Source organism: Clarias gariepinus, chromosome 17, assembly GCF_024256425.1.
Source record: "Clarias gariepinus isolate MV-2021 ecotype Netherlands chromosome 17, CGAR_prim_01v2, whole genome shotgun sequence".
Lineage (NCBI taxonomy): Eukaryota > Metazoa > Chordata > Actinopteri > Siluriformes > Clariidae > Clarias > Clarias gariepinus.
In genome coordinates, this window is record NC_071116.1 from 9569344 (window position 1) to 9849490 (window position 280147).

A 280147-nucleotide genomic window follows, 5' to 3' on the forward strand; every position below is an offset into this window, starting at 1 on the left:
TTGCTCTGGTGATGGACAGGATAACAGATGAGGTAAGACAGGAGTCCCATGGACTATGATGTTTGCAGATGACATTGTGCTTTGTAGCGAGAGCAGGGAACAGGTGGAGGAAAATTTGGAGAGGTGAAGGTATGCTCTGGAAAGGAGCGAATCAAGGTTAGCTGCAGCAAGACGGAATACATGTGTGTGAATGAGAGGGACTCAAGAGGAAAGGTGAGGCTACAGGGAGCAGAGGTAAAGACAACTAAAGGTTTTTACAAGGTAAAAAAAATAAACATGGGAAAGTCCCCCATGACACAATGGCTTGTAGATCCACCTTTTGCAGCAATAACTTGAGGCAATCGTTTACTGTATAACTTCTTTCACATCGCTGTGGAGCAATTTTGTCACAGTCTTCTTCACAACATTGCTTGGGGTTTTTGGGCATTCACATGTGCACAGCTCTTTTAAGGCCCCACCACAGCATTTCAGTTGAGTTGTGGACTGGACTTTGACTAGGTTGTTCCAAAATCTTAATTATTTTATTTTTCAGCCATGCTGGTGTAGATTTACTTGAGTCCTTTAGATCATTGTCCTGTTGCATGACCCAATTTTGACAAAGCTTTAGATGTCAGACATATGGCTTCACATTTGCCACTGGAATACCCTGGTATATACTGTAGAGGCATCCTGTCATTGATGAACATTCAGTACTTTGAAGTTACAATGTGTTGAAGTAGCAAATTGAAGTGGCATACGACTAAAATTATGCATTTTCCATAAACTATAATGAATAAGTCATGTAAAACGTTGTTTCCAGGATTTTATTTACATTGATTAAAGCAAAAACAAACAAACAAACAAACAAACAAGTATTTCAATAAATATTCAGAGGTAAAGAGCAGTTATAGTGGCTAGAGTTAGAATAAGTTATTATAGAGATGGTAATATGGTTTTATGCCTGAAAGAGTACATCAGATGCAGTATTTGCTTTGAGGATCCTGGTGAAGAAGTACAGAGAAGGTAATAAAGAGTTCCATTGTGTCTTTGTAAATTTAGAGAAAGCATACGACAGTGTGCCGAGAGAGGAGCTGTGGTGTTGTATAAGAAAGTCTGGAGTGGCAGAGAAGTATGCTAGAGTGGTGCAGGGCATGTATGAGAGCGCTAAGACAATGGAAGATGTGCTGTGGTGTGACAGAAGAGTTCAAGGTGTAGGTGGGTCTGCATCAAGGATCGGCTCTGAGCCCCTTTTTGTTTGCCTTTTTGCTCTGGTGATGGACAGGATAACAGATGAGGTAAGACAGGAGTCCCATGGACTATGATGTTTGCAGATGACATTGTGCTTTGTAGCGAGAGCAGGGAACAGGTGGAGGAAAATTTGGAGAGGTGAAGGTATGCTCTGGAAAGGAGCGGAATCAAGGTTAGCTGCAGCAAGACGGAATACATGTGTGTGAATGAGAGGGACTCAAGAGGAAAGGTGAGGCTACAGGGAGCAGAGGTAAAGACAACTAAAGGTTTTTACAAGGTAAAAAAACTAAACATGGGCAAGTCCCCCATGACACAATGGCTTGTAGATCCACCTTTTGCAACACTGAAATAAAACATTAAATTAGTAGTAAAACATTTAAAGTAGTAAAAACTACCACATTTTTAATAAATTATTAAAATAAAAAAGTCAACCAATCCCGTTGTGAAATTAACTTAAACACAAAATTAGCCTGAGGATTTGTACTTGGTACATACTTTCTGGAAACTGTTTTTCTAAATCAGACCTTACTCTGAGGAACTACTTTCTCATCATTCAGTGTGAACAGCTGGAGGTGACTCGTTTGCTGCTGAGACATTTGGACAGGCTGAAACTCATCCTTGGAGGTGGTGATGAACCAGCCTGGGTATTTGACCGACTCAAAGGTGTTAAGGGTGTCACCAGAGCTGTTCCTCAAGAACAGAAAGCGTTCCATGCCATCATTCTCCTTGATCGCCTTCAGACTCTCTTTGTCTTTTACCTCCTGCAAAAAATAATTAATTAATCACATGTATAATACAAGTTAGTGATCCCCAATTTTGACTTCATCAGATATTTAGACTTACTGCTGTGCAAATGTTTTAGTTATGTCTCTTTTTTTAAACTAAATTTTTGCACCCCAATTTACCTCTGGCCAATGCACTTCACTTTTCCTTTAAATATAATCATTTAAATACTTTTTTTAAAACTTTGTATTAATCAATGTGTATGAAATGTTTGAATCATCTTTTAATGATGCATCTAATTTACAGGCATTTTTGTAACATTCCACCACATTTACACTGTATTTCATTTATTTCTAGTAAATACTTGTTCACCAGAATGTTGCATCATCTGGGCAACTGACACTAGTTGAAGTGACAGTGACAAATTATCACATTGCAAAATCACCCAATGACAGTTCACTACTTAATCAGATCTGTGCTTTAATTGTATTTTCTTGTTTGTGAGTAACTTTGAGGAAAAAAACCCAGCCGTGTGCCAAATGTCTAGATAGATTTTGTCAGATGATTATGTTTACATACCTCTATGACCAGAGAAGGAGTGCCATTATCCGAAGTGCATGAGAGAAAGATGTTGCTCTTTACAATCCCTAAACATACAGCCTGGCCTTTTGTGTTGTCTCTGCAGTTTGGTGGATTGTAGGCTGAAAGGTTAAACCATGCTGTCAAAAAAAGAAATCACTTAGTTAAATGAAAATACTGTAGAGCTTACACAGTTTTTTAATGGACAACCAAGTCAAAAGGATGCAGTGGCAAGAAAGAATGATGATTAAAAAGTGAGAATGATGAGGCACCTAATGATGTATTTAAACTGAATTTTGACTTAGGCTTTAAAATCGAATAAATGCATTTAAATTGTTAGTAACAAAAGTGGTTGGTTTACTTTTATTCTCCTCGTTTCCACCTTTCAGAGTGAATGCCAGCAGATAGTTGTTCCTCTGCACCAAGGCCTTTTTAGACTTGTCACATATAGTGCACTGCACAACCTTATCCTGCCTGCTGTAGCTCTTGGATTCACTGCAGTCCAATTTGATTACATTTGTCTCTGTGTGATAAAGACAAATGTGTGTCAATGCTTACAGAATCAGTTTCATCATCTCACACCACAGTAAAAGTAAGATTATATGCATATATATTAGTATTTGAGCCACACCTTCAATCACATTCTCCAGGAAGATTTGAAAGAGCTCCCGGTCACTAAACTCCGTGGACTGAACTCTTTCAGTGTGCTTCAGCCTCTGCAGAGCGATTACAACATTAGCAACAGAGCGCATACTAAGAGGCTCCTTGGTGACTTCGATACGGAGTCCCTTGTGCAGGTCACATCTGCCACTCTGTAACACACCAGAGTCCATCATGAGATCAGGTTTTGATAAGGTAAAAAGAAACACTAAATATGTTTATGCTTTACAAATGCTTATCAATGACTTACCATGGCCAAAGGATCAGAGCAGTTCATCTCATCAAAGCCCATGTCATCAGAATCAACTCCACTGTCAATTTCAATGTAGCTGTAAAGAGGGAATGAATTCATCAATAAGTGTGTTCATTTCTTCACCTAGCATACTAAAAATTCTCTAATCTCTAACTATATTGTGCAGCAGACCAGGGGTCCGTTCTTCGTACGCCGGATTTGATTGTTGTGGATTTGTCCTGATCTCGGATTGTTTCGTTCTTCAATGCGCTTATCCATAAGCTTGAACCTGCTCGGGAGCAGGTTTATTTAATCTAAACAGGATTTAGGCTGCGCTCCTGATGGATTATGATTGGTTGAAATGGCGAGGTCACATCTGATTGGTTAAAGAGCACGACTGACTCACGTGGGAAAATAAAAAGTATATGCCCCCCTGCCATGGACCCCCCCCCCCCTACATAATCGATATCAATTATTATATTAGAACATAAATTTATAGTGTGGACGAAGCCGGTGCGTTCCCCATCCGATCATTTTTTTTCATGAACACGGCGTTGTCTCAAGAAATATCTGCGTACACACGAAACCACTGAAAACGGTGTAGTATATATGCCAGACCAGTATGGGGCGCTGTAATTCTGCCATAGAGATACACTACACAGAGAAGAAGACTTTGAGCATGCGCATAACCTTGCGCGCTGTATACGAACCAAGATGGTGTTGTCCATTATCGCTTGTGTTTCTTAGAACGAGGGGAAAAAAATGATCGGATAGGGAACGCACCGGCTTCGTGTGGACAGGCCCTTAGCCAGATCGGAATTAGCACGATGATCTCATCTTAGATGCGTCTATTTATCTTGGATGTGTCAAGCGACATACGAAGAACGAACCCCAGCAACATAGACATCATACAAATAAAAACACCCAGCATGTTTTTTTTTTTTTTAAACTTTTTTTAATCTCATCAACAGAAGCAAATGTGATATAGATGAAATGTGCATCTATATTCTTGAATGCTTAAACCTCTCAACCAGAAAGCCCTTATGATTTAGATTAGTAGCAAAGTTTATTTCCCCAGACTTGGAAATGGGTAACTAAGTAGTTTAAGAGCATTGATATAAGACTCTAATCCAGATAAATTAAACTCCATAATGCTAATGTAATAAGGCATTGTCCTCATAAATGTATTTTATTAACTGCTTCCAAGACCAGACTTACCTTTTCAGTAATAATAAATCTTTGTCAGCCATTTCTAAAAAAGAAAAAAAAAAAAAAGGACATTTTATTCAATCCATCAATGAGTAAATCTGTCACACAGATCTCCTGCATGTGCACAAAATAAACGCAATACATACCAGTGGTTTGTATCAGATCAGACTAGAAGCTGCTGGTTAAAGTCCTTGTGTCTTTGTGACTTGTTGGGTCATGGAGTCTTGCGTTTATACTGCGGTATTTAGGCTATTCTATTGCGAAAGCAGGTATAAGATCTTTGCACAACGGCACTTTGCGAAACTTCCTTCAAAGAAATCACAATCACCGTAGAACAACTTTTTGTGCTTACTCTCTCTTTCTCCTTTTAAAAGATTTATTTAAAAAAGTAGCTGTATTATTATTATTATTATTATTATCATAAAAACAACAACAATAATAATCGTTTAAGTGTCCCGCAGGTTAAATGTTCTCAGGTGTGTATTAAAGTGATCATTACCTGCCATGACATTTATATTGAAGTATTGGATTTCCCTTGTGATTGTTTCCCCCCATAGGTATCAAGATAGACTTGCAGGGGTCCGTTCTTCGTACGTTGCTTGACACATCCGAGATGAACCGTCACATCTAGAGATCATCGTGCTAACTACGATCGGTTCTTCGAGCTCACCTGTTGTTGATGATTAGTATAGCTGGATTGAGTTGTCTAGGATTATTGCGCGTTTGTGCGTTGGTTTACAAGGCGATATGCATCAACAGTAGAAACACTGATCACAAGCCCTCCGATCGGTTCACAATTTTTTTTGTAACACGTGTTATGCGCTGAAATGCCCCGTGCCATGGTTTGCCCCCCCCCCCCCCACACACACACATAATCGCTATTAAGTATTATATTAGAACATACATTTATAGGTTAATGGTTTACAAATTACATGAGACAATAAAATAAAATAAGCAATATAAAAATTATGTTGTATATGAAAAAATAGAAATAATATTTTTTCAAATACATGTATACTTTTATATTGTTTGTTATAATAAAATTAGTTTCGTCCAATTTATCATTATAAAAAATATTTATTTTTATTATAGGCTATATGATTATTTATTTTGCATATTCATGACAAACCCCTGAAAAATAAATGTGTCATAAAATAAACAAAAGAATTTGTATTAATGGTCTTGACGGCTATCTCGTGCCTGGTTTATCATAATATTAATAATATAATATTTGATAATAAACCTATGAATTTATCGTAGAAGCGCATCGAAGAACGAAACAATCCAAGATCAGGACAAATCCACAACAATCAAATCCAGCTAACTGAGTTAGCGACGTACAAAGAACAGACCCCAGGACATTGTTAGCATAAAAACACTAGTATGCAAAGAAATTAAATAGCTTTTTACCTCATGATGTTGTTCTGAGGCAGAGCGTTCCACTCTTCCACAAGTGCTACACGCAGTTCTGCCAGGTCACGTGGGGGTGGGGTACGTTCACGGCGGTGTCTAGGTATCAGTGGAGTCACCTGTAACGGTCGTCTGGCATTCAAGCCAAAGCGGTGGAGTCGGTTGCGAATGGTTTGTCTGGAAAACCCTAGTACCCCTTGCATCTTGTGACTGGCCCTGCAGCTGTGTGGCAGTTGCATAACGATGTCTGAGTGCATAGGTCCTTAAATACTGGTCATCGTTGCGGTCTCGGGGGGCTCCACTCTTGGGTCTGTCATGTCTTGATGCAAATCTGCTGATGACTCTTTGAGACACAGCAAGTTTGCGTGCAACATCTACTGTAACTGCCTGCCACCGACCCGAAGGCGCGTTATGGCCAGGTGGCACTGCTCGTCCGTTAAGTTGTGTGTTTATGGCTGTTTGAATGAGGAACTTGGGATGACTTAATGACAATACCAGCGTTTTATACGCACAGAATGTTGAAAAAGGTTGTCTTTTGGGATTGGCACACCTGTACACAATGAAGCCATTACAAGGAAAACACAAAATGAGGTGTGTCTATCACACAATACAATAGCCTCCCATTCCCAAAAATGTCTGAAGGTAAACTAATACTGTATGTATCACATCCACTAAGTCTCTCACAATTTATAATAATTTATTGTGAGTAGTGTAGTGTATAAAACATGGGTATGGTAGCAGTTATAGCTTAAACCTGTTTAATTGGTTTGTAAACAGGAAGCTGGCAAGATAATACATCATACATATGGATCATATGGATGGGTTTAAGCAGGGACTTTGAAGGGTTTTCAGCTTATATATTTTTTCCCCAAATGTCACAAACACAAAGGGTATTAAAGGTTATAATTTTTCTCTCTCTATGAAGAAGGGTGGTGAAAGTTTAGAAAATAGAAGACAGTGAAATTAATTGTACAACATTTTGGATTTTTAGGATTTTTTCTAACATTATGGCATTTAGGAGTTACGAGAACGTAACTTCCAGTTTGTAATGAGGAAGAAAATACTTCCTCTGTTTGTAGTGTGATGTTATATGTGATTCTCCTTGAACTTTCATTTTAATCAGATGGGATGAATGTCAAACCTTGAGTAAAAAATAGAGAAATCAATGAATAAAAGGTCTACAGGTAGTGACATGACCTGAAGCAAGATGGCAGCTTAAAATTTTTTTTTTTGGCTGCCGTATATCTGGTTGGTCAATGGGGGAGTTGGGAGAAGGAATCTGTGACAACCTGTTTTGTTTTGTGTTATTTGAGCCCTATTGTTTGGGGATGGGGGGCGAGGGGTTGTGTTTAGCAGAGCTAATTGTACTTCAGATGTATGTTGTCTTAATTAACTTCATTCCTGTTAAACAACAGCATTCAAATACTTTGTACTGCATTGATACATGTCCAACCTGACTAGGGTGGACACATGGAATGTGAAGGGTATGCATGGGCAGTTTAATCAAAAGAAAGAAAATTTTAACATTCTTGAAGAAAGAAAAGATAAGAATTGCACTTCTACAGGAGTCACATTTGTAAGTTACGGAACATTCACAGCTCAAAAGAGACTGGATTGGTCAGGTATATTTCAATTATCTCAATGAGAGAACTACAACCAGGTTTTAAAGACTACACCCTCTTCCTGCCAGCAGTTAAAAGATTGGAACTGCTTCATAAAACTTCACCCAATGTGCTCCCCTGTTTACTTCATCTATTTCAGTTCATACCCTGTTATTTGAATAATTTTTTAAGGGTCTGAACGCAGCTATTAGTAAGTTTATAGGGAATAATAAAAACCCAGGATCTAATTCACTTTTCTTCTCAAGCCAAAGGAGTATGGAGGTAGATCTTTGCCCAACATGCAGATGATTTTTAAATAATACAGACTCCCTGTGGGTCAGTATGGAATCTTTCGCATGTGCTAACATCTCTTCCATTTATTAATTTTAGGAAGATCCGACCAGTAGTTGAAAATTTTTATTCAACCCCATTTGGGCTCGGGAAGATCTGAGTCTCCCCAGGAATTTGACCATGCAATTCACAATCACCTTGAACCCTGATTTCCCTGCTTTGTTAGCCAGTATTGGCCTTCAGACCTGAAAGCGTATTTTAATTTAGCCAGTGTATTTACAGATAATGTTTTAAAATTCTGTGAGACACTTATAATGTATTATTAACTTCCTAAAACAGATTCTTTTAAATTTCTTCAGCTATGTCATTTTATTAAATCTGAAATATAACATGGTTAATTCTTCTGGAAAATTTCTGATATTGAGAAGTGTCTCCTTCTCTTGCGAGCGATGAAGGGTTAGATTTACTACCTGTATGGCTCCATTTTATCAGGAACCTCTTTACCTTTAAATCCTCTAAGAAAGGTTTGGCAAATAGATATGGGCCAATTATTCACTGATGATGTGTGAAGAGAAAAGAATCACATGACACATCATGACTCAAAGAATTTAATCCACCCTCCACTAGATGAGACAAGATACAGTCTGTCAGTAATATATTGTTTGATGTCACAACCGGGAAGTGAGAAGTGCAGGGTTACTGGCCTAATCATGTGCAGGGTTACTGGCTTGATCCTAAATTTAAGTCACAGTTTGTAACTCTTAAAGTTAATAGGTATCTGCTGAATTGCCCCTAGGGTTTACTAACTCTAAAAGCTAATTGAGGGTACATTAGATGCACTTTAGTAGATTAAAATGAACGACTAAATAAATCTCTAGCATTAAATCCAGCAATAAGGTTTGGTAGTATGAATTGAGGACAATTTAAAGAGTCACTTTCCCCCCAGAAAAAAAAGAATAATGTTTCAATGCTGTTAACACTTAAGTAATGGCCATGTTTCAACATTTACACTCACCTAAAGGATTATTAGGAACACCATACTAATATGGTGTTTGACCCCCTTTCGCCTTCAGAACTGCCTTAATTCTACATGGCATTGATTCAACAAGGTGCTGAAAGCATTCTTTAGAAATGTTGGCCCATATTAATAGGATAGCATCTTGCAGTTGATGGAGATTTGTGGGATGCACATCCAGGGCACGAAACTCCCCGTTCCACCACATCCCAAAGATGCTCTATTGGGTTGAGATCTGGTGACTGTGGGGGCCATTTTAGTACAGTGAACTCATTGTCATGTTCAAGGAATCAATTGGAAATAATCGAGCTTTGTGACATGGTGCATTATCCTGCTGGAAGTAGCCATCAGAGGATGGGTACATGGTGGTCATAAAGGGATGGACATGGTCAGAAACAATGCTCAGGTAGCCCGTTGCATTTAAACGATGCCCAATTGGCACTAAGGGGCCTAAAGTGTGCCAAGAAAACATCCCCCACACCATTACACCACCACCACCAGCCTGCACAGTGGTAACAAGGCATGATGGATCCATGTTCTCATTCTGTTTACGCCAAATTCTGACTCTACCATTTGAATGTCTTAACAGAAATCGAGACTCATCAGACCAGGCAACATTTTTCCACAACTGTCCAATTTTGGTGAGCTCGTGCAAATTGTATCCTATTTTTACTATTTGTAGTGTTTTACCCGGTGGGGTCTTCTGCTGTTGTAGCCCATCCGCCTCAAGGTTGTGCGTGTTGTGGCTTCACAAATGTTTTGCTGCATACCTCGGGTGTAACGAGTGGTTATTTCAGTTAAAGTTGCTCTTCTCTATCAGCTTGAATCAGTCGGCCCATTCTCCTCTGACCTCTAGCATCAACAAGGCATTTTCGCCCACAGGACTGCCGCATACTGGATGTTTTTCCCTTTTCACACCATTCTTTGTAAACCCTAGAAATGGTTGTGCGTGAAAATCCCAGTAACTGAGCAGATTGTGAAATACTCAGACTGGCCCGTCTGGCACCAACAACCATGCCACGCTCAAAATTGCTTAAATCACCTTTCTTTCCCATTCTGACATTCAGTTTGGAGTTCAGGAGATTGGCTTGACCAGGACCACTCCCCTAAATGCATTGAAGCAACTGCCTTGTGATTGGTTGATTAGATGATTGCATTAATGAGAAATTGAACAGGTGTTCCTAATAATCCTTTAGGTGAGTGTATAACAAATGTCCCATATGATTGCTACATTATACATCTGCAAATCTAGGGATGAATAAATGTTTTCCTATTCTTAAATTCTTAAAATCCTTTCTTTATTTATTTATTCTTCTTCTTCTTCTTCAGTAAATGTTCATTTCTGGTAAGGATCATGGTAATATTGCAGTTTTCCTTTTTACAGGCGTAATGTTTTTATTATTTATTCAAATAGTGAATACAGACAAATTAAATGGGATGTTGGAAAGAATAATTGCTTATTTTATAGGCTGTGTACTTAACCATTAACAAGGCCAAACTGCATTCCCTACAATGCTATGGACAAATATAATTTTAAAAACAGGAACAATTAAAAGGAAGAAACAAACTCTTAAGCATATTATTTACAACAATGTTGAATCTGAATTTTTATTCCTATTCTATTTCTATTGTGCAAAGATTATAAACTACAAAAGTGTTTTTTTGGGGGTTTTTTTGGAAAATGTCACAATTAGTGTAAGGTTTGTTTAAAGTTTTCCACCAACACAGATTTAACCAATCATTGTGAGCTCTTATAAATGCAACATATCGTTAATCCTCTGGTTTAGAAATTTCTGGTTTTCCTAATGTGTGTTCATATAAAGATGGGTTTCCATATTTTAAGAAAAATAGTGCAACAGAAACATTTCTTGCTGTAAATTCCACGCTAAGGAGTACTCTCCTGTTTAAACACGTCCGATTGACGGAAGCAGACATAGTCTTCTCGTACACTAAACTTCCTCCTTCAGTCCAGTCAGTCTGACTGCAAAACCGGTCTGGTTCCTTTTATGGTTTCTTCCTATTGCCATATAAGAGTTTTTTTCCTTGCCACCACCACCCTTGGCTTGCTCATCGAGGACAATCTTTTTTAATTTAAACCTATTTTCACACACATTTCACCCTTTTCTTCTTCTTTTTAATCCTGTAAAGTTGCTTTGTGACAATGAACATTATTATATAGCAGTATATAATTCATTGTTGTAAATAATATGTTGTAAATAATATACTGTAAATAAAATTCAATTGAATTAATTGTATTAGCTCATTTTACAGTGGTAGATAAAAGTATTGAGACAATTTAAATCGAATGTTTTACACTAATGACAGTCAAGACAATTCAATTGCTATACAGGAAGCTACAAGTCTTGACAAGGTTAAGAGTCAGAATGACGTCTGCAGTACGCTTCCAGATAACGTCTGGTGCCACTTGCTCAATCCATACCTGTTTGAATGCTTCCTAAAGATTAGATTGTGTCCATGGCCACTTCAACATTTTAACTTTGTTGGTCTTAAGCCATTTTGCCACAACATTGGAAAAATGCTTGTGGTCATTATGCATTGTGCTGCAGTATCTGAGTGAACTGCTAGTGTCTTACGATCCAGCACGCCTACTTCAATCAAATGATGCAGGCTGCTTGTTAGTACCGCGTATTATGAAAACTACAGCTGGGGGCAGAGCTTTTTCTTACAAAGACCTAAAGTTATGGAACAGCCTTCCAAATAGTGTCCGGGACTCAGACACAGTCTCAGTGTTTAAGTCCAGGCTAAAAAACTATTTATTTAATCAAGCATTTTTATAAATAGATTTGCCTTAGATAAAGGAGCAGATCTGGGGGACTCAAGGTTGTAGAATATTACGTTGAACTGGTATGTTTAGATTCTGTCTTTCCCACTCTCATTGATCACTCAGGTTTGTTGAGGGTGAGGTGATTATTTGCTTTACATCTCAGGGAGCCCTCATGTCTGTGGTTCCTTCTGGCTCTCCCTTTTAGTTATGCTGTAATATAGTTAGTCCTGCCGGAGTCTCTGCTTGGACTCTACACTAAATATACATTTACCTTATACATTATGTGACTGTGACCAGACCTAACTGTTATCTCTCCTCTTCTGCTCTCCCCTCTCCTGTTCTCTCTTCCCCTCTCTCTCCTTCCCTCTCTCTGTCGAGCTACACATGTCGTTCCTGAGCTGCCAGTGATCCAGACTCCCTCTGCAACCTGTCAAGCTCATCCTGGTGCCCTGCTTCTGGTTGGAGATCTCATCACATGGATACTCCATGTGTCTCTTTAGGATGCGTCCGGTGTCTGGGGACGGTTTCACTCTACCATGAAGACGGTTCTTCGACTGATGTTGAAAGCTGGTTCTCTGAGGACTTGACTGCAGTTACTTGGTAGTTCAGGACTGTAATTTCCTACGAGTCTACCTAAGTTCTCCAATAACTACCTGGACTTTATATTAACATCAATTAACATCAACTGTTATAGCTGAATTGCCTGCCACCTTACACAGTATGAATGCAGATCAATTCCTGCTTTCTGTTTTACCCAAATGAGGATGGGTTCCCTGTTGAGTTCCTCTCAAGGTTTCTTCCTATTGCCATTTTAGGGAGTTTTGTCTTGCCACTGTCGCCCTTGGCGTGCTCATCAAAGACTATCTGACCATTTTGATTCATACACATTCACATTCCATATAAACTTAAATAATAATAATATGTTTAATTTTTATAGCGCCTTTTAAGAACCCAAGGTCACTTTTACAAAAGAATACAAGCAATGACAATTGACAAACAAGATACATCAGAAAAAACAGAGGGGACATTTAGACAAGCAAGTGTTGACAACAAGGAACCATTGATAGTAACATCAAAAGGTCTAGCAACTTTGTGAGAGAAGAGGAAGAGAGGAGAAAAAGTTATTTAGATGTAGTGAATAGATGAGTTTTAAGTTGAGATTTAAAGATCTGAAAAGAGGAGGCAGCCCGAATATTATGGGACAGCTTATTCCACAGTGTTAGAATTATTTTATATATAAAGGAGTAATTTCTACTCTCTTGCTCTCTTCCTCATAGATCTGATATTAACGTGTTAAATCTTTCCTGTTGCTATCTTCCTGTCTCCTCTTGCATCTGCTCCTTAAGGTGTGAACGCTCCCACGCTCACCTTCCCATTCTCTCTTCATGTCTCTCTCCCCCTCTCTGTCTCTCCCCCTCTGTCTCCTTCCCCCTCTCCCCCTAACTCGAGCCAACATCTTGTGATCTGTCTCTGGACGGACACCTCTCTATCTTCCTCTCCTTTGATTCTTCAGGATCTCACCAGGACATTTACAGTGGTTCATGTTCTTTGTAGTAACATATGTCTATGGCACAGGCGTTTGGTCAAACATATATAAACCCCATCTTTTGCTGTTAATAAACAGAGACCTTTCTGACAGACGTGTGTGTGTGTTTGACTGAGTCTCTCCTGGCGCCAGAGAAGCTTACCGAAGCACAGCGGACAGACCGAGCAACTCGCCTCTCCTACTACGTAACTTTAGAAAAAACTTTACACACAGCTTGGGGCCTATAATACAAAAGGCCCTACCACCCACTGTAGAGAGCTTCTACTAGGGCACAACAAGCAAATTGTCACTGCTAGATCTAAGAGTCCATAGATCTGTATGGTTGCACTTACTCTGCAAGATTTTGAGGTGCAAGTCTATGATAGGCCTTATAAAATAAGATTAAAAGTTTGAACTGGAACCGTTTGGATACAGGAAGCCAGTGAAGTTGGTGAAGGATAGGAGTGATATGTGCAGATTTTTAGTTAAATGTAAGAGCACGAGCTGCTGCGTTTTGTACCATTTGGAGACGATTGATAGCTTTGGCAGGTAAGCCACCATAAAAGGAGTTACAATAATTAGAGATGGGCCCGATCCAATATGATATCGGTATCGGGTCCGATATAGCCGTAAGTCCGTCATCGGATATCGGTCGGACAGGCCCGATCTATATATTCCAGTTCGCAGTTGCACTGGACCTTAAACTCGACGCAATGCACCACTCCTTATTCCATACCATGAATCTGCGGCAACTTCGATCTGAGCAATCGAATAACATTAGCCGTTGTTGTGAACAAAATGTCGCTCGTTTGGAGATACTTTAGTTTGGAAACGCCGAAAAGCAAGGCGGCTACTTGCAATGTGTGTAAAGCCAGCGTGCCGAGGGGTGGAAGTACGGTTGTGTCGTACAATACAACTAATTTAATCATGCACCTGCAGAGATTTCACGGGAAAGAGTACCAGGAGTTTATGCTAGCAAACAGGGAAAAAGACACCAGGCAGCAGACGCTCGTTGACGTTTTCCAAAAACGTTTTTTTTAACTGACTTTTTTTTTTTTACTCTGAAGTATTTATTTCTTTGCAGTTTTATTTTAAAGCCTTATTCAGTTGGTGCTGTTCTTGGGCTGTTGCTTGACCTGTCAAATAGATGCGTCTGGGCTTATTGTTTTTAGTTTTTTTGATAGATATTTATTTAAAATGTATTAGTTTTGCACTTTTATTTTTTACACAGTTGTTGCAGCTAAAATGGACATAATACTTGAACTTATTTCAACCAAGATTGTTGTGTTTTTGATATTTACAAAATTTTACAGCAATTTAGTGGAGCAAGGTCATCCAAAACATCATTAAGAGTTTCATTATAGATTGAGAGTATCTCATCAGGGCTCGAAAGATTAAGTGCAGATAAGAGAGGGGAGACAGCAATAGATGCCAGAGAAACAATCTCCTCCTGAACGTCAGTAAGACAAAGGAGCTGATAGTGGACTTTAGTACAAAGCAGGTGAGGAACTACCAGACCCCAGTCATCAACAGGAGCCCAGCGGAGAGAGTGGACAGTTTCAGATACCTCGGTGTTCACATCACGCAGGACCTGGCATGGTCCTGTCACATCAACACCGTGGTAAAAAAGGCCCGGCAGCGTCTCTACCACCTCAGACGCTTGAGAGACTTTAGACTGCCCTCCAAGGTGCTCAGGAATTTCTACTCCTGCACCATAGAGAGCATCCTGACGGGAAACATCACGACCTGGTTCGGGAACAGCACCATGCAGGACAGACGAGCTCTACAGAGGGTGGTGCGATCAGCTGAGTGACTCATCATCCGCATCGAGCTCCCTGACCTGCACTCAATCTACACCAAGCGGTGCTTGACCAAGGCCAGAAAGATCGTGAAGGACCTCAGCCACCCCAATAACGGACTGTTTACTCTGTTGCGGTCAGGGAAGCGATTCCGCTCCTTGAAGGCTAACACAGAGAGACTGAGGAGGAGCTTCTTCCCGCAGGCGATAAGGTCTCTCGACCACAACCACACCACTATGCAGAACTAACAATCTTTTCATCTTTTTCATAATTGATCAAAATCTATCAATCTTCATACATTCATGAACGCTATGGACAATTACATGCTCACCTTCCTTTATATATACACTACATGTCGTACGTTACATCCTGGACCATTGCACAATGACACTTTAATAACTTTGCACACCTTCCTTCACAACTACACTACATTTTACAGTTTTATGTTTACATCCTGGACCAGTGCACAAAGACTCTTTAATAACCTCTGCACAAAGTCACTTTCTTCTATGCATATTTGCACACACAGCACAGTATATTTCAATTTGTACAGTAGATTTCTATTTTTGCACATCATATTTCTATTTTTATTTTTAGTTCTATTTTTCCTAGTTTAATTTAATTTTTTTATTTAATTTCTATCGTATCTCTTTTATTCATATTTATTTCTTATTTGTAAACTTTAATTCTCTTCTAGGGTCAATGGCAGTCGTATAATGCATTTCACTACATTTCGTACTGTGTATGTTTGTGTATGTGACAAATAAAATTTGAATTTGAATTTGAATTTAGTAGCAGTGAAATTGTTAATGGTTACAGACTTCAGGTTACGGTAAGATATAGTAGATTTAGTTTTTGGTTTTAACAAAGGCAAAGAAAAACCAACAACAATGAGTTTATGGTCAGAGATGCCCAATTCATAACCCTTAAGACAGCACTCACAGAAAAAACAGTGCAGCAACACTAAACAAAATCCACGTTAGCCAGGCCCAGCTAGGTACGATCCACAAAACCATACCAGACACAGCTCGCTAAACAAGTGGAAAACTTATTTACCAGAGGCGTCAAGCGATAAGGGACCTACAGATAGACAAGTGCAGAGGGCTCGTGGAAAACGGTAAAATGTGGCCACATCACTCCACGTTAGCCAAGCCCAGATAGCAGCACCACAAAGAAACACTACTCAATTAAAAAAGTGGAAACTTACTCACCGTGAGTGCAGAGTGATAGAGCAAAACACGGGCAGAGGGCTTGCAGGGATTTCAAAAGTGAGACGCTGAACAGCAGTTTGCGAAGAAGCCAAAGGAAAAAAAGTTAACAGTCCAGCAGTATAAGAGTTCTACATTCTCCGATTTGATGATGTTACTGTTTATAAGGAGGTTCGAATGTTCCGTCCAAGCATCCAGGCACTGTTCCATTAAGTCCAAATGTCAAGTTCCAAGAAAACTCATCCAAGCGCTTGGAAACGGTGGTATCAGTTATTATATCCAGATAGCACTCTGTCACTGTTCTATTAACTCCAGGCGGTGTTGCCCAAAAAAGCACACTGAAGGATAGACAAGAAAAACGATTGACAAAATAACAGACTAACAAACAAAGATTGTGATGAGAAGCGGCAGCCACATCACACACAGCGTACTCTCACAGGAAAAACGATTTGGCATTTGGAAATTGCTCCCAAGAATAAATCAGACTTGTGGAGGTCAACAGGTGTTTTCCCAGGTCTTTTAATTTTCCTGTGACGTTAAACGTTCAGTTGCTATTGCAACTCTTGCTTTTTCAAGGCTGTTGGTGAAAAAAAGCTAGTAATGCGCATTGACCGACAGACGTCAGTTCATAAAAAGATTTACACACAGTGCATAAAGGATTATCTGTTACAACTGGGATTTGTCATGCCCAGCAAGTGAAAAAACTAAGAAATATCTAAAAGATTTATGTACTAATATATTCATAAACTACATTTGTAGTATACATGGTTTTATTACTTGTTAGTTGACTTTTACTGCATTGTTATGTGTTCCTACACTACAAGCCCAAGTAAGTTCTACATAGTTAATTTCTTATGCTATATATCAACAGCATGTAGAACTAGATTATTTTTGTATTTAAACTATTGTATTCTCTTTGACCGGTGTTTGTATTTAGATGATGTCCTTTCCATTCTTGAATTAATGCTGAAAAATATATAATACAATCTCTCATTGCCTTTACCTGCATTGGTCTGGGACTAATTTGTGATCTACACCACCATCTAATGGACGTCTACAGTAAAAAGTTGAAACAGAACTTTGAAATGTCCACACTCACATTTATTCCCTTAAAAAAGATTGAGAGATTGGGAGTATTTAATACATAAGCAGTATTTAATATCACAGAGAGGCTTAAAGTTTCTACAAAAACTACAAAACCAAATGACAATTTAGCTACCTCTTTTAACTAAACAAAAAAATAATTGTCTGCCAGTGATTACTTCCTCTATGGATGATGCTTTAAAAAAAAAACAACAACATGCAGCAGAACCTATTCTACAGTAGGGGGAAATAGTTGCCTTCTTATAAATATACTAGAACCTAAATTTAATTTACTATTTGTGTAAGGTAATATAATCTGATTTTAGCAACAAGCTATTAAAAATTTAAAAATAGATTAAATATGCATAATTTTGAATCAAATTTTAAAATTAATTCACATTAATATGATGCATCACATGCATTTTTCTGAATTTTAGGTCAAGTTAAAATATATGTCAGTCAGAAAGAAAAAAAACAAGCAAACAAAACAAAATCAGCAGTCACTTAATCCTAAAATAACAAGTATCTTGTTCTGGAGAAAATCAACAGAAAACATTTAATTAAGATGTTGGGGCAATATAAGGCATATTCCAAAGCCATCTGTTGTCTCTGAAAGTCAGGTATACAATTGAGTTCTTGAAAATGTCAAGTCAAACCATACAGTGAGCCGTCATGTCTTGTGGCCAGGGCCGGCGTCATCCTGGAGAAGGCCCAGCCCATCAGGATAAATAAAGAAATTTGGGGGGGAGGGGGAGGGGGGGGGGTCGCTTGGACAAGTGAACCCAAAATATGCCAGTAGATTCCCCCTACATCTCAACAGTCATAGCTTATTACTTTAAACAGTCACCAATCATTTGTCATTAACACTTTCTATAACATTAAACCAATTCATGACACAGAAGTACACAAATTACTCTCTTCCATGTGTACATGAACGGAAATCAGGAAGTCATTACAGCATGGTTTGAGTGCTGAGATGAAAATGGTACATTAAAGGGTAACATTATTTGATCATGATAAAAAGTCCAATAAAATTAATCGAATTATTATTTTTTTTCCCCCAGTGAATTTTGGCCAAATGTGTGCTCAAAGGATAATTCCCATCAGTTTAAAGAGATTTTTTTTTTTTTTAAAGCTGCCTGGTGATTTGGAGCCATGTAGAACACAACACTTTTAGATTAATTCTGTGCTGGTAGTTTAAGCTTGGCTGCTAAGCAGTACACAATGTAGTTCAATATGTAAAATAAGACGATGGAATTTCATTAGATTGTTGGTAACATCTTAATAAAACAAATGCTTGGACAGTTGAGCTGTAGCCCAAACAATGTTAAAAACTCACAGGGTTGCAGGTGTTACAATAAAGACAAAAAAAAAAAAAGGTATTCCCAGATTACATAGACATTGAAATATTTTTTTTTTTTTACTGTAAAGTGGTATGGTTTTGGGGTACAACAGCATCACCATGTATAAACACTGAAAGAATTGTATATCCTAAAACTGTGGAAGATGAACACACCACAAAACTGCAATGCATACTATGACAGATACACAAATTAAAAGCCAGAATTTATAAAAAAAATTAGACAAATCAACAAAAGGAGCAGTTCCAGCTGCCCATGCTGGCACTCAGTTGTCTATTGGCACATAATAATAATTATATATATATATATATATATATATATATATATATATATATATATATATATATATATATATAAAGATAAAACAAACAAGCAAAAAAAAAAAAAAACCTAAATAAAGAGCCAAGGCTTTAACACATAAGTATGCCACAAACACTCCCACAGAAAACAAAGCCAGAATCAGCACCAATGATTAATGAAATCTAGGAAGTTCTTACAAGTAAAAGTTAGAATAACTGCAAAAAAATCGAGCCAGATGAATCCTTGTCCAAGATCAGTTAGATCACAGAGCTTTTGTCTGGCCTGGAGCTATCAGTCCTCCATTCCAGCATTTTGCTCATACTTGCAAACTTCAGAAAGTGAGAGATCCATAAGATTCCACTGCAAGCTCTCACATGTTCACATTCTCTGTCGTGCAAGAAAAAAAAAAGAAAGAAATTCCAAATAAGTTTAGTTCTCCCACAAGAAATCACAGCCATAAATAGTTGGTTTTTTTTGTTTACAATGACCCAAAAACTATTACAAATATGAGACATTTGTGACTCTTATGACTGCAAACAGTTGCCACTTTACATTGCATATGGAATTCTGTAGTGTTACACTTCACACGATAAACCAAGTAGAATAATTGTAAAATGTATCTTAAATTATAGGGGCTAAATACAATAAGAGATTATAGTGATGTTCACATTACGGAGAAAAGCAGTCTTTGGAGGAAAAGTGAATTCACTAATTTTGTATATATTTGGGGCAGTGAGCCTTCAGCAAACCTGGAGGTTCCCTCCAGAAATAGGACAGTGTTCGAGGATTTTAAAAGAAATGACAAAATGTGGCCATAAACGAACATGGCCGCAGTGCAAGCAAAAAGTTAAGAGCCTCAAGTTTAAGTTGAAGAAGGCAAAACATGAGCAAAGATGTGTCGATATGCATGTGTCCTGTTTTAAAGGATAAAGTCTAAATCAAATTTGTATGCAATTATGAATGAGAACCATCATGAAAGGCAAATCCAATCTGATCAAAGACAGAACTATAACAATGTGGCTTGTAATGTGAACGTAGCCTATATCGCTTATTGTTTCAGCTGATCTTGGGTATAAATGCATGGTAAACAAACAGACTGCTTTAGAAGACACCAAGTTTTATTACAGTTCTTGACCCATAATTTTATCCTCTGCAGTAGTAGTAGTAAAGTGATTAGAAATATAAAATATAGAGATAAAGAAATTATACACAATCTACTGGGAAAAAAATAAGAACAGTGGACAAATTGTCAGCTGCAGAATGATTGGCACCCTTTAAAACATATAGGGGAAAAATATCTAGAAACAAAATGCAACAATGAATATCTGATATGGAAAAAATGTTTCTATAAAAATTTATTAAAGCAGTGCAACCTTTCTGCAAAACACTGGTTTCAAAATGGCTTGCAACCCACAATTAATATTTAATGAATATAAATATTTTTACCCATTATGCTCCCAAAGAGTGTCAATAATTCTGGAGTTGTAGTGCTAAAGAACATCTAATACAGGGGAAACTGGAATATACCTACTTATAGGGCTCAGCTAAAGAGGTATGGAGGTGAGTCTCAATGCAATTTACTTCTACATGCAAACAAGTTAGTTTTAAAGCATGTTCATAAGCAGTATCCCCTCCCACACACACTAATTGATGAAAGATTTAATGGTAAAAGTATGCCGCAAAAAAAAAAGTATTTTTGTTATTAACTAAGCAAAACTGTGCGTGCTTATGCAAAAATTTGCACATGCCCCTGTGCATGAGTAAATGCAAATGATGCTTCTCACACACACACACACACACACACACACACACACACATGCTGAGCACTGAACTTGCCTTTACCTCCACACACTTAACAGTAGTTGTCAATTGCATCAAAGAATGAAAAGTGAAGAGGAAAATCTAGCGTTGCCATAAAAGAGAACAGAAAATGGAGAAAAAAAGAGCCACAAGTTTGGTTAATATTAACAAAAAGTTATGTGAGTTCTTTTTACAACTGCCTCATAAGTCAAAAGTTTAGACACTAGTGATATTTCACCTTAAAAAGACAATTTTTTTTTTTTAAAGAGAATAATAGAGATTCCATTGATTGTCAATGTGTGCGCATTTTTGTGAGGCTTTGTTTTAAGGTGAAAGATCACTTAAATTTCCAAACAATGCACTGGTCCACTACTGTCCATTACCAAATGTTACGTTGATTGAGTCCGTGCCTTCGGTCACAGCTCTGTACCTTGGGTGGTGTTTTTCTCATTTAGGAGTTTGGTCTGGCTGTTAGGAAGGATCCTAATCTCTGGAGGGCCAGGGCTCTGTGATACCCGAGATGCCATCAAGGCATTGAGATACTGTAAGCGGGTAACCTGTGTGAAATAACAAAATAACAGGCAGAAAATGAGAAGAGGGGGGGGGGGGAAAAAGACAGGTATCAGAAATATACTTCTGTTAATTGTATATACAGTGACTACTGGTTTTAATTGGAAAACCAATGAAAAAAAAATCTAGTAAACAAATAGTTTTTTGTTTATTTCTGTTTGTTTATTTTTGTATTACTTGCTTTAAGAGTGTTCCAAGCATGCATGTAGAACTGTTCTAACAATGTGGGAGGCAGATGTTGAGGCTTTAACAGGGGACCAGCATCTTTAATTCAGGCCACATGTTTCAGTAGTGTTTAAATTCAAACAGACTAACGCAGTTTTGACAATGATTTAAACTTCTTGCAACCAGACCTTTCATTATTTGGACATAGCGTATATTTGATTGATTTTGTAGAATATTTGGCCAGGTCAAACATACTACAACATACAATGATACCACTGATCTTGCTAAGACAAATAGACCAGTACAAGACATTCCCAAGGCAAACACAATTTGCCATCATATAGTGCAGTCTTTCACGTAGTTAGTTTTGGTGGCTCATAAATAACGAAACAAAATGAACATAATTACAGACATAAGGATTGCCTTCAATACTTGGATGAAAATCTTTTGAGATGCTTTGTCAGGCCTTTACTGCAGCTGCGTTCAGCTGCTGCTTGTCTATGCATCTTTTATACACTGCTCTGGATTTAAAAAAGCGAATAGGTAGGTCTTCCATTGGATAATTACTGCAGTGATTAATATGCTTTAACTAATTAATTTAACCCTAACCAAAGCAGTGAGTAGCTTCCCATTTCTTAAAAAACGTTGTCAGTATATATTTTATGTGTGCTTGGCAAAATGTTACTCGGTCTGAGAAAGGTCAAATTACTGTGATATGGGAGGTTGCTAAAACGAAAAAAGATTGGGTTAAGAACTGCCCAATGCCTTATAAAAATTGGAAGGATAGTGGTGAACCATCACCTTTGCATTGGAAGGAGGTCATGAGGTCTAATGAGACCAGAATTACTGTTCCAAAGTGATGGGTTCATCAAGATAGAAGGAGATGCTAATGAATTGTCTACCGAATTGTCTATCGAAGCAAAAGGCAGCCCAGAGTGTGCGATTTTGTTTTTGGCCTAATACTTATCTGAGTTGAAAGGCTACATGTCTTACCCTAATGAGCTGCAGGTCGGTTAGGGCTCGGACCGTATAGTCAGGACAGTAACTGGACGGGCTTGTGGCTTCTCCCAGCTCAAATGCGTTTCTCGGGGAGCGATGCTGCGTCGACACTGGAGACTGATGTACTAGGAAGACATACATAGATCATAAATTCAACTACAAAACTTACCACCAGCTACAACCAAGCAGTGCAAAGCAGAAAAAGGAACCTAGCTTTAGAGGATTCAGACTATTTCACCCATTTCTACTAATGAAGATTTTTAGTAAAGTGCATGGTGATATGTGCCACACGTTTTGTCCACACATGGACAAAATTGTTGGTACCCTTTGGTCAATAAAAGAAAAAAAAAATATCACAATGGTCACAGAAATAACTGTAATCTGACAAAAGTAATAATAAATAAAATTTCTATAAATGGTAACCAATAAAAGTCAGACAATTGCTTTTCAACCATGCTTCAACTTAATTATTAAAAAAAAAATTAACTCATGGAACAGGCCTAGACAAAAATGATGGGACCCCTAGAAAAGCCTGAAAATAATGTGACCAAAGGTACATTATTAATTCAAGGTGTGTCAACTAATTAGCATGACAGGTGTCTACAATCTTGTAATCAGTCAGTGGGCCTATATATAGGGCTCCAGGTAGTCACTGTGTTGTTTGGTGACATTTTGTGTACCACACTCAACATGGACCAGAGGAAGCGAAGGAAAGAGTTGTCTCAGGAGATTTAAAAGAAAATTATAGACAAGCATGTTGAAGTTAAAGGCTATAAGACCATCTCCAAGCAGCTAGATGTTCCTGTGACTACACTTGCACATATTATTGAGAAATTTAAGATCCATGGAAAATTTAAGATCCATCCATGCAAACCTCCCTGGACGTGGCCGCAGACAGAAAACTGCTGACAAATCAAAGAGACAGATAATCCAAATTGTAAACTTCATGCTCAAGTAACATCAATGTCAGATCGCACCATCTGTTGTTGTTTGAGCCAAAGTGACTGCATGGGAGATGACCAAGGAGGACACCATTGTTGAAAACAAATCATAAAAAAGCCAGACTGGAATATGCCAAACTAAATGTTGACAAGCCACAAAGCTTCCGGGAGAATGTCCTATGGACAGATGAGACAAAAACTTAACTTTTTGCCAAGGCACAACAGCTCTATGTTCACAGACGGAAAAATTAGGCATATCAAGAATAGAACACTGTTCTTACTGGGAAACATGGAGGAGGCTTTGTTATGTTCTGGGGCTGCTTTGCTGCATCTGGCACAGGGTTCTTGAGTCTGTGCAGGATACAATGAAATCTCAAGACTATTAAGGGATTCTAGAGAGAAATGTGCTGGCCAGTGTCAGAAAGCTTGGTCTTAGTCACAGGGCATGGGTCTTGCAACAGGACAATGACCCAAAACACACAGCTAAAAACACCCAAGAATGGCTAAGAGGGAAACATTGGACTATTCTAAAGTGGCCTTCTATGAGCTCTGACCTCAATCTTATTGAGCATCTTTGGAAGGAGCTAAAACATGCTGTCTGGAAAGGGTCCCCTTCAAACTGGAAACAACTGGAGCAGTTTGCTCATGGGGAGTGGGTTAAAATACGTGCTGAGAGGTGCAGAAGTGTAATTGACAGTTATAGGAATCTTTTGATTGCAGTGATTGCCTCAAAAGGTTGTGCAACAAACCTATTAAATTAGGGGTATCATAATTTTTCTCTAGGGTGGAGAAAAGTGTCTGGTGTGTTGTGCGATAAAAGAGTATAGGCGAGAATGAAAGGAAAGGTGTGCAGGACAGTGGCGAGACCAGCAACGCTCAACGGCTTAGAGACAGTGGCGCAGACAGGAGGGAGAGCTAGAGGTAGCAGAGCTGAAGATGTTGAGGTTCTCTTTGGGAGTGACAAGGATGGATAGGATAAAAAATGAGTTCATCAGAAGGACAACCCATGTTAGATGTTTTGAAGATAAAGTCAAAGCGGCCAGACTAAGGTGGTTTGGACATGTTCAGAGGAGAGATTGTGATTATATTGTGAAAGAGGACATGAAGTTAGTTGGGGTAAGAGAGGAGGATGCACAGGATAGGGTAAGATGGAGGCACATGATTTGCTGTGGTGACCCCTAAAACGGAACAGCCGAAAAACAAAGAAGATGATCATGATTTTTGTCTAGGCCTGTTCCATGACTTTATTTTTTTTTATAATTCCATTAAAACATGGTTGAAAAGCAATGTCTGACTTTAATTGGTTAACATTCAGAGAATTTTCATTTATTATTACGTTTGTCAGATTACAGTTATTTCTGTGACCATTGTGGTTTTTTCTTTTATTGACCAAAGGGTACCAACAATTTTGTCCACGTGTGTAATATAATTTCAATTACCTTAATAACCATTATGAATCCATTTTTGAAAACATTAATGAAGTGTGTGCATGGGTGTGATTGAGGGGCTCTGGCACTGGGGAAACAGTCACCCTACACTGAAACACATGATAACCCTGCCGTTACCAGGTTGGTAAATTTATTCAATTCAAGTTAAGGTAATTATTTATATTATTATGTTAGTGATTTTCCATAGCTAAATTAGAAAGAAAATCGGGTGGTTTAACATCTGGGTTTACATGTTAAATAAAAAACATACCAGAGGAAGGTGTTGTCAGCGCCGACACTCCATAGTAGGTGAAAGCTCCGTTCTCAAACTTTAGACCCTCTTTACCAATCTCCACTTCCACACGCCCCTACACACAATAGTTACAAGAAGAAAACCATTCGAATATAAATCAGTGTAACAAAAGTCAGTTTTCTTTAATTAGTCATTATGCTACTTTTTTGCGATGTGAAAGGTCTAGCGTCTGTTTCCCAGCAAGTTTCCAAGCAGACTTGCCAACCAAGAAAAGTGAAGAAGAAAAAAAAAGGAATGGATATCTTATGTCAAATCAAATTTTTATCTGATACACAGTGGTTGTCCCTAATACAAGTAACTAAAATCAACTAATAGATGATTCCATAGTTTGGTATCTTTTGTATTATTTATTTTAAGTTGTATACAATAAAATATAAACTATACATTAATTCCATTCACAATAAAACTTCTTTATTTTGCTTCTTTTTTCCTCTCGGTCTTTCCTTATTTTAATTTATTTCCGACGGCATCTAATATATGCAATTATCTCCTTTGAACCGTTGGTATTAAGATGTGCCTGCTACTTATCCTCTGTAAATCATTCATAACAGCTGTAATCTGAGGTGCTGTTAATTGGTGACTTAAGACTGGTAACTCTAAATGGAATTCTCTGCAGCAGAGATAAGTTTTGGTCTTGCTTTCATGGGATGGTCTTCACAAGAGAAGAGTTTCATCATGGTGTTTGATGGGTTTTGCAAATGCACTTGACAAAAGTGTCTTTGTTGTTACTTGAATGCCAATGTAGACAATAAATCCAAACTTGTGCCTAAACTTTTGACTAGCGTGGTGTCTGTGTGTGTTGGTGTGTGTATATACATCTTCTATGCATATAATAAAACTGTAAAGTTTGTATGTCTGTACATTAAAAAATATTTGCAGAAAAATAATGGGGGGGGGGGGAGACATGAGATAAGTATTAGAGACGTATCAAGCATATCTGCCTGTCTGTGCACGCATCACATAAAAACTACTGTGGCATTTTCACAGGTGTATTTGGCCGAGCTTAAGGTAACACATAGGCTTTGTTTCATCACAGTTGGCTCATGGGAAGACAAGATGTACCAATTTTAAATTTGAATAGAAAACTTAGTTTTGAAAATAGAGTACTTTCATTACCACAGATGAAGCTGGATGTATTCTTAACTTGCTAATAACTGATATAAGAAATCTATTTTAAAAAAATAATAATAATAATTAGTTTATCACAAAATACAACATATGGTGCCTTACATTTTCTATTACAGGCTTACGAGTGTGCAACTGCATTTTAAGAAGTACCGGTCAGTATGTCTGTTAATTTGCGATAACTATACAAAGTCAAGGGCACAGCTAATAATCGTGGCCAAAGGTTTTGAGAATGACACAAATATTAGTTTTCACCAAGTTTGCTGCTAAACTGCTTTTAGATCTTTGTTTCAGTTGTTTCTGTGATGTACTGAAATATAATTACAAGCACTTCATACGTTTCAAAGGCTTTTACTGACAATTACATGACATTTATGCAAAGAGTCAGTATTGCAAGTGTTGGCCCTTCTTTTTCAGGACCTTTGCAATTCGACTGGGAATGCTCTCAATCAACTTCTGGGCCAAATCCTGACTGATAGCAACCCATTCTTTCATAATCACTTCTTGGAGTTTGTCAGAATTAGTGGGTTTTTGTTTGTCCACCCGCCTCTTGAGGATTGACCACAAGTTCTTAATGGGATTAAGATCTGGGGAGTTTCCAGGCCATGGACACAAAATCTCAACGTTTTGGTCCCCGAGCCACTTAGTTATCACTTTTGCCTTATGGCACGGTGCTCCATCGTGCTGGAAAATGCATTGTTCTTCACCAAACTGGTGTTGGATTGTTGCTGTTGGACTGTGTTTTGGTACCATTCTTTATTCATGGCTGTATTTTTTTGCAAAATTGTAAGTAAGCCCACTTTCTTGGATGAGAAGCAACCTCACACATGAATGGTCTCAGGATGCTTTACTGTTGGCATGACACAGGACTGATGGTAGCGCTCACCTTTTCTTCTTTGAACAAGCCTTTTTCCAGATGCCCCAAACAATCGGAAAGAGGCTTCATCTGAGAATATGATTTTCTGCAGAAGATCAATCTGTCCCTGATGTTTTTTTTTTGGTGAGAAGTGGCTTCTTTGCTGTCCTTCTTGACACCAGGCCATCTTCCAAAAGTCTTCGCCTCACTGTGCGTGTGATGCGCTCACACCTGATGCTGCCATTCCTGAGCAAGCTCTGCTCTCGTGGCACTTCGATCCCGCAGCTGAATCCTCTTTAGGAGACGATCCTGGCGCTTGCTGGACTTTCATGGACGCATTTAAGCCTTCTTAACAAGAATTGAACCTCTTTTCTTGAAGTTCTTGATGATCCTATAAATAGTCATCTGATCACTTTTCATAACTTTCTGGGGTATATGCAAATTGCTATTATAAAAACTTAAGCAGCAGCTTTTCCAATTTCCAATATTTAAGTAATTCTCAAAACTTTTGGCCACGACTGTATATTGTCCACATTTTATTATTTTATGTTTCACACTCATCTTAAAATGGATTCAAACTTTCCACCACCCCCTCATTATTCTACAAACAATTCCCCCAATAATCACTTAGCCCAGGAATTTTAAAGTCAGGTGGACTGAGCACTGCCATTTAATCACTGCGCAAAAAACAGTGGCCAAAGGACTGCACTAACTGTCGCGGTACTTTCACTGAGAGTCAGCTTCACTTTTCATCACCAGCTTAAACATTAGAGTGGCATGCCCGAGGGATTTTAAAGGCGGGTGGATTAAGTACCACCAGTTAACAGCTGCATGGGAAGCAGCCGCCAAACTGCCGGCATCACTCACCACGAGAATAGCATGTGAGCAGGGCGAACACCTCTGTTTAATCTTAAGACTCAAGCTTAAGGCTGAGCCAATGGAGGGCTGGGCGGGCTCCGTTGAACGGCTAGCAGAAGTCGCTCCCCACACAAGCCACTCTGCCAGCTGGGCACTGCCTATGGATCCACACGTGCACATCCTCACTTCTTTCCTTCCTCCCTCCTTAAAATCCCTTCCTTCCTCAATTTTTACTAATTAATTACCTTAGATTATTAAATATTAGATTATTAATTGGAAGCTCAATTGCGATGAAAGTTTTCATCATTGTCCAGGCCTAATATATACAAATATATAGAAGGTTCTGAAATTTCTAACTTCCTTGTTAGTGATCATAATTGACTACGGCTGGTATCAGCTCTGTGCCGACGTAAGTGTTTTACAACATGCATTGGACTGACAGACACACAAAGTAATGTGAAAATCCAGAGGGTTTGGTGCAGCTCTGCAAAAGAAAATGGCTTACATAAACCAGGAAAGAATTTGAGTCATTTCTAAACAATTACAGATTGCAAGTACGGGTTATTGTAATATATACTATATATAATATAGGTGTAGTGTAGTCCCTGTGGCTACCCCTTGCCGGGAGCAGCGAAAGACCAACAACATAGGTGTAGTGTAGTCATTAGCCACAGCATTTTCCAAAAAAAAAAAAAAAAAAAAAAAAAAAAGAACATCCACAATGGCACACTCAGCTCAAAGGAAATTAGAACACAGAAACCATTAAAGCTCAGTCACTAAACATGAAAGTTTCTGAATTAACTATTATTTTTATATTTTCTTTAGCAAAATAGTATTTTTTGCTTATTTCCTATTAATATTAATTTTATTTGTTTATGCAGTAGTGCACAATCTGCCAATGTTTACTACTGATGCTTTATATGTAGCGTACACCATCATTGAGCAAACTGTATTTCTCTTATTGTAATAAATAAGTTTTATTTTGCATCGAGAAAGGAAACATCTAAAAAAAAAAATAATAAATAAAAAATCCATACTAACGGCCTCTGAGAAAGTTAAGAGAGCACAAGGGGAAAAAAGGAGCATTGTAATGCCCACAGCTTAACACACCTCCAGTGAATTGAACATTACAACCACTATCAAAGTTATACTGTGCTAACCTTGTTTAATGTTAAAAATATATATATTTTAAATTTATTGTGACCTGTTTTTCAAGATAAAATACATTTCCGTTTTTTTTTTCTCTCGGAAAAATGAAATTCTCTGGTTCCATTTTGATTCTGCATAAAAGTCTTTATTTACAATTCACTTACTCATCGTCTATACCGCTTTCTCCTGTGTACTGTACAGTGTTGTGAGGGTCCTGGAGCCTATCCCAGGAGGCTTGCCGCCCAAGATGGGCCTAGACGGGGTGCCAATCAATTGCAGGGTGCACACACAAGCTCATTCACACCCTATAAGCAATTTGAAAATGCCAACGAGCCTAATCTACATGTCCTTGGACTGTAGGAGGAAACCAGAGTACCCAGAGGAAACCCACCAAGCACAGTGAATATGACAACTTCATGCACACAGAACTGAGGAATCGGACCCCAACCCTTGAAGTGCAAGGCAACAGTGCTGACCACTAAGCTACCGTATTGCCTAAATCACAATACAGTGATTTTAAAAATATAAAAGCCGAATTTAAAACCAGTTTGATGCTAAATCTTGTTTATATTAAACATTTTGGAGATGTAAAAGGTGATTCCAAAAGGTGGTAAATGCTACATAAATGTTTGCAATAAAATGTAATAATTTTAATTTGTAAAACATTTGATATCTTTCAAAGTTCTCTTTACAAGAGGTTACCCGCAGCTCCGCCCGCGTACATAAGGTCATCCCGCAGTGCAAGAGAGTGAAAGAGAGAGAGAGAGAGAGAGAGAGGGGGGGGGGGGCTTGATAACCCATGCCACACTGTTCAACAATATACATTATGTTTTTAGAAATAATAAAAAGTTTTTTTTCTTTCAAAATTATACACAGATTTTGTCCCAGTTCTTGAAAATGACTGACTCATGACTAGACTCGTTGCTCCGGCTGTATTTACTGCTTATGCTGTGCTTCCAAAGTTTACATTGAGCAGACTCGAAGCTCCATTTTTTTTTAAACATGTCATTTCCTATTTCAACCTTAAAAAATCTTCAAGTTTCACAGAAACAACCCCCTTTTTTTTTATTTTAGAAAATGCTGCAAATTGTTATGAACCACAGCCCTCATGGAAGATAAGGAAATGATCAGCTCACCTGCAGCAACAGAATGAAGTAGTCCACTGGATGATTCCGTGTGTAGAGGTAGTGCTCGGGACTCATTTTGTTGTTTGGGTCAAACTTCACTTCTTGATTGACACTGGGATGCCGTAGGAGATGAAATAAGACCTTTTCCGACACGCGTTGTGGACAGAAATGCTCCACTTCTGAGAGGTGTGAGAGATATAAGAGAAAAGAATGGTTTAAAAAATAGAAGTAAAACCTATGATCAATACCCTCTGACTAATACTCTAACCTCATTTTTAGTCACAAATATTTAACATTTAAAAATTAAAACCAGGAACCATCTAGAGAGAGAGAGAGAGAGAGAGAAAAGTGATTGACAAGCTTTGTGAAACTGCTCAAGAGTAAGAGAGTTTCTTAAACAGCCTACGACTAAAATAAAGGTGATAGCTTTGTTTGCAAGTACATACATGTCTATATGGCTTCCAGTATGCACTCAAGACCAACTAAATCAAATCAATGTTGAATGGGTGGGAAAAACAAGACTTGAAATTGTTGAATATCAAACTGTCTCTCTTACTGCAGAAGAAGTAAAGATTAACATTATGAGTTAAAGTATTATGTTTACAACCCATCTACAAAAAAAAACAAACCAAAAAAAAAAAAACTTTAGCCTGAGGGTCACTGAAAACCTACCTTTAAAATTCTTTCATTCATTTCTCAGAAATACACAGAAGGAAAAAAGCAAAAAGTCTGCCAAGTGTGTAAAAGAAAGTCACCGATATTACCTGAGTTCAAAGAACATGAAGTTAGTGCTAAGTAAATGATTAGCTACTTACTGAAAAAAAAAAAAAAGTGTACTTCATCCTGCTTTTATGTTTGCTTTTCAAAAATCAAGATCATACTGTCTTTCTATAGCAATACTGCTTCTGCTTGTTAAAGTCAAATTTCTTATTATTGTAAGCAAACTTTCGAGTTTGCTGAGAACCACTAGATTGAGATCACCTCGTTTAAGGGTCTCACAATTTGGTCTACAGCTAAGTGTGATTCCTGCGTGCTTGCCTGCTCAACACAAAGGCAGAAACACACACCAGAGACCGATTGGAATAGAAATAAACACTACATATGTGGACGCATTATGTGCTACAAGTTACACATAATGCTGGAAACTGGTTGTTTCCTGACACTGTAACTCTGAGCAATGAATGATCGTTTAGGTGTGCCATACTTTTTAGATATTTGAGTTTTACATAAAATTAAACGCATATATTTAATTTTTATTAAGATTTAATAACCTGGCTACTATGTGTGAAATTGAAGAGATCTTATTCAGTTTTTTGAAGGCTCTGAGTATTTTTATTATTTACATAACCCAACAACGCGTTTTTAAAAAAATAATGCAGGTCAATCTTGAAATTTTTGCATAAATATAGTATTGAACTGCATGTGTATTGATGCTTTGCAAGACACACCTCCATGTTTATGCGATTCCATGCACCACGATATTTAAAGAGCAAGAGAACAACATATACTCTGATTATATGTTCACTGCTTCCTGTCTTTGTGAGGCAATTAATAGCAAGTCACAAAATAAACAGGGTAAAAGTAGGAAGTAAGATTTTGACTACATTAAATAAACACTGTCTTCTTGTGCGATGCCAAAGAAAAAGAAAAAAACAAAACACAAATACAGTTGTAAACGCTACAATAACTCAAAACAAACAAAAAAATTCAATGTTCAGACCTCTGGAGAGAAAGCGGTGTGTAGCAAGTAGAAGCTGCGGAGACGTGCGGATCTTTGCCTCGCCCTCGGGAACTTTAAAGAGGGAGAACTCCTCCTGTGCTGCACGAGGCTCTAAAGGAATCTCCAGTGGAGGAAGAGGACGCTTCACTTTCATATTCACTGTGGGAGAGGAAGGGGGAAAAAAAGGTCTTAGAATCAATGTATTAAGATGTTAAAAGATGTTAGGAAACCCAAGATACTTACTATAGCCATCAGACTCATCCAGGATCTCAGACTTGATGATCTCTTCAATCACATCTTCGAGTGTGACCAGACCCAGCACCTCGTAGAAGGGGTCTCCCTCTCCCTCATTATTTACCCTCTGTACTATGGCCAGATGAGAGTTGCCTAAAGAAGCATGGTGTTATCAGAAGTGGAGTGCTTTACAGTATAAAATTTTTTAAATGCATTTAGTCAAAGTGGATGGTAGAAGTTTTTACATCATTCAAAGAAATTTATTAAAGCGACTTCAGATTATTACACATTTGCAGTAATGCCCAAATACCAGAATTTTTTTTTTTCCCATAACCTAGAGCACAGGTCTCTAGATCTGGTGTTGCACGGTATAGTGTGTTAGAGTATGATGTATTATTTTATAGTGATGGGCTGTTTTTAGTTGAAGTGTGTGGTTTAGAACATGGGGGATTCTTAGGGAAGAGGACTGTGATCTAAATGATTTAGACTTTCAGAGCTTGATTTAAAAAAAAATCACCTTTCTTAAACTCTTCTAACATGGCATCCAACTTGGTGTCATTGAAGACAAAATGCAGAGGGTGGTTGTAGAACTTGGTGATGGTCGTCATAGGAGTGCAATCAGCAGGATCTACCAAAGCCAGGTCCTTGACATACAGGATCTCGATGATGTTGGAGCGCTCTTCCTCATACACGGGGACGCGGGTGTAACCACTCTGCATGATCTCGGACATGGTGCTAAAGTCCAGCATGGCTGTAGAGGGGAGCATGAAGCAGTCCTTCAGGGGAGTCAAAATATCCTCCACCGTCTTGCTCCTCAGTGTCCCACGCCTGAACTCCTCCTTGACAAACTCACTGTATGGGTCATTCACATTTGCCCGAATCAACTCCATCACCTTTTCACGCACTCCACAAGTGCTCACGTCACGCTTAAGTGCCAAATCCAAAAGGAGCCCTAACGGGCAAGACAGGGGACATGTGAGGATCAGACAGCTCTGGGCCAGCCATACGAGACTTGGGGCAAGATAGAAACCGTAACCCGAACTTACGATGTGGGGCAACAACTCTGCGACCAGGAAAATGAGCGCAGCACATGCAAACGCAGCAGGAAGGATGGATCCAAAGGCACGGTAGAAGATCACACCAAGTACCGAGTGGCCCAAAGCGCACAAGAACAGCAGGGAGCACAAAAGAAAGTTTCCTCTCCTCCGAATTGGCTCCAGGCGCTTCGCCAGACGTCTCTTTTTTTCTGAGCCACAGCTGTGCAGCACATAGAGCTCCAGAGGGTCAAGCCACAGCAAACTCAGATTCAGGCAGCGTACCAGCGAGCATATTAACACTACCATGATGATAATTATGGCTAGACCCCACGTTGGGATAAATTCGGGTGGCAGATCCGGATCTTTTACACGGAACACATCCGGCCCCGCGGATTCCCAGGTTTCCCCGGTGAACACACACAAGCTGTGTAAACCCGGATGTGTTTCATCAGTTACCTGATCAGAGATCTTTCTATCCTCGGTTTCAACTTCTATTAAGCCCCCGTTCTTATCACTCACAAACTCTCCGCGCACTTGGAAAGCAGATGCATTGCGCAGTGTTTCTTGGCCACAGGCGTTTACACCCACTTCAGCGAACGCGACCCAAGTCCCATTGAGCAGGTAGGAACCGAACAACCGGAGCGTGAACCTGGAGCCACGCGCAGCAGTCAGGACCCGACCGCGCATGTACACTTCCCCGGTGGTGTCCTCCAGTCTCAGGCCGAGGACCCGCGTCGACGAGTTTTGGCTGCAAACGCCAGACTTGAACCAGCAAGCCGACAATATCATTAACAAGATGCGCAGCTCCACCGAGCCAACCACCATATTGGAATCGGGCAGCTCGGTTTTAGTCGCTAATCATGTGACAGCCTCAGCGGGCTAGCCTGCTAGCACTTTTTTTCTCGTTGCCATAGAAAACGACAAGAACGTCCTCGCTACCGCCGCCATGTTGGATCAGAAGCACCAAGACCAGAAAACCAAAAAAATCCGGGAAACAACAACAAAAATAGATTTATCCCAAACACTCCTGGTCGGAATGAAGAAGACCGTTGTTTTTTTCAAAGCGGAACTACGTGTAGTCTTGTATGGACCAATAATATTGGAAGAATGTGTACGACCAATAGGGGAAAAAACGGATAAAAAGTAAGCCACGCCCACAAACCGCTTGTTAGGTAATGTGAAATAACAACACAGGGGTGAGGGAGCTGGTGTTTTCAGCATTCCTCCCCCCCCCCCCCCCCTTAATGTACAGATAGACTGAAAAGAAACACGTGTCAGTCACCCAGATAAATGTCTTTTAAGCATGTCAGGAAATAATGATAAACTATTTTAAATGTCTGTTATCAACCATAATGTATTTGACTGTTGAATGGATATAATTCTAGAATGGTCATCCAATAGCAACAGACACATAGATTGGGTAGTTTATGAATTCCTACAATTCATAAACATCTAGAAAACAGAAAAGTATACACTTTCTGAACAAATTGTAAAATAAACACACAGCCCAACTCAACACCTTAGTGTGTAAACAGTTTATAAGCCATGGTCATGTGGTGCCAGTGATCTCACAGGTGGCTTCTTATAGCTTGATTTTAGGTGTCATAAGAGCATTTCACCTGGATCAGATACTGTAAGGAAAAAAAATGTCCTAAACATGCCTCTCACTGTCAAAATATCATGTGTTATACACCTGATTATATATAACATACCTTATATACATGATTATATATAACCTGGTTATAGTCAATTAAGGCCAATCATGGAATTATTATTTGCTAGGCTTTATTTATTCATATTTTGTGAAGCAATTCTATTCTTATCAAATGCCTGCTGAAAGCTGATTAACTAATGACAGTCAATGCTTTTTAAAAAGAAAACCAGTCACCCATAACAATTCATTCACAATTAGAATAATGATGCAAAATCTAAAGTTTCTGCTCAATCAGGTTTTATTTAAACAGTTTTGTGAAAATTTCAAAATTTCATGTCCACCGCCTATAGCTTCAAAAAGCTATCTAAAGCACTCATGTCTTAAGCAAACCAAACAATTTGGCATTGGTCTGGAGTCTAATGGGACCAGATTGTGCACAAAAAAGTTTAATAAAGTTGAATAACAATAGTACTTCTTTTCTGTAACAATATTTTTCTAAGTTTTTTCATAATGTATTGAATCACTTACTCACTCACTCATTCTCCATACTGCTTATCCTGCACATGGACACAATAGAAGTGGAGTCTATCTCAGGGGACATGGGGCACTAGGCGGGGTACACACTGAACGGGGTCCCAAACCATCACAAGGCACAAGCACACACTCACACATTCACTTACACACTACACGCAAGTTTTAAACGCCAAATAGCCTACGCTGCACATCTTTGGTCTATGGGAGGAAATCCACCAAGCACGCAGAGAAGATGCAAACTCCACACAAACAGACCCAAGGTGAGAATCAAGCCATCTTTCATTTAAATACCTTATAGAAATGTGCCCGTTCATAATATTAACCTCACAAATAATGATTTCATATATTTGTATATTATACAGCACTATGCTTAATATGCACTGTGCCGTGAACGACTTGTTTGTGCAGTACCGTGATTGCCCAGTAGAGGCCGACAATGATTTATATGACAATAGGCAGTATTGGGGCTGATTTTTTTTTTTTTTTAAGTTATACATATAATGTGCAGCCAAGAAGCTATTTGTGAAGTTTATGCCACATGAAAGTGACCTATCTTGCTTCCGTAAAATTTTAAGTTGCTCAATTTAGCCATTTTGAAGATGATTTAATATGTGCCCACAAAATCGCAATTTTTTTCGCTTTAAACTATAATAATTTAAAATGCAAATGATTCATATTTCTCTGAGTATTTATACTATAACTTTAAGTTTCTACAAGCATATGACCTATAAAGATATTTGCTTAAATTTAGATTTTTTGGTAAGAGCTTAAAAAGCCAAATATCTATAGTGTCCTTAACCATGTCAATGTCATGTTTCAATATCTTAGCAATTTAGCATTTTAGAATAATACATGTTTTCACGCTTGTTTTTTCATGTGAAATCTAAATTGACAAAGTTTTATCTGAATGACAATTAAATTCATTAAAAGATTTGAATAAAAAAAAATTACAGACACTACATAAAAAGGGCATGAAATTGTACTTAGCAAATGTGTATATTTTTATCTAATAAAAATATAAATGTGTATGCATATTTACAAAAAACGAAGCATGTATCAGGATATAAGCATCAAGTTCATACATTCGTTCTTTATTTAAGTAATTGTTCATTTGCTGTTTATGTGTAATAAAATGCCGGCTGTTAAGAAATGGCTTAAGTTTTAAGCCATTTGGATCAAAATTCATTTTTATCCTTCAAAAAATCTACCTATGCCTTATTGATAACTGTTCTATTACACATACAGATACCTAAAGTTTGGAAATGTGATTAATCAAACTAAGTATTTCAGACATTGAAAAACAATGCAAAATGTATGTCTGTGTAAGGGGTTTTTGATACTGAAGCTGATGACGAAATCACTATGGACTCTTGGAAAATATGGAGTTGTGGTGAAAGAAGTGGGAGTAGACCTACCAGGTCTGTGTGCAAGGGTACAGAATTGCTGCTGTTTTGAAGGCAAAGGATGGTCACACCAAATTTTGATTTGATTTAGATTTTTTTTTTGTTCATTCACTGCATTTGGTTCATTTATGAAAATAAATGTTTAACCCTTTCATTTTTGAAAGCATTCTTTTTCCACACCTGCCTAAAACTTTTGCACAGTACACTGTAAACCCAAATAAGTTGGCAAAATTTTCTTCAAATATCAGTTAAGTAATAATGTTTTCAATTTTAAGTAAACAGAACTATCATTTTTTGAGTTTGTTGTACTCATTCATATTAATCATTCTTTATTTGCATTATTGAGTAACCTAACTCATACTATTTAATAGTAATTATAATTTTTTTAGTTGTTGCAAATCAAAGAAATTGTTGTTGGTCTCAGGGAGCACTCTTCCCAGAATGTCACTACAATAGTGGCAGAACAGTCACAGGATCACACAATAAGTAGAGTGACTGAACTCTTAAATACTGGTAAACACTCGCTGACTGTATCAGACATCATAAAGCCCAAAAAGTTCATTTGATACTCAGAGTGAAGGATCAGCTCACCATCATGGATGGAATGCTATACATATTATCTACTAATAGATTGGAACTGGGAAGATAACACTCTCAAACATATTTCCTTATTTAGTGAAAATGCTACACTGATATTGTACAAGGGTAAAAAAACAAAAAAAACAAGTAGTTTATCAGGCCAAAGAAATAAAACAGAGGCGACACATTTTTATAGAGAAATAGATGTCTCAGATTTATTGTCATGTTCATGAGAACCCCTTCAGCAGCCCTTATAAAACACTTTGTGCACAATGCTTCAAACAGAGCAATCAAATAATAGTGGAAGTACAGTACATTTAAAACAAAAGCAGACATTAATGAACAATAATGAACTCTGCTTTGTACAATCTCTGAAAATGCCTTTGCTCTGCAAAAAAAAAAAAGGGAAGGCGCGGAGAGGTCACAATACCATACAGACGCTGTTGAAGAAACTGAAAAAAAAAAAAAAGAAACTGCTGTGATGAATTCACAGAAGGCAAATGAGAGACACTTATGCTTCTACAAATTTGAACGGTCAAAGGAACTGTGCTGATTTCTCACCGTTTCATGCATCAGCACACAGAATGCATGTCTACAAAGACTGATAAGTAAACCATGCACAATGATAAAATGTGCCCATAGCCTGCTGCTCCACTCAATAATAATCTTTAACCTTCAGGAGTGACAAACTGTAAAGCTGAGGATACATTAATGAAAAAGGCAAGTTAAAACAATCCCCTCCACAGTCTCTAACAAAAAGTTCCAACAAACATTAAAAACAGATTACCGGTTGGACCTCTAGCCCAAAGGAATTTCATTTCTTCTGAGCTGCGGGAGTATCTCATTCCACAACGCAGGGACCACAAAGTGCAACAATATTCTAACAGCAGAGATACAGGTCAAAGTGCAAAAAACTTTGGCCAATCCCTTTTTTTCTGTGGAAATAAATGAGTCCTTAAACCTTTAGTCAAAATAAGATATTATCATAACCAATATGCTCATGAAAACCTTCAATTACACTTTTTGGTTCAAATTATTCTACACGTGCAATTATCAACTGAGGTAAAGTATAAACCATTTTCTGTTTGTGCAATTAAATTATAACCAACCCGTTCAATAATCTATCTATCTATTGCTTTGCAGATGTCTTATAAAGACATCAAAACACTTATAAATAACTGACTGAAAATATTTAAAAATACACACCACCACCACAAAAACACCTATTTACCAAAAAAGTGCTGGACTTGGCTCCTTTGGATGTACCAGACTAACATTCAATTTACTTAAAGTAACATGTATGAACCAGTGGGCAACCCAGTGACATGACTGTTATGCATGCCCTACAATGTGTTATTAGACTCTCTTAAAGTAATGAGCAATAAGGATTTCAATGTTCTCCCATTGTCACAACAACTGACCATACTGTAATTCTGTGGAACACAAGTGAGGTTATGCTATTTACTAGGGCTGTAGTGTTATGATGCACAAATGTTAGAGCAAAGTTCACACTATGACTTATAACCTGTTCGCTGAACTTGTTACTGGTACATAGATATAATTGGAATCCTATGCTTTGGTACTGGACAATTTTGGTCAGGTTTATCCCCTCAAATGGACTAAATACAGCTGTGCCCTGATAAACTGATTTTTAATAAAGCATTAGGGGAAATTATACACACACAAACATTAATTTAGACACAAATAAATATTTTATAATTTACTAATATCTATATTCTATTTTTTACCTGCAATAGGCTGTGGTTGGTTCTGTTACATATCTCTACACTGCTTCAGGACTGAAAGTCATTCAATAAATAAAGTATTAAATATTTAGAATATTTGAAATGATTTGCATAACTAAATTTGACCTATTCAGGATAAACTGTGGCATGACAAGTGCGATTCTATTTTCCTTAGAAAGTACCAAGTCCACCATAGACCTGATAAACCGATGACTAACTGGTAAAGCTGATGCTCTCACTATTCAAAACAGAAAAAAAAATGACATACAAAGAGTTTGGTAAGGATTCCTAAAGGTTATAAAAAGTGCAATCATTTCTTATATAAATGTTACACAGTTATGTCATTCCAAAATGCCCAAGTGTCTCAGTGACATTTTTGTCATTGCATGCTACAAAAACACTTTCAAAAATATCTTAAAAAAAAAAAAAAAAAAAAAAAAAAGGAGGTGTGCATATGTTTTCACCATGCAATGTCTGGGCTCACAACATAAACAACAAAGTTCTATTAAGAATCCCACCAATGTTTCTTATGATCTAGTAATGAAATTTCTAAATCTTAAACTACACCTGCAGGACCTCTCTTGTGCTTTGCTATAGATGAATCCATTCTAGATTTCACTGAAATAACTGGCCATTGGAGAAAAAAGACTGCATGCAGGAAAGGCCTGAGGAAGATACAAAGCCCACTTCAAAGTTCATCCATATAAGTGCTTCTGTGTTACATTGCATATAGTTTGTAAATTGCCATGTACACATACAAATTTTTGTGGATAAGTTCGGTCCTCTCTGGAGCCTTGCACCAACCATGGCCCCCCATGCGCTTTGTCAGATCGTGCTTTCTGTTTGTGCGTGGCTGTGAGAGATGTTGTGGATGTTCAGGTGAGGTGTACAAGTCTGTGGCTGAGGGTGGTTGTTGGATCGTGAGTGAGGGCTAGAGTTAGTACTGGTGTTGAGATTTAAGTTGGAGTTAGAGTAGGACTGTGGTTGGGCAGCGCGTTGACTATTCAGGCTATTCCTGTCATTAAGCAGCGTTGTAGTCGTGTTTGTTTCCTCTCTGAGTGCTACGGCTGCTGCGCTGCAGGTCATTGAAGAATTGGGTGGAGTCAGGGATGGTGCAAGCATGCTGTCAAACTGAATGTGATTGCTCTGTGGGGACTGTGGTGTGCTGTCCAGTTTGGAGGCCAAAAGGCCCTTTTGGTACTGAGCACGGGTGACCTGGGAAAAATGGAAAAGAAGAAAGATAAATCAAAATTTATTCTTCTTCTCTCATGACTCAGAAGAAATCATGGCTTTACAAGATGTGGAGAAAATGAAGTAGGGGAGTGGAAAAAATATTGTATATAAACCTTTTGCTCCAATATGCTCTATTTAAAAAAAAAAAAATCATATAGGCTTCAGAAACATATCACTGTCCTAACTCTTCTGGTTACCAGTTCTCCAACTGACAAGTAAATCTAAATGTTTTTTCTTTATTGTACAAGAGGAATGCACAGTTAGTCTGGAGGGTTTATTAAATCAGAATGCAGATTTCAGTGCCTTACTTTGGTGTCAGTTTAATGCATCACCACCTTCACCGTATGTGAAATTTTTTTCCAGACTGAAAAAATACAAGTGAACACAAATCGGAAAGCTCTAACAACATAAATCTAACATTTTTTTTCCAGGAACATGAGTGTTCGTGTTATTTCCACATTCCGACTTAAAAGCACAACTCTGGGAAATAAGACCACTCGCTCTGATGGCAGCCAATAGCTTAAGCTAGTTAAGCTAAACACTTAAATTAAAATGCTTTAAGCTAGTGTGTGGCTGTATTTCACAGCAAGGGATTACGACAGCGAGACATGCAACAAACATCTTTCAGCAATTGCGTGTAAAGTGGGAAATATCAAACCTAATGAAACATTTGAGGACACGTGGTCAAAAATGAAGTCAAAAACAGAGGGTTGCACAGTGTTTAATAGATTGCGGTTCAGCTGGCAGTGGGTGTCCCTGGCAGACCAACCATAGAAAACGTGTCGTATTTCGCCAGATACAAATAAGGTTATATTTCTGCTAAAGAATTGCTGAAATTTAAAGCTTGTTTGTTTAATTATTGTACTTGGGTTAGGTAGAACGTAAATTTGTTGTATATACAATATACAGTACTTGTATTTATGCATATTTAAAACTTTGAATAAATTGTTTATTTTAAATATTTCATCTGATAAAAAGTCATTCTTTAATGTTATCCACATTATTCAAAAATAATTATTGGGTCAGGCACCATTTAGGCACTGATGCCATTTTAAAAGTATCGATTTGGCACCAATATCATTAAAAAACCCAAACAATACCCAACCCTAGTCACCAAATTTAGTCTAGGACAATCCGTAATTCTCAGATTATGAACGAATCACCTCTTATATGCATTTACAAAAGATATGTACACTGGCCAGCCTTTTGAGGTTCTAATAATTTATGAAATGTATGTTACATCAGATTCAGATGTCTGTACATAAAAACAGCTTTCATCATGCAATCCTTCAAAATCCTAAATTTTGTGCTTTGTGTCTCTCTCATCCCCCTTGGCTTGCTTTCCTTTTTTATAAGAGTAATTTTATTAATGGTTGAGGATGGATCACACTTGAAACTATAAATGAGAAAAGCTAAATCCTTAGCTCCCACAGATTATGGAAGTCAATTTACCACTTCTTAGAGTAAAATTACTCATACCTTAACAAACTGCAAGTCGCAGAGGGCACGCACATTGAAGTCTGGGACGTACTGGGATGTAGAGGTGCTGTTGAGCTGCAAGTTGCTACCACTGGTCGACAGTGAGTCCACTCTCTCTGTGCAGCTCAAGGAAGCAGAGCGATTTAGACCACTAAGGTGTGAAGGAGAACGAAACTCTGAAACAGCCAGAGAAAGCTAAGTCAGTTGAGATAAAAAGCTTGAGAATTTCCAAAAGATTTTACTGCCACACTCTTTTACACGTGTATAAGGTGGTAAATAATATTCACACATCAATCTCAAACACAAGTTAAAAAAGGACACACCAAACAACATAAAAAAAAAATCAGGAAACAATGATTGGATGATGATATGACATTACTGAGACAAATCAGTGGCACATGCTTATGATGATCAGCTCAACTTAGCTACATCATCTTCACTGCCGTGTGATTATGGTGACATCATTATAGTGACAGCTATAGGTTAATCCACTGGCTCCCTCTAGAGGTCTGTTAGTAACTGTTATTACCTACATTGCTACTGCAGTGCCATTTTTTTGGCCACACACAAGATATCATACAAAATCAGTCATGACCAAAGCAACAGGAACAGTTAGAAAGCAGACAAAAATAGTGACAAAAAATGTTTTAGCCACTTTTTTTCCTGTACGAGTTAAAATTTGAGAATATGTTGAATGTGCCATAATTTTTTTTACAGCCATACTGAATTCCATAGGAAAACACTTTACTGATTTGACTAATCATGAGAGGAATGACATGGTATAGGTTTACAATTGGGTTTGACTTGACACCATCAATTTTGGTGTAAGGTGTGGAGGGGTAAGGTGTGGCTGAGCATGTGATTAGGAAAGAAAAAACTGTGTAATGTTTTATTATTCAATAGTGATCAGTCCTTAAGTCAACAAGTCCAGCAAGTCACATCTTAACAATAATGCGTAAACATACACTGCCTGGCCCCCAGAAAATAGTCAAACATTTCATAAAGGTCAAATTATTTTATTATCCTGCGTCAAAAAAAAAAGAAAACTTTAAATGAATAGAATTGGGTTAAGAACTCTCCAATAGATATTTAAACCTTGGAATGATAGTGGTGCGCCATGAAAAAAATTTGGTCAGAAAAGAATCACTGAATGACTGTGATGGGAGCTTATTTAAATTAAGTGCATGAAGTGATGCACCCAGCATGCATAATGCCCACTGTACAGTACAAGCCTCTAGAGGCAGTGTCATGACTGGGTTTGCATTAGATAGTCAGATCTAGGCTCAGAAATGTTATATGGCAATAAAATAAAGTCAGTCAATGACCTGAATGTACTGAATGAAACTGTGAACTTTGAATTCTTGAAGCATTAGCAACCATTTTCACAGATAATAGATCCACCACCTGGTGTACCGTAATAAAAGCTGAAGGCAATCAAACAAAATTACTTGGTAACCTTCCCTTTTTTTTTATTGCACGGCAGTGATCTTATGTGATTAAAATATTTAAATTTAGTTTGGGTTATTTACTTCATACATTTGCCTTAAGACATCATGCTAGGTTTTACCTTCATGCAAGTTCTACCTTGCTAAGTGTGGGTTCCTTACAGTCAACATTATCATATTTTTGGATACAGTATATACCATAATGTTCAAATGGTCTAAAACAACAGGTGCAAAATTACCCATGAGGCAAAAGTTCCATCAGTAAACCAAGAGAACAGCATTCAAGTAGCAATAACCCTTCCTACCCGTAGGACATGGGTAACCAGATTTTAAAATAAAAGTAGACTGTAGCTTTACATTTGCTTGTGATACAGATGAAAGTCAAAATGTCAAAATTTAAAAGCCTTTCTCAACCACACCCATTTATATATATACAAACACACATACATACAGTACACACTACACACACACAGTATACACAGTACACACACATATACTGTAAATGGATAGATACTTTACTGTTCCTGAAGGAATTTTTAGATTTACTGTACAATTACTGTAACCTTGATACATATCTGAATATGTCTGATGTACTTGCTGAACAAGGGCTCAATGGAGGATGACCTAGGGAAAACTAACTTTCTTTGTTAGCCCAGCACGACTGCCCCACCCCTAGTTTCCATGTTAAGCGCTTTTCAGACAAGTGCTTCTTTTCATAACTTTTACTGAAATCTGAGGGGTTGGATTCATGTCTGAATGTGCTCAATCCATTAATAAAGACCCAGTAATCATTCTATGTCAACACTAGTAACTTTTATTGATCACCCTCAAACTACATGGATCATTCACCCTCCATCATGCACATGAGTACGATGTTAAAGTGACTGACCGATTAATTAATTAATTAATTAATTAATTAATTATCAGAGTGAGCTGGTTTTCAGTACTACTAATGAAGAATTTTGGGAACCTCCTGGGTGATGTTAAACCTTACTCAATGTATTATAGAGTCTTCCCAGATGGGAAAATGTTGTATACGTACTGTGGCTTTTACAGTACCACATGGTCTTAAAGCATGTCTGAATGAAACCGTAAGCAACATTTACATAAAGGTGAGTTATGCCTACATAACAAAAAGGCCTTTTTTTAGTGGACCCCTCAAATGTTATATATCCTATGTCTGAAAAGAGCTTTACATGCTTTACACCCCCTTCCCACCCAGGGTTAGCTCGCAGCATGCAGGGGTTTACCTGGAAAGCGCGAGAACAGAGAAAACCTCTTAAGTGAAAGGCGCCGTGGTGGAGGCAGCACCACAGAGGGGGACAGAGGGGAAGTGACAGCTGGGAGGGAGTCAGGAAGAAGAGATAAAGAAAATCTTTAAACAACTGGTCCAACACAAATAAAACCTTCAGCACTGGGTTTTTTTATATTCTGTCAATCTTGCATTAGACTGAATTAAATAATTATTTTCCTACAAGCATTTAAACACATTAAAATAAATATTTTATATAAAATGTATTATTTTATTATAAATTTACAGGGGTTGGACAATGAAACTGTTTTTAGACCACAATAATTCATTATTACAGTGTAGGGCCTCCTTTTGCTGCCAATACAGCATCAATTCATCTTGGGAATGACGGATACAAGGCTTGCACAGTGGCCTGAGGGATTTTGAGCCATTTTTCTTGCAGAATAGTGGCCAGGTAACTACGTGATGCTGGTGGAGGAAAATGCTTCCTGACTAGCTCCTCCAAAACACCTCGAAGTGGCTCAAAAATATTTAGATCTGGTGACTGTGCAGGCCATGGGAGATGTTCGATTTTACTTTCATGTTCATCAAACCACTCTGTCACCAGTCTTTCTGTGTGTATTGGTTCATTATCATCATCCTGATACATGGCACCACCTTCAGGATACAATGTTTGAACCACTGGGTGCACATGGTCCTCCAGAATGGTTAATTAGTCCTTGGCAGTGACGCGCCAATCTAGCACATGTATTGGGCCTAGGGTATGCCATGATATTGTAGACCAAACCATCACTGTTTCAACCCCATGCTTCACTCTGGGCAGTCTGGGTGGTACGCCTCCAGGCTGGTCAAATTTAGCCATGAAACCTTCAACACTAAATTGACCAGTGTTTCAGTTTCACTGTCCAACCCCTGTATTTTAGGCCTTCAAGTTTGCTGAGTTCTGTTTACTGCTACAGTTCCACGTAACAAATGTTAAATTAAAATCTCTTGAATGGTGAACTCTTTCAGCGCCAATCATATTAAAAACTGTGTCCGTTCCTATTGTGGTGATCATGTCCGTTATCTCCTTTTCATTTTAGAGAAACTGGCTAGTGATGCTTTGGCAAAATGCCTTTTTTTCCATTTTTTTACACACACCCAGAGTGAATGAGTGCAGTTGCTGTTTGTCATAAATCAGGTGTGCTGTTACACTAAGGTAGTTATGGGCACTTACTGATGTCCAGTGGTCTCTAGTAAGTAAAATAAGAGTAGTTTCGGCCAACTAACTTTTGTAGCCTTTTTAGTGTCATAGATGTACTCTTGCAAAAATAATTTCCCCTTGAATGTGGCCCAAACTCTGGTTTCAATCAAAAAATGCTCCCATACAGAAGTTATGTGATTTTTCCTCAGTCATCTTATTATCCGCATTTAACAAATGGTACTGAATTAAAATTTCTAGACTAATCACATGCATTAACGCATTAATATATTGACAGCCCTAATTAATATATTACAATTGGCAACAAATGCTCATTTTTTCAATGATAATTATCTAATTTATTGTCTTAAGGAATTTATTTTTAATACTGTATGAGTAAAGCTAAAAATTCTAATGGTAACAACTATTAAAAACATTTTAAAGGGATAAAAATAACATTTAGGGCCTACCTCTTTTTTTTTTTTTTTTTTTAAGTTAAGCCTTTATTTTTCACATATACATTACAGTGAAATTCCTTCTTTGCAAGAATGATAGAGCAGATAGGGTTAAGGGCCTTGCTCAAGGGCCCAACAGTGGCAACCTGGTGGAGGTGGGAATCGAACCACCGATCTTCCGATCAGTAACTCAGTGCCTTAGCCCTCTGAGCCACCTCTTTTTCTTCCTCATCATATGTGCAATATCTGTATATAGAATTATGTTTAGCGTGAAACTAAGAGAATATCTGTATATAGATTTTTTTCCTTTCATCCTGTATATAACTGTAAGCAACTGTAACCAAGTATAAGCAATTACCCTCTAAGATTAATAAAGTTTTTTGAATCTTGAATCTTAAAAGGCAGAACACATAAATGATAACATAAAAACATCTAAATCATATGCTGTGCACATAAAAGCAACACACTCAAGCAAATGCTCAGACACACACTTAGACAAATGCTCTGCACATAAAACACCTGAAGTGAAGTCTCATACATACTTGACTGACATTCAAAAGAGACAGCTTAAAAAAAACTTGTAATTTGAGATTCAAAAAAGTTTTTATGATAGCGAAATGTCCAACTTCTGAAAATATTAATTGATGCACTCAATACTTGGATGGGGCTCCTTTAGCACAAATTACTGTATCTGTGTGGTAGGGCATGGCGGCAATCAGCATGTGGGACAGCTGAGGTGCTTTAATAGCAGTCTTCATTTCACCAGTATTGTTGGGTCAGGTTTTTCTTGTCTTCTTGTTGACAATACCCTATAGTTTCTCTATGGGTTCAGGTCAGACAAGTTGTCTGACCAATCAAACACATTAATATGCAACCTAGTTAGTGGTTTTCATTTTTGCACTGTAGGCAGAAGTCCTGCTGGGAAAGGAAATTGGTATGTTCATAATGCTTAACTGACAGATGAATGCATGAATGCTTCAAAATTTTCTGGTAGATGGTAAACTTTAGACTTGATAAAAAACAGTGGACCAAAACCAGCAGATGAGACAGCATGCCAAATAGTCACCAACTGTAGAAACTTCACACTGGACTGCATCTCCACTCTTCCTCTAGACTCTGGAATGTTTCAGAGCTGTTTCTTCTTAACCCAGATAAGATGCTTCTGATGTTTCTGATTTAAGAGGCGTTTGATACTAGGAATGCAACAATTGTAGGCCATTTCTTGAAGATGTCCTTGTGTACCTTATGTAGCACTCCCAAGGTCTCATTGGCTTTGCTTGACAATCTTCTTAAGGCCTGCACTCATCTCTGTTGCACCTTTTTCTTATCACATATTTCCCCTTCAGGTAACCTTACATGAATATGGAAGCCCTTCCATCAATGACCTGTGACTAATCCTTCTCAAAGGGGGTGTTGAGGATTGTCTTCTGGCCAAATGTCATCGCCACACTGGTACTAAACTATACTGGTAGAAAGTGACTTTGGGTTTGGATGCACTTGCAGCCATGAGAATAAAACTCACATTTGAGAACAAGTTACACGCAACCTTAATTATGAAATCTTGTTCCTGGCTTGCAATAGCATGTTTCTTGCATGGAGGGCAAAGTTTCACAAGCTTATATACTGTAGTTTTGACAAACCAGTTGAACTATAAAAGAAGTGTTTGCTGTTCCTTTTACAGTATAAAAAACAAAACAATAAGGAATAAGATGTTAATGTCACAAATACTCACCCAAGGATGATGTGGTTAATGCCATGACTCCATAATAAGAAAAGGGACCAGTCTCAAACTTCATATTTTCATTGCCTGCCTCCACTTCCACCCGACCCTGAACAAGACAGGGGAAAAAAGGGGGGAAAAAAAGACATCAGTACTGTGTCAAGATTTTTTGGTTGACTAAGAGGACAAAACTGCACGTTAGCAATTAATATGTCAAATATTACAGAATCACTGATATCTTCCAATTTACTAACATAGATTTTTGATTGAGTCCAAAAACTCATCTACCTTAAACATATTGCTCACAGTGTACAATGTACAGTATATAAGACTTTTTATCAAGATCTTTGACAATTTCGATAACATTTTATAGATTATTAAGTACAGCTTAATCAGAATAGTTTATGGATAGAGCAACATCCATAAATTTGGGTAATTAGTAATTAGTAGTATTTAAATGCTACATATAATGTGAAGCTTGGCCTCATACAAGTTGCTTCTGTGCATGAATGTTTTCTGTTTAATGCATGCTGTTCACTGGTTTCGCCCATGTTAATTGCTTAATTGAAATACATCAATATTGTGCATGGTACTGAATTAGTACACACAACATTAAAATTTGACAAAATAATAATAGAAGTTGGCAGAGCTAGCATAGTTTGTTTGCAATTGTATTAGCAATGACATTCAGTTATATTACATGTAGCTTTTAATATTTCTCAATTTTGCATGTTTTATTTGAAAAAAGTGGTAGTTTTAAGTAATACGTGACTTTTAGATTTATATTGACATTTGATTGAAGACTTTACAAGATAATTTGCACTTGTTTAAATTCTTTGGTGCACTAGAAGTCACTCATTTATGTCAGGTAATTGTTACAAGTTATTATAATCAATTTTACAATTACATTTAAATATTACTTTTTTTCAAAAAAGTTGCACATTTTCATTTCATTGAACACCTGTAGATTTGTTTACGGCACACATTCACCACGGTATTGTGTCAGTAACCTTAGGCAACATTACATCATTTTTTTTCCACCCAAAGTTGCATTAATCTTGGGCAAACATCTTGTATTCATGAGAAGAGTCGAACCACTACATACTGTCTTCTCCAGCACATATAAAAGACATTCACATTTTAAAGACTTTCAGGTTTTTTGTCCAGGCAGTGTACATACATTTTAATAATTTTTAGTTAGACTTAAAGTTGTGAAACATCCAATAAACTAGTTTCTGTCTTTGCCTGCATTATAGAAGAAATAAAACACCCCAATGTACTGTATTTACTTGAAGCCCATCAGGCTTTACCTATTTGGGTCCCTCTGTTATGGTCAAGAAATAAATAAATTTAAAAAAATCTCAAATAATGCCATTTTCATATGGTGCAAAAAAAACCTACATCAAGTTATACTGTACATACTGTACAGAGTTTAGATATAGTTTAGGTCTAGGTGCACGATCACTACTAAACCTAAAGGTCAGCCTAATTAAAGTTTATACTTGAATGGATTATTGGTGACCCTAAGTCTATATTACTTCTGAAGGCATCTAAAATAATAAATAATAGCATGGTCGATTTACAGATATTTATGGACATGATTATATAGTTAATCTACTGTGTCTAAATGTTTGATAAATATTCAGTTCACATCATTTAAAAACATGCTAAAGGGTATAACTTAAATTTCACAAAATATGAGATTATTGGTATTAATAATATAATTGCATTTAAATAATAATAATGCATTATTGTTATTATTATTATTATTATTATTATTATTATTATTTAAATATCACATACAGTAAGTTTAATATCAAAGTGAGTTTTAGTAATGGACAAAAATGCCACATGCAAATAAATGAAAAATAAGTAAAATTGTAACAATAAGATAGAATAAAATGTGTTACATTAAATAGATTTTTTAAAACAGAATTTTTTTGTGTATGGGACCCTAAACAAAGGTATATCCATGTTGATGAAACTGACTAGAGTTTTATTAAAATAGCCTTGCCTACTTTCAGAGTATATGACACAAACCACCTGAATGATGTTGGAGCAGTAATTCTAGTATTAAGAAACCAGATCACAGCATGAATAGTGAATATGCAGTCAGCAGACCACACATGCACGCAACAAAGGTGTTAGTGTCTTAAGCCTAATTTTCTTTGCATCTCCTTGCCCCATTTTAAAGGTTCTGTTTTTAATTAATAATTTTTTTAACCATGACCATTCTATTTCATTCGCCTTTTGTTAGATTCTGATTTAATGCTAATGTTTTAAACATGGATATTTATTAGTTGTTAAATATTATTTATTTACCATATAAGATGAAATTGACATTCAACATTGAAACACCCAAGATATCTACTAAGATCAATTTGTATTGATCAATCGGCCGCCAATCACTTAAATTTTACAGATCAGGTGGTGCTAACTGCTCAAACTTTTAAACCGATACTATTGTGTTGAAAATCCTTGAATCGGCAGTCACGTCAACATGCAGTTACAGTAACAGTCTGGTAATATTACCATGTCTCTTTAAAATTTAGCAAATTTGCAATATACAAAGTTTATGTATGACCTGCTCAGCTCAATCTTATAAGTCGACCCTCACTTCAATACCTATAGCATGAGCCCTCAAAAAGCTTGAGTAAAAATGCTAAAGTCATTATCACACAAATAATAATGAATAGAGAAATAAAGACTGGTTCCTAGCTCTGGCTAAGGCAGCCTGGACTTACCTTACCACTCCATTAAAGCAGGCTCACAGTGAGCAAATATTCAGCATTCTGGATGATAAATGGAATAGACTTTGCCTATGCAAGTATGCATAATTGTGATATATATATATATATATATATATATATATATATATATATATATATATATCTATATAAAAATAAAGCAGCTTGCTTTTGATGCTTACTACTAATGAGTAATAATTGAGTAAATGAGTAGTAATGAGGAAATAATTAATTACTTCACGAGTAATTGGGCAATTGGCTTGTGAAATACAAAGTGACTAATGTCCAGTGTTGGTGGACATTACTTTTTAAAATACCTAATTACATTACAAAATTACTGTCTTTAAAAAGTAATTATTTACATAACAGTAACTAGTTAAAGTACTTTTCCATTGCAGAAAAGGAAGAAAAGGTTAAATTGTTTGAATTGGGGGCCAGGGGTAGCTCAGTGGATAAGGCATTGGACTACGGTTCGGAAGATCCCAGGTTCAAACTCCACAACCACCAAGTTGCCACTGTTGGGCGTTTAAGAAAGGCCCTTAGCCCTCAATTGCTCAGATGTATAATGAGATAAAAATGGAAGTCGCTCTGGATAAGAGCATCTGCAAAATGCCTAAATGAAAATGAAATGTAAATGTGAATAACGGATTACATTTTTGAAAAATTAACTAAATACCTGAGTACTTAAATGGGGGACCTAACGCATTAGATTACTCGTTACATCAAAGTACTCTAATGCGTTACTTTAATGTGTTACTTTGTAAACACCCAACACTGCTAATGTCTGTTTATTTAAAAATGTTCGTTGCAGAGTATCGTTGGGTTATTCATTTTTATAATCGATTGGGTGATTCTGGTTTCCGCGATTAAAGATCAGCCCCAAAAACTCTGATTGAAGCACCCATAATGTCTACTTTAAATCAAAATGCTCTACCCATAACCTCTTGTTAACGGTTCAGTTGGATAGTTAAGATTTTCTTCTCTGTCTTTCCAACAGCTGGCATAGTACTGCAAATAAACCATATTTTCTATTGACCAAAGTTCCTAGGGATGTCCTGTCCTACCACAAAAAGAGTCAGACATGGATCATGAAGTCATATCCTGGTCTAAGACCATATTGGGCCTCTGTGATCTCAGGAGCACAGTACAGACACCTAACTCTTATTCTTTGTTCAAGTGCTGTTTTATTGATTTGTGCCCCAAATGGAACATTTGGAAGAACAGTTAGTTCTTTACATTTTGTCATTGGCAATACAGCATGAAGATAAAAAAAAATTCTGCATATAAGATTTAATGTCTGTTTCTTTTTGAGCTCCTTAGCTGATTGTACTATTAATAAAATAGGATTAAAGTAAACACACATATACCGCATGTGTGTGCGCGTGTCATGTGCAGTAAATATTGCAAGCAGTGCAAAAGCCAGCAGGACTTTCCGTCTGCTCTGTTACATAAGAGGAATCGATTAGTGAAGGGCAGGCCATGTGAATAAATCTACAAATAGGTCATGGACCCTGCACCACCCCTTGCTGTGCAACACTACACCAAGTGAATGACGACACAGAAGATACAAAGGGCACTGTTGTGACAGACTGCTAGCCACTAAAGGGTATATATGTAAACATATAGTGTTAGTGTTGGTCCTTTGTTTCAATAATTTACACAAGGTTATAAATATGATTATTAAGAACTTCATGCCACTGTGTGGTTTTAAGTAGTATTGTATAATGATTATGATTTTTACTACCATTGAATGATTGCAACTCATTAGTATTCAGTAATTAGGATCTCTAAGCATCTATATATAAATTAGATATACCAATACCATAAATGCAATACACTATATGGCTAATGACTTGTGGATAGCTGGCCATCACACCCATAACGTGTTTTTTTTATCCCATTCCTGAGTTTGGTCTTTTTCCTCATTCAAAATTTTTGCTGGAGTCCAGTGAAATTCTTGGCAGTTCTTGGTTGTAAGACTATGTGGCGTCACATCCCTTTAAGCCACCTAGGAATTGTCTATGAAAAAGTATGATGTACTACAATGTAATTTCCTATGACTCCACTACAAAACATGCTGAACTCCATCCAAAATGCCAAAAACATCAACCTGTCTATGAACTTTTTACTATTTACCTACAGAGTACCTAACAGACTTCGTGATTGTATAGTATAGTAGAGCACACAGTACTATTTAGTATTTTGGTGCTCAGGAGTGGACATGTCCCGCACCCATCTGTAAAACCCATTAATTAATAAAAATAAGATTTTGAACATGATCAATTTTAATAAATTCAATCAACTCAGCTTAACATATATATATATATATTTTTTTTTTTTCATTCTACTTACAATTTTTTGTTAGTATCTCCACTAGATCTGAGCAAGTATTTTTCCAGTTTATATTTTCAAATAGCTAAAAATCTAATTAAAATATATAAAAGAATAATTTAGATCAGGGATCTTCAAATCCAGTCCTGGAGGGCCAGTGTCCAACACAGTTTGGTGATTCTTCTTCTCAAACACAGCTGATTTAACTAATCTGTTAATTACTAGGTTCAGTGTGTTTAGGTTGGTGAATTACAAACTGTGCTGCCCTCCAGGACTGATTTGGACCCCTGATATAGATTAATAAAGAGTAAGTCATGCTGTGTCTAGCCATGCTAAGGATTTCCGCACTTTGTATGGGCATTACGGTCGTTTCTGTGTCTACACATACTCTGTGTATTTATGGTAAACATATCACTTATCACTGGATGGCTCTGCTGAGTGACTCGTATAGCCACACCTACTTCGAGTGCAGAATCGCTATATTCGTCCCAAAAAACAATGGATGCTGTGAGGTAGTCTGGCACATAACTGCTCATAACATCCCTTAAACATTTTTTTTTATTTATGGTGCAGATTTAACTTCAACTTTTGGCTGACTGGCAAGGTCTGATTAAATTCTGTCAAGCTAGTTTTGCATGATGCTGTGACAGAGTCGGGTAGACATACAGATATACAGACAGAAATTTTTCTGAGGCTGGTTTCAGATCCTCCAATGCATAAAACGTAAAGATATCATTGAAAAAGTTAGTTTTGACCAATGTACAGACAAAACCTTTTATTTACAGTATATGGATATAGCTAGCAGATCAAAGAAAAACAAAATTACTCCCAAATACATTCCATACAGTAATCACAAAAAAATTTAAATGGTGTTAAATGAATTGCCTGAGCTTATTGACGACATTTGAGGTAAAATAAATTTATAGGAATACCCTAATTAATTTTTAAATTATGAGAGAAGTTGTCAGCAGAAGAGCAAAAGATATGGAATAGGGAGTACCAAAGAAAGAGAAGAGAGAAGATTTATAGACACCCTGAACAGTGGGATGTTTTCTTGAGAAAGGAGAGGGAAATGTGAAACATGTTGCCACTTAAAACATGTTGCTATTCAAAAGTGAGTTAAATGAAAAAGAACAGAAGCATAAAAGAGGGGCTTGGAAAAAGTCTCAGAAAAAAAGTCAAAAGAGCACTGTAAGAAGGCCAGCGGCAACTCGATACACCTTTAGATAGTCCTCTAGACATCAGTTTTGAAGAACAACATAGGAGCCGACAGTTTAAAGAGAGGGACAAGCTGAGAAAGTAAATGTTGTGCGGAAGGAAAGCTCAAAATGAAAGACCCTAACTCCCCTTGGACACTGACTGAGAAAATATTACAGGGAAGTAAAAACACTAACCCCTCAATAAAGAGAACGCTTTTCTTTCATAATGTTATCAAAGCTAGAAAATCTTCTGGTAAAGCTCTTAAAAAATATTGAATCTAGCATAAAGTGCATGAGCCTGGACTGACTTATAAAGCAATACAAGAGAGAAAGACAAAAGTGGAAAAAAAAAAATGAGTCATGAGTTTTTCATAAACAATGCAAGAATGACAACCGACAAGCAGGACACATCATGGGAAAAAAAATGGCGAAACACCTTCAAAGGTTCAGACTAGAAGACATGTTGGTGTCAATACCATGAAAATACAAAGTTTATAACTGATATGTTGCTCTCCTGCAAGAGAGGATTGCCTTCTGTGTGTGTGCAAACTCTTGTAGAGAAAAATGCTAAAACTGGGAGGCTGTTCCAAAAATTTTGTTTAAATTACAAATGTTTTCTCCCCCTGTTCTCAAGAATTACTGATATTTTAAGCAAATTTGCTCCACCCCATATACGAGAGGTTTTTATAAGCCTTCAAGTAGTTTTACAAGAACTTCAACAAAACAAAAAATACAGTGGAACCTCGAAATCAAAGCACATTTTCCCATAAGAAATAATGGAAATTAAAATAATTTGTTCCACAGCCCAAAAAAATAAATACATTAAAATAATTAACACAAAATATAAAGTAAAAAAAAAAAAAAAAAAAAAATTACCTGCACGTTACCTTAAAAAAAGTAAAAATAAATCTGACAGATAAGTGTTTCCATTTTTGCGCACAGGCGCTGTGTGTGTTTTTCTCTCTCCTGTGCTGCTGAGTGTGTGTTATGTGTGTGCGCGCACATAATTTGACACCGTGCCGGTTGCGTGTGAGTGAAGCACCTTCTCTCTGTTTCTCACACACACAAACACATTAAAGGCGAGAGAGAGAGAGAGTGAACCGGCACGGTGTCAAATTACGCGCGCACATGCATAACACACACACTCTGCAGCACAAGAGAAAGAAACACACACACACACACATAACACACATAACACACATAACACACACTGACACAGAGTACAGGCGAGAGAGAGAGAAAGTGTGTCAAATTACGCGTGCACACAGAACACACACACTCTGCAGTGCAAGAGAAAGAAAAACACACACACACACACACACACACACACAGATGTTGATTATATCAGTAAGAGACGAGCACTAAGACCCAGCAGGGGAGATGATTACCCGCAGCGCAAGAGAGAAAAAAAAACGCTGGCTTAGTTGTGATCACGTGACGCTCGGCATCAAATCAAGAATGAATCAACGCATGCGTGATACATGATACTCGGTGCTCGTAAACCAAGAAAATGCTTGTTTTTCAAGTCAAAATTGTATAAAATAAATATCTTTGCTTATCTTGTGGAACACTTGTAAACCGTGTTACTCGTAATCCGAGGTTTCACTGTATTACCATAATTAGGGACTGCACAATCCATTATAAATAGTCATGAAACACGTATGAAATATATCACATACCTACAGTCTTGTTTAGAGAAATGCTAAAAAAATAAATAAATACACGAGTATACATACAGCATACATCTTAAACCCAACAGCATATTAAAGGTAAAGTCCATGACAGCACAGTTAGAGATGACTGAACAAGCTGTAGCATTTTTGAAGGGTTGTTGAGGGAAATAATATTTTGTCAAAAAAACAAAAACAAAACGCAAGCACGAGTGAGGTTCGCAAAACTGCATCTGAACAAACCACAAGGCTTCTGGAACAATGTCCAATGGACAGATGGGACAAAAGTGAAGTTGTTTGGAATTAATGCCAGTGCCAAGATTAGGGGAAACCAAACAGCATTTCAGCAGAAGAATCTTTATACCCAGCCTCCCAAGCACCACAGTTGAGGGGCAATTTTGGCTTGTTTTGTATCCACGGGGCCTGGGCACCTTACATGCAACAAGTTGACCATAAACTCCTCAGTATATCAGATTATTATAGAGGCAAATTTGAGCAACAAAACAATGGTCTAAAGCACACCAGCAAATCTATATAATAATTTTTGAAAAATAAAAAGAATAAAAATTTCAAGTTTCAAAACAGCCTGGTCAATGTCCAGCTTTTGAATCGTGGGAGGACTTAGTAATGTCGACATGCTTTTTTCCCTTCATTTTGTTAAATAAATCATGCCATGTGAAAAAGTAATATTGTTTGTCTGAGATTGTATTTGCCCTTATACTACGATCTGCTATGATCATTTTTTTTTTATTGTTGTTTTTTTTACACATGAAAAAACTGAATAGAAAGAAACTTCCTGACAAACTTCCTATAAATCTTGATTCAGGATCAAATTTGGGAATGTGGGAAAGGCCGTCAAGTCACCTTTTGGTGTTAAAATAGCCTCCACACCTCTGGGAAGACTTTCCACTAGAATTTGGAATGTGGCTGTAGGGATTTGCTCCTTCAGCCTCAAGAGCATTAGTGAGGTCAGGCACTGATGTCAGATGAGGAGGGCGGAGGCACAATCAGCATTCCAGCTATTCCCAAAGGTGTTTAGTGAATTGAGATCAGGGCTGAGTAAAAGCCACTCAAGTTCTTCAACTACTTTATCTGAAAACCATGTCTCAATGAAGCTTACTTTGTGTTTAGAGGCAGCATTTGGAATTTGTTTGGGACGCTTAGTTCAAGCAAAAGGAACTGTAATGCAACAATATATAAAGATATTCTAAAGAAATGTCTGCTATTAACTTTGTGGCAACAGTTTGAAGACCAACATATAGTCTCTTTTTAAAAAGTTTACTTGTTTGTATGTATGTGTACTTTTTATGTGTAAAGTTCACACTAAATGTATTTCAGAGAAAGCATTACCGAGCAATTACTGAGAATATGGTGAGCACATCAGAAACTCCTTGAAAGCATGTTAAATTTTGAGCATATAATTAAAACATAGAACAAACCTTATAGAAAAAAATGTGTTAGATAAGGGAATTAATAAGAAAGCATGTGTGTGAAATTTTGTAGCATCTGTATTTTAACTAAAACAGACCAGTGGCAGATTTTCTCGCACCTTTATGGTTGCTAGTCCAGTTAACTTTAAACCTGTTTATTGTTGTAGAAGTCAAACTAACATTAATAACCTTATTTTACTTCAACATATGTAAGCAAAGTCTCAATTTTTTGCTTTGTGGGGGGTCTAAGAAAAAGGACGATAGTGGCACATCGTCAGGCACTTTCAGGCTAAAATAAAGACTGTTTTCATTTGAATTACAATCCCTAGTATGGCATTTAATGGTCATCTATTTAATGGTCACGGGTGCGGGGCGGGCGCGTTGTAAAAATAGATACAGTGGTGCGGGGCGGTTTAATTTCATAAAAGCGGGACCCGCGGGTTGGAAAAATTACCCGACCTGACTCCCACTCCAATGACAATAAGAGCAAACACACATATAATACGACATATAAATAAAACACACACGCACGATGCAATGATTAAGTTGTTGATTAAAATCGATAATCAAATTAGTAACAGTCAATTAGTTGATGACGTCAACGCGCTTGATTTTCACGGAAACTATAAACTCTCTGACATGTAGATGTTAGGATTACTGTAGTGAAGTAAGTAGCAGCACGATGACAAACACCTTCATGAGCAAAAATCCTAAATGTGAAAACAATTCAAGCTTAACTGGGTCAAAACATCTGCTTGAATCAGAAGGGGAAAAAAATACTTTTTGCTAGTGGAAGTGTGTGGAAAGTCAGGTATGTGGGAAAGGATTCACACCTGAATAGAATGTCGATAATTAATGACTGTCTTTTGCGTTGAGTCTGGGTTTCATTTCCAGTTCCTCATTGAACGTTTAAAGGAAAATTCTCACTCTCTCTTTCTCACACACAGGGACAAAAATCAAGTCACTCAGCTTAGTTTGATAGCTTGTGACCATCCATCTTAATCTTGATCAGGTTCAAGAGGTTTTCAATGAGGTTCAGATCTAGACATTGGGGTAGCCATGACAGGGTCTTGATCTGGTGGTCATTCACATGGCTGTGTGGTTGGAGCATGAAGCACCCCAGATAATCACAGATCCTCCTCTACGCTTCACAAGTGGGAAAAGACAATGTGGCTTGTAGGCTTTCCCCAAGGTCCCTATCTAGCCATAAGACGACCAGGAATTGGCCAAACTTGGACTCATCAGAGAAGATGACATTACTCCAGTTGTCTTGGTTGAATTCATGTGATGGTTTGCAAACCTCAGCCTGGTTCTTCTTTGGTCCTCACTAATAAAGGGCTTTTTTCTGGTTTTGCAGAAAAACTTTAGCCCCTGCCTCTAGGAGACTGTTTCAAATTATTCTCCACTGGCATGTTACCACAGCTTCAGTTTGCCACTGCATTCGAAAATCACTTGATGTCATTGTATGGCTGTTGAGCATCATCACAGTTTGTGGTCATTTATGTCAGTAGATCTCCTATAGAATATACTCATACCAGCACCAAACATGCAAAAGACCCAATGTCATGCTACTGTGCTGCTTTGAATAAGAATCTGTTCAACTATGGTCGTATTGGTTTCTACAGACTATAGTCAGTAACATTATGCATACATATTCATACCTATAATTAACTATTAAATTAATACTGTATGGTAGGTTACATTGAAAGAATAGAGAATGATGTGTTAATTAGAGGCAATTTACAGAAAACAAATTGAGACTACACCTGTAAGATGAGAATAAAATAGTCAACAGGCTTGCCACGTTGATACAGGTAGTGCTGATGTGAGCGCTTGTCATTTTCATTGAACCGTAGATCTTGGATGACATCGGGATGCTTGAGAATTCGCAACAAAATCTTGTCCGAGATCTGTTGTGGACCAAAGAGGCTTATCTCTGGGAAAAAAATATGCATACCATTAATTTTATTTAGAGATATTATATTATGTATACCATAAACAAAATCTAGATAAATAGCCCGTAGTGAATAGTTCTCCTAGGCTAAATAAGATCTGGGGGATTCAGTGGCAAAATTTTTTTTGGTGAACTGGTGTTCGTATGTTGTCTTCCCCGACTCTTAGGAGTTCTCTTGGTTTGTTGACAGCAAAGTGGTTTTAGGGCCTAGATTGCCATGAACAGGTTTTGTACAGTTTTTATCAGGGAACAATTGGTAAACTCAACCAAACTGACTTTATGTTAACTAACATTAATTTCCGATCTTATAGTGGCTCTTTTAACCTTTCAGCACGGGGGGCTAGAAGAAATTAATATAGGTTGCCCTATCCAGTATCACCCAAATAAAAATGTTTTCCCTTCAGAGTTCACTTTTTGGTTCTGATTAAGGTTACTTCTTCATGTCAACTCGAAGAGGTTTTTCTTGCTAACGTCAGCTTCAAATTGCTCATTAGATTGAAAACTGATAAAACTAAAAACTTTTAAATATATACACTAAAAGTTATTTATTATTTAATAATTATTAATAGTCATAAATATAACAATTATAAATAAAGTTTTATGTATTAATTGAATATGAAAAAATTTTTTGTACGCAAATTATTTGTAGACAATCAAATCAATAGAAGATACACTGAGCTCACCAGTCGCCAGGAACCGATGAGCAGCTAAGAGCAGCTGGGGAGAAATCTTCACTTTGGATTCACTTTCGTGTTTGAAGGCCGAAAAGTCCCTTTTGTTTTTATTTGGGTCCACCTTCTTTCTGGTTCGGTTATCAGCTAGGAGAGAATGACATCAAGCATTAAACCAATCAAACAGAAAGATATACGTGTGTGGCTATATATATATATATATATATATATATATATATATATATATATATATATATATATATATATATATATACACACACACATACATACATACATACATACATACATACCTATACACTACCATACAAAAGTTTGGGGTCACTTTCTAACTCCATGATCGTTCCTGATTTTTCTTTCTTTCTACATTTTAATGGAATGCTGAAGGCGTCCAAAAATGCATTAATCTCCTTTAAACAGTTGATATTGAGATGTGTCTGCTACTTATACTCTGTAAAGACTTCATAACGCCTCTAATCTGAGGTGCTGTTAATTAGTCATTTTTCAGGCTGATAACTCTAAATGAACTTCTCGTCTGCAGCAGAGGTAGGTTTTGGTCTCGTCCTCCTGGGATGGTCTTCATGGGAGCCAGTTTCATTATGGTGCTTGACTGATTTTGCAAATGCACTTGACAATATTGTTTTTGCAAAAACTATTACAGAAAGGCTGACCTCTGTGTCTTAAAATAACAACTAACTGTTGTTTTTGTTTCATAATTACCTAATTCCATATGTGTTATTATATAGTTTTGAAATCCCCAGTATTGTTGTAGAATGTAGAAAATAAATCACTAAACAAAAATAAAGAAATTTGTAAGTGACCCCAAACTTTTGAACGGTAGTGTAAATAAGCAACTTACTGTATAGATCCGACTCATCCAGAATCTCTGACTTGATTATCTCTTCAATAACATCTTCCAGTGTCACTAGACCCAGCACCTCATAGAAAGGGTCCCCCTCTCCCTCATTATTTACCCTCTGGACTATGGCCAGATGAGATTTGCCTGGTAAAGAGAGATTAAAACCAATTTAGAATCAAAACCTAAAAAAGTGAAGTACATTGTGTTTTATGTATGTGGTGTGTTCACAAAATTCTGACATGCAGGCTTTTCTAAAATGTTTCTCTTATGCATTTATCATGAACAGGAGCTAAATTAAAGCATTGCAAATATTGCCCAACCACCAATTGTGAACAAGAAGTTCACCAGAAGTTAAACAACAGAACTGCCTCTATTTAAGGGAAAGTTTACATTTACATTTAGGCATTTGGCAGACGCTCTTATCCAGAGCGACTTACATTTTTTATCTCATTATACATCTGAGCAGTTGAGGGTTAAGGGCCTTGCTCAAGGGCCCAACAGTGGCAACTTGGTGGTTGTGGGGTTTGAACCTGGGATCTTCCGAACCGTAGTCCAATGCCTTAACCACTGCGCTACCCCTGGCCCCGTTATTAAATAAATATGTTAAATATATTTATATTTATATAATCTATAAATATATTAAATAAATATCTTCCTTGTTATTAAATAAATATGCCAGAAATACCGTTATGTCCAATCTTCTAAAAATTCTAACCAGTTACTTTGCTGGTTACAATAATTACATATAAATCCTGCAAACATTTACTCATTCTTCAGATATTGTTCTAATAATAATCTTAGGCAGATGGACAGATGCACAGACACACAAATAAATAAACTGAGGGGCAGGTTGACGGCAAAAATTGTAACTAGACAAAAAAGGCTATATACATTCAACCACTCATTCTTAAGATATTGTCCCAACAAGAATCTCGTACAGATGGAGGACACACTTAGTGGCAGAGGCATATATTCAGTTCCTGTAAATAAACTTCGAATTAACATCTCTGTATGGCAAACAGGAAGAGAGCTATTAAAGAAAAATTTTAGAAATTTGATCTTTCTCTGACCTTGATCCTGTTTGAAACAATTCCAAAATCCAATCAATTGAACTGCTGGTTACACTGATTATTTAACGTGAAGACTATAATCATTCAAACACTTTTATAAGATATAGCTCTAATGAGACCAGTCACATGAACAACCCTAAAACAGATTGCCTTTATCAATTGGTGGAAGAGAAAGAACTGCAATGTAATGTCATAATGCTGATCTTGTTAGCAGACAGATTGAATTAATTTCAATAATTTTCTTATTGACTAATCAGTTAAGTGATCCATCTTGATTCTTTTGTGTGGCGATTTGAGGTGGTAAAATGTTGCCATTCCTCTACAATCCTGCAGATGGTATGCTCTAAACTATTAACAAAGGACAGCTTCCTATATGAAAGGAGTAAATTATTTTTAGGCATAATTTTACACATTACAAACTGAATTGGCAAGTATTCTGATAACATTGTATAAGGTGGTCCAATGTTATTGCTTTTACACAACAGTTCTATAAAACAAAAATGTGAAGTAGGTGTGTAATAGTATGCAAAATGGTATGCAATATATTTGCTGCTGGTTTTTTAGTTGTCCCTCTTGAGGAACGTTTTAAGTAGAACTCATATATAATCTTCTGCACAATAATAAAGTATTATTATTATAATTATTATTATTATAATATTTATAGCACATCAGAGTAGTCCTGGCTGCAAGTTCAGGTTTACATCAATATACGCATTCTAACACAGCGAAACCTCAGACCGCGAGTAACGCAGTTTGCAAGTGTTCCGCAAGACGAGCAAAGATTTTTAATAAATTTTGACTTGGAAAACGAATAAGTCTTGGTTTACGAGTACCGAGTATCATGTATCACGCATGCGCTTGTTTGTTTTGATAGCGAGTGTTATGTGATCACATCTAAGTGATGAAAAAATGTTGTTGTTTTTTTCTTTTGCCCTGCAGAATTGTGAGTAATCGACTCCCATCGGTCTTAGTGTGCGACTCTGGTATAATCAACATCTGTGAGCGTGATGTTTACTATAACACTGTGACCATTTGTGTGCGCATAAAACATTTTTGGGTTTGGATGCGTGTGTTTACAGAGCGGGTACTGTTTATTATAACACGTGTGCACATGTGTAAAGCAAAATAAAGTCTCATTAACCTTAGAGAGGTTAAAGATCCATTTTCTCCCTCCCTCTCTGTATCAGCCTGCACTTGGCAACCCGTCATTGGACACCCTGCCTATTCTCTCTCTCTTAGTCTTTTCGTTAATGTGTGTGTGTGTGAAAAACTTAAATAAGAGAGGAAGAAGGGTTACTGATGAGAAGAGGGGAGGGTCTGATTCCTCCTCTCACTTTAGCTTCATACACATACACAAGTACACGCACACACACACAGCGTCGGCGTGCATAAACAGAAACACTTATCTGTCTGGAGATATATATATATATATATATATATATATATATATATATAAAATTAGTTTTACTCACTCACTCACTCATTATCTATACCGCTTTATCCTGTATTTAGGGTCGCGGGAGGCCTCGAGCCTATCCCAGGAGGCTCAGGGCACAAGGCGGGGTACACCCTGGACAGGGTACCAATTAGGGTTGGGTACCGAAAACCCTATATAACCGGTATGCACCGGACCGAAACGCGAATTTCGCCTTAAATGCCTGAATTGTCGATTGAAATATTTGTTCTCTGGATTTATATTTTTTTGTAGATTAATAGTTTATTAGATTCAATAAAAAGATAAAAGTACGGCGGGTAGCAGGTGTTTCACAGCCATCTTAGCTTGTTAAATGAAACTTTCGTTAAAATGCCTGAAACTAAACGGTGTGAAAGTGTGGCCATATTTCACAAGAAAGGATTCTGACACCGCGACGTGCAGCAAATGTTTTACAACAGTTGCGTGTAAAGCGGGAAACACGTCAAATCTAATGAAACATTTGAGGGCAACCGGAATAAAGTTAAAAGCAGAGGGAGGCACGTGTTTAACAGCCTGCGGACAACAGCTGGCACTATCGGTGTGCATGACCCCAGCACCCAGTCATACCAACTGTAGCAAAAAGGAGTCCACCGATTATGATGATGACAGCAGCCTTTCCGCAGGTTAGTCGTAGGCTAATGTAATGTTAATTACAAAAGGCAAATCTTGCATTCATGCTAACACATGGTCAAACAATTACATTTGTATTTGTAAAATACTACATTTTACAAATACTAATACAAATTAGTATTTGTAAAATACTAATGTAACATGGATTATTTTTATAATTGTCTTTTCAGTTAGTACTAGTAGTACTACAACAGTGACCCCATTTACTATTGCAAAGAAGGCTATGCATGTCCTGTGCAGGGCATGCAGTAAGTCAGGAAATGTGTCGTATTTTGCCAGAAAAGGCAAAAGAATTGCTAAAATTTGAAGCGGTTTAGTTATTGTAGTTGGGTTAGGCGGCTTTGGTTTTTTTTTTGTTGTTTTTTTGTATTGTACTTATATATTCATATATTCTTTAAACTTTTAATATATTGTTCAATTTTAAGCGTTACATTTTTTGTTCAATAAAAATATATTCTTAAGTCATCCACCATCATTTTGTGGCTTTGGTAAAGTATCGGTTCAGGCACTGGTATCGTTTTAAAATTATCGATTCGGTATTGAAAAAAAAAAAAAAACGTGGAATGAATAACTGGAGTTTCCATTATTTCTTATGGGAAATTTCACTTTGGTTTATGAGTGTTTTGAAATACGAGCCCACTTCCAAAACGAATTATGCTCATAATCCAAGGTTCCACTGTACACACACACAAAGCTTAGACAAAACAAGACACCACTGCAGTTTACTCCAGAAAACCTCTGGAATGTCATCAAGAGAAAGATGGATGGTCACAAACTGTTAAGCAATGCTAAGCTTCTTGCTTTTTTGCAAAAAGAGTGGTATGAAGTTACCCAACAGCAATGTTAAAACTTGTGGAGAGCATGCATGAAAGCTGTCATTGCGAATCGGGGCTATTCCATCAAATACTGATTTCTTAATGTTATTCAGACAAAAAAAACTTTAACGCAATTGTATATAAATTAGTAGCATTTTTTTAGTTATTAAAGCTATGCAAATAATGCATGATCTTGGGTTATTCTGATGTACTGTGATGTCATTAACTTTAAATATACACTCTAAATAACAATATTTATATTTTGCATTTAGAAGAAATATTGTCAGCAGTTCGCAAAAAAATGCACCTGTAAGACAAAAAAACTAAGATAAGGAACTAAATAAAGCGACATTACTTATTCAGCATTTATGGAAGGAGTCTCCAGTGTTTATGCTGTGTAACAGCTTTGTCAAAGGTAAAGTTTCTCTGTTCTTTGTCTCAAAACAAACATGTAACATAAAAAGCTGCCATTCTGTTTAAGTTCTGGTCAAACCGGTGTTCATTTATCATCTCTATAGCGATATTTGAAAATTTTGCTGCAAGTGCTTAGTGACATGCTGCCTGGTTCTTTAATCTGAATAAAGTGAAGTAAACTATTAGTTTGTCTACATTACTGCATTCACTCAGATCACAATTTTGGTGAACTAAACGTCCTGTACTGAACAGTATGAATTGAAATTTGCATACTGAGACAAGAAAAAAGGGAGACTTATTGGACAATGACATGTTTGTAGATGCTACACTGTAAGTAATACCATGAACATGAGCTTCAAAGACATTTTCCTCTATATTAAATATTGCTAAACCACTTGCTCAATAACGGGTTTTAAAAAATGCAAACAAAAAACAAAAGTGAATAAAAACGTTTGAGATGTGCTTTCATGGAAAATTATCAACACAATTCACTGATGTTTTTACAAAATATCAAGTCCTCTTGTTTCTTTTATTCCTTAGACGATAATGGGTAAACTTGCGTACTGAACCTTTTAAATAATGAGAAAGACTACAGAAGACCTTGGTTTAAATCTGTAGGTGACAGCATGTTAGCATGCAGTACATGTGTATGTACTGCATGTGTATACAATATTATGCGATGCTGATCAATAAAAAATAAAGATGTTTTATAGATAAATACTCCATTAAAAATTAAATATATAAAAATATAAATATATAAACATCTCATAAAATATTAATTGTGAAAAGGGATTTTAAGGTCATATTCAGGTGGTGTCCTGACATAAGTAAATGCTTGGACAAATAAAAACATATTAACCCGAGTTTAACCCCAAATTAACCTTGGTATAATTATCCATTTCATTACGTTGAACATCCCAATCAGCATAATTTACTACTCCTCAAATGTCATGTTGTTTTACAATAATCCAATAAGGAGGTGATCAGGACTGCCTAGATTTATCAGCAGATTATCATCCAGCTATTAAGAAAAAGCACATATAATTAGACAAGGTAATACCCTGCTAGGATATGTTTGCAGTCGTGCCAGCCACAATCAAATCAAAGTTATGTCACAGAACCATAACATAAATCATAGTGTAGAAGGCTAACATACAACTTCAAAACATTCCATTTTCCTATATTCTTTAAACTGAGTTACTCAAACAAGCATTAGGACTAAAACAAGCATTTACTAATTTAACAAAGTTCCATATTTACTTTAGGACCAGCAAATGATTATGCAGTTCTGGGATTTCAATAATGAATGTGATTGGACAAAAACACTAAGCGGTAAGCCAGTACAGCCTCACTATCGATTCAGCTTGTTTACTCAAAATCAGTTTTGACAGATACAACTTCTGCAATTCAGTTTTGATACCGCTTATAAATATAAAGAATGACTGACCCTTTTTGAACTCCTCTAACATGGCATCCAGTTTGGTGTCATGGAAGACAACATGGACAGGGTGGTTGTAAAACTTAGTAACGGTTTTGAGTGTTGTGCAGTCATCCGGATCAACAAAGGCCAAATCTTTTACATACAAAATGTCTACTATGTTGGAGCGTTCATCTTCGTAGACTGGGATGCGTGTGTAGCCGCTCTCCATGATCTCGGACATGGTGTTAAAGTCAAGCACAGCATCAGATTTGATCATGAAGCAGTTGTTCAGTGGTGTCATAATATCCTCAACTGTTTTGGTCCTCAACTCCAATGCACCATGAATCATATTGAGCTCTTCCTTTTCCAAGTCGATGTACGCTTCCGTCACCTTTAGCATTCCCAGCAGCTTCTCCCTGTTGTACACTCTGCCAATTTCTTGTCCCAGAATGCAGTCAAGGAGCTTGCTGATGGGAAACGACAATGGGAAGGTAAGAAGCATGAAGAACTTCGTCAACAGGATGGTGTTGGCACCGACTGCCAAACCATGGCGAGAACACAGCGCCTGTGGCACGATCTCACCAAAGATCACAATGCCCACAGTGGATACTGCTACTGCGCCAATGCCGGATCCGATAAGATCATCCAACAAGATAGTAAGAGTGGTATTTACAAGGACATTACCAAGCAATAATGAGCAGAGCAGGTAATTCCCCTTGCTACGAATAGGACTGATTTTGCGTGCATACCTTTTTTCTTTATCGGTACCACAACTTTGCACTATTTGTAGCTCCATCGGATCTAACGCCATGAGCCCCAGATTGAGTCCACTGAACATGCCGGACAGGACAAGCAGGCAAGACACCAAGGAGATCTGAAGCCACAAAGGGAGCAGAGAGGTCCTCTCCTCTACAACCTGTAACCTACCGTCGTTCTCTGACAGCAGGTGCCACTTGCCTTCCGGACTCCTGATGCACGCGATGTACTCCCGCTCGCGCTCAGTTTTGCGAAGCGGCTTAACGGTTACATTCACCACACCTGATGTCCCTCGACTGCTGACGTTCATGTAACTCCCAACGCTGATATCTTTGGTAAAATCGACACAAGTCCTGTTTACCGAGTCTCTGTCATCCTCCTCTTCAACGAGCTCCACGAACCGGATCTGGGACGCGGAGTCCGAACTGAGCTGCAGCCCGTAAAACCTTAGCTGGACGCTGCTCTCTTCTGTCACCTGAATGACACCGTCCTCAATGATTGTGGCCGGCTTGTTACTCCTCTCCAGTCTCATGCCCAGTATCTGGCTCCAGGATATGACCGTCGTCTCCGTGTGACCGCAAACAGCGCTCCAAAGGACCACAAGCAAAGTTAATAAGCCGCCCTGTCCGCTCCACTGTGTGGCCATGTTTGTTTCGCTCATTCAGAGCGGCGCTGCTACGTCAGACGCTTGGACGTTAATATTATCTGCGCATGCGCAAAGCCAAACACGCGCAGGTAATCTCTAACTGCGGTATTCCAAATAACTTGTGTATCCTCTTAAGGCCCCAGTGTCCTTACATGAGGACGTGACATTTTCACCCAACTTCATTGTCTTTATAGACAATTCTCATATGAGCAATGTTAGATATATGGACCACATAGGCTCTATAATCGATACATTTTTTTCGGGGTTCCTGGGCGTGGTGTGAATGATTTAGCGTTCACAGTTTCCCTGCGTCCCTGAACAGGATAAAGCCATTACAGTAATTTGGTAGTCATTTTGGTACTTTATTCATTTATTTTTTCTAAAATTTTGGTTGCTGTTTTGCTGGTAAGTGCTAATTTATATACACTGTAAAGAAAGAGTTGAAATACATTTAATTATAAATCATTTAATTCACTTTCTCCCGTATGCACCATGGATTTGAAACCTGTCCTGGGAATACTGGGATTGAGTCTGGAATACATTATAGATGGGGATATCATATGATATCAGGTATATCACGCCCATACTGTACAAAATTCACACACTTATTCTAGGGATAAGTGTGTGAACGATAGTGTTAACCCACGAATTCGTCCTAAATTTAACTTGTTGATTGATATAATGGTTATAACATGATTGAAATAGGGCTAAATCTTCTTGGCTGTCTGATTTAAAGTCAGTCATGATTTAACTACTTTATATCACTAATGAACACTTTCATCGATTTACATAATGAGACACATTTTGCCGATCTCTAAGACTTGTGTAAACTTGTTAAAAATAATATCATTGGTCCTATTTAAGTAAAAATAATCAAACGCAGAGCAAGTTAGCACAGACTGGTTTGGGTTATTTTATGATTGCTATTTATAAAATGTGTACTTGTTACAAATATGCCAGATAAGTAGACTCAGTTTTGCCTACTTATCACTATATATTTTGCAAAACATGAGACACTTTATGCCATGAAAGGTCACAGTCCCAAAGGTACAAACATAAAAAAAAAAATAAAATGCTGATTGCATCAGTGTAAACATTTATACAAATCAGAACATAATGACACAATTCTATCACAAAACGTTGACAAAAAAAACTATTAGGTTGTAAAACACCATATAGCATTTAATTATGCATGCTTTTATAATGATAATAATAATAATAATAATAATAATAATAATAATAATAAAATTATATAAATATTTTATGCAATAAATGTTCTTAGAACTCTTCTCATGATTTGTAATTAGTAACAAATTCCTCCAGAATCTCTACAGTTCTTTAGGCTAAAACATATAATTTGCAATTTAAAAGCCTGTAATTTAAAAAGTCTTAATCTTAAATTAATCTTTTAGCAGTAGAGTTGGAGTTAAAAAAAATAGTTGACTTCTTCTTCTGTTATTAATGATGAAAATACTAAGCTTTCAAAACAAAGTATTAACTGGAACTTAATTCTGATTTTATACATTGGACATAACACTCTACTCACAGGTATTTGTGATGTAAAAAAAAAATAAAATAATTGTCAGTTTTACTATTAATGTGATTTATAAAAAAAATAAAATCCTAAAAAAATAGGTAAAAACTGAGGGAGTTAAAGGTACCTTTAACTGATATGGATAAAAGGCTAAACATCCCATTATTATTTTTTAAATAGCTAAACAGCTAATTTACCTATAGGAAATTAAAGTCTGTGCTGTGTTTTTATAGTTAATTAATGTATGTAAATACAGATGAACAACGCTTATGAAATAGGCAGCAATTTAACTGTTTGACAGAGGTGGAAAGAGTAATAAAATATGCTACTCAAGTAAAAGTACTGTTACTTCAATGAAATTGTACGTATGACAGGAAACTTACTGGCCAAAAAATCTAATCAAGTAAAGTCAAAAAGTAACTCTTTTAAAAGTTTACTCTGAGTAACTTTTTTTTTTTTTTTTTAACAACAGTGGTGGGTGGGTGATTCTAGTGTAGTTAAAAAAAGACGGATATAAATCACAACCTGGTTGTTTTTAATTGAGGAAACAACTGTACAAATTAAAGCGCAATAAAAACAAATAAATAAAATACAATAAAAATAAATAAAATAACCATATAAAACATTTAGGTAAGTTATTTTAGTGAAAATGATCCCATAAAACATTAAACATCACAATCACTGAATATGGCATAACCTGTGGATTCAGCAGAGCATTCTTTTGTTCAGGGCCTTGCAGAGACGTTTAAAGGGATGAGGGTGCTCAAAGTTAAAAAAAGATATTACAGGCTAAATAATGTCTGGAATATTTGTTATATTATTAGTAATAATTTTAAAAAATCTATACACATAAAACACACAAACATGCACATGCAGTGCTTATTAAATGTTTAAATTGTAGAGATACAATAATTTTACTGCTGTAAAATCAGCATTTTATTTAATTTTTAATCTGTTACTTAATATATTTTCTTTAAAAACAGTGTTTTTTTATATTATAAATATAATAATCCATAATTATGTGAATATCCATATTAGATCGTTTTTAGTGAAATAAAAGTCTTCCAGAAAAGAAGGGAAAAGTCCTGTAACTTACTTTAAAACAAAACATGTTCCCTAAAACGGTGGAGAGCTACAGACCCCCTTGTAACACCCTTACCCAGTTAGCTAGCAGTTAATGACCACCACTACTTGTGCAGTTAATAAAAGAACAGGTAATGTTTGTTGCGCTGTTGCACAAACAGCACGCTCATTTATTGCAATTCACTTGTTGTTATAGACTATAGTGTGCGCTGTACACCCTATTTACTGTTTTGTTGCAGCCTGCACCTTCCAGTTAATTTGCCTGCTTCTGCACTTGCACTTTGCGAGCTCGTACCCGGCTGGTAACGAGCGCGCTCTGCCCTCAAGGGCGAGCATTGGTTAATGGCATTTATGTGACTGATGCAAGCCAGATCCTTTTATTTAGCGAAATTGAGATTAATAGTTACATTTTATTGTTGAGGGGCAAAGACAGGGCTCCATACGCACATACACATTAAAACAAACAAACAAACAAAAAAAGGGCACTTGAGGCATCTTGGAGGAAAGGGGTGGGTGCTCAAGACCCCCTACCCCCACCCCCCCCAGACCTCCCTCTGCACGTGCCTGCTTTTGTTAAACACTAAAACAGAAGTGCAAAAGTAAGTCAAAATGGATCAGGGACATTCAAGCATTTATGAAAAAAACGGTGCCATTGTCAGATAACAGACCTGTCAAATAACAAACGTCTAATGAACAACATGGTATATATTTTTTTTACTGGAGTGGCAGAGAAGTATGTTAGAGTGGTGCAGGACATGTATGAGAGCTATAAGACAGTGGTGAGATGTGCTGTAGGTGTGACAGAAAAGTTCAAGGTGGAGGTGGGTCTGCATCAAGGATTGGCTCTAAGTCCCTATTTGTTTGGTCTGGTGATGGGCAGGATGACAGGGGTTAGACAGGAGTCTCCATGGACTATGATGTTTGCAAATGACATTGTGCTTTGTAGCGAGAGCAGGGAACAGGTGGAGGAAAATTTGGAGAGGTGGAGGTATGCTCTGGAAAGCAGAGGAATGAAGGTTAGCCACAGGAAGACGGAATACATGTGTGTAAATGAGAGGGACCCAAGAGGAACGGTGAGGCTTCAGGGAGCAGAGTTAAAGAAGGTGCGGGATTTTAAGTACTTAGAGTCAACGGTCCAGAGCAACGGAGAGTGTTCAAAGGAGGTAAAGGGGCGGGTACAGGCAAGTTGGAATGGGAGGAGAAAAGTGTCAGGTGTGTTGTGTGATAAAAGAGTATCAGCAAGAATGAAAGGAAAGGTGTACAGGACAGTGGTGAGACCAGCGATGCTCTAGGGCTTAGAGACAGTGGCGCTGAAGAAAAGACAGGAGGCAGAGCTAGAGGTAGCAGAGCTGAAGATGTTGAGGTTCTCCTTGGGAGTGACAAGGATGGATAGGATCAAGAATGAGTTCATCAGAGGGACAACCCATGTTAGATGTTTTGGAGATAAAGTCAGAGAGGCCAGATTGAGGTAGTTTGGACATGTTCAGAGGAGAGATTGTGAATATATTGGTAGAAGGATGCTGAGGTTGGAACTGCCAGGCAGGAGGTCTAGAGGAAGACCAAAGAGGACATTTATGGATGCAGTGAGAGAGGACATGAAGTTAGTTGGTGTGAGAGAAGAGGATGCAGAGGATAGGGTTAGATGGAGGCAGATGATTCGCTGTGGCGACCCCTGAAAGGGAACAGCCGAAAGACAAAGAAGAAGTATATATATATATATATATATATATATATATATATATATATATATATTTTTTTTTTTTGCCCTGCTCTTTTGTATATCTTAACAGTTCATGCTTAATCTATTAACTTTCTGTTAAGTTTTAACAGCAGTTGGTTTTCAAAGTTAGCCCAGTTCTTCCTAGCACGCTTTGCAGTAAATAGCAGGCCAGCACTACTGAATATACGCTCACATGCGGCTGAGGCAGGAAGGCCAGTGTTGAGTTTGACAGAAAGGTTTTTGATGTGTGGAAATGAGTTCAACAGATCCATTTTATTTGACACAGGCAATGTACCCATCTAGCTCTCCTGTACCTTGTGACCTTCTGGACTTTATTGAGGAAAAGAAGTCCTCTTCATCTGATGAGTGATGCCCAACTTGCTCCACTGCGGCCTCTGTCATCTGGTCAAGGTGTTGTCTCACATAGACAAGTTCTGTTGAGCACACAACAATGCATATTACTTATTTCTGACAATTAAGTTGATTAATGTGGCAAATAGTTGATCATATTGCAGAAACTGCAATGAGTGGTTTTACTGCACTTACATCAAATAAATTATTGAAATCATACCTGCTTCTATGATATCGACCCTCTTAGTCCAGGTAGTCTTGAACTTTGGATGGCTTTTCAATACCATCCTGAACTGCTCTGATGAGGGGCAGACACATCTTGGAAGTTGTCTACAGACTGCTAAATTTGGCTTCTAACTGAAAGATCATGGCAGGAGCCACCCCAAGTGCATGTTGGTCTCAGACTGAAGGCTGTTCAGAGACGTCACCTAAGATTTCATCACAGTGCAATACTCAGTCAGGAAAACTATTTCAGCTGGGCTCAGCCTGTGTAGCAAAACATACAACTTTCATGCAGGAATAGGTATGAAAAAGAAATAAGCAGAGCAAATTCAAGCACTGTTTATTATCAGTGTCATATATACGCATAGACACAAAACAATACTCACATTTTTACTTTAAATTTTTCGCAGACATTTCTGATGGCATCCTCTCCCTTTTCTTGTATGATCCGGATGATTTTCTCCACAGCCATGTATGTAGAGTTCCAACTAATCTGATTTGGACAAATGAGCTTGCATTGATCTTCAACAATTTCGGCTGCCATGAATAAATGACTGGATTTGTTCCATATTGCTTGACATTTCCCAAAGGCTGGTATCATTCTTCTGTATGTATCATTGTTCTTTTTTGCCATGGCAGCATCTGTTGTGGCAACTAAATTCAACAGATGGCATGCGCACCTTTGATGCGGTCCTGATCTGATTCGGACTTTGCGGATTCGGACATATATATATATATATATATATATATATATATATATATATGCTAAGAAACTGCTTCTCCGTAGCTGGCAGTGGGCTCTTTTTTATTGCAAACCATTTATGACTGTGAACTAGCTGATGATAACATTATTTACCAATCAAGTTATCATAAGAATGGCTTCAGAAGAATAAATGTTGAAATCTGTATAATAATAAATAATTATTATTAATAAAAAAAACAAATAAATGTTGAAATCTTTTGCACCACAGACACACAGACACGAGACAAGCCTTATGGGAAAATAATAATTTTATTGGGAAAAATAGGAAAAGAAAAAGGTTTTAAGGAGGGTGGACAGAAAGAAGGGGGAAAAAAGAAGTAAGGTAGTGATGACGGCAGGCAGAGAGGCAGAAGGGACTCCTCTTGGCAGTGGCTTCTGCAGGCTTCCTTAACACAGCCAACTGGCCCTGCCTAGATTTTTTTTGGGTGCAGCCAGAGATGGGAGTCCTACACAATTGCAGTTAACATCAGCTGTTGCTCTTCTGGTAACTGCAGTGGCGATCCCAGATGGGGAAAGGTGCCTTACAAAAAAGTGTGGGAACTTGTGCAGTCCTTTAGCGGCTGGCTTTGATGTGGCGATCAAATGATGGTGCTCAGTCCACCCGCCCTAGATGTCTCTGGAATGCATAACACCACCCCACTCGTATGCTACTCTATTTCATTGTCCACTATGCATTATTCTCGCTCCCAAAATCCTGGACTTGGATTCTGGTCCTTGAGCTAAGCTTCACACCTCATAACAACATAGTAAACCTTGGGGTGACAAAAGATTTTGCCGCATACCCATCAGGGATGCACGCCATGACACTATCCTTTCATAACCTACAACCTAAATGGTCCTGAAACATTATCACAGGTTGGAGTGCTCCACATCCTGCTTATGCTCCATGGTTCCTCCACATCTTACTTCCCACTTCACTATAAGCAATCTTCCTGATCTCTCCAATGTCCCCACTGAATATCATGACCTCAAGGAGGCCTTCAACAAATCCCATGCTTCCTCTCCCCCCACTTATTGATCCTACGATTGTGTCATTGATTTGCTACCTATTCCACCCAAGTGTCACCTCTACTCATTGGCTTCGCAAAGAAAGAAAAGCAATAAACAAATGCACAACTCTCGTCACAAGGATTATCCATCTCTCAATCAACACTTATCCTATTTAACACTAAATTGGCATGTTAGAACTAGTGCTTGACATGCTGGAAATCACCAGGTTGTGCTTGATGCATTGGAATTTGGCATAGTGTCTTGTGAGAGCATAACATTTTACAAACATGTTTTGGGAGTACATACAGTACTTAACCTGAGACAGCGAAGCCTAAGTGCAGTAAAATATGTGCTCAACCTGTGCACCATGGCACAGTGGGTGGGATTACCCAGTGCTTCTTACATAAATTCAAATTCAAATTTTATTTGTCACATACACAGTCATACACAGTACGATATGCAGTGAAATGCTTGTACGACCCCCAGTGACCTTAAAACGAAAAAAAAAAAACCTATATATATAAGGAATAAATATTAATAAAAAGAATTACGAAAGAAAATAAATTTAACTAAAAAAAAAAAAAAGTAAAATAAACTGTACAAATAAGGGCATGATAAAATATATGGGGGGAAGAAAAAAATATATATATAAATTTTAAAGTGGCAATGGTTGTGCAAACATGCATGAAAAGTGACTTAAGAAAGTGTCATGTGCAATGGTCAGATATATAAATATGTATTGCATGAATGTGTCCATGATTGTCCAGTCAACGTCAATGTTTAAAAAGATATTCCTCCTGTGTGGTGGTGTGATTAAGAGACCTTATCGCCTGCGGGAAGAAGCTCCTCCTCAGTCTCTCTGTGTTGGCCTTCAGGGAGCAGAATCCCTTCCCTGACCGCAACAAAGAGAACAGTCAATTGTTGGGATGGCTGAGGTCCTTCACGATCTTCCTGGCCTTGGTCCAGCATCGCTTGCTGTAGATCGAGTGCAGGTCAGGGAGCTCGGTGCGGATGATGCACTCAGCTGATCGCACCACCCTCTGTAGAGCTCGTCTGTCCTGCATGGTGCTGTTTCCAAACCAGGTCGTGATGTTTCCCGTCAGGATGCTCTCTATGGTACAGGAGTAGAAATTCCTGAGCACCTTAGAGGGCAGTCTGAAGTCTCTCAAGCGTCTGAGGTGGTAGAGCTGCTGCCGGGCCTTTTTCACCTCTGTGTTAATGTGACAGGACCATGACAGGTCCTGCATGATGTGAACACCGAGGTATCGGAAGCTGTCCACTCTCTCCACTGGGCTCCTGTTGATGATGGGGGTCTGGTAGTTCCTCTCCTGCTTTGTACAATAGTCCACTATCAGGTCCTTTGTCTTGCTGACGTTCAGGAGGAGGTTGTTCCTCTGGCACCATTTATCCAGATTTCCAATCTCCTCTAGGTAGGCCGACTCATCATTGTTGGTGATCAGGCCCACCACGGCAGTGTCGTCAGCAAACTTGATGATGGCGGTGGAGTTGGTAGTAATCACGCAGTCGTGGGTGTACAAAGAGTACAGCAGGGGGCTCAGAACACAACCCTGGGGGGCTCCAATGCTGAGAGTGAGTGAGGCTGAGACATGTCCGCCCATCCTTACTGCCTGTGGTTTGCCAGTCAGAAAATTGGAGATTTACTGACACATTGATGAGCTGAGTCCTAGGTGCTCCAGCTTGTTGGTGATGATTGCATGTACTGTACTTAGTTGAACCGATACTGATCGTACGTTATTTCTAAGAATTTCATTTTGAAAGATCTGCTCTTTTGGTCACTGTAACTATTCAGTTCCTGGTTATTTTGGGGCTCCACTGCATAAAGCTCATGACCCCCAGGTGATGCAGAGGGAGAGAGATCCCTTAGTGGCCGAGTACATTGCTCCTTCGATTTACTGCCCCTCTATAAAAGAAAAACAAACATCTTTACTGAAACCCTACAGATGACCAAGCCTCCCAAACCCGCAAACAAGATTTCACATTGGCTCCCTAATGACCCATCCAAACAATTATCAGGGAAGTAGGTGCATCTGATATTAGGATGCAGTACCATCCACAGACACATTGCTAAGTGGATGGGAAAAACAAGGTTGTCGTCAATTTCTGTTCTGATCGGGTAGTGGCCAAAGATCTGCATGGATCAGAGAGTTGTGGAAAGTTGTTTTATTGGGTCTTTTAAAATCTTCAATTTAAGGTAAATGAACACCACCCAAATGTACAAACAGGCCTGAACTATTAACAGACCTGAACTGGTAAGATAATAGTTAAAAAGGTACCAATTGCATTAAACTTAAATTGCAATTGAATAACCCAAGAGTACACATCTGCAACACAAGCCTAAGAGCATAATACTTCTTTCAGATGGGTAACTTACTGCAGGTAAGAGCTAGATAAAATAATAAAAAACAGTAATTCTGTCTTTAAAAATAGTTTTTGTTGCATTGACTGCTGTAAATTCTAGACATTAACTACTTATAATCACATTACCTTAATTACAATTATGGATTTTGCCAAATCGTTGTAAATTGTACATTATCCAAATATTTTCCTGACAGCAGTGCAATCAAGATACATGTGAAAATGATACAACTACAGGTTAGCATTTTACTTATTAATTGATAATGCTGCACTTGTCAGTCAGCTGAAGTGGCGTTTTAAGTTGCACTTCAAGTAGTGTATCAGGGACGAGGGAATAGACCAGACTGGCTAGCCTTTCCTCGCCATGCCTATCAATGAGCTGTAAGCGCCCATGACCCTGGCACAGGTTTACCAATAGTCCTTCCTTTTACCACTTTTGGAACTTTTTAAAACCATTGAATACCAGGAAAACCACACAAGACATGATGTTTTGGAGATGCTCTGAATAAGATGTCTTGCCATCACTGTTTGGCCCATATTCTTGCCCAATTTGCATGCATTAACTTTAAAAGCTGACTGTTCACTTGCTGTCTAATATATCCGACCCCTTGACAGGTGCCTCAACTAATGAGGTATCAATTTTATTCCTTTCACCTTTCAGTAATTTTAGTGGTTTGTTTGTCTGTGTACTTGACATAGTAGTGGGTAGGGTTTTTCTTTTTTTATCTGGTTGCTAAACCTACTTGTTCTCCAGCCCACGTATCTAAGAGTCATTGCAAGATATTGTTTGTCTGGGGCAGTTATTAAATATAAACTCAAATTCCATTACAACTGACTAATTTTATTTTTGGATCTATGGGCTTGTATAAGGCTGAATATAACAACTGACAGCTGACCACTTATCTTAAGCTCTTAAAGGAAAAAATAAATTTTTAAATTTAGAAAAAATAAAAATAGTAAGTAAATTAATTTTTAAGACAGTGGCATGGTTCTGAATAATAGCAGCAGTATTTTAACAGAAACTGTAACAGCAACAACAATCCTGCAGATAAAAATATTTACGAACATATGGGTCCATTTGTTCCCATAAGTTAACAATAATTTATTTTAGTATTTCTTGTACTTGAAGAAAATATTTGGTCACACACTTCCGATATGCTGTATCTGCAAAGACAATCATAAATTTTTTTTTCTTCTATTTGTACTGATTTAGCAGTTTCGCATACTATATTATTTCACAAAATCACCACTACAGAAAACATTAAAACATGTTTAAGTGCTCTATGTAGTGTACCACAAAGTTGTACTGTGCCTTACTCTATAACGACACCTTCTGTAGGTGTCACCACCATGGACACCTATTTGAATATCAATAAGAGGAAAAAAGAAAAACTTTTTTTTCTAGTTGAACAGCTTGAAAGTGTGAGACAGTCGAAAATGGAATAATGCATGTACAGCCTGAAGAACTGCTCACCACTGAATTATTTCTGATCACATGGAATAGTAAACACTGGGGCAAAAAATAGCAATATAACAAAAGCAATCCAACATGACAACTTGCAGGAAATCCTGGAAACTCCCTTTTTGCACCCAAAGAAAGATGTTAAACCAGTACAGTAGGTGTGTCACATATTTAGATTTAAATACAAGTGCAAGTTGATAGAGCTTTATTAAACTTGCCAAGCAATATAACATGGACCAAAATCAGGGTGCAGATAAGGCGATCAACAAACAACATGAACAAGCAAGCGCAAGGTTAAAACAAGAAACAGAATCAAATTCAAATTTGATTTGTCACATACACATTCATACACAGTACGATATGCAGTGAAATGCTTTTACGACCGCCCGTGACCTTAAAAATAAAAGCTTATTAATAAGAAATAAATATGAATACAAAAGTAATACAATAGAAAATAATTGTAGCTAGGATTAAATAAAAATATTCTGTACAATAAGGAAATATTCTGTACAATATAGAAAAATATAGAAAATATAGAAATTTTTGTGTAAATAAAGAAAAATGGCTGGGGTGTGTGTGCAAATATGCATGAACGTCTCTTATTAAAGTAATTTGTGTGCAATGATCCAAGAAATTAAATATAAATATGTAAGTGTGCATGAATGTGTCCATAAGTGTCCAAGAATGTCCAGGATGAGTGCAAAGAGACAATGTCATAATTGTGGATGTTTAAAAAATGGTATTAGTCCTGTGTGACGTTGTGGTTGAGAGATGTCGTGGCGGACCTGATCACCAACAACGATGAGTCGGCCTACCTAGAGGAGATTGGAAATCTGGAGAAATGGTGCCAGAGGAAGAACCTCCTCCTGAACGTCAGCAAGACAAAGGACCTGATAGTGGACTATTGTACAAAGCAGGAGAGGAACTACCAGACCCCCATCATCAACAGGAGCCCAGCGGAGAGAGTGGACAGTTTTCGATACCTTTGTGTTTACATCACGCAGGACCTATCATGGCCACATCAACACCGTGGTGAAAAAGGCCCGGCAGCGTCTTTACCACCTAAGACGCTTGAGAGACTTCAGACTGCCCTTTAAGGCGCTTAGGAATTTCTACTCCTGCACCATAGAGAGCATCCTGATGGGGAACAACCTGGTTTGTAAACAGCCCCATGCAGAACAGACTAGCTCTACAGAGGGTGGTGTGAACAGCTGAGCGCATCATCCGCACCGAGCTCCCTGACCTGCACTCAATCTACAGCAAGCGGTGCTGGACTAAGGCCAGGAAGATCGTGACGGACCTCAGCCATCCCAACAATGGACTGTTCTCTCTGTTGCGGTCTGGAAAGCGCTTCTGCTCCCTGAAGCCCAACACAGAGAGACTGAGGAGGAGCTTCTTCCCGCAGGCGATGTCGTCGTCTCAACACAACGCAGGACTAATACCATCTTTTTGCAACATCCAACTCTGACTGGGCATTCATGGCCACTTTGGACACATTCATGCACACTTTGCACTACATATTTATATTTTCATATTTTTATATTTTTATATTTTCATCTAGGGACTTTAATAAGACACTTTATCATATTTATATTTTCATTTATGGACGACTGCACAAATCACTTTAAATAAGACACTTGCGAAGTCACTTTTTATGCATATTTGCACACCAGAGCCATTTCAAACTTCTAAATTTTTGTTTTGACAAATTTCTAGTTTTCTTTTCTTTTCTATATTTCTATGTTATATTGATATTTTGTTCTTATTTCACTAGTTAATCTTATTTTCTAACGTATTTCTTTTATCACAGTATATTTTTTGTACAGTATATTTTACTAGTTAATTTTTATTCTTAACGTATTTCCTTTATTCATATTTATTTTTTCATGTATAAGCTTTTATTTTTTAAGGTCACCGGCAGTCGTGTAAGCATTTCACTGCATATCGTACTGTGTATGACTGTGTATTTGACAAATAAAATTTGAATTTGAGCGTGGAGGGAATTATGGTATTAAATGCTGAGCTGTAGTCGAAAAAAGAGCATTTTAACATAATTCCCCTACTGAGTGTGCAGGTGAGTGAGTGATGTATGGAGGAGACGAGAGATGGCATCATCTGTAGAGCGGTTCGGGCGGTATGCAAACTGTAATGGGTCCAGTGTGTCAGGTAGTGAAGAAATTATGAAGTCTCTGACCAGCCTTTCAAAGCAATTCATCACTACTGAGGTGAGGGCTACCGGGATGGCAGGATGGGGTTTTTTCGGACAGGAACAATAATGGACTCCTTAAAGCATGTAGGAATGACCGACTGGGATAAGGAGAAGTTAAATATCTCTGTGAACACAGGTGCTAGCAGGTCTGCGCAGGCTCTGAGGACTTGATTTGAGATGCCGTCTGGTCCTGCTGCTTTCCTGGTGTTCACTCTCCTGACGTCACTCCCCACACAATCACGCCCCACAGTACAGTCCCGCCCCTGCCGCTGATTGACAGGTTTCCGTGTAATGTGTTGGAAATGAAATTGCAAATGGATTAGCGATTGCGTTTGACGTGGTCATTGATTTTGCTGTTTAAATATGACAGGCTCATGACTTGTAAGACATGGGAAATAAAAATGCAAATGGACTTCTCTTTTTTATTTGAAATTTGGCAGTCAGTGTGCGTTCACGAAGGCGAAACAGCAAACAGTAATGCGAAGTTTGCAATTGCATTTAAATTATGGCACACTTTGTGCGTCCGCATATGGGAAATGCAATTTGCAATTCCTTTTAAATATAGTCCGGGATATCACTCTATAGTGGAAAACGTTATGAAGACGGGTATGAAGACTTTTGCAAGGCACTGTATAGTATATGTAGCTCTTCTTCATAACATGCTCACTTATCATAGTCAAATTGATGTACTTAACATGTAACCTAATCTTCATTGATTATTATTAAACCTCAGTCTTGCACCACTCACTTTTTTCATTGATGTCACATCCAGTTGCTCTTGTATATCTCAGTCGCACATTTCAATTTACACTAGTCTATGCACTGAATATCCATCCTGATTTGTTTATAATATATATGTGTCTGGAAGGGCATCTGGCGTAAAAACTGCTAAGTTTTTGTGCATATTGAATCGTCTACTGTGGTGACCCCTCGACGGGAGCAGCTGAAAGAAAGACTAAGAACATATATTAGTCAAGCAGCGTTCAGAGAACGGGAAGACAGAAAAAGAAAAAGGCAGATCCATAATTAAACATAATAATGCAGAAATAAGTTGGAATCCTGGAAACGTTAAACAGGAGAAAATCTGGCTTAGAGAAATGAGAAGTGAAACACAGAGGAAGACATGTGGCTCCCGCAGTTTTTGAATCCCCAAACCGCACTCCTGGGAGTTTATTGTAACAGATAAAACTCTTTATTGGATAAAAAGAAGCCTTTAAACCTTAGATAATACATATTTAAAATTGTCTTACTGCTAATGATAATTTAAACTCGTATACCATTAGAATTATCTGCTTAAACAACATAGTAGTAGGAAATTGAATCACGACTTTACAGCCTTGTGGTGTCCATTTGTTTTCATGAACTTTAACCTTCTGTCCAGTTTAGAGGACAAAAGGTCCTTTTGGTACTGAGCATGGATGACCTGGGGAAAAGGAAAAAGAACATAACAAATCAACATTTATTCTTTATCTTTTATGACTCAGAAGTGTAAATCATGGCTGCACAAGAAGTGGAATAGGCTATTTGCTCTATTTCTTTTTAAATTATACAGACTACAGAATCGTATCACTGTCCTACCTCTTCTGGTTACTAGGGTTTACTAGTTGTCCAAATGACAAATGTATTTTTCTTCTAATTCTATTTCTTCTGTTCACTCTTTTGTTGTTAAGTAAAAAACCCTCATCAGATAAAGTTTTATGGGCAGGTTATTCTACTTGAGCTGATAAGATATTGGAATGATGTTTAACACTGGAGCAGAATCTTACACGCGAGGAAAACAGAGGGGCAAGGGGCAGCAAGGGTTTGTTAAATCAGTTGGGCAGGACTGGGATCCATTTAATCCCAGCATGTCACCACATTTAGTTGAGTACAACCCATAATTCTTAGGTTATGAGGAAATCAACTCTCTCAAGTCTATCTCAAGTTCACTTCTCATGGGCATTTAAAGGAGCCATTAATGCTGTTGTCTGGTCAGCCTTTTCAGGTTCTGATATGAAATGTACAGTATGTTACATCAGATTTAGATGTATGTTTATAAAAACAGATTTCTCGCAATCCGAGGTTCTACTGTATAAGCAAATTGTTGGCATAAGTTTTAGTGTGATGCTTAGAATATAAATTTAAAAAAAAAGGAACATGATGTCACTCAAAGTGATGCCACTCATATTGAGCTGGTTAAGATTACCATTATGACATAATATACTGTATTATATACAGTATAGTAAATTAATAATAATTAATTAAAATGGCATATAAATAAGAAAGTTATTAGCCACTTTTGATCATAAGTTTAACGCCTTACCACGGCTGAACCATTTAAAATTGAGAAGGATGTAAGAGCAACATATGGTGCCTACAACGGAGGTGCCTGCTGCTGACCCCTGCCCTACTGTAGGAGGATTATATAAAAATCCATTGGGTGCGTTTTGCAAATAGGCCAAAATAACCAACTTCCTGTTCAGTACAGCCCATATAATTATTCAGCTCAATGAGAAAGTGTACCGAGTTTCACATAAATACGTGTATGAGCTATGCAACTAAATCTTCTCTGAAGGCCCTATGCCAGGGCATAGACGTTCAGGCATCCTAATGGCAGCAGATTCCAAACTGTCATTCTCATGACATTTTGAGCATCCAGACCACTGAAACAACAAGCACTAAAATTGTGAATATCAAAATGAAATGAGTGATGGGAGCAGCTGAAAGACTAAGAACATATATCAGTCAAGCAGCGTTCAGAGTTTTTTCTTGTTTGAAAAAGCATTAAATTTTACAAATAAAAAAGGCTTAGATACATAAATGCTGCCAACAGCAGGGCATGTGAAAGATAATACCAAAGCTGGCACCAAAACTAAAAACAAGTCGCCTGAAAGAACAGAGTGGTTTAAAATAATTGTTTGTGTTGGATAGAGCAAGACATAAAAGGTACAGTAGCCAGCTGGTCACTGTATTGATGCCACACAAATTTATGCAAAAATTATAAAACACCCACTCACTCACTGTCTTTACCACTTTATCCTGTATAGATTGTTGCACGAGGCCTGGAGTCTATCCCAGGAGACTTAGGGTGCAAAGTGGGGTACACCCTGGACAGGGCGCCAATCCATTGCCGGGAACACACACATAAACACACTCCTGGCAATTTGAGATAATTACATAGATTGTGTTTTACCGATATGAAACACAATCTAAATAAATAAAAGAAAGTTTTTTTTCTGTACATTGGTCAGAACGCGCTCTTTTAATATATTTACATTTCATACTGAAAATGAAATCAGTTTCAAAAAAATTTCTGTCTGCATGTTCGTATGTCTGTCCAAACGATCTTGTTACATGTAAAACTGGCTTGACAGAATTTAATAAAAATTTATTAATAAAATAAAAAAATTTATTTTATTTAATAAAAAAAATTTGCCGAAAGTTAAATCTGCGCCATAAATTAAATAAAAATGTTGAGTAAAATGGACGTTATGAGCAGGTTAGTTACAGATTACCTCACAGCAGCCATTGCTTTTTATGGACAAATACAGCACTTTTCCCCTCGAGGTGGGTGTGGCTATATGTGTCACTCAACAGAGCCAATTAAGGGGATAGTTTACAAGAAATACATAGAGTATGCGGAACAGAAATGATCGTAATGACCCTATAAAGCACCCAAATCCTCACAAAACACACACAAACATGCGACACAGCATTTTAGTAAAAAAAAAAAAAAAAAAAAGGTATGTAACTTTTGAAAACTGAATTTTAAAGGTGTACAGACGTAACTTAGGTATGTTTATTCTTCCTTTGGAAAGTTTAAAACCAGTTTGTCTCATCTGTTCCAAAACCATGAGATAAAACGTGCATTTTCATTCCATGCAAACGAAAATGTGGTCACAGTTAATATTAAATAAAATGCAAGCACAAGAAGTACTTAAAAATCTATCTATCTATCCATTTATCTATCACTTATTTGTGATGTAATTTCACACCTCTTCCCCATTTTCTTCAATAATTTGTTGCCTGCCAATTCACACAAACAAACTCTCCAAAATCATGTGCCCTCTAGCAATTAGACAGGGCATTTCAGGCAGTGCTGGATAAAATTGATTGCCATCAATTAACATTATCACGAACAGTCAACATGCAGGTAAACAATTTCCATCAGGATGATGTACTGTAAGTAAGATTTAAGAACAGGCCACTTTTAACATGGATTTTAAACTTAACAGGGCTAGAAAAAATGGAAAGATATTACACATTTAACCAAATATCAATATGTCAGTCTCCCTTTTTTTGATAAATAAAAATCTTTGTTTTGGCATGCTAACATTAGGTCCTCCTTTAAAGAAAATGTCCACTGGCACTCACTCAGCTCATTCACTCGGCTCAATCACTCAGCTTAACGTTTGCAGACACAGCATGCAGACAGGATAATGCTCTTACTCACGATGAAGAAATAGACATCTGAAGATATGCTGAGTTTTTATTTATGTGGAAGGTACTTTACCTTCCATTTATCTTTAAATTCCTAGGTCTTCAGCAGGTTTTGAATGTCCAAACTACACTTCCAGAAACTAAATTGTGAATTCACAGAGCCGTGGTCTAATTTTGTTCAGGGGTCTGTGGTATGCTTTCCAATTTGGATGTCAAAAGGCCCTTTTGATACTGACATCGGGTGACCTGGTAAAAAGGGAAATAAAGAGAGATAACAATCCAGAGTAATATTTTTTATCATCCATGATGCAGAAATGTAAATAATGGCTGCACAAGAAGTGGAGAAAATGAAATGGGGAGTGAAAAGTATAATGTAGATAAAACTAATTTCTTTTGCACCTATTTGCTCTATTTCCTTTAAATTATATAGGTAACAGAATCATATCACTGTTATAACTATTCTGGTTACTAGGGTTAACTAATTGTCCAAATGACAGTTATTTTTTTAATTCTATTTCACCTATTCTCTTTTTTGTTGTTGTTCAGAAATAAACTGCATCAGATAAAGTCTTATCGGCAGGTTCACTTACTTAAACTTGGGCCAGGGGTAGCTCAGTGGTTAAGGCATTGGACTACAGTTCGGACGATCCCAGGTTCAAACCCCACAACCACCAAATTACCACTGTTGGGCCCTTGAGCAAGGCCCTTAACCCACAACTGCTCAGATGTATAATAAGATACATAATTCTCCGGTGATGAGAAAATCAACTCAAGTTCACTTCTCATGGGCATTTAGAAAAGCCATTAATGCTGTTATCTGTCAGTGTATCAGGCCAGCCTTTTGAGGTTCTGATAATTCATGGATGTATTTTATGAATGTTCATAAAAACAGTCCTCCAATATCCTAACAGCGTTTGTGCGACACTGAATGTTTAAAGCGGAAATTCTGTGAGAAGACACTGAGATCCTTTTTCATTAAAGTAATATTACCAATTTAATTATTTACTCCTGCTGTAAACCTAGTAATGCTATAATGAACATTAAATTTCATTTAGATTGCATTAAGAGAGAACGTTAATTTGCACTGTGTGCACAGAAATTATGCTTACGCATAACAATAATTTGCCTATACAGAGCAATACAATTATGTATAAAACTGTTTAACGTCATGTTAATTAGCTAGGGAGAAGTTAGGAAACAAAAAAGAAATGATGCAATAATGTTTTTAATTTATTCAATTTTAGTATGCAATACTAATGCTTATGCTAACTAATGGTAAAGCTCATATATCTAACAGAACAAAACCAGTAACTTAGAAAATTAGAAAACTGAGTTAAACATTATGAAAGTACTTTATGGTCCCAAAAGTATTCACTCGCCTGCATTTACATGCATATGAACTTGAGTAACATCCGATTCTTTATCCATAGGGTTTAATATGATGTTGGCCCACCCTTAGCAGCTATAACGACTTTAACTCTTCTGGGATGTTGGAACTCGTGTGGGGTTGTTTTTCAGGAATTGGGCTTAGTGTGAAATTACTCATACCTTAACAAACTGCAAGTCGCAGAGGGCACGCATATTGAAGTCTGGGATGTACTGGGATGTGGAGGTGCTGTTGAGCTGCAAGTTGCTACCACTGGTCGACAGTGAGTCCACTCTCTCTGTGCAGCTCAAGGAAGCTGAGTGATTCAGACCACTAAGGTGTGAAGGAGAACGAAACTCTGAAACAGACGGAGAAAGCTAAGTCAGTTGAGATAAAAAGCTTGAGAATTGCCAAAAGATTTTACTGCCACACTCTTTTACACGTGTGTATAAGGTGGTAAATAATATGCACACATCAATCTCAAACACAATGTGGGTCAAGCAGTACTTACTGTGTGTATGAATAAGTTAAGCAAGGACACACCAAACACCATCATCAATAAACCAGGAAACAATGGTTGTATGATATGACATTACTGAGACAAATCAGTGGCACATGCGTATGATGATCAGATCAACTTAGCTACATCATCCTCACTGCCATGTGATTACGGTAACCATGGGCGTCGCTAGGTCATTTTTAGGGGGGCTTTAGCCCCCTAACATTTGTACTCAGCCCCCCTAAAAATTCTACATGAACTCCACACAAATTGCTGATCGCCCATCGTCCCCTTTAAATTTCATATGAAAGCGGCAGACTTCGGCTCCTCCCCGTCTTTCAGCAGGTCTTCAATTCGCCATCACAGAGGGAGGATTTAGGCAAGGTGTGTGTTTTTCGATAAATTGATATATCTGCATCAGTGCAGTCCTTTATCATAAATACAGTTTCCAAATTGTCATGAGGGATTAATCAGTTAAATCTTCGCTGTGTTCACCCTCATCACACCAGCTGCTCTAGTGAAAATGAAGCCCTTAATACACACTCTATGAATCTATAGTCTACTTTATAAAACAATCAAAACCTAACTGTCTATATAAAACATTGCACAATGCATATAGCAGAGTTATGCACATAAGTTATTAAAAATAGTGAAAGACGGCATTCAGTGCACTCGTTTTAACTGTATAGCAGTGTGATTTACAGAGATAGAAAAATCCTTTTTTTTGGTGATAAATATTGTATTAAATAATGTCCAAAATCGTAAAATACATTTATTAGCCTTAGAGTAGGGTTTTTGTCACTTTGATTTAGAAAAAGTAACTTTTTCAATGAATAGAAAAAAAGACTGATATTAAAAGGATGCTTTGTTTAATTACATTATAACAATGTTTGTCTATATTAATGAATTTGAATAAATAGCCTAGTAGCTATAAAACTTTAAGGGATGGAATAGAGAACCTAGTGTTTTACTTATGTAGCTAAAACACTAAATTAAACTAGATAACATGATGATCAAAGTTTTAATATTTATATTTAACTGTAGATGGCAGGTTTTTCAAGTCACATGAAAAAAAAAGAAAAGTTTTATTCTTACCTGCTGCTTATTTGGAGATCTACGCCCATGTGACTTGAAAACCCTTCCATCTACAGTTATCTGTTCAGTTCTCTAAAAGGGCAGCCTCTCAGGCACTTTAACACTGTGTTCCCAACATTGATTGAAGTCTTTGCATCAGAAACTATTTTTCACATTTTTTATGTCTGCCAGTTTCCAACAAAAAGCAGCAGTATTGTCAAAGAATTAACAGATAAACGTTTGACATTATTGGCACCCACACAGTTTATTCCATTGTCCAGCCTCATAGGTGTGTTGTTTATATTGCGAATCAATGTAAGTTTAAAGTTATATGCTGTTTTCTGGTTACATTTTTCTGATTGTACCTGTACATAGGAAAAAGGTTTATATGGTAAACAACGTGTGTCATCAAGAAGACTCATTTGAGTACTGATTCTGAACAAGCCAAATATGTGTTAAACATCTATGGGGGCTGAGCCCCCCTTAACTGAAAATCCTGAAACGCCCCTGTGGATGACTAAAAATACAACAAAATCATCAGGACAGCCAGAGACTGATCTGATCAGCTGATCTACACTATGAGTTAATCCACTGGCTCCCTCTAGAGGTCTGTTAGTAACTGTTATTACCTACATTACTACTGCAGTGCAACTACTGTTGTGGTCACACACAAGACATCATACGAATTCAGTCAGTTATAGTCAGGCGCTAGTGAAGTTGTGGCCGAGCATATAATTAAATAAGAAAATAGAGAAATAAAACTCCAACGCAATTCAGGCCAATTGGTGAATCAATGCTTAAATCAACAAGTCCTGCAAGTCACATCTTAACAATGATACATATAGGCACATTACCTGACCCAAAAAATAATCAAACATTTTAGAAAAGTAATAGAAAAGATAATAAATCAACCACATATTGCACCGTTATCAAAGATAAAGGCAAACATGATATTGTGCGACTTTTCTTTTTCGCAAGAATGTGTATAACCTTGTGTTATTGTCACAAATTGTAAACAAATCAGTAGTTATTAACATGACCTACAATCATTTATACATATACTGTACAAGTGTGTGGTGGTCTGTCATAGTGGTAGAATTTTTACATTTTGTCAACAAAAAATGTTTTTGAGGAAAATCTGTTTTACTTTTTTTCTGCCTGTAACAGATATATCAATAGAACATAAAAATAAAATATGTAATATAATAAAAATAATTAAATTAAATTTTAATTTTAAGCTTATATCCATTTGTTATCAAAAATCATGCTACGTTCTAACTTCTAGATTGCAAAGTGTGTGCTCACCCAGTCAACATTATCATATTTTTTGGATGTGTACCATAATGTGTTAATTTTTTTAAATACCAACTACCATTTATTCATAAGGCAAAAGTACCACCAGTGACACTTAACAGTATGAACATGTACAGCACTTAATAGTGTTGGGATGGTGGGTCTTGGATCAGAGAGATTGTCTATGGGGGTTTACGTTGGGCAAGTTTGCTTTTTCAATCAAGCCCAGGGATACACCATGGTCCTTAACCCAAGTTCATAAAGCTCTGGTCAGCAGAGGGAAAGAAGTGCTTTAAAACTAACTTCCTGTTAGATGGCTGCGCCAACCTGATGAAAAGAGAAACAAATAGTGGACCAACACCAGCAGATCACAGGGCACATAAAAACAACACAGACTTTGTAAATTTTACATTGGACTTCGAACAACTAGGATTCTGTGCTTCTCGATTCCTCCTCCAGGAATTGATTTCTAAATAGGGGCATGATACTAGGAATGCAACAGTTGTAAACCATTTCCTGAAGATATCTGTACATGGTGGTTCTTGATGCACTGACACCAGGTTCATTCTAGTCCTTTTGGAGTTCTCCCGAGTTTTGAATCAGCTTTACTTTTAAAGGACTGCATTTATTCCTGTTGCTTGTACACCTTTTCCTATAACACTTTTCCTCTCCAGGTAATTTTTTTTTAATAAACATTCTTTAATACTGCACTCTGTGAACTGCCAGCCCTTTTATCAATGACCTTCTGTGGCTTATTCTTCTTATGGAGGGTGTTAATCATTGTCTTGTCAACTGTCTTCTCCATGCTTGCGGCTGTATGTACTGAACTAGACTGATAGAAAGACTGTATTTACACTTTATGAATACTAATTAACTCAAACCTGAAAAAAATGCCTAAGTGGAGCATTACTCATGGAAATGTACCGGATCTTGTGGAAAACTATGGGTATGGGTATTTTAAACTTGTGGTATTAACTATGCGGTCTGCCCATGGACTATGGTCTGTGGTCTGCCCATTGGACTATGGTTCGAAAGGTCCCAGGTTCAAACCCCATGACCACTAAATCATCACTGTTAGGCTTTTGCTTAACCCTCAACTGCTCAGATATGTAACATATAAAATTGTTAGTCGCTCTGGATAAGGGTGTCTGCCAAATTCCCAAATGTAAAACCTGCAACAAAAAAGATTTTTCCCCTTAACCAAAGCTTGTATTATAGCCAGAAATTAAAAATTAGTGACTTAAACCATTTTGTAGGATCTCTAATCTTCAACACTTGTTGAATACTGATCCCTGTGAGTGAGGGGTACTTGGATAGTATGCCAAACTGCATGCAACTGTACTAGCAAGACCGTGCCCTTGGTATCAGTATTAACTAGACATGCTAGTGAGCAGGCATGGAGGACAAGTGGAACGCAACCCACAATATGAAATCTTGTTCCCTAAGTAGCTTGCAAGCATGTTTCTCTCAGAGAGGGCAAAAGTCCACAATCTTACACACTATAACTTTTACAAACCAGCTGAACTACAAAAGTAGTGTCTGCCGTTGCTTTTACAGTGTGAAAAACAAAACAATAAAGACAAGATGTCAATGTTAAAGATACTCACCCAAGGCTGATGTGGTTAATGCCATGACTCCATAATAAGAAAAGGGACCAGTCTCAAACTTCATGTTTTCATTGCCTGCCTCCACTTCCACCCAGCCCTGAACAACACCGGTGGAAAAAGATGAAGTATTGTAAAAAGAAGTATTGTGTTGAAGTTAGTTTAGAATAGTTTAGATATATGATTTTGGTCGAGAAATAAATGAACTACTTAAAAATATCCAGGGCTATGGAGAACAACCGCATATTACTGCATCATACCAAGTAGTATGTCTAATATTACAGAATCACTGATAACTTACAATTTACTATCGTAGATTTTGATGGAGCCAATACCACTGGAAATAACTACATTATTCTACACTACACCAAATTACGAATAGATGCAAAATATCTATTTTAGAAAACACATTAAGAAGCAAGATAAACTAATTTATGCTGTACATCAGGTCCAAAAGACTCATCTGACTATCTACCTTAAACATCTATAAATTCTATACCGAAATTTTTTTTGGAATGTTAATGAAGACAATACCATATTACGAACAACACAATACAACCCGAGAGGTTAAACAAGAAACATAACCCACACCAGGTATGATGGTGTGATAATGATATTAGGGTAAGATAGCCTTTTAACTAGTGCTGTCAATCGATTAAAAAATGTTGCATCCAGTTAACCACAATTAATCAAATTTAAAATACTCAGGTTTACTTTTATGTATATTGCATATTATACACATGCAATGTTAAAATAAAGAAATGCATGACAAACTAGTTTGAGGAAACAGATTATGCAGCTTTATAATATCGCAAACTTTAACATTTAACAAATGGTAACTCCTTGAAGTTCCTCGAATGGTAAACTCCTTGCACCTTGCTATAGCAATTGGCTAGCAAAATGACGTTCTTCTGTTTTTACCACACCCTGTGTGAATGGGTGCAGCTGCCATTCGTCATAGATTAGGTGCACTGTAACACTGAGGTAGTTACAGTATTGTTACTTACTGATGTCCAGTAGTCTCACCAAAAAAAAAAAAAAGTAGCTTCTGCCAACGGTCTCACTTTCATAGCATTTTTCAGTGTCTTACATTTAATGTATTCTCTGTAAATAGTTCTCCTTGAAGGTAGCACAGAACTTTGGTTTTATCCAAACTTGCGTTTAGAAGCTTTTTACAATGAAACAGTTGCAGTTCAGCACCCCTGGCGATGTTTCTCACGCATCTTTTTATCCACAGTAAAACTTGCCATTATCACACACAGCTAAGTAACCGCGCTGAGATTATGGAAAGGCATTAGGTTTAAACTCAGGCATTTGATTAGTTTGCGTAAAAAATTAGGAACACGTTAAAATCTCTAGATTAATCAAATGCGTTAACACATTAATATTGACAGCTACTTATAACTCCAAAGTGTATTAAAGTGTATTTAAGGGAATGCACAACACCAGTCAGGGCTTGACCATTATTTGTTCGTTAGTTTTTTACCAACTGTCTTCGTTAGGGTCAATTTTCACCTGTCTAAATTTTTATATAATCATTAATTTGATTTATGCTATGAACTGCAGTAAGTATTTAAATGTAATGTAATATATAAGTATAAGATTTTGTTCACTGTCTGTCCAGCAGCTGGCAGACTACTGCAGATAAACAGTTGCTGATGTTTACTGGAAAGTAAGCATTGTCCTGCCACAGCAAAGGTTCAGGACATGAAATTTACTTTACCCCATATATGAGAGATTTTTATATGCACTCCAGTAGTGACAGCTCAATGCTGTCATCAAAAACACTTAAAAGGTTTATGACTCGTATTGTAAATTTCTTGTTATGAAATTTATCAATCACGTATACAGTCATGTTCAAAAGTTTATACCCCTATTTTAATTCTGTGTTTTTCTGACAAATCATAATAAAAATAATCTGACCAAAGTGCAACTTAGCATTAGGCAAATACAACCTTCGACGAATAACAACATACAGTATAACCTTTCACGGAGGAATTATTTATTTAACAAAAAATTGAACCAAAAAAAAAAAAAAAAAGTGAGTAATACTAAATACCCTTAACTACTTCGACAGGATTTAAGATGGGGGAGTTGCAGCCACATGCTGTTAATCTCCCCTTGACTAATTCATGTGCTGCTAATCATCAGCCCTTGATTGACTGATCATCAGCAAGTGCACAGACCTCTATAAAAGCCTTTTTAGCAGTTTAAAGGCTGAAATTAGGTCGTGCAACAGACAATGATCCGAAATACACCAGTAAATCTACATCAGAATGGCTGAAAAGACAGAACAGGTTTTAAAATAGCCTGGCCAAAGTTTAGCCCTCAACCCAATTGAAATGCTGTGGTGGGACCTTTAGAGAGGTGTGCATATGCAAATTTACAAAAACCCTCAATGAACTGAAGCAATATTGTAAAAAAGAATTTATCAAAAGAAATTCTTTTTTTGTTTTTACACAAATAGAATGCAACACATAATTAAAAGAGGGGTTGCTAACTTTTGAACAGGACTGTATACCAGCTACAATCTAACTTTAGACAACAAGGAACAACTACACTACTATGTTTTTAGCTGGTTAATGCATATTTTCATTGTGGTCATAATTGTCTTTTTTTTTTTTTTTTTTTAAAGCTTTAATATCTTTAGAACATGGCAAGCCATACAGAACTGACTAACTTCCTGACAAGCTTCCTATGATTCTTCCATGATCCTGGGATTCAGGGTCAAATTTGGGAGCGTGGGAAAGGCCACTAAATCACCCTTTGGTGTTATAATAACTTTCGTGCCTTCAAACCATGTCGCAATTAAGCTCATTTTGTGCTCAGAGGAGGCCTATAATAATATCCTATACAACTTTCTGCTTTTAACTTTGTGACAACAGTTTGGAGACCAATACATAGTCTCATTTTAAAAAGTTTATTGCATATATGTATGTAGTATAAGGCATTGGTGGCCCAGTGGTGGGTCTCTCACCTGTCATGCGTAAGTCCCAGGTTTAATTCACACCCAATGCCCAAAACACTGGAAGCAGTGCCGGTCCCAAGCCCAAATAAAATGGGAGGGTTGTGTTCGGAAGGGCATTGTGATAATTAGTGACTGTGTTGCTTCGAGTTATTAATTCCCGTTCTCCTCAATGACACAGGAAGGAGCCATCCCAAACTGTTCCCACAAAGTTGGGAGCATGAAATTGTGCAAAATATCTTGGTATGCTGAAGCACTAAGAGTTCCTTTCACTGGGACTAAGGGGTTGAGCCCAACTCCTGGAAAAGCAACCACAACATGACTGCGTATCAGTGCACAAAGCACGGTCCATAAATGAGTGAGTTTAGTGTGGAAAAGTCCTGACCTCAACACGATAGAACAGCTTTGGGATAAATTACAGTAGAGACTGTGAGCCAGGCCTTTTCATCCAACATTACAAATGCGCTTCTGAAAGAATGGTCAAATATTCCCATAAACACACTCCTAAACCTCGTGGAAAGCCTTCCCTGGAGATTTGAAGCTGTTATAGTTGCAAAGGATGAGCCAACATCATATTAAACCCTATGGATTAAGAATTGGATGTTACTTATGTTCATAGGTATGTAAAGACACATGAGCAAATACTTATATAGCAATATAGTGTATATATGGTACCATAGGTTTTAAGTGATAGGGACTGGGGAATAATGTGTTAACTAGAAGCTATTTGCAGGCGACAAACTTACCTGTAAGATGAGAATGAAATAGTCAACAGGCTTGCCACGCTGATACAGGTAGTGCTGCTGTGAGCGCTTGTCATTTTCATTGAACCGTAGATCCTGGATGACATCTGGATGCTTCAAAATTCGCAGCAAAATCTTGTCCGAGATCTGCTGTGCACTGAAAAGGCTTACCTCTGGCAAAAAAATTGTATACAATACATTTTATTTAGATATCAAATATTATGTATACTAAAAATACTGTCTTAATAAATAGCCTTTTGTGAATAGTTTTTCTAAGGTAAATGAGCTGATCTGGTGTATTCAGGGGCATGAAGTTTTATGGTAATCTGGTGTTGGATGCTGTATTCCCGCACTCTCACTAGTTCACTCAGGTTTGTTGACAGTGAAGTGACTGGCTACCTTGGGTGCCCTTTTGTCTGTGGTTGCTACTGGTTCACCTTTTTAGTTATGTTGTTATATGTAGACATGATGGAGACCCTGTACAAAATGTACATTGATCTTTTTTACGATGAGACATAGAGCATACCTAATTATGTTTTTGTGTTTATGTCTGTCTCTCTCTTAAGCTAAACATGGCCATCCTGAGTTACCAGTAATTCTGATTCCCTCTGCCCCCTGGACCTGTCTGATACATCTTGATTCCCAACTAATTAAAGTTACCACATAGACACCAATCACAATTTCTAAGGATGGTCCCATATAATCAGCTTATAGACACTTCTGACTACTCTACTTATAAACCACGGAGATGGCGATGGAATGCAACTGATAAAAACACAATGCTTGCCACAGGACAGAAATACACTTGCGTGGTAGTCAGTGAAACGGGCCAGCACAGAAGTGGTCTACTACATACAACAAACAACAAATACAAAATAAATGTTTGCATTACTATGTTTTAATTAATATGGGGTCAGAATTGTGCAATATAGAGTAAAATGTGTTTTTTGTCAACACAATCGATATGATGAAGTGAATTTTATTTAATTTTAACAAACTGTACAAACGTTTATTGTCTGAAGCCTCCTTCGTCGACACAGCAGGACATCTGATAAGTTTTTTTTATTTTTTTTTATTGCTCATGACCAATGCTGTGTTGTCAGCACAGATCTGTGTCGCTCGAGTTTTAAGGATTTAAAGGCAATACAAATTGACAAATGTATTGATTTGAATAATAAAATGTAAAACAAATGATTGTACACAAATTATTTGTTAAAAATCAAATGTATAGAATATACACCAAGCTCACCCGTCGCCAGGAACCGATGAGCAGCTAAGAGCAGCTGGGGAGAAATCTTCACTTTGGATTCACTTTCATCTTTGAAGGCTGAAAAGTCCCTCTTATTTTTATTTGGGTCCACCTTCTTTCTGGTTTTATTATCAACTAAGAGAGAATGACATCAAACATGAAAGTAATCAATCAAAGAGATAATATACATAATAAAGTAATAAATTAAATAAATACATTTTCATATAAATATACCTGTATATACAGTGGAATCTTGTATTATGAGCACAATTCGTTCTAGAAGTGGGCTAATATTCCAAAACACTCTTAAACCAAATAGAATTTTCCCATTAGAAATAATGGAAACTCAAAATCTTCGTTCCACAGCCCCCCCCCCCCCCCCCCCAAAAAAAAAAACATAAAAATAATTAACACAAAATATAAAGTAAAAAATAAAACAAATTAACCTGCATGTTACCTGTAAAATAAATAAATAAATAAATAAATCCGGACAGATAAGTGTTTCCGGGGGTGTGCGTGCAGGCGCTGTGTGTATGTGTGTGTGTGTGTGTGTGTGTGTGTGTGTGTGTGTGAATCTAATATAAGCTCCCCTCTTCCCCTTCTCATCTTACAGTTACCCTTCATCCACTTTTTTCACACACGTGCGCGCGCACACAACGGAAACACCGTTTTAGCGGTAATAAACAAACAAGAAATAAAAAATAAACAAGAAATCTCTCTAATGACACTCGATTGAGCGACACACTAACGGAATCACTGCTTTAAAGTAAAAATAAAACAAATTAACCTGCACTTTACCTTTGAAAAGAATTACGACAGAGCAGTGTCTCTGTGTAGAGCAGAGAGGAAGAGTCTGTGTGTGTGTGTTTCTGTGTTTCTGTGAAGGCGAAAGTAGGAGGGGTCTGTGTGTGTGTGTGGGGGGGGGGGGCACGGTGTCCAATGACGTGTGGCCTAGCCTTAAGCAGAGAGAGAAAATTGATCTTTAACCTCTCTAATGAGACTTGCTTTTGCTTTACATGCACGCTGTACACACACATACAGACACAATAAAATAGGTTTTACATGCACACACATGGTCGCAGTGTTTTAGTAAACATTACACGCGTGCACAGATGGTTGTTGATTATACCAGTAAGAGACCAAGCAGGGAAGACGATTGCCCAGAATTCCGCAGCGGAAGAGAGAGAAAAACGTTGGCTGCGTCAAAACAAGAAGCGCATGCGTGATACATGATACTCAGTACCCGTAAACCAAGGCTTGTTCGTTTTCCAGGTCAAAATTTATTTAAAATCTTTGCTCGTCTTGCGGAACACTCGCAAACTGACTTTTTGCTTATTGATTTCTTTGCTTATGCCATATATATATATATATAAGCAAAAAAAATCGTTTCTGCATAAAATAAACTTCTATAAAGAGCAATAAAATAAACAGTCAATATTTGGAGTGAAAACTCATTGTTTAAAATCAGGAGTTTTAGACACAGATTGTGCAGTTTTATAAGAAAATATCTGTTAGGTTTTACTGACTCAGGAAACGGCCTTTCAAAAACTGCATATAATATGGTGCCCAAGACTTTTGCACATATTTATAACAACTCACTGTATAGGTCAGACTCATCCAGGATCTCTGACTTGATGATCTCTTCAATAACATCTTCCAGTGTCACTAGACCCAGCACCTCATAGAAAGGGTCCCCCTCTCCCTCATTATTTACCCTCTGGACTATGGCCAGATGAGATTTGCCTGGAGAAAGAGAGAGAGAGAGAGAGAGAGAGAGTACAAAACCAATTTAGAATCAAGATTTCTGTATGTGGTGTCTTGGGGAAAAACCTTCACATTGTAAAATTCTGACATGCAGGCTTTCCTGAAATACTCTTATGCATGTATCACAATAAATAGTTAAATTAATAAAATGTAAAGATTGGCCAACCACCAAATGTAAACAAGTTAAACAACAGAGTTGCCGCTATTTTAGAGAAAGTTTAGTCTTTCTTGTTATTAAATTAATATGCCAGATACACCTTGTAGATGTCCAAGATTCAAAACTTCATTTGCTGGTTACAATATTATATAAATCCTACAAACATTTACTCATGATGATGATGATAATCTTGGACAGAGGGACAGATGCACAGACAGATGCAGGAATGGAGAAAAAGGCAAAAAGGCTCTGATTTACTACAAATTTGACCTTAATCCTGTTTGAAACAATTCCCAAACTGAATCACTTAAACTGCTAATTAAATTAATAATTTCAAATAAAAACTATAAATATTTATCATCACTATGTCACTATGAGTTTTCATCACTCAGTGACAGAGGAATAAATCAGAGACACGTGCATTTAGGCCTCGAGAGTCCAGTCTAACATCACAGACAGGTTGTGTCAAATACAATAACTTGATAAAAGCATGAAATTCACTGTGTGAGGAAATCCTGCTTACCTAGCAAGATTTAGATGTCTTTTGACAGATTTACTGTTTTACCAACTGCATTAAACTGCTTCCCCAATGTACTGATAGAAAACAAAATACTGTAAAAGATATTTTTGCATTGTTTTAGTAAAATACTGGGCAATAAAAATTTGAATATTTTACAAAAGTTAATACATTTTCATTATTAAAAAAATGATATTCTTGTCTATTTCTGATTTGTTTTATGTAAAGCGATATATTTCAAGCCCTTTTTTGCTTTGATTTCTATGATTATGGCTTACAGTTCATAAAAATCCAAAGATCAGTATCTCAAATATGGTAGAATATTTCCTAATAACAAAAATAAAAAAAATTACGACCCAACTGTCTTCTAGAACATCTGGAAAACAAGTTAATTAATGCAATCATTATTTGGCTTCTTTAGTATGTACTAGCATAATGTACATGTCATTGATAGAAAAAGAGTTTGTAGAAATAGGTAAAAGGTTAAAGCTAAAAATAAGATGATCAAGTTTAATATTATTTCAGATTGAAACCCACACATACAGTATGTCTTTCTGTCTGTTACTTATTATAACTCTGCTAAGTGACTCTTATGGCCATGCCCCCTATACTTGACCAAATAGGCAGTAGATGGTACGACTGCTTTCAGGTTCTCCAACATTTGGAACTTAAAGATATCATTAAAAAAAAGGCGGGTTTAGACAAATCCTTTAGTTAATTTATATAGATTAATATGTCAATGTAGCATGGCATGGCAATCAGCCTGGGGAACTGCTGAGGCATGACTGAAGACCACATTGCTTTGATAGCAGCTATTAACTCGTCTGTATTGTGGGGTCAGGTGTTTCATCTTCCTCCTAACTCTGTAGATTCTCAATGGGGGTATGTGTGTAATAAACTAGACTAAGAGAAATATTCTAATCCGTACAATTCTAAAGCTGTAACCATTGAAATTGATACAAAAACAATAAAAAATATTGTATTTGAGTCTATGAATCTATAATATGAGTTTCACTTTTTGAATTAAATTAAGAAGAAGAATTAACTTTTCATTAATACAATTCTTTTTGAGATGCACTATATATGTCCAAGCATATTACAAGTATAATTTAAACCTAAATAGATAAAAATGCTGATAATGGTTCACATATAGAAGACTTCAGTTATGCCAGTGAAATATGGGGTCCCACAAGGGTCAGTTTTAGGACCTCTTCCGTTCTCCATATACATGCTTCCCTTTGGTAACATCATTAGAAGACATGGGATTAGTTTCCATTGTTATGCTGATGATACCCAATTATATGTCTCAACAAAACCAGACAAACTACCTAAGTTGTCTAGATTAACCGAGTGTGTCCAGGACATAAAAGATTGGATGACCAATAACTTTCTTTTACTAAACTCAGACAAGACAGAGATATTACTCATCGGCCCAAAAACCAACACACAACAGCTTTCACAATTCAGCCTGCCTTTAGAAGGATGCACTGTTACTACTAGCTCAACAGTAAAAGACCTGGGCATAATATTAGACAGTAACTTGTCCTTTGAAAATCATATTTCCAATATCAGGAGCATCTTATCCGTATCTGATGCAGAAAAGCTAGTTCATGCATTCATGACCTCCAAACTGGACTATTGTAATGCATTACTAGGTGGTTGTCCTGCATCCTCAATAAACAAGCTTCAGTTAGTCCAAAATGCAGCCGCAAGGGTTCTCACTAGATCCAGAAAATATGATCATATAACCCCAATATTATCATCCTCTCCATCTGTTCTGTACTTTTCTACCCATCCCGAGGCATCTGGAGATTGTACCAGCTTCAGTAGACAAAGGCCAACCCTGCGAGGATCCTGAGGCATCCAGAGAAGAACCAGCTCCAGCTGCATTCTGCTTTATGATGTTGGAGCTACACATCCTGCTCCTGTGCTCCCAATGATCCAGACCCCATCTGCCCTCTGCACCTACTGACTCATCCCTATGCTGAACTGGACTTCATGTTAATTTAAAGAATTTCTGTTATATTGTACTTTCAGCTGCATAACACACATGATGTTATATCATCTCTATCTGTTATCACCCAAATGAGGATGGGTTCCCTGTTGAGTCTGGCTCCTCTCAAGGTTTCTTCTTATTGCAATCTCAGGAAATTTTTCCTTGCCACTGTCGCCGTCACCCTTGGCTTGCTCATCAGAGACATTTCATTCATTCATCTCATTATTATCTAGACACATTTTTCTCACACATACACAATTTATTACTATTATTATTATTATTATTATTTTTTATTATTATTATTATTATTATTATATATTTTTTTTAATGAATTTCTTTCATTTTTGTGAAGCTGCTTTGAGACAATGACCATTGTTAAAAGCCCTATATAAATAAAATTAAATTGAAGTTGTTTAACTGAATCTGTGTACTGTAGCATTTATTCATTCCTATTTTCAATATAAAACAATGTTTTGTGAATATGCGTTTATCCAATGGACTGATTTTGTGCTTGAATCAAAAATGGAAAAAACACATTTTCATCTGACACAAGGGCCCGACCCGGGAGATTGTACCTCTTTTTTTCATGTATTGTAATTTTCATGCCATTCAAAAAAGCCAAAAGTGTAAGCATGTAACCCTCTGAGAAACTGCATATAAATCAACATGTAAGTAGCGAGGGGGGCTTTTACTCAGTTATTGTTCACGGCATCAAAAGCAGACATACAGTAGAGCCTTTACTCACTCACTCATCTTCTATACCGCTTTATCCTGTATTCAGGGTCAGCCATGAGGCTATAGCCATGAGGCTTAGGGCACAGGGCAGGGTACACCCTGGACAGGGTGCCAATCCATCGCAGGGCACACACACATAAACACACTACGGGCAATTTGGGAACGCCTAAGGTGCACGGCAACAGTGCCGCCCAGTAGGATTATTCAACATTTATGGAGTTTCCAGGGTCAATCCTGTGTACTTTAACAGAAGTAAAGTTTCAAGTGTTCTCTGTCTTTAAAACAAACAAGTAACATGACAAGCTGCAATTCTGTTTAATTAATCTGTGAGGTCAAACCTGTATTGTTTGTCTCTTAAGTGATAATTGAATATTTTGCTACAAGTTCTCAGTGACCTGCTGCCTGTTCCTTTAATCTGAATTAACTGAATAATGGAGAAAATTGCCCAGCATTAGTCAGTTAGACTGTATTTACTCAGATGTCCTATACTGAACAGTACAAATTGATTTTGCATACTAAAACGGGGGAACCAAGAGAGGCGTACAGGACAGTGATATGTTTGTAGCTGGTATACTGTAAGTGATACCAAGAACAGGAGCTTATCTGTAATTAATAATTACACATAATAATTAATAATTAATGTGATTGGACAAAAACACTAAAAGGTAAGCCAGTACAGCATTACTGTGGTTATCGATCTAGCTTGTGCACTCAAAATCAGTTTTGACAGATACAACTTCTGCAATTCAGTTTTGATACCGCTTATAAATATAAAGAATGACTGACCCTTTTTGAACTCCTCTAACATGGCATCCAGTTTGGTGTCGTGGAAGACAACATGGACAGGGTGGTTGTAAAACTTAGTAACGGTTTTGAGTGTTGTGCAGTCATCCGGATCAACAAAGGCCAAATCTTTTACATACAAAATGTCTACTATGTTGGAGAGTTCATCTTCGTAGACTGGGATGCGTGTGTAGCCGCTCTCCATGATCTCGGTCATGGTGTTAAAGTCAAGCACAGAATCAGATTTGATCATGAAGCAGTTGTTCAGTGGTGTCATGATATCCTCAACTGTTTTGGTCCTCAACTCCAATGCACCATGAATCATATTGAGCTCTTCCTTTTCCAAGTCGATGTATGCTTCCGTCACCTTCAGCATTCCCAGCAGCTTCTCCCTGTTGTACACTCTGCCAATTTCTTGTCCCAAAATGCAGTCAAGGAGCTTGCTGATGGGAAACGACAATGGGATGGTAAGAAGCATGAAGAACTTCGTCAACAGGATGGTGTTGGCACCGACTGCCAAACCATGGCGAGAACACAGCGCCTGTGGCACGATCTCACCAAAGATCACAATGCCCACAGTGGATACCGCTACTGCGCCAATGCCGGATCCGATAAGACCATCCAACAAGATAGTAAGAGTGGTATTTACAAGGACATTACCAAGCAATAATGAGCAGAGCAGGTAATTCCCCTTGCTACGAATAGGACTGATTTTGCGTGCATACCTTTTTTCTTTATCGGTACCACAACTTTGCACTATTTGTAGCTCCATCGGATCTAACGCCATGAGCCCCAGATTGAGTCCACTGAACATGCCGGACAGGACAAGCAGGCAAGACACCAAGGAGATCTGAAGCCACAAAGGGAGCAGAGAGGTCCTCTCCTCTACAACCTGTAACCTACCGTCGTTCTCTGACAGCAGGTGCCACTTGCCTTCCGGACTCCTGATGCACGCGATGTACTCCCGCTCGCGCTCAGTTTTGCGAAGCGGCTTAACGGTTACATTCACCACACCTGATGTCCCTCGACTGCTGACGTTCATGTAACTCCCAACGCTGATATCTTTGGTAAAATCGACACAAGTCCTGTTTACCGAGTCTCTGTCATCCTCCTCTTCAACGAGCTCCACGAACCGGATCTGGGACGCGGAGTCCGAACTGAGCTGCAGCCCGTAAAACCTTAGCTGGACGCTGCTCTCTTCTGTCACCTGAATGACACCGTCCTCAATGATTGTGGCCGGCTTGTTACTCCTCTCCAGTCTCATGCCCAGTATCTGGCTCCAGGATATGACCGTCGTCTCCGTGTGACCGCAAACAGTGCTCCAAAGGACCACAAGCAAAGTTAATAAGCCGCCCTGTCCGCTCCACTGTGTGGCCATGTTTGTTTATTGCTCTTTTGTTGCCATGTTTGTTTCGCTAATTGAAAGCGGTACTGTTACGTTAAACAGTTTGGTAACATTACCTGCGCATGTGAAAAGCCAAACTGTCCGCAATAATGTCCAACTGCGGCGTCACAAATAACTTGCATATACAGTGTCCCAAACAAATTGACATCATTTGAAATATGGATTTCTGAGTAACTACATGCCCCAGGTAAACGAATTAAACAGGCTTCATTTAAAAAAATAAAATATTTATTTACCAAATTCCAACAACATATCCAATCGGATAGAGATGTTATAACCGATTTCACAGCCCCTCAGTGGTTTTCTGCTTGAGTCCCTCTAGGCTTACAGGAAAAGGGAAGATAAAGACCACTCTTTCAAATAGCCTTCTAGAAAAATAATACAAGGTGTCCAGTCAGGTGAACGTGGTGGCCATCTCAACAGCACATTGTCATTATCAGTGAAAGAAAAAAAAATTGGTATACATTTTAATTAGATATTAAACTTAGTCATTTTTTACACAAAATAATTTAAAAAATGTATGACACCCTGTATATAAACACACTACATAGGCTGTATAATTGATCGATTTATTTATTTTCGGTGATCCTGGGATATGGGAGTTATTTAGCATTCCACAATTGTTATTTATTTTCATCTCTAGATCCACTGCGTCCCCGACCAGAATAAAGCAATTACTGAGAAAAAATTAGGATGTTTGTTAAAATACACTAGCTAACCCTCCACAGTACATTAGATACACAGTGTCGTTTCCCATTTATTAAGTAATTTGGTACATGATTTGTTTTTTCACTCTAATTTTTAGAGAACTATTTAAAATAGTTTTGCCCAATTTTCAAAGTTGCTGGAAAGTGCTAAACATTTCCTCAGAAAATTATGTATATACACTATGAAGAAAGAGTTGAAAATACATTCAATAAAATTGCATTGATTCCTCTTCTGCTTTATGCATTGCGGATTTGGAGCCTGTCCTGGTAACACTGGGATAGAGGCTGGAATAGATCACAGAATGCCCACACACGTTTACACACTTATTCCAGAGATGCTTCATGAAATGCAGGGAAACAGGGACCTGCAGGTTTTTTTTGTCTCTGAGGGCTTTAGCTGTTTGAACAGTTCTTACAGCTAACCTGTTACTTTGTGGAAATAGTGGACTATTTGTGATATGCACAAAGTCCCACACACAAGCAAAAGCTTTGAACTCCTGTGAACTATAGCAAGGTGCATTGCCATTGTTGTCACTGTTTATGGTCTGGCGTATTCCAAGCCTGGCAAACCTGCCTTTCAGTTTCTGGACGACTGTTGCTGATGTGAGGTTTGTGACTTTCTCTACCTTGAGATATCTATTGTAGTGGCCAACTGTGACTATAGAGTCAAGGTTGTTCCATGTAAACAAGTCTGTGGCTATTACCTGCCAAGGTCATTCAGCGATAAGGTCATGTGAGATCACTGGCTCTTTTGGCATGATCTTATTGGTGCCTCTATCTGCTTTCCCATCCCAGGCCAAAACAACCCATTCTTTGCTTGCTGTTTGCATTTTTCCATCCATAAATATCCTGTATTTATGTGTGTAAGCATTTCAGCTCTAATAGAATGTGGAATAATATTTTTTTTTTCTTTCCTGTAACAATATGGCAATATGGCTTTTTCACCTGTAAGTCCATGCTTTCGCTCATGAGGTCATAGCATTGAATTGACTTTCTAAAAAGAGTGTTTGCAATTGGAAATTGTTTTCCGGCCTTATGTGTAATGATGATGTCATACCTTTCCAACTGCAAAATCTTAAGCTATAGCAATGATGGTGCAACTACCAATGGCTTTCGCATAATTGATTCCAGCAGCTTGTGGTCTGATTTGAATTCGCCCATTCAGAAACCGGCAAAGCCATACAAATAACACTGCATACTGTATAGCTTTTATTAATCTGGGCATAGTTCATTTTAGTCTCATTTAATGCCATATTCACCTTTTTTTCTTTCCTAAATGAAGTCACATTTGAATGCATCAACCATCAATATCACATCTTTAATGTGCTCAAAGTATGGATTGGCCGGGTTCCTGTGTTAGGAGGTCCTTCACTTAATGGTTTGAGTCGCACACAAATTCACTACTCTTCTTTAAAAACTGTCGCAGTGGAGCTTGTGGTCTTTGGGGTGAACCTGGAGAGGTAAATGACTATGCCCAGTACAGTCTTGAGCTCTGCTTTGTTATGTGGGGAAGTCTTGAAGACTGGTCTGACACCACCTTGTGTTAATTTGTGGCCAAAATATCTCACCACCGTCATCCAGATAGTGCTTTTTTCTTTGTTCTATTTTATGCGCTTCTATTCTGTTCTCTCTAGCACAACTCGAAGATTCATGTTGTGTTCCTCTGTGATGCGGCTATTACTGTACGTCATCTATGATGACTGCGACACCTGAGAGTATCAACAAACTATATTTATCCAGGTTATCTGGGTTCCTTCCACGGTCCAATGACATGCAAGTTAGGTTAATTGGTGTTCCTAAATTTCCTGTAGTGTGTGTGTGTGTGTGTGTGCGCCCTGCGATTGATAGGCACCCTGTCCAGAGTAGTACACCGCCTCGTGCTCTAAGCCTCCTAGGATAGGCTTCCGGCCCCTGCGACCCTGTATACAGGATTAAGTGGTACAGATGATGAGATGACACGACCCTGACTTGGCATCTGCAGTAGTATGCTAAAGTACTGCGCACCTGCCACAGTGTGTCATCTAGAGAGGGGGAGCAGATAATGGGGCCTCTGGATGGTTTTATTTAAGGGACAGGGTCTAAACACACTAAGCCTGTTTTTGGCTTTTTCCAATACTACTAAATCTTTTACCCACTCTGTCATTTTTTTAAAAATTATGATTATTTTTTAAATTTTCTTTAGCTCATCTTTGAGCTAGTTATCTCCACTTGCTTAGAGCAAAGTGGTCTGGAGAACATTAGTTCAATGTGTTGCCGTAATTTTTTTCCATGTGTCAAGCAGCTTGAAAGAATCCTCAATTAAGTCAAGTCGATGCAAATACTTGTCTATCTGACACCATGTAAAGTTTAGTCTTTTGTAATAAAATAACTGCACACTGTATAGATGAAGACGCAGTCACAGAGTGCCATCTTCTACTAATATTCGTTTCACCTTACACACTGCTGGTGGGACCATGGCAGACAGCTCCTTTCATCGACTTACACACAGACACAGTACACAGACACACATGCATACAGTAAGTGTAACACATTGAATGCTGCTTCATCCAAATTAAGTGTAAAAATGGATAAGTCATGTCAAAAGAAGTTTTCATGAGTTTGAATCTTGGTTAATAGATGTCAGTTTATTTATTTTTTTATTTGCATATTTTGTTCATATTTATTTATTTACTTATTTTATAAAAAAAAAAAAAAAATCATTTTTTTGCACATTAAGGGGGCATGTCCCCCTGTTCCCCATGAACAATTAAGGCCCTACATAAGGTGTCATATTCATAGTTGATTTGAGCACAGGTAGTGAGGATTTAATACTGAAAAATGTTGCATGTCCCCTGGTTGCCCTTTATTCAATTAATTATTTTTTTTTATCCAGCTGTTTTAACAATGGGTCATTGTCACAAAGCAGCTTTACAAAATGAAAAAAAAAAATATGGAAATACGTTTGACAAATGTGAGGAAACATGTATTCTTCCCCACCCACTTATCACACTAATTCAAACAGCTCTGCTCGAGAGATGTCGGGCAGCTTTGGAGGCATATTCAAATGTGAATTGGATAATCTAAAAATTTAGTTAAAACACCTCTAAATATGAACATCTTACCCTAATACTAATGGACTTCAAATTTGACAGTAATTGAATTATGACCCATTATGTGTCTACAAAGGGGCATACAATTCAGAAAATGTAGATTTTAAAAGTTTACACACACCTGTTAAAAATAAGCAAAGTTTTCCCATGTTTAAAAATGAAACCAGAAAATCCTGTCGGAATATTTTCCATGCTTAATGTGATATAACCCTTTTATCTGGATCAGGTTTACAGTAAACACAAAGCCTATTGTGTATATGTAACACAATAAATTTTAAACATAAACAAAATAACCATGTCTCATATTGGCTAGGTGAAGTACTCTCAAGTCATGCCTGTTCCTCCATGCTTTTTGTGTGTATTTCAGGTTGAACAACATCCACTGTGAATCTTATCTTCTTAGACTGAAGAATACTGTAAGTGTTATCAAATCGCACCACATCTGTGGAGAGAGGCAAAATTATATAGCCACACAGAGCTCTGAAAATTATATATTTTAAAGGACATAAAATATCCAGGGGGGTATTGAATATTTGTAGTACTACAATAGTGTAATGAGACCTCTAAAATATGTGAATAGTGTTGTTCTAAACATATATCGGATTAAAAAAGTAACACACAAAGAGGACAAGTGATTGTAAAACAACAAATATTGACAAAGTCTGTACTTACAGATGCCTGGTTCTTCACATGCGTAGGATCCATCCTCTGGCACTAGATGTGCATTATAACGTGTAGTTGGCAACATCTCCCTCATTTCTGTGATTTTCTGTTTCACATCTATTTTAGTCTTCATGTAGATGCCAAAACCAATATCACTACCATCACTAACAAACTGCCATCTAGAATTAAACATACGTAAATGTATGAATGAATGACATCAGAAAAGACAAGAAAGGATATTGATTTCATTATTCACCTTAACAAGCAGTTAGGGACAAGAACTTCACACTCAAGCTGGTGATCAGAACCACGGCTAACGGTGATGCACTTCTCATACTGCACATTAACAGAATCTTTTATGTAGTATGACCTGGGCACTACACCACCATATTTAATCTGAAAGAAAAATGCAGCTAGATGGGAAAAAGTGAATGAGACTAGTTCATAATAGGCAACAATGCACACACTGACACACTCTCATACATTACATTACCACCTGGGAAATTTGCTATTGTCAATTCACTGGCAGCTTTTCTTAAAGGAGGGAGGGAACTGGAGAACTATGATGAATCGAGAGAACCCAGAGGAAACGCAGAAGGACATGGGCAATGCACTTTTTAAAATTCCAAAAACACACACACACCAAACCCTAGCTCTTTGTGTGCACCTTTTAATACGGAAATAAAGTTCATAAAAAAAAAAGGATCTTAACAAATATCATTTTTCTTTAAAAAAGTAGACAAGCCTGTTTAAAAAAAAAAATGCTGCTTATCACATTAAAAATAATATTAGATAGATGTGGAGCACCTGGAAAAAGTTGCAGTGTCCAGTCACTTTGCTATGTTTGAAATAGGAGTGTAACAATTCAGTGGTATGATACCTGTAATGTGATGAGGACATCTGAAATAGTTATAATGTCACTGTTAGACAGTAGCAGTATGATAAACTACTAAAGGCAAAGGTGCAATCCTCTTATCATTTTAATTAACCAAATTACCTGTCCTGTTTTTGCCCTCTTGTGTTTATATTTAATCGAATATCATCTTAAACGGTTAACTATTTGAATGGATTTGTTGTATTTTTCCATGTTTGGTGGACATATTTCTGTAGACATACTGACCATAGTTTTACAGTAAGGGTTCCCATTTGGATCCGTCAATGTGCCTCCATAGACCACGGGCAGTTGATCTGGTTCTATATATTTCTGAAGTACTTCTTTCCAGTTGGCTGTGGGAGGATAAAATCATTTATAAAAAATATATATATATCTTTATCTCTATCTAGGTCAGTAATTGCACTATTCTTCTGTATACAAGAAATGAGAATATTAAATGCAGCAGGCCTACAGCCAACGATGATTATCTTTCGCCGAGTCTCTTCACACAGGAATGGTTTGATCAAGTTGTAGGCAATAGGGAAGATTTTAGGTGCTACAAGAAATAAGAAACAAAAAATCCACAGGTCACATACAATGGCAATTGTTATCATAAACAGTATAAGAACTAGACAGACCAGATCTGTGATGTCACCTGTAGGTTTTAAAGATAAACCGTGTGGTATCTTGGCAGGAGCTGACTCCAACTGAACCCCGGTTAATCCAAAAACAGACAAATGATCAAACAGTTGATGTTTTGATTACTGTGAGGCCCCTAAATGCCCCTGACTTAATGTATGTTACATAAAAATTCACCCTCGTACCATTATCATGAATAGAAAATCTATCTATGGGACAAAAAAATTTTTTATACTGGGCTGTAAACAGTGGAAAAGCACATTTTGACAATTCCATGTTGGTCCCAAATTTCTGAACTGATTGCACTTTGGTTGTTATGCAGTCAGATCCATCTAATTTCCATTTTACTTATCCTGTGCTGGGTCACTGAGGGCTTGAAGCATATTCCTGGGAACTCCGGGCATAAGGCAGGGGACAGCTGGGATGGGGTGCCATCCCATTGTAGGACCCAAGCACACACAATAACACACCCATCATGCACTATGGGCAATTTGGAAAACGTCAGCCATTCTTTAATGCACGTCTTTGGACTGTAGGATGAAACCTGACTATTTCAGAAATACAGTAGGAAGGAAACCCACTGAGCATGGAGAGAACATCCATGCACACAGACCAGCTCCAAAGCTGCGAGGCAACAGTGCTGACCATTAAGTCATTGTGCTGCTTACAATCAGATATTAACTGAAAATAAAATTAAATGAAAATGTAATCACTTGCTCATCTTATAATGTAAGGTCATAACATACAGTGAGGGAAATAAGTATTTAATGCCCTACAGATTTTCTAAGTTTGCCCACTTACAAAGAAATAAAGGGTCTATAATTTTTTATCATAGGTTTATGGTACATGATTGAGACAGAATATCAACCAAAAATCCAGAAAAAAACATGTGATACAAATGTTATGAATTAAGTTGTGCAGGAGTTGTGACACTAAGAACACCACAGTCCCTACAGTCAAGCACGGAGGCTTAGGGGCTGTTTCTCTGCTAAATGTACATATTGACTTTACCGCACAGAGGGGCCAATGGATGAGGCCATGTGTTGTAAAATTTTGGATGAGAACCTCCTGAAGATGGGTTGTGGATGGGTCTTCAGGCATGAAAATGACCCCAAATATACTGCCAAGGCAACTAAGAAGTGGCTCAAGAATAAGCACATTGAGGTCATGGAATGGCCTAGACAGTCTTCAGACCTTAATCCATTAGAAAATTTACGGAGAGATAAAGTACTTATTTCCCTCATTGAAATGCAACTTAATTCATAAGATTTGTATCATGTGCTTTTTTAGGATTTTTGGTTGATATTCTGTCTCAATCCTTTACCATAAACCTATGATAAAAATTATAGACCCTTCATTTCTTTGTAAGTTGGCAAATTTAGAAAATCTGCTGGGGATTAAATACTTATTTCTCCCACTGTATACAGTACATACATTACACATTACCTTTAATAATAAGAACCCTCTTAAGGCCCTCAGGATAGTTTTCTTCAAACATGGTCAGAATCTGCCAATGCATAAATAAAATAAGAAATACAACGGATCTCGAAAAATTTGAATATCATGAAAAGGTACATTTTCCTTCATATTTAGTTTTATTAAAAAATTTCCCTCATTACATATCAAGTGATTTTTTTTTCTTTTTATTTGACTTTTGTGATTATTATTTATTATTATAAAAAATCCAGTATTTTAAAATATTTGAAAAAGATCATTGAAAAAAAAAAAAAAAAAAAAAACACACAAACTGAAATTCTGAAAACTAATGTTCAATACTTTTTGGACAAATTACTATATCACTGTGAAATTGCATTGAAGCAATCAGTCTGTGGCAATACTGAGATGTTATTGAAAACCAGATAGCAGCCATCCATATGCCCCCTAGATACTTTGCAGGGTTCAGGTCAGGTAAGTTGGCTGGCCAATTAAGTACAGTAAAATTATGATCAGCATATCAGTTCGTTGTAGCTTGGGCACTGCGGGCAGATAAGGCCCACTGGAAAAGGAAATTAGCATTTGTGTAAAGCTTGTTAGCAGATAGAAGCATAATGTGCTCTTAAACAGTGGACCAACACCAGCAGATGATAAATCATCACGGACTGTAAAAACATCATACTGCTCTTTAAGAAACTTCGAATCTGTGCCTCTCCTCTTCTTCCAGATTCTGGGACCTTGATTTCCAAATAAAATGCAAACTTTATTTTATTTCAAAAAGAGGACTTTGGACCAGTTGGCAATGGTTCACTCTTGTGAAGCTCTCCCAAGTTCTTGAATCAGCCTTGGTTGACAAACTTGTTAGGGCCTGCAGTCATCCCTGCTGCTTGAGCACTTTTCCTACCACACTTTTCCTACTCGCTTAGTAGAAGGTGTCAAATTGTTAAATTAGCAGTCTTCCCCATGTGTGTACTAAAATAGTCAAAATAGTCATAAAGAAATACACTGTATTTAAACTGTATGAATAGTATTTTTTTCCCAAACGTAAAATAAAATATACTAATATTTTGACATACTGGATTTTTGATTTTCATTACTTGTGAGCCATAATATTTAAAATAAAATAAAAATATGTTGGAAATATTTCATTTTATGTGTAGCTGATTTAGAATATGTGAGAAATTAAATAATAAAATTAAACCATAAAAAAAAAACAATATTCAAATAGTATCAAGTATGCAGAACTTATTTAATTGGACAGACTTTTTGTTTGTCATGACTTACTTCGCCATAAGTTTCAACTGCAGGCTTCCAGATGTGTTTAAGGCCAAGGTCTTCACAATCATAGATAAGAGTGATGGACTCCACTCTTTTTCCCAGCTAATAAAGCAATGCTCATAAGATTAACATACAGTCTTTTTATTTACACACACACACACACACACACACACACACACACACACACAGTTTATATAAACACTGTGTGTGTGTGTGTGTGTGTGTGTGTGTGTGTGTGTGTGTGTGTGTATGTATTCATACATACATACCTACACACTATATGAGGTCTGTCTAGAAAATATCTAGGCATTCTTAATGTAACAAGAATGGCATCCAAGGACAGTGGAATGGAATGCGCATGTGTGAACAACTTTTACTTCACCGTACTTGTCAATGGGACGCTAGACACAGTTGAGTGAATATGTGTACATAGAGCAAGAAATCTGCATCAAATTTTGCTCTGAGCATGAATATTCCTACACTGAAGCTATTTGGATGATTTAAAAGGCATTCAGGAGCGATGCATTGAGTGGATTCCAACCGTCTGTGAGGTTCCGGGAAAAATGCATTAAGGTAGCTGAAGGCATTTCCAAAAAAGGATTTTGCAACGCTTTAAACAGTGGAAGAGACACTAGGAGGAGTATGTAAGGTCCCAACGTGCCTACAGACGGACAGAGATGTCATTGTTTTATGTACAAAGTTTCTTGTATCTACTTCAATAAATTTCTCTATTTTTTATATTACATTGCTGGATACTTTCCAGACAGACCTCTTTTGTATATACAAAATATGCACACTATGCAGTTTTTAGTACAGATTTAAAGGTGAATAAAGCTTAAGTATAAACAGAACAAGGTCAAGTTTAAAAACAGAGCAGACAAATCCTACCCTCTCAGACTGCCTTAAACACTCTCTCCGTAGAAGTTCACAGTCTCTAACTTTGGTCATGAAGTAGTCTTGCTTGGTAGCAGACATAAGGAGGCCTTTTGGATCAAGGGGACCAATAATATCATACCAGACTGGACTTCCCTCTCGATCATAGCCGCACATCCCGCCAGACACATAGTGCTCGATTACCTGAACAAATCACCCGAGTAAAATGTTAAACAAAATACACAGGACATCATTATTACTAATAAACTGTGCTGATCCTTTCGAATTTTATTGACAACGATCTTACCTCTGGTGGCTTCCAGTCTTCTAGGATTGAATCTACTTTCAAACGCTTGCGAAATTCCACATGCTGGAAATTAAATCACACTGATAAAGTTTGCGCTCAACATGTTTAAAGGAAAAACTAGCTTTAACAATTTAAGAGAACAAAATATTAAACCCTTCACAAAGTTAATGTAATCGAGAAAATGGGAATATTATCAAAAAGTTGTGATCTTAAAATCTTAAATATCAGATGTGGATTAACTTTCTCTGAGAGCATGGATCTAAGAAAGGTGTCAGCTGCAAAGAAAACAGATTCATATTAATGCAGTTATCTGAATACACTAGGATTCCTACTGTATAGTATTAATTGTTAATTTATTAATTGTTAATTAATTGTTATTGTATTGTTATGTTAATTTAAAGAATTTCTGTTATATTGTACTCTCAGCTGCATAACACACATGGTGTTATATCATCTCTATCTGTTATCACCCAAATGAGGATGGGTTCCCTGTTGAGTCTGGTTCCTCTCAAGGTTTCTTCCTATTGCCATCTCAGGGAGTTTTTCCTTGCCACTGTCGCCGTCACCCTTGGCTTGCTCATCAGAGAAATTTCATTCATTCATCTCGTTATTATCTAGACACATTTTTCTCACACATACACAATTTATTATTATTATTAATATTTTATTATTTTATTATTATTATTATTATTTATTTTTTTTGAATTTCTTTCATCTTTGTGAAGCTGCATTGAGACAATGACCATTGTTAAAAGCGCTATATAAATAAAATTGAATTGAATTGAATTGAATAGTAGAAGCTAGATTATCATTTTGGTAAAAGGTTCATTGTTTTGAATTAACTTTAAGCTAGCGGAAAAATGGTATGAATGTTTATGATTATCTACAGAAAGAATGACTTTTTATCTGAAAGGTTTGACAGTTTCCTCAAGTAAAGCAAGAAGCATTGCAAACTTAATATTTTGTACGTTTTCTTTTTTGTTAACAAAATTACTATGGATTTTGTGTGATTTTGCAAAAAGATATAACTCCATAAACCACAGTTTTGTCACAATAGATAAATAAGCCTGCATTTGTGTTTATGGTTATTTAAGTTTGTAATTTAATTTAAACCTACATATTAAAAGATGTATTATATAGTATGTTATAGAATAAAAAAAGTGTTGATGATGCACACAAATCTTTTTTTAATTAAAAGATCATGAGAAACATAATCAGCAAAACAGTGACAGTAACAAAGGGGGAATTTTTATATTTTTTTGCCTTCAACATTGTCCGCGAATCCATCAAAGAATTTCATTTACTTTGTGATGCACAACTCAATCTAGTGCCTTTTACCCCTCAAGGTAGGAGTGGCTATAAACATCATATACTTGCCAATTAACGTGATGGTTTACTGTGTATAGACAGTGCTCACGGAAGGAACAAAAACGAAAGTGCAACATAGCATGGCTTTAAGGCTCTAAGAAAAGGAGATTATGAACACTGAACCTTCAAAAAGAAATGGACAGATTAATATTGTTTTTTCTTTTTGCAGGAAGTTTAAAACCAGTTTGTCTCATACGTTCGATAAAGCAAACAAACAAACAAAAACAAAAACTTGTCATTTAAGCAAAGATATCCGCGGCAACCTGAGGTAAGTGTGTGTAAAATACCCAAACTGAGATCGCGGTATGGCAGAGCATCAAGAGTCCTTTCACATTTACTCACAACCTAGCAACATGCAAATGAAGTTTCACTAAATATTAATTAAATATTGTTGTTTGTATACCTTACAAATACAAGGAAATAAAGTATACAAGGCCATCAAAGTTCAAATTGTCCATTATTATATTTATATAAGTATTTGGCCAAACCTTGGTAGCCTTAAGATTTCTCTTCACTGGGGCTAAAGGGCCTAATTAATACTCCTGAGTTCAATAATTAACAGGTTTGGCCAAACACTCGCACATGCATATAGTGTACAATATCTGCCCATATAGAGATCTGAATCTTAACACCTCGGCTTGAAAAATATTTTATTGACCTTAATCTTAAAAATTATCTTCTTAAATTTTAATTTTACAAAAGAAGTAATATGATTGATTCATTATGACACATCGGCTTTTGCTTTAAAAAAGGTTGCTACCTATTGAGGTTAGTTTAAAACATGGAAGTTCAAAGATTTTAAAATAAGATTACGTAAGATTTTGTTATAGAAAATTTTGTCAGAGAAGAATTATTTCCCAAAATAAGTAAGGATCCACTTGCTGTAAAACTAATCATCTCATTAATTATAAGTTATGACATGCTCATCTTTTCTGGGAATGTAAGAAAATTTTAACTTTTTGGTATGAGGTGCATGATCTGGTTCAGAAAACTACTGCCTAGAAAATTCACTTTGTTTCCTAACTATATATCTGCTAAATTGCAAATATTAATAGATCTTCCTTCTGATTTAAATTGTTTACTAAATTTTATTACTTATCTGACAAAGAAATGTATACTTATTTTATGGTCATCATCTTGTGTAACAACTTTAAAGATGGCACAAGTGGCTAATCGTCTCCCATTGAAAAAAATTATAAACGACTTACAGAACAGATCTAAACTATTCTGGCGGATATGGACCCATTTGTGGGATCTACTTGAACAATTATGACTATTTCTTCCCTTTATATTTTCTTTTACTAGACTTTTTTGCTGTTTGGCTTTTCCATCCTTACTCTTATATCAACAAATTACTGTTTCTTTTAATGTTTGTTGTGGGTGTCAATTGTATATTGATCTGGCTCTGCTTTTTTGTTGTTGTTAAATACCAATAAAAAATAAATAAATAAAAATAATATAAATTATGACACGCTCTTGTTTTATGTTTAGCAACATCAACTTCACTATGCACTGGACATTAACATATTGATTATTTTACTATAACATTTTGTTCAATTCCATTCTTATACATTCTTATTTACATTTTGTTAATTAGGAATAATAGAAAATCACCTTTCTAAGCATTGCTTCAGCCTTCAGGATATTAAAGCTCCTGGCTACAAAACAAAAAAAAAATGCAAGATGATGCATGACATTATGCAGATAAAGGTAGGTGCACAGGTCAAGCACTTTGGTTAATTGTTCACGTCATACAAGAATGTATGTATGTATGTACGTATGTATGTGTGCGTAAAAGAATGTGAAGATGACAGATGAGCTAGTTTGAAAAACTAATTCTGAAAAACGGTACAGTACAATAAATGAATAACAGATTTATGCAAACTGATAATGTAGTAATCCTCCATATAAGTATGGGAACTTTCAAACATGTTGTTACAACAGAATAGTTTTAGAAATTATTAAAATATTATAAAAATTATAGTATAAACATATAATATTCAAATATATATTATAAATGTCTGTGCTTCATGCAGTACTCACTTATGTACGGACTCAAATGACAGATTATTGATAAAGATAAAAATTTCTATTACAGATTTATTCATAAATATTAAATATGAGAAATAAGCTGTCTGCAGGATATATGTAGCATTGTGTAATGCAATTGCATTATTAAATATAAAATAACTAGTAATGGCATTAAAAGGACATTGCTTGCACAGTGCACAGTACACAGTAATTTCAAAGAAATAATTAAAATACCATATCAACCAACAATAGAATCCTCAACTAGATCACAAAATGATCTGTAAGTAAAACAATTATTAAATGTCTTTTATGGTGGATTGGGAGGAAATTACACTGCCAAAACTATTTACACCTACTGTATAAACACTATATGCTTTTAATTATAAATTAATTTATTTCTTTAATATTTTGGTTCTGTACATAAGTGTTCATCATAATTAATTCATAGTAAACACAACTTAATTATAAATATGGTTTAAAAGTAATAAGCAAATATTTTTGCAATGGAAAAAGATCAGGTGAGAGAACTACAAATATTTGCACTAAAAGCATCCTGAATTTCACCTTGAACTTCTCTTCTAACGCATGTCCTAAAACTGCAAGTCATTAGGACAAACACAAAATAATGGCTTGGTGTTGTAAATGTGACTACCTGAACCAGCCCACAGATTAGGCACACATTTTTGACACCTGACCTAGGAAATAATCTTTGTACTTTTTTTTTTCCTGGGTGAATGAAAAACATCCAATTCTGAAATCAGCTTAAACTGCAAATATTTCCAAACGTTATCCAACCTTGATTATTGATCATTTCTTTATGTGTGAGTGCACATTTGCTGCATGCTAGAAGCACATTTACAACATTATTCAAATAAAGACTGTCTCCAAGATTATCAACTTTTAAGTTACCTTAGGAGATTAATACCTTAATCTCCTAAAAATTAAATACCTAAATTAATTATATTGTAAAATTTTGCATGTGATGATGGCAAGATGGATCATGCCTGTTTTGAGAGTATCAGTAGATTAAACTTTCTGTGTATTCACCATCACTCACCCATTCTCACTCATACTCTATACCGCTTATCCTATGCAGGGTCACAGGAGGCCTGGAGTCTATCCCAGGGGATTCGGAGTACTAGGTAGACACACACTTTACAGGGTGAAATTACTCGCATACAATGAGCAATTTGAAAATGCCAATAAGCCTACTCTAGTTGTCTTTGTACTGTGGTAGAAAACCGGAGTACTCAGACGTAACCCACCAAGCATACAAACGCCCACACACACAGATCCAAAGGCAGGACTCTAACCATCAACCCTGGAGTTGGCAAGCTACAGTGCTAACCACTACGCCACCATACCACTGTGAATCCATAAATTTTAATTATAATTTTAATTATAAATAAAACATTTAATGTCTTATCATTTGTGAAAAGTCAGGCACTTTTGTGAACAGGCCTGTAATGAAAAAAAAAAAAAAAAAAAAGAAATATATATATATATATATATATATATATATATATATATATATCTCACAATATAATATATACAAAATGTATAAACACATGCTTACCTCTGAGCCAGCGAAGCAGGTAATGGTCACTTTGATCAGGAAGATGGCCATATACATCTTCAATTTTTTCACCAAACTAGTCAAAATAACAACAAATTTTACAAGGTGTAATCTTACCATTTGCAGTTTCAAATGGATTAACCATGCTCACCTGTTCCAGGGCAGCAGCCTGGTTAGGACTAAGATCTCCTACACGGCCACTCATTTTATTTTTACGTAATTAATTACTTTGCAACATGCGTGAATTGCTTTTACTGCTGTGTCATATTCCTCTATCTGTTGTATTTATAAGGTATACACAAAACTTGCCCTTTGCCCTCTGCGAAAAACACGAATGGACATGGTTTATGGAGAGCCCAAAGTCACACAGTACCTTTGATCATTCTAAGTAATGTTTGCTTTTATGTCAGTTAAGAGTTTACTGATGGGGCACAGCAGAAAAATAACAGGTATTTTTTTTGCAAGCAAAAGTCTACTACTGGAAATAGCTTTAATGAAGCAGATATTAGACTACACAACTGAAATTGCAACTTTATTTTTTATGTTTATTTTATTACTCATCAGCGAATAACAAGGTAACTGAACATTTGAGGACTCTGAGCAATTTACTCAGTCCTATCATTTTATATGAAAGAACAGAACTGAGCAGCAGCTAATGATCATAGAATTTTTGTGGGGCAGGATGACATTAATAGTAACCCTTTACTATGTTACCTGTACCGAAGTCACTTACTTATACCCTTTACTTTTACTAAACTTATAAAATTTTATTTTACTGAGCACTGATGCTGTACTAAAAACAGCCTTTTTTCAGCTTTAAAAAAAACACAAACGATACATGTGTACAAGATACTGTATGCGGTGTTATGTATAGTATATATGGTTAACTTTTGTTAATGGCATGTTTTTTAGCTAGTTAAATAATGGTAAATACAATCAGGGAAATTCTTTGTATCATGTCTGTGTGGTTTGCTGTTAGCATGATCCTTGCCTGTTTACCAGTTCTGAGCTAAGACACTTTGTGTTTGGCTTGACTGTCAGTACTGTCTTTATTAAATGAGAATTTACCTGCAATTGTGTAACAGGCATTTTTACAATGTACATGTGAGAATGTGGTCCACTGCACATAGTTTCTTTATAACATAATGTGTCATTTTTCCTGAACTGATTTTAAAAAGTTAATTGGGAAAAACTTTTTTTCTGTTAAACTCCAGAGGTAATAAATGGCACGGCACATTGGTCCAAAAAAAGTGCCACTTCTTTTTTTTTATCTTCACAACATGAGAAAAAGAGAGAGAGTACACATCTGCTACACAAAGCATAAGAGCATACTTCTTCTTTCAGAAATCTTGGAGAGCAGTTTTACGTTTTTGTGTTGTGTGTAAATGTTGACTGCTGTTTACCATCATATTTTTTATTTTGGACTTTACATTCACTTTTTATATTTACATCACTTTAATTAAGATGATGGTTTCCGTCAGATCATTGTAAATCGTACATCAGTCATACTTATATATTTTCCTGACAGCAGTGCAATCAATATCCATGTGAAAATTATATAATTACAGGTTAGCATTTTACTTTTAAATTGATAATATTTACAAATCAACACACAAAACATTAATCTATATACAGGACATTAGGCTTAAAGATGAACAGTAAACCAAATTCGACAATTTGCCAAATCAGGAGATTTGTACAAGAGTAGTCTGTTGTCATTTGTGATGTTGAAATCCACAGCCCAGAGGACAGTTAACAGTAATTTATGGTAGTATTTATTGTAGTTAGAGAAAACATTTGTTCACACACTTCTGATATAGCAGCAAAAACAATCATTTAAATTTTCTTTTACTTTCAAAGGAACATCAAGTGTTTTAAATGTTGTTGTTTTATAAAAAAATAGCAAAAGCATTTCACTGATTGGTTAAAGTTTGACATCAAGTCTCATTCACCAACTGTGGCTCACGCTGGCGACCTTTATAAAGTACAGAAGGCTTTGTACATGTCGAGGAACACATGATATTGAGATTTGTGATGTCTGACTACCTAAGGATCACATCATATGTAAAATATTTGCTCAAAAAGGTCATTAACTGGAACTTGCCTTTTTTTCTACTAAAGGGCAACAGTTGTGCAGGATCTGATAAATTTTAACTCAAAGACTTGAGATATTTGAGTACTGATTTTTTTTAATTAGCATTTTTATAAAAGTCACATACTTTCAAAAGTTCACCACTAAAGAAAACATTAAAATATACTATACGCAAGTAATCTATGTAGTGTACCACAGAATTGTACTGTGCATTACTCTATAACGACACCATCTGTAGCTGACAGACACCAAGGACAAACTCGTTTTTGAATATTAAGGAGAGGAATTTTTTTTTTCAACTTAACTTTTCTGCAAGGCACACTTGAGTTATGGCTGTTCATTTGAATGCAGCAAGACTTTAGTCCTTATCAATAATTTCATCATAGACGAAATTGATAAGAATCACACAGTATTTTTTTTTTCAATAGAGATTTTGAGACCTCCCCAGATGTAGAACATATGTAAGGCTGTACAACTTTGCCATGACTTTGTACAGGCACCTAGAGTTCCACTGTTGGATGGAAAAAACAGTGGGGAAGTTTAAAAGAGCTGCATAGTACAAATGCCATTTACAACATTACAAGTCATGTAACGCTTCATGATTTGAATCAGATCGGTTCAGAGCTTAATGCTGAATTTTCTGCTACCTCTAATTGTTTTGTTACAATTTTAAGACAGATTAGAATGGCAATGACTTAAAAATAAAATTAAATAAAATCTTATGCTTCAGAGAGGCAGGTAAAGTGTCTTTGGTTACTGGCCAGTTAAATCCAAAATCCAGCACAAATGGGTTAGCTCTTGTGTCTTTCTTTGAATGCATCATATATCCTTACTTGCACAGCATAATCCTTCCTTATATAATTTACATTTTCCTCAAAATGCTTGTGTATGTGTGCACACATACTGCATATATACACATACACACACTGTATGCATGCATGCACACACACAAAAGTGAGTACACACCTCTAATTTCAGCAAACAATTCAGTATATCTTCTCAAAGGACAATACTTTACCATCTTATCTAGTTTTAATATTAAATAACTAAATATTTTAATATCGAATAATACTGAATACAAAAGCTGACTCTCGCCATGAATATAGCAGTAGAAGCTGGCATGCCATTAAAGACAAAGGACAATACTATAGAAATTAAACTTGGATATATTTTAGAGTAGTCATTGTGCAGCTTGTATAATAATATAGATTTACTGTCCTCTGAAAATAACTGAACATTATTGTTAAAATAGTTGGCAACAAAAGTGAGTTCACCCTAAGTGATAACTGCTGTACATCTTTCACCATGCAAAGTCACATGTCTTATAGTTAATGTTCACGTGTTTGTCAGTGGGCAAGTATATCTTCAGACCCAAACCCTATTAAGCACCCAAGTGCGAAGTGGCGAAGCACCATGTGTCCAACATCCAGCAGCTCTGTGATATCACTATGGAGGAGTGGAAGAGGATCCCAGCAATAACATGGTAAATTTAATGCCCAGGAAGATTAAGGTTGTGCTAGAGAACAATGGAGCTCACACAAAATATTGACACAGTTTTGACAGGTTCACTTAGGGTGGACAAATTTTCGTTGACAGTTATTTACACAATAAAGTCTGCATGTTGAGTTATTGTTAAAAGACAGTAAATATGTACTGCTATACAAGTTGCACATCAACTACTGAAGTATACCCAATTTTTATTTCTACAGTATTGTCCCTTGAAAACATATAAGAAAGTGGTTGCTGAAATGTGAGGGGTGTACTCACTTTGGAGAACTTCTATATGTATATAGATGTATATACACATATGGAAATGTAAATTCTATATGGAAATTACATAAGGAAAGTATAGACGTATACACAAACACACTGTTCGGGCAAAAAAAAAAAGTCACCACTTTAAAAAGGTCAAATTATTAGTCTGCATCAAGTAACGAAAAACAATAAACATGATTTTAAATGACTGAAACTGGTTAAAAGCTGTCCAACACATTATTAAAACCTTTAAAGACTGTACCGAACCTTTAACTTCATGGAAGAAATGTGGTAAGAAAAAAAAATGTGAACGGGAATTACTTAAATGCTTAGAAAAGATGCATGTTTCAAAAACTAACAGTAGAAATTACAGCTATGAAATAGTGAAAGTAAGAGCATTTCTTTGCTCTGGGATTTTGACCTAACAGTTATGTGGCCATAAGAAAACCACGTGTTAGTGCATAAGGAATATAAAGATTGGACTTTGGAGCAAAGGAAAAAGGTCATATGGTCTGATGAGTGCCGATTAATCCTATTTCAAAGCAAAAGGTGTGTCAGGGTAAAAAGGGAAGCACATAAAGCAATGCATCCATCATGCCTCTGGAGCCTCTGGATGATCTCGATGATCTGGGGTTGCTTCAGCTGGTCAGATCTAGCTAGGCCCAGCAACGATATGTGGCAATAAAATTAAGACATCTGATGACCTGAATGTACTGAATGACCAGGTTACTCCAGGATTCAAGTTGTGAGAGCATGGATCTGTGAGCATGAGGGAATCATGTTTGCATATGAATGCAACCATCACACCATGCACCATAATCATAGCTTAAGTCAATGAAAACTTGGAGTGTGCCACTTTTTTTTGCCAGACAGCGCACATTACCAGTCAAATGTTTGGATACACCATCTAATTCCATGACCCTTCCTGATTTGTATGTTTTTCTACATTGCAGAACAATACTAAAGGCATTTGAAATATGCAATGCAATAATCTCCTGTGAACAGTTGATATTGAGATGTGTCTGCTACTTATGCTCTGCAAAGCCTTCCTAACACTGTAATCTGAGCTGCTGTTAATTGGTGATTTTTGAGGCTGGTAACTGTTAATGAACTTCTCCACAGCAGAGTTAAGTTTGGTCTTGCTTTCCTGGGATGGTCTTCATGAGGGCCAGTTTCATCATGGTGCTTGACTAGTTTTGCAAATGCACTTGACAATAGTGTTCCAGAACTGTTCCAGAAGAGCTGATCTTTTTGTGTTAAAATAACAATTGACTGTTGTTTCATAATTACCTAATCCATATGTTATTTTATTCTGAAAAAAAAAAAATCCAGTATTGTTTTAGAATGTAGAAAATGAATTGAAATTTGTATCCAAACCATTGACAGATATGTGCAAACCTTTGATTGGTACTGTATATAATGATCAGTTTAGGATTTGATACTTCTGATCATTTTAAACTGGTCACACTATTTCACTCGTATGTAAAACTTGGGGATTTTTTGCAGAGCTAGTTCCATTATTTGTTGGTTTTAACATCCAAGGACTACTTTTTATTTTTATTTTGTTGGACATTGTTAGTCACTTTTGTGGATAAAGGTAAATATTTATAATAATAATAATAATAATAATAATAATAATAAAGTAAGAACAGTTTAGAATAATCCATCAACACTTGAGGATAAACCTGTACAAGACCAAAGTGCTTACATAAAACTTCATTTTTACCAACAGGGTAAATGCCCAGGTTAATTAATTTACATATAAAAATGCTTGAGTATTATTTCACTGCATGATGAAGCCAGTCCTCGGGGGAAGACCAGGCCTCTGAGGAAATGCTGGTGTGTACGACTGCGTTAGTGGACCTGTGTAGGATGGCACCATGCTGGGCATTTGGACAGGAGGGTAAGGAGTTGCTGGGTAGGGTAAAGTGATCTGCTGCCCTGTTTGATGGGCTGAAGTTGAAGGTGCTGCCCTCATAGCAAGTGGGGAGCCATTAACCTGGTCATGGAAGGGTGCAGTGGAGGTGGACGTCTGAGAATTACCATGCTCTGTGGATGCTTGTGGCATCTGGAAACATTTAAGCACCATCTCCTGCAGCTTGTCGATCTTCACACGCCGCAAATGAGCCAACTTTCTCTTGCTCTGATAGGTTTCGATGAAGGTGTCCAGAGACAACTCACCATCAAGGAAGGAGTCTGCCATGTTCTAAAATGCCCATTAGGTAATTTAGAATAATAATCAATGTAAAAACAGTAATGTTGACAGGAATAAAACGAAGGTGCTATGCTTTGAATTAACCCAACATTAATGGGGCCAGAAACATTTCACATACTACATTCACATTACCAAGTGACAAGTAAACTTGTGTGACCTGTTTTGGTTGATCTGAGGCTGAAAAACTTTTTTTTCTTTAGTTCCAATAAGAATTGGTAATATATAGCTATATAAAACCATTAAGCCATAACATTATGAAAATTAAGATGTCAGATAAAAAAAATGCCATCAAATTAGGAAAAGCTCAATTTCAAATGGCACTTGTTGGATTGTTACTACAATCACTTGTCTGTGTCAAGAATGTATAGAGAAAATAAATTGTCGCCAGTGTTTTTTTTTTGTTTTTTTTTGGTGGCTAATGTGAACATAAGGTTATGCTCTTATCCTATAAAAGCTTTGCTATTAGTTTCACTGCACATGCTGAATAATCAATAGCAGATATTGAATAATACTGATATTAAAATATTCATAACGCTTATATATTGATGATGTATACTGATGTTAAAACAGATTTTACCTCTGTTTCCTCCTCAATTTTGGCACCTTCAGCTTGTAGTAGGGCCAACAGTGTGTCCAGCGAGCTTTTCCCTGAGTGGTGATCTGAGCAAACACAAAAATAATTACAAACACCAAGCATTATCCAGAATGATTCATGCGCCTAAAATCACATCACATATTTGGTTTCGTGATTGACTTGGCCAGTCTAAAACCTTCCACATTTCACCTGACAAAAACCTTGTGTTTGCAGTTTTTTTAGGTCATTGTCTTGTGAAACTCATTCCAACTAGGCATCTTGGCAGACAGAATCAGGGTTCGAATTACACATGGGCTTTCGGATGAGGCCCATTTTGCAGTGTGCACCACGACTTCCCAAGTCACAAGCATGCACATTCATACAAGTGCACAACAGTGTGGTCAATAACAGGGTTACTGTGAGAAACATTTTGACATTTTGATTACCCAGAAATCACCCCAAAATAATAAAAACACAGTTTGTTCCATTATCAAACAACTTTTACAACAGTTTAGGAGCTACATAAATCTAGTAATCTGAGTGCCGCACTTCCACGCATGGATGGCCACAGCAGGAACAGATAAAGAATTGTGTTCATTTTGTGTAGACTTTTGTGAAGTCTCAAGCGAGGTTACTGTAACCACCTCAAAGTTTATTCCTGTAAATACATGGCAAAAGTGTTTATTTCCCTATGCCAATAGTTACAATTTATCATTTATTTAAAATATGTTTTTTCCTAGTGGTTAATCCATTTTAAAATTTAATGTTGTTGATTATCCACTAAGCTAGTTCTGTTAGTTCTGGTTACTTTTGTTACTTGGGCTTTAAAATACTTGCTCCCTCATCGGTTTGTGTTTAACTCATCATACTACTAAGCTGTGATATGAAAGACAGTGTACATTAACTTCTGTTAGATCTGCTGTTTTAAGAAAATAGCACCTTCTGTCCAACCTGATTCTAGAATTCAACAGCAATGTAATAGATTGTAATAGATTTAACAGAGGACAATTTCCTTCCATCTCCCAAAAAGCATGCCAGTAATGAATTAATGAACTGTCCCAATGTGTGTGAATAAATGAGAGCAAGAGAGAAAATGTTCATGCAAATAGTGATTGTGGTGGACTGTCGTCCATTAGACAACTTTCCAACTTCGAAGCTGAATAAATTAGACTGATATGGCTCCATTATTCTCATGTTAGCTGCTTATTTAAACTTCTGGACCAGTGTAAAACATCCAGAAAAACATCATCTAAAGCCAGCAAAATACCCTGAAGGCTTCAAGGAATTCTAAGGAGTAGTTTGGTTTATCAGGACTAATTAAATTAAATATTTTACATTTTAACATTGTTGGGAGAAAAAGGGAACTGGACAAAAGTGCTGCACACAGTTAGTTTATAACATAATATCTGTGAGATTAACTCAAGTCAAGTGAGACTAACCAAGAGTGCATTTGCGGAGCTGGTGGGCCTCATAGAGCTCCTGTAAACGGCAGTAATGCTTGGTTAGCTGCATTTTTTGTTGTTCCAAACTGGGCTGGAGGCTGAAGTTCTGCTCTGCAAGACTGCGGTTACTGGCGATGGTCATCTCTTTAGTCTGCTGCATCTCCTGCATCTGAATGGAAAAGGAAGATCAGGAGCACATGACATTGGGCTGTGCGGTCTTGCTTGTGCTAGGGTAAATGTTAGATGACACTACTCATGCACTTTTTTGTTTTATTTAATGCCCAATGTACCACTATCATACGAGTGCAGTGATCGATATAATTTTGGTATGTTAAACCTTAAATATGATTGCACTTTACGCAGACATTGTGTAATACTGGAAAACTTAAAAAATAAAAATCTTAACTAATACAAGACACTTCTGAAAGTCACTCTAGATCAGGGCATCTGCTAAATGCCACAAGCTTAAATTTAAAGAAGCTGGAAAATAACTTAAAAGCTGGCAAAAGCGAGACTGTGTGTGCATCTTTTGTAAAAAATGTATGCATTAGAGGAGGGGAGGGGGTCGATTCAGTTATGAATTGTGATTTTTTTTTTGTGGAGATTCACGTATTGCCACACTGACTCCAACATTTTTACGTTTATATTAGAAATGAATCAGTCGATCAGTGAGGGACCACAATCTGCTGGTTTATAGTTTAATTGGCCATGACCGGTGATTGGCCGATCAGCCTCAGATAAAATTATTTTGTACTGAGTGCAGAAGCTGACAAGTGGCGCAGCAGAAACACATTTTATGGCATTAAATTTCCAAAAGCCATGTGTGTTAAAAGCCTCTAATTAGTCTTTTTCTTCAAACTCTGAGTGAATTAGCAAGTTATTTGCCAAGTTTGTTTTAATTACAAATGTTAAATAATCTTGAATAACCTTGAAGTAGGTTTGTATTGTTTAAATGCTGCACTTAGCTTTTAAATGAAAAACGTTGCCAAAATGGTGGATTGCACAACCATGGACATTACTATTCTTTTATTATCATTTATTCGGCTGCTCTTATTGTTTTACATTTTTTCATATATTCTCCATATATTTTCTATATTGTGTATTTTTGTGTACATTTATTTTATTTTTAACTTTCATTTGTATATTTTTATTTTATTCTTCCCTAGTTAAACTTACCCTTTATTTTAATTTTCATATTTATTTCCTATTCTTTTATTCTTAGGTCACGAGCAGTTGTCTAAGCATTTCACTGCATATCGTACTGTGTATGTGACAAATAAAATTTGAATGTTAATGTTATGGGGACTTGGCTGCTGTAGTTGAACAATGGTCTAATGTTACAGGGGCTGTTGTTGGTATTTCGGCTGTTTTTTATGAAACCGTGATATTTATAGAATCGCAATTATAATATTAAATGTGTGTGTGTGTGTGTGTGTGAGGAGACCCCAGCACCCCGCCCCCCTCCCTAGCACCTTGCAGAGTTACATAATAAACAGTTGGTTTTTCGACATTAACTTAGTTCTTACCCTCGTATTTAACGTAACCAGCTGACATGTACGACAACTGAATAATAACCACTAGTAGTAGTAGTAATAATAATAACACACTATTTCACAGTAGAATCATTGTTTGTTTTGTAATACAGTCAGTCATCCCACTTTGAGACGCTTGTCTCTACAGGACAATACAAAAGTCGTCTTGTCCTGCCATCGCATTACATAACAGAAGCGAGTTTTAAGACCCAGAAGAAGCTCCAATCTGTGCTTCATTACTTTCACGACTCCTGCCAACACTCTTAACGTGCTGTTAAACAATAGCGAATATAGACGACACTAAAAGACGCCAAGCTGTTTGTAGCGAGATAATTACGTGACAAAGGAGAGGAGATTCGCCAGCCAGAGACTCCGGCGGTTGTTTTTGTCCCCAGCGATCTCTTACCTCGTCCAGCTCCTTAACAATTTCACTGAGCTTCTCATCGTCCTCCAGTAATTCGTTTAGCTGTGTCATCGAATAGGAACTGAATTTGCTCGTGAACCCATATATTTCCCCCATCGCTACTCCACCATCAAGGATTGCTGTTCCATCAACCGGAAATGGAATTCTTGTCCAATAAGAGCGCGGGAGGCGCGCCAAGTGACGTAGTTAAGATGTAATCACTCGTGGGTTGTTAATGCTGCGTTCAACTAGAGATTGTAACTCGTAATTTCCGGCAACCGACCAGGAAAAGCCAAAGAAAGTCTCAATTCGAAAGTCATGTTCGTGAACTCGGGGAGGTGGCAGATTTGCTGTGGCAGGGGTACTGAGTTCACATTCAAGGAAATGTACTTTTGTGTTAAGATACAGCTCTCTATGTATGCAGACACTATACATAGAAATGCAATTCCAGAGCATTTCATTCACCCACTCACCATCTCTCCCACTTCATCCTGTATACAGGGTCGTGGGGGTCCTGGAGAACGAGGTGGGCTACACCCTCAAAGGGGTGTGAATCCATGGTGGGGTACGCCCACACACACATACACACAAACACAAAATACGGGCAAATTGTGAATGCCAATTAGACTAATCTGCATGTCTTTGGACTGTGGAAGGAAACCGGAGTACTCGGAGGAAACCCACCAAGCATAGGGAGAACCTTACGCATACAGAACCGAAGTGGGAATCGAACCCGGACCCTGGAGGTGCAAGGCGATGACCCTCAGTTAAAAGAATCGTTAAAAAGTAAAAAAAAAAAAAAATGGAACAGTGACAAACACCACGCCCAGTGAGGAGGATGGTAAGAGAAGTAAAAAAAAAAAAGATCTCCAAACCTTACTCAAAAAGAGGCATCTTGGGGTAACAAAGTCTCCATAACAACCATCAGACGCTATCTACATGCCAACAAGTTGTTTGGGATGCATGCAAGGAAAAAGCCTTTTCTCACCTACAATCACAAACCTAAATGTCTGGAGTTTACTGAGACTTCAACTGAGACTGTGTGCTGTTTGTTGCATTTTTGCAACAAACACTGCCTGGGTCAGGCATAAAACAAAAGATGAGTATGCAGAAAAGCACCCGATGCCCACTGTGAAGTATGGTGAAGGAGGTGGTGCTGTGGGCCTGTTTCTCTTCCAAAAGCCTTGGGAACCTTGTTAGGGTGCATGACATCTGATATCCCACTCACTCAATCAACGTCTGTCCTTTGTCCTGTATTCAGGGTCACAGGGGCCTAGAGCCTATCCCAGGAGACTTTGGGCACTAAGCGGGGTACATCCTGGACAGGGTGCCATCCATCACAGGGCACACATACACTCACACACTACGGGCAATTTGGGAACACCAATTAGTCTAACCTGCATATCTTTGGACTGTGGGAGGAAACCAGATCACCCGGAGGAAACCCACCAATGCAAACTCCATGCACACAGAGACGGGAATTGAGTCTGGCCAGGAATCGAACACAGAACCTGGAGGTGCAAGGAAACAGTGCTAACCACTACACCACCATGCCAACTACTGCTGGTGTGAGAAATTCATAAGGGTTCAAAAGTGTGTAAAATATTTGTCATTTTTGGGCATTACATTTACATTTAGGCATTTGGCAGACGCTCTTATCCAGAGCGACTTACAAAAAGTGCTTTAATGTTTACATCATTGGATAGCATTAGTGAAAAAGACATCAGTTGCTATCATTAGATTGTACTATACATTTCTTTTCTTTCTTTCATATATCAGAATCCTTCAAAATGCTTTGAAGGGTTGGAAACACCACGGCAGATATTTTCCAAACAATTATGTAGCTTTTACAAAATCATATTGTTATTACATAATTGTGTCTTTTTGTGTTGTCACTAACAAATTTAAGGTTAATTTGTTTAAGGAGTTCATTCAGGCATAAAAAATACACAATTTGTTTATTTTGTTAGTTTTTCCATGAAAATGAGTAAATGAAGATTTTTTTTGTAAAAAAAAAAAAAGTAGATTTGAATGTATTATGTCTCAGACTGTCTCAAATGTGAATATACATTGCTTGTAAGTTATAAGCAAGGTTCAGTCATTCTTGAGAACTGGGAGAAAACGTTTTTAATTTGAAAAAAAAAAAATTACTCTCACACGCCCATTCAAACACTACAGGCAATTTGGGAACACCAATTAACCTAACCTACATGTCTTTGGACTGTGGGAGTACTCGGAGGAAACCCACCAAGCACAGGGGGATGCACACTCCATGCACACAGAGACGGGAATTGAGCCTGGCCGGAAATCGAACGCGGACCCTGGAGGTGCAAGGCAACAGTGCTAACTACTACACCACCTAGACTAAGGGGAACCAAGTGGGCCTATTGTGGTAACAATTAGCAGCCTATTGTGGTAACAATTTACAAAAAAACAAAAATAAACACCAAACATTCCTACCTGAGAATGTTGATACACATCTAACATTGTTGACATCTACATACTGTATAAAACAAATTTGTTTGCAATTATCAGCAGTTACAGGGAATTATCAGCTGTTGCGTCATACTATGGGCGTGTTACAGGCATACCTTACCAACGGTAATGGTAGGCAGCTCATCTGTGGCGAAAATGACTACTGAAACCCTGGATCAGACTGCAGAGCGTCTACAGCAACGGCGCATAAAACAGGCAGAAGTAAAGGCTGCCGAATCATTGTGGCAGCTATGAACACTTGAGCAGGTAACATCGACATCTTTTCGAAACCACCTTTCACATTTTTCAAACCACTGAAATGGGATTTAGGTGGCATATAGTGGCTTAGTGGCTGTTGCCTTGAACCTCCAGGGTCTGTGCTTGGTGGGTTTTCTGTGGTTACTCCAGTTTTCTCCCACAGTCTAACTAAACACATGCAAATTAGGCTGATTGGCATTCCCTAATTGCCTATAGTGTGTAAATGAGCATATATGCACTATTTTAAAGAAATTAATCAATTAACAAAATTAATCAAAATTAATCAAAACAAAAGAAATTAATTTTAACAGGAAATTAACAAAAACTTTTTTTTGCTGAAGAAAATGTAAAAGAAAAATTTATGTTTACAAAGCTATAGTACTTTGAATATATTCTTTCTCTTTGGCTTTAATCTACTTTTTTCCATTAGTTTCAAGTCCAAGTTTTCAAGCAGAAGTCATCAGCTATACCGAAACCATGGCACACATTGTAGGCGCATATAGAATAGAAATTTTTCCACTTTCCAATTTTCAACAAAGCACATACATCCAGGGCAACTGACAGATCTGCACTTTTCTATTGTCCATTCAGCTGAGTTCAACAGTCATTCAATAGCAAATTTTTTGTGCATATTTTCTATGAGTCCAAAGGCTTTTAAAAAGCACAAATGTGCAAAAAGCAAAAAAAATAAAAATAAAATAAAATAAAATGGTTTGGGTTATACACAATCAGCCTGTAGTTGTGTTTGTGGTTATTTAAGTATGCAAATTTAGTATCAATAATATTTTGGTTGACCTTTAACAAAATATATATCAAACTCATGCTTTCATTGGGATTTGATTCACTTTACATAAAGCCCTACTTACTAAGAAAATAGTCCCAAGTTCCAAAAATTACATATAGTTAAAGCACATTGGTTATAAATAATCTAACCCAATGCTATGGCACAAACTAGCCCACATTGATCCACTGCTCAACCTACTAGTGGATCTACTGACTAGGGAAGTTACATTGAGTACCGCAGAAAATTTTATTTCTATCATAGAAGGAAAGCAGACATTGACTTATTTAGCTATTCAAAAACCTGCTGCAGTTTTTCTAGAAACTTGGTGATGGCAAGGACTTTGCTCACCCAATAGGGCAATAATACACAATCAGGTCAGCTTGTGCCCTCTCCTCTTCAAGCTAAATTCCTGCCCAATAAAATGTATTTACCTTTGATTAGAATGATCAGATAATAATAATAATAATAATAATAATAATAATTATAATAAAAAACAGAAAAAAAAGTAGAAGGAAAAAAAATCTGTAATCTGTTTTTCGTTTGGTTTGTGTGCCTTGGCTGTTTGATGTGATAGTAAAGTCTCTGTTTACATAATAAAAATTATATAAATTAATGAATAAATAATAATTATTATAATTCAAGTTTTTTTCCTTACCATAAAGAAAAAAAGAAAGGCAAGTACTTCCAAAGCTGCTCAACTTTGTGCAAAGCACATTTCTCCCATAAGCTTTAACACCAATATTTGATCTCCCCAGTTTAAATGCACAATAGATGAATAAGAATCTGTATCAGTACCTGGTATCAGCAAGTACCAAAATGGAAGTACTTATACTCAGACTGCCAAAGTAGCATATAGTTATCTTATTGTTCACACATCAACACATCTTAATATCTGTGACAATTAACAACCTTAAAAGATTATTGAAATCTGGTATGTTAAGATGAACAGCTGTAAGAACTATGTAAATGTTTGTCTGTGTACATGTACAATAATATTTCAACATGAATGTACTCTGAGTGGATTTTATATATATATATATATATATATATATATATATATATATATATATATATATATATATATACACACACATCTTTATTGATAGCATTGCAGGACTTACAGTAACAACTGGTTGCATTTTCATACAGTACATTTATTCAAGGGACTAGTATAAACAACTAACACTCTTAAACTATAGTACAGTATTTATTATTGTTATAATTAGAATAATTATTATTATTAAATCCAGGGTTGACTGAAGATCTGTATTGCTTAGGGGTGTTTTAATTATTTGCTTTTATTTTAAAGCATCACCAAGGCCTACAGTTGAATTTAACACATGACTAAATTTTTTTATGTAGTAGCTGTTCTACTATCATAGATTTCTGAGCTCAGTTGTGCATTTCATACAACCTGTGATTTAAGAGCTGCGAACAAACACAGCTGTCCATAAAATTGTACATGTTAGCTAAGGATGAAAATAATTCTACATTTATTAGCCAAACTAAGGCATTATTTCACCTTTAATAAACATTTCACCAAAACAACAAAAAAGATTCTTATTTCACTGCAATGTGGTCTCACTGCTAATCTCACACTGCTGCTGGTAAATCTTGGTCCACTGGGCTCCACCTAAAGATAAATGGCTAAATGGAGTGCAGGCCGAGCTGGAGATGGAGGGCAGGATATCTTCATACGCAGAGTGATGCTAAGGAACAGTGAACAGGAGTTAAAACACATTTAACAGATTTGTGAATGAATAAATTAGAAGAAAAGATAAATAAATACAGTATATAATAAGTTCTTCATCAGCAGGAAAAACATGGCAATTTTTTTTTTTGACATCAAACAGGAACTTTAAAAAAGACTAAATATAAATTGGCGGTCGCACCTTGACATATCAGACGTGATAAGCTTTATTTTATATTGTCTATTGACCAGTGTGAAGCAGGAAGGAAATTTTTTTTCAATCACTAATCCAAGTGTGAGTGTTAAGCCAGAATACATGATAATGATTCACTGGTAATGTGTGTTGTGCATATGCAGTAATAGAAAGAGATATTAATAAGATCTGTTTCTGATCACTTTATACGTGTCACACATGTTGTTTTTCAAAGTTCGTACTTTGAAAGTACGCCTGGGGTCATTGTTAATTTGATGGACCCATTTGTGATCAAGCTTTAACTTTCTGTCTGATGTCTTGAGATGCTGCTTTAGTACATCCATATAATCTTTCTTTCTCTTGATGATATCTATTTTGTGTTCTTCTTGAAACACCTGAAACATGCTCTGCTCTGTTTCACCATTGCTTATCCCAATCACAGCTATGCTGCAATTGCCCCTAATGGAGAACATTCGGTTTGTGCCACTTGCCTTGACTGTTAGACAGAACCATTCCTCCTTTAATAGTTTACCCACCCTTTTCGCCTCTAAGCTGCAGTACACTAATTTGACCAATCCACTCCAAATTGTTTGTTCAAAGTGTTTGGGCTCAGTAGTTCTCATCCTGTTCTCTGAATTTGCCTGTAATTCTGACTTTGCCTGTTTGACCAGTTCTCAGCCTGTTCCTTGTTGATAAATTAACAAATCTGCCCGCCTGTGAATTTTAGCTAGTATTTGGATTTTGTTTCGGTCTATCTGCCTATACTCCTAGTGGTCATCTGTTTCTGTTCCTGCCATGTGTCCTGTATTCATTCAGCACCAGGTCACTGTGACCTGCTGTCTTTTTCTGAGGCTTAGATCTACTGATAACAGGTTTGTATTCTAACTGTTATCTCTCCTCTTCTGCTCTCTCTCCCGTTCCTTCTCTTCCCTCTCTTCCCCTCTCTCTCTTTCCCTCTCTCTGTCGAGCTATTCATGTCGTTCCTGAGCTGCCAGTGATCCAGACTCCCTCTGCCCCCCCGGACCTGACTGACCCATCCTGGTGCCCCGCTTCTGGTTGGAGATCTCGTCGCATGGATGCCCCGTGTGTCTCTTTGGGATGCGCCTCGTGTTTGGGGATGGTTCTCGCTACCTAGAAGACGGTTCTGGCCTCGACTGGTGTTGGCAGCTGTTTCTCTGAGGACTTGACAGTTCGATAGTTCATACATGTCTACCTGAGTTTTCAATAACTACTGGACTCCATATTAACATCAATTAACATCAACTGTTATGCTGAACTGCCTGCCAACTAACACACAGTATGAATGCAGATCAATTCCTGCTCTCTGTTTCACCAAGATGAGGATGGGTTCCCTGTTGAGTCTGGTTCCTCTCAAGGTTTCTTCCTATTACCATCTCAGGGAGTTTTTCCTTGCCACTGTCACCCTCGGCTTTTTCATTAAGGACTATCTGACCATTTTGATTCATACAAACTCACATTCCATACAAACTTAAATAATTATTTTGATTGTGTAAAGCTGCTTTGGGACAATGCCAATTGTTAAAAGCGCTATACAAATAAAATTGAATTGAATTGAATTATTATGGAGCCCAAAAAATTAAGAAATTATGATGGGACAAACGTCTCTTACAGGCTTCAGGTATATTTGCGTACACCGGCTCTAGTATATCTCCACTTTTTCATCCAATGTAAACATTTTTGTAAAATTCAGGTAAAACAGACTTAATATTAGGGTGGTTGATAACCCTTGCTACAATAAAAACTGTCTCCAGGTGGCTGTTTTGCTGTGTGCTAATGGCATCATGCAGTTAAACCATGGCTAGCTTAGCATTAGCTTGTGGGTGTACATATACAAACACAATGAAGACTGCAAAAAAAATCCCTTGGCAAATTAGAAGGCTTGATTTTGACAAAAAAGTTTGATGATGACAGCAGTGTTGTTACAAAAGATGGTCTTCATGTAACCACACACTACCCCGTTTCTTATCCTACCCGAGTCAAAACTGTGGTCTGCTTAGTAGTTGGCATAGCCTGCTAGCTCCACGACTGCATCTGGGATATTCTCATGGAGCCACGTCTCCATTTATATTATGACATGGCTGTCCATATATTTATTAATAATCTGCAATTTGTCGTCATCCATCTTGTTAATAAAAGAAGGGGCATTTACGGGAAAAAAATGCTGGGCACTAACCCTGGGTGGGCCATACTCAACCTTGCCCGAATACCCCCTCACTTACCTCGTTTCTGCCTTCTTAGTTTGTAATGTGGGCATTATGTGTAATGATTGCACCGCTTCATGTGTTTCCTACCCTAAAACACACTGTGCTCTGGAATAGGACACTTTATTTTTTAAGGTTTTAATAATTTGCTGTAGCATTTTTAACCAAATGCCAGCAATCTCTATTGTCACTCTTCAGATGGGACTCTTAAGAAACACAGTAACAAGTTTTGTTCATGACCACTGATTAAAGGTTTTGACATGGTTGTATAAGAAATTAGAAGCTACATACTGCATCTAATTTAAGTTAGGCTTAAAATAACTGTTGCAGTTAAAACATCATTCAAATTAAATGTGAAGATTTTTTGGCCAGGCTGTGTACTTAGGACAGCTTTCTCATATCAAACCGAATTAATCTCTAAAATGAATAGATTTTATTATTATTACTATTATTATTTCAGTACTAATGATCAAAGCATTTATATATCATATGAAACATATAATAGTCACTTTTGACATCAGGAGAAGGAACTATAAGCTTCACTCACAGTTAGATGAAGCAGGGTGTGTGTCAGGAGGGTCAAGGGAGGATGATGGACATTCTGACAGCTCCTTTGGGATCTTCACTGAGGGAAGGTTATCACTGGGACATTTCAACTGGGAGAGATGCAGATACTACAATCTACTGCCATTCAACGAATTTTACATGCTAAATTAAACATAGAACATTCAGAGAGTACATATGGAGGCCACAATAATCAAATGCCATGCTGGGGCTGGTATAAGGGAAGTGAAGATTAGATAAATCACATACAGACTGCAGTAAAAGATTCACAGTGCTTCTTTAGCAACACTGTAAAAAGAAGTGATGAATGCCAAGTATTAATTACAAAATATTTACACAGAGTGGGTTAGCATGTTAATGTGTGTGTGTGTAGCAGGAGTTATTTGTTCACCAACCTCTTCATCACTGTCATGTTTGCTCCTTTTGGCTTTCTTTCTCTCTTTCTTCTTTTTCTCATCCTCCTTTTTCTTTTTGTCCTTCTCTGGGAGGATGTCATCCAGCCAAGCCAGGTCATGTTGCGAGAAGACAAGGTCAAGCATCTTTCTGATTACCATCAGTCCCAGGATCTGGAAATCAATAACAAGTTCATCTGAAGCTCCTTTATTTTAATAAGAGATTTAAATATTAAACTGGCCAACCAGTTGAACAGTCTCTCTCTCTCTCTCTCTCTCTCTCTCTCCTTTCTACAATTAATAATAATAAAAAGTAATAAAGGAATCTGGAGGACACAAAAAGCATAGACCTTACCATGACAGGGAAAATAATTGCTGCCACAGTAGACTTGAGGATCCAGAGCACAGCCAGACAAGTAATCTGGACTAAGGTGAAGAGATGCACCCGGCGCAGAGGCACATGGCGGAGGAAAACAAAGTCTGGCTGATGTTTGGCAGGCATCAGGATTAGCTTGATCCTCTCCCAAAACTAAACAACATAATAAAGCTCCTTTACATTAACACAGAGGAAGTGTAATCTAAAAACTCATCTAAATATTCTGTAGAAAAGAACAGCAAAGTGTATGTGTGGTCAGGGTAGAGGGCTAGGTGCTGGTATTCCCACAAAAGTAAGAATTTCTGACAGTTTTGACTTTTTTGCAGACATTTGACTGGTCTGGATGAGTTTAAAAGGCATTTTACAAGCATTTTTATTTAAGAATGAAAAAGGGAGATTAAGGATACAGTTTGGTTTATGGGTAGACATGACATGTGTGTGTGAGAAAGAGAGTACCTGAATGCCACTAAGAGATGCTACACCCATGTACAGGAACACGCCATAAAGAACTGGCATTGGAATGTACTAGAAAAAGGCAGATTGGTTAAACACACGCTGCCCGCAAAAAAAGAAGAAAAAAACAACAACAACAAATAGGTAAGCACCTTCCATTGGATAATTACTGCAGTCATTAATTCATCTGGCAACAAGGCTTCAATTTGCTATGAAGCATAAATAATGGACTGGCCATCCATCCATCCATCCATCCATCCATCCATCCAAGAACCTCTGTAGTCCAACTAGGGACCATGGCGGCCAATGGTGACCATTGTATTTATTCTCATTTTGTACAACTGTGGAAGGACCTCCGGTCAACATTCACACAATATGGGCAATTTTTGGGAATGCCTAATAGCCTAATCTGCATGTCTTTGGAATGTGGGAGAAAACCAACCAAACATGGGAAGAACATGCAAACTCCTTGCGCACAGGAGAATTGAACCCAGGACCGGGAGGTGCAAGGTGACAGTGCTAATCACTGCCACCATGCTGCTGATGGATTGTGGACCACTTATTGTCTAATGAGTCCAGATTTACAACATTGAGAATGTTTGGGATTAAAAAAATAAATGTTGTGTCATTGTAACATGTTGTGACAGAAGCTTATCGAAATTATGCCACAGTGAAAGCAAAAGTGCCATAATAAAAGCAAAATGCAGTCCAAAGATATATTTTAGTGTTTGACTTTTTTTTTTTTTGCCTGGGCATTGTATGTATGTCTAAATACACAAACCAGAGAAGATGCAAATCAGAGAAGTAATTATAAGGAAATTCACATTATGACATGATGAACCAGATGCATAGACCATGGTTCTTTCTTAAGTAAACTAACTTATGTTTATGAGACTCACCTGCAGTATGGGAGCAAGGAAAATGGAAACTCCAGTGAGAACAAAAACAAGGATACCGGTCAACCTCTGCTCTCTGTGATAAATGAGGAAAAAATTTAGGTAGATGTATTTAATAAATAAATAAATAATGAAAATAATGTTTTAATTTTAACAATTAAATAATATATTACTTGTAATATATTATCATTTTATTATAATTGTAATACTAATTTATTATTGACTTACCGTACTCCAAGAAACTGTGGCTGTTCCCCTGGAGCACTACACTCACTCTCCATCTTAAGAGAATCTATGTGAGCAATGGAGATGACTGTAGCTGCTACATACCATGGTAAGCAGAGGAAAGAGCAGACAGCCATGAGGATTCCCACCCAAAACATGTCTAAATGGTAGCCACTTCCTTTCTGCTCAAGTCCAACATGTAAAAAATTGGTAAAATATGTTACAAATAAATGCACCATGTACTTTTGGTATGTACCACTCTTTAATTACACTGAGTTAAGATACATTAAGCTTTGGTATATAATGTTGCATGAAATGCAGTGATAAGGGCAAAATATACACTATATGGACAAAAGTATTTAATTATTGAACTCAGGTGTTTCAATCAGGCCCCTTATCTCTAGTGAACGGCAATCTTGAAAATACTATGCTTCCAACTTTGCGGCATCAGTTTGGAAAAGGCCCTTTTTCTAATGAGTTTACACAGAGCCCTGTACTCAACCCCACCAGCACCTTTGGGATGAATTGGAATGGAGATTGCGAGCCAGGCCTCGTCCAACTTCAGTGTCTGACCTGTTCAGCAAAATGAATGGGTCCGAATTCCCACAAAATTTTGTGGACAGTCATCCAAGAAGAGTGGCAGCTGTTTTTAATTGTATTTAAATACAACATCATTTGTCCATATAGTGTACATATAAAAGGTCATAATTTCTTAGCCATACTATTTATCTAAATCTATATCACCAATTTGTATGAGAGATAGATTTTTAACATAGTGTACCTTAAGTTTGTTCTCCTTGCGGTTTACAATAACAGCAGTGATCTGCTGATCCATAAAAATAAGGATAGTAACAAGAAGAGCAGGTGCAAAACTAGCCAAATACATCCACCAGGGGTTCTTTCCAATTGGCATGACCAACCAACCACGATCTGGCCGAGTAGGCTATAGTTAAACAGATGGACACAAATGACAAGTAATCACAAATAAGTTGCGATTCAAAAAAAATCATAGTTAAGAGAGAATTTTTTTCCCCTGACATTAATGTTAACCCATGCTTTTTGACATGCAATTCATTTAAGGACTATTTTAAACTGCATTTAGAAACCAAGCTATATACAGACACAGCAATGAAAACAATGTGCATTAAATATAATGGAAATTTTTATAGTAATAATAGTCCTTGACTAAAATGCATGACTTCATATCATCAGGATCATACCTTAAACTCTGTAGGCACAATAAGTTTAGGTGTTTCAAGCCCGATTAAAATATCAAGACCAACAAAAGTCATGATTGATGTGAAGATGGCAAAATCAGTGATGAGTTTTCGAAGCTACACGTTTACAGAAAAGAATAAGAAAGACATATAAATAGTAGACATACAACCGTATACAAAGAGCTGAAGTAGGAGCAGAAAAAAGCATTTGAAACACATAATATTCTAAAACTGCTGCAGTCGATTATCAACTTGATTAGATTTCAAATTTATTTAAAAAGAGGAAGTGTGAGTAAAGAAAATCTCTTCTTTAAGGGTATAGCAAGGATGAGACACGTAAGACACGTAAGGATGAGACCTTGATCTCAGTGGGCACATGCAGTTTGGGAGTTTCCAGGGACATCAGGTGATCCAGGGCACAGAAGACCATAATGGATATAATAATGGCAAAATCTGCAATCAAGGTACGCCACTGAGGGATGAGGTTGAGATTTAAGGGGTAGAAAAGGTAAACATAAAAAATGGTATAAATATGATGATCAGGAAAATATATTTTAAAATAGGTTTTATGTTCCCCTAATATAATTAACGTCCAAATAGAGTTTCACAGTTCATCAAGTAATAACCCACATGCTTTTTTACTATTTAAAAATGGATCTCAGGTCATTTTTGTATATAACATATTTTGAAAAGTGCAATATAGTTTACTTTTATTTTAATACTTTCACAAGATTCAGCAGGTTTGAGGGTAAATAGGAAAAAAGGGTAAAGTGACAAATTTTAGATCATTTTCTTATTTTACAATATGTTGTTGGCTCATTCAAACCTTGGTAGGGAAGTAGCGGCTGGACTTAAACTTCTTGAGGGAAATAGTCATTGAATAGGTGCCGAAAAACAGGATGAAGGACATGAGAGCCAGGTCAGGAACATACTTGCAGGATTTCCCCACCAGAGATCCACCATATTTTAAACACTCGTATTTGCTCAACTCTGTCCAGTCCAGAACTGTAAAGTTGTACTATGTGTAAAGTAAAGCACATATAGTACACTGAATAAATAAGAAAAATGATGGTAGGTAAAGAAATTACAGTACATGTTAAAATTTTTCATAACATACATTTGCAGCAAAAAACAACCATTACAAATGGTTTTCCAGTTTTCTCTTACCAATGAGTATTCAGTAAAGTTGTCTAAACCAAGTAGAACAGATGAATTGAAAACCATTGAAGTACCTATTATCAAAAAAAAAAGTATAGAAATAAGTTAAGAACGCAATGTCTTCATTACCCATGTACAGTATTGTGCAAAAGTCTTAGGCACTTACAAATGACTGCTGCACAGCAAGGATGTCTTTAAGGAAATAATTCTACTCACTTATCGACTATACCACTTTGTCTTGTATACAGGGTTGCGGGGGACCTGAAGCCTATCCCAGGAGACTTACTGTAGGTCACAAGGCGGATTACACCTTGGATTACACCTTAAATGGGGTGCCAAACCATCGCAGTGCACACACACATTGTGACTCACACGCTCATTCACAAACAATGGGCAATTTGGGCCTATTAGACTAATCTGCATGTCTTTGGACTGTGGGAGGAAACCGGAGTACCGGTAGGAAACCCACCAAGCACAGGAAGAACAAGCAAACTCCATGCACACACCAGAGGCGGGAATTAAACGTTTTTATGTTTAAAAAAAATTTAAGAAAGAAATGGTGTGACAATCATTTGCTTAAAATATAGTCTCAGGTACAATTTGTGCAGCCATGAAATAAATATGTATAACAAAGTTTGCACTGAATAAAAACCCTGGATGCCTTTTGCATGTAACTACTGTATATATCACTCCAAGGATTCTACATGACAAGCAGAAAGTGATTTAAACTTCAGTGATGCTCACCTTGGTCTGGAGCCAAACATTCACATTTGTATGTGGTGATGTAGTCAGGCTTAAAGTTCATGTTAATAGGGTAGTACTGAAAGGCTCCCACCATCTTCTTTATAGCATCAGAGATAAAGATAAAAGAAATGAGGCTGGAGAAGCCCTCCTCAGTGAAACGTGTCATGTATTTGATAATGTAGCTAGCATCTGAGGCCACCAGGATGAGACACTGAAGGCAGGAGTGCAGTCCGATCCACAAGCGCAGCTCCATGTAATCAATGTCATTAGTCCTGTTTGTGGAAAGCAAATAAGTCATAAATCTTTTTTACTAAGGGACATAATGGCTGTTTGTCTTCATTTATATCTAATATCCTGTTACAGACAAATGGAAAATACAGTTCATATTAATTAGTAGATTTGCATCAATTAAGTACTGCAACAAATATGAAGTTGTGGTATGTCTAACAGCCTTGTGCACTCACTTGCAAAAGTCATAGAGCAGCTTTTCAAAGACCAGTATTGGTCCTGTGGAACTCAGGATAATTAGGGGTTGGCCACCAAAAACACAAAAGACGATTCCTGATAGAGCTGTGCCAATAAAGCTCTCCATCACACCCTGAGGACATAATAATAATAATAATAATAATAATAATAATCAACAACAACTCCCCTAACGTCCTTTCCTATAACTCTCTGCATGTGTGGGTAGTTCTATAATAACTGGCTGCAGCTGAAAAGGGGCAAGCAATGCCCCCAGCAGTGGTGCTTGCTTGTATGTGCATGGGGACATGCCTTTTTCCAATAGCTTGTCATGGTATGTGGGGTTTATTTTGGCTGACGTTCATTACTTGTAATACCAGAGAAAGAACTAAACTGAGTAGAAGATTAGGAAATCGTGATGTAGGCAATGGGTCTCCACAAGACCCCACAGCTGATACTGTGTTAAATATATTACCTGTATACTTTACCAGTGGAAAGTAATAAACCTCTCTTTGGCCAACAGAGGAGGTGTGAGACTATACCACTAATGGCTACCAAAACTTTAAGGTCAGGTATCCCACCTGCAGTTTGCAGACCCTGGCAAGTTTAGGGCCCTCCTCTTCTCCAAGGTATCAATGCCAGTGCATGAAGTGGACAAAAAAATAAATATCTCCATCATGTGTGGGTACTATAAAAGCACAAAAGGAGAGACTGAAATAGAGGGATTCAGGCCAAGAATGCAGGCAAGATTGATACAGGGAATGTTCCCAGACAGCATGCTCAGTGAGCAGCATGTCTGTAGCCAATACAACTCTCCAACCCTCTCAAGCGCAGAGCTGGACCATATTAAACAGGAGGTTACAAGATGTTTAAGAATCTAATGGAACAGAATTTGCTAGCATCAGAAAAAAAAAAGTGTCGCAAGTGTATTTTGTGCTACAAGGAGTTGGTGTAACTAAAAATATCTTAGCGCGGCAAGTAAGAAAGAAACATCAACTATCAGTGGGATGGCTTGACTACAAAAAAGCTTTTGACTCTGTCCCTCATTCCCGACTCCATCGTGTCCTTATGCTGCACAGGAACTACCCGAATGTTCTAAGATTCATCTCTTCATGCATGGTCACATGCAGACCCAACTTCATGCAGACCCAACTTCATGTCAGTCTTATAAAAAAATTTGACTGTCTATGAAGAAATCAAGATCAGGTAAGGCATTTTTAAGGAGGATGAGCTTAGCCCATTATTTTGCTGCATTGCCCTAACACCTCTCAGAAGGGTCTTGTGAAACTATATGTTCAGATACACCCTGAACAGAAACCCAAAGATTTGGTACTTCAAAGATTGGACAAACTCAAAGGGTATACATCAAACTGCTGTCAGTTACAAAGTAAACTTAAGATTGTATTTTTTACAATCCTGTTCAACCTTTTAAGATTGCCTAAGACTGTACCTGTCGTAGTCTCAGCAAATAGACTAGTCACCTGCTTTTTTTTTTGATAAAGGCAAAGTTTGAAGAACTCATTCATTATTTCCATCATCCATCAAGACATCCGTCTTGTTCTTTTGCTAAATTTTGGACTAATTTTGCGTGTGCTTCCTTGGAAAACAATACAATTTCCAAGTGATCCCAAACGTTGAGCGGCAGTGTACATTTTCTCCTAATGTTTGCACTAGTCAGGGAGAACAGGTTCTATAATGATACAAATACTATATTCTTTAAACTCGTTTTCATATTCTGTTATAAAAAAACAAAAAACAAAACAAAGACTATGCTTATTGTAGGTGCTACCAAAAAACCTAGGATCTTTTCACACCAACTGAAAGTCATCTTTCCCAAAAGTAACTGTATTGCTAAAACACTAAGGATATTCGAATGAGCAAAAGTCTCATAAAATGTTATAAAAAGCCATACGTATCCACCCTTGGTATTTGGGAACTTTTAAGGTACAATAAGTGGATCAATTATTAGTTATGTAAGTGCAAGTGTGGAGAAAAACAAGACTGAGCTTTGTATTGCTTTCAAATAAATAATGGTACTTGGTAGTTGTCGGTGGCATCTCCCAAGAGTCCTCCAAATGTGATGGCATTAGTGATGCATCCCAGGTAAATGAAGAGCACAGCTGAGATAGACTGGATGTGAAAGCCGTCACAGAAGTCGCTTAGCAGCCATGGTAGTTTCCGTTTGATGTCAAGACAAAGACCTCCACAAAATCTGTAATATACATAATACACAAAGTCAAAGCAAATAATGCCTTACAGCTCATACTACCACTTACAATAAACAAGTAAACTGTTAAAGGACACATTGCAAAATAATTACAACACAGTGTTAGAGCTTTCTTTTTTTTTTCATTACTAAAGAACGCTGATCCAATTTCTAATGTTCGGACAAGTATACAAACAGAGTTTTTTGGAACAAGTACAACGTGAAATAAAATAATTTTTCAAAAAAATGCTGGTTATGTGTTTTGGCCTATATTTAAAGCATGAAATGTAATAAATACAGCACTGCAGCTTAATCCTAACCCGGAATGTGCCAATAATTGTTTAGTTAAAAAAAAAAATCAACTTAGTACCAGTATCTCCTTAGAAAGTGGTTGTACTTATGCATATTAAACTCATCTGATTATAGTTCATAGTGTCCTTGGAAACATTACCTCCCAGTAAAGGTCAGTTCTTCTCCTAGTTCATGAGCTACAGGCATCTCTTCATCGTCATCAGCTGTTCCTCCACTTCCTGCTACTCCATTGGCTTGCCCCAGCTCATTAAGTGAAAACACTGACTTTCTATAGTAGAATAGAAAGAAAATTCATTTAATCCATCTCTTTTGCAATTTTTGGTTCCTTTTTACAGATATTTAAATCAGATTACACCCTGTCCATTGCACATAATTAACATCTGCATACCTCATCTCTGCTGAAGGAACTTTTTTTGGTGGCTCAATACGAATCTTTGGGTCCCACTCTCCTGGTGGGAGAACTGTCACCTCGTTTAAAAACTCATCAAGTCCTGCAATCAAGTCTTCACGATGTCTGGCCTTATAGGCCACACTGCTAAAGAGCTGGAGAAACAAACAACTAAATAACAACATAATGCATATATTGGGTTTGTCCTTCTCTTTATTTATTTTTAATTTCCCTGTGTAATTTATTATATACAATTTTTAGATACAATTTTTAAACAATTTTATATACAAGTCATTTAGAACTATGAAACAATTTATGCACTTATTCTTACATCATCAACCATCAGGGTGGCAATGGCTCGGCCAATTTCAGTGTAGGACTTGATTTTGCCTTGAGGTCCAAGCAAAACAAAGAGAAACCTAGTAAAAAAAAAAAAAGTTAAAGTATTGAGTATAAGATTTTAAGATTGAAATAAGAAAATGGAAGAATAAAAGCTACAGTATTTTTACCTGGTTGGTACAGGAACTTCAGTGAGTCCACCCAGCGTTGTGGCTTGAGCAAGACGGACAAATGCCACAAAAGGTTTGTCTAGGAAATCCACCTCTCCAATTAACACATTGGAAGCTTCAGCATCTCTAGGGATTTTCTTCATAAACTTGTTCTTAAGCTGGTGGGTGACATTTCATTTTAACATAGTTATATTGGTTAAAAGTATAAGATCATGAAGCATGTATCCTTTACAACAGCTTAATTTTGTTTTTTAAAAGTAGGAATTATTTTATATTTCTCATAGTATAGTAAGAATATCTACCACATCATTAGAAAACACAGGGCTTAATTTATAGTGCAGGTCAATGAAGGTAACATAAATTATTTCCTTTCTGTGTCTGATGGGTCTACGTATGATAGTCCAGCACTAAGGATATGGCCACTTGCCTAAGAGTGAATCTATGTTTTTGTGCCATCACTGAAGTTATTTATGAGTATACATGTTAACGTGGACCTTATAAGTGCTGCCATATAAAAGATGTCTGTTCTTGAAACCTTTTTAAAAAAAGCTGTTTACATTTAATCCATTTCTTAAATGTTTTACTTTTATTTGCTTCATTGTTTGTTTGTGCACTGATCAATTTCTTTGCCCCTGTACAAAAAATATGAAAGGTAAAAATGAAAATTGCAAAAAAAAAACTCATGCTCCTTTATTGGTTTATGATTTATGGTTTATGTCTCCACCCAGTGATTGGCAAGGGTGTGTTGTTTTTCTGGCCACAAGCTTCAAAATGTGGAAGGTTTCAATCGGTTTTGCTTAAAATGATTAAATAATTTTGTTTGTAACATTGTAAATGTGTGTTTTCTAACAGGCTATAGAAAAAGCTTTGTTGCTAATCCTTATCATGCCATGTCTGATGTTAAAACACCTTCTGTCAGAGTAGGTGGTTCTTGCCTATGTTTAGTGATGAAATGTATCATTGTCTCTGGAGAAACTATTATAGCCAAAACTCAAGCGTCAAAGATTTTACATCTACCCACATACTCAGACAAGATTTTAAAAATCCTGATTGAATGTCTTAAAGACATCCTAATCCTGAAATTGTGTTAACGTCTATGTGGAGTTTCTCTGCATGTTATGACTAACATGAATTGAAACTAGGTGTAAATGTATGTAAATGTTTGTGCATGTTGCCCCGTGATGGAAAACCATCTGATGCAGGGCATAATCAACCTTATACCCAGTTTTCATAGGCTCTGGATCTACTGCGACTCTGACTAGGATAATCTGGTTACCAAAGGTGAGTAAATTAAACATGTAATTAATATTAGATTAATATTAATAGATATTTATAATATAATATAATATAATATAATATAATATAATATAATATTCTTCTTCTTCGTCTTTCGGCTGTTCCCTTTCAGGGGTCGCCACAGCGAATCATCTGCCTCCATCTAACCCTATCCTCTGCATCCTCTTCTCTCACACCAACTAACTTCATGCCCTCTCTCACTGCATCCATAAATCTCCTCTTTGGTCTTCCTCTAGACCTTCTGTCTAGACCTCCAAACTTACTGTCTCTAAGCCCTAGAGCATCGCTGGTCTCACCACTGTCCTGTACACCTTTCCTTTCATTCTCGCTGATACTCTTTTATCGCACAATTCAATTCAATTCAATTCAATTCAATTTTATTTGTATAGCGCTTTTAGCAATTTTCATTGCCGCAAAGCAGCTTTACATAGTCAAAAGAATTATTTAGGTTTGTATGAAATGTGAATTTGTATGAATCAAAATGGTCAGTTTGTCCCTGGTGAGCAAGCCGAGGGCGACAGTGGAAAGGAAAAACTCCCTGAGATGGTAAGAGGAAGAAACCTTGAGAGGAACCAGACTCAACAGGGAACCCATCCTCATTTGGGTGAAACAAAAAGCAGTAAATGATCTGCATTTATACAGTGTGTAGGGTGGGAGGCAGTTCAGCTATAATAGCTGATGTTAATTGACAGCACAACACACCTGACACTTTTCTCCACCCATTCCAACTTGCCTGTACCCGCCTCTTCAACTCCTTTCCACACTCTCCGTTGCTCTGGACCGTTGACCCCAAGTACTTAAAATCCTGCACCTTCTTTACCTCTGCTCCCTGTAGCCTCACCGATCCTCCTGGGTCCCTCTCATTTACACACATGTATTCCTTGTATGTATGTCTTGCTGCGGCTAACCTTCATTCCTCTGCTTTCCAGAGCATACCTCCACTTCTCCAAATTTTCCTCTACCTGTTCCCTGCTCTCGCTACAGAGCACAATGTCATCTGCAAACATCATAGTCCATGGGGACTCCTGTCTTACCTCATCTGTCATCCTGTCCATCACCAGAGCAAACAAAAAGGGGCTTAGAGCCGATCCTTGATGCAGACTCACCTCCACCTTAAACTCTTCTGTTACACCTACAGCACATCTTACCACTGTCTTACAGCTCTCATACATGTCCTGCACCACTCTAACATACTTCTCTGCCACTCCAGACTTCCTCATACAATACCACAGCTCCTCTCTTGGCACCCTGTCATACGCTTTCTCTAAATCTAAAAAGACACAATGCAACTCCCTGTTACCTTCTCTGTACTTCTCCGCCAGCATCCTCAAAGCAAATACTGCATCTGATGTACTCTTTCTAGGCATAAAACCATATTGCTGCTCACAAATGCTCACCTCTGCCCTTAACCTAGCTTCCACTACTCTTTCCCACAGCTTCATTGTCTGGCTCATTAGCTTTATACCTCTATAATTGCCACAGCTTTGCACATCTCCTTTGTTCTTAAAAATTGGCACCAATACACTTCTCCTCCATTCCTCTGGAATCCTCTCACTCTCCAAGATCTTGTTAAACAAACTTGTCAAAAACTCTACTGCCACCTCTCCATACCTCCACAGGTATGTCATCAGGACCAACAGCCTTTCCACTCTTCATCCTCTTCAACGCCCTTCTCACCTCACTTCTACCAATATTTGCTACTTCCTGTTCCACAACAGTCACCTCTTCTACTCTTTGTTCTCTTTCGTTTTCCTCATTCATCAACTCCTTAAAGTACTCCTTCCATCTTCCCATCACCCTCCTGGCATCTGTCAGTACATTTCCATCTCTATCTTTAATCACTCTAACCTGCTGCACATCCTTCACATCTCTATCTCTCTGCCTTGCCAACCTGTACAGATCCCCCTCTCCCTCCTTACTGTCTAGCCTAGCATACAAGTCCTCATATGTTCTTTGTTTGGCCTTTGCCACCTCTACCTTCACCTTACTCTGCATCTCCCTGTACTCCTGTCTACTCTCTTCAGTCCTCTTAGTGTCCCACTTCTTCTTAGCTAACCTCTTTCCCTGTATACACTCCTGGACTTCCTCATTCCACCACCAAGTCTCCTTGTCCACTTTCCCCTTACCTGATGATACACCAAGTACCCTCCTACCTGTCTCCCTGATCACATTGGCTGTAGTTGTCCAGTCAACTGAAAGCACCTCCTGACCACCCATAGCCTGTCTCAACTCCTCCCTAAAGACTTCACAACATTATTCCTTTCTCAGCTTCCACCACTTTGTCCTCTGCTCTGCCTTTGTCCTCTTCGCCTTTCTCACCACCAGGGTTATTTTACACACGACCATTCTGTGTTGTCTGGCTACACTCTCCCCTACCAACACTTTGCAGTCACTGATCTCTTTTAGGTTACAACGTCGACACAAGATGTAGTCGACCTGAGTGATTCTGCCTCCACTCTTATATGTCACCCTATGTTCCTGCCTCTTCTGGAAGAAAGTATTTACCACTGCCATTTCCATCATCTTTGCAAAGTCCACCACCATCTGTCCTTCTACATTCCTGTCCTGAAGACCAAACTTGCCCATCACATTTTCATCACCTCTGTTCCCTTCCCCAACACGTCCATTGAAGTCTGCACCAATCACCACTCTTTCACCTCTGGGGATGCTCTGCATCACTTCATCTAACTCACTCCAGAATTTCTCCTTCTCTTTTAACTCACATCCTACCTCTGGGGCATAACCACTAACAACATTGAACATTATCCCTTCAATTTCCAGCTTCAGACTCATCACCCTATCTGATACTCTCTTCACCTCTAGAACATTCCTTACAAACTTCTCTTTTAGGATAACTCCTACTCCATTTCTTTTCCTATCCACACCATGGTAAAACAATTTGAACCCTGATCCTAAGCTTCTAGCCTTGCTACCTTTCCACCTGGTCTCCTGTACACACAGTATATCCACCTTTCTTCTCTGCATCATATCAACTAACTCTCTTCCCTTCCCTGTCATGGTCCCAACATTCAAAGTCCCTACTGTCACTCCTAAACTCTTGCCTTTCCTCTTCTCTCTCTGCTTACGAACACGCCTTCCTCCTCTCCTTCTTCGACTATAATATATTATATATATTATATATAATATAATATAATATAATATAATATAATATAATATAATATAATATAATATAATAAGAAGACTTTAAGATGTGGAGTTTTTCCTTAATAAATATATCAAAGAACCAGGGCATCTGAGAGAGCCAGAAGGGTGACAGTAAAAACAGTTGCATATTTGAAAGTTTACGCATGGGAAGGATTTGAAGACACCATGGAATATGTGAGGTCAGATTGTAGTGGCAAATGGTTTGGCACCTTTCAACAGAGACAAGACCACTTGCAAAGCTCTGCTGAGGGACTGTTGACCTGTACTTGTATACTCTTAAGCAATAAAAGGTGCACTTTGACAGACTTCTTTGCCCAGTAGACTTTCCATCAATTCAGGAAGCAGTCACAAAAGTTCTGGTATTTTGGGTTCATACTTGAGGTAAAAACCTAATGGATAGTGGTGGTTGGGGTTGTGGTGGGTTTGTTCTATTTTGCTCTTACAGTGGAACTGAGGGTTGAGTTGGGGCGTAATCATCAGGCCAACATAGGGATAATCTACCTCCAGTGTGAGAAAGAGGGAAATTCGATCCACGAAAATTAAGCAACAGCCATTAATGAATATAACTCATGAAACACCTTTTTGATCTGTACTATCATGTGCATTAATACTCTCTGTCTGGAGGAACGAAACACTCAGAACATTACAAGTTACCATTTACTACTAATAGCATGTATTCACAAAGAAAATACTTTTCGTGGATCTGGGGTAAGTTTTATTGAATCTTCTAGTTATTGATGGGGTCCAATAAGGAATTTGAAAGGTTTTGTATTATAGAAAATATTTTATACCCCCTCCCTATAATAAAATTTAACATGTCACCTCAGTCAGGTACTCAACACCGTTCAGGCTCCATGGAATTGACAATATTATTACCAAAATTCCCTAAATATCTCACATACCAGCGAAGACATTGCAAAGATTGGTGCATTTCTTAAATTTCTACAAGTTATTTAGGCTCATTTACTTAGTTTAACCCTTGCAGACACATTAAAATCATGGATGCTTCTCCAAACCAGAAATAGCATACCTGGTCAGAACTGGGAGTAACTGAGATATCATTCATACTACGACTCTGAACCTGATCTGAAAGACAAGAAATATACACATCACTCACATGTACAGTATAAACAGATAATGGAATGTTGAACGTTAGCTCAATTCTCTGAAAACATTTTTATCACAAACCACAACGAATAATAATTTGCTAAATATTACTTTAACTCCTAAACCAAATAGTCTATGGCAGGCTTTATATTTACTATCTAATGTGACAAAGTAAGCCAACTATTAAGCAAAACCACAATGTCTTTCCCAAATTAAGGAATAGTAATTTATTTGACAACAAATATACATTTGACAACAACTCCCACCTAATAATAGATAAATTATGTTAATTCTAGGGGCAACCTTACGTGTTTTAAAAAATGTTATGTAAAATACATTAAAAGAAATGAATTTATGAGGGAGGTCAATCTTGTAATTGTAACCTGTAAAAAAATAAAGATGTAAATCTGGTTGACAATTACAGAAAACTTCAAGCACAATACTGTGATGCGAGTGTTAGCCGCATAAACAGTGGGAACGGTGATCACCACATCATCAGCAAACTGGTGATCATGCCACCCATACAACCCATGACCAAAGTCAAATGCATCTGTCTACCTGGAGATTTTACAGCATGTCATGCTTCTGTCTGCCGGCAAGCTTTATGGACATGCCTATTCCCTTTTCCATCAAAACTTAGTCCCTGCCCACAGTGCCAATACAACCAATATGGTTTCTAAATGTCTATTGTCATCCTAATAATATTATCTGTAGGTAAACTTAAATTTAAGAGGAAAAATTATAACCTGGTCATTCAGTAGTCTTCATTTCATTTTACCTCAGCATCATGACACATAATGTTGCTGAGCCTCGACCTACTACTGAATCACAGTTCATAACACTGCCTCCAGAAGGTTGTAAAAAAAAAGGCAGTAGGCATAAGGCGTACATCACTTCGTGATCTTCTCTTCTTACACTTGCATATCTATTGCTTTGGAACTGGGTCAATCTGGGCTTAACTGACCACATGAGCCTTTTCCCTTGCTCCAAAGTCCAATTCTACTAACAAAGGCCTTTCTTATGGCTACAAAGCTGTTTTGTCCTAATACAGTAAATTCTAGCTGCATTGTGTGATTTTTTTTTTATGATGCAACTTCACCAAGCATTTAAGTGGTGTGTTGGCTCAATTATTCATAATTTTTTTCTGACCACATTTTGTCCACAAAATTAACAGTTCAGCACTATCTTTCCAAGTTGTAATAATGCATTGGCCAAGTTTTTAACCCAATTTCAATAATGTCAGCAATCTCCTTAGTTGTTTTCTTAGCCTAATGAAGGTCAATGCTTTGACTGCCCTGAAATACAGAAACATATTTTTCTGACTATAGGATAAATTTTTCAACTCGGTTGTTTAGTAAAAAATGTTGCCATATTAATCAGTGTGGTAATTAGAAGAAGAAAAAGAAGAAGAAGAAGAATGCCTATGCAAAAGAAATAGCCATGGAAAAGAATAAAGAATGGCTATGCAAGTTATAATAAATTATGAAATTCTGTACATCTTGGTATGTTAGACACATTAAGACAACCCTGATATGTTGATGTAAGGACTATGACAGAAGTGGTAAAGCAGACAAAGTCATGTACAATTGACATTTAGGACTTGGATTACACGTGTTACATGTAGAAACTTGCATACAGTCAGGTTTGTAGGTATTTGGACAATGAAACCTTTTTTGTATTTTTACCACTGTACACCTTTACATTTAATTTGATAACTTTAACAATAAATAAGTAAATTCATTAACTATTTAGAAATTACAGTCCCTCCATTTTCACAGGCTAAAAAGAAAAAAATGACAAGTGACTGACAAGCATGTAAAGCCTCTTTTTAAGTTATTTTACAAAAAATTTAGAAGATAAAAGCTCTGGCAAGTGATGAATTTGGTAGCTGTCATTTGGTACCAATGCAAGTAAAAAAGACCATTGTTTAGCTGAGAAAAAAAACCAGACCTATAAAAGAAGTAGAAGAACCTTTGTAAAAAAGACGGAGTGCACTGGTTGGCTCAGCATCACCAAAAGGTCTGGGAGACAGTTAAAGTGGATGATCACAGAATTCCTGCACTGGTGGTAAAGCCCTTTCACAGTCTCTCTTCAAGTCAAGAATGCTCTGGAGGAGGTAAGCTTTTCATTGTCTATTATAAGGTCTACATACAACAGAAGCCTTCATAATTATAAATACAGAGATTTTAACTCAAGGTACAAACCACAAAAAACTCAAGGTAAAAAATAAAACCTGCTCAGCTCTGATACAAAAATTTTTTCACTGTAAGAGAATAATGTAGAGAAGGAAAAAAAGGCTTGTGATGGGGGTGAAAAGTAATGGCTATAGGTAGCACTGAGGCACCCAAAGACAGGCAGTCATAGGAGGAATTAGTGCGAAGCTGGATTGTATTTATCATTATCTAACATGCTGGGCAATGTCAAGAAGCGATAGCATAGAAACAGTCAGAGAAGACAAAGACTGAAGAGTAAAATATGAAAAAGATGATATAAACACGCATAATGACGTGGGTGTGGTTGCTCTGTTCCTGCTTAGCAGATGGGTATCATTAGCAGTGTTAGGTGTAACGCGCTACAAAGTAACAAAGTTACAAAGTAGCAAAAATAATCCTACTATTTATTAATCTTGGTTTGTCCAAATACTTTTGAGCCTGCAAAATGGGGGGAACTTGTAAAAAACATGGCTGTATTGCCAAATGGTAAATGCATTACTTCAATAGTGTATCTTAATAGCCTATACATTACTTCAATCACATCTTGATTGCTTTATTCCAAATCCATTAATGTGATTTACAGAGACAAAAATACAAGAATTGTGCCCTTGATTTAATATGGACCTGAAGATTTTTAGTCAGTAAGTAGACTATAAAGGGTCAGAATCTGGGAACTCACATATTTTCCCAAGACTTCCACTCCGGTGACCTCGCAAGTCCTCGGTGGAGTGATGTAAGTTATACATGGAGCTATGGCTACGACTTGGACTCCGGTCTGACAGACCCAGTGTAAGACAGAAGAAGGGGAGAAATTAACAACAGAAAAGAGATAAAGAGCTCAGGAGACATATTAAGAGATTGTAGAATGTAGAGTACAGTTGGAAATAGAAGAGGGCACGAAAAAGCACATAATATAAAATGGAAGAACTAAAGTTTTTTATAAGGCTTAACATAAACAGTACCTTTATACTGTATAATTTTAAGAATTAATGGCTTTTTTTAAATGGCTGCAACCATAGTCACCTAATCTAAACCATATTGACCATGCCTTCCATGTACTGAAGATAAAACTGACAGCAGGAAGACCAACAAACAACCATTAAAAAAAGCTGCAGTAAAGGCCTGGCAAATCATCTCAATGGAGGAATATTTGGTAATTCACGACTTAAGGCTGCAAAGGTTTTGCATTAAGGTATTTAAAATTCTAATATTTCATATTTCATATGGCTGGAAATTCCAAAATGGCTGTATTGTTTATGTATGTATGTATGTATGTATTTATTTATTTATTTAAACCCATTGAATTAAAGCTGAAAGGTACATTTTAGTGATTTATTGCTTTATTTCAAATCCAATGTACCTGTCCAAATAAATAAGGATCTGGCTGTACATTTCTATTAGTTTTATATATATATATATATCAAGTAATATGCTATATGTTTGTGTGTATTGGGAATAACACAATTTATAGTCAAATTAGAGGTCACACCTTTACTTGAAGGATTGGGTTTTCCCATGTCGGCCAGTGAGCGATGGATGGGCTTTTTGGTCTGGTGTCGATGCTTCCTCAGCAAGATGAAACTAATTTTCTCTCTGAGCTCAGAGCCTACTGGGCCATCCTGCACATACCTGTCCACAATTTCATCTGAATATAAAGAAAAATACAGATATCTAGTTATAATGATGAACGAAATCAAATATATTAAGTGATTTACTTTCCAGGTCATACATATTAAGGGCCTAGAGTTAAGTCAACTACATAAAACTCATGCCATACTCAAGGTTCAGTTGCCTTGGCCTAATGCTACTACTACTACTAATAATAATTTTACATCGATAAGTGAAACACACACACAGGGTAAACTTACCAACAATTTGAGGCAGAGAGTAACCCTCCAGGTCCAACAGAATGCTACCGGTCTGTAAACATGTACGCAGCTCGAACAGACTATGCAGTGACAGCGTGGAGACATGAGGCTTGCTCCATCGTTCTCCCCCCTCCTCCACTTTCTCTTCAAATTTCACCCACCTGAGAAAACACAATTAATGTAACCTTTTTGTCAGAAAGTCTAAATGGTGCATTGACCTACTAAAAGCAGCTGAAAAAAAACCCCTGGCAAAACATCTTAAAGGGAAGTAACTTGCCATTTAAAAATGGATGCGTTTTAGACTCAGTGACTGCCAAGTTTTTGCATGCAAGTAGTAAACCTAATATCTAACTCGTGTCAGTCACCTTGCAGATTCCTTCCACTCCAGTTCTCCCCCTTCATGGTGCAGTGTGTCCATCTCTGTAAAGAGTGTTGGTGTGGAGTCATCTTCCTCTCCAAGGATACAGCGCAGTCTCTCTGCAGCTGGTGACACTGGCGTACACACACACACACGCACACACACACATACACACACACACACACACACACACACACACGCACACACACACACATATATACACACACACACACACACACACACACACACACACAAAAGTAGAAGTCTTGTCACAAAAATAAGATAAAAAAATATATTAAATGTCAAAATCGTATTTTATATTGGACTTAGTTTTGACTTTTATTTGAATCATTTTAATAGTGTATTGAATTCTGAAACATCCGTATCTTATATGCAAAATCTTTGTCAATCCTTGTTAAAACAGATGCTCTTCTAGAAAATTAATATATTTATTTTGTCTCAATTTGTGCTTTTACCATCTAACCTGGATATGCTGAATAATTATTCAGCTGCACTATTCCAATCCCCAGAGACGCCCAAATCTTTATCACATGCAACTGTCTTATACAAGCCTTACATTATAAGACCAATTGCTATGAACTTTTGATACTGGGCTTTTTTTTTTTTTTACTTTTTTTTTTTTTTTTTTACAAATTTATCCATCATGATTTAAAAGAATCACACAACAACATAATTTCTGTGTAATAGAACTTCTGGTGAGCACCCTGTTTTTTTTGGCTCCCTGCCATCATGACCCAGAGGATTAATAGCACGTGGTTGTTTTTCTCTAGATGTTACCCACCATGTAATCCTGCTGATCCTGTGGCTCGACAAAGGCATATCTTGCAGTGGAATGTGATTTCCAGAATGGAAAATTATGGCTTATTTTTATGTCAGTGCCTTTTCCATCTTGAATTGGATGAAAGTTGTTAGCTGCAGCAACTTGACTAAATTAAATATAATTAATCTTGCTCAGATGGTAGCAGCATTCTTAAATTTAAATGCTTGAAATGAGTAATCAAGCACTTCAGGGAGCACATGATGAGACTTACTTTAATCAGATTTATTCCTGCTTAAATGCTAGCAGCATACTTAAATTTAGCTGCTTGAAATCAGTGAGCAAGCACTTTAGGGAGCAAATAATGGGACTTATTTTGGTCTGACTTGATCTGATTGTACCTTTCCCCCTTGACAGTCTTATACAAGCCTTCTGTTACCTAATTGCTTTAGATGTATTATCCTGGACACCGAACCACTGTGACATGATTTTACAAGCTTTTGTTATAACCAGAGCTGTGAAACCTACTCATCATTAGGAAACTCATGCATACCAGAAACTCTGACACCTTTTTCATGTCACACTTGAGATGCTGTATTTTGCAATGTCATAACAATTATTTTAGTATTTATTATTTCCCCACACCTTGGCTCCCTGCCATCATAGTTGTTTTTCTGGTTGTTAACCACTACTGTATGTAATCCCACTGATCCGGTCTGTCACACAACCAAAGCCATTTCAGACAGTGCAGAGCTATTTTTAGAATAAAATAGAAAGTGATCAAGCACAATAGGGATCAAATTATAAGATCATTTTTTATCTAGTTGTACTACACTTAGGTTTCAGTTTCTGGTGTGAAGCATCTTACATGCACCACTCTATGACTTGAAAGGAACTTGAAAGGAAAACACATTGAGATACAGCCGGCTAAAACAATGGAGCAAGGCAGAATAATGCCCAACCAAAATATCACAAGCATTGAACAAATCAGTTTGACTTCTTACTTCGACAATGACTGTTGCTAGGTTTAAAGAACACTGAGAAATCAAGGTCCTATAAAGTAGTGGCTTTACCTGAAAGGGAAAGACAGGAGCCCAGACCAGAGGAAGAAGAAGAAACGTGAGTGGAGCAGGATGCTAGTGGTATATCTGAGCTTCTCCGATCCATCTTCCAGTTATTTCACCAACTTTTAAGTAAATACCAGGTATATAGAGAAATATCTTTCATAAAACTATGACTGCATCAACTCTTTTGTTCCTGATGACTTTTACTTTTCACATTTTATCCAGGTATTTTCCAATTCATTCCTCAGGGCCTTGTCCTGTATGATGTCCACACATCGTGCTGTTTGCTTTTGTTCTAGTTCTGTTGTTTGAGCCTAAGCAACACTGAAGTTGAGAGCAAAGTTAAGTGCCTTATGCATGAAAGACCTAACAAGTGTTCTTCTCATCCACCTCCAGTGAGCCCCCCTCTTGATTTTTCCCATTCAGCTCTTGAGTCATAATCCAAAGCTTAAATAAAAATAACTACATACTGGCCAAAAAATTGTGGAACATTTTGGAATCTTGAAGTATATAAATACAACTGAAATATTTGCCTTATGCCAGTGAAACTGATTTTTTATCCAATATTGTACACATTTATTATCTATTTTATTAGGAACACCTGTACACTTGCAGATTAATGCCGTTATCTAATCATCCAATTAAGTGCGACACATAAAATTATGCAGAGTTGGTTAAAGAGATGTCTAATGGGATCAAGAGCAAGATCGCATTAGACATAAGAAATGATTTTCCTTGACTTTAACTGTGGCATGTTGGAAGTGCCCAATGGGCTGTTGGACTATTTCAAACACTGCTGAGGTCCGGGAAATTTCACACACAACAGTCTCTACAGTTTACACCCAATACATACGAAAATAAAAGAACCTGTTGTTAGGAGCATAAAATACCTTGCTGATGAGAGAGAGAGAGAGAGAAAGAGAGAGATCAGAAGAAGATGTCCAAACAGGTTTGAGCTGAGAGGAAATCTAAAGTAAATCAAATAATTCCCCTTACACCGCGGAAAAACACAACATATCTCAACCCAGGTGGATGGGCTACAGCAGGTGACCACATCAGGTTCCTTTCTTTTCACCCAAGAACAAGACTTTAAGGCTATTAGTGACTCAGTGATTTAAAGACTCATTAAAACTAGATGGCTGAACATTGGAAAAAGAACCAGGTTATTAAAAAAGAAAAAGCAGAGCTCCAAATCTAACTTCAAATTGAATTATCTTGAACTGATTGGCCCAATATGGACTGAATGGAGCCCAATATGTTATTTTGCTGTTGTAGGCACCACCCACCTCAAGATTTAATGTTTTGTGTAGATTGAGGTTTTTTTCTTTTTATCACTGCTGTAAAGAGTGATCATTTGTGTTACTATAGTATTTCCCGTCTGACCATTTTAATTTGACCTCTCTCACCAACCAAGGCATTTTTACCTTTCACTTTATTATACCTGTCATTTTTACTGTCACTCACTTAACATTTTGCTGCTGTGTGCAAAAATCCCAAGAGATCAGCAATTTCTGGAATACTCAAATTTACTCATCTTTCTTCCCTACCCTTTCGTAATTTTTTGCATTGTGCTGCTGCAACATGAATAGCACATTAGATAACGTCCAGGTGTTCTTTATAAAGTGGACAGAATGTGTATTTCTGTGTGTGTGCATGTATTGCATTTTTATTAGTTACTGTAGGTTAGATTAGACTTCACAGAAGTTTTCGTGGCTGGTTACGTGGGCCATGATTTGTAAAAAAAATTTAATGACCCAATAAAGTACAAATTGGATTTTTTTTTCAGGGGTAATCAAACATATGGCTATGTCTTGCCACCTTGTTACGAATTAGTATGGTCTTATCATAAGGGACAAGAAAAAAAATCTAAATGTTAATATTTAATAAAAATTGTGCGGAAATCTCAGAACAATGCAGTGTTTAACTTACTGTTAGAGTTCATATCTGAGAGCTGCTCATTTGAACCATGTCCTTTACTGTATGGATCATACTGTTCCACTTGCTCGTGGCACTCACAATGATCTCTTTCATGACTTCCATGGTCATGAAAGTGTCGTGATGTGTGTCTGTGTTGACGCCGCTTCTTTCTGTAACTTCTGGACACTGGAACATCAATGTAAACCGACTGGTACGCTGAGAAAAAAGTGAGAGGACGGAAACAAAGACTATAAGAACACATTAATAAAACAAAAAGACAGAGATAGATGGATTGATATTTAGCCATTACATAGATGTTCTGTTTAACCAGTGTTAGACTTTAAAGCAAGTGTTAAAATCCCCCTGCCCCTCGGAATGGCTTACTCTGCCCCCTGGCAATGAAATTTTTAAGGTCTCCTCAAAATGTAAATTTTTGAGCTACAAGTAGGTTTTTTTGCATGCCCCCTCATGTAACAAATATCAGAATGTTCAGCCAGGTCTCCCCAACACTATGGAAATACACTGTTTTTCAATTATGAGGAGTCATTTAGGACCCAATGTGAATCCCTTTGTTCTTGTGGCTCCTTCGCTGGCTTATTTTTGGTCCAATTAAAAAACGAGACAAATCCCTTCAAACGGCTTAATAATCTACTACTGTACTTTGAAAAAATCACATTGACTAAAATAACTAGCACCTTCTAAACCTCTTCTAAAACTTTCTCCAAAATCTTTACATTGAAAATAATTGAGATTCTACAGTGTAGAGACCATATATCAGCAAAAAAAACTATTTTAGTCTCTCTCTCATAAATTCTCCACCAAAATTTGCACTCACAGCATACTGTACTGTATATTACAACTTTCCTGATCACTCAAAAATGGATAAGATTGTTTAACCATTAAAGGGATTAATGTCAGGAATTGACTGAATTAATTGAATTTACATGATAGTTTTTCATAAAAAAAAGCTCATTAAACCACTTTGGATAAACTGCCATCCAAGTAGAAAGCTTGTCACAATAAATAAACTGTTAAAAATTACATCATTTATACAGACCATTAATCTAGAGCCCTTCATACCTAAAGAGGCAAGGGTCATTAACGCAAAAAGGCAAAAAAAAAAAAAAACAACAATATAAAAAATATATCAAATGTCAAAGTTTTATTTTATCCTTAACTTTGTTTTGACGCATCTGTACTTTATATTCCATGGCAAGTAATGCAAAATCTTTGTCAATCCTTGTTAAAACAGACACTAATGTGTTTAATTTGGCATGTTTTCCCTGAGGGATTTTTTAGGTTTTCTAGTTTCATTCCACCTCCCACAAACATGCCAGTAGGTAGACTGCCTACTCAAAATTGGCTCAAGGCATGACTGAGTATGTGATCTTGTGCTTTTATGGTGCCCTGCAGTGAAACAACTTGGCATTGAGTGTGTATTCCTGCCTTATGTTTAAAAGCCAGTGTAGTTAATGTTATTACCCTGGAATACAATCTAGATCAATGCATCTTAAAATATTACTTTAAAAAGGGTAACACAAAATCCCACCTTCATCGTCTTCATAGCGCCTGCTTCTTTTGCTGCTGTGATAATAGTCATGATCCATTCTGTCAAGATCGGGAATAAGAGAAACAAAAAAAGACTCCATAAAATAGTGTATACTGGTCGTACAGCAACTAATGCTGAAACAGATGCAAACACAAGTTAAAGTATTTAGTGATAATTTGCACAGCTAAACAAATCCAAAACATGATGCAGAATCAAGGACAAACTTCATATAATGCAGTCGAGGTTCAAAAATTGGTTGAAAGTTATGAACCTCAGCTTGGAAACCTGGAACTTTTGACTTTTTGAGTTGTAGATGAAAGGCTTAAGCACTGGGCTACAATATCATTCAACTAGCATGCACTGATTATACCACCTCTAACATAGGATTACACATCCCTAACCTTAAATTACAGGTCTGTATTCACATAGTCTATTTACTAGGTAAATACACCTAAAAAAAAAAAATCCCCCACATTTTCAGATGTCAAAACAATTTGTTAGTAAAATTTGTTACATTTCTGCCTAAAATTCACTGTTTTAATTGCACAATCATTTACAGTATTATTCTGTAAAATATTTAAATATTTAATATTAAATAAATTACAACATTAAGTAAATGTACAGCATATGTACTGTACTACAATTTACCTTTTGATTCCTGTTAATGATGATAACCATTAGAGACCTGCACTTCTTGATGTACTCTGATGTACTTTCATGAAGAATGCTTATCCCAGTATTCCCAATCACGATATGAACATGCCAAACTTTTGATACAGTACTGTACATTTGATCCTTTTAAAAAGTGTCCAAACTTATAGGATGGGATTCCTTCTGGGTCAGGTTTCCATCTCATGGCACCTCAGAGACCCATCATTGCTGGCTTATTTATTATGGATCTTTATCACAAAGCAGTTTTACAGAATTGTAATGTCTACTGTTAACAGTGCTATAGAAATAAAACTGTATTTAAGCTTTAAATTTAAACACATTCTTACAAAATTCTCCAACATTTAGAAACAGACTGTAGTCAGTTTGATCAATTGACAAAGGAAATAAACTTTTTTGTAATCCAAAGGGGCCAAAGTCATTTGATGTCTTTGTAGTGATTAAAACGGGGCAATAGCACATTATTGATCCGAGGTCTTAAGTGATGCTTGTAGTAAGTGAAAGGTGTAAAGGCAACTAAAATGTAAAACCTCAAATGTGAACATGCAGCATTACTGGATCAATGTGAGGAAAAGCCAATCAGCATTTAATTAAAACAGGGCTCCCACAGTGTCAGCACATACGTAATTTTTTTTGCGTCACTGAATATTTTTGCATGCATTGCAAATAATCAATACATTATTTATCTAATTCAGACAGTGAAAAGTAAATTAACTTCAAGATTGGCAAGGCTACCAGAAAAATTTATAAAACCAAGAACAAATAACATAAAAAATTTCCATTAAAAAGATCACTCACTTGCAGGCTTTGCTATGGGACAACATTTCATGTATTTAGATCACCGTCCTTCATGCTGAATGAACAGCAATTCTTGGAGAAGCCAGTAATCAGCCCTGACAGTATTATTGATTAACCTGGAAATCACTTGGATATGTACATTGTTTCACCCTTTGTTTTAATCTCTCTCTCTCTCTCTCTCTCTCTCTCTCTATATATATATATATATATATATATATATATATATATATATATATATATATATATATATATATAATAAAAATGTATTTCAGAGCTCTGGGACATACTTTACAGTTAAAAAACAAATTGTAGAATACACTGATATATCAAGTTTTTGGACATTAAAGCATAAGTACTAGATTACTCAGCCACTGTAATGTTCAAATCTTATATGTTCACCGATAGGAAAAACTATTTGTATTGTGTTCATTCAAAATTTCTAAGAACACACTTAGTATTCTTTGTTTAGAACATATTTAAAATGTGAGGAAAAAAATTTCACTTTACCGTAATGTATGTGTGACAAATAAAGTCGTCTGCTTCTATTCTATTAATTTTTGTAGTGTTCAGTTATGTCCAGCTGGAGTTATAGGAACTTTGGGTTATTTCACTGATTTGTATAAATACATCATTTGGAAAGTCTGTTTTATTCCTTCTTAAAAAAATAATTCCTTGGGGAACAAAGGTATAAAAACAAAATATTTTGTAGCACAATTAAAAGTTTCCTGTAATTTAGCAGAGCTGAGAAATCAAGTTTTAACAATAAAATTTATCTAAATGTCTACTGGAATTCAAGAAGCATGACATCATATTTACAATTATAAAAGTATTGCCTTACCTTAAAAATCAAAGAGCATTAATTACAGAGAATATGGAGGAGAACTGATGTGTGGCAGGTAAGCAATGAATCAAGCGTTAATATCTATTAGAGGAAAACAAGCGAATTAACTATGCACTGCTATAAAGGCTGGCTAAAGTGCAGCGATAGCATCATGTGGATGGTCAAATGCCTGAGGTCAGGACAAGAGTGAACAAAAAATGATTGGGCCAAATAGTCTATATGTTGGCCTTGCAACATGGCAGTGCAAGTGCGCATGACATTTGCACGTGCCAAGTTTGTGCCAAGGTTACAAAGGAGTAAGATATAATAATAATAATAATAATAATAATAATAATAATAAGGTAAAAGCAGTTATATATGGGAGGCTAGTGTTACAATTAACTGACTCTTCTCTCCTTACTGTGTTTTTTTTAATTTTTTTTATTTGTCAAACAAGTGCATCATTATCTGGCCAGAAGATAATAAATAAATAAAGTTCTACCTACTGGGATACAGTCTTATGCAATATTTTAATCAAGCCATTCAATGAAAGATGCCAAAATGTGATTCCCTTATTGGTATTTGGCACTTTAGCCATTTAAGTTCGAGGTTTTCCACAGTTTGGGGTCAAGAAGTTTATAGGAGATTTCTTTTTCCTCCCTGGCCTGAGTGAGGATGTTGTTGTACTGAATTGGTCAGACTGGTGTTTCTGCCTTATAATGCTGTTTTCCTGAGGCAGAAGCATGGCAGAGTACAGGTCACCCACCGGAGCCTGTTCATAGGTAATGTAGTCACAAATGTCATCATGGAGGACATTCTGGAACATGAGGATGACTGGCAACCTGGGAACCCTCCCCAACATCAGATAGGCAGTGCAGTTGTACACATGGGTAAGTGAGAGTAGATTAGATTCTATGTTTAGTGAGTGACTTCTCAGGAACATTTCTTTTGAACATAAAGTTGCCAGTTTTTGTGTATCATTGAACACCCAATGCATATTTCATAGGAAATGTGTTGTGACTGCAGGTCCAGGTCTTTGATCACATAGGCACAGCTTCGCATCCACGGCCTGTCTCAGGAACTTCAGTTAGACTGCACACAGGGCTTGCCAGCTGGAGAGTATGTTAATACCTTAACCTTAAGGCCTCCCGCACCGATCGGTGCATAGGGCAACGAGTGTTCTCCATTGTGTTCGATCGGCAGCCACAGCTTCGGCTTCGTCCCATGTGAGGTCAACAACCCTCAGGTCGTTCGCAAAGGTCCGCTGCCAGTTAGTCCTTGGCCGCCCTTGTTTGCGTTTACCCCGGGTTGGCCGCCAGTGCATCGCCATTTTGGGTAGCCGGTGGTTAGGTAGACGTAGGACATGGCCGGCAAAGCGAAATCTGCGTTCATTGACAGTTGCCGAGAGGGGTCGAGTGTTGGCTCGATGATAAACCTCTTCGTTCGTAATATGGTCCAGATAACTGATCCTCAGTATGCGTCGCAGGCACCACTGATGGAAAACGTCTAGCTTACGGGCAACAGCCGTCGTCATCTTCCACGTCTCACTCGCGTACGTCGCCGTGGGCATTACAATGGAGTCAAGGAGACGGAGTTTGACTTGCATAGAAAGCGATGGGGAGTTCCAGATGGGGCGAAGGCACTGAAACGCGGCAGACACTTTGCCGATGCGACACGTGACGTCGCGCACCGTGTCCCCGTTCGAGCTGATTACACTACCGAGGTATGTAAATTCCATCACTTCTTCCACGCAATGGCCATTGACGATGACTGGGACCCGCGCAAGTGCGTAGCCAACTCGCATAACCTTGGTCTTCTGGTCGCTTATTCTAAGCCCGTTTTGGGTCGGACCAATTAGAACGATGTCGTCAGCGAAATCGAGATCGGCCAGGAGCTGTCCATCGGCCCAGGCAACACCCAGCATTGCTTGGTCGATTGAATGACGGCAAACGAAATCGATAACCAGGAGAAAGAACATTGGCGATAGAACACAACCCTGTCGTACCCCTGTTTCTATGTTGAAGAATTCCGTCATCCCCTCTTCTGTCTGCACACAGCACTGGGAGCCATGGTAGAGGTTGCGAAAAAGACTGATGTAACAGGCCGGTATTCCGTACATTCGTAAAATCTTTCGCGGTGGATTGAATCAAAGGCTATGACAAAGTCCACAAAATTTAGTAAAAGACGTTGCTGGTATTCTAGCGTTTGTTCAATCACCTGCCGGAGGACAAAGATTTGCTCAATGCAGGAATGGCTACTTCGGAAGCCTGCCTGCTGCTCGCGGATGCACTCATCCACTGCTCGTCGCAGGCGATTTAAAAGGACGATGGAAAGTACCTTGCCGGGCACTGACAGAAGGGTGATACCTCACCAGTTGTCGCATTTGAAAAGATCGCCTTTCTTTGGTAAGGTGACGATAATGTCTCGTTTCCAGTCTTCGAGTACCGCTGCCGCCGACCAGCATGTGTTAAAAAGGTTCGTCAAAGCATTGACAACGGTGTGTTCGCCGTTCTTGAGGAGTTCGGGTGGAATCCCATCAATGCCGGCCGCTTTACCATTCTTGAGGGTATGGATCGCCAGTTCCGCTTCTGCTGTAGTAATGGGGTCGAGGCTGACAGGTAGATCAGACACAGAGGTGAGAATGCCAGGGTCAAAGACTGTGGTCGGCACCAGTTGGTTGAGGACTTGCTGAAAGTGCTCCACCCAACGTCGGTTCTGCGCTTCTTGCGTAAGAAGTGGCTTGCCGTCTTGGTCTTTAATCGGCACCCCTTGTCCCATAACGGAGCCGGCGAGCTCTCGAACTATGCGGTATAGCGCCTGCGAGTCGTTTCGGTTTGCTGCTTCCTGCGCCTCGACGCCCTTGTATGGTAATAGTCCTCTAGTTATTGCAGTCCATAAGGTTGCTTTTCTTTGGGAGCTGAACGATGACATCTTGGTGCCGTGTCTTGGGGACATAGGACTGAACTTAGTAGTGGCTGAGGAGGTTCATAGGCTGATTTGAACTGTAGCTTTATCTCAGGCGCTATTTCATCGAAGTCTGCAGCCTTCCCAGAGCTGCACATTCGTGTTGCTGCTGCTGTCTTGGCTGGCGTTATACAGTAGGTCCAACATCGACTAAAAGATTTCTACCTGGTTCTAAAACATCGGGAAAGGTAGATGATGGCAGGAGCTGGTTTAGCGTATTCATGTTTTCCTATCATCCACTCAAATCCTTTTGCTGTTTGCCATCTTGTGTATTCAAGTTGCCGATCATTATGGCAACATCGTGTTTGGGTGCCGTGTCTAGCTTTAGTCGAAAAGCTGAGGTTGTACAGTAGGCATCCTTGCATGGACCGTCATGTCTTTGTGTCAAGTTCGAAAATACACAAAAACAAGATGCAATCCGAAGCAGGCACACTTTAAGAGCACAATACCAGCACCATACATGTGGTCTGTGTAATGGCCTGTCTAAAATAGCAGTTTATCATCACTAACCAACTGTCTGCTGCTTGTCCAACAATCTTCACACAACCCAAGGTTGTCCATCCAATATGTGCTGAATTTGCATAGTAGTTGGCCCAATTTCATTCCAGGTGGCAATTCTTTTAGCTCCTTGTGCATCGAAGAATGATCCCGGTCATCAGCAGTGTTAGGTGTAACACGTTACAAAGTAATTGTACAATGAGTACAGCAGGGGGCTCAGAACACAACCCTGGGGGGCTCCAGTGCTGAGGGTGAGGAAGGCTGAGACATGTCCACCCACCTCCTTAACCTGGGCTTGGGACCAGCGATGGTGGTGAGCCAACCAAGCGCAGAAATAGCAATTTAGTAAGGTCAATATTTTGGCATTGAATTTAAAAATGCTTAAAATACATTTTCATTTGAAATATACAATACAATTACAATAAATTGCAGTGCTAAAAATATCAATCACTGTAAATCCAACATTTTTATTGGTACAAGTTTTTATTCAGTTCATGTGATTCAACATTTTATTTTGCTTTGAGGAAATTTGGCACTGATGTACCTCCATACGGAATGGCTCCTCCCCTAGCAGCAGTTTCCATAACTATTCAAAACTGACCTTTCACTAAAGTTTAAAGCATTCTTCATTCTCTCTGCACAGCTGTAACACTAGATCCATTATTTGTCAAGAGCTCTTTTTATCGGTTCAATCATCATGCCATAGTTAACAACATTTTCATCATGCTCCATGACAAAACACTGAAATGATTTGATTACCACGATTCCTTAGAAGTTTTCTGCTGTTTACTTTTTGTCATCAGGTTTCCAGAACTGTTCTATAGTTCTTTAATAATAATGTCAGCCTTCTTCTCAATAACTGCATGCAGATGATTTTGCAAAGTGTCATGATGTTGTGGGCCCTTTAATCTGACATTATGCAAGGTTATGCCCATGTGTCTGCTTTCAGCCTTCCCTCTTCTGCTTGCTGGCTGTTGTAGTTTCTTTTGTATTTTTTTTTTTATTAAGTGAGCCACAATATTGTTCAACTAGTTATCTTGTGCCCTGCTTGCATTTGCGTTGTCCAGCTGGGATGACAGGGCAGAAAAGGCAGGGTTTAGATAAGAAGGGGGAAAAAGTCAGATTTTTTTTGTTTGGCCATTAATTAATTGTTAATTGATTAATTTGTGTCAGTTGCTAATGTTCCTTAAATAACATTAGCTAAAGCTAAGCTAACCTGTGTCACATGCCATGGGGAAATGAGGAAACTTTCAAAAGCTACCAAGATCAAAAATGAAAAAGGAAATACATCGTCATTATTAATTTAACACTGACAAAAAAAAAAATTCTGTCATAATTCACTTAACCAGCTGTTTCTTACTGTATGTGCATCAAGTAAATTCACTGTGGAAAGTGAGTCTGGTTAAATAGAGCTTCACAAACATATATCGAGAGTCTGGATAAAAGTAGTTGCAAAATAGTTACAAAAGAGTTCCATGTTGTCTCTTATGGGTGCTGATTGAAATACAAACCATTAAAGCTAATCAGCTTGTTTTACATCATCAAATAGATTTAGTATTCCTCAAAGACACTTCCACTTTATTCATTATTGAGCCATCATGTTTGTCAATTTCTTTCATTTTGCGTGTGGGCAAAGATCATTTTCCTCATCTAGTTCCCATAAGCTGGTGCTCTTTCAGTGGACTTCAGTGCCATCTTTTGGTCAGAATCTTCAACATTCTGTTCTGTCGGCCTGTTTAATCAATGCACAAAATACTTGAATTACACTGACTTTCAGCAAAACAATGGTTAAACTGTACTGTTTGAACAGCCCTAGGCCTACTGTAGACTCCAGTGCCAAAGGACAAAAGTGGCCTATATACTGTAAGATGGTACCTTAAGCTGAATAGCATGTGCCTTCCAGCTTACTGGCAAACATCTTTCTACATTACTGTGTTTGTCTTGTTTAACATCCACACTAACTTATTTTCATGCATCACAAGCCCTTTTATATGGTGTTTCAACCATACAAATGACATACAGTATGGATCCTCATGTTAATATCCAGTATTCCTCCCATGTTGGACCCAGTTTTAACTTTTCTTTGTAGTGAGACTTTGAGTAATTTAATGTAAAATACGTTCTCAGAGGCAGGTATCTCTATTTCAAATTATTTACTGCAAACAAAAATCCGGAAGTTAAATCAATCAATCAATCAATCAGTTAATAAATTACAAGTTCCTCTGGACTAGGACAACTTAACATAACAATTAACTTTAAATAAACTTCCATTGATCATAATGCACTGTCTACAAGTAAATAGAATGAAAGTGCACACATAATACACATTATTATGTTGAAAGTCTCTTAGCAGGTTTGCTTTTTTGCAGATCAACAGGCCTCTGGCATAATCTACATTTTACACAAAATTTGTAGTGTTCAAATTAAATTAGTTGGTTTCCTAACACAGACCTGACTTTTAAGCATGTTTGTATGTCTCCAAAAGCTTAATCGATTTTGTTGCTGTTGCTTTAAGGTTATTACAGGTTGTCCTGTCTGACTCATCTTGGTGCCTCGGACTCACTGCTCAGGATGGCCCGTGTGGTCTTGGATACTTGGGATACATACGGTGACTGGGGATGGGGTTACTTGATCCTGAAGGTCTTGAACTCAGCTGATGCAGGTAGTTGTTTTCTGATGACTAGTGACTGCAGTCGCTTAATAGTTCAGTACTAAAATTCCCACAAAGTTTTTTTTACCTGAGCCTCCAATAAAAAAAAGTGGACTTCATATAAACCTAGACACCTTTCTTGAGTCTGAATTGCAACAATGATCACTGGTAAAAGCAATTTAAAAATAACATTAAATTAAATTGCAAACAATCACTACTTTCAATGAGACCTCCTGCGGCTTATCCTCTGTTTAGAGGGGGTCAACAGTTTTCCCTGTGAGTGTACTGAAGTAGGCAGTAAATAATACTAAATAATAAATTTTTTTGTAAATAATAAAAATTGGGTTTCACTTTTTGAATTAAATTCTGAAAGAAAATGTACTTTTTCATGATATACACAGTGCATCTTGAAAAATTTGAATATGACCCTATATGTGTAATTGTGACACAGAGCTGCAGAAAATTCCTGAATAAATTTAACCTTGTTCTCCAGATTCATCTATTACTTTATGTTGTACAATTGTTCTTCTAGTTCAAAGAAATTACTGAAAGCCCAATATCACCTTCCAGAGCAAGGCTGGAGCATGCTTTAAAATAATATTAAATTAATTATTATTGTTGACTGCAAGCACTGTCTAACACATGGCTCCAAAACTATCCACATGTGTTCAGGTGACTGTAAGAACCATTTACAATCAACATAAATAAAGCCTTGTGCATAGGAACATTGTCATCCTGGAAAAGACCACTCACATCAGCATGGAAACATTTCATCTTTCGATGACTATGACTAGCTAGAAGAAGTTTAAATCAATTTATTATGACCCTTATTAAATGCTCTATAATAATCAATAAAGACTTTGTACTATTTAAGTTATTAAAATTAAAGTTAAGTCTTTGCACTAGCAGATAACATGTTGGTCTAACAAATTGTTCATGTGATTTATTTTGAAAATAAAATAGAAATTATTTTTAAATAAAACACTGTTTCAATTAGAATGCTTCTAACCTCATATACGTAAAATACTCTCCAAGTGAAATAATGCTTAACTCTATTTTCCTGGCAGAGGAGGTATGAATGATGAAAATTCTATTATATACCGGTGATGGAACTGTTGTTGCTTCCAACCTTATTTATGGTAAATTTGAACACTTTGGTTTGGTATGGCAAATAAGAACCATAAAATGATTCCACCCGAATACTCAAGGAACACAAAATATTTAAAGACAAGTACATTTTATTAAACATGTTTAATTTTACATTACCAGGCCCCTAAAAAGTTGCTTTTACAGAACAGCCATGCTGTATATTTCTCGGGGTTGGTGTTCATGTTCCGGAGTGTCTTTGTCCTGGGTGCCCTGGGGTATTGCTCTGGGTGGGACAGAAGTGGTTTCAGAGTTGGTCACCAAAATTTGCCCAAATAAACAAACGCTCTCCTTAGGGTTGGGGAGCTGTTTAGGAGAGAATCAAACAACTGGCCAGCCCTTAACTGCAGGGAAAAATTTTGGTCAGCCACAACCGAAGCAATACAAAGGGTAGACCATACCTAGCCTGGACCACCCTGAAGCCCCCTTGCATAAAAGACAACGCCCCCCCCCCCCCCCGCCTTGTCCTTTTTTTTACGTTCTGCCGTTTTTCCTTCTTGCTCACCTCCCTTGCTTTTTCTTCTTCTTCTGTATCCTTCCTCTTTGCTCCCTTCTTTGTCTTATAAAAGAAAAAAAATAAATTAAACTTAACTCAGTTTCTTTTCCAAATTACTGAAATTGCGTGATGAACTGTCCAATGCATTATTAAAAACCGTAAGGATTGTGCTGAAGTGTCAACTTTGTGGAAGAAATGGTAAAAAAAAAAATCATGAAAGGAGATCACTTTAATGCTTTGCATAGTTTGCATAGGTCAAAAATTCAGACACTACAGCTATGTTTAATATTAAAAGTAAGCGTAGTAAAGCTAATAATTAAAAAATCCTACATTTGTTAGGAAGTGTAAATATTGAACTCTGGAGCAATAAGAGATGGATCTGGTCTGATGCGTCCAGGTGTAGCCTATTATTTCACAGCTATGGGAGTGTCGGGGTAAGAAGTGAAACGCATGAAACGATGTACCCATGCTGCATAGTGCCAACTGTATAAGCATCTGCAGGCAGTGTTATGATCTGAGGTCTGATGTTGCTTCAGTTGCTCGAGCTCAGCAAAGGTATGTGTCAATAGAATGAAGTAACCCGACTACCTGGATGTACCAAATGACCACAGTATCCCAGTTATACCAGGGCTCAAATTGTGAGAGAGTGGTTTTGAGAGCATAAGGAATAATTTTAATTCATGAATTGGCCACCACAAACTGTATCCATACACATACAGTATACAGTACATATTGCACACTATATTCAAAGCTAAAAGGCATTCAAATTAAATCTAAGCATTATTTTTTTGTCCTCTCTTCCCCCGTTGCATTTAGTCGATATACATAGAGCCCTTTCGTAAATCTACTTTAAATTGAAGTGCAAAGTTATATATGGCTTTTAAGGAAAATATGGCTAGAAAAATCTATAAAACAATTTGCAGACCTGGATAATTAAATTGACAAAATGGAATAAGTGCATCCCACCCAGGTAATCCCAGAATAAAGAAGAGTGCTTCCCACTAAATATACATTACTTAAACGTCTAAACACAGACATACAGACACAGCCTACCATAAAAATTAAAGTAGTACACAATGTTTAAAACTCAGTTTCTTTGACAAGTTTTTTGACTCTTTTATGAGATCAGACAAATAAAAACACCGCCATCAATTCCTTGTGCATCATAGATTTAGCACAGAAGAAATTCAGTCCTGTAAAAGCAGAGGACTCGCTGTAATAGGCGATGTTTTGTACCAAATGAGTTTTACCATTGTCCTGAGATCAGGGATGTGTGCAGGCCTAGAAAGTCCTACTTTGTATCTATGTAAAGAAGAAGAAGAAAAAGAAAGTTCATTAAGACTGGATGTAAGGCTAAACTTGTTACATGCTTTACAGTTGGGGAGTTTTTTTTTTTTTTTTACAGACAGAACATAATCAAATACTAATTATCATTAGCAACAGCTCGATTGTGTGAAAGATGCACAATTGGCCATGCTTACTAAAGACTAACATGTTAACGGTTAGTTAGTTAGTCCGTTAATTAGTTAACATAATTTGCTGCATATGCAAAAATAAATAAATAAAATAATTAATAATGCATTTTTAAAACATGGGATATTGGCCTGTGATGAAGGATCGGAGGAAAATAGACATTTTTACAGTCGTCAGCTGTTCAGTTTTGAGGTGTCTGTGTCCTCAGGTTCTTGATTTTGCATGACCTTATGTGGTCATCTCCTGTTGTAGGCAATCATCCTCAAGGATTGCCTCATGTGCTTTCTGACATGCTTTTCTGCTCACCACACTTGTACAGAGTGAGCTCCTATATACTCCCCATCTTCTACTTCAATAAAATGTTTCACAGTCCCACAGACTCTCCACACCTAGAATATTTTTGTTTTCCCCACTATTTTTTATGAACTTTAGTGACTGTGAAAATTCTGAAACATCAATAGTTTTGAAGGACATACATTTGTAAGTTATTTCTTTTTTAAGTAAATAAATTTGGACATTTAATTACACAAGGATGCCTGCTAGGATATTAATGACAGTCTGTGCCTGTCACAACTTGAATTTACAACCTTCTGATGAAAGCCCTAACCACTGAGCTTTTTATTAGTATTTTCTAATGCATCAGGAAATTGCTTTTTTATTCATTTACCTAAATTGTATATTTGTGGACAAAGTGGACCCCTCTGGTACAGTAGGTACTAACCCCTGCATGGAAACACCTCACAAGACAATTTTGAAGATGGCTAGACATTTATTTAGCCATCACAAGTTGGCCTTTTTCAAAATCTCTCAGATATTTCATATTTGAAATCTTAAAGATACAGCACACAAAAACATTGTACACAAGTCTGTCCATTTAACTTGAACATACAAGTTTTTGGTCAGGTAATGCCATACTGTACTGCCTTTATAGTCTAGTAATTATATACAGTATACATACACATATACTGTACATACACACACATACATATACATACGTACATATATATATACATAAATAAATCTTTAGATTAATGGATGCTTTCTCTTGAATGGATGTACTCTTACGGATTTTTAACAGCCAGGAAAGAAGAGAGAGGATAGAAAAAAGAAAAAAATTACCTGAATCTCTTACAGAATTTTTTTCGGTGTAAGTTGGGTCAAGATTAATGAATTTTTTGCTTCCCTAAAAGAATAAGAAAACTTTAATTAACATGGCAAGAACAACAAATGTTAAAACAGAGCTGAAGTCTTGATTTCATGGCCTTAAAACTCAGAGGGTCAAAAATTATCCACACTCTGGCTGTAGAATTTATTTTGATTAACTTTTGGAAATTCTTTCATTGCTTCTCATTGCTTTTTCTTTATCAATCAATAAGCTTTTATATTCCCTCATTAAAATTGTTAGGGTGAGCTGCAAGCCACAAATGCACTGCTTTCTTCACTTCTTTGTCCTCATAGGGCTGCTTTTAGGGAGCCAAACAGGTGATCAGGACTATAGGGAGGATGCTTTAACACCTCAAAAAGTTTTTGCAGAGTGTCAACAGTGTGGGCAGAAGTGTGCAGACGTTCATCGTCATACAATATTACAACAACCTTGGATAGCAGTCCTCTGCATTTAATCTAAAGTTTAGGTTTCAACTCTTCAATAAGTATCTCACTGTAACGAGCACTGTTAATTGTCCAACCTTTTTCCTGATAATGTTCCAGTAGTGGCCCTTTTTCTGAGAATCCCAGAAAACTGTAAGCATCAATTTTTCAGCTGATGGTTGACTTTTGAACTTTTACTTTTCGGCGATTGAGGAAGTTTCCGTTCCTTTTTCTACTGTTTACTCAGGCTCATAGTGATAAATCTATGTTCCGTCACCAGTAATGATTCTTATTAAGAAACTTTTACCGTCCTTAAGAGTATCGGTCCAATTTTTTTTGCAGACATCCAAAAGCTTCTGTTCATGTTCTTCTTAAGTTGTTTAGGTACACATCTCACACTAATCACAAAATCACTGCACGCTGCTCTTTTTCTAGTGAGGCATCCATTTCTCCTCGCACCGCAGTTACAAAAGAACTTGTGCAACACGTTTATAGATGTGCAGCAGTGACTTGGGAGACAGTAGCCTTAAATGGAAAGCACTGATAAGACGATGCACATAACCCAGTCTGAATAATCTGAACAATCAGTCTTGGTCTGTATGCCGGTCTTGGTTTATCGCAGATAATTTTGCACCTTTATCACTTCTTTTAAGCAAATAACCTCTTTATACAACAAAGCCCAAGAGAGAATTCATAAATTCACAAGTGCTGTTTGGCTAACAGCACTAGGACATTCATTCTTAACAGTATTGCATATTCAGATGCAATGAGTATTTTGTGAAAAATATAAGGAGAACTAATTAGAAACAGCACCAACGGTTATGTAATAACAAAATGTAAATGCACTATATATGCATGTATTTATTTACAGTCTATCAGCACCAGCTTTTAGGTGTGTACCTTTGTTATGTAATATTTATATAATATTTTCAGCAAACAAATTAATTCCAAGCAAATGTAAACGTATGCTTTTGAGGTTACAATACAGCTACTGCTGTTTTAAGCTAGCATTATTACTGAATGTTCTATTTCCCCCTTCTAAATCACCAACAGGAAGCAATAATCACCTAGATACTGTCTTATGCATGTGCATCGCGAGACCTTTTACAAACTGACATGTGATGCAGTGTTGCATTTTCCATTCTTCATCATATCTCATATGCAATAATCTGCAAAAGTCCAAGAGACATTTAAATAAATGATGTTAAGCCAAGATGCTCTCAAAAGTCTCATTGCCTTTACTGCTTTATCCTGTATTTAGGGTTGCGGGGGAACTGAAACCTATCCCAGGAGACCCTAGAATGGGTGCCAATCCATCGCTGGGTGCACAAACACCATACACACACACGCACACACACACACACACACACACATTACGGGCAGTTTGGAAACGGCAATTATCCTAAATGTGCATGTCTTTGGAATGTGGCACTAAACTGTGGAGTACCCAAAGGAAACCCACCAAGCAAAGGGAGAAAACTCCATGAACACAGATCCAAGCGATAATCGAGCCCGGACCCTGGAAGTGCAAGGCGACAGTGCAAACCACTAAGCCAACATGCCGCCATGCTCTCAAAAGTAATGGAATCAAATGTCTTCTACAAAAAATTTATGATGATTTTTTTTATTTTTCTATGAAAAATCTACAAAGAGCAGTAAACAGCACTAAACCACAATCTAATTAAAAAAGTTTTAAAGATTCATTATTAGTCTTAGGAACAGTTCATACAATTTTTATTACAATAGCTGTACCTTTTTTTTTTTCCATCCTGGAGAATCTGGCACTCCTTTTCTGAAGAGAGACTTTAAGTTTAAGTGTAATTGTTTTTTTTTTTTTTTAATCGCAAGCGAACCCGTTAAGCCAGCACTGAAATGTTGTTTAAAGTGCGGTCAAATTCATTACTGACATACACCCATTTATGAAACAGTATATTTTAATTGTAATTTTTTTTTTTTTTAACTGAAGCATTAACAAACCCAGCAGACTATTTTAGTATTTTAATCAGATTATTTGCTGACCATTGGCATGTGGTTGTAGGTGTAAGTCAGAACAACGTCACCATACAAACCTAGTTTAAAAGCATTATAGCCACACTGGAAAACCACTGATATATGGTTGTGTGTCCAAGGTGCCCAGGAAAATATCCCCCAGACTATTAGACAACCACCAGTCTGACTTGCTGATTTAATGCAGGATGGATCCATGCTTTCATGTTGTTTATATAAAATTCTGACCCAAGCAGAAATACTGTAGGAGTGGCAGGAGTGGCACCCCATGCGGAATATGGGAATGACGTGGCATACTAACCTCACCAAATGCTACTATTATTGTTTTTTTTTTTTTTTTGGTATAAAAACGTAATAAAAATCATCTGAAGATAATGGCTCTTTGTTTTAAGCAAATACAACCTTAGACAAATAACATAAGGTGAGTTGCAGCCAGGTTTAATCATCAGCCCTTATTTAATTGATCATCAGCAAGACCTCTTTAAAAGCAGAAGTTTTGCCAGTTTGCTGGTGTGGCATCAACAAACCATTTTTGTTGCTTTATGGTGGGTTTAAACAATTGTTTCTGCACATGGAGTTCAATATTCTACAGTGAGGTAAATGATGCACAGACAGTTGCCAGTCTTCCCAGGAGAGGTCATCCAGCACAGTCAACCCAAGGTCACACCGTGCAATGCTCAGAGAACAGAGGCCTCACTGAGCATAATAAATGTTAAAGTATAAATGTTAAAGTCCATGACAGCACAATTAAAAAAATACTGCACAAGAAAAGCTTGTCTGGAACGTTGCCAGGAGAAAGCCTTTTCTGTATGAAACAGAACATAGAAGCATGACTGAGGTGTGCAAAACTGCTCCTGAACAAAGCACAAGACTTCTGGAATAATGTTCTATGACCTGATAAGACCAAAGTGCAGTTGTTTGACCTGAAGCATTTCAGCAGAATCACCTTATACCCACTGTCAAGCATGGCGATGGAGGGGTAATGATTTGGACTTGTTTTGCAGCCACAGGACCTGGGCACCTTGCAGTCATCAAGTTGAACATGAACTCCTCAGTATACCAGAGCATTCAAGAGGCAAATGTGAGACCTAAGCTTGATCAAAATTGGGTCATGCAACAGAACCATGATTGGAAGCACACCAGTAAGTCTACATCAAAATGACTGGATTTTGACTAGGCTGTTTCAAAACATTTTTCCTTAATTTTTCAGACATCAACCAAATCAAAATGCTGTGGCAGGATCTTAAAGGATCTCTGCATAAGTGAATGCCCAAAAACTTCATTTCATTTCAAAACTGAAGCAATGTTGTAAAGAAGAAATGGGGAAAAATTCCTCCACTATGATGTGAGAGACTAGTAAAGTCATACACAAAATGATTAGATCAAGTTATTAATAATAATAATACACACAGAATTGAAAAAGGGGGACTTACTTTGTACATTAGTGTATATACTGTATACATACTGTATTCTGTTCATAAATACAAAGTAACACAACAAAAAAAAAAAAGCTATAAATGCTCTGGGCTTTAAGCAGTTGAATGAAGTGGCCGAAGAGTGTATATACATTATGAAACAACATAGAGTAAACTATTTAATTGAGCTATTGCTGGAGGAACTATTTTATTGCTAAAATATGGCTATGAATTTTTCTTTTGCATTTATATTATATTGCATTTTATATTAAGTAAAAAGACCCACGTTCATCTATACAGTGGCTTGCAAAAGTATTCGGCCCCCTTGAACCTTTCCACATTTTGTCACATTACAGCCACAAACATGAATCAATTTCATTGGAATTCAATGTGAAAGACGAATACAAAGTGGTGTACACGTGAGAAGTGGAACTATAAATCATACATGATTCCGAACATTTTTTACAAATAAATAACTGCAAAGTGGGGAGTGCGTAATTATTCAGCCCCTTTGGTCTGAGTGCAGTCAGTTGCTCATAGACATTGCCTGATGAGTACTAATGACTAAACCGAGTGCACCTGTGTGTAACCTAATGTCAGTACAAATATGGCTGCTCTGTGACGGCCTCAGAGGTTGTCTAAGTGAATATTGGGAGCAACAACACCATGAAGTCCAAAGAACACACCAGACAGGTCAGGGATAAAGTTATTGAGAAATTTAAAGCAGGCTTAGGCTACAAAAAGATTTCCAAAGCCTTGAACATCCCACGGAGCACTGTTCAAGCGATCATTTAGAAATGGAAGGAGTATGGCACAACTGTAAACCTACCAAGACAAGGCCGTCCACCTAAACTCACAGGCCGAACAAGGAGAGCGCTGATCAGAAATGCAGCCAAGAGGCCCATGGTGACTCTGGACGAGCTGCAGAGATCTACAGCTCAGGTGGGGGAATCTGTCCATAGGACAACTATTAGTCGTGCACTGCACAAAGTTGGCCTTTATGGAAGAGTGGCAAGAAGAAAGCCATTGTTAACAGAAAACCATAAGAAGTCCCGTTTGCAGTTTGCCACAAGCCATGTGGGGGACACAGCAAACATGTGGAAGAAGGTGCTCTGGTCAGATGAGACCAAAATGGAACTTTTGCAAAATGCAAAATGCTTTGTGTGGCAGAAAACTAACACTGCACATCACTCTGAACACACTATCCCCACTGTCAAATGTGGTGGTGGCAGCATCATGCTCTGGGGGTGCTTCTCTTCAGCAGGGACAGGGAAGCTGGTCAGAGTTAATGGGAAGATGGATGGAGCCAAATACAGGGCAATCTTGGAAGAAAACCTCTTGGAGTCTGCAAAAGACTTGAGACTGGGGCGGAGGTTCACCTTCCAGCAGGACAACGACCCTAAACATAAAGCCAGGGCAACAATGGAATGGTTTAACACAAAACATATCCATGTGTTAGAATGGCCCAGTCAAAGTCCAGATCTAAATCCAATCGAGAATCTGTGGCAAGATCTGAAAACTGCTGTTCACAAACGCTATCCATCTAATCTGACTGAGCTGCAGCTGTTTTGCAAAGAAGAATGGGCAAGGATTTCAGTCTCTAGATGTGCAAAGCTGGTAGAGACATACCCTAAAAGACTGGCAGCTGTAATTGCAGCAAAAGGTGGTTCTACAACGTACTGACTCAGGGGGCTGAATAATTACGCACACCCCACTTTTCAGTTATGTATTTGTAAAAAAATGTTCGGAATCATGTATGCTTTTCGTTTCACTTCTCACGTGTACACCACTTTGTATTGGTCTTTCATGTGGAATTCCAATAAAATTGATTCATGTTTGTGGCTGTAATGTGACAAAATGTGGAAAGGTTCAAGGGGGCCGAATACTTTTGCAAGCCACTGTATATCTGCTTTGCCCACGTCAGCTGCATTTTCTTCCATGTTCACTGTATTCCTTTGTGTAAAAAGTAATCGATAAAAGATTTTGCATAAAATCAGCATACTGTAACCTTGTTTTCACAAAAAAAAAAGTGTTCGTCATAATTAAGCAATATAACACGAGAGGGAGTGCTGTATGGTTTGATATAGCATGGCTGTGATGTGGTCTGGGGCACATGAACCTCAAGTGTGATATTGCTTTTATACAACAGTTCCGCAAACACTATCAACAAATTATGATTTCTTTCTTTATTTAACAAGATATTTTTGCTCTGCTAACACAGTTCCTTTCACCACTGGTGGATCTGGCTACCAACAGTTAGCAACTGACAGGGGTAAAAGTAGTTTTAAGTTCTTTCTGGTACTATGAAGTCAAATGGTGAGGAGAGTAACCCATGAGTAAATCCCATAAGTGACCGACAGTTAGTGCAATTAATGTTTGTAGAACACCTCAAAAATTGAGTAATACATAAAGTTAAAGCATTGCAGTGGTGTTACTGTCTATTATACCTTTTTACTAAGCTGCAGTGCCACTGCTCCTACGATACAGCCCAGTCCAAGTGCGATGAAGATGTACTGCATATACTCCATCACCATAGGTAAAATTACAAGATTCATACGAAACGTGTTAAGTATAGGGCCATCAATGTAACCACTCTGGAAGAGATAACACATTAGGTCTTCTTTTTAACATTCTTTCAAAAGAAATCTCATTAAAATATTGAAAAACTGTAAATAAAATAAGCAAAACGTTAGGAAACTACAGAGCGCTTCTGGTGACATCTATATTCTGTGGCAACCACTTACTAAGGCGTGGGAAAGAGATGCTATTTTGTGGCCACGACTTAACACGTGGGAACAACATAGTATAACACATGGCCATGAGACATAGTTGTGCCCAGAACTTAATAACATGTGGGAATGACATGGTATATACAGTATGGGATGTGACCACTGGAAACTGTTGAATACTATTTTGTTGCCACGTGTTATTAAGTTGTCGCCACAACACATAGTGTCATTTCCACACCTTAGTAAGTCGTGACCACAGGATATTTTTTTTTCCTTAATATCACCAGAGGAGGTCCATAGGAAACACATTTCACTAAGATGAATTTATAACCCGTATTCCGGAAAAGTCACATCAGCCAATATTTTATTCACAATAGACCATAAATGTTTAAACTGAGAAATGTTATAATTATATGCACAAAATAAGCTCATTTTATATGTAGCAGGGATGCCTGCTACAGCTCTCAAAAAAATTGAGATTAGAGCATGTTTACCATGGTGTAGCATCTTCTTTTCTCTCAAAACTGTTTAAAAGACGTCTGGGCATTGCGGTTATGAGTTTCTGGAGTTCTGGTGTTGGAATTCTTGGTCCCATTCTTGCCTGATATAGGTTTCTAGATGCTGAAAAGTGCGTGGTGGTCTTTGATGTGTTTTTCATTTAATGATGCGCCAGTGATATTGTCTATAGATAAAAGATCAGGACTGGCCGGCCAGACTGGACAGGCAGGGTAATTCAGCACCCGGACTCAGTCATGCTGTTGTAATAGCTGAAATATGTGGATTTGCTTTGTCCTGCTAAAATACACCTTTACTGACCTTTATATACCTTTTAGCGTTCATAGTGCCTTCCAGAACATGCAAGCTGTCCATGCCATGTGCACTTGCGTACCCCATACCTTCAGAGGTGCTGGCTTTTAAACTGAATGCTGATAACCTGGAAGGTCTTCTCCCTCTTTAGCCCGGAGGACACGGTGTCCTTGATTTCCAACAAGAATATCAAATTTGGACTCATTTAACCATAGAACACTTTACTATGAAACCACCTGGTCGCTTCTGGATCAAGTTCACACATGGCTTCCTTTTTGCATGATAGAGCTTTACAGTAGTTGGCAACTGCAGATGGCACGGAGTATTGTGTCAATAACACAATCATGCCGAGTGATGCAGTGATGTCTGAAAGCCAGAGGACCACGGGCATCCAACAGAGGTCTTCAGCCTTGTCGCTTACACACACAGATTTCTCCAGTTTGACAATGTTATGCACTATACTATAGATGAGATTTGCAAAACGCACTCTTTCAAAGATTGGAGAGCATCTGCCCATCTTTACTTCTGAGAGCCTCTCTAAGACATCCCTTTTAAAGCTAATCATGTTATAGACCTGATGCTAGATGTTCTTCCAGCTGATTCTTTTTACATTTTCTTGCTTTATTGCCCCCGTCACAACTTTTTTGAAACCAGTAGCAGGCATCAAATTTGAATTGAGCTCATTCAGTGGATAAAAGTGTAAAATTTCTCAGTTTAAAGATCTATGTGCTCTTTGTTCTATTGTCAATTAAATATTGGCTCATGTAATTTGAACGTCTTTTAGTTTTCATCTTATTAAAATGTAAAAATGTCCCAACTTTTTGCATTTTATCTTCTGGGTCTAAAAATAAACACATTGACAGTATAGACTAATGTAAATACAATGGCATTTAAAATATTGTCTAAATTAATTGTATTTATTTTTTAGAGCTATAGTACATACCTCACCAAACCAAATGATAGGCATCACTACTTCAGCTATTTTACCAGTTTGTCTAAAAAAATAAAAAAGTTGGTTCAGCTAAAAAATAATTTTAGGATCAATTCAAAAATGAAAGACAAACAAAATACATACAAAATGACTGACATCATGCTTACTTTATTCCTGATACCTTCTTCATTAACAGGTTAAGTTGCAGCTTGATTGACACATTCATAGGTATTCCAGTCTCCTGTAAATCATTGGCACATTAGTTACTTGAAACACTGAGCTAGCTAGCTAGCTAAATAAATATATAAAATCACACACACACACACACACACACACACACACACACACACACACACACACACACACACACACTTATTAAACCATGATCTTTAGTGGCTGGAGGCCATATGCAGCAGTGTGAGTGGGCCTTGGTAGGCCTGAGACAACATGCTTAAAAACCAGGCCACCAAATGATAACACAATTTTCTTATCAAGTTACTTATCAAATGAAGGACATTCAGTATCAACATATTTGTGACCAGGATCCCTTGACGTATGTTTGCAATATAATTGTGTATTTGGCTTTGAGTTTTTGGGTAAATACTGACTGTACCTACTGTATGCTTTTCTATGGATGGTTATTTCATGCATGTTTTGAGTGGAACAGTGAGTAGCACGTCTACTGCACATTAAATGCTGCTCGTTTGTATTTGAGTGTGTGGTTATAGTTGGGCATTATTTTCTTTATGACTTGTAATAAACTGGGAAAGAGACAAATAGGTTTAATGATGTAATTTTGGTGAAAGCAATAAGTATAGAGCAAGCCAGATGAATGGTTCACCACCTTTTCTCCAGGTGAAGAGAAACAATGTTCACAAAATTTATATACATTTTTGTAAGAGCTTGAAGACCCAATTAGCATGCAAAGGAATTAAAAAAAATCAAATGGTAGATTGTTGTAGTAAAACTTAAGGTGAGCTGATTCACAATGTCAACACATGCACTGAGTGACATACTGTACAAGAAACTATTCCGCCTCAAAAGTAGCCAGTAGCACAGTGAATAATATATATGTTTTAACCTAATTTTAACTAATAAAAAAATCAAGGGGGCAGCAAAACATCATCTGATTTTTTAAATGAAAAAGATTTCTAAACGAAATGAAAGCATGGACTACTGTACATTTTCACATCCAAGCCTATGAATTAAGCATGACTTATGCCTGCACAGCAACTTCTCAGAATTGAGATTTACAGTAAGATGTTTGGCTTGTTGCCATGTTTTATTCTTACATGATGATAAAACTATTCATAAAGTCAGTCTAACCTTTGATCGTGTGGTCAGTTATAGATAACTAATGTATGTAGAAGCAGTGTTCATGAAAATGAGCCACAACTTATCAAACACGCATCAAAGGTGCGCTACTTAAATACATGGCACTACACTTTTGGTAATATGACTTTGGATGAGGCCTACAATGATTTCTGTTAGTGCCTGGGCTGCCGGTCTTCATTCTGCAGGCTGTGGACATTCAATTTCAGCTTAAAGAACGATTGCGGCCATAATGACCCTGTTCCCCTATTTCCATCAGGAGCATCTGCAACGTAGTCACCAGATAGGTAGATACACCTGGTCTATTTTTGAAATGTCTGAAAGAAGCAACCAACTAACCAGGTGGTGCTTTTATAACATTTCCTTTTTCAAAAAATTACAGAATCAAGATGTTCTAATAAATTTTGAGCCAAATCTGCACAAATGAATGTCAGCTAGGTTTACTTGGAGATTTCCTACATAAAAATCATAACACTAACAATTCTACCTCATCACAGTGATAATTCTACCCCATAATATTGATTATATTCCATATGCTTACTTTGGTCTTTAAATAATTATATATTTTCATTTTGATTTAAATACAATATTGGATGTTCTAAAATCTGGAGCATGTATGACAACTTATATATATGTATTTTTAGTATAATGAGCTTTGTTTGAATTTAGGTGGTACATCCAAAAAAAAGAAACACCTATACTAACCTGGAAAAAAACTCTGATTTGAATAGAAGTATTCAATCAATTAAAGAAAGGTCTTAAAACGACAATGAGTTGACCCTATTTAGATAGTGCCATTTTCATGAATATCATACCAGACCAACTGTCATATCAAGCCACTTCATAACCGAAACATTCACAGTGAGGCATGAAACCACACAGAGGTAGGTATAACTACCATGTCGCAAATCCATCACAAATGATCAGAGTGAAAATAACAGGTTAATAGGATAACAATAAAGACCTCTGTTTAAGCAATAAATCTATCAGGGCACACCTGGTACAACAAGAAACATGTGTAAATTACATTACTGTATTTTTGTAGATACGTAGCGAGTTACAGTACATACATACTCTATACATAAAGTATATATAGAGGTTTATTAATTGTTTAAACCACTGGATTTTTCCCCCCTGATCATGCCGGCATATTACAGACAAATTCATCAGGTGCAGATTGTCAAACTGTGGATCTGAGAGCATGAGAAATAATTTTTGTACATGAATTGGCCACCAAAGAGTCCTAACCTGTCCTTTATTTAATATGAAATAAATTTAAATACTAAGTATTTAAGCCTTAGCCCCATTGATGTGCTGGAGAAAACTTTGTGGAGTGGTTTGACAACATAAAAAAGCTATCCAAAAAAGTGAATATAATGCAAGTGAAATGGTGCTATTGGGCTTTAGGAAGTCTTATCATACTTTGCTAATCATAACTCATAAAGTAGACTTTATCTCATCATTTTTTTTTTATCTCCGTGGCAAAAGGCCAATTAAGACGAACATACAGGATTGTGCTTTCTACTGCAAGCCAGTAATTAAGTTTGTTGTTGAAAGATACGGTATATGCAAATATGTGCAAATACAACAAAATTTATATAAACACATTGCCCTTTATCTTACTATAACATAATTAAAATCAATTTAACAATTAGTTAGTTATCGACCACATTAAAAGACATGGGGTAAAAAATGTTCTTAGATATTTCAACAAACTGCATCCATAACCAAAGATCAAAGTCTGAAATATTGCTCAATAAAATCAAGCTAAGCGTTATTTGTTCATAATAGGATTACTTTTACAATACCAAAAACCATAATATAATTATGATAAGGGCAGTCATAACATGATACTCATACCAATGTCCAATTACCTTATCAGATAGTTTAAGGAGATTGAAAATAACCTTGACATAAAACTAGTGTACCATACATAACTAAAGCCAAGCTAAAGTTGCTGACTTGATAGTATAAGATAATATATTAAGTCTCCACTGATTTCTACCAGCAACCCCCCAAAATATGAAGCAAACTAACAAATAAATAAATAAAACTATCAAAAAAAGTATAGATATTGTTTTCTCCCCTCATTGGATACAGTTGCCTCAATACGTGTTCCTAAAAATGAGACCCTGTAAAGCTTTGTTAAAAGCCACAATGCAACTGAAGCGTTTAAATGCATCAATTAATTCCCCTTTAAGAGAATCTTAATAGGACCCTAAGCTTGCCATAGTACATTATATATACATGTAAACAATTTTTCTTACTGGATGTATGTCAATGAAAAGTCCATGGTCATGCTCGTTGGGGCTAAGTCCATTGACAGTCTGCAAAAGGGCAGGATCAGCATTGTAGAAATGTGGATGGGAAATGAACATAGGGGAGTCTAGGAGAAACAAAGCAAATGTACCTTGTTGCATATAAAAGCTACTTTAAAAAAAAATATATATTTTATCTGTAACTAAGTACTTGTGTTTGCCCAGGCACATGGGAGACTTTTTTTTTTTTAATGATACTATACAGTGCATTTAAATTTGGCTTCTAAAATTTAGAAACACATATCTCTATATATAAATTGTCGGTCAGGACAAGGTCACTTACTGTGCCTGCAACTGCGAACATCAAGAAGACCTGACTGTCTGCATGGACAGAAACCTTCATTTGGAGGATAATCTGAGCCATTGGCAAACAGTGTTTTTGGAGCCACAAAATGATACACAGGGATTCCTCGCATAGTTCCTGGTCTCTCATACACCAGCTCCATTGACCTTTAAATCATTCATAACATTTATGAAAAAGAATATACACTCACCTAAAGGATTATTAGGAACACCATACTAATACGGTGTTTGACCCCCTTTCGCCTTCAGAACTGCCTTAATTCTACGTGCCATTGATTCAATAAGGTGCTGAAAGCATTCTTTAGAAATGTTGGCCCATATTGATAGGATAGTGGGATGGACATCCAGGGCACGAAGCTCCCGTTCCACCACATCCCAAAGATGCTCTATTGGGTTGAGATCTGGTGACTGTGGGGGCCATTTTAGTACAGTGAACTCATTGTCATGTTCAAGAAACCAATTTGAAATTATTCGAGCTTTGTGGCATGGTGCATTATCCTGCTGGAAGTAGCCATCAGAAGATGGGTACATGGTGGTCATAAAGGGATGGACATGGTCAGAAACAATGCTCAGGTAGCCCGTGGCATTTAAACGATGCCCAATTGGCACTAAGGGGCCTAAAGTGTGCCAAGAAAACATCCCCCACACCATTACACCACCACCACCAGACTGCACAGTGATAATAAGGCATGATGGATCCATGTTCTCATTCTGTTTACGCCAAATTCTGACTCCACCATTTGAATGTCCCAACAGAAATCGAGACTCATCTGACCAGGCAACATTTTTCCAGTCTTCAACTGTCCAATTTTGGTGAGCTCGTGCAAATTGTAGCATTTTTTTCCTATTTGTAGTGAATATGAGTGGTACCCGGTGGGGTCTTCTGCTGTTGTAGCCCATCCGCCTCAAGGTTGTGGTGTTGTGGCTTTACAAATGCTTTGCTGCATACCTCGGTTGTAACGAGTGGTTATTTCAGTCAAAGTTGCTCTTTTATCAGCTTGAATCAGTCGGCCCATTCTCCTCTGACCTCTAGCATCAACGAGGCATTTTTGCCCACAGGACTGCCGCATACTGGATGTTTTTCCCTTTTCACACCATTCTTTGTAAACCCTAGAAATGGTTGTGCGTGAAAATCCCAGTAACTGAGCAGATTGTGAAATACTCAGACCGGCCCGTCTGGCACCAACAACCATGCCACGCTCAAAATTGCTTAAATCACCTTTCTTTCCCATTCTGACATTCAGTTTGGAGTTCAGGAGATTTTCACCCCTAAATGCATTGAAGCAACTGCCATGTGATTGGTTTCATTAGATAATTGCATTAATGAAAAATTAAACAGGTGTTCCTAATAATCCTTTAGGTGAGTGTATATATATATATATATATATCTTTGTCAGATGGACATGAGCTAAAAAAAATGTAAAAGTTGATGATGCATGAGCGAAACTTGAGTCAAGCTTTAATAATACATACACAGATACACAACATATACCCTGCCTTAATTCATGGATCACTAGGTTATAAAGAGATATAATAAGAGACATGCAGGGATGATAATCATGAAATGAATAGAGTGTTTACTGTCAATACAGTACCTGCAGGCATCTGGACTGAAAAATGGCAGAGTTGATTCTGTAGTCATGAACGGTGGCCACATCTGCCCTGCTGTACCATTGATCATGTTACATTGCTCTGATTTCCAATAGTCAACCTGATCCATTTGAAGGAAAATTAAAGGGATAATTTGATTAAGGAATTATATGGGCATTACAATAAAACTCTGAAATATTGTAATTATGCAATCCGATTTGTTGATGTTAACAGAGTGGACTTTATAACCTCACTTTTTTCAAACCATTCCAGGAATCTACTTTGTGAACTATGCTGATGTCATCCTGACCCGTGAAGACAGTAAACATCCCAGTGTTGGAGTTGTTAAACTAAATTGGACCAAAAAAAAAAAAAAAAAGAGCATGGGGATACTTGACAACAAACAAAAGACTTAAGTTTCATTAATTAATAATTGCTGGCTCTAAAGACCACAAGAGCTCAGATGCCTGAAAACACTGAACACTGTTGGCCTCAACACACCCTGCATGGGATGACAGGATTAATTGGCTATACACATTCAGGCCTAAACACATTCAAAATTCTTTCTAATAGCATGTGTTTCAGTGCTATCATTCACCACAGATTAAGTGTCTTGCCAGCTAAATGCTTACTCCGTATAGTCCTGTTACTTCTTTGGTTATTTCTTAAGAAATACAGCATACATACCTCCACAAATAGTCCAAACTTCCCTTTAAATGGCATCATGCTTGGGAACATGTTGTTAAGAAAGTCTAACAACTTGCTGTCGTAGCCCCACAAAATCTCTCCTACAGTTTTCGTCACGAAAGGACCCTCCTTAAAAGAACTGAAGGTTAAACTGATTAATTGCAGCACTGGCAGGGGCAAGTTCTCCAACATCACTGATGCTGCCTAAAACACAGCAAATTAAAAGGGTAAATAAGTCAAATAGATAGGTCATAAACTAATGTGCATCAGTTTTCTCTATACATATACCATATACACACACAATCTAAATGTTTATACACTGCTCAAAAAAGGAAATACTTTTTAACAGAGTATTGCATCTTTCTTACTGCCTTTCACTTTTGCATTTGGCTAGAGTCAGTGTCACTACCAGTAGCATGAGGCAATACCTGTACCCAACAGAGGTTACACAGGCAGTCCAACTCCAGCATGGCACTTGCCGGAGAGTTTGATGTGTCTCCCAGTCTTAATAACATGGAGGAGATTCCAGGAGACAGGCAGTTACTTTAGGAGAGCTGGACAGGGCTGTGGAAGGTCTTTAACCTATCAGCTGACTGTATTCCCTCCTTTGTGCAAGGAAGAAAAAGATGAGCACTGCCAGAGCCCTACAAAATAACCTCCAGCAGGCTTGGACCAAACAATTAGCAACAAACTTTATAAAGGTGGCTTGAGTGCCCAACCTCCTCTAGTGGGCTTGTGCTCACTGCCCCGCACCATGGAGCTCGATTGGCATTCTGCCAGTGGCACCCTGTGCTGTCCTCATGTGGTGAGAGGCGTTTTCTGAAGAATGAAGAAATTGATAACATTGACTTGTTCTATGCCTGCTTGAACTGATTTCACAGTTCGATCCAGTTTACACCGTCAGGTTGCAAACTGTCCAGGAGCTCAGTGACGACCTGGTTCAGATCTGGGAGGAGATACAGCAGGACGACATCCTTTGTCTCATTACAGTAGGTACATGGCCCGATGTCATGGCATGCATACAAGCTCGTGAGGGTCTTTACAAATTACTGAGTACTGTGCCATTTTGAGTTGTTTCAATAAAATTGCAGCAAAATGGACTATCCTGCCACATCATTTGTTAATGATTTTTTAAGTTTCTGGGTTTCGCTTAATTCAGCGCTCTAGGTTTCCATTTTAGTTTTCATCAAACAATGTGGAATCCTTTCGTTCCTAACACATTACCCAGTCATATTAGTATAGATATCTAGCAAGTTTTTTTCCCAATTGAGATTAATTTCAAAGTGTTCTTTGAATTTGAGCAGTGTAAGCATTTTATATTATATTGTATCATATTATATCATATCATATCATATCATATACTATATTATGTATGAGCCATTCACATGCAAAATTTGCCCCCCTCTTGTCAAAATTTCTTTTAGTGTGATCAGCTAAGCAAGTGGAAGATAAAATGATCTCGAAAAGCCAAAAGTTAAAAATGACACATTCCCTTTATATTTTAAACAAAAATAATAATAATAATAATAATAATAATAATAATAACAAAGGGAAAAGTACCCACAGCAAAAGCTTGGAGACCTTTTTCTAAAATGCATCAGGCTTTTTGAAAAATTCAAATGCTGAATTTTGAGTTGTGGACTTAGGAGAGGATTTCTTCTGATGACTCTTACCAGAAGGCAATATTTATGCAGGTCTTTTGCAGTCAAATGGAGTTTCTAACTTGCTTTTTTAGCAAACCTATAAGCAGTGCTCTCTGACATTTTTCTTGGTCTTGGTCACCTTTTCTTGACCTCCACTGTTCCTGTTACCTGCCATTTTTTTATTGCATTCCAAACTGAGCAAATCGGTACTTGAAAACACTTTACTAGCTTCTTATAACTTTTTCTTATAGTCTTGAGTGCTAGGTAACTGCCTAGAGAAAACCATGGCTGCTGATTGTTGGATTAAAACCCAAAGATCATTTCATCATTGCTCAACTGTTCACATTAACAAAAAATTCCACTAGGAGTGCCTAAACTTTCACATTCCACTGTGTGTATATCAGTTAAACCTTGGATTGCGAGCATACAGTAATTCATTCTGGAAATGTGCTTTTATATCAAAACACTTATATATCAATGCGAATTTCCTGCATAAGAAACAATGGAAACTTTACATATATTTACACAAAAATAATTAATACAAAATATAAAGTAAAAAAAAAAAAATTTTTACCTGCACTTTACCTTTGAAATAAACTTTCTCTCTCTCTCTCTCACACACACACACACACACACACACACACACACAACCCGAATCACTCCTATAAACAGATTCATCTCTCGCACTGCTACAGCCTTCTCTTTAAGGGAGTCGTCGTTGCAGTACAGTTACTAAAGAATAAGCGCTACACATGGACAGAAAATTAAAAAAAATACTTTAGGCGTGCACACGTGGTCACAATGTTATCGTAAACAGTACACATGTGCACAGAAGTTGACTCACGCACACTGAGACAGAGCATGGGAGACTTATGGGAATTAACCACCCCACAGCACAGGAGAGAGAAGAACCATTGGCTCAGTTGTGGTCCTAAAACCCATGTGTACTACAGTACTTATATATCAAGACCTCGCTAATTTAACGATTTAAAATGTATTAAAAAATTCTTTTACCTTTCAAAATGCTCGCAGATTAAGTTGCTCGCGATCCAAGGTTCCACTGTATATACTACTGCTCAAAAGTTTGGGATCACTTTTAAAATCCAGGTCTTTCCTGATTTTAAATTTCTTTTTACATTGTAAAGCAATGCTGAAGGTGTCCAAACAATGCAATAATCTCCTCTGAACAGTTAATATCGAGATGTATCTGCTACTCATGATCTGTAAACATACAGTAACAGCTCTAACCTCTAACTTGTCTGCAGCAGAGTTGAGTTTAGGTAAGTGGTCTTGCCACCCTGTGAAGTTTCCTGTCTTTCAGTTTCCTGTCTTTCAGTTTCCTGTCTTCCTGAAACTAAAAAGAAAAGGCTGACCACTGTGTCTTAAAATAACAACTGACTGTTGTTACATAATTACCTTTTTCCATATGTGTAACTTCATAGTTTTGAAATCCCCAATATTGCTGTAGAATGTGAAAAATAAATCACTAAGCAAAAACAAAGAAATTTGCAAGTGACCCCAAATTTTTGAGCAGTAGTGTGTGTGTGTGTGTGTGTGTGTGTGTGTGTGTGTGTGTGTGTGTGTGTGTGTGTGTGTGTGTATATATATATATATATATATATATATATATATATATATATATATATATATATATATATATATATATATATATATATATATATATATATATATGCTTTAATAACATATGAGCACATTCTTTCTCTTAAATAGTTGACAGGGTGTCTTACCAGAACCAGCATGTTTGGGATGGTGACCACATCTGATTCATTGCCTACAGACATGCTCTCCTCAAAGAAATACTGCCGATATTCATAATAAGATACTGTTTTGTTGTCATGGAAAGTGATATTGTCTTTCCAACGATTTTCACTAAAAGTAAAAACATTTGGTGAGTTGAGTAATGAAATGGCTTGGTATTCAAACCCCCAGCCTTCTACATGAAGGACACTAAATGGCAGGTCAGCAAAATAAAATTTTAAGAAATTAATAAAAAATTTTCACCAAGGCATATTTTCTTTACCTATTCTGACCATGTATTTTATTAGTTTACTACATTTTATGAATACAAAACATTTGTAGGACAGTAAAGATTTTGTCAGAAATATGTATATATAAAATAAAATGAAATTATGCACGTGTGGAGCACGTGTTTGACACTTGACACTGCATAAAAAAACAATGATTCGGGTTATATGCGGTAAAAGTGCTTCCTTAAGCATAGGTCACATGTCCCTTTTCCAAAACAGGAAACCACCAGTCACAGAATATGCTACTGGAACGAGCCTAAAAAAAAAAGTTGATTAGCACATGCACATGTAAAAAACAAATACACAAAATTTATTTCAATTGGTCCTAGTTTTTTGTTGTAATTTAGTTTTGAGGAACTTGTGTTGCGCAAATCATTCACTGTAACAGCTAAAATGCATGTTTTTCAGCACAGGCTGACAAATATTTAATTTAAGTATAAATACGTCAGAAAATTTGCAATAGGACAATTTTGAATTAGCTGTCTTATTTAAACGATCGTGTCAATATAGTTAGAATATGTAGTGCAATTTTGATGTATAAATATTTGAATGGGGTCTTTTTTTTCCTTTCCATGTAAGGTTTAATTAGATGCTGTGTTTAAGGAAAATTAAACAAATGTTTGTGTCAGTGAAGTGCTTAACCAAGATGGAAAAATTATTCAACCAGCTACAGAATGAAAATAATTAGATCACTTAAAAAAAACATTCATTTTATACATAAATGACATAATAAATATATAAAAATACTCAACATAAAAGAAAAGCAAAAACACTGAAAATAACTTGCCAAGACTTTCAAAATCGAAAGAAAATGAATAATTGAAAAGATAAGAAAATTTGCATACATTAATATTGAGAAGTCTTAAAAAGCCTTTAAATCACCCTAAACACGGCACTCCTGTCTTTGCATCTATTTGTTCTCCATACATTAACAAGGCTAAAAGTATGGTTTTGGGTTGGCTCGGTTACTACATTAAATGTGCTACTGCCCCTAGGCAGGGTGGGGTTGGAGTATTTTCACACCTTTTAAAGGTTCATATAACTGTCACTGTACCTTTGAAGTGCTTATGGAAGTCTTAACTGTTACGTGTTAATGATGTATAGTTATGTTGAGACATGCTTGAAATCTAGGGACTTAAAGGTGTTGTTCATGTTCAGACCAGAACAGACAAATACTGTAAGAACATTACAGTAGCTCAGAATTCTCTTGCTAAAGTACAACACTAATAATACTCACAGATAAACGCAGGATTCTTTATAAAACTATGGGCAGTGAAATATTTACAGTTTAAATGAATTGTCCAGCTAAAATGTTAAACTAATAGTCAATTTAATTAAGCAGAAAAACTGTGCAATAAATCTAAATTTACCTAAATAATCCAAACTGAATACATTTGCTTATAGGTCACTGAATCCTATTGTCATTTTACCTGTCCAACACATCAACTGATACACAGGCAAACCAGAATCCTGTGCACCTGTACACAAATGGACTTCTTTACTCATCTATGAATTTCTCTTCTGCCAAATTTTTTTAGTGTTGAGAACACTGAAAAATAACTAAATGGCCACAAAGAATGGAATGGGAAGTAGGAGTGATTATTAGGGTCCAAGCACTATGATATCAGCCCAATGTCGTTATAGTGTGTGAGGGCCCTCTTGTTCCTTTAAGGATTTATACAATCGCCATCAACACAGGCCTATTTGATCGCAAGACATTGAGGATGCAAAATTGCGGAGGGATTTTTGACATCTCAAACGGGTCCAGCATCCGTGGCTTTATGGAGGTCTTAAGGTAAAATTCCCCCCTATTCTACACAATCACACATCACAAATGTCTCTCTCACACACACACACACACACACACACACACACACACATCACAAATGTTAACACACAAATTCACACACAACTCACAAACACATTCACTTGTCACACACAGACTGTAGCACCCACACATCTCTCTCTCTCACACACACACACACACACACACAGACACACACACACACATGAATTCACATGACAGAAACACACTAACACACCCATGTCACGCACACCAAATCGGTTGTATCAGTTCTGTTTTGGAGAATAGACTTTTATTTTTTATTTATAATTATTGGGATGCAACCTGTTGTGGCATTTGGGAAAAAAGAAAAGACAAAAAAAAAAAAAAAAAAAAACATCAAATCAAACTTAAGATCTTTCAACAACAAAATGGATAAGCTGACACTTTGCAAAAATCAAAAATAAAATAAAAGTCAATTTTTTCCTAGCAATAGTAAAATTATTTGTTTTACTGAAAGGTGGACAAATCAATACTTGAACTGACACTGAAAACCCCCTTTATTCTGAATTAGAATGAATGCCTTCAGGATGACAGTATAGGACACCTCTGGCCAGTAAAATGATATACTGTTTAAGTGTTTGTCTTTTTTGTGCCAACTGCAGTTAGTGCACTGAACAAGCAGTCATAAAATTTTTATATGCACTATTCATGATTACTCGTGTGTTTGTTTATTGTTTATACTGCTGTCCTTCTTTAAAGTTTTAATTGCATATAACTAATGCATTTGTCTTTTTATGTCATTTGTTTTTACATGCTATTTGTTGTGTGTTGTGTTTGGGTTTCCAGTGAGCCAAAGATAATGTTCCATCTTGGTGTACAGAATGGTACAATGAACTTATTCATTCATTTATTCATAAGTTGAGCTGTTTAAATATTAAAATTTGGTCCTTGTCAAAAGCCATTCAAATTCCTAAACTTGCTCATATTCCCGCATTTTTTACCTCCACAACTTCGAGAACTTACTCGTCAGGTGTCAATGTAACAACATACAGTAGACAACATTATTTACTTGATTAGGTACGAATGAGATGCTATCTGTAGCTACAGTATGAGTATATAGCCATCTATCTTTTTAACACAACATTATAATATACAAATAATAATAATAATAATAATAATAAATATTTTTCCCTAATTTAGTTTAAAAAAGTGTTAGAATCTAGATGCATTACACAAAGTAGAATATGTCAGGCCTGTTTTGTTTTTAACAATTACAGCTTTTTACTTAAATTTTAAAATCCTTTATTAATCCTGTATGATTGTAAATTGCTTGGAAGAAAAAAACTATGGTACTAAAAGGATGTGCAAGCAACATTACTTCTGCAGCCTTAAGAAAATGTCAAGCAAAGCTTGTTTAAGAACATGGGAGAGCTTCAATGAAGTGAAGAGAGTCTTCAGTCAGTGAATCAGGACACTGACATTTTTTAGGAAATGGCCTACAACTGCATTCCGTCTGTAGTATCAAGCCACTCCTAAACAAAGGGACAATGTCAGACATCTTACCTGGGATAAGGAGAAAAAGAACTAGACTCCTGCTCAGTGGTACAATGTCCTCTGATCAAATGAAACTTTGCATTTACAGAAATCAAGGTGCCAGTGTATGGAGGAAGAGCGGAGAGGCACAGAATCTAAGTTCTAATCTAAGGGCCTTTGTTTTATTAAGTACAAAGTCAATGTAGCTTTCTACCAGGAGATTTTAGAACATTTCATGCTTCCATCTGCTAACAAAGTTTTTGGGAATGATTCCTATCTTTCTTCGGACAATCGGCAGTCCTGCTGTAAAAGGAAACACCCGACTCATCAATACAGATGAGCTGACGGCTGCTATCAATGCAACCTGGTCTTCAATAACGCCTGAGCATTGCCACAGACTGATTTCCTCCATGCCACAATGATGCATGCATGCAGAAATGAACATACATTTTTAAAATTTCTGTATTGTAAATTGGTAAATTTTTACTGAGACTATATTCTAATAAATTGAGATTATGGATTTTTTATTATTTGTGCGATTCCCAGCCAGTGCCCCAACCCAGCCACTGGATACAGTGCTGGCCCCAAGCCCAGATAAAATGGGAGGGTTGCGTCAGGAAGGGCATTCGGTGTAAAACCTGTGCCAAGATTGTATGTTCGGACCGGATGGTCCACTGTGGCGACCCCTTGCCGGGAGCAGGCAAAAGACCACCAACAACAATTATCTGTGCCATTATCTGTGCGATTATGCAGCAATTTAAGCAAAAGTAGTCCCAACCAAGTACTGAGTGTATAAGGCTTTTCATCTGCATTTTGACTGTATTGTATTTTGACTAATTTTAGGAAATATGCAAATATTTTGGAATACTTAATTTTCATAAGCTCTAAGCTGTAATCATCGAAATTACTGTAAAACAAACAAAAAAATAGTTACCTCAGTTAAAGGTTGCCTAAGTTTGCCTAAAACTGAATAAAAGTCTGAATTTAGCCTATATACTGTATGGAGTTTTTTTCTTCATTTGGACTCACAGACTAAATGAACAGCCAAATGAAATGTCAAAGTACACTTCAGCCTGAGGTCACAAACTGAAGATTGAACATTCTGCTTCAGAATTTTATGGGAAATTGCAGATTTCATGGTTTCATCAATTATGGCAAGTCGTCCAGCCCCAGCTCATCTCACTCACCATATTTAACAGGTGCACAAAACATCTGCAAAGTTAAATCTGTGTCTCATCAGTCCAGACAAAATCTGATAAATAGAATCAAAATTTAACAACTGAATTTTGTAGATACTTGTGTTATCTTTCCAATTTGTTTGATGAGCTCAATCATTCAAGTGTGACATACAGTATAGGGACAAAATCCTTTTCACTGCACATACATACACATACAGTGGCAAGAATTCCTTTTGGAATTTCATGCTTTTTCTGCATTAATTTGTCATTAAATGTGATCTGATCTTCATCTAAGTTGAAGTATTGGCAAATATAATGTGCATAAAATAACACAAAAATTCTGATCTTTCATGTCTTTATTGAACACACTCATTTAACATTCAAAATAACAATGGAAAAAGTAAGTGAACTGGTTGACTGGTTTCATCAGTCCACAAAACATTTTGCCAATACAGTTGTGGAGGGTCAATTTGCTCGTATGCAAACTTCACTTACAGCAAATTTTACTTTTTAGTACTGTAAGCAGCTTGGTTTGTGGTTTCCTACTTGGTTAATGTTTTATGTGCTGTAGACTCGAACACAGATTTTAGCAAGTTCACATGATGTCTTTAAATCTTTTGCTGTCACTCAGGGTTTTTTTTATTTATTTATTTTTTTTTAAGTTTGGTCCTGTCCAATTCTTTTTTCTTGATTTTCTACCTAATCTAGTCGTGTCCGATTCCCTTCCTGTCACTGGGGGGGGTTCCACATTAAGGCTACTTACTACCATTCAGCCAGGAGGGCCAGGGGCTGTCACGAGTTTCCTCTGAACCACATGACACTAGTCGACCTCTTTTTTTTTTTAACTAACCAGCGCTATTCGCTCCCTCCGCGTGCGCGAGCTTGCAAACATAGAGTCGTGCAATTAATGTGGGAGCACTAATACCTTTCATCCCTCCCCGCTAAGAGAGCTCGGCCAATTTAGCTCTCGAGAGAGGTTACAGCATCACCCGGGAACTAAACCAGCAATCTCCGGATGATAGGGCGAGCACTTTACCACTGCGCCACTCAGAGGCCCCAGGGTTGTTTCTTTACCCAAGTACAGTCTTCACTGTGCACCCACTTCTTGGTAGTCACATTCCCAAAGTCTCCATTTGTGGAATGGTGAATTTTAAAGTCTTTGAAATCACTTTGTAACCCTACCCAGTTTTATGTAAAATCAACAATTCTTAATTCTTAAGATCCTCTAAAAGCTCTTTTTGGAGAGACATGGCTCACATAAGTGTATTCTTCTTTTGCGGAGCAAACTGAAAAGGGTTATGTGTTTATCAGTCAAAGTTGCTCATGTCCACACTTCCAATATCATTTTCTTAACAAGACTCACTTAGCTTTTTTTGAGGTTATCAAACTCAAGGCTTTACATACTTTTTCCCACTAGCACTATGAGGTTTTTATGGTTGTTCTAAATGAAAACATAAAAGATCAGATTTATTTGTAACTCATTTTAGCTGCATTACAGTATATTACAGTACTTGTTACTTAGATGAAGATCAAATCACATTATATGAAATTACTGTTCACAAACATTTGCTTGCTAAAGTGTTTACCTGTATATATAAGCCATATCATCGAAATCACTGACTGAAATGAATAACACTAATTATCTTGTTACAGTGGCACCTGTCAATATATACAGAATATATTTGGGAGCAAATGAACAGTCAGTTCTTGATGTTGTAATTTTTAGATTTGAAGCAAATGTAATCTGAGTAACTTTACTCGACCTCCCAGAAGTTAAAAAAACTATTATTTATACTTGGAGTGTGAAATTTTGAAAATGTTAAAAGTAATAGAAAGCTCAATTACAATTTAAAGAATACAAATAGAGAGAAATGGTCATTGGGGGGTAAACAAAAAACAACAACAAAAAAACCTATGAATGCATGGTGAATTTGCACTGTAAGAGTGAGAAAAGAAATCACAGCTATGTTTAATAGTGACAGTAAGAGCATTACCTCACACACAACACAAAGAGAGCTCACAGGGTGGGGTCTAAACTGCTGTGTGGCTATAAGAAAAAAACTTTTAAGTAAAGTCTACTTAACAAAAATCAGCTAGACAGTTTAAAGAGTAGACTTTGTAGTGAAAGACATATAACCTGAGGACCCCAGATTGACCCTAGGCCAGAGAGATGGATGCATGGATAAAAAAAAAAAGAAGCACATTAAGCAACGTGCACAAAATGCATAATGTTCACAGTGTAAGCTGGGTACAATATTATTACAATATTGTCAAGTTAGTCAGGTCTGTTTTTTTATTCCTCAACAACACACGCATATCTGAGGCAGACAAGGCCAAGATTCATCAGGCCTGATGCTTGTCAAATAAAAAAAAGCAGAAGGTCAAAGCCAGCAGGTGCCCAGTTTGGAAAACAGACAAAAAGAAAAGTAGAAAAATGTAAAATGTATGCAGCTACAGTATATTATCTTTTTGAGGATAATATTATGCATACAATAAAGAAGGTTGGTTTAACAATAATGATGGTAAACCTTTCTGTGCTGCTAGCTTAAGTAACATATACTCACTCATCTCCTATACTGCTTAATCCTGTATTCAGGGTCACGGGGGCCCTATCCCAGGAGACTTGGGGCACGAGGACAGGGTGCCAATCCATCGCAGGGCACACACACATACACACAAACACACACTCATTCACACACTACAGGCAATTTGGGAACACTTTCACATTTAGGCATTTGGCAGATGCTATTATCCAGAGCGAGCCACCAATTAGTCTGACCAGCAGGTCTTTGGAGTGTGTCATTTTTATGTTGCAAATTATGGTCAGTGAATTCCTTACCTTTCTATGGTGATAACTTTCATAGATTTGCATACATAAAAATATTTTAAAAGCACAGATAAGATTAATTGCATATGTTTTTTTTTTTTATTGTGGTACTGATACTGGCACGTGTTAGTTCGAAACAACTTGTTTAACTGGGATGGAACAGTATTAAACTAAATGTAGACTGGAAATCATTAAATGGCATCACTTTTCAAAATATAACATTGATTTTAATATTAAAACTGCTAATAAATATTTAAGAAACAGCTGTACTTCAATAAAATAAAAATAAAAATAGAAAGATAAAATGTTTAGGGTAAACTTGTCTGTGTGTATGGTACACCGGTCATTTTTAATCCAAATCCATCTTTACGCCTTAAATACAGTAGAAGTGATCTGGACCAGCTTTCTTTACAACTTGCCTTAAAAGGTAATAATACGTATGTATGGTGTTCATTTGCTATGATTCATGGGAAAGCAAGTTTGAAATTATGAAAGTGCTAATGATGCATAGTTATGTTGAGACATGTTTAACCACGTTCAGACCAGAATAGACAAAATGTGTAACTTAAATTTTAATGTTCTTATATGCATGCACGCGGCATTTATGATACTAAAGCCATGCGGTATTATAGAACTATATAATCACTGAATTACTTATTTTGACAATTTTGCAATAAACAAACAAGCAACCCCTCTACACACCATGCATATGCAAATACACATACACACACATATATAGGCTCTGGAAAGAAAATAAGAGACCACTGCAAAATAATCAGTTTATGGGTTTTTTTTTCTTATAGGTGCGTGTACTGGTGAGATGAACAATTTTGTTTTATTTTTGTGACTTGCTAACAATATTCCCAATTTCTAAATATAATTATTGTTATTTAGAGTGTATATTTAAAGGAAATGACCACACACATAAAAAAAACAAGATCATGCAGTATTTCCAGATCTTTAATACCTCAAATTAAAACAAATGCATATAATTGTCTAAAATTAAAATTGCAATAAAACAAAATGCAAATAAATAAATGTAAAACAAATTGTGTTAATGCTTTGGCCAAATAACATTAAGAAATTAGTATGTGGTGGAATAACCCCGATTTGCAATTAACGCTTTCATGTGTTTTCGCATGCTCTTCAGCAGTTTTTCACATGCTGTTGTGTAACTTCATACCCATAAAAGCAAACATCTCAGCTTTGCTTATTGGTTTGTGACCATCCATCTTCCTCCTCCTCCCAGACGTTTTTATCGGAGTAAATTGCAGTGGTCTCATTTCTTTTTTCCAGAGCTACTGTATACATATATATATATACACACATTGAAAGATTTTCTTCTCCTATCTGAGGCCATTATTTGTGATAAACCATGCCACGCACCTGTACACATACGGCCCTCTTTGCTCCACCATGGGCTTCTCTCCTGCCAGTATCTCCTCAGGGTTCAGAACATTAAATATATATATGGACATGAAGAATGGTACAGGGATGTCTTTCCACATAGTGTAGGAGAGATTATTGTTGGGGTTGATTTCTACATTCTGTGAAATGTGACAGAGCGAAAGATATGTTGAATCAAAAAGCAGACAAAAATATATTAAAAAAAAAAAAAAATTGTTGTAAAAAATATTACAAATTTGTATTATAGGTTTACTTTTATTTAATGTTAGAACTGCCCGGAGCGATTAACTTTCTATATAATTTAAAATGATAAACAGTTGCACGCAGGTTGTGTATTGGAGGAAAGGGTGTGGAGGGTCATTAACGGAATAAAGAATCTATTCCTCCGGTTATTGTCATCCGGTGGCATCACAGACAGCATGCTGTTCGTATTTATTCACACTAGAGTTACTTTAAACCTGCAGAAGTACTTTTTTTTTTAGAACGCTGTCATAAGCATTACTATTTATTTATTTATTTATTTATTTATTTTGAAAAAAAGAGCTTACCTTTATTATTTGATCGTCGATAATAATTGGTCCAACAAACACTAGAACAGTCCCCAAAACAACTCCTAAAAGTCCGACAACTGCCAGTCCTACTGCTATTTTAGACTTTGACACGGCCATGGGGAGCAGCAGCTGCTCACACGCTTTCAGTACTGAAGTTAATTCTTTAAATGTTGCACCTGAAGGTAATTCCCTTGTAATCTCCAGGTCAGGCGGTTAATGTCCATGAAGAACTTCCAGCTGACTTACTGTAGATATGCTGTACAAACGCTTCTTCTGCGCACTCTCGAATGAGTTCAGAGAAACGCAGCGGGATCCAAAGTTCCAACTTTCATTCACACCCCCTTATAAGCGGTGATTGACACATTATCGGCCACGAGACTGGAGACAGACTTCTGGGGAATGTAGTTACACAGACTAATAGCGTGCAAGCGCCGACTAAAACATATAAAAAAAAAAAACGCACTTTCATAATTCAGTTTTATTTAAATAGCGCTTTTAACAGTGGTTATTGTCGCAAAGCAGCTTTACAGAATAGGGAAATTCATGTGAAAACTCACTGAGATTCTTATTATTATTATTATAACTCTTAGATATGTTTCTTTATTTTTAATTCACTTGATTTAAAAGTTTTTTTTTTTTTTTAATAAGCCAAATTAATCACTTTGAGAAAAGATTCAACTGGACATGCTTGGAAATGTTACCAAAACATAATTTTTCTGCTATTTAATTTGCATATGAAGAGATGGTATCCAAAAGTTTTGAGATTTGTTCACCACAGATTGGATCTGGCCTCAATGCATTCTCAATGTACAATGCTACAAATGTCGAAAAAGACAATGAGCATGCACTTGGTTGAGCTGTGGACCTTCTTACGCTTTTTCAGTCATGGAGATGAACGGCTCTTCCACTGTTGCTTTGTCCCAGGGTCGTACCCATACATCCAAGTTTTTGTCACCGGTAATGATCCTCGACATAAAGGTCAGGTATTCAGACTTCAACGCAATGTTCCTTCTGCTCCTGGGTCAGCAGCCTGGGGACAAACTTGGGAGCAACACAGCGCATGTTTAAATCACACATGACTATCACTTGGGCTGTTCTCTATTACACCTGACAATAGCAGGAATGATGTGGATTGTTCTCCAACGATCATCATGCACAATTTGCAGAATAGTGTCAATATTTTTCACTTTTGAAACACGCGTGCAGCTCAAAACACCTCAAATGCCTTAATATTGCATCGCCATAAACTTGCAGAATCATGTCAAATGTCTCTGTGGCAGATTTGCCCAGTTGTGAATGTGGAGCTTACTGTACAAAGATTACATTTTGTTGAATAAAATAGTTGCTTCTGGAGGGATCAACAAATGGGCTGCCCCTGAAATTATTATTATTATTATTATTATTATTATTATACAATTCATTAATAGGTAAGCAATTATCTTTTCCAATTTATTGACAATTAAATTATAGAAATACACTGCTTGGCTAAAAAAAACTGCAGCACTCACACTGCACACTTTACACACAGTATGGCACATTTGCACTTTTTGCACACAACAGAACTGTCTGGAATGACATGGTCTCTGCATTCCACTTCAACTCTTCTGTATTTTATTATATTTTTATTATATTTCTATATTGTATTCTTATTTTTATTCTATTTTATTTTTACTATTTGTACATAATGTAAATTTAAAAGTCTTTTTACAGCTACTGTAAAGTTTTTTTTCCATATTTATCTATATTTCTAATTTGTAAAATTCTCCTATTTCTGTACTGAACTATACTAAAACTTTTCTTTTTTTATTTTTAGGTCATCAGCAGTCATATAAGCATTTTACTTTCTATCATACTGTGTATGACTGTGGATATGGGACAAATAAAATTTTAATTAAAAACCTTTTTTAACAATTTACAAATTGTTAAAAGACTTTCATTGGATAATTATTGCAGTGATTACTATGAATCCAGATTTACTTGTTTAGAGAGATGAGCACATCACAATAAGAAAAAAGTGGATGATGTAATGTACAAACCTGTGGAGACAGTGTAGAGAGAAATAAATCTTGTAAAACTGCATAAGCATAACACTGCCATGGCTGTAATCAAAGCAAAAGACGGTCTAATAAAATATTAGTGTGATGTGACTGTATGATGGTATTTTGGTCACACAGTATGTACACATAGTACACAAATAAGGAAGTATGTTAAAGAGTTAAAGTAGGTTGGCTAATTGCTAACTTTTTTATATTTGGTGTCACCTTTAAAAACATCTTTTATAAGACTTTATAGGTGTGGCTGGTGAATTTATGGCCCAAGATGCCTTCAGGCTTATGTTACAGTACCTTCTTTTACTTATGCATTATACTGTCTTACTAGAGTCCCTGATAATACTATATCTTCTTAAAGCACTATTATATTACTCGTGGGTGGAGATTTTAACTGCACTACTTCAGATATTGACTGTAACCATAGAGACGTATATGTGCTCCCGTAGACGTCTTTTAGAAATAATAGAAAAACCTCAGCTGTGACACCTGGAAACAGATAAACAATACATTTGGGATCATACGAGTAATAAGACCATTTCCCTTGCACGGCTAGACAGGTTTTTATGGTTTTAAACACCAACTAATCATCAATAAGAGTTGTCATAATAACCTTGTCGGTTTCTCTGATCACAAAGCCCTACACAAAGCCCTACAGAATATAAGTAATGGTAAGGCCCCAGGTATAAATGGACTTCCAGTTTAATTTTATAAGTCATTTTGGAGTATTATTGGGGAGGACATTATAGAAGTCCTAAATGAGAGTCTAAATAAAGGGATACTTCCATTGAGTTGCAGAGGAGCAGCCCACACAATGTTGCCCAAAAAATGGGATCTGAGAGATGTTAAGAATTAGAGACCCATGTCATTGCTTTGTGGTGACGGGGAGAGAAGTACTTATGGAAAACATTATTATATTTTTATATAAAAGTTTTATATAATAACACTGAGGCGGCACAGTGGTGTAGTAGTTAGCACTGTCGACTTGCACCTCCAGGGTCTGGGTTCGATTCCTGGCCAGGCTCGATTCTCTGTGTGCATGGTGTTTGCATGTTCTCCCCATGCTTGGTGGGTTTCCTCTGGGTACTCTGGTTTCCTCCCACAGTCCAAACACCTGCAGATTAGGCTAATTGGCAATACCAAATTGCCCAGAGTGTGTAAGAGAGTGTGTGAGTGAGTGTATGTTGTGTGCCCTGATGGATTGGCACCCTGTCCAGGCCTGGCCCTGCCTCGTGCCCTAAGCCTCCTGGGACAGGCTCCAGGTCCCCGCAACCCTGAATACAGGATAAAGCAGTATAGAAGATGAGTGAGTGAGTGAGTGATAATAACATTGAGAGCATGCTGAAAGTTATTGATGGCTTGAGTTCTTCTTTTAAAATATACAGGTGGGTCAGACAAGGATGCTCACTATCAGAAATGCTTTATGCCACAGCGATAAAAACCTTGCTAAGTTACGATGAGTTAAGTTACGAACTAAACTTAATGGAATCCTAATCCCTGAAACAGAAGAAACTCATTGTATATCAGCATATGCCGATGACATAATTTTAATGGTAAACAAACAAAGCAGCATGGATGCAACAACCAAGCTGCTAAAGGACTTTGAAAAAATTTCCTCAGCAAAAATAAACTGGTTCAAGGTTTAATGCATGTACAGAGCAGAATCTACACCTTTCACCTGCAATTTTTCCCAAAAATGTTGGGCAGCTCGTCTTGTTTTAGCTGTAATAGAGTAACTTAAGGCCACTTGGAAACCTAAAAATGGACAGAACTCTTTTCTTAATGGGCTCAAAGAGACTGGATCATTTGAAGCTGCCATCAACATGGAACTATTTAAAAATACAGAGACCTTCTAACACAATGTCAACTTACAGTACTGGCTTCTAAAGGAACCTTTAACCCATGGAGCATGCCTGGTCACTGCAAACAACTCTGAAGCGCTGATCCATACGGGCATAACTAACCTGGGGAAGCTAATAGATTAGGAAGGTGCAAACTTGGAAAACACAAAAGTAAACTGCTAACCTACATCGTGGGCTAAGCAAAAATAGTTATATACCTCACGTGAAGAAACAAAAAAAAAAAAAAAAAAGGAAATTATAGTGTGGTAGCAGTCACAATCGCACTAATCAAATCAAGAGGTTTTAACGGATTATTTTATTTATAAGAAAACCACCTTTAAGAGAAATTGATGTTTTAATGGAGCGCTGTGCACTTTGAATGAAAATGAGCTCTATTACAGTATACACATTTTCTGTTTCAAAAGGCTTTTTTATTAAAAATTTTTGGTTTGTTTGTTACTCCTTACATTTCAGTCAAAATGCACCCAATGATTACTGAATAACTGTAAAAAAAAAAAAAAAAAAGAAAAAAAAGAAAACTGTAAATTCAATTCTTAAAGCAGCACAGGACATGTGAATGCCTAATACTCTTTCCTACATTTACATATCATGTGCCTTAAAGTGTATTTAGAAATAGCTCTGTGGTGTGGTGTGTATTGATAAGTCTTTTTCTAAGGCCTTGATAAAATTAAAGTCTTTAGGTTGTAAGAGGAAAAAAGAATTGAGAAGGAATTTAAGATATTAATTACATACAGAAAGATTAGCAGGTATCATGAGAATGTTAGTGAAGGGAGAAGAAGTAGATGAAAACGAAACAAAAAGATAATTACTGCAATGATTTATATGGTTGAGCTGGCAACAAGTTATGCTAGGGAACATTAAAATATACTGTGGTGCAATGGAAAAAGGTCATGTGGTCTACTGAGTCAGGGTTTCAGGGTACGAAGAGAGGGAGATGGGGCCCTGCGAGCACAGTGTTATAATCTGTAGGTTGATTTAGGTGAAGGTTTAGCAAAAATATGTGCCCAAAAAAATGCTGACTACCTAAAAATACCAAATAACTAGGTTTGTCTATTGATATGTTTTTTTTTTCCGCCTTTGATGGTACAGGCATATTCTACGACAACAATGCCATGCTTCATTGGGCTCAAATTGTTAAAAAATTACATGGACTTTTTACACATGGATTGGCTGCCATTCAGACCTTAACCCCATTAAGGATCTTTGGGATGTGCTGAAAAAGTCCAGCTTTTAGATATAAATGATTGCAAAAAAATTGTTGTAGGATTTGCATAAGCTTATAGAAAAGATGCCACAGCTGTCATCAAAGCAAAAGTTGGTCCAACAAAATTTTGTGAGACTTTATTTTTTTGGCTGCAGTGTAAGTTGTAAAGGTAAGCAGGGGTGTACAAAGTGTGGGTATACATTTGATGAATGTGGTTAAATTGTGCTAGTTAAATCCTGCAACTGCAGAGGTCAGCACTGTGTAACATACTGTACAGTACATGGAGACTCTGAAGTCAGGAAATGGGCAGCAGAGATTCAGCAAGTTAAAAAGTGAATGATATATGCTACGTAGACTTAATGAAAAAGTGTGGAGGCAAAAGCAATAGTCAGAGAAAACTTTAATTTGTGTTTGTATTGTATATGATAAAATGTACATTCCTAAAAATGACTGCCTGTTTAAAATACAGTGCTCTTAAAAAAGTGCATATATATTTGTTTTTATTTTGATTATTATGGCTTACATTATGGCTCTCTGCCTAGTTCAGTACACGCAACCACAATCACGTTGAAGACTGCTGACTTAACAGTTGTCCTGAAGATTATCTATGACAAAAAGGGAACAAGCCACAGAATGTCATCTCTGTTTGCAGAATGCAGTATCGAGTGTGCTGTAACATAAAAAGTTGACTGAAAAGGAAAAGTATGGTAATAAAAGCTGCATAAGCAACAGGGATGACCAGAGCCTAAAGAAAATGGTCAAGCAAAGTCAATTCAAGACCTTGGAAGAAGAGCTTCAATTGTTTGATTTCTAGTATCTAGCCACTCCTGAGTTACAGACAGCAGCAGAAATGTCTTACTAAGAGCTAGGGCTTACTGGGCTAAGAACTATATATATATATATATATATATATATATATATATATATATATATATATATATATATATATATATATATAGTGTTTTGTCAAGAGGAAGATGAGAAACACCCGGCCCAACAGTACAAATACAAACTAACTGAAGGATGTTATAAAAAAAGCAATATATTATAAAAGCAACCTTGCCTTCAATAATAGCTCAGCAGTGCCACAGGCTGATCACATCCATGCCATGCCACACTGATGCAGTAACACGTGCTGGAAGAGCCCGTATTGAATACATAAATCTGATTTTCTCTATTGTAAATCCTTGTTTAATTGATCTTGGGAAATGTTTTAATACTTTTTATTATGGGTTTTTGCTTTTCATGAACCATACTCCATAATCATTGAAATTAAATAAAAAAGGCTTGGAATATTTTACTTTACATAAAAAGAAATCGAGTGTATGTGTATGGGGAGATCAGAGTAAAGTGGAGCAGTGCTGTGAAGGGATCTGTGGCATGTGAAGTCCAGGTGGAGGTGGAGTTGAAGAAGCTCAGCATCTCAGCAAAGTTACAATCTAGAAAATATGGATTTTTCTAGAATATTTAAAAAATAATCAAAATGTTAAACATATTTTGCAAATGCAATTAATAAGAATCAAATTTTAATAAAATTTCTATTTAAATAAAAGTTTTTTTAATAAAAAAAACATCAGAAACAATCTTTTTGGAAAAAAGCTATAGCACCTAGAAAATAAGTGGTGGAACAGAAGAGTGACTTGTTTTTTTGCCTGCCTTATTCACATACACTTTCGAATTTCCAGAATATAAGAATTCGCCTTTAAAACATGTAGACAAGACCATTTTTGTGCAAGTTATCATTTTCTTTAATGGGACATTCAGTGTTAGCTTGCAGCAGTGAAATAGAAGACTTCTACTTTCACTGAAATATTATTTAATTTAGAGTATGTTTACTTTCACTGTTTTACTTCTTCAATAACTGCATGTACAGTATGTTGTCTGTTCAGTCACGTCAAGTCCTTCATCTTTTAAGTTTTTCACCAATATATCCAATTGTACACAAAGATTTTTCATTTGTTATTGTACAGTACATGTGCATAATCAATTACCTCCATTTTTATACACCACCATGTTTGACATGATGTAATTAATCATATTAATTAATCAGAATAAAAATAATTTTGCGTTAAAAATGTCTAACGTTGAAAAGAATATCTTTTTTTTATATACTGTATCTATGTTTTTTATGTATTTGCTTAAAAAGTGTAGGTATGTTTATTTTACAATAAATTCCATTTGACTTGGCTTACTAATGCAATGAAAGTTACACATTTGTCCAAATATTATTTGATGGATCCAAAGCCTCTGAGCTGGGTGGATCTGCAAGCTGCAGTTAGACAGGACCGTACCCCTCCCCCTCGTGTGAAAGCATATGTCGGTGTTGACAACTTTGATAAATTAAACCTATCCCTCAGAGCACAACCCCAAAACCAAAAACCAAAAAATAAGAAATGAGAGTGGACTGCAGGAACAGCAATCAGGTGAGCCAACATCAGCAAGTAACATAAAATTAAGTTGATGTTCTGACTTGCAGTGCATTTCTCTCCAAGCTGTCTTTCTTGCTAGCCTAGCTCAGCACTGCCTGTCTTGCTCACTTCCCAGTCACTTCCAGGGATGTCACTTTCTGTGCCTAAAAAAGTGAGAGTGAAATACAATTGTATGTTTGCCAAATGCCATTAGACAACATTTTTATAAACTTGCTCAGCAAAGATAGCCACTTTGTGTGTGAATATGCTCTCATACTGTATGCACATGCACAAAATGAAACCCGAGACATTTCAGCAGCATCCTCTGTGGGCACCAGTCCAGACTATTTATGGGCATATTTATATTTCTCGTAGGAGCACTTTTGGTAAGAGCTGTGGACTAATGCAGTGTGAAAAGCAATTGATTGACACTGACCATTGATAAATAACTTTTAAGACTGCAGAAGTGCAATTAGGTCGAGCAATAACTATGTGGCATACATTTCCAATTTTTTCCTCCTCAGTGAGCAGCCTTTCAAGTTATGTTGTCATTGGGTTAGGGTTTCCTGTGGATATACAGTAGATATTACACATGTACTGTATCCTCCAGTGTTTTCTTAAGGATGTTATTACGGGAATGATTTGTACCTTCTGTAACAAAGTATGTGTCTCCTACCTGAGCAGCATTTCAATTGTCTGGACTTTGACTAGGCCATTCCAAATGCTTGATTATTGAGCTTCTTAAATATTAAAGTCCATGACATCAAAATTTGAAGAAAAATCTAATCTGCTTGAGCTTACAACCAGACCTTATGGATTTTCTGGTAGGGCGCAGAATTCATGGTTCCATCAATTATGACAAATCATCCTGATTCTGAAGCTGAAAAAAGCAGCCCCAGACCATCACACTACCACCCCCAATATTTGACAGTTAGTATGATGTTCTTTTTATGAAACGCTGTGCTTTATGCCAGATGTAATGGAATGTACAACTTTCAAGTTGTTTAATTTTTGTCTTATAAATCCACAGAATATTTGCCCAGAAGCCTGAGAGCTGTGCGGAATGTGAGATGTGAGATCTTTGGTTAAGCAGTGGCCTTCATCTTTAAACTGTCAAATTTTTGCCTTAATTTTTGTTCAATCCTGAACACAGACCTTAACTGAGGCAAGTGAGGCCTGGAGTTCTTTAAATGTTGTTTCTAGTCGAGTCAGGAAGGGGCAAATAGTTTATGTTTATATCCATATTATAATTTAAATTTTCATGTGATTAATTGTTCAGCACTAGTTCATATTAGCATAACTCTACAACACCTATTCTATAATTCATATAATAATTTAATTGTATAGTTTCACTGTAACCAGTAAGATGGTGTCAAACCAGGAAACGTTATCTACATGGCTTGCTTAACCTAACCTACACTGCTGTTAAACAGCACAGCTAAAATGGGCCGTTCAGAGACATCCTATTTGTTTAACCAATTTTTCATTTTGGTAGGAAATAGTAATGAAAACAACAGTCGAACCTATTAATGTCTTACAACGCATTGAAAAAATACAAAAAGACTTTTGATTACTGGACATTCGGACTTTATCTCTATTTTTATTAAATAAGTAATAATTTAATAGATCTCTCTCGCTGTTATAGCTGTGTTTCAGAATGTCTGCATGTAAAAGGAGAATATACTGCTCTTAAAAAGAAATAAGACACCACTGCAGTTTACTGCAGAAAACTTCTGGAATGTCATTAAGAAGAAGATGGATGGTCACAAACTATTAAGCAAAGCTGAGCTGCTTGCATTTTTGCAAATAGAGTTGTGTGAAGTTACCCAACGGCAATGTGAAAAACTGGTGGAGAGCATGCCAAAACGCATGAAAGCTGTAACTGCAAATCGGGGTTTATTCCACCAAATACTGATTTCTTAATGTTATTTAGCCAAAGAATTAACACTATTAGTTTGTGTAGTTTTGTATATAATAATATAATAATTTTGTTTTACTTGAGTTATTGAAGCTCTGCAAATACTGCATTATCTTGGGTTATTTTTATGTGTTGTGATGTTGTCATTTCCTTTAAATATACACTCTAAATAACAATATTTATATTTTGAATTTAGGAGAAATATTGTCAGTAGTTCTTAAAAAATTGAACAAAACTGTTCATCTCACCAGTACATGAACTCACTCACTTACTTTATCCTGTATTCAGGGTCATGGGGGGCCTGGAGCCTATCCCAGGAGACTTAGGGCACGAGGCGGGGTACACCCTGAACAGGGTACCAATCCATCGCAGGGCACACACACATACACTACAATGCCAATTAGGAAAAACCCACCGAAGCACAGAAGAACATGCAAACCCCATGCACGCAGAGATGGAAATCAAGCCTGGCTGGGAATCAAACCCAGACCCTGGAGGTGCAAGGTGACAGTGCTAACCACTACTCCACCGTGCCATCCAATACATGAAAAAAAAAAAAAAAAACTGATTATAATTTTTTTTAGAGCGGTATTTGCAAGAGAAGAATATTGTTTATGTGTGTGTGAAAGGCCTAGAATGTATTATGGTTTATTTGACTTCTCATATACAAAAAAATAAAAATCAGGAAACAGTAATTTTGTTATATTTATTAATTCAAACATATTTTTTCCCTTCATTTGTCAAAATGCAAAATGCATAAATTAAACTACAAACTTCAAGTCCTGGTTTGACCCTGAACTCATTTTACTGTATGTGTGGAGTTTTGCAAAATCTCATAGCATCCATGTGGGTTTTTTCACAAAAACCGTCAGCAGGTGTGACCCTTGTGCACATCTTATAAAATATACAGAGGGACCAGATATAAACATAGAGTTTTATGTCATACTTTCTTTTGTCGGTCTTTTCAAATTTGCTGGAGTCTTAAAATCACCCTTGAGCACCTGTGAAATCAAGGAGAAAAGGATTGTGCATTTCAGAACTCGAAGCAAAGTGTTGTACACGAACATAAAACATCTACAGTGTGAGCTATGACAGGAAGACTTATGTCAATACCTTTTCTGTATTAAGAATGACTTCAGGATCTGGTTGGCCATAGTCTGGGGGATTGGCAGCAGGGTCATATCCCAGCTTGTAAAGCATTGGAGCAATATTGTCCATATCCTTTAGAACATCAGCTGGAATGTGGCCAACCCAGCGACTGAGCGCCTCTAAGTTGACTGGTTTGATGACCTGGTCAGTGGAGCGCTCGATTCTGAAAATCACAGAAATTGAACGGTGACAAATGAGAGTAACAGTTGTGTACTGGATCAAATACCATTACAGAAATCAAAATAATTTTTTTTTTATTATTTAGTTATGTATTCTGCATTCCTTGCGAAAAATAAAAACTGACCGAGATAAAGAAACTCCTCCAGGCTGTCCAATAGCTTTCTCATGGTGAAGTACCCCCTCATGCCACGGTACATTCAAGAACTCCAGCACTCTCATCATTGTGGCTCGTGGCTGCAGGACCAAATTTTCATAGCGAATGGTCAAACAGCGTGAAGAACCTACCAGGGTACACTGAAATAACATAACCTCTATTGCTTGGCTCCACTTGCTAAGGCAGTCCCTGTAGCTGGAAAGGTCAAAACCAGCTATTGTAACTTGTCTCGAGATCATAGAATGCACTGAGGCCCGGCCATCACGTACCATGAGAACAAACTTTGAGCTGAAATCATAGTACAAAATAAACTCGTTAGAGTAATTATGGTGGATAGTAACAAATGGATTATAATCAAACGAAAATGACAAGAGAAAACACTTAAATAATGTAAAGTTACAATGAAGGAAATGCTAAAAGATATTTGAATATTGTCAGGTTACTCCATCACACTCTATTTTAAAAAGTTGTTGAAGATACACTATAGCTTTTATTCAAACCTCTTACTTGGGAAATAATCTAGAGAGGTAGATTGAGCTCTTCAGTGTAAACGGGTCCTTATTGCAGAGCAGCGGTGCAGGCTCACCATGACGAGCTATGATTTCGAGCAGGAAGCCAGCTGTAGCTGAGTCCAGTATCTCCTGAGTGATCTGCTCTTCATTCAGGGCCCAGCCCTCTTCTGTTGACCTTCTCCAGCCATGGCGCAGAGCCAAAATCCGGGGGATCACCCGAGTCTCCTCTCCACAGCGGATATCCGGATGGGCATCAAGCATGGCACGCATTAGCGTAGTCCCTGAGCGAGGCACTCCTCCAACAAACACCATTGGCGAGTCCTGGCTATAGTGGTATAGGGTCTGATTGCTGCCCTTAACTAGTACTGATACTCTAAGGCTACGAGCATATCCATGCTGGCACATAAGCATATGGTACAAAGCTTTCACAGTGGCATACACTCCAAACAGACACAACAGCAGTGTGAATCCCCGTCGTACAGACAGCCGCATCACTCACTTTGATGGCCACTGTATTCAGAAAAGCCATCAGACAGCAGAAACCTGTCAGTGTGAGCAGTTTTACACATGAGCAAAAAAAAAAAGAAAATGTGTGAAAATTAGGAACTTATGCAACTTCCTCTATTACAGTCAGTTACAGATAATCTGTCTTCCAGCATTCTTTTTAAAGTGTTTAAAAATGATTATAGTGGCCCATCATATAAAAGTAACATCATCTTTGTATGTTGTATACTGTACAAGTTGTTTTGATAATGCAATGATGTAACCAGCAATGCTAATTGCAGAACTACAAACGCCATATCATGTGCAACAGTAAAAAGCGCAACCTGCAAGCACTGCTCTATTGCATCATTTACACAGCGAGTGCCCTTCAGCCTAAATGATGTGTAAATTAAGTTCAATAATGACCAAAAGTGTGAAAAAAGGCCTGCTTTGAAATCTGTAAATGAGCACATTTTTGTACTTCTAACATCTTAGCTAAATCACTTCCTGAAACAGATTCGTCATATGATAAGCAGGCTTGCTATTATTATTTTTTTTACCTTCTTTAAAACAAACATACTGTAGGAGATAAAATGCATAAGTGTTGTTGGGCATGTGAAATACAGTACTAATTCTTATAATATTTCATAAAGTGACACAAGAGGTCACAGAACCTGTTTATTTACAATATTCCTTAAAAAGACAAAGAAATGTTTTAGCAACTTACTCGAGACAGAAATCTGGTATTGTGTACTTAAAACTGCAACTTCCTTATCTTAGTAATCATAGTAATACATTCTTCAGCCATTTTTGTTGTAAGTAGCACGGAAGGCAACGTGAAATATACCAGCTCACATAACATACTGTACAAGCAACTTCAGGAAGTAGGCGGGTTGTAACAACGATTTCATTTCGTGTTTCGACAGGCAGTTTTTTTTTTTTTTTTTTTTTAAATAACAGGAAACAGAAGAGACTTACTGAAAATGCACTATGTTGACAAAGCTTTAATAAATAACACAAGTTTATTACGAAAGTTATACAAGCTACCAATTATTTTAATTCTATGGTTTTAACAATATTCTGTTTACATGTACATTAATAATATATATATATATATATATATATATTTACAGTTCTGTATACAAGTCTTGAACCACCCCTCATTCCTTCATATTATAATAAAATAAAAAAGTCAATTAAAGAAATGGAAACAAATGTTTTAGTGCGCAAAGTGGATAAAATGTTTTCTAATAATAAGTGGTTTATGTAATAATTTCCCCTCTCGTCTGTTCCAACCACTCAGCATTCAGCATCACCGGCCTGATCATCAGCCATCATTTCTGACCACCTTAAGTTATATATTTGTTTATGCTTAAATGATTAATAGGCCACTCTGTGGTTTAACATTAAGAAATTGAAAAAGAAATAATTTTATACTTTTGAGCTGGTTACTGTAGGTACAGGACCTGACTGAGAACGAGAGCCAAAAGGGATCTTCAGGAAGCCTGGAGATTCCTCAAGAATACTTCTAAAAAAACTCAAGAACGTCTGGCTCTTTGGAGGCAAAATATGAAGAAATGAGGGAGGAGTCAATACACAGTGTGAGATACTCACAGTGTGAGATAAATACATTTTCTTTTGTACTGTGACATCACTTGCATGAGAAAAATATTACTTTCAAACCTCCACTACAAACTTCTACAAACTTGTTTGTGTACAAAGCTTTAAAATGACAGACAAGAAGTCAGGGCCCAGACCAGACAGAGCGACGGACAGACATGTGCCCCACACCACACACACACACACACACACACACACACACACTTAAACAAGACAACTCCTGTTGTGAATGCATAAAGCTCAATTTGGATAGTAAAACCAGTCTCTTTTTCAATTCACCTTCTAGCTCTTTTTCACAGCCACCCTTTTCTGTGACTTCCTTCTCTCTCTCTCTCTCTCTCTCTCTTGCTAACTTGATTTGGCTGCATTGCATCCTGCAGATATTAGAGGTTGGGGGAGGTGGGGTGGAACTGTCAGGAGCTATATACATCACTTCCAGTGCATTTGAAAATGTATCCACAACAACAGGTCTCGCTCATATTGACACTTCATATTCTCTTGTGTCCTGCAAAATATGACAAATAATAATATTTATGCAAATAAGATTATTCACTTTCACATGCTATTTGCTACACTAGTCTTTAGGTGTGATCTTTAAAGAATCATACTCACCCCTCCGGTCTCATACAAAGGATTATCAAACTCGGTCTCCACTGTGATCTGTCTGTACGGGTGTGGGTACATGAGAGGCAGGCGCAGGTTTGAATGACACCTGGATAACAACAGTAGAATAAGTTTCAGAATTGGAACAGAAAGTAAAAGCATTGGGTTTCATAACTGTGCATACCAGCCACGTTTCTGTATATAATCCCTTGATCTTACTTCTCGAATACTAAGGCATTTACATTCGCAGCATTTTCAGTATCAGTCTAAAAAACAAAACTCTAGTTGAGGAGGTGATATAGTAAGTAAAACTTAGTTGTTGTTTTTTCTCAGTACAAGATTGTTGTCAAAAAAAGTAATGATTTAGTTATTCCATATAGAGGTGCCAGTGGCTCATTTTTTTGGACATCTGAGGAAGTTCGTTATGTTACTTACATCTGAGACAGGACAAAAAAGGGTTATGGATGCCTTCCTCTTTTCCTAGAAGATGATGGGACTAGTCAGTGCAAGAAAATTAGAGGAAGCATGGGGTTGTCTGGGGTGTGTTCCTGTAAGTGTTTTAAGGCAGATGAGTGCTGGTCCATGTTCGTAGGCAAGCATCAGTGTTTTAAATCAGATGCAATTACGAGGATGCTTGTGCAATGAACGTAGTGATGGTGACGAGTTTGCCATCAATGATTTAATAAATAGGGAACAGCACCTTAATGGCCTGCGTGGATAAACCTGGATATTGTTTGTTGTAACAAAGAATTCAGTATTAGTGTGTCAGATTTGCAAGAGGTTTCCAGGGAGACCACAAGATCTTGACATGGCAATAAATCACCTGGAATAAACAGCAGTTCCGTTTTTTTTCCTGGAATTAAGTTTTAGTCGAGGATCTGCTATCCTTAATAAGAAGTTTGCCAAACATGCTAAGATCTAAGCAGAAACATGAGTATCCGAGGGAGAAAAAAACAAAAAAACAAAAAAAACAAACAGCAGCGGTATGAAAACCCATGTGAAGATACAGTATGAACCTGACCAAGAGATTAACTACAGGGAGAACAGAAGAGAATTACCGATCCATCTGCATGGAGCATCAATACAACATCATAAAACTTACCCTCCAGCTAGGAAACAACCACTGGCATGCTGTGCCACAAATTCCAAGACTCGTAAGAATGGACAAGAAAGTCTTATGGTTAACTGTGTCAAATCCTGCTGAAAGGTTGAGGAGGACGAGAACTAAAGACAGTTTAGCTGAATAATAGCCACAAGAGTAGTTTCTGTGGAATGCCTCGCTTTAAAGTCAGACCTGTTAGGACTGCATGGGTTAGAATGGCACTGTATTGTACATTCAAAAGTAGGTGGTGCATGATCAGTCATTACAGAGCCATTGATGGGGATGGTAATGTCTTTTAATCTTTCCATCATAAACAATGGCAAATTCTTCAGCACTCAGAGAGAAGTTGCTGTGGGTTAAGAAGTGGAGAAAAGATGTTGTGGAGTTTGCAAAGATTTTTGAGAAAAGCCTCCAACTTTTCCCTACAGAAAGCCATCTTAGCAAAAACCGTCACCCAATAAAAAATTGGACAGAAGAGCGCATTAGGAGATGTGACCCATGCTGAGTTGTGATTTCTTCCACTTTCTCTTTGTTGTTCCTAATCCTTGGATTGCTGCACAACATATCTGACAGCTACGGAGCAGGGGAAGAAATCGTCCACGGTTTATAGAGATAAAAAAAGTCTCAGTGTAAAAAGAGAGGAAGGTCTGTGTGTACGTATGTGTATCTCTCAAACACTAGAGAGTAAGGTCAGGGTCTGGAAGGGATGATAGGGTGTAGGGAGATACTGTAGGGAGGAATAGGAAATAGAGGATTTGGGGAGTTTCAACAAATGACACCAGTCAGATCTACGGTGTATACTGTAATCTATTCAACCGTTTAAATAAGTTTGCTAACCTTCTAATATAGATATAGGTGCCTCCAAGAAAAATAGATAGTAACAGTACTAATATGAATATGCCCAGAGCCATGCTTCCCCCATCCAGCGATGACTCTGTTGTAGCCTCTGCGACTGGAGGAGTAAAACACATAAGCAAAAGTCAAACAATAGAAAAATCCGGTCTTTTTACACCAAATAGTAAAATATGAAAGTGTTAAAGTGATGAACGATATAATGTTCATGAAGTTCTATGGATCTTAGCAGTGGTCATTTAAAACACATTTAGTTCTCTTGGTTGACGTAAAGTTAAAAAGTCTACTAAAATCAATACTTGAGGCATTGAGGCATTAGTAATTAACTACAAAATAATTACTATGAAAAACACAAAAACAAGGCAAACCTTCCAAAGCGTGAGTGCCTGAACATTCGTGGATAGCTACATTTGCAAAAAGAAAAGAAAAAGAGGATATCAACATACCATTTTATATATACACCACCGCTCAAACATTTGGGATCACTTTTTAACTCCATGGTTGTTCCTGATTTAAATTTTTTTTCCCCTACATTGTAAAACCACGCTGAAGGCGTCCAAAATATGCAATAATCTACGTTGAACAGGTAATGTTGAGATGTGTCTGCTACTTATGCTCTGTAAAGCCTTAATAACCCTGCAGTAGAGCCTGTAGCCTATCCCAGGGCACGAGGAGGGGTACACCCTGGACAGGGTGCCACTCTATCGCAGGGCGCACACACATACACTCACTCACACTCATTCCCAGTTTAGGAACGCCAAGTAGCATGTCTAATCTGCATGTCTTTGGACTGTGGGAGGAAACCAGAGTACCCAGAGGAAACCCACCAAGCACAGGGAGAACATGCAAACTCCATGCACACAGAGACGAGAATCGAGTCTGGATAGGAATCAAACCCGGACCCTGGAGGTGCAAGGTAACAGTGTTAACCACTACACCACCGTGCCACCCCAATACTGTTCTTGCAAGGAATATTCCAGACAGGTGCCCTCTGTGACTTAAAATAACAACTGACTATAGTTGTTACATAATTACCTAATTCCATGTGTGTTATTTCTTGGTATAGAAATCCCCAGTATTATTGGAGAACGTAGAAAATACATCATGAAACAAAAACAAAGCAATTTGCAAGTGATCCTAGAGCGGTAGTGTGTTCACATACAGTTACATATAATTATTATGTATGGCATGCTTTACCTCTACACATGGGTAATGGTCCACTCCAAAAGGAAGGATTCCCAAGTATACACTTGATCGTAATCTCACCAATGAGCTCATAACCTTGATAGCACATGAAGTTCAGGGACTCTCCAGGCAGATAGAGACGCTTAGACAGAATTTGATAGCCATTGTCTGGCAGTCCAGGATTCTCACAGGACACGGACTCTTCCACTGGGATAAAATCAAAGAACGTGAGGAAAACAGAAGGGATTTCAATTCTAACAGAATTTTCATAAATCAGTTATAAAACTCACAGATACAATGTGGCAAGTGGGAGGTCCATACTGGAGTTCCAGGTTCACGGCCATAGCAGGTTAAAATGGCACCACCTTGCAGTATGTAGCCTAGATTGCAGCTGTACTGGATTGTAGTTCCCACAAGCAGTTTGGGATCCGAAAGCGTCCGTACAGAATGCTCAACATGACCTGGGTCTGTACAGTACATAACTAGCAGAAAGAGAACAGACAGGACGGATTCAACAGTCTTGCTTGAGTGCTGTTTTTGTCTCCAATCTGCAAGTATTCTTATTATTATCATTTTCTTCTTCTTTTGTCATCCAAACTCCATGTTAACATCAACAAGCAATATTGAAAACTGAATATAAAAAAAAAATACAATATTACTTAAACTAATTTTATAACCATCATACACTCTTATCATTCTAATTTCATCTCTCACTTTACAAAAGCTTATTTACATTACAGTAATTTACTACATTCTTTATGTTAAAATAAAACAGCAGACTATAGTATATACGGTACTATACGAGTTTTCATTTACCTTGGACACACATTTTGTTACGTTTCTTGTTTATAGACTAATAGAGACACATAACTGTCCAAGAAATCATCAAGCAGCCAACTGTTTAGTTATATTTGGTCCCCTGAATGTGAATACAGTGGGATTAGAATCTAAGCTAAGATTAACTCACTCACTCTCCATCTATACTGGTTTATCCTGTACACAGGGTCACAGAGCCTCGGAGCTTATCCCAGAAGACTTGGCAGGGTACACACACATACACACACTCATTCACACACTACAGGCAATTTGTAAACGGCAGTTAGGCATTTTGGGACTGTGGAAGGAAACCGGAGTACCTGGAGAAAACCCATCAATCACAGTAAAGACCATGTACACAGACCCAAAGGAGGGAACCGAACCTGGGCCCTAAAGGTGCATGGCGACATACAGTAGCTACAGTAACCACTAAGCCGTTGTGCCACCCAAGATTAACTCACTATGGAAATATAATAAACATTGATGCTGTGAAAGTACAGCCCTATAACCACTGATCCTAGACTCACTTTTCTCACAAAATGGTGGCTGTGTACTCCAGCTCAGGTCCAGCTGACAGATAAGGGTCTCTCTGCCCACTAGGTCATAGCCTGGGTCACACTGATAAGTGATGCGTGTTCCTCGCACCAGTGCAGTGTGTGAGGTCGTCTTCCAGCCGTTCTGAATCTCAGGCAGGTCGGGGCAAGAATCATTACGAGACACCTCTAATAAAAAGACAAAAGATCACTTGGTTACGTTAAGAAATGTTTTTTATGCATTCATTTTTTTTCTCCTTATTACGTTTTTTTTTTCAGATGACCTAAATATTTTATTTTAACTGATGAGGTGCCAAATTCTACTTTCACACTTTATGTGATTATATAAGTAAATTAGGCATGGTTTTATGTAATTATATCATAGCGTTGCCATTGCAAGAAATGTACAAACTCAGTACATTTGTGGTGTGTGTAAACTACATAATAATGATCAACACATCACAATATATTATGCCAAATTTATTAAAAAATAATTTTTTATATGCTAATAATTAATACTTGTATTAAAACTGAAATTAAATTTCAAAGCAGTGTGTCCAAGACTGAAGTTTTCCCCAGCGGTCGTGCAAATGAAGCAGAAAAAGTAACAAAATAGTATAATGAAATAGTTATCATTGTATTTTTTTAATTATTTTTTTCTTTTATTTTTTTCACTAGAAGGGTCTGTATATCCAAACATGTAGTCAACAGCATTCCCTAACTGTTTCTCTTCCAACTATGCTAATAATTAAATTAATTATAATATGTTATACTATTTAAATACTGTTAATTATAAAACTTTATTGTGCATTATATTACAATGCAATAATAATTATTATTTTTTAATAGATTATATAACTATAATGCTTTATTATTATTATTATTTTTTTTACATTTTTTCTCCTCATTATTCTGCTTCTTTACCATTAACAAGAAATTTTCTAGATAAAGAAAAAATAGCCTTCATGCTAAAATGCTAACATACTGTACTGTAGCTAATACTCACTAGCTAACATCCTAGCTAATAGGCTGCCAGCATGAGAGTGCATAAAATACTAGGGAAAAATGCTGCGTACCTGATATTTTCATTCAAATGAATTATTTTAAACAATCATATAATCTGCATGATGAGTGAACCATTTTCAGTGGATCAGTAAAACACAGTTGGCTCTATACGGTACTCATACAAAAGACATACTGTACCAAAGGTCATCTTATTAAGAGACGGAGTTTAAATAGGAATATATTCGAAACAGCTTAAAGTGCTATGTAATACTCCACCCAAACTTGTCACAAAACATTGCTCTGGTAGCAGGCTGAAAGGCTGACTCTGACACATCACTGATTTACATGAGGGTTCAAGACTACAGTACTTATATTAATTTCTATTGATTTTGTTGGCGGCCGTGGCATGTACAGTATGTAAATGTACAGGAGGCGTGGACTCTTTTGACTTCATTTTGCAGTGATGGCTGGTCTTCTTTTTGGTAATTCAGATTAAACTAATAAGCCAAACTTTATTGTCCTCTGGGATCATGGGGTCATACTCAGGGGTCACGATCCAGTGACAAGCCGGCCACAATAAGGAGATCACTGAAAAAAGAGGAATCTGAGAGCCCACATGATGTCAGAGAAGAGACTGATAGAGAATGTAGCTTAGCTGGGCAGGCTCCCATATCGCTGTAAGCAATAAGCCCTTTGACACATAGCCCAGAGATGTACATGGTGAAGTGGCTCCCCATACCAACCACAAAGGTGCGGGGAAAAACCATAGCTCATTGCTACAGTAAGAAGACCAAATGGCTCAAAGCATTGACAATAGCTGTGCAGCAAGCAATGCTTTCAATCTAGCTAGATGCAGGAACTGAACAAGAACCCCTTAGAGCAGTAGCATGATGCACAAGACAGCAAAAACAATACCAACATAAAAGCCCCTCACCACAAAGTGCAAACAAACACAAAACACCATGACAAGCCCTGGCCTACTGTAGGGTGCAGGACTGGATTCAAGTGAAAGTTGATAAGGAGAAAGGAAACATGCACTAGCAAATAACCATCACTGCTTTTCAGACAGTACAGGCCGACAGACACTGAGTAAGACCATAAGCTATTTGTTCTCACCCCTCCCATCATCCAGCAGCAGTCTGTGACCAAGAACTGTGTGGAGGTGGACTCAGGAAGCATCAAAGGGAATTCAATAGTGTTTTTTCACTCTATTTAGATCGTATAGAGTCAGCAACCTTGATACAAGATAAAAGAGATGCTCTCTCCTCTCTCTTCTTTAAACTGTCTTTCAAGCTAACAATTTGGTTGAAAAGAGGAGACCTATTTTTCTCTTATCTGAAGTCATAAAGAGAGAATGCTCATGTCCCCTATGCCTTTTCTGTCCAAGTTTACTTTTATATTTGACAGTCAGTGATACAACTGGGGCTCCATGAACTGTGAAACTTAGTTTTTTCAGGAAGTGAATCCATGGATAGCTTAAACAGCAGAATCTGTCAAGGGCGATGTCTGGGGTTATTCACACATACTGTATCCTTCAAAGACTCAATCTGCATTCTTATTGAACCAGTGGCAACTCCAAGTAAAGTTGATTGTACACTGTGATTTCAGCAGGCTTTTATGGGTTTAACCTGTCACATTCAATATACAATATGTCTTCCTCTTAAAATCTGTGGTCTAGTTCTTGTGGAAAGTTACCATCTCTGTTTCTACCCAGAAAATACCTACAGTATATTACCACAATATCCCTATATTTAAAATACAAACCATACACAAAAATACAGAACGTACATGCAAGTAATTTGCATAATCGGAATGTCCAACCTAGAAAATTTGCTTAGGCATTTGCTGAGAAATCCATCTATATTTTTATATTTTTTGTTTGTTTTTGGATTTATTGCCAAATCGGCTTCTCAGGCTATCTCATGCCAAGATTTACATCAAATATTAAGCTGATTTATTATGTCATGAAATTGTGAGTGATTAAGAGAGTAGTGAGAAAGTTAAAAGGATATAATAATAATAATAATAATAATAATAATAGATCACATAATAGCATGGTCTTTGTCAGAAAAACAAGGTTTTACATTTGGTTCTTTACGTGTACTTTCGACAGAAATTCTGGTTTTGCCTTGCAGAATATGTTTTTTAAATCGTGTTCTGGTAGTGTTCCTTTTCTTATGGTGTTAAAACTTGGGCAGTCCAAAAGTATGTGTTTTATGGTTAAAGTAGTTCTGCAGCGTTGACATTTTGGGGCTTCTTCATCCTTTAATAAATAAGCATGGGTAATGTTTGTATGGCCTATACGGCACCTTGTACAGTATATACTACCTGGTCGTGTCTTGATTTAAATGGGTGATGACTTCTTTTTCCTACCACTGGGTTTATTTCGAATAGTTTCTTGTTTTTGTACTGTTCTCATTCTGCTTGCCATTTTTTTGATATATATTGATTTATACGCTAACTGTTTCTGTAAGGGCTTGTCTTGCTGCCATGTCAGCTTGTTCATTTCCCATTATTCCACTATGTCCTGGAATCCAGTAGAAGATAATATTGTGATGGTTCTTCTGTAGTTGGTTTGCCTTGGTTAATATATCAGCGATTATTGGGTGATTTGTTTTCATAGATTCCAAGGCTTGTAGACAGGATTTTGAATCGGTGAATACTAAGGCGTTTTGTTCACTTTTTTTTTCAATATGTTCAGAGCAAGTAACAGAGCTCGAGCTTCTGCTGTAAAGCTGGAACTTTGGTCAGGGATACGGATTCCGTAATGGTGTTGGTCCGTTATTGCTGCTGCAGAAGCGTGGTTGTCCATTTTTGATCCGTCCGTGTATATGGGTTTATGGTAGAGAAAAATGCTTTTTATTTCGAGGACTTGTTGACGGAATATATACGGATGAGTTTCTACCTTCTTATTATAAGTCCTATATTTTAATATTTAATATAGTATGTAACTTTCCTAGCATACTGTATATATTGATATGACTTTTTAATTCACCAGCTATTAAAACAGAACGTATGCACAAACACACAAATGTTCAAATCATTTATATGAGTTTGTGTCACCTCAAGGTTTGAAACTGGATAAGTGAAGGAGTGGTATCTGGGTTTGTACTTAGGCCATGAGCATGTCCATGTTCTTATTAATAGGACAGCAGCAATTTCAACTTGTCCATTAGCCAAGACTCAAAAGAAAAGTGTTTCTGCAAGAGGTTCCATATTACTGTATATTAGTTTGCCATGCTACAGGGCATAAGAACCAATAAATAAAAGCTCACATGCACACTGACATTGAGTCTGTTATGGTCCCTGAGCATCATGCTACAGGGATTGTTACATGCACATTAAAATTTAACATCTGTAACATTTGCTATTTTTGAACCTTTATGTGCTTTTCACTACTGGGAAGTTAATGCTTTATTGATCCTTATTTTATTGCCATATACCTGAAAATTCTATTAACAAACTGTTGGAAATATCGTTTTGAATAAACAGTATTTTATTGCAGTCTGGGTGAGAAAAATTACCTGACAGGTTGTCAATAGTCTATGGATGGAATTTCTTTTGTTAGTTGATCAAAAATGTTTGCAAATTGAATGTAAAAAACTAAATTTAAAAATTACCTCAGGTTGAACTAAATAACACAAGGAGCATATTATTATGTACTGTGGGAATTGTGTGAATTTTAGCTCATATACTTCCATAAACCTCACTTATTTATTCTTATATTATATTCAATTATTCCGATTAGTGCTGTAAATCGGTGGTTTCCAAACCTGTTCCCATTTGCTTCTTTACTGCATATTAATGTTTTCCCACTCAGGAAGTGCCTATAAGCTTTGCGAGATTAAAAGATACAGAAATTTCGGTAGAGGGGTGCTCCAGGCCCAGGGGTGTAACCTCTTACCCACATAGTTGATAATGAAACCCTCTCCCTTGCCAAACACCAGGCCGGCTGGGTCAGAATGGAAGGTGATGGTAAGATCAGGAGTAGAGGAGGTAAGCTTAAACGGACTGTTTCCTCCCACATATTGACCCAAGATCCGTGTGGTCACTTCATCGCCATCCAGAATAGTCAGCATGTCACTGTCACTAAGATTCAAACTAAAAAAAGAGAATGTTAAACATTAATTTTAATGGATAATATATTTAGGAAACATATAATGCCAACAATTTACAAATAGAATTAATTTCTAAGGAAACTAATGTAACTGATATACTAGATTTAACCAGGCTTCACTCTTTGTTTCATATACTGTATGGATTAAGTAGATCACAACAACAAAGTACTTCACTTTAAAACCTTTAAAAGGACTTTACCCTTTGAAGGGTAGAGCCTATTAAAGAACTCCACAAGAACAAGGAACTATACAGAAACATTTTCTGAGACTTGTATGTGTTTGAAAGTGGATGAGAAAATGAACCCACAGCTGTACATCCAGCAGGATACGCTTTTCCTCACCAACATGAATCCTCCAGCTGCAGTCCTCACCTTCACCGTACCAATCAGGCCAGTTTGGGGACAAAATTAAGCCACTGGGGCCAGACAGGTCTCCTCCACATAAAGCTGCATATATAACACAATATAACACCAATTAACACCACTTGCCAAGTTAGCAACAAATTACCAAAACCAGTTGTACTGGTCGATGTGCTCGATGTTTCTCTGGAAATGTAATCAATGTACAGTACATGTGAAAGCTAAGTCATGGCAACAATCAAGCAGTTCAGAAGCAACTGTAGTTAGATATTTTCCTACATAAACAGTAGGGTTGTACAGTATTTCAAGATTGCAGCTTGCTCAGATTACTAAAACCTGCGTAATATTTATGCTGCCTCTTGACTTACGCCCTTGTGGTCGAGGGTTGCCAATCTCCATGCTCATGTAAAATTAAAGCAAATTTTTAAATGAAAGTATGTACAGTACAACATATACAAGAAATCAAACTCAACACCAAGGACTAAACAGGTATGGCTGTTTTAATTTAATTTGACAGCTTATTAATTATTCGCATAATGATAATGGATGTCTCACTATTTATATAGCTAAGAGTATCCTTTGTTTATCATCAATGATAAGAAAAATTCTTTAGGTACTTTATGTATTTACTGTATTTGTATGAGATATGGGGCGATTAGGTCAATGCTGTATATGTTTTGAGATCTGACCTGCAGTTTGTATAAAATAATAAGTTCATGAGCTAAAGGTAGTGGGGTCTGGGTGTCGAAGTGGCTCCACAGAAGTGTGAAGCCGGATCGGCTTAAACAATCGTCTTGAAAGTGAGATTCCCCAAATACACAGGATAGACTAAACATGTATAAATTTGACCACAGTAGAAGTTTGTACAGGCCTATTAAACAGCCACGCATCTTTATCAAATGATGCTGATCACTTACAGCAGTGTGAGCTTTACCAATGCAATCCTGGCAAAAATATTTGTTATATATAGTCAAGTTATGGCTGTTTAAGGGAACTAACTAGTAGGCTTTCTACAGTACAAAAAAATAAAGTTCAACTACAAATACAGTAGCTTCTATTGCGCTGGTAAGCTAAACACGGGCCTAAACCTGCTCCTCCTTATTCTGCCTGTCACCCTGGTCGTACGTACTGTACGTTGATGCATTTCTCCATGGCCTGCCACCTGCTCTTCTACATTCGCCTGATGATGCTGCACAAACTTTGGCACTGCCAGTGAGGTAGAAGCTACAGCAGCCCCTACAGCAAACATGACTGCAATCTTTGCACATTTGGCGGCATCCGAGTCCAAACTTTTAAGCTTTTCCTTGCTTAGGTTTGTGCAGTTGACACGAGAAATGAAATAGAAAGGGTAATGGATGGCATAAAAAAAGATTTTATCCTGGAAATATAGATATAGATGGAGCAAGATACTTCATTACTCTGCCTGTGTGACTGGGCTTACAGTACTGTACATTGTCAGTAAAGGAGACTGCCTGCTAAATTCAAGAAATTGGAAAAATTGGATTAGTAAATAGATTTTGATCTTTTAATTAAGACGTGGTCTTTGTGCTTGCTCATACCTTTACACAAAGGCTCGGTGTCATTCCAGTAGGGGTCTCGTATATTGATGCACTCAATGACAGGAGGGCCTTGCTCCAGAGAATGGCCAGCCTCACAGGAGAACTGTACTATGGCTCCAACACCATAAGTTGGGTCTGTGCTGCTAAAATTTCCATTCTGGATGTATGGCTCATAGCAGTGGCCCTTTTCAAATGCTGCTCAGAAAGAATGACTAAAGTCAGCATAGTGTCATTGGCATCGCCAGGGCTGAATACTAGCTAAGTTTTTATTTGCTTTTTCAGAAGCCTACTCACCCTCATAACGGATATTGAAACCGGTGTTCTGGTTGTATGGCTTGTCTGTTATAAACTGGATTCTTACTGCTGGTCCCTCGCTGATGACACCCTCAAATGGTATAGGAACTCCTCGATCCGAGTCAAACAGAACTACAGAGCCAGCATCCAGACCACTCCACAAAACAAGCCTGAAGCAGAAGAGAGGGGTCATACTCAAGCGTACAGGAATTATTCATTTAGTGTGTTTTTTTTTTTAGGTTGTTGTATTGCAACAAAGTGTTTGTTAAATTAAATCAATTGTTAATGGCCTCAAAACTATTGAAAAGTAAATGATCTAAAAAACTGACTCACATGCGGAGAATGTAACCTGATACCAGAGTGCCAAATGAATGTTCAAATCCGTTTTGTTCTTTAAATTAAGTCTCAATCGACCCTTGATAGCTCCCAGTTTGACAAATCTTCTCATTTTTAAGTTTAAACAAGGCAGGAGACCCATATAGGTTTTGTAAGGGATGTGAAAAACTAAACATGGATCAATGTGTGTCCACTGTAGATTTTATAGTCCCATTATAGTCTATGGAATGAGTTTTGCAGTGAATTTCATGCCGTTTTGAAGGAGTTCTTTGTTGTCCAACGTGACAGATGTAGTTTTCCAATTGGACAAAAAATAGGAATTTTAGGAAAATCACAAGTTGAATTCCTTGGAAAACAAACACCACAGCATTCACACCAATAGTACAACCCCCATTAATTGCCGAAGTTTTTGCACTTTAAGAATAACAATAACAGGACGGTGAGGTAACTAGAGAGTGAATACATTCTAGAGAAATGTAAATATTATCTGTGGCAAGTATATGTAAAGAGGAACATGCAGCCACACACTCACCGGTCTGTTGGTCCCAGTGCCATCCTCTCCAGATGAAGATGTAGTCGTTGGCCACTGGTAGCCTCTAGGGACCAGGAGCAGCTGCGCTCAAGAGTGCTGTTGGGACTCAGGTGAGGTGATGGTGACAACACTCTGCCCACAGTGGCGTTTTTTACCGTCCCTCCACAGAGAGCTGGACAGGGAGATATGCATGGGATTTCATCTCCCTAACATAGCTATGTTATATACCTCATATAGCCATAGCTATATACCTCATATGCAAAAGCAGACATTTAAAATCCCTTCTTCACAAAAGCGTTTTAGTATGTTTTTTTTAGCAACCGAGCCAGAACGGAATCCTTTCGTCAGTCACGGGAAGTGGACGTCTAGCTAAAAGAAAAGAACACACCTGGAATATATAGAACGTACTCCAGTGGTCTTATGAAAAGATGAGGATGATGATTGTTTACTTGAATGACATGAAACACTCAATATGCCAGTGAAATCGAAAGGAAAGTTCGGCATTAACCATTCAGGAATTACAGACATGTTCACATACACACATCCATTTTGGGGGTTCTTAAACAATAAGAAAAAAAAAACCATTAAACTTAAGGATTGCCTTTAATACTTGAATGAAAAACCTTTGCAGTAAACAACTGCCTGAAGTCTAAAGTTTCATCTCTCAAGATGCTTTGCCAGACTTGTGTGTCTTCAGTCTTTCTTCTTCCTTTAGTGAAAAGCATGCTCCACTTTTATTTACTTGATTAGTCATGCTACACCTGGCCATGCAACTACTTCTCAGCCATCTTTTTCCATTATTTATGAGCCCTTAATTAATGTAAACATTTAACCTCTCAGTTACTGTAAGATCACAGCCACTTTTCATGCAGCTGCACACAGTCAGAGCACACTGACAAACTCTGAAGTGTCATTTCCTTCCCAATTACAGATTTAATTTTTTATTATCACAAGTGCTATCAATTTACAGTACCAGTGACTTTTGGTGGCACTGAATATTATTTAACTGTTCCATAAATACTTGCAGTAGTCATATTTATTTGAAGGTGACTCATTTTAGAATCATAACTTTTTTTAGGCACATTTATGACCTTTCTTACCTGCTGTTGCCATTACTTTCCCTGTAAAAGGTACAGTAGGGAAGATTTGGCAGGATGTGTAGAAACATAAACATCATGGCGCAAAGTTACTACAGAACTTACTAAGTTCACAATTCACACTTGAGAACTCCTGAGTTTTAGGCACTTTGTACTTACTTACACATTACGTTAACGAACAGAGGTGCCTGAATGTCCTATGAAGCGCTACTGCTACATACTGTACTAAACTCTGACGACACAGACCCCGCAGACAGCGATGGCAGTTTCGGACGAGACCCGTCTGGCTTCTACAAAGCGCAACAGGTAATGACATTTTGTCTAGGCTTCTGATTGGCCCCCCTGTTGATTAAGGAGGCTCCTAACAGCACTTAACAGGGTATTTTGTGTTTTCATGTGGACAAAGCTATTTTTAAACCATAGGTTGTGTGGACAGAATTATTTTTAAAAACGAAGAAGAAAAATCTCTATTTTAAAAAATACCCGGCTATAAGTCCCGCCACTTATTTTTTCCATCAATTAACTAAGGCAGCTGATTTTATTTAACACGACTCTTCACCCAGACCTGAACTAACTGGTGACATCACCTGTTCTGTGCACAGAGAGCCCCAACACATGGCACATGCTGTCTTGCTGTCTCAATACTTTTGGCCACTACTGTGTATCTCTCTCTCTCGCTCTCGTGTGTTTGTAACAAATATCAGTCTGCGTCCCATGCTCACTACCCCGACTTTAACTAAACTTTGACTAAATTCCTTTATCACAGTAAAATGACTAGAATATCTGACAGTATATAATTAGAGTAACACACTGCAGGTGCACTAACCGGGCCGCTGCCCTCCGCCATCACGGTGAAGCACTTTCTCCTGCAGGTGTTTTCTGTCTTCTTGCTAGTCTCACTCAGAGCCGGTATCAAAGACGTCCACTTCCCTGAGTCACGTGACTGACGAATGGATTCTGTTCTGGCTCGATTGCTTTCCTGTATTGAATTTCCAAGCTTAAAATGGACTGTTGAGAATTTCGTGTGACATTCCGAGCACTTAAATTCATGTTGCTTTTTTTTTTTTAAGTCAAATATTTCAGTTTAATAAATTCAGTAGTATTTAAATGGCAAAATTAACAATTCAACAGTGATTAAATTTTAAAACATGTTTTTCAAAGGCTGATATCATTCAAATAATTATGATGCTAATTTGCTTCCATACCAGAGAACCCATACTACTGATTTTAATTAAAATGATAACTAAGACGTAAAGAAAAAATGCAAAAACATTGTATCTCGCAACATTACTATCCATGAACCTCCAGCCATTTCTAGTTCACTAAAATGGTCCAAACCTCCACTGCCAGTATACTGTCTCTGCATTTGCTCTTTTTCATTTTTCTCTTGGCTACATTTACCCAGGTATCTAATCTTTCTCTACTTACATTCTCCCTCACTATTCTGATACCATGTTCTCTAATGCATCTCAGCAATATCTAATTTCAGAGGCCCCCTTTTTTCCAATCAAACTTTCATACTGATTATAGTTAATCTCAGCCTTTATCAAAGGATCTTAGTCCTCCTTCTCAGCTTCTGAATCTCCATGCCCACAGCTGTTCTGTCTTTTAATAACTGTACCGGCTTTGTTTCACAAAGCTCTCAAACCTTCCCATTTCTAAATGCCCTTAGCACCTTCCTATCAGCCCTTCGCATCTATCACAGCTCACTGCCATTCTCTAAATGATGGGTTGCAGTCCTTCTTTCTCTCAAAATTCTTAGTATGTCTGGCTCTCAATGCTTGCCGCCCTTCCTGTCTCTCAGTGGCTGCAACCATAATAGTCAGCCACTCTTTTCTTTCATTAAATCTTTCAATTTCTGAAGCATAACATAATCCTGGGCTGGCCAACAGGATAATAGCAAAGGTCTGGATTTTAGCATTTTAGCATTCTTTTTCCCCAAACCTGAATTTCTTTTTGAATGCCATGTACATTCATGGTTTAAATAATTGGATACCATAGCCTCATCATAGCACAATGCTAGTTAAAATGTTAAGTAACCTTAACCTTAAGTAAACTTCTGGCCTCTGACCCATGTTGTACGTCCTTGATTGTGTTGCTTCACCTTAGTTAAATATTCTCCTTAAAAGATTAGAAAATGGTGTTGTAGTTGAAGGAATAACCTACTTCTGGTACAAATCTTTGTCACTTGGTTTGTTTGTTGAAGTTTGGTGTTGTGCAAGGTTCCATTTTAGGCCCACTCCTCTTTCGTTCCATATGCTTCCTCTGGGTGGTATCATTCATAAATCTGGTAACTGGTATTGATACTAATGACAGTTAATTGGTAGTTTTTAGCCAGATGAGATTTTTTTTTAAATAAGATGCTTATAAACATCCTTCTTCTAGTACTTACAAAAAAAGAATTTACTGATACAAGGTCCACACAGTATATCTCTAGATGGTCTTCCATTCATCATGTGCATCGGTAAAAGATTTTGGTGTGATTATACACTGGATTCCATCCATTAATTTTCAGCTCATGTAAATATTTTTTTCTAATATAGCCTTCTTTCATCTAAGGGATATTACTTAAATAATAGACATTATGTCAGTACATAGTACAGAAAAAATATTTTATGCTTTTACCTTTCGGTTGTAATACCTTACTATCTGGATATACATGCACAAAACAAGCTACAGTTAGTCCAGAATTCAGGCGACAGAGTCCTTTCTAGAACCATAAGTCACAGTATGAACAAATCTTGAAACCTTGAAACCTTATCCACACTGTGCTGGCTCAAAGAGAGAGTTGGCATAATTGTAAAAATACTACCATTGACCTATAAGTCCGGTCTTGCTAAACAGTATCTGAGTGAACTACTGGTATTTTTTGATCCACTTTGCCTACTGTACAGTACGCCAATCAGATGATCCAGGTCATTTTTTGGTACCTCATATAATAAAGTTACATTAAGAGGGAGTCAGGAGAAATCCCTTCACTTACAAAGTAGCATTATTATAGCATTTCAGTTAGTATGTAGGACATTGAAACAATTATAGTGTAAAACAGTTAATATCAACCTAAAACTCCACAGGTTCTGGGGCCTATTTAGGAGCTTATGTGCGCACACCAATGCAAAGTACCTCTAGTTATTTCTACAGTACCTGTCTCAGTACAGTTGAATGATGTGTTGCTATGTTTGTACATCTCAGTACTAACACCTATTATGCAGTAAATTAAATGCAGCAGCCATTTCTCTTCCAATATGGAATTGCTTCAAATCACATTTTGCTTTAAAAACACATTTTATAAAATATCAATTACAGAAAGAGCTTTTATACTATAAAACAACCATGCTCATTACAAATTGTACTATTAGCAACAGCTTGAGTAAATAGGAGAACTTTTAAAAAAATATTTCCAAACATTTCAGAGTTTCTTGATATTTGGTATGTCCCATCTTTTTCGTTCGAGACAATTTGCACTTAAGCTGCAAAAAAGTTTTGAAAAGCAGTTAATAGGGACAGCATTACAAATTTGTTTAAATTGTATAAGCACCTAATGCAAAACAATATTTAGTATTTTCAAACCTATTTTTATTTCATATTTTTTTATTATAAGATTTTCATTGTGATTTTAGATTACTGGACCCCACATTGTGACTTCTCTATGCATGTTTGGAGATTTGTAAGTTTTTTACTTCATGTGTAAAAAAAATATTCTAAAAAATGGCGTTACAGTATATGTTTCAGTAAAGCCAGGTGAGAGGCAGCATCTTAATAATATTTGAGAAATAAAGAAATAAAATTACATACCCGATGTTTAATAAGGTCCTTCTAAGTCATTCTGACAAGACTACTGCACTAGCACAGCATGTAACTAGAAATAAACTTTATACAGTATAGTAACTTAAAATGGTCATTTAGTTACACCATGTGAAGAAGATGTGAAGACCTTGATGTAAAAAAAATATTGACTGCAATCGCTTATGTGTTATGTTAGTATTATTTTCCTTTTTTTTTTTTTGCATTATCTTCATATTTTTTTTCTGAGATGAAAAATCCAATCCATGAAATTTCACTGTCACATGCTTTTGTTACCTCTATTATTAGATTATTGGATTATCCACACTCCACTGCTGGCCAGCAATTATTTGCAATGATTATAAAATACTACTACTGACATGTAAATCACTGAATGGTCTCATATTACAAGTAATTTATAATTGCATACTTTTCTGGCCATATATAACTTTTAGACTCTTTCTCACCTATACAGCTGGGTTCATGCTGGTTCCAGACAGGCAGAGAGGCATTTAGGCAGGTCAACATTGTTGCACCCTGCAGATGGTAACCCATGTGGCAGGAGAAATGTGCTGTACCTCCTGGGCGCAAATCCAAAACTGATACCTCCCCGAAGTGAGGTCGGCGTGGCAAAGAGCAGCTCAGATGGAACACTACTCAAGAAAAATTTAAATATTAAAAGTTTTAGAAAAAGGTATCTAAACTTTACAATTCTGTTAAAAAACATAAAATAATTATATACAGTGGCTTGCAAAAGTATTCGGCCCCCTTGAACTTTTCCACATTTTATCACATTTTATCAGCCCCCTGAGTCAATACTTTGTAAAACCACCTTTTCCTGCAATTACAGCTGCCAGTTTTTTAGGGTATGTCTCTACCAGCTTTGCACATCTAGAGACTGAAATCCTTGCCCATTCTTCTTTGCAAAACAGCTGCAGCTCAGTCAGATTAGATGGATAGCGTTTGTGAACAGCACTTTTCAGATCTTGCCACAGATTCTCGATTGGATTTAGATCTGGACTTTGACTGGGCCATTCTAACACATGGATATGTTTTGTGTTAAACCATTCCATTGTTGCCCTGGCTTTATGTTTTGGGTCGTTGTCCTGCTGGAAGGTGAACCTCCGCCCCAGTCTCAAATCTTTTGCAGACTCCAAGAGGTTTTCTTCCAAGATTGCCCTGTATTTGGTTCCATTCATCTTTCCATCAACTCTAACCAGCTTCCCTGTCCCTGCTGAAGAGAAGCACCCCCAGAGCATGATGCTGCCCCCACCATATTTGACATTGTGTGTTCATAGTGATGTCAGTGTTAGTTTTCCGCCACACATAGCGTTTTGCATTTTGGCCAAAAAGTTCCATTTTGGTCTCATCTGACCAAACTGCAAACGGGACTTCTTATGGTTTTCTTATAACAATGGCTTCCTTCTTGCCACTCTTCCATAAAGGCCAACTTTGTGCAGTGCACGACTAATAGTTGTCCTATGGACAGATTCCACCACCTGAGCTGTAGATCTCTGCAGCTTATCCAGAGTCACCATGGGCCTCTTGGCTGCATTTCTGATCAGCGCTCTCCTTGTTCGGCCTGTGAGTTTAGGTGGACGGCCTTGTCTTGGTAGGTTTACAGTTGTGCCATACTCCTTCCATTTCTGAATGATCGCTTGAACAGTGCTCCGTGGGATGTTCAAAGCTTTGGAAATCTTTTTGTAGCCTAAGCTTGGTTTAAATTTCTCAATAACTTTATCCCTGACCTGTCTGGTGTGTTCTTTGGACTTCATAGTGTTGTTGCTCCCAATATTCTCTTAGACAACCTCTGAGGCCGTCACAGAGCAGCTGTATTTGTACTGACATTAGACTACACACAGGTGCACTCTATTTAGTCATTAACACTCATCAGTAAAAAATGTTTGGAATCATGTATGATTTTCGTTCCACTTCTCAAGTGTACACCACTTTGTATTGGTCTTTCACGTGGAATTCCAATGAAATTAATTCATATTTATGGCTGTAATGTGACAAAATGTGGAAAAGTTAAAGGGGGCCGAATACTTTTGCAAGCCACTGTAGTCAAAATAATTTTAAACTATTTCATATTGCCAAAAATGTAGAAAAAATGTGGATATATAGTACTTAATATTTTACAATACTCTGCGTTCCGAATTATTATGCAAAAAGTGTTTAGGAGTGATAAGGTAAGAGTTTTTTTGTTTGTCAGTTGAACTCATGGATGGTGATGTGTGTCGGGGCTCTTTATATCACTGAAAGCAATTGCAGACACCTGTGCTAATAACTTTGACAGGTGTGTCCAATTGAAGGCAACACTACTTAAGAAGGCTGTCCCACATTATTAAGCAGCCTACATTTTCAACCAAAATAGGAAAGAAAATAGACCTGTCGGCTCCTGAGAAGCAACAAATTGTTGAGTGTTTAGGTCAAGGCATGAGAACAATCAACATTGCCAAGACACTTCATCGCGATCATCGCACAATTGATGATTTAGAGCACACGTGTGTGTGCTGATAAGGGAAGATTGAGGACTATTTCCAACAGGCAATTACATCGGGTTAAAAGAGCAGCTGCAAAAATGCCTTGTCTTAGCAACAGACAAGTTTTTGAAGCTGCTGGTGCCTCCACTGTGCCCCGAATAACAAGATGCAGGGTCCTCCAGAGGTTTGCAGCTGTGCGTAAGCCATCCTTTCGACGTCCCCTATCCACTGCATACAAGCAGAAACGGCTCCAGTGGGCCAAACAATACATGAAGACTAACTTCAAAACTGTTTTGTTCACCGATGAGTGCCGTGCAACCCTCGATGGTCCAGATGGATGGAGTGGTGGATGGCTGGTTGATGGCCACCCCATGCAAACAAGGAGGAGGTGGAGTAATGTTTTGGGCTGGAATCATGGGGAGAGAAATTGTCGGCCCCTTTAGGATGGCTGACGGAGTGAAAATGACATCCATAAAGTATGTGGGGTTTCTTAAAGCGCACTTCCTGCCATGGTTCAAAAAGATGAACCGTGCATTCCGCAGCAAGATCATTTTCATGCATGATAATGCACTGCCTCATGCTGCAAAGAACACATCTGCATCTCTGGCTGCTATGGGCATAAAAGGGGACAAACTTATGGAGTGGCCCCCATCCTCCCCTGACCTCAACCCTATTGAGAACCTCTGGAGCATCATCAAAAGGAGTGTCTATGATGGTGGGAGGCAGTTCACACGCTATTCTGTCCTCATGCAAAACAATTGAAGCAGATACCATCCAAAACCTGACAAATTCAATGGGTGGGAGAGTTCAGAAGCTCCTTTTGAACAAGGAGTCCTATGTGCAAATGTAACATCACCTATAATAAAGTTTTGACTTGAATACTGTTTGATTTCAGTTACCTTTCAGTTTGTAGTAACCTGCTAATGCTTATAATTTCACAAACGACCATTTTTTGTTCTTTATAAAAATGATAAGTTTGGAAACTCTGTTGTGCATAATAATTTGGAACATGCATTTAAATGCATTTTGATTTTTTTTTAAATATACTGTTATCACTGGGCAGTTTGTTCAGAAACCTTTCAATTGTACTCTAATAGTTGATGACTGGAAAATTACAATGACTGCAATTCATATAGGTAATTTGGAAAATCTAAGAAAAATATGTTTTGCATAATAATTTGGAATGCAGTGTATTTCAAAAGGGATAATTTTTTTTTAATAAGTGTGTCATCTTCCAGTATAATTACTGTACAACTTCATACTACATTAGTATGATGCAATTAACACAGCAAAAAATAAAAATAAAAATTCATTAAAAAAAGAAAAAAATTCTATTATAAATTACTGGCACACAAGAGAATATAAATTAATTGCTTTGGTAACCTCATCATGCACACAACAACAAATTAACACTAAATTAACACATAACGTAGTTAAGCAGGGGTAATGGGAGTTTAGAATTTTTACTTACTCTGGTAATGAAGCTGGAAAGTCCCTGTGATGCCCTCAGGTGAAGAGCGATAAAGTACCGACATTGAGTTAGTTGGGCTGCGGATCACCTGACCCTCCACAAGCAGAGTCTGATTAGCAAGTACCAGTAAAGTGCCATCTTTGTCTACTGCTCTAATGGACAGCTGCTCACCTTCTGAAAGGTTGACACTTTTGACCTGTGATGACAAAAAAGGTATTCTGTAGAGTTTTGTACTATGTCCACCGCACCAATAAATTCTATTTAAAGTTATTAATTAAGGGCATATACAGTAAAAACAAAAGGTCATTATTAACTTTCTAATAAAATGTTCTACTTTTCTCTCTGAGTGTATATGATCTAGGTGCCAGTGTTGTGATTTTTCCATTTAGCGTAATGCATGCACACAACACATTAACTACAATGCTGTTTAAAGGTACTGTATTTGTTTAAAGCAGTGGCGGCCGGTGGCAATTTTTTTTGCGCCGGGAAAGGGAGGGGGTGGAGGAGGTCGAAAACAAACTAAAGTTAAACTTTTAATAATCGCATGTGAATAGCCATTAGAAGTGCTGAAAAAGCACTGAGTGTAACCTCAGCTGCAATCACTTGACTGCTGCTTAATTAATAGATCGGGTCAATCTGGTTCAAGCATTTTAACTGTTTTACTTTCTTTGTCCGATCGCCTTGCAAAAGGGTATTTAAGCAAAGAGAAAATTCTTGTCATTTCTCATATTTAGCTGCTTCCGTGTCAATCACTATTCATTACATTAACTAACAATCTGCCGACCGTTATTGTGACTAAATGCCTTTATTTCATTATTAAAATAAGTTAAAGTACCATTTTTTCCTGCCTAACTTTAAGGGGGCGGCTCCCCTGCGCCCCTTATTGACTAGCCGCCACTGCTTAGAAGGGTGATTCCTTGCATACAAAATTAAAAGATTAAAGTTTAATTGAAGATTAGGTATTATGAGTAATTAGTTAAAAGAAAGCATTTGATGACATTAAAATCACAGCAATTTGACAGGTGATATGGGTAGATACCATTAAGATCTGTCAGACTGCCAGGACTGGCCACTCGAGGTCACATTCTAACCAGTTTCACTACTTTCACTAAGGCAAGTAGTATGACTTTAAAAGTATCATATTTAAAAGTTAATTCTAACTAGTCTGCAATAGAAAACAATCTTACTAATGTTTTTAACTGATATTTTAACGTGGTTTATGAGTGGATATCGAATTTGGCTACATTGTATATCTAATAAAATCTACAATAAATTTCTAATAAAACACAAAATAAATGAAAGGCAGGAAATGAAACCTGCTGCTGAAAAAAGTAAAATCAGGATATTTCTTAAAGCATGCCTGCAGTTCCACCCCATAACCTGTATACACAGTCACTGTGTAAGTGCACTGCAGAAGAGTGCCATCTGGAAGTGGTAGATCCTCTGAAGAATCAATGTAGCCCTCAGGGTCAGAGAAATTGATCATACAGCTTGAGGCAACTATAAAATGAGAAATGTGAAAATCTTAATAATATAGCATTAAAATGAAAATATAAATAGAATAGATTATGATAAAAGAAAAGCATGCAAATAAAAGAACATGCTGAACCAGGCACTGAACAGGTAACTGAAATTCAGCAAACAGAATTGGTTACTTTCCATTTCTGTATGATAATCACTAACCATTTTGATTAGGATAAACCCATTTAAAAATCACTGTAATCACCTCTTTTCAGATGAAAGTAAATTTGGCACTTTATTTGATAATTAAGGTCCAGGGGCACAAGGTAAAGTGAAGAAACATAGAATGCATCAAGTTCAGTGTAATGTTGTCACAGTTGGTGATGAGTTGGGATGCTGTGTCTAATCCGATGTTCAACATCTACTGGAGTTGGTCCACTGTATTTTTTTAAACCCAAAATATTTCACTTGTAATAAATCTAGAATATTTTTTAAACTGCACTGTTTATTTCAAATTTTTATCACAATGAACATTTAAGGTTTTTAATACATATTTATAATTTCTCCAGTGGAGCAGCTGTCCACAGCAATTACAGCTGTCTATTAAAACATGTCTTAGTCTGCAGTCACTGACTTAAAAAAAATGCATTTAAGCATTAAAAATATTACTTATATTTTTTATTATTTGAGCCAGTAGAAATTAGCGTTAATACTGTATGTAGGAAATGGCTGTGATTTCTTAACTAGGTTTGTCAAACCCCTTGAGTTAAAGCTGAAGTTCTATACTTCAGTTCTTAAACTCCTTTGAATTCCATATAATCCATTTAGGGTCGGTGGTGGCTCAGGGTGTTAAGGCTCTAAGTTACTGATCGGAAGGCTTGCAGTTCAAGCCCCTGCTCTGCCAGGTTGCCACTGTTGGGCTCTTGAGCATGACCCTGGCTGCCCCAGGGGTGCCATATAATGACCCTGTGCTCTGACCCCTGCCTACCAAAACTGGGAGATGTGACAAACTGAGATTGAACTTAATTATGTTGCTGTACAAAGGCAAAAATATTATAGTTATATAAGTTATATAAAAATAAACAGCACCTCTCCAAGGCCTCTTGTGCTTTGACCCCTGACTCTGGTGAGGACACCTTCGCTCCGCTACCCTGCCCTACTAAGGATGCCATTTCTGCTAAAAGCTTCACCATAGACATAACTCTCTTTTAACTACATTACATTTCTAGGTTATTCAGCTCCACTTTAAAGACTGCTCCACATTTTTTCCTTTTTTGTGGATCATTCAGTCTCCTTGCTCTGCTGACGCCATCTTCTGCAGAATTTCTGCAGAGTTGAGGACGTCACTCCACCTCCCTTTTCCACTGAGGGTATCGCTCCTCTCTATCTCATAGTCTTCCTTGTAATTCATGCCCTGCATCAGCTATGCAGAAAAACCTGCATACCACTGTGAGGAGTACGCCACATCTCCTGCCAGCTTCGCTGAGGGGCGCACTCCTAAAGGACCATGTTGGGCTTGAGCAATGAAGTGACCATTTGTATGTCTGTCTAGGATCCTCCCCTGACAGTAGTTCTGCTCATGGCCAGGATCCGTCATACCAATGCTGAAGAAGCACTGAATAATATTTCTCATTAGCCCCAGCACATCACACTGTTTTTTCCAAGACTCATTGTGTAGCAATGGCTTTGTCTGTTGTTACCATCTGTTATGCTCTCTAGTCTGTTTATGTTCTGTATTTGCTTTTATAGGTGAGTTGTTTAGCTTGTATTTTAAGTGTAATATGTGTCTCCACTTGCATCCATTTTCACTGTAGCTATTTAACATTGATTGTGTCTGCTAATTTGGATTTTCCTTTATCAGATTTAACATGATTTGAAAAATCTTATTCATATTGCAGGGATATTTCTAGATTTTCTAATCTTTGACCTAAGAGGAAAATAAATACATTATGTAAAACGACTGATTCAGTCTTTAAACGTATTTATTTAATTTTGTACATATTTTTGTATTTTTTAAAGACTGTTTCAAAAGTCTTTTGTAAATTGCAAAAAGTAAAAAAATATATATATATATATATATTTGACCATGTGCATACAACAGATAAGTGGTAAACAGAACATAACCGTTTCTGGAAACATGCTGAAATAGATTTTTTAACACTTAAACATAGGATTGCACCTACCAGGAGGGAGAGTATCTGGCTCCAGTTCCATCTTCGCTGTTGTGATAACTAATGAAGTAAGTGATGGCTTTGTTTTACTAGCAGGCTGCATCATTGTAGTAGGATTGTAAGTGATAGTGGTTTGAGGAGCTTCTACTGGAGACCAGGTTGGATGCAAAGCTTTGTTGTGACTGAGCAGCATCTTTCTGAGGAGGTATTGCTGCTCAGGATGCAGTGTTTCATCCTCTTGTCCAGAATCAACGTGCTCAAGAACTGGAGGCAGATCTGTGGCCATGTCCACTCCTTCATGAGGAATTATGAGATCTTGATCTTGGCTTTCTCTAGGACTTGCACCCTGGAACACTTCATGAGAGTGAAGTGGTGTAGTCTGAACAGCTTCATCTACACACACACACACACACACACACACACACACACACAGCCTTCGTATCAGAAATCACTATCTCATGCCAGTTATATGAATTGGTATCACAAAAATGTAACTATAAGGAATCACAAAAATGTGTGCCTCTTCATAATAGGCAACAGAGTGGAAAAATCATCTACTGTAAACTAGCAAACCCCTAGCACACACATTACTTCTGAGTGCTAGGGGTTTGCTATGGCTATCCTAGGAATATCTACGCCACCCTCAAGCCTCTCTCTCTTTCTCTCTCCACAGTACAATTGATCACATTGGAGAAATGACACAGAGTGGGAGAAATGCACAGATATGCAAATCATTGCTTTCCTGCACATCAATCAAACAGAGGTGTTGCAGGAAAAAAAAAAAAAAATCTCAGTAGCTCATAGCGTATGTTGGCTTTGACGTTTTTATTACTTTGAAATTTCAAATCAAGTCAAGTAGGCTCTTAATATAATTTCAACCATATACAGGTCAATACACAGCAAAATAAAACAAGGTGCCTTCATGACCATGGTGCTACATATAACATAATCTGGAAATGCCAATTAGCCCAATCTGTATGTCTGTGAACTCGGAGAACCAGGAGGAAACTCACCAAGCAAAGGCAGGACAGGCAAACTCTATGCACACAAACCCGTGGCAAGAATCTAACCCTTGACCATGGAGGTGGATGGTCACATGGATATAGATGTATATGATTAGCAACAATATTCAAATAAGATGTAGCATTCAAGCAATGATTGTCATTAACGGACCCAAATATCCCATGAAAACATTGCTCACACCATGAATCACTTCCACACCCCGGACTGTTGAGACAAGGCAGGTTGGGTCTTTCTGAGCAAAAATCAATACTTAAGATGTTTCTCACCTACTGCAGTTGGTACAGATCTGAAATCCAGTAGGAAAGTAAACGGCATTTTCAATATGTAAGTAGGTCTTTTGTTATTTTAACCTGAAGAAGAGAACCAGAAATGTTTCAGAGGGGACTACACAGTTTGGGATGAGTTTTAATGGGCTCTAGCAGATTATGCTAGTGGGCCAACCAGGTCCATTCAGATTCTCTTAAATGGGACACCAACAATTGCAAGTAAATTAAGTGGACGTGGATTTTTTTTTTTAAAGAGGCTGTTTGGGACTGGGGGCATCACTGACAAAATTTTTCTACCTCATTATCCAGGCCTGGCTGAAGGAACTGATCATAGATTGTGTGAATTGAAATGGCCACTTGGCCACATCAGCCTTGTTCTTGTGGCCTATTGTAATAGCAGAGAGAGCTTAAATTCTGCTTCTCTGTCTGCTCCGTCTTCTGTTTCATTGGACATGCAGATGTACGATGGCTCAAGTGGCTTTGAGGAAGGATACATTAGTTATCAGTGGCAGGTCCAAGTCTGTGTCCCGGCAGAAACAATTCTGGGATACCCTGCCAGTAGAGCAATAATTAGTCTGATCATCATAGGCCACTCCCCATTCCCACCCATGTGTCACTATGTACTGTACACAGGAGTCCAGGAGGCTCCTTTGTGCTTTGATGCTCTAGGGGAGGGCTGGGCCATGGTTATCATGCTGCCTTTGTCCACCAGAGCAAATACAGCAGGACCAATCAGCGAGAGCCAGATTGATGAAACAAGAGGCTCTAAAGTGAATTCCTCCCCATTCCTCCTGGCAAGTTGCCCTTTTTGAAGGTCACCAGCTATGCCTCGATTGTATTAGGTGGAGTGAGTTTTTGGAGGACATTTCAATCTTTACATACAGTTTGTAGAGACAAGAAACCCCTGCAGTCAAACGGTCACCATCAAATTAAACTCAACTCGAGCAGTTCTGCAAAAAAAGAGATAACATGCTAACAAGAATCTTGTATGGATGCACCAATAGACAAAGATATGTATGGGCCAATGGTAAAACAGACAGACATGAAATAAATCTGTGAGACCTGAAAATTAATATTTAAATAACACGATGAAGCTATTTAAAAAAACGGTCAGACATTTGAAAAACAGACAGACGGGGAACCAAAAAACACCACCATGTGGTGGTTAAAGAAATGGCTAAAATACCATTTTAGGCTTTTAAATTGTTTATTTACTGTATAATGTTAATTAATGGTATTATTTTACCAATTTATTAATTATTTATTGAAATTTATGGCCTGCTTAAAAAAAAAAACAGAGATGCTTAAAAAAAAGTCCACTTTTGATTTGTCTTAGCATTTTAATACTTTTAGATTGACGTGATCTAAACCTTCAGCACTTTTTAGCTGTAAACGTAGACTAGAGGACTTTTTAGATTTTAGTTATCTGCTATCTGGCAAACACTATAAAACTAAGGTCATAATATCAACAAGACAGTAAAGAGGTGGTATGAGCATGAATAAACAAAAATACACAAACGCTATATCAATAAAACTAAAGCCTCTAAACTTGGACTCACTATAACCAGTGAATTGATTTGGCTCGGGAAGGCTCTTCTGTCCTATCTTAATTTGTATATCCAATGTGCCGTTTTACACGGGTTGCTGCTTATTTTTAGCGAGTTGGTGGATCAAGGTCAGTATCTTGTTATTTGAAACTCCTGCGCCTTCAGAGAGGCTGCAGTTACTGAGGGTTGAGTCATTATTCACAGTTTGTATCATCCCACAAGAGAACACTCGAAGAGACATGACCCTATATAATTTGAAGCCAGTGTCTCTTAACTCTCCTGATAATATCTCAATCACGGTCTGGAAAATTACTATTAAATCTAATATACTTTGAATTAATAATTAACTAATCTGTCTGTTTGAAATGACTTCCATCAAACCGAGACATATCCCACTGCAGTGACGATGCACATCAACAGCACAGAACCCCAGCATCCATCCGACAGCAGCATATGAAGAAATCCTCCAGCGTTCAACAACAAAGCTTTAGAACGCAGAGCAATTATTAAGGACAGAGATTTAGAGAATCCAGCAGGCAATATGGTGTAAGGCAAGCACTGAAAGAAAGATTCATTTGTTTTCTGCTATGAACTTAAACTCACATTCCTTTTTAAAGCCTTTGCAATTTCTTTACTTTGCTTCCACTTTTACTTGCTTACTGTCAGATTATGACTCAGACTTTTTTCTTTTTCAAAGTCAACTCACAAAATCACACAGAAAAAGTATGTGCAAATAAAACTAGATTTCCACTAGTTAAAGTAAACTCAACAGAGCAACAACAAATTGCTACAATAACAGCAATAAATGTGAGAGAGAGCATAATAATTAAGACCTGGAGTAATACAATAAACATGATTAATATGTTAGGGTTCTACTGCGTGAAAACACTGACTGATCAGGACTAATGGCATGCGGGTGTGTAAAACAAGATCTTTTAACCATTTGCTTTTTCCCTCCTTAGTGATACCCTATGACATAAATACATTAGGGTTTGCATACATACATTTATACATCATTTTAACAAACTCATTTTTATATGGTATTTTTTGGCTCTTGAACCAACAGCTTATTTATCGCGAATAAAAATATAGGAGCATGTTTAACAATTATAACACATCAGGGCTACAAAGAAAATAAATTACTCAACCAGCATGAAAAACATTTTTTCTTTTACATGCAGCTTTGGTGCTAATTCATTTCCTTTTCTTCTTTTCTCAGAGCATGCCATTATCACAGTTTAGCACTTTGACGATTAGCTGACTCATTAAATGTGTCAGTATTTCCACCACTGCTTAGGGTGTGTGTGACAGGAGGGGGAATAATGTGGGATGCTATGTGAAGATGGCACAAACATAAAACAGGTGCTGAACTCATTAACTGGAAAAGTATATAATAACCTGAAACTATCACTGGCTGAAATTTTCTTAATGCAAAAATAAAAAAAGAGCTAACAACTACAAATGTATTTTATAAAAACGCTTTAACAAAAACTAAGCAGGGTAGTAACACTCCACACATACATACAGTGTACTATAATAAAAGGTGCTGTTGTAAATTCCCATAGTGAAACTAAAGTTTGTAAAAGAGGAAGCCGACTATCCTTTTTGTGTTGGATAGTCTTTGTGTTGTTTTTAATGTTTTTCAAATACTTTTAATTGAACCTCTCATGAACTTTATTGTCAAAGCTCACATCCCCCATTTTAGTGTTAAAGAATTTGTGTTGAATCTTCCATTCCGTGCACAGTACCTAAACATCAAAAAGACTTTTACTGTGATATCATAATCATATGACCCTTTTATAAACACATTGATGTACAACAGAAATTTTTTTTTTCCATTCCCCTTTATCTTCTTTTTTCATGCTCAACCCCTTGTGTGAACTTGAAGTAGGGAGATGCGTGAGAGGTGTTTCAATGACTGCTGCCCACAGTGCAACACAGTCTGGCCTAGGCAACCGTGCCAAGAATCTTTCACACTCTTCCTATCATTCATTTAAATTCACAGTAGCGTCTGGGGGCAAGACTGGCCAAAAAAAAAAAAAAAAAAAAAAAAGACACACAATACTTCGTAATTAGATTCTTTAAAGGTTTCTTACCATGACCTCACACCTAATACAACTGACTGACATTTTAAAAATATTTTTTAAGACAAATCTTTAGGAGGAGAAAAATAAAGTAAGACAAACCATGACAGATGCTTTTCTTCCTTTAATGTGATCAAGCAATTTGGGAAAAAACAGGATAAAAGTAACAAAGCCCTAGGAAGAAAAAAGTTTGCTAGCTACTAAATACTACAACAAATATATTCAGGTGTACTAATACAGTAGCATGCTTATTTTAGACTAAAAATAGGAAAGCATCCTTTCAGTTTACTTACTATCTAGAGATATGCTTAAACAAAACATAATTATATGTACAGAAAAGTCTAAACATACTTTGCCATATACAGTATTGTGATTAAGTATACTCTATTATAAGCCATTACCGTATATATTACCTACCATATACACAACCATATCTCAAGAAATAACAGTGGTTTGGAAAAGTGTTTTTTTTTTTACTATAACTTATTTAAAAAGAAATATCACAAATATTCTATATTTATTTCTAGATTCATTTCATGTACAATAGAATATTTTAAGACTTTTTTATTTCTATTTGAGATTACAGCTCATGAGTTTGAGTAAATTACTATTGATACAGTACAGTTATTCCCCGACTTACGAACGAGTTCTGTTCTGGAAGCATGTTTGTATGCCCGACTTGTTCTTAAGACTGACAGTGTGAGCCCCATACGCCTTTGACACGAAATATAGAAAAAATAAATCATACCCGTTACTAAATATGTTCCCTTTCCTTACACTTCCGTCATGTGGCCAAAAACTGTAATTGCGCCTTTAAATCGTGGATGCCATTTTGTCTTAGAGCTGTTTTCCACTGTATTGGACTGTGAACTCTGTTTTGTTGAGGATTTTCCAAAATTAGGGCTATTCATCATTAAGACAGCTTTACAGGACAGCCATTTTCTATCATCGTGCTCCCGGACTGATTCATTAAAACTAGTGAGGCTCATTTCTCCCGCACCTCCTCATTTCTCCTGCACCCTCCTCATTTCTCCCGCACCCCTTCATGCACACACGATATACCAGACTTTTATACACTGTATATAATGGTAAATATTGGTATCTGGTGGACTGCAGTGTCTATTTTTTGTAAAATATACGTGAGCTACTTCCGTGATTAAATCGGAAATAGAACTGCGGTCCGTTTGAACTTGTGGAAATTCTTAACTTAAATGTTCGTAAGTTGAGGACTACCTGTATAAATACCATGTATCTTGGTCTAGTTCAGACAGTATGGGTCTGACTTGACAGTTTTCCAGAACAGGACATTGACCCAAAAGGAGGGTAAGCCACAGAAGGACACTAACAAAAGGGCTGGTTGTTCGCAAAGTGCTGGATCAAAACATATTCATAGAAAGGTGCACAAGAACAGAGATGACCACAGCCTTAAAAACAATGTCAAGCAAAGGTGATTTAAGAACTTGGAAGAGCTTTACAAGGAGTGGAGTCAGGCTGGTGTCAGTGCAACAGCCACCACACACAGATGACTTCAGGAAATGCGCTGCTGCATTTCTGGTATCAAGCCACTCCTGATCAGAGACAAAATCATATAGTAATTGTCTTACATGGGCTAAGAAGAAAAAGAACTGGACTGCTGTCCAGAGTCCTCTTTTCAGTTAAAACAAAATACATTTTATTTGAAAATCAAGTTCTTAGAGTGTGAAAAAAAGAGTAGAGGGACACAGAATCCAAGTTGTTTGAAGTCCAGGGTAAAGTTTTCACAATTGAAATCTGCTCAGTCATCTGCTGGTGTTGGTCTACTGTGTTTTAGGGCTGAAACGATTCCTCAAGTAACTCGAGTAATTCGGTTACAAAAAATTATAAAGGCAAAATCTTCTGTCTCGAAGCTTCTTTTAATTAATTTTAAAAGCTTGCGTTATGTTTTTGCGCAATAATTTTTTTGGTGTGACGCTTCCGAATGAAAGCCGCCAGTAAACACCAACAAAAAAGAAGCGCTTACATCACTTATAAAGCGGAAGGAGACGCAAACAGTTAGCTGTGTATTGATTTGAGGGAGCGTTCTGTTGAGGGCTGCAAAATAAAAAAAGCGATAAAATTATCAACAAGCCAAGAGAAGAAGAAACCAGCGGGAAAAAAACGACAGAAATTGTCAGTAAAGGCTTATATGTTATGCCCAAGCTATAGGTTTTGAAAGTTTTAGTTCTGAAAGTTAAGTTGCACAACTAAGTGTTTTTGTATAATTATTCATTTTAATGTGTGCCTTAGTTTTTTTTTTAATATTTAAAGTCATTTAAAACACCTTATTTTTTATTTTATGCATCTGAGAATAAGCTTTAAAATAGGAAAGTATGGCACTGTAATGCACTATAATTAATCTCAGTCAACTTTAAGCTATTCCTTATATTGTGAATAATGACTATGTTTATTTTTGATAAAATCCTATTTGCATATAAAAAATTAAAGTTGATTTCTCCATTGATAAAAAATGAAAGTTGATTTCCAATTAATTTTTGTTTCTCCTACAGTAGGCTATATATTTTACATTGCTGTTTAATTCTGATTATTATTTTTTTTAACTGATTAATTTTTGTTAGAATACTCGGAATTCTACTTGGTAGAATACTCGATTACTAAAATATTCGAGAGGTACAGCCCTTTTATGTTTTATTAAGTCCAAAGTTAATGCAGTTACTTTATCTACCAGGAGATTTTAGAACACATCATCCTTCCATCTGCTGACAAATTTTGTGGAGAAGCTAATTTCCTCTACCAGCAGGACCCAACACTTGTCTACACATATGGGATATTATCAAGAGAAAGATAAGAAACAGCCAACAGTACAGATGAGCTGCTATCAAAGCAACCTGGTCTTCCATAACACCTCAGCAGTGTCACAGGCTCATTGCCTCCATGCCATGGTGCATTGATGCAGTAATTCATGCATGCTAAAGGAGACTCAGCCAAGAATTGAGTGCATATATTAACATACTTTTCTAAATTTTGATTAATAATAATAAAATAAGATTTTGATATACTGTAAGTATAGAAAGAATCACCCCCTTAAAGATAAGCACATTTTGTTGCTTTGCAGCCTGAAGGAAGGCTATGGTGTTTACAATTCATTTTTAAGAGGGGTGATCTTTTTCAATTAAAAAAAAAAAAAAAATGTTTCTAACATTTTGGTGTTGTATTTGGTTCAGTCATTTAACAGAGCAGCAATTAATACAATAATAACCTGTTTGTGGACCACCAGGGACAGATTTTGGAGAGACCTGCAAGAATCAAATTTTAATCTCAAACTTACCAAATCATGGGTGTGTTAATACTGTACTATTCTCTTTTGAAATGCAGTGTTGACCAATTTGTTACGTTTCAGTCAGTATCAGTACAAAATATATAAATAAATAAATATATACATATATACATACAATACTAGCAGTTACAGTGATGAGGTGTGTAGGTGTGTCCCTGTCGTGTAATTCGAGTCACCAAGAGACTATAAAAAAAATTGACTTTCTGACACAGTCGCAGGTCAGTGCAGCTAGATGTGTGGCCCTGATACCAATATTTACATTAATATAAAATACTTTCAATGTGTAAGTGTGAATTTATAAAAGGTCGGGTATATTGTATGTGTGTGTGTGTGTGTGTGTGTGTGTGTGTGTGTGTTGAGGGGGATTTAAGTCAGTATCACCAAAAGCTGCCCTGTTGGTAAATAATCCTAATTTAGGAAAACCCTCAACAAAGTTTACAAATGCCATCGCAACCCGGGTGCACCACACAACCTTTGTGTCTTTTGAGCACTCTGTGTTTAGTGTGTATGTAGTATGTGTGTGTATATATTGTGGGTGTATAGTGTGTGTGTGTGTGTGTGTGTGTGTGTGTGTGTGTAGTTTGTGTGTAGTATGTATATAGTGTGTGTGTGTGTGTGTGTGTCTAATACAGTATTGTGTGTGTGTCTAATACAGTATGTGTGTATTTTGTAGTCCTGATATCAAAATATGCGTTTGCAAATGAACCAAAATGGCGATGGTGTCATCGTGCTGATGTCATAGTGCTTGGGCCCTAATAAAAAGAAACAAGCACTAAATATAATGGTCGTCCAACAAAGACAGTAGATCCATTAAGTCTTTTTACACTATTTTTGCTAAAAAGAACTTTACGTTCAGCCACTTTAATTTAAGTCAGTATATAATTGACATTTTTTTGTCAAGGGAGGAAGAACAGAAACAAATATATTTCCTCAAACCATCTTACATAATACAGTACAGAAGATGATAGCCCCGTGTCTACTGTGTGTCCTATGAAGTGAAAATGATATTATATTGTAAGACCGTAATTATATTATGTTGTAAGACCGTAAAAAGCCTGAGGCATCAATCTTTTTGTGATTTATGAAAATTTCAAGAATCTTTTATACAAGCACCTTTTTAACTCATCTTGGACATCATTTAAAAATTCAAGAGACTATGTATTGACCCTTCCTGTGGTGTGAGTTAAACAACAATCTAAAAATCTTAGAAAGCATAAGAATACAAATGAGATTAGAACTTGTTTACAAATGCATTCTAAAAATAAAGCGTATTTATGCCGTTGGCAGGCCATTAGATAAATGTGTTACGGTACAGACATTACAAGTGGCTCAAACCAAGATTTAAATAATTAATGGAAGAGTCTTGAATATAAAATTAAATCTCACTTTTTGTGCTTGCAAACATTATTTTATGTCTTTAAAAGTTCTCAAAAACTGTAACGATGTTCTGCAAGCTGCGTGGTGGCATAATGTTTACCACTTTGGCGCCTTTCATGGCACTCAAGGACACCTTACAGTCAAAGTATAAGAACAACGGTTAAAAACAAAACAGACAGAAAACTGCATTACATAAAAGCCTGTCTAAACAAACAGGTTTTCAGACGAGATTTAAAAACTGTGAGACTTGGACTGTTGCGGACCTCGACAGGAAGTCGGTTCCATAAAAATGGTGCCGCATAACCAAAGGCCCGAGACCCCATAGAAACTGTCCGTGTACGTGGACGAAAGAGTGTAATTGCAGAAGCAGACCTTAAATCACGCGACGGGATATGTACATCAAGAAGGTCCAAAAGATATGAAGGTGCCAAGTTGTTTAGTGCTTTTAAAAGCAGTATTTTAAAATCTACACGGTATTTAACAGGGAGCCAGTGCAGATTTTGCAAAACGGGAGTGAGAGCACAAGAAAGAGACATCATTGAAGATTTAGAGGAGAGATAGAGTTAGGTATTGTCTTCATAACAGTGAAATTGAATGCCATATTTCCTAAATATGCTCCCTGTAAGGGCCATATTTCATTCTTGTGATTTGTTGTTATGTTTATCTTATTTCAGTTTATTAGTTAAGCATTAAGCATTAAGTATCATACATATAATTTGTATTGTGACATCATTTCATGTGTTGTTCTGTGACATCATCCCACAGTTATGCAGTTCCATGTCTATCACGCACGTTAGTTGTAGTTGTTGTTAAGACACGGAAGGATACAGAAAGGTGTGGAGCACACAAGCTTTTGACCGTGATAACGTGAGACAGTAAGCTAAAAAGAATACAGTAAAATAAATTGTTGTAACTGTAATCTATCGAAGCTACAGAACACAACAAGCGACTTGTCGTGACTACAGTGGATTTATGCAAGAAACTGTAACAACCGTTGTTTTTTGATGTTGAAAATAAACGAGAGACAAAGAAATCAACGAAACGTCTGATGTCGTCAGTGACACTGTGTAACTAAAGACACGCGTCAGAACTTGTGAATAACATGCACCTACATTAAAGTCAAAAGCTTGAGCTCGCCGCAGAAATGAAGATAAGTGATTTAAGATTGTGAAGAGCGCGCGTGCGACTTCAAAAACGCGCATCAACCAAAACCGAAAGCGAGAAGAGGACTTGTCTGCCTTAAACTTCACCATGTCACACGGCGAGGACAACGCCGCTATCGCCGAATCTGAGCTGGTAATGGTGCTCGACAACCTGAAGAGCGCCAGAGAAGGCAAGTGGAGTCAGTTGACTGTATTATACAATGAACTAGAGGCGCTTATGGACAATGCTTGTAATTTGCATGACGTTAAAGCCAAGCGCCGCCAATACAAAGCGCTGCTAAATGACTTTATTGAAAGTAATGTAACAGTGCGATCGTGCGTAAAGGATGAAGAGCGTGAAACCGATCAGCACCACTGGTATTACCCTAGATTAACGCGCTGCACAGAATTCATGATAAGAGTGGAGTCGTGGATCGCGGACACTAGTAACCGCTTTAAGCTGTCTCAAACAGTTGACGATGGAGTTTCGCCAAACGACAGTGTGTCAATGGCGGAGCGTAAGACGCCCACCCCCCAAAGGCAAGGAAGCGTAACGTCAGCAGCATCCGAAGCTCGACTAAAAAAGGCAGAAGCCAACAGAGCAGCTCTGCTGGCTAAAGCAGCAACTTTGAGAGATCGGCAGGCGCTGGAGCTGGAGGAAGCACAATTAAAGGCTGAGGAAGAGCAATTGAAAGCAAGATTAAAGGCTGAGGAAGAGCAATTGAAAGCAAGACTAAAGGTTGAGGAAGCACAACTAAAGGCTAAACAAGCACAATTAAAGGCACAAAAGGAAAGGCTGGAAATGGAAACGGCGCTTGCAATGGCCGATGCTGAACTAAATTCTTACCAGAACCGCAAAAAACAACATCCTGCCAGACGGAGCGTGGTCGTCGAAACGAGTGGTGCACGCCCCTCGGAACCAGAGCAAAACGACCACTGCAACCACAGTTCGGCAACGGAATACCTCGAGCTGCCATCACGCCTCCGAGCAACCCACTTAAGCATGCCAGTGAGTGCCAAACCCATAATGTCAAGCACCCTAATGGAACGGCCCACCCAAGGTAACGAACACTCACGTTACAACACTGACATAGTGGAGCCTCAGGGTAGGATGCCACTTCAGGCAGATCTTACAGAAATGTTTGCAAAGAGTCAGAGGCAACATTCCTTACCCTCGCGCAACGTTCCTCCATTCTATGGTGACCCTCTTAAGTTCACGTCCTTCGTAAGAGCTTTTAAACATGCCATCGAAACCAACACTGATAGCAATCATGATAGGCTGTTCTATCTCGAGCAGTATACTGAAGGACAGCCTAAGGACCTAGTGAGAAGCTGCCTGCTCATGCCAGAACATTGTGGCTACGCAGAGGCTATGAAACTGTTACATGACAATTTCGGAAATAGACAAATAATCGCTACAACGCTGATGCAAAAGGCACTCAACTGGCCGGAAATAAAGTCAGAGGACGGAAAGTCGCTAAAAACTTTCTCCCTGTTCCTAGTAGAATGTTACAATACCATGTCAAGCATCGATTACATGGATGAGCTAGACAATGCTACCAACTTGAGAGGTGTTGCCTCAAAACTGCCCTACAAATTGCGTGAAAAATGGAGAAGCCACGTATATAAGTACGAGGAGCGCAATCAGGAAAGAGCTAAGTTCGTGCAGCTGATGAAATTCGTAGAACGAGAAGCAAAGGTAATGTCCAACCCACTCTTTGGAGACCTGAACGTTTCGACTAGTGGTACAACGACTAGTGGTAAAAAACACAGCAGCAAATCCTCTCCAGGATTCAAGCAAAAAACTGAAGAAAAGAGGGGCAGCAGCTTTGCGACCGGCGTAAAACAGGTTGGTAAAGTTCATAGAGACTCAATCACAGTAAAGAGTAGTGGTGCATTAGTTATTAGTGCCTTCACTAAACCTTGTGCATCCTGTGAGCAAGATCATACCCTAGACGAATGCCACAAGTTTAACAATGAGACATATAAGGTCAAATTGGACTTTCTAAAAAAGAATGGATTCTGCTTTGGCTGTTTAGTAAAAGGACATTTAAGCAAAGACTGCACGAAGAAAATTACCTGTCAGTTGTGCTCAAAGAAACATCCTCGCATGCTACACATTGCAGCAAAAGACACAGCTCAAGCAATCGCAAAGGCTGACGAAACCGAACCAGTTCAAACATTGCCTGTTACAGCGAGTCACGAAACGAGTGCGTGTATCGGGGCTGGAGATGACTGTATTCTCTCCATAGTACCTGTTAAAATAAAGTCCAAAAAGGGCAACAAGACAGTAAAAGTATACGCCTTTATGGACCCAGGTAGCTCTGCTACATTTTGTACAGAGTCACTAGCAAGGCGATTAAACGTACAAGGTAAAAAAATTGACATCATGTTAAGCACCCTGAACGCGAAGAAACAAGTAAAAAGCTATGTGCTTACTGATCTAGAGGTTAGCAGTCTGGAAGAAAACACCTTTGTTGAACTCCCCAAAGTGTTCACACAAAAGAGTATCCCAGTCTCAGTGGAAAATATTCCACAACAGCACGACATTGATAAGTGGCCATACCTCAGCGAAGTAAAACTGCCTTACATTAATGCTGGAGTTGAAATTCTCATAGGTAACAAAGAGCACAGGCTCCTAGAACCATGGCGAGTAATTAACAGCAGGCACAATGGGCCATATGCAGTAAAGACTGCTCTTGGATGGACCATAAATGGACCTCTTCGAGAGTCGGTCGAGGAAGGCACATGTGACAATGAGCAAGTGAGCGCTGCAGTCAACAGAGTCTCCATCGAAAGTGTGGAACAAATGCTGATACAACAGTACAACCATGATTTTCCTGAACGGAACTGTGATGACAAAGCTGAGTTGTCACAAGAGGACTATCAGTTTTTAGACTCTGTAACTAACTCCCTGCAATTTACCGATAATCACTTCTACATCGGTCTCCCATTTAAGAAAGCAGCTATTCAAATGCCCAATAACCGAAGCGCAGCCATGCAGCGCGCACTGAACCTCAAACGGAAGTTTAAGCATAACCGCTCCTTTCACAAAGAGTATTTAAACTTCATGAATGACATGTTTGAGAAGGGTCATGCAGTCAAGGTCCCCACACCCCACCTAAGTCGACAAGACGGGCAGGTGTGGTACATACCTCACCATGGTGTGTACCATCCTCAAAAGAAAAGGCTAAGGGTAGTCTTTGACTGTGCCGCTAGCTATCAGGGAATATCATTAAATAGCGAGCTTCTGCAGGGACCCGACCTGACAAACTCACTCATTGGGGTGCTCGCACGCTTTAGACAAGAAGAAGTTGCCATGATGGCAGATGTGGAAGCCATGTACTATCAGGTCAGAGTTCCGGAAAAGGACACAGACTTGTTGCGTTTCCTGTGGTGGCCGAACGGAGACGTGAGTCAGGACTTGGTTGAGTATAAAATGGTTGTTCATTTGTTTGGTGCAAAATCATCTCCAAGTGTAGCTAACTTCGCCCTTAGGAAAACAGCAGAAGAAAACCTCAGCAATGCATCTGCCGAGGCAGTCAACACAGTACTTAAAAACTTTTATGTAGACGACTGCTTGAAGTCTGTCTCTAGTCATAGTCAAGCAGTTGCGCTATATAGTAATCTCACCAAACTGTGCGCAAGTGGAGGGTTTCACCTCACCAAGTGGGCAAGTAATAGTCGTACATTGCTAGCTTCCATCCCTGAGGGTGAGAGAATTAAAGACATGAGGGACTTAGATCTGAGTAAAGACGTACTCCCTGTTGAGAGGGCTCTAGGGGTGCTGTGGTGTATTAATTCAGACACGCTCAAGTTCAAGATTAGTTTAAAAGAGCGGCCTGTGACTAGAAGAGGAATCTTGTCAGTCACTAGTTCAATTTATGACCCCTTAGGCTTCCTTGCACCAGTCATACTGCCAGCTAAGATCTTAATGCAGCAGTTATGTAAAGAGAGACTCGCTTGGGACGATGACATTCCCGAACAATTTATAAAAAGATGGAGGGCCTGGCTACACGAGTTGCATCAATTGTCTGAGTTTAGTGTAGCAAGATGCGTAAAACCAGTTGACTTTGGAGTCACAAATACAGCACAACTTCACCACTTCTCAGATGCAAGTGAAATGGGATATGGAGTTGTCTCATATATTAGGTTAGTAAATGCTGATGGACTTACACACTGTGCATTCATGATGGGGAATTCTCGCGTAGCGCCCTTGAAACAAACTACTATCCCCCGAATGGAATTGACAGCGGCAGTGGTCGCCGTAAACAACGACAAAATGTTGAAAGGTCAACTGGAAATAGAACTGCTGGACTCTGTGTTTTGGACCGACAGCACAACCGTCTTAAGATACATTGTTAATGAAAAACTTCGCTTTAAAACCTTTGTTGCTAACAGAATCTCCATCATACGAGAGTCAACCAAGCCACAGCAGTGGAGGTACGTCAACACTTCAAAAAACCCAGCTGACGCTGCTTCCAGAGGAGTTTCCTGTGAAAAATTCATGAAAAACAACAACTGGATCCACGGTCCCCCCTTTCTTAAAACACCAGAGAGTAAATGGCCTGAAAACATTCACGATCTGTCGACGAAAGAGGATGACATTGAGATTAAACAGTCAGCCTCAGCGAATCTCGTAAAAACTACAGAGAGCACAGATGCCGTGAGTAAACTGATTAACTATCACTCTGACTGGTATAAGCTAAAAAGATCCGTTGCCTGGATTTTTTGCGTTAAAGACATGCTGCTTAAACAGAGAACAAAAAGGATCAAGGGACAGGCAAACAACTCAATAACAGAAAACCATAAGTCTCTAACAATTAAGGACTTAACAAGGGCAGAAAACGAAGTCATTAAGTTTGTTCAAAACCAAAAATTCAAGGACGAAATTTCCATGTTACAAAAGGGTAATGCATCCGTAAAAGGAAACAGTTGTCTCTCCAAACTAGATCCAGTACTGCAGGATGGAGTGCTAAGAGTTGGAGGACGTCTTGGTAGGTCTGCAATGCCTGAGCATGCAAAACACCCTGTCATTATACCCAAAGACTCACACATTATAACCCTAATCTTAAGAAACACTCACGAACAGGTCGGACATTGTGGAAGGAATTATATGCTTTCAAAATTGCGGCAGAAATACTGGATTCCGACAGCAAATTCCCTTGTGATAAAAAGTTTCTGTCCAGTTGTGTGACATGTAGAAAGATCAGAGCGAAGAATAGTGAACAAAAAATGTCAGAACTGCCACGCGATAGAATAACACCAGATCACCCACCGTTCACTAACGTAGGGGTAGACTATTTTGGACCCTTCGAGGTCAAACGGGGTAGAAGTAATGTTAAAAGATATGGCGTATTGTTTACTTGTCTGACAACAAGAGCCGTGCATATTGAAGTCGCGCAGTCATTAGATACAGACTCCTGCTTAAACGCTATTCGACGCTTCATGTGCAGAAGAGGCCAGGTGTCAGTCATGAGAAGTGATAATGGAACAAACTTCACAGGCGCTGAGACTGAATTGCGTAAAGCTATCCAACAGTGGAATCAGTCAAAAATTTAAGGCGTCCTCATGCAAAAGGGGATACAATGGATATTTAATCCTCCTGCTGGGTCTCACTTCGGTGGAATATGGGAAAGGCAGATAAGGTCAGTTAAAAAAATCTTGAGGTCTGTACTAAAAGAACAAACACTAAACGATGAGAGCCTGCACACATTTCTGTTTGAGGTGGAAGCTATAATGAATGACCGTCCCCTTACCACCGCTACAGACGATCCCAGAGACCTGGAGCCCCTGACACCTAACCACCTGCTGCTGATGAAAAAACAGTCAAACTTGCCTCCTGGACTTTTCAAAAAAGAGGACATTTACGCACGTCGCAAGTGGAAGCAAATTCAGTACCTTGCCGACCTATTCTGGAAGCGATGGGTGCGTGAATACTTGCCCTTGCTTCAGGAGCGCCAAAAATGGTCTCAGGTAAAAAAAAACCTCTCGATTGGAGACGTAGTTCTAATAATTGATGAGTCTTCTCCAAGAAATTCATGGGTCGTCGGACGGATCACGAAAGTGTTCCCTGATAAAAAAGGACTTGTGAGACGTGTACTGGTCAAAACTAAAACCAGTACCCTGGAAAGACCCATCGATAAGCTGTGCCTGATATGTGAAATGGACTGTTAATTACCTTATAAAGTAGTCATGTTCCTTTCATTTGGTACGCAGCGATATGAATACCTTAAGTTAAACCGTTAACAAATGTCTAAAGTGTTAAGAAAGTTAATTTAAATTTTAATCCAATAGTAAATGTTGTGGCCCAATTGTAAAAAAAAGAAAAAACAACAAAACAAAAAATGTGTGTAATTGTCAGCCTTCCTGCCTGTCAATTAGGGGCTGGAAATGTAAGGGCCATATTTCATTCTTGTGATTTGTTGTTATGTTTATCTTATTTCAGTTTATTAGTTAAGCATTAAGCATTAAGTATCATACATATAATTTGTATTGTGACATCATTTCATGTGTTGTTCTGTGACATCATCCCACAGTTATGCAGTTCCATGTCTATCACGCACGTTAGTTGTAGTTGTTGTTAAGACACGGAAGGATACAGAAAGGTGTGGAGCACACAAGCTTTTGACCGTGATAACGTGAGACAGTAAGCTAAAAAGAATACAGTAAAATAAGTTGTTGTAACTGTAATCTATCGAAGCTACAGAACACAGCAAGCGACTTGTCGTGACTACAGTGGATTTATGCAAGAAACTGTAACAACCGTTGTTTTTTGATGTTGAAAATAAACGAGAGACAAAGAAATCAACGAAACGTCTGATGTCGTCAGTGACACTGTGTAACTAAAGACACGCGTCAGAACTTGTGAATAACATGCACCTACACTCCCTATTGGAAGAAAATAGATAAGAAACAGGAGAGGTCCTAGCACAGAGCCCTGAGGGACACCAGTGACAAATGGAGTAGTGGTTGATTGGAACTGTTTAATTTGTGCAAATTGTGTGCGATCAGAAAAATAGAAATGAAACCAAGAAAGGGCTATACCAGTAATACCGATAGATTCCAATCTGTTCAATAGTATAGTGTGTGAAACAGTATTAAAAGCGGCACTTAGATCAAGGAGTTTAAGAATCGATAAAAGTCCAGAATCAGCAGCCAACAGCAAGTCATTGGATATCTTTACAAGTGCGGTCTCAACACTATGTTAAGAACGAAACCCAGATTGGAACCTTTCAAAAAGGCTATTACTGAAAAGATAATCACGGAGCTGAGAAGTAACAATCCTTTCGAGAGTTTTAGCCAAGAATGACAAATTCGAATTTACTTGAGTCAAGGCCTGGTTTCTTAAGGATTGGAGTTAGCACTGCAATTTTAAAACCGATGGGTACAATACTAGAGAAAAGTGATGCATGCATGATGTCTATAATTAAGGAAGATAGGAAAGGTAAACCAGCTTTAACTAAGTGGGTCGGTAGAGGGTCCAGTTGACATGTAATAGATTTGGATTTTTGTATAATATAACAAACTTCTTCCTCAGTTGGTAGTATAAAAGTAGAAAAGGTATAGTCAGCCCTTGGCATTTGACCAGAAGAAATATTAAGATCAGAGCTGGGTGGAACCATTTGCTGGTGGATCAGTTAAATTTTCTTATTAAAAAGAAGCATAAAATCATCACATAATTCAATGGAAGGAGTATGGGATTTTAAAAGCTCAATAGGCTTTGAGATCTTGTTAATAACAGAGAAAAGTGATTTAGTGTTTCGCGCATCAGATCCTATAAGACCAGCATAGTAGTTCATTCTTGCAGTGGAAAGTGCAGTCTTGTAAGTTTTCATATGATCAGCATACAAATCTTTATGGACAGCAAGTCCAGTCTTAGTGCATAGTCGTTCCAAACGACGACCCTTGATCTTAAGATGGCAAAGTTCACAAGTAAACCAGGGGGCAGAGTTGACAAACAAGACCTTCCTGGTTTTCAATGGAGCAGAAACATCAAGGATGATTTGTAAATGATCATTGTAGTGCTGAACTAAATCATCGGGAGTCGAAGGGTAGTTGATAGATGGAAGTGTAGACAAACGTTCTGAGAGCACTGAAACATCAATGTTCTTAATATTATGAAAAGTCATGGTACGATTCAAATTGGGCTTGACTATAAATAGAACAACATTAAAAGACACCAACATGTGATAAGACAGTGATAAATTAGTAATAGTAAAATTATCAGGGATGACGCCAGAGCAGCAGACCAAGTCCAAAGTATGACCTTTTGAGTGAGTAAGCGCTTTAATAAATTGCTGAGTAATTCCATCTCAAATCAACCAATGAAAGAGAAATTTTCCAACATCACTTCTCAGATTTTGCTGATTTTTTTTACCAATTGTTGGTATTGCCATAAAAATAAACCCCCCCCAATTTTTTTGTACAAACTCCCACTCGTTAAAAAATGGCAGCCATCTTGATTTTTGGCTTCGACGCGCTTCGAGACGTGCCACGCCCCTTTTTGAAATCCTCTTTTCCTTGATAACTCACTTGCTATATGTCCTATGGAGATGAAACTGGGTATATTTATGTAATTTTTTATGTAGATTCAGATTCAATTAGCAATCAGAATTCAGCTATCTGCTGTGGTTATGGAGATATTTCTGAAAAACCATTTTTTTGGGGTACCCCTTTTCGACCCCCCAGAACCCAAGGTCTGCATGTATATATGTTACTTAAAAAAATAGGGGTTACTTCACATCACTTCATCTTGAAAATAAATAAAAACCAGGGGTTATATACAGAGAATGTACATGGATGTACACAATAGGCCTTATCTACCAGTAAATGTGTCATTTTATGGTGGTACATGTAAGATACATGTATCACTGTCAAACAGTATCCTGTAACTGAACCATTCAGGTTCATACTGATCAGAAAGTTGAATTATCTCTAACCAACTCCATGAGTGACCTCGCACTCAAGGAACTTGGTGATTGCATCTTCTTTTTCTTGGTACTAATTAAGTGCAAAAAAACAAAAGCATGTGAGTGTGTTTCATTTATGTTAATTTATTAACTGAAGCTTTCCAATGTAGTTTGTTATCTTAATCACAATCTGATTACAAAGACTTGATGGCAAAGCTTGTCTGTTCTTTGGATTCTCGTGACTATATGTTGCACAGGTGTGAGCAGTGCCCCCCTAAATCAAAACTATCTGATTATCTTGATTAGGGAAGGGCAATATGGCCAAAAATATTTATCACCATATATATTTGAATATTTGCGATAATGATATAACTGACGATATGATTGACACGAGACAAAGCAGCTGTTTGTATGTGCATTAAAGCTATATAAAATGTTAACAGTGCAAATGCAAATTCCATACCACTGAAATTGCACCATTTTTACAAACCAATTCTGGTTCATCTTTTTCATTCAACGATCTGCTTTCGCCCTTCTTATTCTCCGCCGCCGCCATGCTTTTTCATAAGTGTTTGGAAACAAAGGCACTGCACATGCGTGTTTTACCCATATTCTATCGCGATATTTCATTTTCTTATCATTGCCTAACATTGTACCGGTATTACCGTGAAAGGTATAATATGGCCCAGCCCTAATCTTGATGGTATATTTGAAAATGCTGATTTGGACCCAGATGACACTGTTCAGTTCAAGCAGTGGATTTCATTATGAGACTTTGTGAAAAATGTGACTCCTGCACAGCTCATCACTATACAGCCAAGGCCCAAGCTGCTTATTTGAAAGAACTGAAAGAGTAACTTCCCATTGGAAAGGAGGCTGTTATCCTCATGGATTTTGCCGAATGCTATTTTTCATTTGTCAGGATGCTGTTCAAGGTTTTCATTGGAATACATCCCAGGTGATTCTGCATCCCTTTGTGGTTTACTATAGGGGTGGTAGTGAAAACGATGGTTCACCAAGTTGCAAAAGTTTTTGTGTTGTCAGTAATGAAAGAGTACACAATGCTATTGTTGTTCACAAGTTTATTAAGGTTCTCAATCCACTGAAAGTTCTTCTACCAAATTTAAATCATGTGCATTACTTCTCAGATGGTGCAGCCAGCCAGTACAAGAATTTTACAAATTTGTGGAGGCATTTCCTATCAAAATGACTTTGGTAGCTACAAAGTGCATGCCGTTTCCTAGTTGATATTATTTGTGTCACTGCAACTTGACAGGTCTTGTACATGTACATGTACCCTTTTGGTCTTATTCCATGAACTCATTTTTGTGGGCTTTGTTCTTTCAATCAGATACCCAGGGTGATGAAAAAAAAACTGTGATTAGTCCTTTCAGTGTCTTTGACTAGATATGCATTACAGAAGAATTTGAGATAACCTTTACTTTGAAAGGAGCAGATTTTATGAGTATGCATTAAGTATTCCACAGATATTGCAGTACATTTCTGTGTGTCAAATCATAAAATGTTGCAAAACCTGGACAACTGATTTTTGATGATTTCTATAAAACAGGGCATAACACCCCCCTGGTTTTTATTTATTTTTAAGATGAGGTGATGTGAAGTAACCCCTATTTTTTTGAGTAACATATATACATGCAGACCTTGGGTTCCGGGGGGTCGAAAAGGGGTACCCCCAAAAAATGGTTTTTCAGACATATCTCTATAACCACTATAGCCGAATTCTGATTGCAGAATCTGAATCTACATAAAAAATTACATAACTATACCCAGTTTCATCTCCATATGACATATAGCAAGTGAGTTATCAAGGAAAAGAGGATTTCAAAAAGGGGCGTGGCACGTCTCGAGGCGCGTCGAGGCCAAAAATTAAGATGGCTGCCATTTTTTAACGAGTGGGAGTTGGGACAAAAAAATTGGGGGTTTTTATTTTTAAGGCAATACCAACAATTGGTGAAAAAAATCAGCAAAATCTGTGATCATGTGGTGGAACCCACTGGTTGATTTGAGATGGAATCACCCTGCTGCAGTCCAAAACTATCCAAACATGATGAAAACTTCGTTGAAAAGGATCTTTCTGAATCATCTACATAGATATTGAAATCACCAACCAACACCACATTAAGAGACAAAGAGCAAAGAGAAGTTAAAAATGTAGAAAATTCCTGTAGAAATGCTGGATTGGCCCTTGGAGGTCTGTACACCGCGGCAAGAAAGGACAACTCCATTAATTTGCAGCCGATTCAAATGATGTGTATTCGATTTCAGGACCGGTGACAACTTTCCATTTCGCCTTATTCAATATTGCAATCCCCCCGCCCCGGCCAAAAGTTCGTGGTTTACTAGTAAAGACATATCCAGGAGGAGTAGAATGATTTAAAGGTCCCACACATCCCATTTTTCATTAAATGTTAGTATCTTTAGGGTCCTAATGAAATGTTTGTATTATACTTTAATTAAAAATTCAAAAGGATTGTGTAAAAAAAACACTACTTTTACCTGGTAAAAACTAGCTCTGTTCTCAGCAACCTGTTTCAGTACATGCTAATTTAAATGCTCATGACCTCTGCTGAGGTCAGATGCCTCTGGTGGCTCAGATACCTAACCCTAGGTAGGTACCCTAGGTCACTAACCCTAGGTAGTGAATGACGACTGCTGCGTTCGCTATTACACCCAACAACTGTACACCACACTCGCTTAGGCGCCATTTTGCTCCAGCAGCGAAAAACAATGGCCGACAGCTTCTTCTCACTCGGGGCGGGTCTTTGCTAAAACACCAGTGTCAATCAACTAGTGTAGGAGCGGCCTCTTGTGGTGTGGCGTCACATCGACAGGCATTTGCGATTGGCCTGATTTCAGAAGGGGCATGTTATTGTAATAAATTAAAAGAAAACCACTGGGCGGCTCTTTATCATCGTAGAGTGGTTGTGTACACACTCTCCTAACACACAGTTCAGTCCAAACAGCTTAAAAAAGTGCATGTAGGCCTGTATGACCCCTTTAAATAAAAAAAAGTCATTGATTTGTTGCCAGGTCTCTAATAAGCAGAGGAAATTGAACTTACGATCCGTCAGCAGATCATCAACAAAAGGCCCCTTGTTGGTCAGTGAACATAGATTCCACAATCCGTATGAGAGATCGTTCTTACCGGTATTTGTGGAAGTCACCTAAGTGAGCCTTACTGGCAGACTAGGATCAGCAGTACGAGTGTGTTTCCTTCGAGGACAGGGATTTGAAGACCAGAAAAATGGAATTGATCGTGTAGAGTCGAACTGAAACCTCCGGCGCGATCCACGGTGGGCATATTTGCGGCGAGGTAAATAAACTATTTTCTGGTAAAGATACAGCACTGGTGGAGATTGGCTGTAACGAACACGTAACTGCAACAGTTCCGCTGCCGAGTATTGATGTAAAGATGACACCGGGCGGAGAGTTGAAGAGAGAAAAATCCCCGCGGCCGCAAGCCACAGAAGTAATTTGCCAATTACCATAGCCACAGCCGAGAGGAAGCCAGCTAGCGGCGATATCCAAACCGGTGTTAGTCCAACCAAATTCGTGCGATGTCGCGTACAGTCACAAGATAGCAGCGTTAAACTCGTCCAACATAAATAAAAAAAATAAACTAAAATCAGAGATCTAAAAATCTAAATCCTTCCATAGATCAGCAGCTGCTAATAGCGCCAGCGTCTCCCCGGAAGTGTGTCGAAGTGTGTGTAATCAATTTTTCATGGCAAAACCTTTAGCTAGTAGTGTAAATGATCTAGGTGTAGTACAAAAAATTTTGGAATTAAGCAATTACTTAGAATCTTGCTAAACATGCAAAAGAAGAGGTGCATGATAGATTTAAATACACAGGGGAACATTGGATTGCGAGTAAATGTAATTTAAATTTGAAGTAAATTTTAAAAGAAATTTCAACTTATTAAACGAGCGAGGTCTTAATATACGAGTACTGTAGTATGTACTGTATACGCTTTATCTGCTGAGCATCATGTAACCGCAACTGGGCCAATGGCTCACGCTGTGGAATTTTGGATAATAATCTTCCGTGCTCATTCTTAGTGCGCGTCACCCGTATAGTCAACATCCACTACTGAACACTACCAGTACTGTTTACTATAACATTGTGACCATGTGTGTGTGCGTGCGCGTAAAGCATCTTTTTTTTTATTTTGTTTATTTTGTAGTGACTGTTCTTTAGTAAATATCCTGCAGCAAAAAAAAAAAAAAAAGGTAAAAATCTGTCGCAGTGTGGTTAACCACTAGTAACCGGAGACTTTGTCAGCGAGGAGTGTTTCTGTTTGTGTGTGTGTGTCTGTGAACGTTGTCCTACACCGTAGCCCCTCTGCTCCTGGTTCTTCTATTGTTTAACACTAGTCATGATTCTTTACCAAGGTAAATTGCAGGTTAATTTGTTTAATTTTACTTTATATTTTGGGTTAATTATTTTTATATGAACAATTAGAACTGTGGAACGAATCATCAATGTTTCCATTCTTTCTCAAGGGGGAATTATTTTAATATATGAGTAAATTGATATACAAGCATGCTTTCGGGAACAAAAATAGTACTCAATCTAAGGTTTAACTGTACTGAATTACTTCAAGGGTGTAAAAAAATTAATAGTTCTAAGTAATTGTATAAAGTCACTTTCCACCTTTCGTGACAGAGTCTACTACAGAGTCGCAGGTGACCTAGAACCTCTCCCAGGGTTTTGGAGTACTAGGTGGGGCAAACCTGGACAGGTTGCCAGGACATCACAGGCATGTCTTTGGACTGTGGGAGGAAACCAGTGTACCCAGAGGAAATTAACTAACCACAGAGAGAACGTGCAAACTGGATACACAAAGACCCGAGGCAGAAATCAAACCCTCAACTGGAGCTGCAAGGCCACGGTGCAAACCACTATGCCACCTTGCCATAAAATATCCAGAAAGCCTTTTTGACAGCCGTTTAAGTATATTTGGCAACCCTTTTTAAAAATCTGTCAATCAATTAGTAGCGGTCAGTTCCCACTCACATTAGCACGATAAACAGGTACAAGAGCAGTGTACTGAGAGGCAGCAAAGAGAACAAGAAGTTGTACTGACGGTGCACACAATCCGCAGAGAAACACAGTTTAGCACGGTGAACGGCTCTTCTTTAAAAAGACAAGAAAGATTAAACAAGTGATAACCAATGACTGATTTCTTTTTTTTTATACTTGTACAGAAATCCTGCTGGTGTGTGTTCATGAGGTGGCTTCTTAAACTGTTTATTTGGGTTTTCTGATATGTCATGTAGTACCAACATTATTATAATTTTTAAACATGAAAATTTTACTGCTACTGGAATAAGGGAAAGACATCGCAAAAATTTAGAACTCGCAAAATTAGCATATTTTTAAATTATTATTATTATTATTATTATACAGTAGGACTAAAAACCTATTGTTAGGCTAGGAATCCTAACCTGTTTCCTGAAAAAATGTGGGTTAATAAGTAAGTAACTCAGTGTAAGGATCTATCCAATGATAGAAACTTCAAAGCACTTTGTAAGTCACTCTGGATAAAAGCCTTTCCATATGCTTAAATGTAAATTTTATTATTGGGCACAGTGAACACTTTTTTGAAGTCATGTCTGTATGGTTTAAATAAAATAAAATTCAGTTCATTATATTACCTAGGTATATTTCAGCCCTGAGGGTATCACTGAGGTAGCATGCAATGCTTTACACCTTTAGCTCCAAATCAAGTTTGTTGTTCTGGCAGAAAGAGAAGCCCAGAGAGAGAAACTTGTGGCAGGGTGTACTAGTGCACCAAGCAGAGTGCACATGTGCTATAACCAATTTGCTGAAAAGCCAAGAAAAAAAAAGTCAACATTTCCCAAGCTTGCTTTTATCCCTTCTTTTGCTTGAAATCCCATCAAGGCCAAAACCTGGAAGAATGATATACTGGGTGCAACATCAGGAGTGCTTCCAAATATGCAGAGAACAGGCCTAATGTACTATATACAGACCATGTTCCAAACCCAGGTCAAGGATCGGTAGCTGTGTTCATTTTGGAATTAACAAATTTTTTTTTGTGTTACCGCGAAGTGCACGGAATGTAGGTGTGAGGTCACGTTTTATAGGTAGATGTCAACTGCACGTTCATAAGCGTGTATTAAAAAATGTACAGCGCCATCTGTTGAATTTAAAAGTCAAGTTATGATTTTTTTTCAAGGTTGACTGTTTTTATGATGTAACCAGGTTTTTCCATTAAAATTCTAAATTAGCATATGTTCTCTTCCCATGGACCAAGTGCGATAAAACAAAGCCTATACTGTATGATACCTCAAGTTCGACCAAATACACCTGGAAATACACCTTTAAAATTTGTTCGGTAGTTCCCACGTGACGCTTGCACGAACAAACAGACAATAAAGAATAAAAAAACACGTGTTACTCATATGACGTCCCCCAAATTATTTTTTCACTAATATCTTTACTATACAGACATGCCAATTACAAATAAATAAAGTTACAGTTCCATTATATTATAGCTAAAGAGGACTTCATCATCCCTGTGAGGCTTTAAAGCTACAGTATTATGAAGTGATTGTGGTGATAAACCTTGTCTGATTTTCACCAAACATGGTTGTGCATGATGATTAACCATGTCCTCCTTGATTCCATCAGTGAAAAGAACATTAAACAACTTGTAGCGATTAATGGTTCTTTGCGAAAGGAATATGCCTGAATGTTTTTTTTTCCATAGCCATCTTAAAAAAAATGTTTTATTCTTGTTCTTACATACAAAGAAACAGAGACATGTAAACCAACATCAGGGGGTACAACAGGGAACTGAGAGAAAGAATAAACCCCATTAAAGACCTATATGACAAAGATAGAAAGGGTAACAAATGCTGTTGCTCTGCTGCTGCTTCTGGCAAGGGGTTCCCACAGCAGACCATCCAACACAAGCATGGCACAGGTTTTACACCGGGTGCCCTTCCTGACTTGGTTAGTAAATAAAGCCATGTGGCTGTACATGGCTTACAGTTAGCTTCAGGGCAGTGGTAGCTCAGAGGCCTAAGGCACTGAGTTACTGATCGGAAGATCGACGGTTCTGACCCCAGTTACGCTGGGATATGCGAAGAAGGAATTTCACTGTGCTGTAATGTATATGTGACAAATAAAGGCTTAACTGAACTTCAAGCCATAAAAGGTAAAACATAAAGCCATAAAGCCATGGTGGTGTGTATGCATGTACAGTATACATGAAAGAGAGAGAGAGGAGGGGGGTGTAGTTTGTAGAGTTTACATTTTCTTTATGTATGAGTAACTCTTTAAACTACTTAGAAGGCTGATGTGGATTATTCATAACATTCCCCATCAATTTTATTATGGATTTAAATTGTTGATACACTACCATGACGGCTTCTTAAAAAGAATGCTATTTAAATGAAAATCAGGACTGCTCCAGATGAAGAGGTATCCACATGGTGTTAGTGGCGTCTTTGTTTGCTTTCCATCAGGTTGGCATAGGAATAATCTTACAATAATTCATTTTAGTAATTGATTGTGAGAGGACAGTGAGATCTACAACTGGGGTATATTAATATGTTCCAAATGTATCCCTGAGTTATTGTCCCTTAAAGAGTCTTTTTGAATATATTTGACTAGGTATTGTAATTGGTTTGCTAAGAAGTAAATTTGGAAGTTTGGGCCTTCCAGTCCACCTTGTTCTTTTGTAGTGTTACAGTAACAGAGAGATTTTGTGTTTCTTATTTTTAGTAGACATTTGAGGATGAAGAATCAAGGGGTTTAACCCCATTTATTTATGGGTGTTATGGGAAACTGTAGCGATTGGTCTAAAGAGAGTGCTAGCTTAACCCAACAACCATCTCTTCTATCTCTTTTACACACACACACACACACACACACACACACACACACACACACACACACACACCAAAAGTATTAATAATTAATATAGGAAATAATAAAGGAAAAAATAAATATATAAATTTTTTGTTGTGATGACACTCATTTTTTTATAGTGAAAATCAACATTATATGGATAATTTGATATTTTATGGAATGAAATGCTATACAACATCAAGATTTAGTATTTAGTAAGTCCTTTATTCTTCGAAAACTGTTGGATCCGGCTAAACATAGAGTAAGTTGATCAATCCATGACTGTTTAATTGCTTCATGAAGCTCATGTACAGAAATAGCCACAGAAGTTTGCAATTCTAAGAGATTTCCTATAGAGTTTTAGTTATTTGGGGGCTGAGATTCAATCTATTAACTATAACATCTGATTCTAATATGCACAATTCTTCAGCCAAAAAAGACACAATAAAATTAGTGAAATCTCGTGTTTCGTTAATACTTTTTGCCACCACTGTAGATAGCTTCGGTTTGCTAGTGGCACTTGGCTTATCTTTCATTATGCTTTATGTGGTAGTTTAGCAACCATGAAAATACAGTTCATTGCCCTGCAAATGGAAAGAGCTCTCACCTAGGACAAATTAGTAGTGACGACCAGGCCACTGAATCAACGCATTGATGTCATCCATCTGGATGCTTTTCTTAACCAAAGACTGGAGCACACCAAACTCCTACCTATCTCAGAAGTGATCCAAGAGGACATATACAGTATAGGTGCCTACACAAAGAAAAAAATATCAGCTCATGGGTTGTTACTCCTGTGGTAGTGAGCAGAACATAATCAAGCAGCCTGGTTAGACCAACCCAAATCAGCATTAAAGCAAGCAGCCTCCTTCTCTTTCTCCAACATGGTGAGAAGTTTTTCTTCATCCTAACATAATTTGTAATTACTACAATAGTTCAGATTGTGTACTCACTTTAAGTACAATAGAGACGGAGATGGAGGACACTCTGACGGAAGCTGAGTAACTTCAAGGACACCGGACCCCAGCTTACGAGTTAGAGCACTTCATTCAGATTTATCTTGTTCCATGTCTCCAGTACTGCCAAATTCCCCATCATACTGGGTTTTCTGTGTATGCAGACTCATGATTTAGATCTCCTGAAGGAAGAGAAAAATTCTACATTGATCAGCACAATGTCAGACCTACTTTCTCTGCACTCCTGCCCTAACAGTATCTGCCACTAGCACGGAGAGGCTCAAATCAGGAAACAAAGAAAAATGTTGTATATGGCAAACAGCACTCTTGCCTCACAGCTGCTACGACTGTGTTATTAAGCTCCTAGCAGAAGCCATACCCATCACAACTGTATTTACCCCTTCTTATTTGAGACACAAGCCATTTAGAGTAATATCGCAGAGGCCCTGTGGCGAAGATACAGTATATTCACCCTTTCAGATCGCCAGTTTACACAAACCGTTTCTTTGTTGACATGCAGGGCTGGGGGAGGGGGAGGGGACTAAACTAATTTACTGATTATAGTCACTACGGTGGTAACTACTGTGGTAACAACTACCTGGGAAGACTTAAACTAAAGTGTTTACAAAATATGATCTACATATTGCACATAAATCTAACCTGGTGTACATGAGGGGAGGTGATGAGTGAAAGACTGTGTTTAGCACCACATCTGGTCACTAAGAGAACAATGTAATGTTGTATGGGCTCGCTTTGGCTCTTGTTGTACTTCAGGGCCTAATAAATGACGTATTGCCAGATGTTTGCCATAACATAAATAGATGACATTTTGATTTACATGACAAATTTGCCAACACAATTCCTAATTGTGAGGCCAAACAAGCATTTTAAGGATGAAATGATGCCTTTAACTTAGCCCTCATCATTAGCCCTTATCCTTAAACACCAAGCCCCTTCTAAGCCACTTATAGTCAAAGTCAAATGTTGGTGAAGACAGTTCTGTCATAAGGATTTGGAGGAAAGCCTGAAACATTGAGTTGCATACATATCTAAGAAGTTCAACTCAGCTGAGTGAAATTATGATGTTGGCAATAGAGAAATATTAGCATTTAATTTAGCACTAGAACAGATCCTCCTGGATGCTCTTCCACCTCTAAAACACAAACTGGCTCTTTTTTTGAACCCTGGTTTACTCCTGAGCTACATCAGCTCAAATCCACAGGCCATTGCCTGGAACACCTGTACAGAAGAACTAGACATACTGTACACAGAGAAATGTATAGTGAGCATGTTCTTCTCTCTAAAAATAAAAACGCTTTAACTCCAGCTAAATCTGCTCATTACAATAAGCTGCTTGCATCTGGTGAAGGAAACACAAAAATCTTGTTTTACACAACATTCTTTAATGCCCAAATTACTTATATTTATCAACAGCAGGGTTAATCACCAAATACTCCACATACTGTAACTCACCTCACAGCTTATCTGCTGAACATCCTCTCACTCTTTTCTCCCCTTTTAAACTCACCACAGAATCTGAAATTTCAAAATTCATTACTAGGTCTAAATCTTCCACATGTCAGCTCAATGCACTGCCAACCCAGCTGGTTAAATAAAGCCTTTACGCCCTCACTCTGCTCTCTCATACCGCGTATTATTCCCTCCTCTCTCACTTCCGACAATGTCCTATCATCCCCCAAAATAACTGAAATAACTCTGATCCTTAAAGAAAACACCTGGTGCTAACCCTAATAATCTCAACAATTTCCATCTGATTTCAAATCTTCCTTTCGTTTCTATAATACTAAAAAAATTTTTTATTAAAATAGTTGCAATACAGGTTCACAATAACCATTTTGAACAGGGTTTCTGCAGGTTTCGTAATGTCCAATTAATGAGCTTTTTAAGACCTTTTTAAGACCAATATAATTTATATTTAAGACCTATATCACAGCATCAAAAACACAAAAGAAAATGCAGAATTGCAGAATCACATACATTTATCTTTCCCGCACCTAAATGATTTAGCGATGTCGGAGTCCGGAAACATTGTCGAAAAAACAAAATTACCGATTTCCTCATTCGCACTATAGGACTGGTGTCTAGTCACAACGTGGGGGACCCAGGGCACTTCTGCTCTTAGCGTGGGCTCTGATCCACAATCGCCAGGGTCGCGGAGCTGCAGTGTGGGCCTTGTCTAACGTTAGGCAGCGTGGAGCCACCAGATACTTGGCGGAATTGGCTGATGGCTGTCGTTTGCTGGAGACCCTTCACAGCAGTCAGATGTTTCTCACTTTTTGCATGAGACACTAGGGCTCGTACACCTAACGTTCCCAGTTTAATTATTTCTTGCATAATAAACAGTATGCTTCAAATGCATTGTTAGCAACTAGCCTTAACCAATCCTTATATTCATTTTTTTCAAGCCACGTATAGCTAAACCTGCACTTCCCCTTAGTTAAAACGTAAACTCGGTTTTACATCTGTGGTAACATACAATCCGAGAGAGACTCACGCCAATAACAGAAAGCTGATTGGCTGTTACATGCTGGTCTCTTTTGTAGTCGTAATACAGCGAATTATATTTGGACTAGTGAAACAAAAAACTACAACACCGCAGAATCAACCAAGCAACAACAAAAACAGAAATAAAATTAAAATGAGCTTTACATGGACATCGGAAAAATAAGACCTGTGAAAAAAATATTTAAGACCTAGAACAGCGAATTTAAGACTTTTTAAGGCCTAAAAATTCGTTTTTTAAATTTTAGACTTTTTAAGACTTTTTAAGACTCCGCGGAAACCCTGTTGAATCAGTTCAGTCCAGATTTCATACCAAACATAGTAGGGAAGCTGCTCTGATAAAGGTTACCAATGATCTGTTGGTGGCTGCTAATGCTGGACTATTACCTATCCACGTCCTGCTACATTTGAGTGCAGGCTTCAACACTATCTCACACACCATGCTACTACATGGTTTAGCTACTATTGGCACACTGACAATCCTCTTGTTTGGTTCACTTCATATCTTTCTAACCATTCCCAATTTATGCAACTAAAAAAATTGTTCTCAGCCTCTTCCAATCAGTTGTGGTGTTCCCCAAGGCTCTGTTCTTGTCTGTTTCTTCAGCATACTGTACATTTCCATTGCTATGCAGATGATACCCAACTACATATCTCCACTCTGCTCTTCCACCCTCCTGTCTTACCAATGGCTTAAATTAAATAAACACTTGGCTTTCCTTCAATTTTCACTCTCATACATGGTCACCTCTTGTATAGATTACTGTAATTCACTTCCAACTGGTCTACCTCTAAAACCCCTACATAAACTCCAACTTATCCAGATCTTTGCTACCCGTATCATAACCTGGCACCATTTACTGTAACAAACCCCACTGGCTTTCCTTTAAATACCGTATAGAGTTTAAAATTCTCTTTATTATATTATACATCTCGCTCCCCTTTTTTTTTATCAGAGCTCGTTCAGTTCTACACTACCTCTTGCACTCTTCGCTTCTCTTCATCAAGGCTCATTGTTACAACCTATGCTTGCCCAACCACCCTGGAACCTAGAGCCTTTAGCCGTACTGCTCCTCTCTCTGAAATTCTCTTTCCATCTCTCTCCAAACAAATTCGAATTTTAACCTGAGACCTATTTATTCAGAAATGCTTATCCTACATGATTTATGGCTGCCCTCAAATGTCTTTTTAAATCGCCATTTGTTTTTAAATGTTTAAATTATGACTCTCTTGTTTCATTTATTATTGTTTTAATATCACTTACTATTCAATGGTATCTTTATCATCAGTGTTATCTTGATTTATATTTTAATTTATGCTTGGTTTGAATTGGAAGGCCACCTTGAGTAACCAGAAATTATATATCATTATTATTATTATTATTGGAAGCATGGCAGCATTGGTGGGGACACAACAATTTGTTGTCATTTTTACAAATAAATGCCATGAACAAATTAAGTCTGCCAAATGAATTATCTTTTGCCAAGCCCAGTGGGCATTGATCTTTACTCGACTTGACAACTCCATCTCATACAGTCCAAGGTCCAAAACACTAAGTCTCGCTCATCTCAAATGTATCCGACACCTCCACACTCTGACAAAGCAGCAATGACAGCAGCTTAACTGCGACCCTGTTTTATGGGGGCCATAAGCTGGAACATAGACATAAATATTGACAATACACAATTCACACAAATTACCAAACACTGCCCTGAGGGAAAAAAAAACTGTTGCTGGTGCGATTCTAAATTTAAATGTGGTTAATTACCTCAGTCTCAACTGGCCTCCACCCACTCCCCAAAGTCCCTTCTCCATTCTACAACGTTGTCCTGGATCTTCCCCCCTCACTGAACACCACAGTCATAGCAACTGTTTTGAACATGAACCAGTTCTTGAAGTCCATATACTGTACCTCACTGACTTGCCCAGCATTCCCACTGCAATCAAAACTGATAAGATAATTTTCCCAAAGTTTTTCAGATAATCTGCCATCCAACAGGACACATATCTAGTCTCTGGATGGGATTTGGGAAGAAACTAGGAAGGGGGGGGGGTCTGGGGGTCAGTTAGCCTAACATCAGGCAATCACGCCCAAATCAGCAGTGTGAGCAAATGATAAAGGGGCTGATTTCTAAAATCCAATATGATTGAGCCCAATTTGTCCCTGGATGAAGTATGCACCGAACTCATGATTCCATGCAGAAATTCAACTAATTTCCTTTTATTGTGTCCTTGAACTCTGCCAGCTCTACAGTACATTAAAATTAACTACAAGTCAACAAACAGGCCATTGAGAATTCCCTGTACACTCAATCAAGCTCATGTGATTACTGATTGTTTACATCTGAACTCTATTACACACATACACACTGTAAAGTAGCAATAAAATTCCAATTCATTGCATATCACCTTGTTTTGCCTAGCATTTGCAAATCACCCGAACCAGGCCTACTTTATGACTTCAAATTTTCCTCTTCCAGTGCTTTGTTTTAAGGTTCTTTTGCATCGTTGTAATCATCATACTGTTATCGCAACACTCACTTTCTGCTTTTGCCGCTACTTGATTAACTTAGCAAACCAAAAAAATAAATGTTAAAATTAAACCCATCATTTTAATTTCGTACTTCTAACCAGAGCATGAGATCAGTTTGAAAATGTAAAAAAATTAAAAAGCCTTTTTTTCTTTTTAACATTTGGTCCTTATTTCAATGTGAAAACAAATGATATACAGATTCATAATTTTTTTTTAAAAACACACAAAATATTCACATACTCACTCAATCACTCTCTCACTCATACACCCATTCTCTATATTGCTTGATCTGGTCAAGGTCGCAGGAGGAAAGCAGCCTATCCCAGGAGACTCAGGGCGTAAGGTGTGTACGGTGCCAATTCATCACAGGAACCCAACATAGTTTAATTTGATATGAAGATCAGTACAAAACATCAGGCAGTACATTCAACACTGCATATTAAAGTAGGTTATCCATTAAAAATATTACATGAGGTTTTCTTCTTCATTTTTAATCGGGTGAGGTTATCGGCTTTCAATAAAAAAAAAGGATAGAAAAAAAGAAAAACCCACTCCCACAGACACGTTTTATTTCACAAGCAAATACACAGGCATACAGTACTATCATGATAACATTTTTGCTCCTACTTTTCGCAGGTGAATGGGAGCATTTCACATTCCTGGTAAAAGAAAAATGCTAACACACAGGGAATGGAGAAGCAAAACATCATCCACTCACTATCCACTAACAGGAAATTGTTAATTATTCACCCTTTACACTAATGAAAAGCAACAAAGCATCCTAGCATGATAAACAAAACATTTAACCTTGAGATGGATGGGATAAAACAGTAGAAGACCACAATACTTAATGTATGCTTCTTTTGGCCAAGAACAAGAAAGTGTGGCTATCATGGATAAAGGCTCACTCGAACTCTAGTCCAGTTTGTCTATAATAGCCTCAGATTCTTGCTTTTTATGGACGAGACTGGTCCTGCTGTTGCCTTTTGCTGTTGTACCCCATCCATGTCAAGATTTATTATTTTTTTTTAATTATGCACTGACAAAAAAGAATTATGTTCACTAAAAACTAAACTTAGTACACGCACTGGTCATAAACTATATAGCCTCAAAATCTGCCAAGATGCTGTGACTTGCTTCCCCTGATTCTCTGTGTGTGCTTATCTAAGCAGATAAAAGAAGCCATGTGAACATAACATACTGCTTTAGAACGCCAGAGTCACTTTTTTACCAAGAAGGTGAGGTGAGCGCACTGCTATTCTGCTAAGTTTTAAATACTGGAAATGTATAATGTTTTGATGAGTTGAAAATAGAAACATAAGGCACATTGGGGCAATGTTTATCTTTTCTATTCCGACTGCTTTGATACTATTAGCACCTAGCAAGCAAATTCCAACCTGTGAAATTTATATAAAAAGTAAGAATTTCAGACACAATGCCTTTAAATTCATTTGTATTTTTTTCCTATTCTTTAAGTAGAATTCTCTCAAGTAACCCCTACATATAAAATTCACACCATCAGTACACCACCATTTCAAAGGAGCTACAAGATCTAAGAGCTGCTCTGTTATCCCAAAGAAGTGCTAGGGGCTGAGTATCTCTAGGGTTTGAGTTTGGTAAATGTGCTTGCATATTTTAAAATAGAAGACTCTAACTATGCCATCCCATGCAACAAATACACTAAGGGCATGGAACCCTGGGTCTGTCTACTGAAAATAAAAGCTATTTAATGACCAGCTGCCTTTGGTCCCTCTAAAGCAGCAGCTGCTTGTTTTCAACTTGAGTATAAAGTTATGTAATTATTAAATGTTTGGACTATGAAAAGAAAATCTACATCGGTCACTATTATTCACACATAAACAGAAAGTCCATGATTTACATTCATGGTGTACTAGTGTAAGTGATTTACAGATATAGAGACAGACGGACAGAGAGAGAAACAAGGACAGGGACAGAGTTTTTCTGAGACTGGTTTCAGGTCCTCCGATGTATAAAACATTTTCATTTATATAGATGGCTGAAACATTCGTCCTAACACAAATTTAATTTGAATTTAATTTTTTTATTCCTCATATTTTTGCAGGTTATTCCCTCTTATGATATAGCACATGTGTATGTGAAACAAGGAGTGCTCAGGAAGCTGTAGAGCAATGATGTGATGAGAGGAGAAGGGCAAATTCTAGACGAGTAAGTTTTGCAGAGTTCAGAACAGACAGGCTGTCAGTAGAGCTGTGACCTGCTGATAAAAACACAGTGACAGCTCAGTAGAAATACTCAGTTCAGCATACACTGATGTGCTGATCTTTCCACTCTTAGATGGTTCCACAAATAAATCAACCACGGTTACATGAATTTCGCTTCATTTCACTGGATTCAATACAGCAAGTGTGGAAATGCCACCAAACATGGTGAAATGATGAATCACATTTGTGGGATGGAGCCAATGACTCTGGCCCTTGTGTAATCATGCAATCTGCAGGTATAGTCAGACCATGGCTTTAATACAGCCTGTAGCTTTATTGAATGTACTAATCTGTCTTTTTAGCAAGGGCTAAAGGTGAAGCAAGTGAGCATAATGCTGTATATACTGTCCCTGATTTTTATGCATTTTGCACACACACACACACACTACAATCTATAGCTGTGTAAACAACCTTTTTCTAATTTTGTTCAAATGTACATTTTAGCTACACGTGCTTTCTTAATTCGGGAGATTTAAGTACTTTTACATAAATCGATGCAAAGGTTTACGTGGAATATTATTTTCTGTATACCGGTGACTGAATACGCAGTTCATTCAGTTCATTGTGTCTTGAACATTTCCCCTCCTTCATTCCTTCATAATAGAGAAAGAATTATGTTCGGCTCTTTTGCCACATTCACGAAAATCTCTCGACCGCATCCATATCGACAATATTCCGTTCAAGATCAGATAAATACTGTACAAACCACCAAAATCAGAGCAAAAAAAAAAAGAGAGAAAAAGAAAGCTACAGCAGGTGACAGATAGTCACAGCGCTGGTAGTTTCCTTCTGTTGATGCGAATTATTATTACACCGCGAACCAAAACACCGCATTTGATTGCAATGACCTCGTGTTGTCCCTGAAACTACAGAAGATGGACTCGATGGGTGACTCTGTCAGCAGAACCGCACTCGGGTCTTTCTGCTCTAGCCCCACGCCGCGTGCTACGTCTATGTCATTCCCACGCTCTGACCACAGCGTCGTGTCGCAGAATAATTCGACACGGAATAATCATCCAAGCGAAAGTTTCAGAAGTGACTGCGGCAATATCATGTAGGTGCATCTGCAGAAAGAACTCCAGCACAGAGCACAGCAACTGGCAATATAAGCTTTATATTAAATCCTTACCTTGAGTCAGGATGATTCCGAACAGGAAGCCCACCCAGACCGCGGCTCTTAGCGCACGACTTTCGCCACAGCGTGCGTTCGACATGATGAGACGCGTGCACGCACGAACGAACGAACGAACGCAGAGAAGAACAGAATCTCACACAGTTCCGTAATGAAAATGCGGGGATTAATCGAGGAGGGTGGCTGTGTCTCGGAATAATCGCTATATTACGGATCCGCTCCGCCTCTAGCGCCTCTCTCTGACTCTCTCTCTCTCTCTCTCCCAGTGTCTCGTCTTTTTTCCCTCCGTGCTCCACCGTCACGTCAATAAAAGTTACCCTTTATTGTTTTGCCAATGTTGGGTCTAAAAAACTGAATTTCACAATATCTTGTTATACCCTCTGGTGGCATTCATGAAAAAAAAAAAAAAAAAAAGATATTCCGCCGCCACAGGATACTACTGTATGTTGGGGCCACAACTTAACAACACATGAGAAGAATATATAAGATGTGGCCACTGGATACTGTTGGATACTATTTTGTTTCCACGTGTTAATAAGTTGTGGTCACAACATAGTATCTCATGGCCACGTGTTATGCTACTGTATGTCGTTCTCAGTTGTTACCACAAAATAGTATCCCGTACCCAGAGGGTATTTGTTTTCCTCAGGTGTGACCAAAAGGGCTCTAAATGTTGGCTAAAAGAACAATTATAATGTTACCTGATAGCATTGCCGGGCAGAACATTTTGTTCACAAGTAAAAAAAGGAGACTTGAGTCCAAGCCAAAAAAAACAAAAAAACATGAGAGGTCATGAGAAAATGAAGTCAGGTGCCTGACCTTGCCTTAAATGGACTGTGGACAATTTAGAGATCAGACTGGGACAATCATGTGCTCAGATTATACTGTACAGTTTGCTAGTGATCCATCTGAGAGTCAAAGAGTGTAAAAGAGTTTAACTCAATTTCCAGTGTTTGAGCTGTACTGTTCTCCTGTGTGATGGCCAGCAATATGTCTCAAAGTGTGTTTGAATGTAGCAACATGTGGCAAATACACTCACTTACTCATCCACTTACTCTTTCAGGGTCATGAAAGGTTTGGAGCCCATTCTAGGGGACTTGGGGAAGGGTACACCTTGGACAGGGTACCAATCCATCGCAGGACACAAGCATAGACACCCTCAAAACCTTACTGACCCACACAACAAAAGGGGCAATTTAGAAATGGCAAATAGTCGACTCTGCATGTCTTTGATTGGGAGAAAGTCAGTATTCATTTCTTATGCTGATAAGGTAAATCAGACTAATATCAAGTTGTTGCATGTTCTTGATAAATTTCATTGTGGTTTATTCTCTGGACTGTAATATTTTAAAATATAATTGTGTCTCTCTGAAATTCATAAAAAAAAATTCCCCTCTTGTCAGATGTGATTAGCCCTGATAATGACAAACTGCTGTACATATAACATTCAACATACCTACAGTACAATATAAATAGTTTCAGTATTAAATCACAAAGAAACAAAGAAACATACCACTTGTATAGTGGTATATCACAATGAGGCTGTACTGTTCAACTGCTCAAACAGTTTACAAATCCATGCCAGCCTTAAAGATTTTTCCTGGCAATGACAGTGAATAGAGACCCTCTCCATGGTTGTGTAGAGCACCAGAGCTAGTCTGCAGTCACATAATTGGTTGGGGCATATACCAAAATTACTAAATTTCCAATGCTTTCTCCAGATCCTTACAAGGCCACCCCCCCCCCCCCCTTCTTTTTCCTCCACACTTGGCCTATGAGGCTCTGACTCAAGATCTCTTATGTGGGTGCTGCTTGGCTCCCCAGCAGGGTGTGCCCACATGTGGCAGGTGATGAATGATGGTGGGCCGGAGATGGCAGGGGAAGTATAGAGCTTCCTGTGGTTGCTATGCTGGTATTCAGAAGTTGATATATGTCTTTGCAGCTAAACTGTAACCCTAAAATAATTCACTCCCCGGAATTTCTGTAGCAGCCCATACTCTCTGGGTTGTTGCGAGACAATGAGGCAACCACTATGAAGTGCCACTATCTCTGACTGTCCACCTTGGAGAATAGAAGAAGATTTTTCAAGTGTAGTGGGCCAAAATTGCACTGCAAAAAGTTAATTTCTTTTTAATGTATACATCTAATTGATTTAACTGCCAACAACTACTTTGCATTATTGTCCATCGATTATCTATACTATTTATCCTGAGTAGAGTTGCAAGGGGCCTGGAGCCTATTCCAAGAGCCGTAGGGTAAAAGGCATTGTACTGAGGTGTCAATCCATCTCACCCTAAATGAGGTTTCAATTCATCTGAAACTGTCCCTTGTGCACCTTTCAACAGAGTCCATTTCAAGACTTTCCCTTTTCATCCTCACAATTTTACTTTACATCTCCACTGGTGACAACAAAGCTCAATGATGGGCCCCCTCCTGTTCTTTCTTTATGTAAATTATCTTGGTGAGGTCAGTATGTCTGACAGATGTTTTATCATGGATAGTTTTTGATTTATGAGCTGAAAACTTAACTGTTGGAAATATTTGATATGATAAAGATACATTCTGAAATCAAAATCTTGAGATTTCCCTAAACAACTATCACATCACACCATCTGTCACTGCA

The 280147-nt window shown here is 37.5% G+C and overlaps 9 protein-coding genes across 12 annotated transcripts; all 9 read right to left on the reverse strand.

Moving 5' to 3' along the window:
* Window positions 1-1634: 1634 nt before the first annotated feature.
* LOC128545458 (metal transporter CNNM3) lies at window positions 1635-34468 on the reverse strand. The gene is made up of 13 exons (XM_053515726.1): window positions 32810-34468; window positions 32302-32445; window positions 32059-32217; window positions 30348-30517; window positions 25182-25278; window positions 22537-22667; window positions 21239-21365; window positions 4640-4673; window positions 3440-3518; window positions 3161-3341; window positions 2891-3052; window positions 2530-2669; window positions 1635-1988 (listed from the first exon to the last, which is right to left on the reverse strand). Exons 1-13 carry the CDS (start codon window positions 34152-34154, stop codon window positions 1746-1748), a joined length of 3012 nt encoding a protein of 1003 aa, XP_053371701.1. The 5' UTR covers window positions 34155-34468; the 3' UTR covers window positions 1635-1745.
* Window positions 34469-37713: 3245 nt separating this feature from the next.
* LOC128505621 (metal transporter CNNM4-like) lies at window positions 37714-68131 on the reverse strand. 2 transcript variants are annotated; one of them, XM_053476145.1, is made up of 8 exons: window positions 66738-68113; window positions 60888-61031; window positions 60023-60157; window positions 59152-59321; window positions 48021-48117; window positions 41957-42132; window positions 38061-40459; window positions 37714-37951 (listed from the first exon to the last, which is right to left on the reverse strand). In XM_053476145.1, the coding sequence occupies exons 1-7, from the start codon at window positions 68110-68112 to the stop codon at window positions 40070-40072; spliced, it is 2487 nt and encodes an 828-aa protein (XP_053332120.1). In that variant the 5' UTR covers window position 68113; the 3' UTR covers window positions 37714-37951; window positions 38061-40069. The 2 variants fall into 2 exon arrangements, with proteins under 2 accessions (XP_053332120.1, XP_053332121.1); XM_053476146.1 differs by having other exon boundaries at window positions 37714-40459; window positions 66738-68131.
* A 16584-nt stretch (window positions 68132-84715) lies between these two features.
* LOC128545783 (metal transporter CNNM4) lies at window positions 84716-103370 on the reverse strand. 2 transcript variants are annotated; one of them, XM_053516420.1, is made up of 7 exons: window positions 101990-103370; window positions 97634-97777; window positions 96035-96169; window positions 94789-94958; window positions 91081-91177; window positions 86790-86965; window positions 84716-85487 (listed from the first exon to the last, which is right to left on the reverse strand). In XM_053516420.1, exons 1-7 carry the CDS (start codon window positions 103362-103364, stop codon window positions 85410-85412), a joined length of 2175 nt encoding a protein of 724 aa, XP_053372395.1. In that variant the 5' UTR covers window positions 103365-103370; the 3' UTR covers window positions 84716-85409. The 2 variants fall into 2 exon arrangements, with proteins under 2 accessions (XP_053372395.1, XP_053372394.1); XM_053516419.1 differs by lacking the exons at window positions 84716-85487; window positions 86790-86965; window positions 91081-91177 and adding an exon at window positions 94572-94624 and having other exon boundaries at window positions 101990-103364.
* Window positions 103371-106782: 3412 nt separating this feature from the next.
* Window positions 106783-118484, reverse strand: sec14l7 (SEC14-like lipid binding 7). The gene is made up of 12 exons (XM_053515637.1): window positions 118382-118484; window positions 118231-118306; window positions 116238-116281; window positions 113256-113318; window positions 112964-113152; window positions 112082-112177; window positions 110810-110870; window positions 109197-109280; window positions 108971-109077; window positions 108107-108246; window positions 107860-108029; window positions 106783-107629 (listed from the first exon to the last, which is right to left on the reverse strand). Exons 1-12 carry the CDS (start codon window positions 118433-118435, stop codon window positions 107517-107519), a joined length of 1197 nt encoding a protein of 398 aa, XP_053371612.1. The 5' UTR covers window positions 118436-118484; the 3' UTR covers window positions 106783-107516.
* A 2391-nt stretch (window positions 118485-120875) lies between these two features.
* vps37bb (VPS37B subunit of ESCRT-I b) lies at window positions 120876-128400 on the reverse strand. Its single transcript, XM_053476232.1, has 4 exons — window positions 128247-128400; window positions 126306-126477; window positions 124870-124952; window positions 120876-124283 (listed from the first exon to the last, which is right to left on the reverse strand). Exons 1-4 carry the CDS (start codon window positions 128358-128360, stop codon window positions 123861-123863), a joined length of 792 nt encoding a protein of 263 aa, XP_053332207.1. The 5' UTR covers window positions 128361-128400; the 3' UTR covers window positions 120876-123860.
* A 4454-nt stretch (window positions 128401-132854) lies between these two features.
* Window positions 132855-161140, reverse strand: slc4a5b (solute carrier family 4 member 5b). Its single transcript, XM_053516200.1, has 26 exons — window positions 161083-161140; window positions 159546-159749; window positions 155782-155908; window positions 155417-155577; window positions 155038-155193; window positions 154228-154323; window positions 151259-151314; window positions 145768-145925; window positions 145590-145677; window positions 145259-145413; window positions 145010-145138; window positions 144390-144564; window positions 142355-142488; window positions 141891-142162; window positions 141156-141220; window positions 140815-141006; window positions 140347-140460; window positions 139992-140105; window positions 139553-139714; window positions 138775-138953; window positions 138550-138622; window positions 137654-137722; window positions 137177-137350; window positions 136825-136995; window positions 136413-136521; window positions 132855-133469 (listed from the first exon to the last, which is right to left on the reverse strand). The coding sequence occupies exons 1-26, from the start codon at window positions 161138-161140 to the stop codon at window positions 133453-133455; spliced, it is 3408 nt and encodes a 1135-aa protein (XP_053372175.1). The 3' UTR covers window positions 132855-133452.
* Window positions 161141-171088: 9948 nt separating this feature from the next.
* scarb1 (scavenger receptor class B, member 1) lies at window positions 171089-201595 on the reverse strand. 2 transcript variants are annotated; one of them, XM_053516363.1, is made up of 13 exons: window positions 201273-201595; window positions 200704-200864; window positions 191694-191835; window positions 188303-188506; window positions 187870-187965; window positions 187621-187736; window positions 186006-186172; window positions 185672-185790; window positions 182240-182313; window positions 182085-182136; window positions 180053-180199; window positions 173716-173779; window positions 171089-172425 (listed from the first exon to the last, which is right to left on the reverse strand). In XM_053516363.1, the coding sequence occupies exons 1-13, from the start codon at window positions 201390-201392 to the stop codon at window positions 172415-172417; spliced, it is 1473 nt and encodes a 490-aa protein (XP_053372338.1). In that variant the 5' UTR covers window positions 201393-201595; the 3' UTR covers window positions 171089-172414. The 2 variants fall into 2 exon arrangements, with proteins under 2 accessions (XP_053372338.1, XP_053372339.1); XM_053516364.1 differs by lacking the exon at window positions 173716-173779.
* Window positions 201596-211402: 9807 nt separating this feature from the next.
* On the reverse strand, window positions 211403-214065 carry tpst2 (tyrosylprotein sulfotransferase 2). The gene is made up of 5 exons (XM_053515976.1): window positions 213921-214065; window positions 212706-213253; window positions 212169-212486; window positions 211829-212027; window positions 211403-211716 (listed from the first exon to the last, which is right to left on the reverse strand). The coding sequence occupies exons 2-5, from the start codon at window positions 213200-213202 to the stop codon at window positions 211651-211653; spliced, it is 1080 nt and encodes a 359-aa protein (XP_053371951.1). The 5' UTR covers window positions 213203-213253; window positions 213921-214065; the 3' UTR covers window positions 211403-211650.
* Window positions 214066-214182: 117 nt separating this feature from the next.
* On the reverse strand, window positions 214183-277745 carry LOC128545564 (seizure 6-like protein). Its single transcript, XM_053515975.1, has 17 exons — window positions 277522-277745; window positions 240586-240966; window positions 238302-238441; window positions 236942-237137; window positions 233455-233640; window positions 228108-228279; window positions 227240-227409; window positions 226946-227140; window positions 225335-225473; window positions 224814-225010; window positions 219899-220093; window positions 218846-219037; window positions 218568-218762; window positions 217739-217774; window positions 217356-217470; window positions 215426-215525; window positions 214183-215318 (listed from the first exon to the last, which is right to left on the reverse strand). The coding sequence occupies exons 1-17, from the start codon at window positions 277604-277606 to the stop codon at window positions 215289-215291; spliced, it is 2724 nt and encodes a 907-aa protein (XP_053371950.1). The 5' UTR covers window positions 277607-277745; the 3' UTR covers window positions 214183-215288.
* Between the last annotated feature and the right edge of the window lie 2402 nt (window positions 277746-280147).

Excerpts from the sequence above, each read along its gene's own strand:
- LOC128505621 (XM_053476146.1), bottom strand. The coding sequence starts at position 68,127 with ATGAGCGAAACAAACATGGCCACACAGTGGAGCGGACAGGGCGGCTTA. Across the intron at positions 59,322-60,022 it reads TCATCGGTTCCTGGCGACTG|AGATAAGCCTCTTTGGTCCA; the intron begins GTGAGCTCAGTG and ends TTTTTTTCCCAG. Across the intron at positions 40,460-41,956 it reads GCGACTTGCAGTTTGTTAAG|GTCACCCGTGCTCAGTACCA; the intron begins GTATGAGTAATT and ends CATTTTTCCCAG.
- scarb1 (XM_053516363.1), bottom strand. The coding sequence starts at position 201,392 with ATGGCCGTGTCAAAGTCTAAAATAGCAGTAGGACTGGCAGTTGTCGGA. Across the intron at positions 191,836-200,703 it reads AGAGGGCCGTATGTGTACAG|TGAAAATCGTTGGAAAGACA; the intron begins GTGCGTGGCATG and ends TTTTACTTTTAG. Across the intron at positions 173,780-180,052 it reads CACTGCAGCTTAGTAAAAAG|GGAAGCAAAAAATTCATTAA; the intron begins GTATAATAGACA and ends TTATTCTTTTAG.
- tpst2 (XM_053515976.1), bottom strand. The coding sequence starts at position 213,202 with ATGCGGCTGTCTGTACGACGGGGATTCACACTGCTGTTGTGTCTGTTT. Across the intron at positions 212,487-212,705 it reads CTCTCTAGATTATTTCCCAA|CTCAAAGTTTGTTCTCATGG; the intron begins GTAAGAGGTTTG and ends CTATGATTTCAG. Across the intron at positions 211,717-211,828 it reads TCATTCTTAATACAGAAAAG|GTGCTCAAGGGTGATTTTAA; the intron begins GTATTGACATAA and ends TTGATTTCACAG.
- LOC128545564 (XM_053515975.1), bottom strand. The coding sequence starts at position 277,606 with ATGTCGAACGCACGCTGTGGCGAAAGTCGTGCGCTAAGAGCCGCGGTC. Across the intron at positions 220,094-224,813 it reads TTTCATTATCAACTATGTGG|AGGTGTCTCGTAATGATTCT; the intron begins GTAAGAGGTTAC and ends TCTTTTTATTAG. Across the intron at positions 215,319-215,425 it reads CTTTGTATGAGACCGGAGGG|GACACAAGAGAATATGAAGT; the intron begins GTGAGTATGATT and ends CATATTTTGCAG.
- LOC128545458 (XM_053515726.1), bottom strand. The coding sequence starts at position 34,154 with ATGGTGGTTGGCTCGGTGGAGCTGCGCATCTTGTTAATGATATTGTCG. Across the intron at positions 32,218-32,301 it reads GGATGAGTCTGATGGCTATA|TGAATATGAAAGTGAAGCGT; the intron begins GTAAGTATCTTG and ends CCTCTCCCACAG. Across the intron at positions 25,279-30,347 it reads ACTTCATTCTGTTGCTGCAG|GGGCGTGTGGAAGTGGAGAT; the intron begins GTGAGCTGATCA and ends TATTGTGTGTAG.
- slc4a5b (XM_053516200.1), bottom strand. The coding sequence starts at position 161,140 with ATGGATCATGACTATTATCACAGCAGCAAAAGAAGCAGGCGCTATGAA. Across the intron at positions 159,750-161,082 it reads GCGCTATGAAGACGATGAAG|CGTACCAGTCGGTTTACATT; the intron begins GTGGGATTTTGT and ends CTTTTTTCTCAG. Across the intron at positions 142,489-144,389 it reads ATGCCACCGACAACTACCAA|GGTGTGATGGAGAGCTTTAT; the intron begins GTACCATTATTT and ends TTATGTCCTCAG.
- vps37bb (XM_053476232.1), bottom strand. The coding sequence starts at position 128,360 with ATGGGGGAAATATATGGGTTCACGAGCAAATTCAGTTCCTATTCGATG. Across the intron at positions 124,953-126,305 it reads GCTCCGCAAATGCACTCTTG|ATCACCACTCAGGGAAAAGC; the intron begins GTTAGTCTCACT and ends GTGTTTGCTCAG. Across the intron at positions 124,284-124,869 it reads AAATTGAGGAGGAAACAGAG|AACATGGCAGACTCCTTCCT; the intron begins GTAAAATCTGTT and ends TGGGCATTTTAG.
- LOC128545783 (XM_053516420.1), bottom strand. The coding sequence starts at position 103,364 with ATGGCCACACAGTGGAGCGGACAGGGCGGCTTATTAACTTTGCTTGTG. Across the intron at positions 96,170-97,633 it reads GGATGAGTCTGACCTATACA|TTGATAATAAAACCAGAAAG; the intron begins GTGAGTTGTTAT and ends ATTCTCTCTTAG. Across the intron at positions 85,488-86,789 it reads GCGACTTGCAGTTTGTTAAG|GTCACCCGATGTCAGTATCA; the intron begins GTATGAGTAATT and ends CCTTTTTACCAG.
- sec14l7 (XM_053515637.1), bottom strand. The coding sequence starts at position 118,435 with ATGAGTGGCCGTGTAGGAGATCTTAGTCCTAACCAGGCTGCTGCCCTG. Across the intron at positions 113,153-113,255 it reads AAGACTGGAAGCCACCAGAG|GTAATCGAGCACTATGTGTC; the intron begins GTAAGATCGTTG and ends TGATTTGTTCAG. Across the intron at positions 112,178-112,963 it reads GTTTAAGGCAGTCTGAGAGG|CTGGGAAAAAGAGTGGAGTC; the intron begins GTAGGATTTGTC and ends TTGCTTTATTAG.